We start from the raw sequence: 264,060 nt of genomic DNA, 5'->3' as shown, positions 1-264,060 counted from the left end.
GTTGCAATAATAGACACAACTACAACCACGCGTGGCTATTAATTTAATATTTGGGGTTTTACGCGCCAAAACCACTTTCTGATTATGAGGCACGCCGTAGTGGAGGACTCCGGAAATTTTGACCACCTGGGGTTCTTTAACGTGCACCTAAATCCAAGCACACGGGTGTTTTTGCATTTCGCCCCCATCGAAATGCGGCCGCCGTGGCCGGGAGGGCGTGGCTATTATAGCTATACCCATTACACGCTCTGCCTCGGATTGCCCTACTGTCACTGTAATTTATAATAATAATAATAATAATAATAATAATAATAATAATAATAATAATAATAATAATAATAATAATAATAATAATAATAATAATAATTATTATTATTATTATTATTATTATTATTATTATTATTATTATTATTATTATTATTATTATTATTATTAACTCAGTTTGCTCTATAACCTTGTCAATTCAAAGTTTTCTCCAATCCGACTGACTTATATTACTTGAATCTGAGATTAACCAGTGCGCTAGTGGCCATTATAGTATAAGCAGTCTGAAAATAGAGAAATAGAGATAGAGAGAGTTAGAACATGCGCAACCATAACCTTTGACGTTCCTTGCAAACCGCTCTTGGAGGTAAGTCGCACGTGTCGCATGTCTTCCGTACATAAAGAAAATAAAACCGATGTTAAAGCAAATAGACCTTTTAAACGTGACCCCGAGCCCTGCGCTTTGCATGTCGGCGACCGGTGTGGCATTTGACGTAGTCCTCTGATATACGCTGTTACTCGCCTACATCACTTCCTTTCACAGCATCTGCATCCGCTGTCAGCTTCACTTTTTCATTCCCTGCGCGCACCTCACTGCTTCTGCATTCGAGACCACAGTGTGGTGGATAGATCGAGGCCACAGTATAACCACGGAGACGCGTCTGTTGACTACAGTTTACCTTTTCAAAATTTGGCCACGTTGCGTAAATTTTAGTTATTTTCTCACAGATGCACTAACTACACACGTGGCAGAGGGCCAATGGCACAAAGTAAAGGCAGCCACCATCTAGGTTTAAACGACATGGAAACCGGCGTGATACGCTTTCCTTTCTTCCGCTTTTATACTCCCTCCCCATCCTTAAAAAAGAAGACATAAATCAAGAGAAAAATTCGGCTTTATGAGAATAAAGCTCGAATACGAATAAGCACGAACAAGCAAATTCGCTGTTGTTCATAACATAATGGTGTTGCACACACACACAAACACACACACACACACACACACACACGCACGCACACACACACGCACACACACACACGCACACGCACGCACGCACACACACACACACGCGCACGCACACGCACACGCACACACACGCACGCACGCGCACGCACACACGCACACGCACGCACGCACGCACGCACACGCACACACACACGCACGCACACACACACACACGCGCGCACACACGCACGCACGCACGCGCACGCATGCGCGCACACACACACACACAGTCTAGCATTTTTTCTTTTCTTCCTTAAAACTTTTATCCTTCATCGTTACCTTGTACTGTTACCTATGCCTGTAACGGATTAATATACAACAGATTAATCTCTTCCATGCTTTTTTTCCCACCAACTCTCTAAAAGTAACAAATTTGCGTATAAAGGGAGAGAGAGAAGAGAGAAAAAAGCAAGGATACGAAAGGCAGAGAGGTCAACCAGAAGGGCATCCTGCTACCCTACACTGGAGGTGGGGGTAGGTGGAATAGAAAGAGGAAAAGGGTAGAAAGTGAGCACTGAGTGCGTGTGGGCGGGACACTATGCACAGGGACACTATAAACGGTCTCGTAAGCCCGTGCACTTCAAGTACCGCACTAGTGCACGAATCGCTTTTCGTGCCAGTGACGGGTGTGGCCATGGTCCGAGTAACTTTGACTCGTTGAACGGTCGTAAGTCAAGTCGGTGTAAAGTTTCCCGCAGAGAGAGGCGTTGTACATCGCAGCGGGGGGCAGGTACACAATAAGTGCTCGATGGTCTCCTCGCTCCCACAGGAATCGCACATCGGGCTCTCGGCCATTCCCAAACGATAAGAGTATGAGTTCGTGAACGCTACTCCCAGCCACAAGTGGTACAGCAAGGTTGCTTCACCGCGGGAAAGGCTAGATGGCAGTTGTAGCCGTAGCGTGGGGTCCAATTTATATAATCGGCAGTTGAAGGCATCTGAACTCCAGAGATCTTGCGACTTTTTGCATGCACGTAGGCGAAGTTCCCTGGCAGCGTCCTACCTCGCCAAAGGTATTGAACGCGTCTGGGTATCTTCGTGGGCAGACCGGGCAGCCTTGTCAGCTAGGTTGTTGCCGACAATGCCACAGTGAGCAGGAATCCATTGAAATATGATGGTGTGTCCTCTTTCCAGAGCATGGTGGTGCGCTTCCCTGATGTCAGATGTCATGTGCTCGTGAGATCTGTGACGTAATGCAGGCTTGATGTTGTGAAGGGCTGCCTTTGAGTCACAAAATACGACCCATTTCTCTGTTGGCTCTTCGCTGACGTACATCATAGCGGCATGGAGAGCTGCAAGTTCTGCCGATGTCGATGTAGTCGTATGCGACACTTTGAATTTAACTGTAACCTTCTTGGCTGGAACGACGAATGCGGCGGTTGAGCTGGTACAGGAGGTCGAACCATCGGTATATATATATGTATGCGGTCATGATACGTCTGGTGTAGTAATAGGAGCGTAAGTTGCTGCAGAGCCGGCGATGGATGATCGGACTTTTTTGTAATTCCAGGAATAGAAAAATTCACTTGAGGCTGTCGCAGGCACCACAGGGGAGAGAAAGGCTTCGCCGCCGGTGTAAAAGATGCTGGTATGCACTCTTGATGAGCGCTAATCACTCGTGAAAAGGTCGCTTGAGGTCTCTCGGCTGGTAGGGAGGCCAAATGATGGTCGGGGATCCTTGACAGATGGCGAATGTGCGCTCTGAGAGAGTCGACAGCTACGTGTGTCTGGGTCATATGGTCCCCAGCGATGGCAATTGTTGCGGCTGTTGACGTGCACCGAGGCAGCCCTAAACACGTGCGTAGGGCTTGACCTTGTATGCTCTCCAAACCGCGAAAGTTCGTCTTGCATGCATTTGACAACACTGGTAGACTGTAACGTAGGAGGTAGACTGGTATGCTCTCCAAAGCGCGAAAGTTCGTCTTGCATGCATTTGACAACACTGGTAGACTGTAACGTATAAAGGGAGAACAATGACACAAAATATGGCACTCAGTAGTACACCATATGAATAAAAATCATACAGTCTAATAGTACATGAATCGCAAAGTATCGTGCATGAGCTCAGCACACATTTGCATTTGGAAAGACAGATATTTTCAATAACCAAACACACAATACATGTATTTACACTGCAAGCACAGAACACAATTACTCATTGCGTAAAAATTTCGATCACCGCATAAAAAAAATAAAAAAATAAAAGAAGGCGAGACGTGTTAGACGGTTGAAACGGCATATTGATCGATTAGAAGATTGCGAAATGCACTCTGTTTTGACTGGCAAGCGATGTTGTCTGGAAGAGCGTTTCATAAACGGGGCAAAGCTGAAAAATTAAAACCATGTGTATTGCCATAAATGCGGGTGTAGCTGAACTGATTGTTCAGTCTTTGTGACGTCATGCTTTCTTCAAATTTGATAAGGGTAGGCCAACTGTGTGAATGAATCTGTAAAATAATAATAGAAGGGAAATATCACGAGGAGTAGTTAGGGATTGCAACGAAAGATCGACTTTTATTTGGGTTAGACTTTACTGGTTACTACAATTTTTTGAAATGAAACGGCTCGCTCTATTCTGGATCGATGTTCTCCAGGAGTTCGTTGAGATATTTTTGATGAAGAGACCATATGTAAGAGGCGTACTCAATTTGTGGCCGTGCAATAGCTATGGAAGATAGTTTTCTTAGCGGTGAAGGCGCAGTTCTTATGTTGTGGCGCAGAAATTCTAATGATCTGGAGGCGTTAGCTGAAATGGAGGTGATGTGATTAATCCTTGAAAGATTGTGTTTAAGGAGCACTCCTAAGTACTTTCTGTGGTGTGGTAAACTATGTTAGAATCCAAATGATAAGAAAAGTGAGAGTTAACAGTTTTTCGAGAAAGGAAACTACTTTGCACTTCGACACTTTTAGGGACATGAGCCACGTAGCACACCAATCACTCATATGTGCAAGATCATATTGGAGTGCCGGGTGCTCAGCGGAACAGTTAATCGAATGATATACAATGCAGTCGTCAGCAAATATTCGTACAGAAGAGGATATATTGTTCGGTAAGTCGTTAATGTAAATTCAAAAGAGAAGAGGTCCGAGTACACTGCCTTGAGGTACACCGGAGGTGACGTCAGACACAAGAAAAGTGAACTGTTCACAATTAGACAGAAAATTGCGAATCCATGATAGGGTTAGTGAGTCAAGTTTAATTGCAGAGAGCTTTGATGTCAGGCGACTATGGGCTACACGATGGAATGCTTTTGAGAAGTACAAAAAGATGCAGTCAATTTGTTTATTACTGTTCATATCAAAGTGTAAGTCTGACGTGAATTCTAGTTGTTGGGTTTCGCAAGAAAATTCTTTTCTGAAACCATGCTGTTTTGGGTAAAAAAAGTTATGTTCAAGATGAGAATATATATGGGATGCGATAATGTGTTTTGACATTCTGCAGCAAATGCACGTTAGTGATATAAGACGGTAATTTTCACTAGAACTCTTGTTACCTTTCTTAAAGAGAGGCACTACTTTTGCTATCTTTCAGTCTGTACGAAGCATACCAGTTGTAAGGGATTGGTTAAACAGGCGTATTAGCATATTGCTCGATACTAGTATTGTGTTCTTGAGTATTTTGGAATTTATACCATCTATGCCAGAGGATGAAGACATCTTAAGGTTATCTATAGGTTATCTATAGGATCGACTACGCCTTTTAAAGTGATAGTGATGGGAACCATGTGCTGGAAATCGAAAACAGGTACAAAAGGTATGTTAGAATTATTTTCTTTTGTGAAGACGGATGTGAAAAAATGAATTGAACGCTGTCGGACATTGACTGTCAGGAATAGGTGAGCTGTTTTTATCCTGCAATAAGATATTACTGCAATTACTACTAGGGTTAAGGATGTTCCAGAATTTTCTTGGATTAGTTGTAAGGATTCCTGGTAGATATTTTGAGAAATATTTATCCTTGGCGACCAATAAAGCTGTGCAGTACGCTTTTAGATAGTTTTTGTATTTATCCCAAGCCAATGTTGTTTGTACGGGCATGCGTTTTCATATAGGCGTGTTTCTTTGTTTCTCAGTCTGTGGAGAGTTTAGTAAACCATGGATTGGAATTATCGTTAGTTACAGTAACCAGAGGGATGGGCTTTTCAATTAATGCGGACAACTTATTTCTCAATAGAACCCAATTTTCATTGACAGATCTGCTATGGGACCTCCTCCTGCATACTAAATACTTGTAATTTGACCCAACTACTAACAATAAGGTCTGATACTGAAAAAAAAGGGGGGGGGGGATGGCTCCAATACGTGAATATAAATGTTGTCTAGTTCTCAGTTAACGATACTATAATTACCTTTATTGTAGTCTCTAATTTGCTTTGTTGTGAAACCAGTGAACGCGCACGGAATATCGATGGTCACTTGGAGTAGGTGGTAATCACTAAATCCATCTAAGTAAGTTTGTGTGTGCCAGCTTCTGGAGCTGTTGTTAAAATGAGATCCAAAAGATTGGAATTGCGAGTCAGTTGATTAATCACATGAAATGGGTTAAAATCTAATGTTAACGTAATAAAGCTTGGCACATATGACACGATGAGGATAAATTAACCCAGTCAGTTAGAGGAATATTGATCAAATCTCCGCATATATACATTATATCTGCTTGATACAGACCAGTTACCTCATTAATACTGTCATGCAATGCAGTTAGAAAGAAAACATCAGAATCCGGCACACGGTAATAGTTACCGAGCATTATACATTCACGGTTGGTATAAAGAGCAAGCCACCCAAATGATTTCTAGGTTAGTATGGGTTTTAACAACAAAAGATGTGATATTTTTTAATCCCTATTATGACACCGCCGCCTCTTTTCTTTTCATGGTCACGCCTGTATATGCACTCCAGCCCCTTTCTAGTATTCTGTAATCTCTTGCCAGACTAATGAACATTACCTAAGCGTCCTGCATATGAATGTCCAGACCTTCTCTGGCATCACTGCGAGTTGGCTTTGGCATTGATTCATCGTGAAACATTGCGCTAAACAAGCGGGGGTGAGGACGAGCGTGTCAAATGACTGGTTTTATTTTTCCATTATATCTAAGCATTGTAATGAAACATCGAGGCAAATTGTGAAAACGCTTAACATTTCGCAGAAGATAGAAGATTATGTCAGTCACCCATCCATTGCTACATGTTTGATAACGAAATATTGCTACTTTCCAAGTATCTACAAATTTCCAGCCAATTCACGTGATCGCTGTGTGTGCCCTAGATGGAATCACGTGATGTTTTGCAGCAGATCTGTATGATATATAAGTCTGATGTTTCCGAAAAATAAAACCACTTAGAAAGCGCTCGTCCTTGCGCATATATCTTTGTTCCCGTTTGTTTAGCTCAAACTTTCCCGACTACTCTTGCACTTTGTAGGCTAAGGTCCTCAGTAATCTGTTATAATCCATATGTCCATCATTTCTGAGCTACCCGCCGTGGTTGCTCAGTGGCTATGGTGTTAGGCTGCTGAGCACAAGGTCGCGGGATCGAATCCCGGCCACGGCGGCCGCATTTCGATGGGGGCGAAATGCGAAAACACCCGTGTACTTATATTTAGGTGCACGTTAAAGAACCCCAGGCAGTCGAAATTTCCGGAGTCCTCCACTACGGCGTGCCTCATAATCAGAAAGTGGTTTTGGCACGTAAAACCCCATAATTTAATTTTTTTTTTAATTTCTGAGCAGAATAATGTCATCTGAATACCGCAAGTTGCCGTGATTATACCAAAACAACCATGCTGATTCTGCTCGTGGCGAAAGTCATAGTGGTCAAGACGCTTGGCAGCCTTTGGCGACAAGCGTCTGAGGCCAGACCAAGCTGCGTCTTTCCTTGTCAAGGTACACACGAGCTGATGAGAAGACAAGACAACGTTGCGGTTCGAGGACTGAAATGCCGATACTGGCGTTATTAGTTTGGTTATTATCACGTAAGTTAGTGCCGAAAAAATTTGTAAGCTCAAGTTGCTGCAAATTTTTTTGTAGGCTTCGCGAAATAGCGTCCTTCTAATGAAGTAAAAAGAGGTAATCGTGCAACACATAGACTGTGCAGAAAAATAAAATCACGAAAATTAGTATGTGCACGAAGTCGCAAAGAAACGCACAGTATAAGCAGCGTCGCGCGTGTCGTTCCGCCCGAGGTGTCAGCGCACGAAGTTCTATACGCTGCGATCGTTTTCACGGTTCGACGAGTCCCGCGTAGATCTTTAGCCGTGCACTTCCCTGCTGCTGCTGTTGTTTCTGTCGGTGTTCTCGTACACCTATGTCGCTGCCCCCTCTCTCATCAGCACCCAATGCCGCAGTCCCAGATGCCGAAATATATATATATACTACAGACTCCACCGACCACGAGCGCCGCTTGTCACGCTGTTCTCGCGGGGCGAATGATCAACTGGTGGCGTACATACACTAGGTTATACCAGGACGTACTTTTTTTTGGCACGCTAGCTTTATACCACATTTGCCCGCATATATTGCGTGTACCGGCAAAATGATACAGAAATGAAGAAGGGAAGGAATGCAACCTTACTCGAAGTCTTTTTAGTGCGTGTGCGCGCGTGTGTGTGTGTGCGTGTGCGTATGCGTGTGCGTATGCGTGTGTGTGTGTGTGTGTGCGTTCGCGTGCGTCAATAATTTATTCTTCCCACTTTATTTGCTGCCATCCTTGTCGTATATCGGAGTCCTCTTTCGGACCTGGTAAAAGCAAAGCCTTTGAGATATGTCTAATATCAAGAGAGAGCCGTCACCGGGTTGTGGATTTAGACATCCCAAATTGCTGCTGAGCAACCGCAACTAGTGAAATAGAGGCTCTGTGGTGTCGCTCTTCTCTTCATTCCGCCAGGCAAGGTCGTATACCCGAGTGAGGACATCCAAGCGCACTTGTACCGTACAAGGAGGTTTTCAAATAATACATGCGCAAAATGTGCTCTAATAAGCAAAAGGTGTGTGCTTATGTTGATGAAATGTGTGTTGACCGCTTTATTGATGTAGCTCAATCAACCTTACGTTTCTACGCAGAATGCAAAAGGACGTTAGTGTAGAAATTAGTCAAAGTGGAAGGCACTTGCACAGTTCCTCTTGGTAAAAGCAAGCGGTTTAATTTAAGTAAATACGTTGTAATACGTAGGACGCTTGGAATATCTCCCGTGTGCACCCACATGTCATCATACTCGCATAGGCATTGCAGAGTAAAGTAGAATAAGTTAGAGCAGAGCAGAGCGTAGTAAACCTTTATGTAGCAACGGTACATACCCAGTTTGGAGGATTAGCCAAGATCCGCTTAGCTCAATTGCGAGAAAACCGTATGTTCAAATCTAAAGGAAACACAAGGTGCGTAATCTAGTATTAAAGGAAAACAAAAGCAGTGGAATATGTAGAGTACAGAATATTGAAAATAATTGAATGAGTGAAAACATAAAAAAATAAAACAAATTGGGCGCAATAATGAAAACAAGCGAAACAATACGGTATAAATTTAGCAATGAAAACGCACAGTATACTTAATGGGAACTTTATAAATGGCGGAGCAAGCGTTTCCCTCACTGGGCGCAAGAGTAGAGGCACCAATAGATAACAGAATAGGAACGGTTCACTTAAATCAAAGACGACGAAGCTGTGTTTCGAAGGCTTTTTTTTATGCAATGTTCTTCACTATCTGTCTCTCCCTCTCTCTCTTTAACCTTTGCTCCGTGTTCGACTACACTAAGGAATGGTGCAACCGGCGTCTCCATCACGAGAAGTCAACATCTCCGCACCTGCCCTTCTCTTCTCTTGCGTTTTACATCGAAGTAAAAACATATCTTTCTCAATTATTTACACCGGTAAAAGAATAACATGTCAGTTACCTGCGCGTAAACGCGGTAGTTCTCTGAACCTGCCGCGCGCCGTCCAGTTACGGGGTTGGCGCCGCGCTACAGGCACTGGTCGCGCACCTGGGGGCGCCATGCCGCGCCGTTTTGTATCGCGACGAGAGGGCACGCCGCGCTGCTTCCGCCACCCTGCTGCCGCAATAGATAATGTTTATGTTTGTGTGGCCCTTGTTTTTTTCGATCGCTTCTTTCACTGTGCCGGAGATGACACGTGAGAGCGAAATTTACACGCCTGATCGAGCGTACGGCGTTGGCGCGTCCTGTCAGCGTTACGCGCCAGGTGAAACGCAGACGCTTGCGGATGCTGGGCGCTCCGAGTTCCCTAATGAGGCACAACAAACTAGCACATGTAGAGGAATACTAGCCAGGGGGACGGCGCTACAGGCATTGCTAATCGCTACTTATGCGTGCGGTACTCGGAACAACTCGTTCATTAGAAACACGGGTGCAGAATGTTTTACACAGAATTCAATGTAACTGCATCCAGCACAGTCGCGGTAAACTTGCGTTTATTTCAGATGCACAGAGAGGGAGAGAGAGATAAATATCTAACAGAATTTAGTTACCGCTGTCAGCGTACGCGCTATACCATGCTTATAAGTTTCAGAGCTGTATATTTTATATATGTAAAATGACGTCATTTCCAATGCACATACTGGAATCCAAGTGAAGAGAAGCTAAATGTACTTATGCACTTACATATCGCGGCACCTGCCCCTGGTGCCGGCAACACACGCCGTATATACTCTTTCACATTTCGTGGGGATGCGGCGTCAAACAACACTTAAAGACGCCTAGCACGTCATTTGAGCGGTGGGAGGTACAGCTGACCTGCGATATCCTGGTGGGACAAGAAGCACTCGTCCAGCAAGTGCGTCGAGCAGCCATGGCCAGCGGAGTCCTGGAATGAGGACACCACCCACTCGACCTCAAGAGCAACGACCTCGATGGTCCAAATAAATGTACTCTCTTTCTCTCTCTCTTTCTCTCGTGGTGTGCCTATTTAAAATGCTACAAAACTGTTAACCTTCTGCGCCACATTCTGCAGAGTAGCAATTAAAGTGACCAGCGTATAGCGTGACACCGGCCCAGTTTCGGCCCGCTTACCACGCGTCGTAGACGTCTCGGCAGCTGCGTACGCTTGCCTCACGGGCGCCACGCACACACTCATTCACCAAGGTGACTATTCTAAGCCTGGTATCTCTCGCAAACTTGCGATTTAGTGCACTCGGTGACGCGCTCGCGTACTCTCAACACACCTCGAGTTTTCGGTTAGATATCTTCAAGGTGGGTGAAGTCCACCTATATTGCTATAAATAAATGTGGGACCGATGGTGGGATCAGACCTCTATTTTCCAGCACAGCAGACCAACGCTCTAATCATTACACCACGGTCGAATTCATAATTCTGTCGTGCCAAAGTCTGTCTTTGAAATGTCTAGCGCGTGTGTCACGTGCTAGACCTACCGCAGTGCCGGGCTCGATTCGGCGTTGCGAGACACCGACACGATGTGTCCCAACTTTCAACAAAACATAATGGTGATCAGCACACCAAACAGGGACAACGCTGCACGCTACGTCGGCATCGAGAGCATCTCCGTCGCCGGTCAACGTTACGAGGTGAGCGCTTACGAGGCCGCCCCCCACTACACGTGCAAGGGCGTCATCCGAGGCGTCTCCTTTACTGATGGGCCCGCGGCGATCGACAAAAAACTCGTCAACCCGAGAAATCCCACGGCGCTGGGCGCCAAAATAATAAAGAACACCGGCACCGTGGTGGTCCTGTTCGAGGGGTACCGGGGCCCAAATTTTGTCTCCTAGGGCGGCACTATCGTCAGGTGCACTTTATTTCGCAAGCAAATGGACGTGTGTTACAGCTGCGGCAGACTCGGGCACCGCTCCGACGTCTACCCTTCGCCCAACGACGCCATCTGCAGAGGATGCGGAGAAGCAAACCCCGACGCTCAGCATAGGTGCGATCCCAAATGCAAGCTGTGCGGAGGCGACCACCTTACCGCCGCCAAGGAGTGCAAGCGACGATTTCAGACGACATATCTCGTCAGGCGCAGACGGGGGGAACGCTCCCGCGCCCTCAACGCCGAACATTTGTCGCCCATGGAGGGCGCGAATCAAGCCCGGCAAGCATCGCCAGAACGCCAGTACGGTCGCAGCCGCTCCCGGTCCAGGGGGAGATCCAGGTCTCGTGGCCGCTGCAGGGGTCGCACCAGGAGCCGCTCCATCTCCAGGGCCAGGTCGATATCAAGATCCCGAGTCCGATCCAGATCCAGATCCATGTCCAGGGGCCGCCCGGGTTCCAGAACCCAGCCAGCATCTGGACCTCAGCCCGCCTCCACACGTTGCGGGAAGCAGCCGATCCTCGTTTGGGCCGATCTGGCACGTCCCAAGCCCGGTGCCAATATAGAAGCTGCTCAGGCACCTCGTAAACGACCCGCACCCAGAGCAAGCTAGGGACGCGGAAGCCATTCGCTTACGCAAAGAGAACGACAACATCAAGAGCATGATCAAGAGGCTAGTTAACGAAATGGCAGAGATAGGAAACTCGTTTCGAATGTGTCGGATAACGGTACGCCAGGCAGGGCCACAGAGACTCCAATCCCAGCTCCAGTAGACGGTACTGCGACGTCTTCCAAACGCATAGCAGTAGTAAAACAAACAGGTGAATCGGGAGCGTTGTCCGCAGAAGTCAGCGAGATTAAGCAAACTCTCATTGGGATGACATACATGACATACATATTTAAATAATTAATCTTAACGACTTTCGACTGTTCTTGTGTACAGCGGAAAGCTGATTTTTGTTTTTGCTATTACGACATGCATGCTTGCTTTTTCTTCCCCACCTCCGCAAATATGCACTTTGCTTATTTAATTGGAGAGCATTATTTTCTCTATACACCCGTCGTGGTTGTTGCTTAGTGGATGTGGTCTTGCTCTTCAAAGCACAAGGTCGAGGGATCAAATGCCGGCCACGGCGGCCGCATTTCTATGTGGGCGAAATGCAGGAAATCCCGTGCGCCATGCATTCGGTGTAGGTTAAATAACCCCATGTAGTCAAATTTAATCCGGAGTGCCCCACTACGGCGTGCCTCGTAATGAGATCTTGGTTTTGACACGTGAAACACTAGAATTAAGTTATTTCAAATTTATTTTCTCTATAACGTGTCGTTTCATTTCTTTTTCGTTTGCGTGACTTTACTGCGTTTTAACGGTATGACCAGTTATTTGTAGGTTAATTGTGCAGCAGGTTTTACACTATCTGTTGCGTTGTGCACCATCTTCCCATTGCTATCTGTATTCAACGGTCGCACCGTAGAAAGCTGGAGCCTGTCAAGCTCCTCAGCATTTTCCCTTGATTTTCTTGTACATGTATATCTAAACGTTATACAGACGTAGGGTATCGCATCGCATCTCTTCAAGAGCGATTATCGTACACATTACACATTATTTAGACGTTACACATTTTCGTATGATAAACTGTTGAAGGCGTTTCGTTAACGAATTCGTTTTCTTTTTTCACTTGGGCCGACGCACACTAAATTAAATTACATGCGCTTCCTTTCTCCTTTTTATTGTCTCTCTCTGTCTTTCTCTTTAGATAAAGCTACGTTCTACGAAATTCAGCGTGAGCATGATGGCCAAGATCCAGAAAGGAATCCGAGAGTCAGGAAATATCTTGTACATGGTAGAAGGCAGGCACAAAAAAAAAAGAAGATGGCGGCATTATTCAGGAACTAATGAGAGACGCGGCGAGAGACGTGCGTGTATGCTTCGATTTCCGTATATGTTCATTTTTCCTCCAAACATGACCGGTACAACTAACGTAGAGCTGTCCAGGAGTATTTCTTTCTAGATGTTTAGAACACTGCAACATGCAATGACCTTAAATAGTCAGCCGTATACTAAAACGAACACGGTAAAATATGTTTCGAGTCACTGGTAAAAACAGCCAAATGCGACTCCCGAGTTGTACAGCTAAAGCCCCTCAATCTCCCAAAGTAGCGCCATTCACTTCTCTCCTCCTCCGCTCGGCGCGGCCTCGACGGTGGCGCCGCCGGCAGTGGGCCTGCCGTAGCAGACGACGGCTAACACGCTACGGGAGGAAATCCGCGGAAAAGTTCGTTCGAGTCCTGCGGAGCAGTTTTTTCAATCTAGATCTTGCTTTGTCAGTCGGTAACTGGCCTTAAAGGGAAGCTGAAAGGTTTTCCAGAAAAAATGAGTGAACATCTGTACATCATAGTTTTCAACCCTCCGAATTCGAATATCGTATCGAAATTGAGCGAAAGAAAGCGCAAATATATTTTATTTCGACGAAAAGTGCAGCAGCCGACACGCCCAGCTCGCGCGTCTCATTTCCGCCTGTGATTGGTCGGTGCAGCTTATGACGTCAACTCTGCCGCTGCCGACCGCTGCCGCTACACATGAAGCGCGGTGCCAGGTAGTTTGCTGCTGTTTTTCTGAGACGGTAATGAAAAATTTAGAGAGACTGCGTTTTTCTGAGGTGTTCGGCGTTACTCCCTACATGTACGAGCCGATTGCGAAGAGCCGGCCTCTCGAAGAAGCAAACGATGCTGGTGCGAGCATTGCTTTCGACGCGAACGAAAGCAAAGTCTTGGGATCTCCTCGTGTTGGAAATGCTCTTTGGTGAGTCTGTTTTTTGCAAAGCGATCTAGTGATCTCGCCGATCTTTCGCCGATCTAGTGAGCTAGTTTCCGGTCAAACAACTGTAGTGTTGTGTTCCTGCATGCCACCTCGTGGAACGTAAGCGGGGATGCGATCATCGGCATTTGTGCGCTGCCCAAACCTTTCGGCAATCTACAAAGACGGTTTAAACGTGTGAAATGCTTCCCGGTTCATGCAGTACGTGTAGTGACCTTCATCTGTTGACTACCACTCACGTTGACTACCACTCACGTTGATTACCACTCACGTTGACTACCACGCACGTTGACTACCACTCTACATACACGCAGACGCATCAACAAAGGAATGCAGGGTCGATCGAAGCAGATTACGATGGCACGCACGCAGAAACAAGCGCGGTCAGGCACGGTCGCGGACGCTGCGAAGGAACGAAGCAGAGTTGACGTCACAACACCGCGGTTTCCGGTCTCCGCTCCGCTCGCTCACTCAAGGGGGGCGGAGCTACAGCGCAATTTCAACCGACGATTACGTCGCTCCTAATTGAAAACAAAACCCCAAATTTTACCTACATGGTTTATAAGGTTCCCGCATCCATATATGAGCGTCTTATTGAATTCGACAGATTCTTCAGCTTCCCTTTAAGAATGTCGTGTCGGATTTGCGGAAGAAATAGAGAAAAGCACCATTATTCAAGGCGTATTTAAGGCGTAAAGCGCGCGCACGTTGAAAGTTCGTGTTGCTGAAACACGACACAAGCACGCGGTGTGCTCAGACACGCGAGTAATTACCAGAGTTTCAGGTTTTGACAGCGCGAAAGTATGTGCACGTGGTTTCGTAGGTTAATTTACGTACCTGCTGGATGCTTTTGTTCGGCCGGCGCGTGAGAGATTCCGACTGTCTGCGGTCAGCAATGCCTGGCAGCAGGGCCGTTTCTGTTCCGCGCCTTTTACAGATGTACGTAGCTCATGCACAGGTTGTGGTGGCCATGAGCAACGTTTTCACACATAGGCGGTATAGATAATTTTAACAACTTACCAGCATATGAAATCGTTATTTATTTATTACAGTGCAAATGGTTAGAATTTGATAGAAAAGAAAGAAGGAACTTGATGGGACAACTGGAAAGAGGTTCAGAAAATAATTATCCCCCTCCCTCATTGGCACCAGCAACACTTTTGTTGAAGTGCTAATTTTATCTCTGTATACTACGTGCGTCTGTATTCTTTTGCGTTGTAAGTTTTCACAAGGAAGCAGTGTTGCGTTAACTGGAACAGTCAAGGTACACAAGACAGAAGAAAAGTTGATTCTTGGGTTTTACATCCCAACACCACGATCTCATAAGGCACGCCATAATGGGGGCTCTGGATTAATTTTTTTTGCAGCTGGGGTTCTTTAACGCACCTCCAATGCACTGGACACGGGCCCGTTTTGACACGGGCGTCAAAAGAAGAGGTTGGAGGAGCCGTGTCACTTAACAAAGCCGCGCGTTCTTTGCCACTTGCTCGAAGTCAGCCCGCCCGATCTTGTGAATCCACACTTTTCTTCGTTTTGCGTTGCGCCCGGCGGATGGTAAAACAAAAAGCTTTTTGCCGTCACTGGGTCTGTTGTGGCAACCGTAGGCGCAGCAGCACGGCATCGCAATTAAGCACTCGGCCCTAACACATTGTATAAAACTACCGCGCTCCTTCAAACCGCCTGCCGTACTTCGTCGCGGAGGCCCAAAAATGGGGGTCGCAGGCCCAAGATTGGGGGTCGCAGCGCGCTGGAAAGAAAAGATATACAAAAGCGCGGCGCCTGCTCTGCGCCGGAAAGAAAAAAATATACAAAAGCGCGGGCCCGCTTTCACGTGACACAGATTGGCCAATGGGGGAGCGGAGGAGGCTGGGGCGACAGGAGGAGTGGAGGAGGAAGCGCCTGGGTGAGCGGGGTGGCGGAAAGATCTAAGAATGGCGCTACTTTTGGAAAATTGAGGGGCTTTATGTACAGCGGATGAGTGCCGCTACCTCGTGGCCTTAGGGCACACCACGAACTTAGCCGTGTGGCTTCCGTGACTATAGGTGCAGCGCAAAGCACGGTGGCAGAGAGTGTATGCCGCAGTACGAGTCCTCGCAGCGATAGTGCGCGTCACATAATCATTCTCTTGACCAAAAGTGGTGCCTAGGGTGTACTAGAATGAGCTCATTCTAGCACGCTCTAGCCATGCCAGTAGCTTCCAACAGGCGCGCGTTCGGTAAAAAAGGCAGCACTACGTTTACGCGTAGTGCTTCCTTTCACTTCGTCCCGTCTGCTCGATAGCGAAGAGGGATTCCACTTTCAAAATTGGATGATTTGTAGCATATATATCTATATGCTCTTCAATATCACGCACCATAGCTGTCTGCCAGTAGACGAGGTAGCGCTAGTAAACAGAGCTTTAAGAAGGCAGTGAAGAAAGGGAAGTCCTCTGCGTGACGGGTCGTGTTATCGACAAATTCGCAGGAAATAAATAATCGCACAGTCGTGTTTAAGGAGGAAGGAGAAAAGCAGAAGGCAGAGAGGTCAACCAGAATAACGTCCAGGTGGCTACCCTACACCGGTGGAATTGGAAAGGGAAAACAAAGATGACAGGGAGAGAGGAGGGAAGGAAAGTATGAATAAATACGTCTGCATGGCGAAAACGCACGTAACCAAAGGCGAGAGTGAGAGACACAGAGAGAGAGAGAGAGAGAGAGAGAGAGTGTGTGTTTTGAAAAACAGTTGAACGTAAAAGTCCACCTTTTCCAAGGTGTTGGTGTCAATGGGAGAGAAGAAAGATTAGAAGAGAGAGAGAGACGTATGTTACACTGCGATGTCACAGTGACAGCATGGTGTGAATCTCTGGGAAATACGTGACGTAATATTACCGCTATTTCCCGATCACTAAAGCACACAACTCCACTGCATTGATTACTGCAATGATTACGCTCTACTAGGTGTTATATGTATGAAGAGAAGTTTTTAGGTGCTCTCTAATGGAAGGGGAATCAACCAATTACCATCTCAACTTTTTGAGCAGATTTTCGCCTGTGAAAGAAAGAAAGAAAGAAAGAAAGAAAGAAAGAAAGAAAGAAAGAAAGAAAGAAAGAAAGAAAGAAAGAAAGGAAGAAAGAAAGAAAGAAAAAAAGAAGGAAAGAAAGATCAAAGTTTTTATCTTTCTATCTAGTCGACAGCGCGCGCGTTTCGTATATAGGTTATAATATAGCCCACCGTTTTTTGTTTCTTTATTTGAAACCCTAGAAAGTTCATATAGATTGTGTGGCAACAAAATGAAGACTTAATGACCAATTCTGAGGTCATGTTTAATATTATGAAAAAAAGATATCGGCCACCATTTGGAACAATGAGTGTGGCACGTGTAAGACCCGGCACTGCCAAAGCACCTCGTACAATGACATGACAGCCCCCAAATACACGCTGTTATTATGTTCTTGGACGGATGTGATTCGGATGGCGTGAAAACTTTCGCCTTACGCTTAACACACGTTGGATCCAATCACTTCTGTGTGACTAGTGGCTACGCCGGGCCACTGGCCGTCAAGCTTCCCGGCCGACAGTAGAAACATTTGTGAAGAAATATCAAGCGCATTATTACTTAGATAAAGCAATAACGACGATATCACATTTCAGCAAACTGCATACTATATTGGGACATTAAAGTGGACAAATGCAATAAATTACACATGGCTACAATTTATTCCACTAATAAGACTTCTGATGGTTGTATTCATACAGAAAGATGTGGCCAAGTACTGCACTAGGGAGGCCAATCCTGCCCTGGTGAGGGAGCGCGTTACCGGTTCTGGTCATCGGGATCAGGCCGCACTCCAGGCCTGTTTGTGCAATTTTATCAAAACGCGGATTTTTTTTTAATCCAGTGGACAATTGCGCGGCGTCGGGATTCGAACCACGGTCCTCTTGCACGCGAGGCGGATGTTCTACCTCTACGCCACCACTGCACCCTATTTATGCGTAGTATTAATGTAGTACTGACTTATACCGCTAGTCATGTGTCCTCGTGCACAGCGCAAAAAATCGTGCGCTGCGCGAAACGAGACAACCACAACCGTGAGCGCGCGACGCCGTCAGCGCTACAAAGAAGAAAAAAACGAGAAAAAAGATGGCAGCGGGGCTTGTGACGTATGAGTCACGCGATCCTCGAGTAGCGCTATGAGAGAAACCAAGGAAGGAATTTTGCTTGCAGAAGCTAGACGGGGCAAGTGGAGAGAGTGTCTCGCTTGGAATAGGAGCTCACCTCCTAAAATCGTTGGTTCGCGGCACTGAAATATTTCTGTCTCGGCTATTAATGAGCCGATTTGAAAAATATTTTGTGACAGAACGCTCCCTAGGGGACGCGTAACAACTTCCAGCGTATAACCGAAGTTTGCTGCGTGGCCTGGTGAGGGGCCCTTTAAGCACAGCGACCTCTTAATCGAATAGCACGATGTATTGAGTGGGTGCTTTTATTCACGCGGTTCTCTCTCTGCCACTGAGCGTGTGTCCATTCTTGGACAATCCTCCAGAATGGGTCACTGTCATGCAAGATATACAGAATAATTTAATATAGCTAAATATGCTTAGTACGTCTCTGTGCATACACCTGTCTTCACCTCTCATCACCGTTTCTCCCTCGGCAAATGCCGAACATATCGCCTTCGTCGTGGTGACATTGCTGCGTAGACGCCTCACACTGTGCATACGCATTTGGCGTTTCCATTTCGGTGTAGCTTTGTCTGCTGTAGCCCACAAACAAAAATATTGCATGTGATTAAAGTTGCGGCATTTGTTGTAGATAATCATAAATATTGCATGAGGTTGCACGCCTGCATAGAAAAGTAAACACCATTTTTTGCGTTGCCGTTATTAGTATTAGATTTAATACACACCGCTTGAATATAGTTTCGCTTCACATAGGTTCCAACATGTGTATAGGATCTGCATAACCTTTTTATTTATTTACCGACTATGAGCAACGTTTGTAAAAAAAATTAATTGATTTGTATTTTCCCCTTGTTACCTTCGTTGCTAATCGTATAGTTTTATACATGTTATAACAGGAAGTCCCCTGACAGTTTTTACTTTGGGATCTCCTTCTCTATTACATTTCCTTAGTAATTGTAGTAAGGCCTAATAATAATAATAATAATAATAATAATAATAATAATAATAATAATAATAATAATAATAATAATAATAATAATAATATTGATTGATTGATTGATTAAAAAACCTTTCATTCCGACAGTCGATAAAATTTAACTTTCTTTTTCTGAATTATACAAAGTTCATTCATATCAATTTAGTGGTAGTCTAATGACAGTATTTTCGTGTTGCACGTTTATTTTATTGGCTAAGCTTCAACTGGCCCCGTGCTAAAGCTAGCTCTTAAACTGGGACGGTCACTTCGGTTGACCGTCCATTTGACACGTGGCACTATTCCCCCTGCGCATTCGCATTGCCTCAAGGTATTATTGCACTGCAGTGAAGCCGCCACAAAGGCGCGGCTAAGAAACCTTGTTGACGATGCCACTGCTGTCACTCTGTGGACAGATGCATAAGCCTCGGCCCCTTCAATTTGGCTACATTTTCCCTTATTTCACGGAAGTCAGGAGCTTCAATGGTATGCATTTCTTTCTGCGTATATAAGTGAAGAGCTTTAGCATTTGCTCATACATCGTTGAACAGATGACACTTACGCGAACGTGCGCATACAGTAATTGTATACATTGCGCCTGCCCATTTTCAAAAGACAATATGCCACATCCTCTATCTCCCCACCATACTCATTACCTAATTATCATCAGCATTGTTAGAGGAAATTTCATCAATATTCTGACTGATGAAATACGAGAAACTAGATTAGTTACGACAGAAAATAGTCATTGCGTTTCCAAAAGAGCGCTTTACCACGTAACGTGGAAGCTTACATGGCGAGTATATCCGACGAATTTTCGGCGTTGCGCACGTACAGCGATGCTCGTCATGCACCCCCGGCTGAAACGCGCACCATGCGGCTTCCGATCTGGGATACAGCGGCACAGAACGTGTCTCAATTTTGATAACTCCGAAAAGACTACGCGGCGTGAAACAAATACGGCTGACGCATCGTAACCGGAGATTGCCATGCGCAGGGTTGTGTGTACGTAGAAGGTTAAATATGCTAGTGTTGAAAAGTTTTCATCACGAGGATCGCTGACTGGACTGAGCAGATCTGAAAAGTGAGGGTGTCCGATGCGTCGTCTTGCCGCAGAAGGTGGTGCTCACTCAACTGCTGGCAGTGCGATAGCGTACTGGTGTCGTGTTTCCCCTCGCAGTTGAAATTGGTGGCACGATTAATGTGCTGCTTAATTCAGCAGTAGTGAGAAATGTGGTGTCAATGATGGGGACTGAAAAGATTCGGAGACGCATACCCACCCGGCCCTGTACACAGTGGGGACGACAGTTCAGCGCAAAAGCTAATAACGTAATTATACCAAGTATTTCATCATTTCATGCTTACCTGTGCACTCCTGGCGCAGAATAGACAATCCCTATTTAAGTGGACACAATATAGAAGTTCTTCTTGCAATTTCGTTTTAATGTTGAAGCATTTAAAGCACTTCTCACAAAAAGACGAGATGGTAACTGTAAATGAAAGTTTTTTTTTTATTTATTTATTGTCACGTCATGCAGTGACTTCGAAAAATTGCACTTGGCTTTATTAACAGCGCGTTCTTCAAGGCCATAAATACGAACCGTTCAAGTATGAAACATGCTCCTGCAGGCAACAGATTGTAACAAAAATAGCAAAGTTTTGAGGAGCTTCTCAAGAATGACAGAACTGTTAAAGGGTGGCACATTGCCCGCGCTCTGGTGACGTGGCTGTGCCGACATGGTTTCCTGAACGCAAGCTCGTTTCTTCATAAAAAAGAAAAAAAAAAAGGTCTCACAATTTTATTTTGCGAAGGTGCACCTCTTTGAATTTGATGCTAATCGTTCGTGTGACTGTCATGCTTTATTTGAAGCAATTGCTTCAAGAAAGCAGTGTCACCCAGCATCAGCATGAGAACCAATCCTCACAGCAAACGTCAACGCCCTGTCCAAGGAAAGCAAGGAAACTTCACGCAGTTTGGTTTGAAACTTAAAGCTAAAAGATCCCAGTTAATATGTTCATGGCTGCAAGTCCGCAACTAAGGATATAAAAGAGAGAACATCAAATACGGCGCTGACTATATTACCTGAAGTTACCTTTTTTTACTTTTTTAACCTGAAGGTTTTTTTTTTTTATTGTAGCGAATTTCTCTGAAGTGAAGGGTTTGATGCCACGCGACACTTATAGTCTTCGTATATTGTTCGTTTTCCTTCAGTAAACTTCAGCTGATAGTGAGAGCTGTGTGGCGTCCCCCCCCCCCCCCGTTCGCCCTTGACTTTAGTCGTGCCGTTGCAGCCATGAGCTAAAAGAGTGCTTGATGAATGTCCGCCTTAAATTTTTTGTAAACTTTGTTTGCTTGCCACTGTCGATTCCGGTTCACGATAGGCTACTGTGAGTTATTTTCCCGGCACCGAAAAAACGTAAACAGCAGGAACTTCTGCCTGCGATGCTGAATTCGCGTATAAGCTTCTTTATTCTATAACAAGCCGCAGCTGCCGTTAGGTTTAACTACGAAGAACGTTTTCGGGTGAAAGAGCGAGACAGCGCGTATAGCTTGATAGTGCTGGAGAATCCATATTGTTTTTCTTTGTGTGAACGTTACAGTAGAGCACCTTAGACTGTAAACTGAATCTCGTTACTGTCACGTATTCCGAGGTCACCGGAACTTTGTTTAAAAAAAAAAACTCAACCTAATAAAACAAAATATAAGCCTTGGATAACCAGTGGGCACGCACACGCACGACTCGGTTAACAAGCAACTAACTCGCACTTTCAATAAATTACAAACCGTGCAAGTCAGAATAGAACAACTGGTAGTGATTGTAGGCACACGTTTGGGAGACAATGATGCGCTATGTACAGATGAATTGAAGTGATGCCTGAGCAAAGGAGAAACATGGCAGTGCAGTTCCTCAGATGTCCTCCTCTATCCAAGCAACGATCTTGCCGTCCCAGCCAGGTACACGATCATCATCGTGAAGGACCTGCGAAGACGAAACAGACAAGGTCGCAGACAAGAAGGGTGGCAAGCAGCAGGACGTTGTGTGACAGGAACCATCTACTGCAATAAAAACGAAGGTTAGAAGCTGTTATGTTGATCGATCACTATACTTGGTCAAAACACAGCATGTGCAGTCGGCGCCAAAGTTTTACGGACCATGTTTTACAGACCATATTCTGGGCAGGTTGTGGCCGTAGCAACTAATACGGCACAAGACAATGAGGCTCCCGTATACTAGCTGAGGCTGGAACGTGCCCATGTTTGTGGAACTGTTGAGTCTTTTCTAAGATCCTGCGGTGAGCAAACGGGTGACGTCGTCTGGACATGCACGTTTAGCAGAGCGCTGCGGCAGTCCGCATAGCCGCAAATTGCCTACGAGCTACTATCAATTGATGTCTAAGATTGGATTTCATTACTTACTTCCTCTTTGACCATTCCAAACTCGGGATCGAGTGTCTTGAAATGATATCTGTACTGGCCGGGACGATCAAACACTACTTTGAAGTCTCGAAGTCGAATGTCGCTGAGCCTGTTGAGAGCGAAGAAAAAGAAATTGTTCCCGTATGAAATGTCGTTTTCCGTTTCTTATTTTTTTTTGTGCTATCGTAAAAATGTTTACTGAAAGAGAGGAAACCTTTCCAAGATTTTGAAGGAATCACTATTTGCCGCCAAATGAATTATAATGACATTGTTATCGAGCTTTACAGCGCCTTTGGCCAAATTTTTTCTTTTTTTTGCAGGCATATTTTCCGACAGCCGACGCACGGGCGACAAGGCTGTGCGCTTCGACACTTATTATTTTGCACTATTTCAATGCTTTAATTTGACGGCTACGTCTTATTGAAAGGTCTTGTGCTTGTTTTCCAGACACTTGCTACACTGCCGGTTGCCGACATAATGTCCTTCAGATATCTTTATTATGTTTTCTTCACTGATGATTCCTTTATTACGGTGGGTACTGCTTTAACAGAACCTTTCTTTCATCATTTCTCCTTGTTCTGCCCAGGCTGTCTAATTAGGTACTGTTCATTAACAGTAGTGCAAGCCTTGTCATCCCATCTTCTTGGCTTCCTCATGTTTTTTTTTTTATGGTCATGTCACTATTGCCACTATTTGCGCATTTCTATAGTCGCGTTCTTAAAAGTACACTAGGATGCATGGTTGGTTCACTAATTTGTGAAACTGACCTATGTTTGTGAGCGCAAAGATTAGAAGCTACAGAATAAATACGTGAGACCGGTTCTCATTTCATCTGTGGCTCTATACGTTTCTGCCGACCAAAACACTCCTACTGCTTCATGCAGCCTCACTTTCTACCACCAAGGCTCGAAGCAGAACCACAGTTTGCGTCACTTCACGCGATTGCAAACTTTAAAAATAGTTTCGAGAGATGTATGGCTATTTCTGCAATTATATTGATTGATATCCCTGTGAACACACACATTGTGCTTGGTTCCTTCTACGGGTGCAAACTGTCATTATTTATCTAAGTGACAGGGCCCCTGTCAAGCGGCAGTGTGACGGTTCTTTTTTCGGTCGTCCCCATTTCAAGTCAAACAAAATAAAATCAATCTTCATTCAACGTCGAATATGTTGTGAGCACTGACAAAAAAGCCATATTACAGATGTTTGGCGCGGTCTGATCGTCCTCTGACATACAGCACAAAGCTAGACGTGGAAATATAAAAGAAGCATACACTGCATTATATTCAGCATCTGCGTAAAGAGAGAAAAAAACAAAAACAAAAAAAATGACAACCATTCCACTCTCTGAAGATGGAATGGCGACGACACTAAAAAATGACAACCATTCCACTCTCTGAAGATGGAAAGGTGACGACACTCAAAGCTCTCAAACGAAGAACAAAGTGCTTTCGCTATCATTCCAGCTTCACAGAGTGGAATGGTTGTAATTTTTTGCGTTGGGAGTCTGGCGTCGTTGCTCGTTGGGAGGTGCCTAGGTTCACGATTATTGTTTTCGTTCAGCATCGGGGGAACGTTCTTCGTCGGCGGTCGTTCCTTCCGGCGTTCCTGGTACGCGTGTGGTTCTTCATGTGCACGAACTATACGTGTCCGTCTCATCGATAACGCAGCTGTTTTTAGCGCCGATACCTCTCCTGCTTATATATATACTGCGATAACCTTGATGTCACGCTATTGTTCACGGCGAGCGTTCTAATATGTTCCGCATTTTGACACCTGCGTCGTAGCACTGCACCCGTATGGGTTTGCTACAAATCGCTAAGTCCGTTTCTGTTGCCGGACGCTGAAAAAGCTACGGAAGGCTAGTCATACACAGCTTTCGCTGTAAAAACTTGAAAAAAAGAGAAACGTTTATAACTACCTAAAGAAAGCAGTATAAATTTTCTGTACAATAAAGTTACAGCAAACAAACGTAGGTGCACAAACGCCGTGCTATTCCTTAATTGATTAGTGCAAGATTACGCAGGCAACTACACAAACTTTACAAACACGAATACATAGAGAAGTAAAAAAGAAAGGAAGCACGTACTGCAACCGGTAGAAACAAAACTAATCCTTAATTAAATGGCTTATAAACAAATTTATTCGAGAACTTGCCTTTTGGGTATGGCCGACAGGAACGGGGTGACCGACCTCTCTGTGTAGTAGATCACCTTGGTGCTCGCTGGTTGAGAGCATTGGCCGAGGGATGTTGGAGGGTCGGTGCGGTAGCCGGGAAAGTCTGTGGGCATGCGCGAATAGTGGAAGAGGTGGTCAAAACTCGTGAAACCATACACCGCACGCGCAAGAAGACAGAAGGAGAGTGGAGAGGGAGAGTGCCACGTTCACCGCCTTACATTAATAATTAACCTATTTGATTTCATCTTATTTCACCATGATTTGTTAGCAACAGAAGTGGCAGCAGCTATCAATGTTAAGAAAGTGATGCCGCACTTGCAGGTACATAACGCGAACTATATGTTAACCTGTAAATCACCTCACGCTCTGTTCGAAACTATACCCCAATCTTTCTTTCTTTCTTTCTTTCTTTCTTTCTTTCTTTCTTTCTTTCTTTCTTTCTTTCTTTCTTTCTTTCTTTCTTTCTTTCTTTCTTTCTTTCTTTCTTTCTTTCTTTCTTTCTTTCTTTCTTTCTTTCTTTTGTATTTAGTTTAGATGTCAGAAAACATACAGACCGCTTCAATATAAGACGAGCTCAGCCGGTAAGCAGAAAAGCCGTGCAAGAAAGACATCTTCTACATGGCAGGAGGCGCGGCGGTGATGATAACGCGAACGCAACTAAGGGCACCGTGTTCGACTCTACAAAAGGTTCTTACTACAATAAGAACGCTTGCCCAGGGACTAAGTCCAACGGGCCAATCCACTTCAGCGAGTTTCTCTACGTGGCCTCGCTACCCATACGTACGGTACCTTTCTTGTCGCGTCCTCATCTGGCCAACCGGCATAGAACGTTGTTTTTGTTACAAATTTAGCCTAGCGGTTTAGGCGACATGCTACCGTGCGGCGTGACCAAGGGGAATGACGCGCATGCACACTCAGCCGATAATGTTGCATTACACATTGTTAGTTCGCGCTGTAATCGTAACATTACCATTTTCGCTTTATATTCCGAGTCAGCAAAATTACCTCATCACCCTCATTTTCCTTTTTTATTGGTATTCCCTTCGCCTTATACTCCTGCACCTACAATAACACGGTAAGCAAGCCCTGGCCGCCTCGTACAGCCAACAGACATTGAAAAGTGAGCTGACTACACGGACGACCCTCCGTTAAATTTCTGCAGACCAGCGCAGTATTGAAGAGATGGGTGCACATAGGTAATTTATTTGTGCGATTTTTTTTCCTTTGTGCATTTGTTGCATATTTCCCGTATTTGAAACCGTCGCTTTCAGACTATACAACTCGTTTCCCGTTGATCCTATTTATCTATGAGAGCGTAGAGCGTGGCTAGAGTAAACAGGTGCCTTTTATTATTACTTTTTTTTTTCGAAATATATGTGCCTCATGCTAGGCATCCTTCCATATGCGATTGAGTATGTCAAAGTGTGTTTCTGAAACTTCAGCTCGCTGACAAAACCAAAATTTCAACAATTTTATAGCTATCTACATTTTCGCCAACATATCCGCAATGACTGAACTTCATTCTAATTGCAAACCAGATAGACACGTACCTCATTTATTGGATTACGAGTTCGTTAAAGGAGAAATTATATAATCGTAAATTGTGGTACCGTCACAGCACCGTGGTGCATTTTAGTTTTTCGTTTAAGTGTACGCTTTACTGGGAGGACAATTGTATGGCACGATAATTCACGATGCACATGGTACGTGCATGCAGTCATTCTGTTAGTTGCATGCCAGAAGTCGCTCGCATGCTGACACAAAACGGCAGCTTGGCGCGCCCAGAGGGGGCGGCGTACAGTAGGAAAGACATGCATAGACTTATAAGAACCTTCTAACGTTGTGATTGGTAGCCGCCGTGGGTCACCCGTCGAGTCGAAGTTCAGTCGACGCGCAGATGCAGCACTAAGGGAACCCTGAAATCAAAATGAAATAGAATTAAACAAACAAACAAACAAACAAACAAACAAACAAACAAACAAACAAACAAACAAACAAACGAACGAACGAACGAACGAACGAACGAACGAACGAACAAACAAACAAACAAACAAACAAACAAACAAACAAACAAACAAACAAACAAACAAACAAACAAACTATTTGGGCACATAGTATAATATAATGTTTGGGCTTTGCATGTGTTGCTTGTTTTATAAAAAAACAATTATTATTACCCTATAGTTGACTAACTGATACTATCTTTCCGTAATGCGAAATGAAAGGGAAAATGTCCATCCACCCGAACGTAGCACGAAGCTGCAAAGAAACACGACGAATTCGGAGCGGACGAATTTTTCCTCGAGTGCGAGGCTTTCTTTCGGAGAAAGCCGTATGTTTTCCGCTGTAGCTTCGCGCCACATTCGGGTGGATGACGATTTTTCCTCTACCCCTCCGCGGTTGCTCAGTGGCTATGGTGTTGGGCTGCTGAGCACGAGGTCGCGGGATCGTATCCCGGCCACGGCGGCCGCATTTCGATGGGAACGAAATGCGAAAACACCCGTGCACTTAGATTTACGTGCACGTTAAAGAACCCCAGGTGGTCGAAATTTCCTGAGTCCTCCACTACGGCGTGCCTCATAATCAGAACGTGGTTTTGGCACGTAAAACCCCATAATTTAATTTTTCTTCCCCTCATACTTCTTCCACCTTGCTGGATTCCGCAGAACTGATTTGCGAGTAATGCTATATGTTCACTGAATCCTCAGATGCACTGTTTCTCGTGTTTTATGCCGGGTATATCTTTCACATTTTTGAAAATTAGCACTTTTCATGCATCCACTGCTTATCTTAGGAAGTCATCGCTGCTGCGGTTCGTGGTGGAGGTAACACTATAAATAAATAAATAAATAAATAAATAAATAAATAAATAAATAAATAAATAAATAAATAAATAAATAAATAAATAAATAAATAAATAAATAAATAAATAAATAAATAAATAAATAAATAAATAAATAAATAAATACAAGGAGCATGACGTTTCCACAGTTATTAACTCTTGAAGACACGACGTTACTTAGCGGATACCGCAGTCCTACGGAATGATCCGCAGTTCACTATAGCTGAGAAAATTCGCTATACCGTAATGGCACCACTGCTCCCATCCACTGTCGCCTTTATCATTCTGGCATTGCTTACCGTGGAAGGACAAGCGGTGGCTGCCGCGGCCATTTTCTCCATGCAGGTGACTCGTTCGAGCAGCGTGCACAGCGACTGCTCGATGGTGTCCAGCGTGTGTTGGTAGGGGTCGTCCAGCCTGAAGCACTGCCGCAGGCTGCTCAGGGCCTCTTGCGTCACGCGAAGCTCCTCCCGCTGCTGCGCGTGCAAGAGAAGGCGAATGCGTGACTGTGCGGGCACATCGCTCAATCGAAGCAAGTGCCGCATCGACTTCCCTGTCCGACAGGAATCTTTGCCTCGCTAACGGCAGGAAGGCTACCAAGAGCGTAATGTACAATATCCACGATATCGAAAGACACAGTCGTTAGAACAAATTATCGTTACATCTGGAATGGCCTCGAAAGCGTTCTCAACAAATGATTGCACCCTACTGCAAGATGGGCAGGCTCTTCTACCGTAATTTTAGCCACATCCGAAATTGCGGAAGAAAGTATCCATTTACATTGGCTTGGTTCGATGACTATCTTGAGAAAGGTCAGCTCAGGTGCTTAAGAAATCACATCATGCAAAATTAACTCACAAATTATTTCTTACACATTACACAACTGGTGTCACCAAACTCATTCATATCACCGTATCTTATTCGTTATTTTTCCCATACATACAGCGTGTTGAAAACAAAGCAATTCTTACTAAGAGTGTTCACTTTCATGTAATTTATTTATTTTATTTATTTGACAATAGTGTCAGACGCTTTTTGAAGCCGAAGCAGGGTTGGTACATAAGAGGATAGGACACTTTCAGACATGAAAATGATGTCGAAATACAATTCACACAAAACAACACAAACAAGCAAGCAAAGGTACATATTTGTACGCAACAGCGCAGAACACTAGCGCCGATTACAATGCGTGCGAGCTGAATGAAACAAGCAAGAAATAGGCATGTAAGATATAGTTGGATCACTTACAATTGGTGCACAAGCAAACAAAATATGAAGAAAGAAAACCACGCTTCTCTCATAAACGCCAATCAACAGCGGATGGGAAAGAGTCGACCGACTGCCCATTCTTGACTTCTTTTTGAAACATGTTCCAGCCTCTTATGAGTTGGTTCTAGGTTCTAGGTGGTGCTGGGTGACGTTCTGATATGGCTTGCACGAAGAGCTTGCTTCAATTTCCCAACCACAACGAACCCTCTGAAACTAAGTCTTAAAAACGTAATTAATTATTTTTGCTAATTAGCGACTAATTACCACGCATCACCCGTCTCCCCGTGGTCGCCACCACTGACGGCATGTCTCCCAAGGAAGCGTCCTGTTATTTCAAGACCACAATCTTTAAATATTATTTAAAGTGTTCGTACAAACACCAGGTATACATATTTACTTGGTCACCTTGTGTAAAGGAAAGCTCATCGAAACCCTTATGCGATGAGTATTTCTGTCCTTCCGTACGTTTCTCCACTATCTCTCGTGTTAGTCATTCTATAATTCGTAAAATGCACTTTCTTGGCCGCAAGCACGATTCTTGGGCGGTCGACGACTTCTGTGAGTCTCGGGAAAAGACGGCAAGTCACGCAAACGGCACATCGTCGAGTCGTTGGTCACCCAGCGGGAACAATATACGAGTTTGTTCCGTAGCAAGCATAAAAACCTCGTGCGCCGGAGTAATCGTACCTAGCGGCAAAATATATACCGCCCGCGGCCGGAGAGCTACCATGTCCAAATAAGCAGGGTAAAGGGGAAGAACCTGTTTTGATCAAATGCATTAATATCACTGTGAGAATACGGACAACGCATAGAACATACTGCTGGGCGTGGACGCTCTGTCTGGGTAGTGTTCAATACTACTTGATGTGGTGATTTATTAACACTGAAGAGAGAGGTTTCTGTGTTTCACTACAACGAAAACTTCAAGAAAATAAGGATATCGTATTGCGAGCGATGTACGCAAGAACGGCTTCGTGCTCGCTTGTAAGACAGAGTCGTTAACCTCTTGGTGTTAAACTTTGGTAACGCGAGATTCGATTTCCACCGCCTCGCTAGACGACGCGAAGCAGTCCCATTCAAGAACTCTGGTATACGTCGTCTGACACCTTATTTCGGTCATCTATACGTTTTACCGTTGAGGTAAGGCGATGCAGTAAACACATGACTAAGACTCGATTTTCTCGCCGCCTTGTCGTTCTGTCAAGGAATGTCGTAAATTTCGGTGTGCACAAACTACGAATGACAATTAAGTAAAGGAAAATATCACACCTGCGCCGACCTTGCGCTGACGATTTCTATACGTAGTAACAGCAGCGCAAGAACACACACCCGTACCAAGCCGGAAAAAAACAAAGGACGCGATTGCCATTTTTGATGACAGCTCGAATCGCTCATTGCGAGGCAAGAGTGTCCGAGATATGAAACTGCTCAGTAGCACCGACTCTGCATCACTCGGCATAATCGCGCTTGAATGCGGCAACAGTCCCAAGACTCAGGTTTGGGACAGACGAAGCTTGGTGCGTAGCAGTTAAAGGAGCGAGGAAGCAAGGACATGTTTCTTGTCGTTCGGAATGGCGTTTCACTTACTTCGCAACTCTATAGCAGTTTATACGCATAGCGACACCATGGTGGGGTAAATGAAAGACACGCAGTGTCTCCCCTGGGCAGCTAGGTGCGACGTAACTGTAGGTAACAAGATACACCGCGATTTTACTGCTGCCGCGGTTGTCCACAAAGTTCCTTCCCAACCGCACACCCGCAAAAGGAAAATCCGTCGCATACGAGGCATGCATACACGCACCTGCGGGCGGTGGTTAAGCGACAGGGGCGTTGTCGTCCGGTCCAGTGCCTCAAGCGCGGTCGCGTCGTCACGATGATCCAGTTCCTCCTGCGTGGCGATTAATAACGGCACATCAGACAAAGTGCGCGTGGACGGAGGCACGTAATTCGAGCCACTGTATGGAACATGCGTGCACTCTGCTTACGCACGCGCCTTCTTTTTTCGCAGCAACACCTATAGTCATTGCGCAGTTATTCACCCACGTGCCAGCAATCACTGACAACGCGAAAAGCGTTTAGTAGCTGCCGGCGCCTACATACTTCCTCAACGAGGAAGTATAGGATTACAGAGAAGCAAACGGCCTCTCTTAAGGCGGCTGCGACATCGTGGAACTGTAAGGGGTGTGTCCCGTCCGCCGTTTACCGAGTGACCGCCTATAATGTGTCCCACTGTAGTGCGCTTTCCGAGCAGCGACTACTTCCCCTATTGTGTCACGTGCATTGATCGCAACGATGCACGTTCAAAGCAACGAAAACCATAAAAAAAGAAGATCAAAAAGCATTCCGCAAAAAAAGAAAAGAGGAAGATGAGAACGAGCTCCAGCACAAATCGGAAGTGGATAAAGGCAAATCAGCGTAACTAACTCATGTCGCCGTCCATTGTCAAATAAAAGCGCCCGTATCCCAGCATCTGTCACGTTTAGAGGGACCAGATAGTTACTGTTATAATACTGATTACAACTCAGATTAGCCATAATAACCCTTAATATTCGACCACCTAATAGATGCGCTTTATCGGCCTATTTTACTCCAGATGCTTGTCAGCTGGTACGCGGAAGTTAATTTCGCTCGGATACTAATTAGGCGCTATGTATGACATACACATGCCAAGCTTTTTGCTGGCGTTTTTCTTTCTTCTGCGTCCAGGTGCGGCAGCTTAATCGCAAATTCGATGGCCTCTTTATGTATGATTAAAGTTCGCAGCGTGAGTTCTCCCAGCCTTGGTGCGACACACGAGAGCTCTGTGAGATCAAGCTGCCTGGCCATTTAGCGGACAACGTCCTTGTTTGCAGCTCTTGTTTTGTCTTCCTCTAGCGAATGGAAAGATATGTACTCTGATATATTTACTCTAGATAGATTACATACCTCAAGCTTGGAGAGCAAGTCGCATTTCTCCTTGAGTTCCTGTTGCAGCAGCAACTGAAACAACGCGCGCAGAACATATGTAGTAAGCGTAAGTGCGTACGAGTAATGTGTGTGTTAATGCGAAGTTAAGACAGTAGAGGTATACGCTGTATAGTTCACCGTACTCCCACTTAAAAAAAATGTGGATGTACCTCTATTTGCTAAGATACCATTATTCTCACCCTCCGTTCTAGTACGTAGAGGATATTGAAGTCTTTAAACTTTTTCGCCATTAAAATGGCTGTTTAAGCAGATGCAGTAACATGTGCAGAAATAATTTACCTTCCATATTTGTGTACGCTAACCTTGATGACATGCGTCAGTGAATTGTTCCTTTGTTTTGTAATTGCTCTGATTTATTTTACCTTGTTTGTTTTTTTCACGGCCAGGTGGCGTGAGTGAAAGGTTATATGTTGTTCTTAGTAATAAAGTTTAGTTCGGGGTCCTGTCGTTCTCTCGGTCTCCGTCTTTTTTTCTGTTTCATCCATGCATCCAGGTGAAGGAAGAATAAAAAGCTATTTAGGTACATGCCCGGCTTGCTGGCCAAGGGAGCGACTGAAGATACGTAGTTCAAGTTGAGGCGGCACTGGACTAGAAGACACCGAGCTTAACAAACACGCTTTGTGGTTAAATTGAAAATGAATCACAACACCGAGTCTAGACTCCTTCATTTGCTTTCAGGAACGCAGTCCTAAGGAAGTCGCGATGATCTTCACCCTGTAAAGAACGCTTTGTGATGTACACTGGAACTTTTGTGCAGTGGGCGAATTTTCGCAGCTCATACGTAATAACGGTGCGCCTTGTCGACAAGACAATTTCGCAGCTGTACTGCTCGACACGAACTAAAAGGTTATTTCTGCGCATATTAGAGAGACTTGTGAGACGCGGCTTACGTTTTCTTCGTGGACCCGTCTCGTGGCATCGCCTTCTGCGCCTGGAACTTTTGAGAGCAGTTCATCTTGAACGTGAAGGAAGGGACTCTGGAAAATAAAACACGTGCACTCAGATCAGCAATCTTGCCGTCTGAAATCTCATGAAACCAGTATTTTGCACACTGATACCTTAATGCGTTCATATTAAATTTCGAGGTACATATCTAAAGGTGAAGTAGTGCAGCAACTGCAGTGAGCTGAACAAATTTGTATTCTTCGATTGGCTGATGCAGATAGATAACAAGCGCAGTGGCAGTCATTGATAAATAATAAACTGGAATACTCAGTCGATTGCTTGAATACCCAAGCAATCACTTATTGGCATTGTTTCACTGTGAAAGGTTTCTGTCATCTGCATGGGACGTTCTAATGATCTAGAGCACATCGTCCTACAGCCGCTAATATACCTATACCGACTCATGGAATGCCCGCAACCTCGCACTTACAGATTCTGGGTTTGAGGAAGCGTCGCACTGAACTTCTGTTGACTCGGTGGCAACCTTCGCTGTTCCCTGCATTTGTCCAGAAAAAGAAGGAAAGGAACAGAATGAAAATATGAAAAAAGCTGTCATAGGATTAGCATGATGCTTACATCTGAGTAAAACGTTGCCTTAGACTTTTGCAATCAACTACACTTAGATTTTTAGCTCAGAACTGTGACATCATGTTCTTTTTCATAGTATTTTTTTTCTTAAGTAATGTTTATCACTCATAGCGCCTTATAGTCCATATATGTATAAGTGTTATGTACTAGTGAGAGGCACGCTGCTTCCAACCTCTGCTGTGTAAGGTGAATAGCCGCCAGAAAACAGTCGTCCCTTACCGGGAGAGAGTGTTATGTACTAGTGAGAGGCACGCTGCTTCCAACCTCTGCTGTGTAAGGTGAATAGCCGCCAGAAAACAGTCGTCCCTTACCGGGAGAGAGTCCGCGAACGCTGGTGCAGACCACCCTCAACACAGAAGGCGTTGAAAGCATCGTTGTGTTCCTTAAGGACATGCGGACTGAGTGACAGACTTTGAGAGTTGTATTCTGCTACATCGCACTTATGTGCGTTTCCTCCCATAATTTTTTTATTGTTTTAAGTCGCCTCTCCGTCTATCATTTTTGATTCGATCTACCCTCTTACCCCAGCACAGGGTAGACAGCCAGTCTGAACACAGGCAGACCTCCCTTCATTTCGCTTTCTTCTTCCTCTCCTGAAGAAGTTATTCAGTGAGTGAGTGAGTGAGTGAGTGAGTGAGTGAGTGAGTGAGTGAGTGAGTGAGTGAGTGAGTGAGTGAGTGAGTGAGTGAGTGAGTGAGTGAGTGAGTGAGTGAGTGAGTGAGTGAGTGAGTGAGTGAGTGAGTGAGTGAGTGAGTGAGTGAGTGAGTGAGTGAGTAAAGAAACAAAGGGCCGTCCGTCCGCCATACTAAGCCTAGTACACGTACATTCGCGCGATGGCTGCTTTTGTCCCGGTCGCTCTTTGACTTGTCCGTAGGCCTGGAACTATGCCTTCCGTGGCCCCTGAGTAGCTGCAAGGAGAAAAAGAAAGTACAGGAAATGGAGTTAATGATGGCTGCTTCTGTAACCTATGACGGCATGTCAAGATATGCCGCGAAGTTTGCATATGATCATTATTTTGTGCCCCTTATCGCCGACATTATTTTCATAATTTCGTCGTAATATATGGCAAACGTTGATGTCTTCCCTTCATGCTCAAATATTTTCGTTATGTTCATGGCAAATAAAAAAAAAGCGTGGCCTTTCTTATACCACTCCTGAAAAATTCGATTATTAACATGCGCGCAGCGACGTCGTAAGGACGCACGCAAAGAAAAGGAGTGCGAGCTCCCTAAACAAGCACACCTCGTGAGTGGCACTTACGGGTAAGTAAACAGTATTTTCTTGCCCTCATGTTATTATATCGCTGGTCGCAATTGCGGCACGCGGGCGTTAACCTTCATCACATTAGACAAAATTAAATGTCTACGGCGTTTCCGCCGAGGAACAAAGAACTATGGAGCCCCCCTCCCAACCTAAAAAGAAAAAAAGAAAGAAAGTGGATAAGCCAAAGGAGTTTTGCGGAGAAAATGCAATCACTTTATTGCGCGTGTTTGAGACTTTGCGCGCACCGCCGTGCAAGTGAACCCTTCCCTCCTTTCCTGAATACAATGCAGGAGAAGACAAAAGCGGCACCGCATCTCCATCGCCAACAGCGGCAAAATCTACAAAACCACAAGCAGAGCGAACGGAGCGGATGTTGCTCGGGGCTCGTTTAAAGAGCTGCTCTCTCTTTAATGACTCCTCGCCGTCGTCTCAAGCACAGGTGGACGCCGGACAGTCAGATAGTGGACTCGTACACCTGCCCGGGGACTTCCTTTTTTTTTTTTTTCCTATCGTGCGTGCATCACGTAAAGAGAAGAAACCACTTTCTTCTCGTTCCTGCTTTGCTACCTGTCTCCGAGAGAAAGAGAGTCCACGGCGTTTAAAAGGGACGCGTTTCACGCGCCTATCGCAGCTTGTTAAGCGCCGCTTCCTCCCCAACCTCCTTCTTCTCCAGTCTCGTTCGCGAAAGGCGCCTGAATCTTCCTCCGTTCGGCCGGCGAGAGAGGAGCCTGTCCTCTCCGCGTTGTGACGGGCCGCAATTTGGGCACTGGAGCGCGACGAACGGGGCGTACCTCGCGTTGCGTCACAGCATCTGTCTCGACAGCCGACCGTATAGAACTTGCGTGCAGCGTAGGAGAAGGTGAGCGATCACGGATAACAAAAGGGAACGCATTTATTAAGCGAGCCCTGCAAACGCTTGCAAGGTGGAAGCGCAGTAATGAAAAAAGAAAGAAAGCGCGACCCTCCTTAATACAGCATGGCACTGCGGAAATAAATAAATTCACTCGCAAACCTTTGCAAGTGGAGGTGAAATATCAGTTCAGGTCCGGAAATGGAACACCAGACTTCCGCCTGATCCAGAGGGCCGCTCTACCGGCCCAGCCAGCGGAGGCTTGCAACTAGCAGAGTGTATGTGGTACAGGGCTATGTCCTCAGACAAGGACGAATTTTCGTTTCAGCTATAGTGAAAATTTCTCTTCGGCCAACATGTAATGGCTCTCCTTGAAGCTTTGTGAGACACTCAGTTTGATGGCAAGTTTTTGATTTCAGCTTAGCGATTTGCCTTGTCGCCGTGCGGTCAGCCCTCTGACAATCGTTGGGTGGCTGCGGTATAGTATATTTGGCGTCTCGCGAACAGTATGTGACATTTCTTTGACGCCGAAGTGGAGGATATACGGAGAAATTAACTAGGCAAGCTGACTTTCATATGTTTCGTAGCCCGCATAGGGCGAATGCATAACCTGCCCGTGTTATGAGCATTGTCAGAGTCCCTCAACGTATCTCGAGCGTACATGGAAAGCGAATCACGCTCCCTATGTGCACCAGTGGCGATGTAATGTTTGTTCGAGGTTTCTACAGAAAGCAGGTGGTGGGGGAACCATCAGTAAAACTCCCAGGCAATAAAAAAAAGGCTAAATGTACGTGTACACGAAAGACTGTGTTCGCGAACAAAAATTGTTTTATTACGGCTGCCGAGGACGAGGTCGCACGTCAGAATCTCTCCCTGACACCGACGATTGATGAATATTGGTCATGAAATTCAGAAATGTATGTGAAGAAAAGTCTTAATATAGCATAAACAAAGCAAACCTACACCGAAAGTTATTTACCTGACAAAACGCTGCTCAGATTTACCGGTACTTAAGTGCGAAGTTGAAGTTTAGTAAATTAGCTGGCTGGTCTAGCGAAACGGGTTGTCAAGAAAATGGCCAAGCATGGCGACTTCACGATGGAGGTTTGCGTTGCACAGAATTTCCAGCACGGGACACGTTTTGAGGAGAGAGCGTTGCTTGAAGGCCGCTGCCACCGTGGGAAGTTGCGTGGAGCGCAAACCGATGCGAAGACCTGCGCAGCGCCGACGGGAGCAAGCGCCCTCGGGAGCATCGTTACGTGTGACAACAGGTGCGCAACCGCACGCTCGAAAAGGCCTTCGTGTTTATGTCCTATTCCACTGGTCACTTCAGTGCACTAAGAGAGAGCTCTAATGTTTGCGTAAGACTACAGTCGAACTGTGTTACACAGACAAAGAAATTTAATCATGTTATTAGGACTTTGTTATCATTAAATGAGAGAGAGAGAAGTAATAATTAAAACTTAAGGTTAGCCAGGCGGACTGCGGTTGGCTACCCTACACGACTAAAGGAGCGCGCTTATTATCGCAATAATGCTTAGTTTGTTACTCTGCTAAATGGCCTTTGACATTTTGCAGAGTAACAAAAGCGCTCTGAAACGACCAATCTCATGTATTCACTACACTCTTATCACACTGAGGTGAGTATATTGAGATTTTAGTGCACTTAGAAATAAGAAGGTGTACGCGAAGCATACAGGTGCTTATGTAGGTTCTAGGCATTCGAGCAAGCAGTGTGCTGAGCATCCTTTCTAATTCCAATTAATGATACTAAAAATGAATTTGATTGAACTGAACTCTTGGGACTCGATAATGAAATTTCAGGGGGATAATACCGCTGCCCCTTGACGTCGATATAGAAGGCACAGCGCAGACGTTTTGATGCTAGCGTTCTTCCATTGCCTCTTTCCCACATTCTTATGCTACTAGAACGCTGTCCCTACCGATCATCGGCCAAGAGGGCAGTGATGGCAACTTAGTGCTTTTTTTTTAAACGACTGACTTGTGCGAGCGCCTGTGACTGCGTGCTGCTGTCCGCACACGTGCACACATTAACCGCCCTTCCCTCTGTCTCTCTTTTTTTATGTTTCTATTACCCTGTTCCCCTTTCGCAGCGTACAGTAACAAATCAGACGTCATCTGGAATGGTCATCTCGAAAGAGAGATCGTAGAGGCAGTGAGCCATGCGACGCTTTAAGGATGGTGGCTGCGTTAGCTCGCCGTCAGTTGCTGTTTCTCAGAAAGAACTTCTGTTTCTTTCCATATGATACAGACGCGTTCGAGGCTTCAGTAGTCTTCAGCGTTTATCTCAGCGTTTGTATCGCACGCCTGTTGAAGGACGTTCTGTGTTTTATAGTTTATTTTTCATTACTTCTTCAGCTGCAAACTTGTGTCTGATCTGTATAAGCTCGGCGTTCGTTTCATTAAATCATCTGTTTTGTTGTCCCTCTGTTGGTCTCTCCTGTTGTTACTCGCGGTAACTTGCCAAATCAGAAGTCACGAATCGGCCAGCGCACGGCAATATTCGAAGCAGTGTAGCATGTCGTCCATGCCACACTGACAGACACGCGGGATCCAGAACGGGAAAAACAAACGACTCCAGAGGTTTGGCATCGCGCACGCACTTCTGAAATTCCGGATTCGTTTCGGTGGCGTGAGAAAGCTGTGCAGCCTGGCTTCGTACGCCGAAGGGCATTCAACGTTTGTGTGTGTGTTTGGGCGGAGGGAGTGGGTAAAAAGTAAAAGCACTGCGCCATGCAATGAAACCGCTAACTCCCAAGTCACGAAGAGGAAGACCCGGGCATGCCCCTCAGCAACCACGCCTGGAGGCTGCACGGTGGCTGCAGTGTGTATACAGGCTGCTGCTATGCGGGCTTCGTAAACGTGCGCTCCTTCTTCTTCAGCCTAATGTAGGTTAAGCGTATTAATGTATATGTACATATGAGCTCGAGCCGACACGCCTCACCGTCAGAGGCGAGGCGGGAGGTAAATGTCTCTTTGAGCGCAGGATGTACGCAGTTACATGGGTGATACACGTTTTCCGCGGTATTGCGAAACTAAGAAAGAACAGCACCGAGGCAGAGAAGAAAAGAAAAATGCAATGCGAACATCCGCGCGCATAGACGTGGGTTTCCCCTTTGTCAGGCAATTGCCGTGCGAGAGCGGAAGAAAAAAAAAGGGGGTAGTAAAGCTATTAAGCATAAGCGTACGCAGACACGACGTGTACGCAGAACTACTAAATGAACGTCGCTTACCGAGACATTTCGTGCAAGACTCTCGCTGCGTAGTGTTTTGATGGTCTTGGAAGAAAGAAATATTTTTGTTCTTTATTTAATCTGCTGAGCGAGGTGGAATGTGCTTTGAGACGAGCGCGTCGTAGCTACCCCGAGTGTTATTTGAAGGTGTCCGCTGTGTTAGTTTATTCTTGTATTTTTTTCTTCCCTTTCCGCAAAACGAATGTCAGCGATGCCGAATCCAAGGTGTCAATTCTCGCTGTGTCCCTTCAGATGGGACGATAGCAAAGACAGTCTGCTTGAAATCACTGACTCGGCGGCAGCTTGCTGTATTGTTCTTTCTCTTCTTTTCTTCTTTTTTTCTGGTGGAAATCAATACAGGAGCTTTTACTTCCACATAGTGGTAACGGCTCCTCATTTTCACTTAATAATTGTTGCAATATTAATGAAAGTACACGTCAACAAAAGTAAGAACTTACCGTGCCAAGTCGTGGTGATTACTACCCGTTTTTTGCTAAGCATTACGGAGAAAAGTAATGAGATCTTCTGAAGGAAGTGCTCTTTCCTTACTTAGCCTAACCTAATCCAACCCCAGACAAGACCTTCCCTCCCTGTCGCTACTGTGGCGTATGTATTGTAACAACAGCCACAGGATGGCAATGAGGGATGGAAGCGTGGCTAACAACCATAGCAACGTTTCCATCCCTCTTACTGTCCCTCCGCGATGGTTCAACGGAAATGGCATTCTGCTCCTGAGCACGAGGTCGTGTATTCGATTGCCTGCTGCAGCAGTGAATGAAAAAAAGGCCTGGCGGGCTTAAATACACGCGCACATTAAGGAAACCCAGATGATCTAAATTAACCCCGAGTCCTCCGCTACGGCGTCTAGCTCTCATAGCCCCAGTGTTTCTACGTGACGTGAAAACCCACAAATTAACTATGCAATCAACCCATCTCGGTGATCGCTCCGCAGAGCGGCTGGTTGTCGTAACCAACCTGCATGACCAAAGCAAGCATCATCGGTCTCACGTCGATTAATAGCACAAGCCACGGTCTGAACTCAGTGCACTGGTATATCAAGCTACATTTCTCGCACAATGAAGTGTTTTCCCTCCTTTCTTTTTCTTTTCTTTAGAGACCAGTCAAGATGCAGTGCGAATACCAAAACTCTGGAAGTCATTGTAACGTGTTCTATAAAGATGAAACTGAAGTATAACGCGGACACTCGTAATGCCAACGAGCTACATGGTGCATGTATCGAGGAGAAATTATAAACCGGCACGTTCGAACCAGGAAGGCGGGAGTGATAGTGCAGCGTATACTCAGCATCAACCGTCCCATCTGCATAGCACTCCTACGCCGCGCGGCAAATCGCTCTGGCGAGACCGCTAAGTTGGCCACGTCCATTTCGCAATAGCAAACGCCGGCAACCCAAATATCTGTAGCGTCCGAGTCTGCGACGTGCGTCTACGTTCTATGTCCCAAATGTCTAACTTCTATAGACCTTGCGCGCGGTTCGAGCAAGGGCGAGACAATTCTGGGCCACAACAAACGAGGGAGCGGTGAAGCACGGGTACATTATTTCCCTGTTTCCTTTTGTCATCAGCGCTCGTGAGGCATGGAGGCTTCGGGTGCAGGCCGGTTGCGCGGCGAAACTGCACAATAAGGAAACGTTCAACAACAACAAAAAAGGGTTGAAGTCGTGACCACTTTCCATACACTTTCTTTTTTTCCTCGGCTTGTCGCGCCGGTGAAAATGAGTTTGATCCTATCGCGCGCGCTGATCGCGAGCATGTAATTTACGAAACGTTGCGAGACCGATAGCAACACTTTCTCCAAAGGACACAGTTTTCTCGCTCTTCATTATTTAGTTTCAAGCGCGCACAACCGCGCGGAACAGGTCTCGTTACGGTTTGCACGATAAATCGCCGAGACGTTATCGCCTTCCATCGGCTCATTTCCCGTCGCTCGGAAGACGTATACGTTCGGTCTCATATGCATCTAGGCTGCTGGCGTCGATTTTCGTGCGTTACAGGATAAGCAGCGACCGCTCAGCACTGTGCCGCGTTCCTGTTTACTGCTGCTAAGCGCGCGCTTGGCTTTTCTGTCTCTTCGAGCGAGCACAGTCGGCGCACGCGAACAGTTGTAACGATCCGGTAAGCCGCCCCGAAGGGTGTACTTATGCACACCGGGTCCTTGTTTTTATAAGCAACCTATAATAATGTTTTCTCCTTGGCAGCAGGGAGAGAGGTTTTCCCGGGTTCCTTACCTGGGTGGCAGTTGGTTATGTTCTGCAGGTCAAAGGGAGATCTTACGGCGACAATCTAAGATGTCAGTTGCTATTCAAGTTAATCTAGATGTAAGTGTGCGTGCGTGTTTGTGTGTGCGTATCTAAGAGAGAGAGAGAGAGAGAGAGAGAGTGTGTGTGTGTGTGTGTGTGTGTGTAAGCAAATTATATATGAAGCAATTAAAGTGAACGAGCACTTCCTGTGGAGAGAAAAGCAAAAGCAGGGGCAAACAAGACGTGTTCTAAAGATTATTACAGCTAGAGATTCCCTGGAGCATGAAGCCACTGGCCGTGCTTGCGGACACCGTATCATTGCTTCGTTTGAGCAGTCCGCGCGATGTACCTGTATATTTGTGTACAAAGATTTCTCTTCATGCTTTGAAGTTCATTCCTGCACCGTGTAACGGTGCCATTCTTAATTGCTATTGCTTACGTTGCAAGAGTTCTGTTTATATGTTATATCTTAAGAACAAGCAGCATACAAGCTGCTTTGCTTATTGGCACGATAACAGAGAACGAAGGATGCACGGCTATTTCTATCCGTACTGTCATGGAGAGACAATACCTGAACGGTAAATTCTAAAGAAGAATCGCAATACCAGAAAAATGTACCTGAGGTAAGGAAGGTATTAGTGCGATTAGTCAGAACATTAACGTGCGACACATCGCTAATGTCGGGCAAAATTGAATTGCACCATTCTAACGAAATGCGTAACCTAGTATATATTTCTGTTTGAGCCTCATTCAACGTGGAACTGCGAACATTACCGTTCGACATTCGCCCATGGGAAGTATTGCGTCGTTTTCGTACATGTCTTTAGCGCTGTGATGGTGATTCTATAAAACTCTAGGGACTCTATAGGTATCAGAATTTCGATTTAAGGCTTCGGATTTGTTTAAAATAAGAATACTTCAATGGCTGCTCTTGTTTCGCGACGCCAGCGTTTCAGAGGATGGCGCGCGCTGCTGTGTGCAAGTCACGCCCACCCGAAGCTCAAGTCTAACCAGCACATCTCTGTCTCGTTAACTAGCGTAGAGGATTTAATTGCCTCCACCGAGCGCAGACGCGTTCGTGCGTTTTGTACCCCTCTGCGTGGTGGTGGAGGCGTTCGCTCACCAAGACAAAGCTCCTGTCGCGGCTGCGGTGGAGGCGACGCGGGGGCGCTGCACTTTACGTCGCCTCGAGCACAGAGGCGGTGGCATTGTGTCGAACGCAGTGCGATGCAGCGTCTCTTCTCTCCATCCCCCCCCCCTTCTCCCCCTTTGTGCTAACGCGTGGGAAACGCGGGGGCCGCCTTCGACGGCGTGGCCGGGGCCGACGCCATCAAAGAGCCCGCTCGCCCGCTTCGTCTTTTGTCTCTCTCGGCACACACGCACAAGGACTGTGCCGTGTTCTCTGAGCCACGAGTAGCGTCTTCTGCACGCGTCCCCTGTTTGTCCCTTCCTAACTAGACGCCCGCTCCTATTCCTTTGTTTCTGTTTGTCGCTAAGTGTGGATGCATGTTTGCCTGCTCGTGCAAGGGTGTCGTGCCTTTGGAACAAGGGTCGGTCCTCGATTCGTTTCGATCAGCTTTCTGCACGCCTGTGGTGAGGCTTGGTATAGCATCAGTGAGCACGGAAACTTATCCCCTTATCTCAGTGTAGAGTAGCGGACTAGAGCTGACCTTCGCTACATTTTTTTATTTATTATTATAGTTCTCCCTCGGTGAAAGGTGATAGCACATCCCTTATCAAAGCATATCTACAATGACACCTCGAGTAGCGTGAAAGCCTTCGGCTATAGACTTTCTCCAGGTAACATGCTGTCACTTTCTCTTCTTATGGCGATATACTGGACACGGTATATAGCGTTCACAGCGTTTGTTAAGTGCATCGGGCAAGTTTTGCAAGACATACGAAAGTAAGAAAAATAGAACGAGAGAAAAAAAAAAGAAAACACACACGGCTTGCAACACGCTTCGAGGTGGATTACTGAACGCTGAAGACATCAACAACAGCAATTACGACATAACACATCACCATATAGGGGCGAATGTTAAATTCAGTTTTTTCAACGAGCGTGCTCGCTCGGCCTCATTTCACGGCTTCGAGTTTGTCTTTTCCGCTTTTTTGCTTTGTCGAACACCGTAGCGAAAGGATTGTGAATAAAACTTGCTCAGTGCCCTGAAGTCAACACAGAAAGAGGAGAAAAAGAATGACGTTGTAAATTATAGTCGACATGCAATTTAATATGGAGTTTTTTTTTTCTTCTAGCGCAAATAGCACAGGGACGTAGAATCGGAGCAGAGACACAAACAGGCACCTGTGTGTGTCTCTGTCCTATTCTACGCCCTTGTGCTAACTGCGCGACAAGAAAAAAAACTGCAAAACGTTACGCCAACAAGCCCAAATATCTACACTGATAGAAAATTAATCACCGGGCTTTTCATGCATTCAGTCTCTTTGTCCCTTGTGATTCAGAGCTCGATGCTTTTCTATTTAGGACGAAGATGACGAAACAAAGAGATTAAAGGGAGCGTCGTGGGCCAAGAAACATACCCCTTGTACACAATTACCGGAACAATCTGAGATAGCGAAAGATCGTTAGCGTGTTGTGCACACGAGAAACGTCAAATTGCATGCGAAGGCGCGTTCTTTCGCTCCCTGCGCCGTAGGCACGCATACCTACCCCATCCAGTTTGCCCCGTTTCGATCGCTACCACGGTTGCCCCAACGTCCTCTGGGGGCACATATACGCCTCTGCTCTTGAACTTGCCCTACCCCGAACACACTGCGGAACGTACAAATTAAAAGGCCTCAGAACGCCGCAGTACCTCCTTTTTCCGAGATCGAAGAGAAAGTGAAAAGACAGTACGAAAAAAAAATTTTGCACTTGCTCGCGTTACAGAGAAACTTGCTTCTTCCAATGACGACGACCCTAACACGTAGTACAGACGTCGAAAGTACGCACGAAAGAAACACCACAGCGCCCGGCGCTGTGGCAATTTGCGGCATTTCGGCGGTTTGTGTGGCTCGTATACCTTACTGTACATCGGAAAACGATCAAGTACACAGGCAACACCAGCGGGTTTAGTTTTACGGGCAGCAAGAAAGCGTTCAACTTGGGTGGTCCGGCAGCTTTGCGCAGGACGCTTTTCGGAAGAGCAGCAGGGGGGGGGGGGGGGGGCGACGGAAGGAGGGTCCGTGGAGGGATGCGCGACGTGCGGGGAAAGAACGTCGCGAACAGCAGGAGCATCCTTGAGACAGCGCGCAGGGCTTTAGTTAACGTTTTCATCTCGCCTGGAGGCTAAGCGTGTGCAGGGAGCGGCAATAGAGCAGTGAATCGAACGCGTACGAAAGCGAGCGCCGCAGGCTGCACGAACGCTTGCCTTCACGCTGCGGTCCGCTCGGATTCTGGCACGCCGAGTTGCGCTGCTGACGAGGAGGAGGCCGCGCCTAAATGATCGTGATTACACGGCGAGTGCCCGCCGCGTAGGTCAGTCAGTGGGCCAAAGGCGGGTGGGGGAGCCGGAGAAACGACCATGCTGCACGATTGTTGTTGCTGTGCGACTCTTACGTCTGTATTAGCAGCGCCGAAGAAGCACGGGCGCCAAACTTCCGGCTGTCACCGACGGGAGGCCGCACACTCCACCTGGGGAGAAAGCGATAAGGGAAAACGCTGGTGCAAGGAAGGACCCGCGCGTTAAAACCGGATGTAGTGCGCTGCCTCGGCCCGAACGTCCTTCGCGTCATTGTCGGCCCCCATACTGCGTATTGTGACCGCAGAATACTGCTGCTGCTCTATAGTGTACTGCAATCGAATGGGGACGCGGAGATCGCCGATTCTCTATGACATGGTCTATACAATAAGGCCTTTTCTGACACTGAACTTTATATTGTGTGCGTGCGTGCGTGCGTGCGTGCGCGTGCGTGCGTGTGTGTGTGTGTGTGTGTGTGTGTGTGTGTGTGTGTGTGTGTGTGTGTGTGTGTGTGTGTGTGTGTGTGTGTGTGCCGAAAACTGAACAGTATGCCACACGAAAGAGAGACGTTCATTATTTGTTTGCGTTATCTTTGTTTCGACAGACGATGATGAGGATAAAGTTTATTTAGCCTGATGCTTAATATCGTGCGGATTCCACCCAATGCTTAGCGTACCATGCTCGCGCAGCAAGTGCGCAAGTATAAAGTGCAGTTTTCTCTGAATAAAAGGGCCACCTGCGCCGCTTCGCGCTGACGCGCACTGACAGAGCGTGCGTCCATGGCACAGTCGAAATGGCGGGCCGCCGGAACCAATTAGCGGAGGCTGCTTTCCGAACGGCGCGGAACGATCGGCCGGCGCACTTGTTTCTGCCATATATTAACTCTGCGTTTCTGCCTCAGTGATCGAAAATAAGGGTCGCTCGGCTCGCTAACCGACATTCTCGTGGTGAGCGCTAATCGCTGCTCACGCAGCGCTGACTAACGGCTAGGACGCACGGAAGTCCATCGCGCATGGTCTCTACGCACTGAAATTTAAGCATCTCGAAGAGGCTGGCAGAATCGGGGGTGTTGAATATGAAGGGTTCTTGTTCGAGGTAGAAAGAAAACTGCAGTCGCCGATCAGGACAGTTTTAGACAACAAAGAGGTAAAAGTTAGACGTCAAGTTGAGGCGCAATTTCACGTACAGTAACTGCTATCTATTTCTTTGTTTTTTTTTTAATGTAAAAGTCGCTGGCAAACGTTCATGCAGGCAGAGATGAGTCGTCACTAAAACGGCGCAGTGGAGGCACGAGTAATTTCAAATCTATATAAGCGTTTCGCTCGAGTCAAAACGCGCATTCACAGAAAGAAACCGCCCTTCTGCTGTTGTACGTTTCGAAGGAAGAGAGTCCTGAGGCACGCTTTGAAGGTTCCGGTAATTTACGTGGCGGACTAACGGCATGTAGGGGCGCTTAACGGAGACTCGCTTCGTCAGGAAAGGAACCGGCCATAAAACACGTAAAGGCAAATGGTGGCCGCTAGTAGGGGCGGGGCGGCGCGGATAGGCCGGAGACGGCGCCACTAGCCTTGCGCAACGTTAGCCAAGCGGGCTGACCGCGCCGAAGATCGCCGCGATAATCACCCTTATATGGCGCCATACAATGGCGCAGGCACGTACCCAGGATTTTCTTTCGGGGGGGGCCCACCACCTCTCATCATCATCATCATCATCATCATCATGTTTTATGTCCACTGCAGATCGAAGGCCTCTCCCGATCTCCAATTACCCCTGTCCTGCCGCCAACCGATTCCAGCTAGCACCCGCGAATTTCCTAATTTCATCGCACCATCTATAGAGATCTGCAGTTTTCTACTGTGCTTCCCTTCTCTTGGCACCCATTCTGTAACCCTAATGGTGCAACGGTTATCTAACCGGCGCATTACATGACCTGCCCAGCTACATTTTTTCTTCTTGATGTCAATCAGAATATCGTCTATACCGGTTCGCTCTCTGATCCAAACTGCTCTCTTTCTCTCTCTTAACGTTATGCCTAGCAACATTCGTTCGATCGCTCTTTTCGCGGTTCTTAACTTGATCTCAAGTCTCTGCCCCATATGTCAGCACTGGCAAAATGCACTGAGTGCCCACCTTACTTTTCAATAATAATGGTAAGCTTCCAGTCAGGAGCTGGCAATGTCTGCCGTATGCGATCCAACCTATTTTTATTCTTCTGTGAATTTCCTTCTCATGATCAGGGTTCCCTGTGATCGATTGACCTAGGTAAACGAACTCCTTCACAGCCTCTAGTGGCCGACTGGCGATCCTGATGTCTTGTTCCTTTGCCCGACTATTTACCATTATCTTCACCTTCTGCATATTAATATTCAGCGCCACTCTTTCACTCTCTCAGTTAAGGTCTCCAATCATTTGTTGTAACTCGTCTGCATTGTTGTTGAATAGAACACAGTCATCGGCAAACCGAAGGTTGCTGAGATATTTGCCGTCGATCTTTACTCGTAAGCCTTCCCAGTTTAATAGCTTGAATTCTTCTAAGCACGCAGTGAACAGCTTTGGAGAAATTGTGTCTCCCTGTCTGACCCCTTTTTCTATAGGTATCTCCCTGTTTTTCTTGTGTAGAATTAAGGTAGCTGTAGAACCTCTGTAGATATTCTTACGCGAAGGACGAGTCAGTAAGACGAGAAACTATTTACAGATTATATTTGCAACAACGGTTGCAGCGCTGACCGGTTAGATTCACAGCGCGAGCCCAGTTCGTTCTTCCTCCTCTTTTCCGGTGTGATGGTGCCCACGCGCCTCGTTCAAACAAACAGATACCACAAGCATGTAGCAATATTTTCCAAGCTTTTTACGTGAGCGTTCTGTACTCCTTGATTACGTAGTGCCTCTATGACTGCTGGTATCTCTACTGAATCAAATGCCTTTTCGTAATCTATATAAGCCTCGTAGAGAGGCTTATTGTACTCTGCGGATTTCGCGATAACCTGAGTCATGACATGGATGTGATCCATTGTAAAGTATCTCTTCCTGAAGCCAGCCTGTTCTCTTGGTTGACAAAATCCAGTGTTGCCCTTATTCTATTGGAGATTATTTTGGTAAATATTTTATATAATACTGGGAGCAAGCTAATGGTCCTGTAATTTTTCAATACTTTAACGTCTCCTTTTTTGTGGATTAGTATAACGTCTGCATTCTTCCAGTTTTCTGGGGCCCTTGCAGTCGATAGACACTTCGTATAAAGAGCCGCCAGTTTTCCAAGCATTATGTCTCCTCCATCTTTGATTAAATGGACTGTTATTCCACCTTCTCCTCCCGCTCTTTATCGTTTTATGTCTTGCAGGGCCCTTCTGACCTCATCGCTAGTTATAGGAGAGTTTCTGTATCCTGTTCATTACTGTTTCTAAGTGAGCTATCGTGACTCCTCAGGGTATTGTATACAGGTCAGTTTAGAATTTTTCCGCTGCTTTTACTATACCTTCGAGATTGCTGATGATATCTTTTCGTGTATACATCATGGTTTGTCCCAAGCCAGGTTTCTTTCTTACTGATTTCAGGCTGCATTCATTTTTTACAGCTTCTTCAGTCTTTCTAATGTTATAGTTTCGGATATCAGTTATTTTCGCCTTAGTGGTCAGTTTTGACAGTTCCGCGAATTGCGTAACGCTGCGCGGCCGCCAGTCCCACACAACCGCGTAGAGCGCAGGACTCTGCGATTCTAGATGTACTGCACTCACCGCGAAAGCTTAGATAAACAACCACATAAGCACAGCAGAGAAGTGGCTACGTGAGGCGGTTCGACCGATAACTGTAGAAGCGTCATTCAAAGCAAGTAATTGTTCTCCACTTCCGGCAGCGTTTTCTCTACTTCCTTCTTAAATAAAAAGATGTTGATCCATAAATATTCTCATAAACAACGGTTAACTTTTTTTATTATTCGATTTTCCTTGCAGTTTGGTTGTTGCCTTGGCTCTCTCCCTTAGTAGATCACTTAATTTCTCAACTCCTTTCGATTTTTGTTTCCAGTTGCCAATTTTGCACGAAAAGTGCTATACAGTTAGGGAAAAACAGACGAGGTAACGGGCGACCATCATCTTGCTTATGGGTTTAAGGGTTATTGCAGGGTTTCATGATGGACGCACTTTCACATTATTTTATTTCCCACCTTATCTAACCCATATCACGTGTACATGGTTGCGGGCATCTGCCAGCCTTGCGGCGAGCCGTAACTCAAGGAAATAATGAAGCAAAGGGAAAAGTTAAACGCAATTGGCGTTTTCTCCGGCCGCAACTCGTTCCGCGAGAGTGCAGACCAGCTCAGTAACAACCGCATCCCTTTCCTGGTCCCAGGATCAGCCTAAACAAAGAAGGTTGAACTAACAAAAGCAACAGCTATGCGCGTGACGGTTGAATAGATGGTGACAACTGAACGCATCTCGAGTTAATCGCACGGGTGCGGAATCTATGAGAAAACTGTCCTTCACATTACAAGAGATGCCGATAACTACCGCCATCTAAAAGGAGTGAAAAAGGCAGCATAATGCTGACCGATTAATAGCTGCCAAGTCTCAACATTGATCTGGCGGCGCTTTAGGAATGTGTGAGGAGTGGTGGCGTGGATGGGGAGGGGGGGGGGGGTATGCCACTTGATTTCGGGGGGGGCCCGGGCCCCCCCGGGGCCCCCCCCTGGGTACGTGCCTGCAATGGCGTATTCTCGCGAGACTTCATGAAACGCTCGGGCACCGCTGGCTTGAACGTCGGGATCATGCCACTGACGGGAAGAGTTCCTTCGATGCGTGAGTACTCGTTTCTAGCACCATTCAGAGAGAGAGAGAGAGAGAGAGAGAGAGAGAGAGAGAGAGAAGTGATTCGGTAAAGGCAGGGAAGCTAACCAGGCTGATCCTCGTTGGACTGCACTGAAGAAGGGGAGAAAGGGACCGAAAAATAGAAGAGGCAGTTTTTGCTCACAGTGTGCGTGGGCATACACGCAATCAAGCGTTCAATTCAGTTCATCATGCAAAATAATAATAGTAATGATAATAATAATAAGTTCTAGGGTTTTACGAGCCAACACCACGATCTGATTCTAAGGCACGCCGTAGTGAGAGACTCTGGAAAAATCTTGGTTACCTGGGGTTCTTTGGCGCGCCCCTAAAATTAGGTACACGAACGTTCTTGCATTTCTCCCCCATCGAAATGCGGCTGCCCTGGTCCCGATAAAAAAAAGGGCGCCCTGGAGCTCAGCATCGCAACCTCACAGCCACTGGGTTACCGCGATGGGTTACAGTTCACCATGGGCTGGTGCGTCTATAGAAGCTGCATTTATTGAGATATACAACTCCGTATGACCATTAAGTGAGAGTTTCTGTATTCTGGCTACGTGGTATTTTGTTTCCAGCCTTGCGGACAGCGAAGCATGCAGACAGTGGGACAAAAGGAACAAACCGGACACACGCACGCACGTGGTCTACAAGCTATAAACTATACGGACTATAATTTGAGCCGGACTATCTGGAAGTTTCCTTCCAGCGTAGCAGACATCACAGACGTTTGGACAAGAGGAACAAACGGGAAACACAGGCTCACTGTAAGCATGATGGCGCTTACTCAGAGTGCATACGCAATGGTGTTTGTGTTCATGCGCACCACAACGTATGGAACATCTTTAGCAGATCTAAATGCAAGCTGCTCCGCAATCACACGTTAAAAATGGCGTCATCGTGCACGGTCATAGCCGACATTGCAGCAAGCGCACGAAATCTTGCTATTTTGAGAAAAAATCACGTAAAGTCCAAGAAACGTAATAACGTTGACTAGGGGAGGCTGCACAAAGAATCAGTGCCATTTTTGACAACTTGAAACGTCACCTGCAACGCCGTTAGCGGGACAAAGTAATACAAATGAAAATTTAAAAAAGAAATATTCTACAGAAGACGAGAAAAGAAGGCATTCGTGTTTGATTAAGTAAGGTTGCGAGAGTTGGTTTCAAGTTAACTATTTCATCTATTCAATTACCAACGCCACTGCACTCCTCAGGTTTAGTACCTGTGCAGTCATCATCATCGTCATCATCATCATCATCATCATCAGCCTGGTTACGCCCACTGCAGGGCAAAGGCCTCTCCCATACTTCTCCAACAACCCCGGTCATGTACTAATTGTGGCCACGCCGTCCCTGCAAACTTCTTAATCTCATCCGCCCACCTAACTTTCTGCCGCCCCCTGCTACGCTTCTTTTCCCTTGGGATCCAGTCCGTAACCCTTAATGACCATCGGTTATCTTCCCTCCTCATTACATGTCCTGCCCATGCCTATTTCTTTTTCTTGATTTCAACTAAGATGGCATTAACTCGCGTTTGTTCCCTCACCCAATCTGCTCTTTTCTTATCCCTTAACGTTACACCTATCATTCTTCTTTCCATAGCTCGTTGCGTCGTCGTCAATTTGACTAGAACCCTTTTCGTAAGCCTCCAGGTTTCTGCCCCGTAGGTGAGTACTGGTAAGACACAGCTATTATACACTTTTCTCTTGAGGGATAATGGCAACCTGCTGTTCATGATCTGAGAATGCCTGCCAAACGCACCCCAGCCCATTCTTATTCTTCTGATTATTTCCGTCTCATGATCCGGATCCGCAGTCACTACCTGCCCTAAGTAGATGTATTCCCTTACGACTTCCAGTGCCTCGCCGCCTATTGTAAATTGCTGTTCTCTTCTGAGACTGTTAAACATTACTTTAGTTTTCTGCAGATTTTTTTTAGACCATAGTTTAGTCATAGTACTATAAAGCCGAAGTTGCACCAACAACAGCATTCAGCGCGCCTGTTGAGCGGGTTATGTCTGGAGTGGCTGACAGAATTTCTCAGTACCGTAACCAACCAGCTTCGTTGTTGTTTACTCAATTTTTCTAAAGGCAATATTGCTTGCGTTTCTATGAGATGAATCTCGCCGTTACCTTGCAACTGGCGCTCCATTTCAATAGCAAGAAAAAAATTAAATAATGGACGCCGCGTCACGGCGTCCCATCCTCTACGCTCCAGCGACGCCCGTTATAGTTACGTACTTCCCGTTCGCACCAGACGTAGCGCCTTGCTTTGACCGTTCCATTGTGACCACCTTCTATTGGCTATCGGCAGTGTTTTCCCCATAGACCCACTTACACTTCGCAGACTATAATAAAGGGGCTCCAGTCGGCCGTCCCCTTTATATGCCCCAAGCGTCTAATAGCACGCAACAGCCATCTATCGAGAACCGTGGCGACTGAGTAGGGACACGCGACGGGGACTCGTTGGCATACCGCCCATTTTTCTCGCGCACAGTGTGGTATTGACGGGGCTGGTGGCATGCCTGCCGTTGGTGTATGGTGGTTCGCTGTGCAGAGCGCTATCTGGACGAGTCGTCCAAAGCTGTCGCTGCCTCGCCGCTCGTCTTCTAAAGCAGCGCGATACTTGCCCGCAGGCTGCAAGTACTTGAAGTATGGGCGTTCGTCCGTAAGTATACTACGCACGACGGGACTCGCGCTCTCCATCCATTGTCTCGGCGGCATGCCGAACAAGACCGGGTGGCCGGCAGGGGGCGCCGTGCGCGCATCGCCTCTCGCCCGGGTCACACGCGAGGTGCCACGGGCGATCGAGCGCTGGTGCGATGATGCCGACGCCGACGCCGATAGCGTCGGGCTATAAATACGGTGGGTGGGCAAGAACAAGAGGGAAGAAATGGAAGCCGCGGGGGAGCTGAAGAGCGAGAGGACAACCATTATGTGGCTCCCTAAAACGGGGCAGCGTGTTTCATGACAAGAAGTGGTTGGCATCAAAACTGTCGGAGGGCCCACTCTAGAAGACGTGTCTGCACGTTTCGCCGCGTGTCACCATGCTCAATTTAAGCTCACATTTTCACCTGCCTTGTCAAGTGCATGCGTGGTCGTCGGTGGACTTTGCAAGAACACGCGCTTAAAAGTAAGGGGTCCTTGTCAGCTTCTACCCAGATGAATCATGAAAATTTTGTTTACAATGTATCTAAAGGCAGTTGCCATAGCCTCTCTTTCCGAAACCGCAGACGTTTACGCAACATGTACCTACTCAGTAATCGTGGTTGCAGGGGTTTAGGTTGCACTTTCTCACCTATGCGCGAATGGAGACATGGTTGACCGCACACATGTACGCACTAACGCCCTGCATTGTTTCCTTTGTGACCATTTGACGTAGCTGCTCACGCTGCTGTTGCCTGCTTTTCAGTGATGTCTTATGCATTGTGAAGGCTCTTTGTTAGCAGGCGAGTGATACTGCCTGGTTTTAGTAAAAACAATAGTTATATGCTAGTAAGCAGCATTGCCCTGTTTTAATTTGTGTTGTTTAATGAAATAATGTAGAAATAAAAATAAGAACAAATAAAATATTTACTATGGGTACTAATGGGTTGTTTATTACAATAAATAAAGCAAGTAAACAAGGACGGGAGGTAAATTACTGCTGACCACTCCGAAACTGTCTAGCGTATACGTTGCTGACACCTGAAGCACGGTCAGTATAGCGGTGGGATATGGGTAGTCGAGTAAGAGGACAAGGGGGAGAGGATAGCAGAGATGAGAGTGCGAAGAAACTCACATGTTCACTTGCGTACAACCAAGCGATTAGGTAAAAAAATAAAGTTGTTGGTTCGGCACTGTGGTTGCCGTATCGTCGCCTAGAGTGAGCGGCCAACTCAATCCCTTAAGCGTGCGAATTGCCGTTTGAATTCATACCCAAACTGTGCCTGAGGCCAGCTCCAGTTTCTACCACGCTGCACTCCTTTGTATAGTCAGAACTGCTGAGGAAAGTGTGTCCGACTACAGAGCACTATTTTAGCGGAGCAGCGCGAGTCCCGCAAGAGCGAAGCCATCATTGCTGAGCCTCGATGCAACACCATCCGCGTGCGAACACTACTTGAGTCCGTGGTTGATGCGGTCTTTTCGATAGGCGCTTCTGCTGCCGCTTCAAAGCGCTGGGTCAAGTGGGGGTATGCTGCGGTATAGCCCAGCCACGCCCACTCCTTTTTATTTTCCAGTGCCTCTCGGCTGGTACTGATGTGCGAAGGACGTGCGCCGAAACGTTGAAGAAGGAAATAAAAAGTTGCAAAAAAAAAAGTGGTGATTGAAAGCGTGCGCTCTTCGCTAGGCTGCTTGAATTTTTATTTCTTCCCTTCTCTCTTGAACTCGTTCCAAAGTGCTCCCCCGCATCACCCTCATTTTCTGGTAACAGTCCTATTTCTCACCGCAGCCGCAAATCTTTTGCCTCTTGTTTCTTTAAAAGGGATCTGCAAAGCGTGAACTATGCATCGTTGTCTTGAGGCCCTCTTTCTTGGCAGCCTGAAATTATGATGTATGAGTTGCGAACGGGGTCAAAAGAGGGCACTTGATCGCAACTGTGGCATGCAAATGATTTGAAAAAAAAAAAAGAATAATGGAACGCTCGCTGCTTCTATAAAGTCGTCACTCTTCCTCCTTCTTTTAACACCAACCGTGCTGTCTTCGAGGCTTGAACGAGCGCAGGCGTGTGAAGACAAAGCCGCGCGGCAAGTGAAATTAAAGGGACGCGCCTGAACCGGGCCACGAACATTCGAGCACTTTTGTTTTTGCTTTTACCCGGATAGCAAGTCTCTTCCGAAGCTCTATCTATGTAGGTATCAAAAGTTGAGCTAGGCCTTCATCGGAACAACAAAAAGCGTGGTTGTGCTGGAGTGGATGCCCTTTCACGGCCGAACTGAACACTTCTGTACTAATCAGCGTGTTTTGGTCAAGGCATTTAAGAAAGCGACAATAATAAGGTTATGATATTTCAAATGCATCGTGATGGAAAAGATGCAACATAGAATAAATGCAAGGCCAGTTAAACGAACCTTGAGCTACACCAATTCAGAACGCATTTGGTCGCTACAGGAACCTAACCAACAACTTACACTGCTCCACAGTTGTGTCGGCATGGGAGTGGCGTGCGTAAGTTCTTAGGGATTCGATTGAGTTCTACACTCTGCGTATTCATCCCAAAAAATAATAAGTGCAAACACTGTACATAACAGACATGCAAGATGCTTTCGAGGAAAAGTGAAACACAAGCAAGACGGCTAGAGACCAAGATAAACACAGGGATATAAAGACAGTTCTGGCCTGTCTGCGTACATGCAAAACAGATGCTTTGGATACAGATCTTCACATGTGAAATGTATGCAGGACACGACGAGACAAACAAGAATTATAACGAAGAGATACAGCGCAGCACGTAGACACCAGGACGAGACATGACAGAGCTTTCGACCATTGCCTTTTTTGCATGGATGTGTTCATATTGATCCCCTTTTGTAATGTACACTCTTGTGGGAGAGAAAAAAAAATGAAAGACACACACACGCACGCACAAAGGAACGCAGGAGTGTCACAGTCGTTCAACAGGTCGCTTGACCGGAGAAACCTCTGTAGCGCCTTCACAGCCTTCTCGTGTGAAGGCCGCATCAGTCGGCACTCCAAGATCGTCTGCTGAGAAAGTGGCCGATTATCGAGGCGTGCCAACACCGTCATGAGCGACAGTCTTTGGGAGATGTCGCGAGCGAGGACAATAACAGAGGATACGTTCGATTGTTTCCTCTCTGCCGCAACTATCACAGACAGCACTGTCAGTCATTCTGATGCGGCAAGCAATTACATTCTTTTTCTTTTTTCTTTCATTTTTAAAAGATTTTTCTATCTTCCCTGACCCCTTCCCCAATGCAGAGTAGCAAACTGCATATGTATCTTCCGGTTAACCTTCCTGCCTTTCTCATCTCTTTTATTTCTCTCTCTCTCTCTCTCTACACTATTGTGTGATATGTCAAACAACACTCGCTTAGTATTCGATATATGCAAAGTCGTCCATGCTTGAGCTTTGAAGTTTACGAAGCTTTTATACTTTGTTCTTTAACAGTGTCTCTCACGTAGGTGTCAGTGTAAAAATGGGTAAGACATCGCAGGCTAAGTGCTAATAGAGCGTTCCCTGTTATTGTGAACTGCAAGCTATAGAACAATTCAAGAAATCTTCACTGCAAGCATGCCACAAAAACAATCAACTGGATTTACTCATTGTCTCTTGGAATTTGTTCAATTTGTGAGTCATGCTGCATAAGTTGAACAACAAACTGACCACTACATCCATTTATTCCTGGCTAAGTGTAGGAAATTAAACTCCATACTGAAAAACTTTTATGTCGTTCGCGTGATAAAACAAGAACTGTCATTTTCGCTTACATCCTCTTTCTTCGTCCAGCTATAGTCTCGGTTCTTTCCCGTCATCTTTGTACGCATCTAAGTTTTCCGTATAAGCAACCAGCGGACACGCGCTGAATGAAACGCGCACGCGTATTATAAGTAACGACAATTATCCTCGTGTGACGAAGGTAGACTGCAAAAGGATCAAACTTTTCGAGGATGTTTTTTTTTTTTCGCAGCGTCGGCGCTTGGCCAGCGTGCGCTCCGTGCCTCTGTAGAAGAATACGCAACATCGCATCCGTATAGCCTGTCGCATCGTAGGCTGCTTGGCCATACATCGTCCGCATATCTCACCTTCATGCCGATGTGTACGTGCGCCAAACAACCGCGGCGGATAGCTCATTAACGACACGCGTGGGAACTGGCAGTCACGACTGACCTTGCCCCTCGGTCACTTGACCGCGGCCGTGACGGTCGCTTTCCTTGGAGATTGGATACAACAGGCATATATACGCGCCGGGCTTCCTCCGTTGCTGACTGTGTGTGTGTTCATACACACGCGTTCTTCGCTATCAAATGAAGAGAACAATGGCCCGCTCTGCCGACGTCCGCGGGCCACGCGCCGTTGAAGGGCTCTTCGACTCGGGAGCAACAGGAGCGCCCTCTAAACGTGCGCACGACAACAGAATTGTATACGCCGAGCGCAGGGCAACAGTTCAGCCTCTCCGTTGAGCGACCGGCACAACTACAGATTACAAGTCGGCGAGCATTGTCTCGCTAACTGTGCAACGAAAACTGGCCCAGTCAAGTCGTTAGCCTTTGGCCCGCCGAAATATCCATCCCTGGGAGAAATGAATAGCTCAGAAGAAACGGGCAGCTTTTTGCTATTCTTCGGGTCAGAATTATTACTCTAACTCCGTTTATCAGATGACAACAGGTGTCTGTAATTTTTCTTCCACATTTAAACCAGCTCGTGATATATGAGGCCATTGGCGCTCGCATGTTTGCATGCTACATTGAAAGTTATCACACATGTGGCTTAGTCAGGCACGACTTAGATTCTCCAACTCGAGTTGGCTTTGCTAGTTGAAGGTAAAGGTTTGCAAGAGCGGCTGTTTAGCCTGGATAGGTGAACGCTCCGATTATCATCAACACTTCGCCTGCACAACGAGCGTCACCTTCACCTGATTATTTATCATAACCTTTATCAGGACTTATTCAATAGAACACTTACGTGCTTATTTATCAGAGCGCAGATTAAAACTCGCACTAGATGTGCGTACATGCGGCGCTACCTCCCCCCCCCCTTTCTTTTTCTTTTTTTGAGAGATTTCGATCTGACGCATAATATACTTGTCGCTTTATAGCCTTCGAAAACAGACGAGGTCGACCTCGCTCGAATGCTGATCAACTATCCTTGTAAACTGGTCACTACCGCATGTCAAATGCGGTATCCAACAGTAGAAATATGCCTTTGTCTTCTTAGACCATGGACTTTTCAGGACCGACTTGATAAATTCGTTGTAAACAGTGGTTTATACGATTATAATTTTTTTTCTTTTTTGCGTTCACGCGATCTTTTCATGCTATTGAAGGTCTTGTAGTCATGAACCTTCCTTTACTCTCTCTCTCTCTCTCTGTCTCTCTCTCTCTCTATTTTCTCCGTAATCCACAGATTTCTGTGTTAGTGTTTTGTTATTTCGTAATATACCTTTCACAATATATTTGAACTTTCATTGCCTTCTTTCCTTTCCTAGTTGAGATAGCCGGCCCAACTTCCCACGTTTCACACTAAGTAAAAAAAGAAACAGAAAAGGCTAATCCTGCACGCTGCGGCGATCGGACTGAGCAAACACGTCACGAGGGACAAAAGGGGAAGGGAAGCGTACAGCCCTCTTCACTTTCTGAAAGAGCCGCTGCCTTGATGTCAAACACGCATTCAGCGCCACTTGACATCTCTTCGCGGCGCCGCGGCGCCGTGGGCGTATGCACGCTTCACGTGGATGAGAGGCGCGAGCGAATGAGTCGCTTGTTAGGGGCGGCTGGAATTTAGGTTGCACGCGAATCGGACACGCAGCGACGCTCGCTCGCCGGCTCGGAATGCGCGTAGCCTGCCGGGGACGCGGCCCGCGGAGTCCTTGCCGTCGACGCCCGGCTCCCGCTCAGGTCGTCGCGGAACGTCGTTGATATGTATAGCTCGCCCGGAATAGAAAGGAGGCGCGAATTCGAATCGCAGAATGAGAGGCGACCGAACGGAAGCCGTGCACTGCGAAGCATCACTGCTTAATGGGACACTGTAGGCAGAAACACTGACTCAATTTATAGATTTTTGATAAAGTATTCTTTGAAAGTTCTTTATTATACGTTTCGCGCTAAAAGGTTGGTTACTAAAAGAAAAAAGAAAAGATGAAGTTCGAATGACCATTTCTTGAATTACGCGCAGAAACGTCAGCGCTGGTACGCCAAGTGATGTCGTGGATTTCAAAATAATTTCTTGTATTTTGGCCTTTGCTCCGGCGCAGCTAGTAATCGTTCTGGAAACTTGCTAAGTTCAGTCTTTGTTTGGCTCCTTTAGAATACAACGCAGCCCACCTTTTTTTTAAATCGATAAACCATTAACCAGGCCCGAGTGGATGCACTCAGAATCAATGATGTCAAGGTTAACTGGTACCCGGGAACTTTAAGACCTCATCGATATTCGTCTTTCGTTTTTGAGTCTTTTATGGCTTACCAAGCAATAAAAGACTCAAAGTAAGATCTCACAGTACTATCGTATTTTTCTTGGTCGTGGAGAAGCATATAATTAACAAATGCAGCTTAACTTATGGCGAATTCGGCAAATCGCACTGGTGCTCCCTGGAGCGACCATTGTTGGATGAAACGATGCACCAGGGCGCCACGATGCACACAGGTGCGATTTGGCGAGGTCGCCATTGGCGTTCATCTTTAGCGTTCACATAAAAAAATACTGACACATTTCTTGAAGTAGCAGAAACTCTGTACTACAAGCTTCTCGCATGTGAAAGAATGACACTACGCGAATATGAAAATGAGAAACATGTGCTAGATATTTTAATTTGATACTAAAATTATTCTCGAAAAGCACACCTGGAGCCATCGAAATTATTGCGACGTCACGACACAGAGCGAAATTTGCGCACTTTGTAGCAATAAGGCTAGGCAGGATGATGTCGCTCATAAAAACATAATAAACAAGAATTTGGCACGTGTTTCTTTTGGTTGCGTTTGTGAGTGACAGACGCAGCAGTTGCCCAGGAACAAAGTGAGCCATCGTATCATGACGTCATGACACGTCCGCCACATGGACACAAATCGAAGCTGATTGACCGGAATAAGTACTATAGTAGGTTATATGCGGCACGCTGATGCTTGCCAGTATTTTTTCTACGGTTTGGACGTTCGTTTAATCGCCAGAAATTTGGGCAGAATCCATCCTTTGGGGACGTATATCGTCGTTATTGAGATTAACACTGAAATGGTGGTGCACATGTAATTTGGTGGTGACAGATTCATTATTGAGAGGATTGGTAAAGATTGGTTTAATGCCACATAATTATTAAACTCCGAAATTGCACCGGTGGCGCACCGGTGAATACCGACCCTTGTTGCCCAGCCCGTGATCTCGGCCGAGCAGACACAGCATCGGTCTGCTGCGCTCGGGGACCCAGGTTCGATTAAGACCTGCATATGACGATGTTTTTCAGGTATGTATTTTTATTAGAAGGAGTGCCGGAGTAAAGAGCCTTAGAAACACGATACAAACCGCAAGGTGGTTGAAATAGGCTACGAATTCTAATCACATTAAAATAATAAGTCGATAATCTATGCTCATTTCAATGACTGCCTACGACAGTGTGGTCGCTGCGAAGTTGACGCCAGCGCTTGAACGTCGTGAACTGGACTGGATTAATTTTTTTCAACAGGTTATAAATGTTCTCATGATGTCAAAAAATTCCCTATATGAGAAGTGACCTTGATTACTGCATTACACAGGAAGATGGAGACTTGAAGTGAACATTGATCGAACAAGAGATGCCCCCGGAGCCAGTGTTTCGAGGCTTACTATTTTTGTCGGAATCCACCCCAACAAATAATGCAACAGAGGATTTAATAGTGGAACTTTTGCTAGGACGTATGCACTGCTCACACTGCAGGTAAAAACGGTAGTGAAATTATTACTCTCGACATGTATCATTCATCACATGAAGTGGTTCCTCATTCGGGGCATGTTTTCAGTGCCCGGGGTGTCTGTGACGACGAGGCGTTTTCTGACAAAGATCGGTCGTAAGTCGATCGCCGCGGTTCTGCGTCCTCCCTCGTTCCTGTGCCATTTCTGCTCGATTTTCTTGCTTGTTTTTGACCTCGCGCGTATGCATAATGCGTTGCTCATCCCCTTGAGAGCAACCTACCGCGGAGTGCTCCGCGATGCGGCTGAGAAGTGGTTCGCAAGGGTCGCAAGCGAGCGCGATCGCACGTATATTACAGCGCCGCGTAATCAATTCGATAACCCTCGGTATGCGCTCCACAGCGCCGATCACATCCTCCTCCTCCTCCTCCCCAGGTCGCGCGGCCAACCGTTTCGAACACGTAGGACGTGAACGCCCCGGTTTCCTGCTGAGCTTCGTCGTTATATCGCCCGCTACGCTGGTGTCCCCGAAATTTATCGCTTCGGAAAAGGGTGTACCGAAGTCGTCCCTGCCTCTCGTTATTCTTCGCAGGCTCGCCTTCCTGTTGAATTGCCTGTATTTTCGCTCTTTTCTTTCTTGTTTTTTTTTTCCTCTACATTTTGATTCACCATTGTACAAAGACAAGTATAGCAGCGCCGAAGACTTAGGCACACAAAGTCTGGTCACGTGAAACCAGATTTTTATCTTATTTTGTCTCGTAACGAACAGCGAAAGCGCGACCCGTATATATAACATGTGCCCGGAGGGATGGTCTATATTGATTGCGTGCCCGGGGGTTGAGTACACGCTGTTCTGTAAACAGCCTGTGACAGATAATGCGACAGATACGGAGACGTGGTCTCATATTAGTCGACGGTAGAAACATTCGGCTCAAGAGAGCAGTTCCGTCTCGCCAACTTGTTAGGTCCGTGGAGGTCGAAAAAATCGCATCCGTTTGTGGCAGGCGAGGTGTAGAGTAGGTGAAGCGAATGTGAAGGGTGTGGCCGACATAACACAAACACTGCAGTTTTCACCTTGTCATACACCTTATATTCTAAGATAGTGTCGCAACCAGCAAGCAAGCAAAAAAAAAATCATGTTCTGGAAACGCAACACCCTCGTCATCAGGCATTTTAAGGCTGACACGAATGCTGCAATGACACGAGTTCGCTGATAGAAGACTGTATGTCATGCACTTAGATACATGGACACGTTAATTAACCCAAGGCGGTCAAAATTATTCCAGAGTCCGCCATGTTACAGGCCAGCGCTTGTCCTGTATTCCTCTTTCGCACGTGTTTGTTTTGCGCTGTTTTTCACCGATGGATTACACAGCCTGTCGCATAATCATATCGTGGTTCCCACTCGTGAACTCCAGAATAATTATGGTTTTGTTTTACATTGTATGCCTAACACATTTCACTCATGTTCCACAGCTTGGAATCTCGCTATACGAGATCTAGATCAGAGCACTTGACTGAAGGTGACTATGCGCATCTCGCACAAATCACTACTCATGTCCGCGAGCTTGGGAACAAGAATTGTGTGAATGTTGGGGGGGGGGGAGGGGGGGGAGGGGGGAAGGTTGAAGACCTTAGTGTGATTGACTGGCTGGACCGTGGGACACAGTGCACGCTGGGTCGGGGAGACACAACCACAACACGGCTCGCTCGATGTTCGTTGTCGCGATTTACACTCGCGCGCATATCTCGGGGCCCCATCTACATGGTTCGGCCGGATCGAGCCCATATATAACGGGCCGCCAAAGGGAACCGGCCTGGCCCTCTCAAAACAAATACGTATACGTGACCCGTTGTCGTCGTCGTCGTGTACAAGCGGGTCGAGAGGGTCGACGCCATAAATCACGACTGGGCCGCCTTCAGCGAATCGGACCGCCGCCCGTCCGCTTTGTGCGGTCTCGCGGGCCAGCTGGCTGCCATCGCTAAAAGCCGTGTGCACTGCTCTATATGGAGTCGTCGTTTGGATTCAGACCACGCGTATAAAGATAACGACAATTAATGAAGTGGCCGTGGGAACGCGAAAGGAGGAGTTTCTCGGCCACAACAACAGCGCCGTTCGCAACGACGACAGCTGCAGTGGAAAAGTTCCTCTTCGCATTCCGCACGTGGATACTAACGTGGAAGCGTTCGCAACGACACCCTCCGGACGCGGAAACGTTTTTAGTGCTACGGATTACGAAACACGCCGCACTAAAGGGGCTGAATTTAGACATTTAGCGCCGCAGATTGTACACATGGTCGCGGCTTCGTGCATTTCGCGTACGCAAGTGGCATACGCATGATAACAGCTGAACGCATGTGTAAAGCACACGCTGCTGTCTTGCGACAGCTTTAGCTGAACGTCCCGCAACATTGACGTGTTTCTTATGTCAAATCATTATATCAACGTCTTTTATATTTGTGTGTGGCTTAAACTCATGCACGGCGTTGAGAATAACCAATATAAGCGGCAGAGTGAAAAGCATACGACCCTTCCCGTTTCACAGGAGAGTCAATCGGATATTTCCTCTGGTCGACCTTTCTATTTATATCTCACATTGTTCTGTTTCTGAAGGTACGAAATGAAATAGATAAATGAGAAATACTCATAAGTGGCGCTTCTGAAGAGATGTATGACATCAATGTCACCGGTGCGCAATTTGGGCGGAAAGGCTCCGTTTTTTGACCGTTCCATCATCGCACTGTTTATGGACTTTGAGAAACGATGGCCTTAAGCAAACTCGAAATTCAGTTACCGAAGGTGCTCGGTTACCCTTGGAACCTTTGTATTTACTAGTAGCCAGAACATAAGCACCTGGAACCTGTGTTAGCCCTCGCATTAAATTACAATTACAATTACAATTACAAAATTACGAGTCATAGGAGAATTACAATTCCTATGTCTTATGCCCTTATGTGCACTGTGGTAGAGTTCTGGTCTCTCTTTTTTCTTTCGTTTTGCAAGTATAAAAGATCTGTACTTCTGAAGCATTCTCTAGCTATAGGAATAGGCGATGCCAGGGGCTGGAATCTACTGGCGTATAAGGCATATTATCGTGTGCTCCTAAATCTTTTACACCACCGAGCTACCCAACTGCACCCCCCCCCCCCTTCTCACTTATTTCCTTGCTCCGTTGCTAATTGAAACAGAGTGAGTATCTCTCCACAATAGTTGCAGGTGAATAGGTGTAATCGCAACGTCCAAAGGTTTATTTTCTTTCTTGTTTTCTCTATTGTCGTTACCCTCTTAGTCTTTTACGTTGACCTTCTTGGTTGCCACGATAATGAAGCATTGTACGCTATACAAGCCACGGATTAAAGTACGCTACAAGCTTTGTTCAGCTCAATGTCCGCAGTTTGTTCTTTATGGGTCATGGGAACGACGCGTGTTGAGTTCGCTAGGTAATTAGGAGCGCACGCACACGCACACACACACATCGCATCGACGCTACAAGATCATTAAGCGGATGACTTGAATTAAAGTAGACAATCGCTGAAAGTTGACGGTGCGCGTGATCGTGTTGCGCGGTCACGGTGGGTGATTGATCGCGAAAGAGTCATGCATTCCACCGACCATAATCGCTAGCGCGACCGTATATATGGTTAGCGTGTGACACGTTGTCCACTTATTTCATCATAGATGGAGAAGCATGACACTCCAGAGTTCACCAACTAAACACAAGAGGAGCGACAAAGTTTGTATTTTGCGTACAGAGTCCTTCAGGGCCAAGATAGATAACGTTTTCTGAAGTACAGATCACTCTCTCTCTCTCTCTCTCTCTCTCACACACACACACACACACACACGCGCGCAAAGAAAAAAGAAAAAAAACACGAAAGCACGTGCTACCGGTATAGACATCCTCCGTCTTGGTGGCTCAACTACAAGGAAGCAGGGGAATGCGTAACCTAAACGTTCGTTTTGTACAGAGTACTTCCGAGGAATCACTTAACTCGTAAGTCTACACCAAGATTTCCATCGAGATTGCATCGCTCGCACCGCTAATGCGCACATGCGTGCGACAACGGAGCCAGCAAATCACAAAACGCGTACTGTTTCCCAGACGCTCGTGCAGCAATATACAGTGGCCTGGCAGCTTACAGAGGCCACGCAGCTAATGGATCTCGCGTTGCGTCGCTTTTAATGTTGCCCCCCATTAATGCGTAAATCGGCAGCCGGCCATTGAGCCCGTAATCTGACGAAGCTGTAGGCAGCCAAGCAGGCAGGCTCACCACACACAGGCGGCATCGGCAGCAGCAGCATAATAGAACACTTGTGAGCACACACACGCATATACTATGAGTGCCTGCTTGCTTGCTCGCGCACGCGTTAGAACACATTGCACTCGGTATTCAAAGACAGAAAAAAACCAGGTAGGCGAGGCCAGTCGGCCTCGTGCTATCAGAGCGCGCCGTCGGCCGGAGTGTTGCTCCTATTCATTCTCGCGGCCGGCTTGCCTACCAGGGGAAAGCGCAACTCGCACGCGCACGCGCTCTCCAGCAGGAACTGGAATTCAACGCGCTCACCGCCGCCGCCGCTCGGTTTGCGCAAGGGCGATTCGCGCTGGGGAATGCCGTCCCCGGCAAGGACACCGCGCCGTTCGACGGGAAGCTGCAAGTGACGCCCACGACGTCCGGGCCGGCGCCTGCCGAACGACTCGTTCTCGCGGGTCTTCGCGGTGCGCGCGCTGTTGTGTGTTTGCCATAGGCGATTTTAATTACAGCCGCCGGGCGCCGTGTAATGGTGACCCTATCAAGCCGGAGCATTTTGCCCTGCAGCTAAGAGCACAGGTGTTGCAGATGGATGTTAATAAGGGAATAAAGAGATGCACACCAGCGCCGACACACTTAAGTAGAGCACGCGTGGGCAACAGCTCCAATGTAGCCTCGAGCCCCGTTCTTCGCAATACACGACGTCATCTATAGAGAGGTCGTAAAACTGCAGATTCAAAACACACACACACACACACACACACACACACACACACACACACACACACACACACACACACACACACACACACACACACACACACACACACACACACACACACACACACGCACGCACGCACACACGCACGCACACACGCACGCACACACACACACACACACACACACACACACACGCGCGCACACGCACACGCACACGCACACACACACACACACACACACACGCACGCACACGCACACACACACACACACACACACGCACACACACACACATTAATTAAATAAAGAAAATGCTGTTGATCGTGCTCGTCGCCAATTCTATGTTCCGACGGGACGGCGTTAAAGCTGAGACCATGCAAGCGAAAACGTTACCATTTCAGTAAGGATTGTATGTACTGAAACTGCTCGAGTGCCAGTGTAAAGCGTACGCTTAGACAGCTGACTTCGGTAAATTCTACGAAAGCGACCGAACAAGGCCACCTACCGTCGAAGGCCCTCGCAACCTTAATGCAACGCAACACCGAATAAAAAGAACGACAAAAAGGAAAGTAAAAATATTAACAGCAGAAGACGTTCGAGAGGAATGCCAAATGGCGTCGCAGCGTTGCGCTAACGGCGACCAAACTGCATGTCATCCTCACGAGGCGAAATACAAAAGAGCTTGACCGCGAAAGAAGCGAGTAGCATCGACAAAGGCGAAGCAACGCAACGACACAACACGAAGACGCACGACAAACATGCGGCTGCGAGAGCATCTCCCAATCACTGTCATTACGCTCCCGCGCCGTCAACAAGACCTCCCCAGTGCCCTTTGTCTACGGTGTCCTTGCTAATTTATCCTTGCTGCCCGTCTCTCTTCTCCGCTGTGCATGCAACTCTCAGTTTTCTCGTTCAGACAACCACGCTCTCTTCGAGGCGCGCTTACGCGGCGCAGTTACTGCTTCGTCCTTGTTTTGTGCAGTACAACCGGTGCGCATGCTCTTTCTTTTTTTTTTTTTTGATGACTCATTGCGCTTCAACGCGTCAGCGGCTCCGGTTTGCTGAAATGCGTTTGGCGGCGAGGACGACAAATGGCTTGCTTGCGCGGACGATTACTGGCATCTCGATAATGATTCGGTGCATCAGTTGTACGCGAACGGCCTATGTGGGTCGCCACACCGTTTTCAACTGTCTCCTGACGCGGTAAATATTTCCGTTTCCATTTCGTTACGCACACACTGCGGTTGCGACGCACAAGAGGTAAGACTGTCTTTTGCTCTGGTCGGCAGGCATGTAATCACTAACCGAGTTTGTGTAAGGCGGACTATCGTTGCTCATATGGCGCAAGTTGTTCCTAGTATTCAACGTACCCTTAAGTGTTCAAAGCTAACGAACCACCGCAACCTGTATCGAACTCCGTATCACTGTTGTTCTTCTTTCCGAATGTTATCCATGCACTGACAAAGGCCAACAAGCGGCAAATTCAGTCACGTTATGTGCAATCGTAACTCATACAATAGTGGGAGTCGCTCTTGCAAGTCATAAAAGCATTGCATACTTTCTTTCTTCTCTACTTCGGCCACTTCCACTGCGAAAATGTTGTCCGTGTGGCGATGCGGTTACAATGCAATGAGTGACCTTGGGGAGCCGAGCGATAGAATATCCGCGTAGGGTGGGTACTTTGCGGTTATATATCACGCGCACGAGTAGAGCGGAAATAAAGAACTCAGACGCATACTGGTAACTGCTTCAGGTGAGATTTGTCCCCAACCAGCACAGGGGCTACGAGAGTCGAAGAGCTACGGATAAAGTTTAACCACCGTGGGATTCTTAATTCACCCTGATCCTAAATCTAAATACACCACCACTCTGTCATTCCTCACCTATCAGAACGCACCCGCCGCGAGTCGAACCTGCGACCTTGCGCTGAGCAACAGAACACCACAGCCATTAAACTACCACTGCATGTCACAAGAGAGAGAGAGAGAGAGAGAGAGAGAGAGAGAATATAGCTCAGAAAGAGCCCGTCCAATTTAGTAGTTGCAATCAATCTTGCAAGGTTTTCATCCATGGGAGGGCAAAATCTCAGTTGGTTAGCCGCAGATGTGTCCACAGCTTCGCGAAAACCTGCCGGCAAGAGCACTGCTGCTGCTGCTGTGCCACGTTCTGAATGTATCACGCGCTAAATTGCATTTAGTACGGCGACTGCTTTCACGCCGGCACTTTGACCTCAGGGGCCACGGGCCCTTGGACGCTCTGTCGGCTCACTTTAATTCGCGACCAAGCAAGAAGCAACGAACATCAGGTTCGACAGCGCCCATCTAAATATAACGCTGGCCCAGAGGTGTTATCGCACACACTCGTCGCGTGCAACGCTGCAGGTGGCAGGAACTCGGCCAACCCAGCTTCTTCAGTAGCGTATACATGCACCCTGCCCCTCGACTGGCTTGCATGGCGCACGGAACGCAAATTACGCACAGCCGACGCCTGCTTGCTTGTTATGCACGACTCGCCAGAGGCTATAGGGGAGTTTCGTGTCCCCTTAGCTCCTGTCTCATGCGGCATCTCTCGGTGGCACGATGCTACCGCTATGCGCGCATCAGCTTTCTGCAGGAACGATGAGGTCAGTTCGCTGTACTTCTGCAAGCCTTTTTATACTTTTTTTATTTTCGCTTTTCCTTATAACCAAGTTATAATTCGAGACAAAAAAAGAACGCTTACTGCTCGGCGCACTTTTCACGTTTGACCCACGGCGGGGTTGTTGGATGGACGTGCTAAAGAGATCGCCCGCAGTGCGAAGTCAAGTGGACGACGCGTGAGGAGCAACGGTAATTGGTTGCAATCGCTTCGTCGACAGCAGATTCTATCGGTCAGCTGCAGGGCTTGCTGTAGCGCACGCGAGAAAAAGGCGCGCGAGACGGCACGTAAAAGCTGACCGGATCGAAAGGAAAGCGTGACGCGAGAGTGAAAAGAGAATGTTCTACTCATAAGTTCCCACACACACGCACATATGCACAGGCACGCACGCACGCACGCACTCACGCATGCACACAAATGTCCTTACGCTAAAATCGCTCTTAAGTGGAGGTGTCAGCCATTAGTCATTTTGAATGCGGTACTAACGAACGCGACCGGCCGGGAAGCCGGATTGGCTCGGAAATGCACGATCACCCCATAACCTATGAAACCAGCCGGCACGCGGTCTTCGATCACACCGTGAGAATAAACGCTTATACTTGCCGTAAGTCACCTCGCATCAAGCCTTCTTCAAAAGTGTATAACGGAGTATAGCGTGGCGAGGTTCCAATGTATGTCGTCTACCTATATATTATACTGTAAAAACCTGCCGTCACATTAACGGTTATGTGTTTATCATTTTTGACAAGCCATCGGCGTCATTCCGACAAGACATTTCTTTCGCCGTGAATAAGGAGAGAAGGTGAGAGTCTCGAAAACCACGTGAAAAAAGACGTTGCTTGTGATAATAACGCGATTCGATTGGTTGCCTTGTGGAGTATACGTCGTGGTGTACGCCTAACAAAAATGATGCCCTGCTGTCAGTTTGACGGTCATATGCTTGTATATAGAGCTGGCAAGATATTTCCCGTCATATACTGCAGCATTTCTCACAACTACGGTAACTTGTAGTGCTCAATTTTACAGCGTATCTGCGTTTGTGCGTGTGTGCGAGAGAGAGAAAAAGAAATAAAGAGAAACGAAAAAGGAAAGGCAGGGAGCTTAACCAAGGATGTGCCCGGTTCGCTACCCTACACTTGGGGAAGGGCAAGGGAGCAAAGTAGTTCAGGAATATTTTCGTATTATGTTCGGCTTACCTCACGGTCTGCCATCTGGTGCTTACTGGACACAATCAGCCTCCAATTTTTTTCTAGAAGTTAAACTGGACGCCCCTCGTCGCCAGCAGACGGATTTAATTCCTGCCACGGCTGTCTCTACATTAGCTATAACATCGCTTCAGTACTCACGCGGTTATCAAGTAAGCAAGACAACGGCGGTACGTGTCTTAGGCAGTGGCGTAGCTAGGTCGTCTGGCACCCGGGGCCCATAGGTCATCTGTCACCCCCCCCCCCCCTCGGGTGTAGCCGGCAGAAAGAGGGGTGTCTTCAGACGTATATGACACGCCCCCCCACCACTGGCCCCTTGCACCCGGGGCCCATGCCCCCCCCCCCCCCCCCTGTTGCTACGCCACTGGTCTTAGGTCCTTTCATTTTTCTTTTAGCCTACAAGCTGCACGCACCTCGTGCTTAGTCTCGATGCAGCCTCCAGACTGCCCAGCAACAGTTCGCGACTTGTTCGATCTCGCGCGCCATTTTAGAACCACTAAGAGGGCATCTCGCAGCGCAAGCATTGCCCTCCACCGCACTTCCCTCGCTCACCGCTCGCGTCCTCGTGGCGAAGACACTGCGCGACGAGCGTAGCACTCGATAGTCGCGAACGCACACATACGCGATACTCGATTAGACGTGCCTCGAGTCATGCGTCGGCAACGGCCGCTATTAGCAGCAATTTATTCTCGTCGACCCTCGTTCTGCGGGCAGGCACGTCCCTCCTCTACGACGCTGCCGCCCCGTTACGTTTCGCCGTCGGGCTGCCCTGCGCGGTTCGAGGCTCCTGTTAGGGGCGTGCTGCGAAGAGTTGACGAAAGGTCCTCTCGTCTCCTTATAGGTCACTGGCGCATCGTGACAACCAAGCACGGGGAAGGTTCTCAGCCAGGTCGGTTTGACTTGGGACTCAAAGTCAAGTTATAGGCGGCTGAAATGTTTGATTTTCCAGAAGGAGGTCGACGCGACGCACGAGAGTTGGGATGCAAACAGAAACGCAGAAAAGGACGAGTGGCGCGACAACGTGTGCGTCGAAGACGCGTGTAAACGCGAAGCTGCTCAACTATAGCTTGTGGAGATCTCAACGCGCCCAGGAGGTGCAGCGGAAAGCAATCTCAGGTTTACTTTCGCCGTGCTTCTCAACCGGCAGTCCACTCGCAGGAAGTCGAACGCAGGCACTATAAGCACGCCTATTTCTGATTTTTTTTGCTTTCTTTCTTCTTGCCGTAATAGTCGGACAGAAGGTGGGAAAGCGTAAGCCCATATCAGCCAAAGAAACCATAGCGACCATACAGCTCCTGACGTTGCATACATTGCGCCAGCTTGTCGAATGATATGTATACCCAAATCAAGCTCAAGTCGTTGCATTTATGCGCATACAGATAAGAAGTCTGGCACGTAGAAACTCTGCTCGGTCTTCGACTTCTAGAGGATGCCAGAACGCTGAGGGGCCTCCAGTCTGTCCTCGTACACTACTAACTCGCGCCGTCACGACACCTGGTCGACGTTTACGGTCACCACGCCGCCCGCAAAGAGAGCCGCCCAGATCGAAGCTGCACTATGTAGTCCGCGCAGTTATCCTCGAGGCTCTCCGTCCAATCTGCGTCCATCATTCATTGCTCATTATGCGCCTCACTAAACCCCGATGCATATCCCCTTACCTTCCTCGAAACCCAATCCGTGGGTCAATTAACGTCGCACATCCCCTTCGACAGCTGCGCAGAGCACCTATATACTACATGAGCTGCACCACTTAGCGGACAAGCTGATGAGTTTCCTTTCCCGTATCGTTCGACCTACATTGCGGACACTTTCTCTCCCTTATCTTTCATTGGGCCGAAGGAGAGCAAGTGTGCATACAGGAATGTAGGCTGACGTTACCGCAACGGTAGGGCGCCCGCTGAGGTACGTGCCGAGAAAGACAATGCTCCCCTCGTCGCGATGCTAACGGCCCCGCGAAAGCCGGCTACAGCTAATGAAATTCGCCCGCCCCGGACGAACACTCCGCGATCGGGACGCTCTGGCTTCTAGAGGCAATGATGAACATGCGAGGAAGTTGTTCGCCGCCTAAGGCAACGCTTCGCTTCTGCGCGCATGGACGACGCCAAACGTTTATCGAGGAGGGCTGATTGGAGCGCTGCACGCGATTGCGCACCGATGGCGCGAGCGGCACACGGTTCGCTCTTCGCAGCGCGTGAATCGCGTTCCCACACGCGTTGCGGCATCGCGGTCGCAATCCCACGGGACGACGTGTCGCGACTTCCTTAGGACCGGTGCGGCGTCACCGGTTTGAAATTTTTTCTGCGCCGCGAGCAGGACGCGCGGCGTAAAGGGTTTTGCCTACAGCAGCAGCTGTGAATCTGCAGGAAATCAGTGGTGTCGATAAACAGAACTTCCGCGCCCTCTCAATCACAGACGGAAGATGTCAAGCCGTAAATTTTTTTTATATAATTTTATCGAAGCTTACGGAACTTGGGACAACACAGTCCACAGAGGAAAAAAGAACTAGTTTTTGCACAGCTTGCCATCAAACGCAAGATTTTGCACAGCTTAACCTCAGTTTACGCAGGAGGGAAGTCCTGCGTATCGCTCGCTCACTCACTCACTCTCCCAATTTCCTCCATTGTTCGCAGTGCACGCACACTTCCAGAAGCTAAACGAGTCACGTGAGCCTTGGAAATTGCTCTAACGGTGGTACTTGTTTGATTCTCTCTCAAAACTCCACCATCACGCATTGAACACAGCCTCCAAATACATGATTCAACCTTCGTATTCTGACGATTACGGAGCCGCTTCACCGGCACATTCGCTAAAAGGACCAATAGCTAGGCAGAAGGCGTAGCGCAGTTTTCTTGTCACGCTGTCCAATGACACAGTCACAGGCCGCGTCCGAACGGAAACAAAGGAGATTAGAGGATAAGCAGAACAAGCGGTCGCGCGAGAAAGGGAACGGAGCAACAGGCCGCGTGCTACGACACGTCGCTGCGCACCGCGCGGCGCTGCGACGGAGTTCCGGCATGGAAGCACGCCTTGCAAAGGAGGGACCAGTTTTCCATACGGACTGCATGTCGCTGTCGCTTGAGTTACCGTTTCCCACAGCATCACGCTACACGTTACCGTGCCATTTCGCAGCTCGCGCTTCGCCGCACGGCGCCCAGTTTTCTCACACAAATGGAGTGCGCCGAGATAGCCTCCGTACACGTGATCATACGTGCGTGTGGCCAATGCTTTACGTGCCTGCATGCCTTTAATTTGTGCACGAAGCGACGAAGATAAGCACACTGCAATGGTATACTGATTTGCAGCTTAAAGGTAAACTTAATCTCCTCGCAATTTAAATACGAGCGTCTGCTTTCCCGCAATTCTCATGCAGCACGTTACGGCCACACAGGTTTACGGCCTACAAATGCGTTACTCTTTCTCCGTGCCTTGTATGTATTAGGCTCTGCCTGGAAGCTTTGAAACACAGCCCTCCGTATTACTATTACTTGTCCGCAAAATATAGCTTGTTAGGTTCTTTAAGCCGTCTTTTGATGCGTTACGTTGCACTGTGCCCTATACCGAAGCACAATTCGTGCTGAAGCTGCGGATTGGTAGCCACGATGTGACCTTTATATGCAGGATGTGCCAGCAACTTTAGCCAGAGCTTAAAAATATGCAAATGCCCCGTAGCTGGACAGAACGAAGGCAATGTTGTTTGCCGTCGCTTGAAAATGCTCAAGCATTTTTTTTCATTCTACCTAATTAGATAATTAGTATCAATTAATTAATCGACTTCTCAAATGTTAGAATTAGATTAAAAGTATCAATGAGAAAATGGCAGAGCGAGACGAAAAATTCCCGATACAGCTTTCTGTTCCTCAATACGTGCCACACAAAAGTGTTTTTCCGAGCGTGAAAGAAGCCCGCGAATGGGCGCAAAATGCCTCGAGCGGCCAGTCGCGCGGCAAGGAAGCGCCTTGTCCTGTCTGTATTTCTTCTTGCGTGCCGTCCCTATTGGCGCTTCACCTATTGAAAACACTTTTGTGTGGCACGCTTTTGTGAAAACGCTTTTGTGTGGCAGAAAGGTGTATCGGGAGTTTTTCGTCTCACTCTGCCATTTTCTCATTGACACTTTTCACCTAATTATAATATTTGAGAACTTGATTAATTAACTGACTAACTATCTACTTAGGCGGAATGAAAAAAAAATAGTTTGAGTATCTCCAAGCCACGGCAAGCAACATTACTTTTGTTGTGTCTAACTATGTTGAATTTTCATATTTTTAAACTCTGGCTAAAGTTAGCTGGGACGCTCTGAATAGAAAAAGGTCGGTCCACACATTGTACTTATTGTGATCGTCTGAACTACTCAGGTTAGTAAGCATGAGCTGCTCTACGCCAGTCGATGTTCGATGGACGCATGTTCCTAGTCTTTGAGCCCAGGGAAAACGAAGGAGGCGCTCAGGCGGAGCAATTGCCGGCCTCCATCGCCAAGCTAAACCCGCCTGTATGCCTACAACACACCACCACCACCACGCCTCAGTACTCGAGTACACATTCCGACAGTACTCCAAAATACAGAGAACAAACATGGCAGGAGAATAAAATATCGCGCACGCATACGCATGTGCAGATGTTGTACGTGCCCTTAAACAGCCGGCTGTCTTAAAGTGAAGAAGAGGATCGGAGAGAGTCATGAAGTATGAACAGGTGCCCCACCATATACCACAAGAAGACGTTCGTTTGAAAGAGACGTCTGCAGGTGGAGTCGCTTGAAGGTTTTAACGTGTCCTCCAGCTCGTGTAAACAGAGGCGGACGCCGCACGCGTTCTGAGCGTTGCCGACGCTCCGCAATGACTTTGGTTTCCGAGCTGTTTGCCGGCGTGACTATCGCAACGAACCTGCTGCGAGCGACGGCATGCCGAGGTGTCGGGAATGCGCGACGCGTACGTACGCGTTCTCCGCCGGTTTAGTGCCTTTCGCACGAGCGAGCAGGCTATTTACCTGCGCGACATGGCGCACCGACGAATCATATGCCTCCCAGCGATCCCCTTCCCCACCTCCGCTTCTATCCCCTCTGCCCTTCAGCCGGATGCTTTACGACCGAAGACAGGTTCTTCGTTTTCCCGACGTAGTACCCTCGTCGTGCGCGGTTTGTCTCGCCAGAGATCGAGACGTAAGTCGTTGTTGCCCGCGGGGGGATGCTTGCGGAACGCAGTATATCGTGCTTTCCGCAGCGTAACAGAAATTGTCTTACCACTGATTCCTCGGTCTGCCTTCAAACACACGAAGGGAGACACACGAAAACGTAAAAAAAAGAGAGAAAAAGAAAGCACGTGTGAGGTTGCTTCATTTGAGAAGCAAAGTAGGCGAAGTGTGACGCTATGGAATTGGGTCGTCATCTTCAGGGCACATCCTGGTTATTGGAGGACGGAGAATGATCACGATATTTTGGGTATTTCCAGAGTTATTAGACTCGTTGTCCTTCCTTTTCCTTGTCTTTCCATTTCGCCTCGCTGGACAGTTTGTCACATTCACACACCGGGACAAAAAAGAAGGAGAACGGGATGCTCTGTAGTACCTGAGAAGCAATGCAGGTGACTAATTTCATCTTGGCTTTAATCCAATTATACATGTTTGAATTAGTAACGGCAAGGAGCAGAAGACCAGGACTCAAGAAAACACAAACGACAGGACCGGTGATAGGAGGCGCCGGTCCTGTCGTTTGTGTTCTTCTTGAGTCCTGGTCTTCTGCGCCTTGCCGTTACTAATTCAAGCATGAACCAACTAGCCCAAGCATGAGTTTTACCTATACATGTTTATCGCGTGTACATTGTGGAGGGCAAGTGAGTAGGGCAAAATCATAGATGCGGCTTGGTAGCCTCGGCTATACCTACGTGGCACTTGTGGCCTGATATGACCCCTGGATGACTACACGTAAGAAATCTGTGATACCATGTAATCACTTGCTCGGATACCAAACTCATCGGATACCAGACTCACGACAATTGGCACGAGCGTTGAACTCAACTGTTCGCATTCAAGGGTGAACTAACCATTCGCCGGGCGCTGGTTGAATTTAGGCTTCGTACAGTGAAATATCTTCTCTGTCAAAGCTCGTCTGGTATAATATTCCCTACATTTTGTTTGTGCGCTTCGCCGTACTCTCAATCGAACAGGGACGTTCCCTCTTCGGGTAATCTATGCTAGAGCGGCCCTTGCACCTCCCATCACTATATATATAGGGTCTGGGTTTCAACAGCTGGGAACAGCATCTGTATGTTCCACAGACGATACACACCACTGTGTAGAGCGGCGCCTACAGTGGATGCTCACGATGCATTCCTGTTGCGCCCAGAGACAAAGCTTACCCGAAAAACTGCTTATGGGGCAGGTCGCTTTACTTCAATTCGCTTCACTGACTTTATATATTCTGCAAGAAGTGGACCACGCACTCAAACGCGCGCGCACGCACGCACGCACGTACGCACACGCACACACACACACACACACACACACACACACAAACACACACACACACACACACACACACACATACACACACACAAACACACACACACACACACACACACACACACACACACACACACACACACACACAAATGCACGCATGCACGTACACACGCGCGAGCGCGCTCGCTCGCTCAAACAAACGAAGCTGTTCATACTTTTGATTTTCTGTCCCTTCGCCACGTGTAGCCGAATGGTCTTGAACTGTGTTAACCTCTGAGGCTCTCCCTTTGTCTTACCCTCTCGCCCCTTCTCACTCTATGAATTAAGCTCTGCATTAACCGGTCATGCTATAGGCGGGAAAACTCGGCACAGGCGCTCTTCTGCGCTGTGCTAGAGCCAGTCCCATTGCTAATGAAAGGCGCCTTGATTAACTGCGAGGGCGCCGCCGCCAGTGGCGCACAAAACGCACCGCGCTCTTAGCGGACGCCCAACCGCGCTTTATTCCGCGTACGCCGCCATGATGCACAGCCGCCGCAAGAAAGGGGCGGACGCACTGAGGCGCCGAGAAAAGAGGCGCGGGCCTCTCGGCATCTGGCCCGTGCAGAAGTCTCACCCTTCGCCCATTGCCCACACACCTGCGTCGCATAGTCGCGGCTCCCGTAGTCCGTGCTGCCAATGCGTTTCTATGTCCTTTGTTTGCTTTTTTGTTGCTTTCTCCCCCCCCCCCTTTCGATGCGGTGCCTAAATCGAGGTACGCCCTCGCGAAACAATTAATGTCTGCCGCTAAGGAAATGTACGATTGCAATTCGCAACCACGAAAGTGCGCAGATGCTCAAGAAGGGCGATTTCCTCCGCCGCTCTGTCACAGCGAATGGCCTATAGCATTTACAGTTTCCGGAAATAGTGCTGTCAGTTGAGTGCGCTTTGATCGAAGCGTTGCCTACGGTAATCAAATACAACACAGCTTGGCGACCGCATCGAACCTTTTTTTCGAGCGTAATATTGGCGCGATCGTTGTCCTGACATCGGCAAATCTATTTCGCGCGGCACCCGGAGCTCGCTTAGGCCTGAAGCACAACGCTGTCTTTGCGCTGAGTTAAATGGGCTCGCCTACATCGCGCGACGCTCACGCCGGAAATGCGCCTGGAACCAGGTTCCGCTTAGCTGCCAGCTTTACGTGGTATACAGTTTTACCACGTGTCGTGTCCCTAACAGAAGGCAAGGAAGCTACGCGAGCGAAATGTCAAGCTGAATAAAGCGTTACACGCTTTAATATACGTGTACACGTGGTATAGCCGTGGTTGCATATGCAGCTCCCAAGCGGGTTTTTTTTTTTTTCCTAACAGTGTGCGCGAGCGCTTCCGTCGCCCACGCGTGATGCACAAACGCGCGCGCTGTGTAAAGCGAGAAAGCCTGATTCACCGGACGCCTCCGCGCGACCGTATACGCTCTGCTTTATGAGGCCGGAAAGCGTGAAACAACGTGGGCTGGCAAAGCAAGTAGACAGCATACGCGGCGCTAAACTTGCCAACTACCGTTTCTGTCACGAGTAACTGTTCACGTACTACGTTCAGAACTATAACAAACGCTAAGGAGATAATGAACGAGCAGCAAGATTAAGACAAAATACAATACTGATGGAGAGAGAAAGAGATGAGACAGAAACGAAGAGGGAAAGGTAGGGAGGTTAAGCAAGGACGCGCCCGGTTGGCTGCCCTACACTTGGGGAGGGTGAATTGATGGAGCGGTAGCGAAAAATGTAATCGTACTTTATGTCGTTAACCCTGGTTTATGCAAAGCCTTAACCTCAACTGGTCTTAACATTCTTGATCATGTTGTACTATAGTTTTGCACTCGATAGTTAGCACACGTCCTTTGTATACTTCTTTTGCCCACCCGTGTCGCGAGATCTCGATTTGCAGGCATGAATGTGCACCTATACTGCTATGATTTATGGGAGGTGATGGCGGGCGAATGTTTTCGAATAATTAAAACCAGAGATAAATTACTGGCGAATAATTGAAGTACATTTCTATATAGGCAACACGTAAAATTTTGCTTTCTAGCTTTATAGTCTTACAGCGATCGAAAAACAACGTCCAACGTCAGTGTACTGCCGATGTGCCGAGACTCGAATCGAAAGTTGAAAGCGCTGTCGCCACCAGCACATAGTTGCGCTCGCGTCGCTTAAATGACGGAGTAAACAAACAAACACGCAAACACACAATCAAGCGAACGAACGAACGAATTCTCCAGATGCACGGGCGTACTATCTATCTATCTATCTATCTATCTATCTATCTATCTATCTATCTATCTATCTATCTATCTATCTATCTATCTATCTATCTATCTATCTATCTATCTATCTATATATATATATATATATATATATATATATATATATATATATATATATATATATATATATATATATATATATATATATATATATATATATATATATATATATATATATATATATATATATATATAGTGCTTCTTCTTTAGTGGCGGCATACTGCACTTAAAGCGAGGGCCGGTGCAAATATTTCTTTAAAATACTTATCTCTGGCATCAAATCCGGTACCGTACCCATTTGTTCCTACTCCGCGCATTCTTCTAGGTATACGCCATGGGAATCCGCTCAGCCGAGGATGGAGATGTTCATCCCATTTCCTAGCTTATGTTCTGTTGATTGCAGCATAAATCGCACGTGGAATCAGCAGATCTGTGCTCAGCTCGAAGCCATGTTAACGCTGATTCTACTTCCCAGACTACAGCGCAAATATCATTATGATGCATAAAAAGCGCTTACGTTTTTTTTTCTTTTTTTGCGAATTGATGGACACGTTATGCATATTGTTCTAGCTCACAACTGCGGTTTGCATTAAAAGCAAATTCCTTTGCTGGAATAAAATTGATAAAACCCGGTGTTTTGGGGCTGGTCCGTTGCCTTGTTCAGGGAAGAGATGGCGACAGATGCAGTGGTGCTTGCAGCATACGAAAACGCGTATACGTAGGGGGCACGAGGCCTATACCCCACAGGCTGATCTCGAGCGCCGAAGCAGCATAGGGCACTCAACACTCGCAGGTGCGAACGCTTTCGGCCGAAGTGCATGCCGCACCTTCATATCGTGAGCTGCGAGCTTCTGTGGACTGTCCTTAAGCGTTCAGAACCGTGCGTAAGTAGTACGCAAGCGCTCGCTAAAAAAAAAAGTTAGAAATAAATAAATAGTTGAAAAAAAAAAGCAACGAGAGTCACGAGATTGGGGGCACGTGATCTATTCCTCTGCGGCCGAACGGTGTCAAGAGCAAACTTAGCTCGTGCATACACGGCTTGTGTTTACTCCGTGTTTCCTGTTCGCTGGCACGCTGCACCAGTTAGCAATGCAACGTCTGTCGACAGGCCAATATCGAGCGGCGTGATTTATGGCCTCCGCTTTCCTTGAACGACGCATCCTGTTTCGCGTATAGCGGCCCTTCAACGAGCCACGGGCTTCTGTATACTGTCGGAAGCCGCATCGAGGCGTGCTGAATTCCTCTAGTTAGATGTAGACTAGATAAAGCCAAGGAATTAGAATAATAGCACACGACGTTGTTTTCCGTTTCCCCTTTCCCGTAACTTTTTTTTTTCTTCCTGCCGCATAGGATGGAGGTCGCGAAGTGAACAGGGGTTTTTATACATGCAGTGGTGCCTCGAAGAACATGTGGAGTTTTGCGGCTGAGCACGAGATTGCGGGTTCGAGTGCCACTCATGGCATCCATATTTTGATGGACCTAGAATGCGAAAAGCGCCCTTATACTCCGATGTGTACAAGATAAAAAAAAACACCAAATAGTCGAGTGTGATAGAGAGATAAAGAAGAAAAGGGAAAGGTCAGGTTGCTACTCATACGGTGGAGATCGAGTGAAGGGTAAATAGGAAGACAAAAACAAAGTTCACGGATAAATATATACACACACATATAGTAGCCCAAGAAACACCAACTCAGGTTACAGCCACTTTCCCAGGTTAATTGTCTTTAAAAACTGTAGCAGTGCCTTCGTCACCCTCAGCTGCGATTAAATGTGAGGTCGGCATTCCAGAGTGGTTCAGTGGATAATGACCTTTGATCAAAGCGAGCTAGCGCAATTGTGAGCGATTGTCTCTGTTCACTGCAACCAGGACAGTCACACCGTCGGATCCCAGCTTGACTCTATACAAACGCCAGGCCGCCCTGTTTTGTCGGTGATATGTATATCTACGAGGGGCATTTACGAATTATCTTGCTTTTCATATCGCAATGGGCGACAACGTCTCGTGTGATGACTGTGGTCGCGTGGAGACCCTTCTTCAACACGTCCAGGTGGCCAAAGTTAGCGTTACCACAACCACACAAAGGCTAAAGCCAGTCAGATGTTCAAAGCGAGGCAAACCACACTCTACACTTGCAGAGACATCAACTTAGTGATTAAGCCTATGACACAAAGCCCGCGACAGGGTAAAACAGGAAAACAAACTGACGGGGAGGCAACGCGACGACTATAAATTTGTTTGAAAGGCTATATTTAATGGTAACTGCAGGGGCGGGCCCAGGTAGAGGTTTGGCAGACCATTAATTCTCTGCGCTCAACGCCGATGCGGTTAGCGATAACGTCAGCAGTATTTCCGATGGAGTACGCACGAAGTGATACATTGTGTGTTTTCAGAGGTCCGCGCTAAGCGGTTTGCCACACGCCTCGAAAAACTTGGAAGACGCTTAAGCTTCACCTTCAAGAGTGGAATGCCGATAGCACTGAAATATTCTTGACTTCTTCTCACGCTTCGCCGCAACGGCAGCTTATGTAACCGTAATGTTTACCGGGAAAGACTGGTGGCGAACGCTTTGCACGAAGGAGAACATTCTGGTATAAACGAGTCGTTTTGTGTGGGCTGGTTCCCGGAGGTATACACAGCCGCGCCAGAAAAAAAATTACATAATTTTCAGGTTTCTGTTATCGTTTCGTACTTTTAGTATTTAAGTCTGAGAAGAGAGAGAGAGAGCAAGGACAGGAAAGGCAGAGAGTAGATCAATCAGACAAACATGCGCTGTCAGTGTTTTGTTTCATGACGTTTGTTTGCCGGCTGTCATCCTCAAAATTCTGAGGAATAACTTTGCCAAAAAATGTAAGGCAAGGTATGAGCAACTTTAGCGGTAGAACGGCGTGGCAATATAACGCGCATATACCACTTGTCATGTAGCAAGGCGCGGCATATAATGTCAACAACAAAAGTTTACGGACCACGGCATCTCAGAAAACATTCAATTTCCGAGCAGCCTGTAACAGTAGTTTGTAAAACCGAACATCCCATATATTGTAAATCACATATATACCACATCACATCACATCACATATACTGTATACTGTAAATATATACTGTAGAGGCTGTAAATGCGAGTATTAGGTCGCGTTGTGAGGCTTCGCAGATATTCGGCTTTTTCTCAGATCGCGGGTTCCGTAAAGTTATGTCGTTGACCATACATGTATCCAAATATAGACGGCGATTTTCGCTCACGAACAACTCCGCCGACACCAGCACCGGATTTTCTGCGACACGCGGCCCCTAACGCTATCGCGTTAAGATCTCTACCGAAACCAGTCGTCCGTCGCAGTAAACACCCCAGCGTTGAGCGACTCGCGCGCTAAGAGAGTGCCTCCCACTTCCTTCAACGCGAAAGTCGCTTATCAATATGCACCGCACGCGGTCTTTGAGCCGGGCCCGTCCGCGACGAAGACATTTACCGCTGCGCTTCACGGTACGAGTCCTTGGATTGGGGGACCGCGAATCGTGGTACGACGCTGCTGTTTCATAACCTGCGGCTGCAAATGGTTTTGGCAATCGGGCACTCGCGTTTAACCTTGACTCCACGATGTGTGTAAGATAAGCGTCGCGTATGTGCGCACGGAATGTTGTCTTCGCGCAGGACAGGCGCGCTCCTCCTCATTTCTGAAAAGGTGTATACAGTCGTTCCGTTTTTTTTCTTTGTTGTTGATTCTCATATCGATTTGCCGCGTGGCCCCGCTGCGTGTGGTCTGCGGAGGTTAGTATACCAGGGTCGCCCGTGGCTTGTGTCTCACTTAGCGGACGGCGAGGAAGATTAGCTGTTATGCCTCTTCGCGTGCCTCCAGCGCCGTATACGTTATCGAGTTCGCCGCGCTGCAGCCATTTGCTATCTCGCGTTCGTATGCAGTGCACGTCAGCGTGCATGAAAGAACTGGTTTCGCAAATGGCGAGCTGTGTGTTCGGGGGAGGGGAGCAGAGACGTGTGTGCACGGTGCCATGGGAATCATTGCAGGAAGAGTTGACGACCCGTCTTCGCTCAGGGCCGCATATGATCTCCACCGATAATTAGGCATTCACCGCGTACACGCGAGCGAGTGGTGGTCTCGTTCGGTTAACGAGAGAAGTGCTGCGTATATAGCTTCCTGGGACAAAGGTTGCGGCCACGAGTCGCGTTCGCACGGCCCGTGCATCTTGTCGGTGGCGTTCTAAGGTAGCACATTGACAGATAAAGTCGGGGACCCTATTTGAAAATGTCACCGCCCCTTTAAGAGCATTATAGTTCCTAAATGGTTTTGCTAGCCAACGTAGCGGATCTCTTAGTGCGCGAATGACTACCTGAGGAACGTGTATAGCTATGTACGGCTCAGCATGTAGAATGCTTTCAAGGCTTACAATAAAACGCACCGGGCTTACGCGTGGCTTAGGTCTGCTGTCAACTGTCTTCCTTCGTCTTTCTTCTGACTCTTCTCGCTCCTTGCAGAGTAGAGTGTATGCGAAAACACGTTATCTAATCACTCAGCCTTTTCAATGAAGAGCCTTCTCCCTCTCGTTCTTTCTCACCTGACTGTTTTCTGCGTGCCGTAACTTCACAGTACACGTGCAGACAGCGCAGAAGTGTAAACGGAGTATAGGCTAATTATGGTCTAATTGCCCCTATATATTTTATCAGGAAGAGTCATTGCTGCCTATGCCATTAAACACCTGACTACCAGTGTTGCGTATAAGCCCACAGATTTATATCATTTCTACTTGTTGAAACACAGCCCCAGTTTAGGATTTCTGGTATGGTTGCCTGTGCTCTCCTGCATTGCACATGTTGTTAGAGCAAAAATAAGGAACGAGTTTTATTCAGTAATGTAAAGTTGTGCCCGCCCAGCATCCCAATGATCCGATATCACTACATGGCGACGCTTTTAAGAAAGAACAAACCGAACGCGCACAATTTTCAAGTTTCTCAGCATACTCGGAAGCGTAAGTGGGAAACGAACGCGACAACTAGAAAGGGATTTCCGGGCATACAGTGTAAATGCACGGCAAATAGGTACTAAACGGGTAGGGGGTGACATCCCCGCATATCGGTTTCCTGTCTCCAAGAGGAGGCTTTCGCAGATAAGCAAGCAGTGGTTGGAAACCGCACCCTCAGACGAACGCGTTTCAGAAAGCGCAGATGCAGAGGAGACGCGCTAAACGGCCTTTAACGACCTCATACGCCGGAATACGCGAAGAGGCAAAGGGTATTCTGCCCGCCCATATATACTCCTTTCCATATGGTCGAAGGGGTGCGTGCGTGTGTGTTTACGTACGTACACGCAATTCCTCGCGCGTGCGCAACCTGTGCACCCAGCAGCGGGGGCGGCCTTATTCCGGCAGGACGGGAAAGGCTGTGCGCGCGCTGGCGGCACTCTCCCGCGCACTCGGTCCGAAGCCTCGCGCGTCGGGCGAGCGAGAACGGTGCAAAAGAAGACTTCAGGCCTCGTGACGCAACGCTTCCGCTCGGTTCCACCTGGCTTCACATTGCGTTTTAGTCCTCGCCTTGTTTCACCTCACCCCCCCGTGCGAGGCAGCGCCTCATTTTATTTGTTTCGCTTCTTTATCGCCGTTCTCTGTTTGCATCAGCGAGGCTGGCGTTACCGACACGCTCCCGTAGCCATCAGGCTGCCGCCGACAGCTGGTCCACGCGAAGAGGTTTTCTCCGCCGAGCGCGTACGCTATACGACGCGTCGCGCATCGTTTCACGCGATTCTCGAGACGACCGAAGGACCGTAATCGCTCGCGACGTCGGAGCTAGCTGATGTTTTTCCTGCAACCACTCTCTGCAGCGGCATTTTTAATGCTATTGCATTTATCGTACCCATTGTCTTGACCGCTTCAGAACTTCAATCACATCTTGTAGGCATGGTTGTGAGAGCAAGGATGTTTTCCGTGTGCTTTCGCAGACATTCAGCACTGCATCGACAAGCACAGCGCACAAGGAGAGGCACGGTCATCTTCTGTCAACTCGGAAGTATTTAGAACCACTGTCGCCGTCCGTCATTTATGCTCTAAGTATATGCTTGTTTAACTTAACCTTCTAACTCCGGGGCACTTTATATCAGCTAAACATACTTCAACTAGCCGTCATTCAAGTTGCGCCGGCGGTTCTGTGTAGCCAGTCAACAGTTCCTGATCCGATAATGTTTCAGCTGTAAATAAACACACAATTAAGCGTATGAGTATTATTGTAATACACGACGCGTACATGGAAATAGCTACAAAATGTTCTTTTTGGGGGGGAGGGGGGGTTAGTTAATTGATAAAGCGAAATAGACATATTTATAGATCAGAGTTGGTTCGTGAAGCGCAATACATCCTGTGCGCACTGTCTTCGTCCTTATCTTTATAGCGCTATGGTCGTTCTTTCTTGAGAAATTTCATTGCTGGTGGTGTCATTTTGTGACGTGGTGTAGTCCGCAGTAATGCTTTCGAAAGGTTAGGTTCACGAAGACTTTCGTTACAAATAAAAAAAATAAAGAACCAATAGTGACCCTGCAGTAATTACGTCGTTGTCGACACATTTACGTCGTAGTCGTTCCTTACAATATGTTCTGTTTGATTCAAACAGTGGCACGAGATGTCACCAAAGTGCCTACATGTTTCTGTGAGCAATTGCTCTGTTACGGATAATGCGGTAATGATAACGCGAGTACTTGAAATTCAAACGGTCCAATAACGTAGGAAATAATATGTGCGTATGAGAAGAAATCAAAGAACAACAGCCATCAAAATTCAATATCCGTAGAAAATGTAGAGGACGAGAGCGATTTTGTTCGCACCCAAACCGATGAAACTTGCGACAGCTACGCAATTGAACGCCTGTCTCAATGCCTCCCTCACCCTCGCTTGACGTCCAGATTCCTGGAGCGTCGTTGAAAAAAAATTACATGTGTACTTGTAGAACAAATGAACAAAAAGATAAAAATCAAATGGCGGTTTGTCCCTTCGGTAAGGGCTTCCACTCTGTGGCTACTCATTCCTGCCGCGTCCTCAAACGTTGTTCTTCTCGGCTATTCACAATGAAACTCCCTTGTGTTGTCAGTCGTATCTGAATTTCTGTTTTCAGAAGTGCGACGCACAGGTATGCGCTAACGTTGATGTCAAATAAGCGCATTTGCAAATAATCAAAGGTTTATCAGATAAATCTCTGACTCGCAAGTACAAACGAGCGCCCTCATATATTCAAGTTCATGTACTTAATGCTGAAAGCACTATTTCATCCCTTGTGAACCCGCAAATACAATCGCTTGTATTACATAAAATAACTACTACGCCTTCATATAGAAGACAAACCCAATAAGAAGCTTTCTCGCAAAAGGACTAATATGCGCGACATTCGCAATTGTCATCGGTGCAACCGCGATATTAACGTTATGCAACTCGATGTTAACTTGTTTGCTTTGGTAGCACGCTTAGTATTCTTGCTCGATTATTAGTTACACAAGTTTTCTAAAAGAACTCGACTGACATGCTGCCCGTGTGAAATCGTTGGCATCGCCGAGACAAACGCCGATGCCTCGTTTGCTTTTGCTCGCTGCTTTACTGAGCAACAATTCTGAGCGAGCTGTTTGTCCGTGACTTAAATGCGTTTGCGCATCACAGCAAATGAGCCAGTGCGTATCGTCGTCGTTTAACGCGACACCGAGAGCTGCTTGCCGAGGATTAAATAAACTGATAAGAAGAAACGTGGATTTCAGGTCCGAAGCGATGGTAAGGTCGGTCTAATACAATCCCCTTAACGGCAAACGCACGGAGACTGAATCGAAAGCGTCAGCCCACGCTCACCTCGCAGTCCGCTTTCCAGCCGCGACGCAGCGAGCAAGAAAGCGACGCCGGTTCGCAGCCGCACCTACCTTAAAGAACATGCTGGTCCCGCCGGTATTCCACTCGCGCCGCACGCGTGCGGCGGCAGTCGTCGCCGGCGAACGACGAAGGGACGGGAGCGCGCACGTACTGCTACGCGAAACCGAGCGCGCCGGACGGCGTCGGCTTCGTTAGCGCCCCACTGGTGAACGGGGCTTCCTTGGCGGCCCGCTCGCGACGTCGGACTCGCCGCCGCGGCAGCGCGCTCTTTCGCGTCGACGGAGAGGCCGAGGGGGACGAACGGTGGCGAGGGGAAAAGCACACCGCCGCGGCATGCCCCCCACCACCGCGTCCTCGCGCCACCCTTTCTTCTGCGCTCGCGAAAGAAGAGGTCGTGGCATCGGGCGGAACGGGCAAGAGCAGCTTGCTGCGGGCAGGAGAACGGCGGCGTCGCGCGCAGCTGCTCCTCGACGCCGTCCGAAAGGAAGGCGAGCACGACACAAACAGCAAGCGTGCGCCCCCCGCTTACTCGACACATTCTAGTTTATTTTGTCGAAGAGTGCCGTTTTGTGCGTGCGGATACGCAAACGCTGCTGTACAACGCACCGGCCGTGTCGACCCCGGACCTGCTCGCTGCAACTCGTGCCACGCCAGCCACCGTCGCCGCTTTGTCACTTTACGTGATAACCCATAACCGCACACTCGGGCACCGCAGCGAGAAAAAAAGCTTTGAATGTGTACGTGCTGGGGGACATCGGGTCACGTTTCGGAGAGCACGGGGTTTTTAGGAACGGGTAAAGCAAAGCCGGTCTGCCCTTTGTAACATCGACCTCCACCCCCTACAGCGGGTTGCCTTTACGTTTCTTTTTTTTTTTTTGAGGGGGGAGGGGACACCAGCACCATGCCTAACTGGCGCCCTTGTTACGCAAAATTTGGGTTAACGTTTCCACAGTGTCAGATTAGTGATACAAAGGTCACTGCAATTCGGAGATAAGCCAGCATCTTCTGAAGCCAGTTTGTACACCTTTCTGCCTTCTTTTGAAATACTTGTATCGAGTTCGGAGACATGAGGGCATCAAGCACAGAAAGGGTTAAATTCAGCTCCCTCAAGAATCGTGGGCGTGATGTCAAATAGTTACGTTGAAATCTGCGCGATCATCTCGTGGTCGCTGTGGTGCACCTAGACGCAACGCGATTAATAGGAGCCTCTGCCGCTTTAGCGCGCGCCGTCTTTGGCTCCACTCTGCGTCTTTGTGAAGCTATTTTCCGCGTCCTAAAGAAGGAGCGTAGGTAAGCAAGAACTAGGCGCTTGTTTCAAACGTTTCTTAAACGTCGTTATCGTCCTTCTCATTGTTGTCGTTGCTGTTCAGAAGGAAAGCCCCGCAGCTCCTCCTTACAACTGTCCAATCTGTCATCTAGGGCAAGGGTGAACGTGGCAGTTGCATGGTTGGTTGGAGCAGGTGGTGGCTGTACCCAGTGCGTGACGGTAAAGATGCGTGGGGCCGCATATACGTTGAAGAAGACACCGCGGTCTGATGTGGCTTGCCGGTAGAGTCACTCAAACATATATATATATATATATATATATATATATATATATATATATATATATATATATATATATATATATATATATAACAACTGCTCAGACTGGAAACGTTTCATCTTCTCGTACTTCTCTCTTTAGAAAAGGGTAATCACCTCGCGAGGCACAGCCGCTTATACAATTCTTCTTTCTCAGTGAGTGCCAGCAAACTCAGTGCAGCCCTTGCATAGCGAGCAAAGGCTGACTGAAAGTTGGCAGTCCAGTGCGCAGTCTACAGAAGAATTTAATTAAGCACTACCGACGAAAGATGTGCTGGAGTGCTTACACTTAGCAAAGGTATACGCGCCCGTGAGCTGTGCGCTTGGTACACAAACAGCATTAGCCATTAGTCTTCAGTACCAACTAAGGAATAAGACACAATCAAAGATTACTAGGGATTAAGTTCGATTTACGTGTGGAACAAGACAGGGCGCAAAACACCCTCGCGTTCAAACGGAAAAAAGAAAAGTGGCCGTGAAGCCTCTTATCAAATGACAATACACTAGTGCAGAAAAACTACACGCATAACTAACGTGAAAGATGCACCCAATGCTTCTGTTTTCGCCAAAATGCGCGCCACAATTGTCAGTGAAATCTAGTAACGTTGCACATGATAGCTCAATGCCCGGTTTGCGATTTCATCATGGCGATGCCATTAAGTTGCCTCACTCCCTCTTCTTATTCTGACTTTAGCTGGATCAAACTTTAGTATAAGGCCAGCGTCCGGTTTGATGAAAGAACAATTCATTCGAATGAAGAAAAAAAATCAGTCTAGCAGAAGGGCAGGCATACTAGCGCCTTAATGCCAAAAAGCATTTATGTTTCACAATTGTCGACGGTACGACAGTGGCTGCGCCGCAGACGTAGTACGTGTTTAATTGCTCATTTCATAGCTTAGGAAAACAGCAACACTTCTAGGTTGGAAACCTAATGAGTGGTTGTTCAGCAGTTATGCCATATTGAAGTGCTTGTGACCGCGGAAATTCCTCTGCGAATGTGTTATAACTGACTCGTCATTATTTTTCTTCCTTTTCATATTTATCTATACTTCCCCCTTTCCTCTTCCGCAAGTATATGGTAGACAGCCGGACACGTCCTTGGTTAACTGCCCTACCATTGGCTTTTCGTTTGTCTCTCTTTTGCAGTCGAGAAGAACCCAAGTGCTTACGTCCCTGTTCATATCGTCATATGTTCTTTACCGATAGGGCTACCAATCACCTGCAGACTTACGCACATTTGTCCTATCGCTCTAATGAGTGAACCAGCATAACGCTCCGGACTTCTGTAGCTTCTCAAGACTAAATATACATGGGCGTCCAGTAACATACCTCCCTCCTTAGCACGAAACAAATGGACCCGCTTAACGCGCTTCAGACATTTCAAACTTCCACAGAGATAATTTTCGTGAGCATCCTCTTACTTAGTTAACTAGCATATTGCAATCCATACAATGTATACAAAAAGGACATCAGTGTAAAAAAAAAGTATGCATCTGCATGGGAGGAGCAAACGCACCGCAGTCCCTGTTTTATCGCCGATCAGCGCTCCACTTTAGTGGAGCCCCCGCGTCGATACCCGTTACTTCAACATCCAGCCCGAGCTCCGAGAGGCGCATTGAACATTTCCGTCAAACTGCGCGGGCCCTCACGTAAGTTGGCCATATGAAGGCAGCGATGCTATCGCTCCGTGGAGCACGCAAACACGCGACCTGCGGCGGCGGCGACGACGACCGGCGAGCTGTGGTTCCCTGCACGCGCGCTTGATGAGCGCAGGCTGCGCGGCGGATGAGACAGAGTCATAAAACTCGGGCGCCTCCGTACCCGCATGAGCGGCGGCGGTGCCACGAAGGGCCGGCATTAAGCCAGGCGCCTATCGAACTGCCTACGCGGAAGCGTTGTGTACGGCTTGCCCCCTGCGGACCCCAATTCCACACCCACCCGTTAATGAACGTGGTCAGGTGGCCGGGTTATGCTTGCACGTGGAGCGAGGCGAGCGGGAGGAACGTATAGGGTTGTGCGGAACCGAAGGGGCCAGGCAGCCGCGTTTATCTTTATTCTTTCCCAGCTGCAGTTTCGTGAGTGGCTTTCGTGTTCTCAGAACAACTAAGAAGCTGCGAGCGAGAAAAAAAAAAGTCGTCAGCGAACTATTCCGGCAACAAATCATCAGGGATAGGATGTCGCAGCGCTACACTGCGCCTTCCTAGTGGCGTTCATCACTGTGCATGATCAGGGTGTGGGTATAAATCCACGCTTCGCGCGACGTGAAGTTATTACGGGAGCTCGGAGGAGCTTTGCGAGTCAAGGCGGTTGTCATTCCGGTATGGTGCGATATAACTCACCTAATGCTGAGGAGTGCGCTGCGGCACGATTCAGTTCCATTTGTAAACAACGCGCCGGGCGTTAGGTTCTGCCGCACTGCACATAATACTTGAGGCAAAGTGTACCGCAATGCAGGACGTAGTGTTTCTTTATCTTCTTGGTTGTTTTTTACCCATTTTCTTACTGGCTTCATTCCTGAGGATCTTAGCGCGTTAAATTCTGCAAACGGTCGCAGTAAAGAACAAACACAGAAAATCAGGAATTAACGTCATCGGACTAATGCCGCGACACGAAAAACGAAAAGGAAAAACGCATTCTGGTGATGTCTACTTACTTCGCAAGATCAACGTGCGCGCTATAGTTTGTCTACGATGTATCGCATCTTCATAATAAATGTTTTCATAACATAAATGTCATCAATAATACTAAAGGTAAATCGAAATTCGGTCAATCTTATTTAAAAATGTATGTATAGAAGGTTTTATTTACTTTTTTATGCTAAGGTCTGCGTACGTATTGTAATAAAAGTGCCATTTTTTTTTCTTTTGTGTCTACCACCACTAGAAGACTGAGGAATTATTATTGCCATAATATTCAAGTTCCAAAAACTTGCACTATTATGTTCGTAGTGTGATAATCTCGCCCTAAAGTGGCAGCATTGAGAGCGATAGCAAAGCATACTATTAGTATGCATGATAGCATGCATAAATAAGGCTATTTATTTATAGGCCGCATAAATTACAGTAAACATTCACTTACTATAACTAAACGAGCGTGGCGTTGCACGTCCAAAGACACACGTAAGCAGAAAACACACGATGACTACGAGTGCTCGCGATCACAACACTGTCGCGACGAGGCGCGCCGGCAGCTGATAGAATTTTACTATTTTAAACTATAGCGCGACAACAAAACAAACCAGATCACGTGACCTCCAACACACGAAGCGCGGGTCGCGCATGCGCTGTCGCACGAGAGACAACACGGCAACGGTGTGAACCCTCTCTAATGTCCATTTAATTTCTCTTGCAATAAACTGTGTGTCAGGCGTTCAACAATCAAGGCACAGCGAGTGAAAAGACATCGAGCTGAGCAAGATGTATCTTCGGAAGGACAGATCAGGAAGGAATTCGAGCGTCGAGAAGCTCGCAAAATTTTGCGCAGCTCACTCCGCTCCGACGGTAGCGGTAATGGTATATAGATTGCTGAGATGCCTTGCAGCCGCCGTTTTGGGGTCTCGAAAATAAACAAAATAACAGAAGAAAAGGAAAAACAAAGCGAGAGAAGGAAACAAATCACGCACACAAGAAAAAAAAAAGAACTCAAGAAACTGAGAAACTGCCTTTCCTCAGTGTTTTAAATATACATCGGCGATCACTCAACTTCTGTTATAAATATTGGCGGGAAGATTCTAAAAGGAGCAGGCAAAAAAAATATAGTGTTGAGCTGAAACTGCGACAAGCTTAACCCGCGTTTCCGGGCTGACATTCCCGGTTCCTCTGCGCGGGCTTCACGTATACATGCTCCCTTCCACTTGTGGCAGAAACTTATCACCCGAAACAGTTACAGCTGCACACTACAGATCAGTCACCACAAAGGATCTGTTGACAGGTGCCTCGGGTAACTTGTTCTCTTGTTTTCTTAAATCTCTTTCTGCAAGAAACTTGTGAGTGCACGCGTAGGTGGCTTGTGACAAAGACGGAGTGCCTCAGACCGCGCGGCTGGGGTACAACAGCAAGAGGGCTGCTCCTCTCGACTTTCCACAAAAGTGTAATGTCAAGCGCGCGCACACACGCACTCACGCACGCACGCGCGCATATCCACTGTTTTGTTTTTCTCACAAATACACATAAACCATCAAGCGCGTGCATGGGAGACATGAGAGTCTATAGCCTCCGAACTCCGGACGTCGTATTCTGGTCTCGAGAGCTTCCAAAACAGCCGAGAAAAAAGGCAGAAAAGCGGCGCCGGCTTGCATGCTCAAAGCAGCCAGTTTAGGACGTTGCCCTCTTGCGGCGGCAGGATCACGTGCCGCGGTGGCCGCCTCTCGATTGAGCCGAGCGCGAGTGACTTATTTTGGGGGGGGAAGCGCGAGGTAATGTCCCGTGTCCGCCCGACGACATCGCTAGCGGCGGCGACGGCTGTTCTGTTTCACTCACCCCCTCGCTCGCTTTTAGTCACCGCCATCGTCGCGACGTCCTGACGCTGATGAGACGCGTTACACTCGCTGTTCCGACACCACCGAAAAGGTCCCGCTCCGTGAACGGAGTCCTCTTTGTGACGCCGCCACATGGGGCACGTCTCTCGTGGCGACGTCGGAAAGGAGCTTGGCCTCGAACGCATTTGAGCTCGTTCCGCGTTTTTCTGTGTGCTGAGCTCGGAGCTGCCAACAGAAAAATGCGGAAGACTGCATTCATCGTGGGCAGGATAAACGTGCAAACAATCTACGTTTTACGGTCTACGCTATAGCGGAATTCGTTTATGAAGAAGGACCAAGACATCGCCCTCTAAGCACGTGTTCTGTTCTCGAAGACATCGGCAACAAAGGCATACCGGAGGAATTTGTGCCTGTGCTCGTTGAACTGCGCTGTTGGGCATTATTAATCTGCATATTATTCTTCAAATTTAGCGTTAGACTTTGCTGGTTAAGGTCTTCAATCACATCCGCCTTCAGTCACGCCTTCAGAAACAAACAGGGACATTAGGTTACGGTGAATTGAACCGACTGCATCCTTAATGTCGCTTCTTTTCATTTGTGTGGACAGGGTATTGCTACGCACGACCGGAACTGCTTCTGGTTAGCCTCACTGCCTTTCTATGCATCCTTTTCTCTCTTTTTCTAAAGGCATTACCATGTTTGACGGTTTGTACCGTAAAAAATTGTGAATGATTAGTTTTTCCTTTCCTGCATTACTAACAGTTAATGAATTACCTGTCCATGTGCCCAGAGTCGGTGATACAAGTATTTTTGACAGTAAAGGCAGTATAACTGATTCTGCATGAAATCCAGCTCTAATTACGCCGCAATTACCATCACTCACTAGAAGATGTCCGAAACGTTATCGTTATCCTGAGGAAGAAGAGGAAAAAGAGAGGACTAGACAAGGCGTTTAACACTGTGCTCAGCACTGTGCTGAGGAGAGGGCTAAGGAGTCTTAAAGTTGCATCGCGTTAAGTGTGTGCATTTTTCTATCTCTACTTCTTTTTATTCCTGTTCTCTTTCTATCACCTTTTATTCCCTTTCTTCCGACCCTGACTTTAATAATATAGTATGGTACGCGTTGGAATAAGATTTTGTTGCTTTCACGCATTTATCGACAGTCCATAATTCCTGACTCAAGGAGTTATTTTTGTAAGTCATTTCCACCCTTTCTGATCAGGACAATGTTATCTGTAAACTGCAGGCCACTATAAGACATTCCCCATTGATCCTCACACCTAATTTTTCTCAGTCTAACAGCTTGAATGCTTCTTTCTATACTAGAGTGAATACTGTTGGAGAGATAGCGCCTTCATGCGGGACACCTCTATTAATTGATATTTTTCCAACTTGTGAAAAATTATGGTAGATGTGGAATCTCTGTAGATATCGTTTAAGATATTTACGTATGCTCCCTCTACTCCTTGACTATACTTAAAGGGACACTAAAGGGAAAAATGATTTCTTCTGCATCAGTAAATTACCGCTCTACAACACCAAAAACACCACTCTTACAACGATAAGACGTTTGGTACGCCAGAAAAAGCGCAAGAACTAAATACGGGTGGCGACGCCTACATAAGTTCCCGCACCTGGGGGCTGTGACGTCTTGGATTTTGATGACATCCTCTAGGGCCTACTAATTATATGTAGCGGTACAGATTGACTAAATTGTGTTCTAAAGGAACCAAATAGTAAACATGGCAAGTTTCGGGAACCTTTATTCAGCCAACGCGGCCCAAATGCGAAAGCATACTTTGGCATCCCTGATGTCACGCTGACGTACCGGCGCTGGGGTTTCGGCGCGAAATTCAAATACTGATACTTGCACCTGCATTTTCTCATCTAATAATCAAAATATTTTTTTGAAATGACTGCCTGCAGGGTTCTCAAACAATGCTTCATTAGCCTAAACTGATTTATTGTTTCGCTTTAGTGTCCCTTTAATGCCTCCTTGACTGCTGATATCTCTATTAAATTGAACACCTTCTTGTAGTCTATGAAGGCCATATTAAATAGCGCTTTACTGTGTATGTTACGTATTGAGGAATATTCCTTTCTAGAGCTACTCTACACTCTAGATTTATTTAAGTCAAACGTTGTTCAGATTCTATTTGAAATTACCCTAGTGAAAGCTCCGCACAATTAACACCGATCGGAAGCAATTAAGCTCATGGGTCTACATTTTTTTTTTAATTCTTAAGCGCCTGATGAATTATGTTGATATCCTTCCCAGTCTCGGGAGCACTTCAAGTTATGAGGTATTGTGTGTAACGGGTCGTATAAGGTTCTCGTGGGCAATAATCGAACATCTAGAACGAAGCAAATTCTCAGTTTATGCGTGTCTGTATCTCTTATTTTATTTTTTTCTCTCTTTTGTCTCCAGTTCCTCAACATCGGCCATTGTCGCAACGAATCTTTTGTTTGCAAACACCATATTTTTTCCCGCTAAGAATGTATGCAGCGGCTGAGAAGGAAGCTGTTTTCTTCCTTTTTTTTTTCTTTTCTTCACTGGTTTAGTACATAGAGCCAGGCGGAAAAGTCGGGGAAGAGTTGCGCCGTGGCCGTCGCAGAGGACAGAAAACAGCGGTAACTCAGAGGTCGCGCTCCACCCTCAACGCTCGGGCGCGTGGAAGGGGCTGGCAGGAAAGGAGGGGACGAAAAACTTAAAACCTCGGCCGGCTCAGCCCTTGAGTGGAGGCCGCGAGAACCCGGCGTGTGATTACGCGGGCTAGCCGGCGAGGGCAGTGCGTTAACTACGGCGTGAACGGAAACGGCGTTCACGCAAGGGTGGCGTTACGTTGCGACTGGCCTCGGTGCAAGAGGAAAAGTACCAGACGTTAGAAAACATTACGAAGCCTGCTTGTATCTCGAGACTTAAAGGCGCGCAGAGTATACAGGAAAGCAGATGAGAGAGAGGGGGAGAGAGAGAAAGGGAACGCTGCAAATGCACGGCCAACGTAGTCCCGCTGGCGCTACTACAACCAAGAGTATAGTATACACCTGCACAAGGCCAAAATAACAGCCGACATTCATCGTCATTCAGAAGCGTAGGCTTACTCAAACAATGCCTAGCGTTGGCTGCGCCTACACAAACAGAGAAAAGAAAGAGAAAAGGTCCTGCGGGCCTCAGCGGTAATTACCGGGTAACGAGGGCTGGAAAGAGGCGCTAGACACTAATAACAGAGGGTAAGTCGACGACAAAACTACGAGAAATGCAAAGCGAGGGCGCAAGAAAAATGCTCCTGGGCCATTTTTACAATGCAGTAAGCCCTTTATGCAGGGTTCTTTTATGCACTGTACTGAAATTTTTATATATAGGTTACGAGCGTAGTGAAAGTGGCATGTTTTCAGAGAACTTTCTAGGTGGGGCGTACATTCTTTGTCTTGATTAACGTTAGCTTCAGAATACTAATTAGCGAAAATGTGTTAATTCACTTTTTATTAGAGCCTTGGGGGTAACTGTTTATATGGAAAAGTTGGAAATCGTCAATTTTAACACTCCCCCCTCCCCCAGCTTTTAAAAAAGAAGTTACGTAAAAACGCACTTCATTTGATACATTCATAATTGAATTTCAACGCTCAATGCAGACAATATCGAACACGAGCCAGCCGCGCTGTTACGCCATACGGAAACACGCCGTGACGAAGTCTGAGGCGCGGTTGAGTGATGGCACGTCGCGACAAATACTGCAACACGTCGCGGCAAATGCGTGCCGTATCAGAGCTTCCGCGGCTGGCCGTGAGATTCTATTTCACACTTCGTCGCGCTCTTAGTCACGGGGGTACTCCCGTCTGATTTAGACAGTGGGTCGGCTTCTTCTGCACTCTCGACGCACTTAGTTTCGATATCGCCTGGACTGAGCGCGATGATTAGATGATGAATATCTTGAATAAGGTGCGATTATCAAGATATTAAGAAGTCGGGTTGCATTATAATGTGACTGCCAACAAATTTACCGCATAAACGATTGCCCACTAGCTTCTAATACGAATGTTAATCAGTGAATTCTTGTTAATTAGTATTCTGGAACTCAGGCTACAGCGACAGAGTATGTCCATCTCACCTCGGAACTTCTCTGCAAGAACGCCACGTTCGCTACGCTAATATATTTCTTGTATAAAAGAAAACAATAAAAAATGGTATAGATGACTGGCAATGACGTCATCATAGCCGCCATGCTGGTGCACCGGCACGGTGAAAATCTGGGTCTTTGACGTCACGTGAAAGCTATCGATAGGTTACAAAAGTATGAAACACCCAGTACAGCAATTTACATAGTTAACGGAAAATTGACTTCATTAAATGAGATATTTCCGTAATATCGGAAGAACTATAAAAAGAAGTAATAATGCGGCATGAACACAACAACCGGGTGGAAGCTTGTAAAATATGTATTGAAACAAATAAACAAAGCCGCACTCGACATGACAGCGGCGAAATTCTGGTGGCGTTCGCCTTTTCGGTCGGTTATCATCACGCGATACAGTCAGGACCCAAGAAGCCGCAAACGTGGTGTGATGACTTTCGAAGCTTCGTGTGCCTCGAGAGGTTGGTATTTAGAAACGCAAAGGGGCATATTTGTGTGCTGCACCGAGCGGTCCCGAGCGGATTTCCGCTTTGTTGATTTATGGGGTTGAAATTGGAAATTTTGGCAACCGTTGTGTCATCGGCTTCTCCACGAACGGCAAATTGCTCAGTCATCAAATAACGATAACATGAGGCGATATTGACACGTGTAGATTTCTTTATGTTCTTGCGGTGACAATTTTTTGCCGGTGAGCCACTTATCTTCCGGGGCAAGACGTACGCCCCTGTCTGTATCGTCGGATCTTCATTGTCGCCGATTTCTTAGCAAAATATATTTGTATAATCAGATTGCGTGCGAGAAAGAGCAGAACATATCCGCAGCCTCACAATTACCCAGCCTGGTATTCGCATTTCCAGCCTCTTCCAGATCCTGCAATTATATATATATATATATATATATATATATATATATATATATATATATATATATATATATATATATATATATATATATATATATATATATATATATATATATATATATATATATATATATATATATATATACTAAGTGTTTCTGTGAAGTCTTACCGCCGTATTGAGAAATATTTCTTACCCTGGAGCTCATGCTCGACTTGACTGGTGCGAACGCGCCCAAGACGCTCATTGCGTTTCTTTTGGTGTGTTCACGACAGGCGTCATTTAAATCAAGTCAAGCATGGACTTCAAGTTGAGATGCATTTCTGAATACGGGGGTTAAAGTAAACTTTAACAATCATCTGTGGCAGATCGCACAATGACTATCCTTGAGCGGGATTGCCCGTTGCCCAAACAGGCGGACATCATTTGGACGAGAAATTGAAACGCGTAATCGACTAATTAACAAAAGATCACTAATTTAGTTTCTAAGTTCTTTGCAGCCCATATTGCAATTTACAGTTTGTATCCTGGGAGTTTGCGAGGTAGATCTAATTGGAACGAATTCTCAGGATGACAACAGTTTCGAGATATTATTTGCGAACTTTGGGAAAAAATACACTGGTGGTCCAGTTACTTTGGTAGTTCCAAGCATAACACGTCATTTTGTTAAGAGTGAGTTGAACGACAGTGTAATTTTGCAGCAAGTTTGATGGCACATTTGTAGAAAATGATGTCATCCACAGAAGAATTATCTTCAAGTGGATGCGCCTTGCATTCTCACGAGCTATAATTTGTAAGTTGCAATATGTGACGTAAGATAATTAGTTAAAAAAACCTAATCAGTGATGCTAGTTCATCTTTTAGATTGTGCATTTCAATTTGTAGTGAAAGTAGTGCCCATCTCTTCGAGTAGAGCAGCTGAATGACTAGAATTGTGATATTTCCCTCAAGCAATCTTTAAAATTTGCTGAAAGTCTTCACAGATACACCTGGTATATACTGTATTGTAAGCAAGGCCTCGTGTCGTGACCCTTAGAACACCTCGTTTGCTTCTACCTCCTCTTCCTCCGTGCTCCTATCCAGATCAGTCATTCTGCTCCCCCCCCTCTCTCTCCCTCTCTCTCTCTCTCTCTCTCTCTCTCTCTCTGTTTGTATATATATATATATATATATATATATATATATATATATATATATATATATATATATATATATATATATATATATATATATATATATATATATATATATATATATATATATATATATATATATATATGGCACTGACTTTCATCTTCCTCATCTGTAGATATCATCAGAGCGCGTCGTGTATTCGTCGTGTCCGTAGCTCGCGCTCAGCGAGAATAACGTGATTCCTCGTAATAGACAGGGTTGTCCATTTTAAGTTTTATGGAATTTTTTAAACGTAGCCTGTTTCAGACAACATGATTCTGGACCTTGGGCTAGTTTATTCGAAGAGCGAGACATTACTTGCACGAGAAATCGAAGCAAATATTCAACTAATTGACGAAAATCCACAATTATCGTTTGAATGAATTACTTTGCGGCACATATTGCAATTTACGAATTGTAGCCGGTGAGTTCCTAAGCAGTATCCGCTTGGAATTAATTTCCAGAATGACGCGAGTTTAGAGATATGCGCCATCATACTTGCCGTAAAAATGCACTGTTGTTCCACTTACTTCTTTAAGAAAACATTCTTTTATGCATTGAAGCATATAGGTAACTGAAACGCCCATGCATGTATGTCGTCCCACACTTCGGAAAATTATATCGCATAAATGGTGTCATCCTGTAAATTAGTTTCAAGCAGACACGTCCTGTAAGCTCACCGGCTACAATTAGTAAATTCCAATGCGTTTCGCAAAGTGACTAATTCTGAAGTTAATTAGCGATTTTTTGTGAATTAATTTAATATGAGTTTCGATTTCTCATCCTAGTAATGTCCGCGTCTTCGAATAATCCAGCTCAAGGACAAGAATTGTGCCACCTGCCACACGCAATTTTTAAAAATTCCATAAAACTTAAATATGAACACCCGGTATAAATAGGAAATGAAAAACGTTCCCGCAATAAAGCATATTTTCCAAAGAAGCTTCAATAGTCAGGGTAGAAAACCTATTTTAAAGAATCAGCAACAAAGAAACACTTTGTGCAGTTTCTGCAATTAAATAGAGGTCCATTAATCAAGTCAGTCAAACACAATATAAATTGAAAAAGAATCACACAAGGACATGCTAACTGTTCTTACATAAACACAATATAAATTTCATTAAACAAAGTGATTAAGGCTTTTAGAGCAAATTGGTATAATAGCGCTGTATGAGAGCATATTTCTTGCTTCGCGCGTCGCTCTTCGTACTATCCGTTATAAATCCGTACTATCCGTACTATTTTCGTACTATCCGTCCGTACTATCCGTTATAAAATACAATCACGGCCCCGGTCGGGACCACACGCAGAAAGAAAAGCTTAGACTAAATAGATTAGTTCTACTGAGCGTTTACTGCATCTACAAATGCGAAGGTAGGTTCCACGCCCGCGCCGCGTATTCAAACATATGTGCCGGACGAAACAGCGAAGTAGCCTCAAGCGGATCGTCCGCGCGCGCCGACCTGGTGAGCAGCGTCTAAAGCCGCGCCTGGGCACGGACGCCATCTGTCGGAACGCGAAGTAAACAGGCGACTCCCCGCAGGGCGGGCCTGTTCGTGCTGCGTCCTTTCCTCAGTCGCACTTCCTGGTAGCGAAGACTGCGGACGCATCTGTCTTTTCGGTGGAGGAGTCCTCCCAACGCTTCTCATTTTGTACTACTACTACTACTACTACTACTACTACTACTACTACTACTACTACTACTACTACTACTACTACTAATAATAATAATAATAATAATAATAATAATCAGTCAATCATTTCTTTATATACTGTGCCCAGAAAAAACCCTGAGGTCTGAGTGCTGGCGCACGCATAGATGAAATAGGAAAACTGCAGGGGAATATAAGTGAGAAAAACAATGAAAAAGAAAAAAAAACTTGAAAGGAAAAGTGCACATAAGCGAGGCGCGAAGTGAATACAAAAGAAAAAGGAGGAGAAGGGCAGCTGTACAATGTGTGAAACTATGACACAACGACGCAAAGCTCGGAAAAGAGCCATGACAGCGAGTGTTGAAAAATGCCGAGATCTTTAAAATAATCATTATATATGGACTGTATTATGTGGGCGGTTGAGTGTTTGTTGGTGATGACAGGCAGGAACATGTAAAGGTCTATGTTCTCTGCTGATCTTGTGCGAAATACGAAACATGACACAACTGAGGTGTTCGGGGCAGGTGAGGATACCGTGAAAGAGTTTGAAAATAAACAGAAGGTCAACGCGATTACGTCGCAAGCGAAGTAGGGGTAACGACAATAATCTAACAGTGCTAGAAGAAGGTCCAGTCTCCGTGTTAGCAATGAGGTGAGGATGTATGCTTAGAAACCTTTTCTGGACCTGATCTGTAATGTCTCTGTTGGATTTAGAACTGCTATTTCAGGCGACCGACGAATATTGGAGATGAGGAAAACAGATGGTTGTGTACAACTTGCGGAACGGTGTAGGAAAATTGAATTCTTTCGATAGTCTGTGCAAGCAGAGCCACGAGAGTGCATATCCCGCAAGGCGACGCATTTAGTGTGAGCTGAAAAGTGTAAGGTTGTATGAAAAAGCACACCGAGATCATTGCTGTCACAGACCTTACACAATGGTACAGAATCCACAGAACAAGGAAGGGAAGTGCTTGCTGCTTTGCGTCTCAGAGTCATGACATTTGCCTTAGCAGCATTCAAGGTGAGGCTATTGTCTTTGCACCATTCAGAAAAAGAAGACAGGGCAGACTGGAGTCTGCCCTTTCTTCGACAGTCATCAACAGTGTGAATTTCCTTTAACATACTGATGTCATCGGCATGTAGAAGGAATGAAGAATTCAGAATAATGGAAAGAACGCCATCAATAAAAACTCTTAAAAAATGGAGTGGTCCTAATATTGATCCTTGAAGGAAGCCGCTAGTTGCCATGTAAAAAAAAAAACTATACCTTTAGCCTTTGACGTTAACATAGCATGTTATACCAAGAAGATAACTGGACAAGAGATTGACAATTCACAAGCCAGCACCAAAGCTCGTAAGCTTGATCAGTAGCAGCGAGTGGAGCACTTCATCAAAAGCCTTGCTGACGTAACAAAAAATGATGTCAACTTGCCCCTTTCGAAGTACCGGTGCGGAGATTTGTGTCATGAAACTTGCGAGATTTGTGGTAGCGGAGCGGCCGGTGAGAAATCCATGCTGATTCAGAATTAGTCAGTTCTTAACAGTAAAAGACAATATGTTGGGAAGAGCAAGCTCAAAAATCTTTCGCGAGGCACAGAGAAGAGAAATCGGGTGATAATTCGAAGCATCGGTTTTACAGCCAGACTTAAATATAGGAAAAACGCGAGAAGTTTTCCACGTGTTAGGGAAAGTGGAAGTGGTCAAAGCGTTGTTAAATATAGACATCACTACTGGGCCAAATATACTGCCGCAAGCTTTTAGAATCACGGAGGGGATGCCATCGGGGCCGCAAGATAGGGAAGACTTCAAGCGTGTAAGGCAGGGTGAGTTTTTCATCAAACAACACAACACTAGACGTAGGAACCGTTATATGCTGTTGATTCACCAGCGTTGAGAGAAAGAGAGAGATAAATGAGATGCGAAACGCAGGGAGGTAAACCGGAAGATAGATACCCAGTTTGCCAGGAGTAAGAGGAGACAGAAAGATAAAGAAAAAAATACACAAACATATAAAGAAAGCGTTGAGACTTGGAAGTTTTAAATGACGTGGAGAAACTGGCAGCAAAACAATCCGGGAGACCTTGTATTTCTACTCCTCTAGAGTCGAACAGGCGAAAACCCTCTCCACGTTCACTAGAGCACTTGCAGATGACTGCCAGCTGTCTGGAGGCGCTATTTTTCAAGAATTAAATATACGATTCATGATCCCGCTTCTGGAGGCGTTTGCAGAAAGCCCGAAGAAAGCGGAATTGTTCTTTCCCCTAATTAGGTACATGACTTCTGGATTTTCGGAGCGCGTGGTCTTTATACTTTACGGCAGCTTAGATGCGAACCAGTGGGGATATTGAGAACGTTTAAGTCTGTACATACTGCTCAAAACAAGCTGCGTAAACTTCTATACTTGGTCGTCAACATTGGTTTTGTCTGTGACCAGTGACCAATCGGGGATAGACAATAAATCATACAAGCCAACATGATTACCCCGCTTGAAAGCGAAGCGAGAGGATTCATTTGTGTCACTGGCGGATCTCAGGGCTGACACAGAGGCAGTTAGTGACGGATGAAGCTTATCGGGACAGATGTCCCGATAAGCTTCATTCCGATGTTCGAACGAGCGACATTTAAAACTTGAGCATTCCAGAGGCAAACGTCTAAGATGTTGCTACAGGAATTGGCGATCAAGTTGTACTTCTGAAGGGAACAGATGGACAGAAAAGGCAACACTGAGGTCTCGATTTTTTGTTAATCGTGACCATATAGAAAGCCAACAGACAATGAAGCCAAGAAAAGCACAGGTCAAATAGCTGTCGTTCAAATTATATTGTAGAAAATAGCGAGGAAAAGGGAAATGAAAGTGCATGAAAACATAACTTGCCGTCGGTGGGAGCGGGACCCACAACCTGCGCATTGCGCGTGTGCTACCGTGCACTTGTGCTACGGCAACGCCTACCAATCCGTCCCCTAACTTTGGGTACTTATGTTTACTAGATCTAACCCTGGGAGTATTGTCGAGCGCCACTCAAAGCCATGGTGGGCGAACGTGGAACATCCCTTTCTGCCTGATGGCGTCGCGTAACGCGTGGACACAATACAGATTTTTGCAAAGTTTCGTTAAGGCTTGTGGCCCGCAAGGGTATCAGCAGCACTTTCGTTGCGCGTAACGCGCAGGTTTTTTTTAGCCACGGGCTGCGAATATGCTGCAGTTGCAAGAGCGAGTCCCGTCGCAAGTGTACAGCAGCTTTCAAAGACTGACTCTCTGACGCGTAGTGGTAGCAATCGCACAGAACATGTTGCAGGCCTTCAGGGGTGTTACACACAGAGCACATTGGCGAGTCCGTAGGTTGAATTTTGCACATGAAGTAGTTCGTGCCGGCCACGTTGAGTCTGATGCGCTGAAGGCATGTTTGGTCTTGCCTGTTGATGCGTCGTGATATATAAAAGTCATAAGATTGATCAATTTTATATAGCAGTCCGTACTGAGGGTTTGTATCTGTCCAGGGAGATCGCTGCAAACGCCAAGCTTGTGCGGCTACCCATGTCACGGCGTCTTTTCTCAAGACAGGTGTCTGGACCATTTTTCTGTAAGTGTCACGTGCAGCTTTGGCAGCAAATCCAGCCTGGACGTTGCCTTGTATACCGAAGCGGACTGGTATCCTCTAAAGCACAACGCTGTGATGCATAGGCTTCCGATGTCAGTGACGAGTTGTTCCTGCATGCATGGCGACTTCAGGGACTGCAGGATTGCTGTTGAATCGGAGAAGATGACCCGAGACTAAGAGTCTTGATCTATCATGCAAATAAAAGCTGCCCGCAGTGCAGCTGTTCAGTGGCTGTAGCTGAAGTGCGGTGACTGAGAGTGGCAGAGATGGTAACACTCGCAGGCGGAACCCACACATCAATGGTAGACGATGTATACCGTGTAAAGGTGTCGTCAGTGTAAATATGATGGCGAGACCTTTGGCTGGTGTTAATATGCTATGTAACAATATATGGCAGCACTGGCCCGGGAGTATTTCCCTAGCTCTTGAACCCAGGCACTGACGTGGCACTTGACCACGAAGGAAATATTCTCGGTGGGTCAGTCGGCATGGAAGGGTTTTGGTAATTCCCACCTCAGGATCGCTGCCCGCTGAACGCACACATAGAGATAGAAAGAGAGAGTGACAAAAGAAAGGCAGGGATGGCAACCAGTCAAGAGTCCGGTTTGCTACCCTACGCTGGGGAGAGGGAGAAGATGTATAGAAAGAAGGAGAGAGGGGGTAGAGAGACGTGCACGGACAGCACTGCAGAGTCAAAAGCGCTCACACAAGTCAGACGTTCTCAGCAAAGTCCACACGGACTCGAAGAAACTCCTGCTGCAGAAGCACTGGAACCGATTGGCGTCGGCTTTCTGCAAGGGTTCCTACACTTGACATGTTTTTCGGTAGGCCTACGCACACCCTCGAGGCTATTGTTGGCGTACTAGTGAGCGCTCTTATAGTGGAGCCGTATACATGCGCAGTAGAACGTCCACGGAACATTGACCACTACAAGTCGAGTGAGACATCCTGTATATACGTACCGCGTAGAATTCTGCCCACCGCACAGTGTGCGCCTTCGTTTCCCAAACTCGATCACATTGAATATCTGTTGTAATAGCTGCTGAATATCTCCAACTGGACACAAATGTATGACGATGTAACCAGTGCATCTTTAGAAAAGCACGCAAACGATCCGTTAAGATAACCTAGGTCACGAAGCATGTAGCCCGGAGGGGATTTAATTTTCGTGGGACCCTTCCTATCTGGAGCACCTCCGCCTATAGCCGGCCGTCTCAGGTTTCCTCATAGGCACTTTAATGGGCGACACGGCATTCCTCACGAGAAATCATGACTCGGTTTATTTTATTGCCTCTTCGGAGCACCCGCTTCCGCTTCCGGTATATCCGCAAGCGCACTTTAACCCACCGCTATCGCCCAGCGCTGCTTGGAAGATCGCATCGGTTTCCGCGCTCTCCTATGCCTACACGGTTCTCGTTCGAAAAGTGTATATTAAGGCCTCGCGAAATCAGCTGCCGTGGCATAGCAATGGGGGGTAGGGGGGGCTCACTCCGCATAATGTCGTGGCGTGTGGTGTTTTACGGCACGGGGAAATCACGCACGACAAATGTGTTGCCTGCAACGTAACACTTTTAGCAAGTCCTGTTCGTGCGATAAGGATTAAAAGCACGGAACAGTGCAAACATAAGGAAGAAATAAAATGAGCGAAGCCTCGTAAGCTTCGCTGGGTAACAGCTTGCACCCGGAGACGTGGAAAGTGCGCTAACGGTAGCTCTTTCCTCTTCGCTATCTGCGCGCGCGATTTGTGCGTGGAGGTCGAACTTCTTTTTCCCTGTCGTTCATCGTATTGCACGAAGTCCAATACAGTGGCGTAGCGTGAGAAAAAAAAGAGAACGCTCTTCGGGAGGACCTTGCTCGCGAAAAAATTATCTTCGTCACCTACTTGATTGTAAGCAAAATTTACAGCCTTCCTGTTCAGCGGGGTTATCACGTTCATCTCTTCTTGCTTTCTTTTACTTAGGTGTCTATAAAACGAAGGGTCCTACGACCGCAATCTGCATTTTTTATACGTTTCTGCACGCACAGAACTCAATACCACTCATCGGACCAGTGTATTTAGGGGCATCAACAATCAGCACCCCAAGAGACCGCGCGAGCTGCAGCCAAGCGCTGTTGCCATGGAAATGCTGCGTTTCTGACGAATAACTATATAATCACAGAGCACATAATTCCCAAGTGTTAGGAGGAAGTAGATTTGCCCACATAGTCCCACGTACCACCTAAGCGGTGCTGTTTCTTTTTTCTTTCTTTTTTTTTTTTGCCAAGAATCCGTTCCAGCTTTCAAATCGCGTACGAAATGTGAAACGTGGGAGTCTATAGTAACGAACCAAATTTGTATTTTTCCCTGCGCAGGACGAAGCAGCTTCTCGTTTGCATTTCTGCATCATTTAATTATAATTCCTAATTATCTTAGCGCAAAGTCCTGCAACTTGAGCTTCGTCTGTACTATATCGCAGTATACCTAACCTTAAATGGACGCTAAAGAGAAAAAAACTAAATTAGTTTAGGATGATGAAGTATTCTTTCAAAACTCTGTTTTCGATAATTTCGTCCAAATAGGTTGATTACTAGTAGAAAAACGGAATGTAGGACAGCCTTCCATGTTTTGAGCTTCGCGCCAAAATCCGAGCACATGTACATCAGTGTGACCATGTCATGGATTTGAAGTACTTTACTTTTCTATTGCGCACCTGTGGGTCTGTAAAGTTCTCGAAACTTGCTAAGTCCTGTCTTTGGTTTTTCTAAATGAGACTGTGAAGTCCATCTTTACTCATAGAAAAATAGGCGCTAAGTAGACGTCAAAATCCATGACTTAACGGCGAGTTAGTGGGGGAAGGTCAGGACGGCGTCAACAGCCGTGTTTCGTTTTTTCCGTCTTTTCTGGCTTACGAAGCCACCTCTCATGGTAACAGCAGCTGCTTTTTTGAATATGAAGCATTTCTTGGCGAGAATTTGCTATTTTGACAGTATCTATCTAGCCGCCTAGGTCTTGGTGCTCTCATGGTCGTTTGGTTAACTTGGTATGTACCACAATCGGCATTGTATGACGAGTGTATGCCGAACATAAATGATGTCATAAACATGTCATGACATGCGTCTCATGTAGGTCAAGAAACAGCCGCCTATGTTTTGGTGCTCTCATTGTCGTTTCGTTAATTTTGGTATGTACGAAAACTGGCATAGTATGAGAAGAGTGTATGACCGACATAAATGGTAGGTCATGACATGCGTTTCATGTAGGTGAGGAAACAGCCGCCTAGGTCTTGGTATGTACCACAATTGGCATAGTATGACAAGAGTGTATGCCGAACATAAATGATTATGTGGAGACTTGCGTGTCATGTAGGTCATGAAACAGCCGCCTATATGTTTGGGCGCTCTCATGGTCGTTTCGCTAACTGGGTATGTACGAAAACTGACGTGGCATGAGAAGAGTGTAAGACGAATATAAATGATAGGTCATGATATGCGGTTTATGTAGGTCATGAAACAGCCGCCTAAGTCTTTGTACCAAAATTGGCATAGTATGACAAGAATGTATGACGAACATAAATGATCGGTGATGACATAAATATCATGACATGTGTGTCATGTAGGTCAAGAAACAGCCGCCTGCGTCTTGGTGCTGTCATGGTCGTTTCGTTAACTTAGTAGGCTCCCCGCACACTGCTTCTCATAACATCGATTCCCACAAGGCGTGGGATCTGCCGGCATGTTTTTTTTTTTTATTGTGGAAGCATAAGTTACTAATGCACCTCAAGTATTTTCCTCTTTGACGAACGTTCATTAACGATCAATCGCTGTAAGATGTTTCAGAAGAAAAGAAATGAAGAGATGTGCATATAAAACAGAAATATCCACAGAGTATTGCTACTAGCATGATAGCCGCCAACATTCGACTATATTTTGTGAAATGTTAAGCAATTGCTGTCTTGATGTAATCGATGTGAAGTGCTGTCCTACTGGTAGTGCTATCTGTGAAGGCATGAAGTAAACCACCAAATGGTCGTCATTAGCGTTCACAGTGCTTCTTGTTTGTTTTTATTTCTTTTCTTTCTTCTCTTTTCTTACACGCCGTGGTGCCGTGGAAAGTTTATCAAATACTCAGCGCTTCATTTCAATTTATCACCCCGTGCGATGCGCAGAAGAAGTTTCAAATGCTATGTTGTTCTTGTAATGTCATCGGAAAAAAATCTTGATGTTTATTAGTTCCTCTAGATGAGCAACATGTGAATTCCCCATCGTCTGTACAACGTGCCACATCCATACTACGTGGTCGTCAGTAAAGCTTCAAGAACTTTTTTGAAGATTCAATGAGGTATGTTACGGAAAAACACATTTTATGCTACTTACTATTGGTGCACTCCGAGCGTATATCCCGAGGCTCAGACGAAGATGACATGCTTTGTACGTCAGATGATAGTGGTTCAGAACATACACTGTGTTCTTTCAAAGAAGAAGCGGTGGAGATGACACTGGCTATGTACAGATGCAACAAAAGTCGGAGGAAGAACAATTAACAGCTTTAACTGTAGAAGATGGCTGTAAGAGATCAGTTGCGACCTATAGGAAAGCGTATATCTACGTGTAGGTGGGCCTATATCAATTGACGTTATAAGCAGTCATTAATTAATATGGCGTTCGAGATCGGTACTTTAAAATGCCAACCGTACATTCATAAGGTGAGATGTAGCTTTGGGCTACTTAATTTCCGATGTCTTTCTTTTATGAAAATGTCATTTCCCCCTCACAGGGAAAGCTATCGTATGCTATTTCTTCAGTTCTTTCGTATTTAAGCCGCTGACAAAATATCAGCATTCCAAACAATTAAGCACATGGGTCTTAGAGTTCGTAAAAAGTACTTTACTTTTCTATGTTTTCACTCCCACGTATATATATATATATATATATATATATATATATATATATATATATATATATATATATATATATATATATATATATATATATATATATATATATGGTGTCAAAGGAAAGGACGTTAGCACAGCTGCTCGACGTGGCACTTATATACGCTTTCAACGTATGATAGTCTGGTGGCAGTGCTCTTGCCACCGAGAGGAAGATGCATGAATCGAAACGAAATGTTGTGAACTTTATAAATGGGGGGGCCACGGCGATAAGAAAGTGGTAAATAATCACCATCGCTATCGTTAACACATCAGAGACCACTTCGACGGTGGAGGTATGCTTGTGAACGCCCCATGTAATAGCGATTATCACGCACCTTTTCCTTGATGAGCAGCAGTTCCCGCTCGGCCTGCCACACGTCGTTCTCCAGCTGTCGGACGCGGTCGCCGCACGAGTGCTTCTTGTTGTTGGCGGCGGCCCGGGACGACCGGGAGCTGCTGCAGGCCGATGCCCCCGAGCAGCAGCAGCCGATGCCCGAGCCCGCCGCTACTCCTCCGCTGCACTTATTGCGAGCCACAGCAGCGCCTGCACGGTGCACACCGCACGCAGCGTTCACGGTCCAGCGACGCGCTAATGACCACCGCTAGAGAGTGACCGTGGTACCGACCACGGACTGTAAACGCACCCGCGAGCGCGAGAAATGTTCCTGCCACTCACTTGCGGCGTGCTGGGCGGAACTCGCTCTTCAACCCCCCCTCCCCTCCCCCCCGAATGCGATCTATCTAATGCTGCCTGTAAGGATAGGATCCGTTAGAAAAGCAACGTTTCTTTCAAACGTATCCTCCACGCCCACGTGTCTTGTTGTTTACTTCACGAGGTGGAGACTTTTTCTGAAATGTTATATTATATAGTCATGCCTGACGAGGCGATTTCAGCTCTGTTTGAGGAGGGGGAAGTGTGTGATAACCGTGCGCTACTCAGTTTGTGTGTTCTGGTATGTAGGTGTTAACTGCAGATTTAACAAGCGTGCACCGCAGCGGGGTAAAATGAAGACATACGCAGGACAAGAGCTGTCTGCCTTCTTTCGCTCCGTCTAAGGCGTGCGCGTTTGTTGAACTTGCAAGTATGAACTAACTAGTGTAGCAACTCACTCTGTTAAAGTATTGATTCACAATACCTTACGTCACGTTACGATTGACTTTCTACTCCGGCGGCCGCTGCGTATGACGCGGCTGAGCACAGTCGCACGGGCTTCGTGTGCCGCTTAGTTCTCGCCGCTTATTTCGCGTTGAAGCGAGGGTCAGCGCGAAGGTCAATTCGCTCGCTGCTGCTGCCGCTCTTCCTCACGCCAGGTTTTGTCAGCTGGTGTCCGCGCTCATCGAGTGAGATGTGTTTATGTTTGTCTGTGCGCGCGTGACACCGTGCTTTTTAATTTAGTTAGTAAGTGAATGTTTACGAGTTTACACAGCGGATAAAACTACTATCCTTACTTCGTGCAGCAGTCTACTAATTTGCTACCGCAATCAATGCTTCGCGTTTCGGGTGTAACTGTGACTTTTTATTTAAGGGTCATGTTAAGGACGCTTTGGCGACCACTTTCTTTTTTCTGGAAACCAGAAACACTTCTCTGTGTGCATGTTGCTGGGATGAGAAGCGGTGATCAAATGACAGACTAACTGACTAGGGTGAATCAATCAATCAATCAATCAATCAATTAATTAATTAATTAATTAATTAATTAATTAATTAATCAAGAAACAATCTTAACAAATGTTTTCCAAACGAAACCCACGTTCGTAAGAAGATGGAGAACTTATGTGATCAACAGTTGTTGAATAAGGGATGTTCCAGGTTGGAGCCGACGTTTTGATGTCCCTTGTTCTACCACTGCCGGTTAAAAAATGGTTCGAAACTTTCTCTAAGACACCCAAACTAAACATGTATACGAATTTGAACGACGTAGTGTAAAACTCTCGCACGCGCAAGTCGCAACGAGACAACAACGCAGAAAAATAGAAAGCAACACGTACAAAGCACCGTTCTGCATGTTTTCCTTCTCCTATTTACTCGTATCAATCGTTACTCTCTATGACTGACCTAGTTAAACCAACTTTCGAACCCATGCTTCCACTTTAGCGTCAAACAGCACAATACATTAGAGAAGAATGCGGGTGAAATAGAGGCTCTAATTCTGAAGGGAGTCTGATAATGACATCACACGACCATCAGCCGCCGCCGCCGAGAAAACATGTATAGCAGAGAGGGTGCTGCGCGACGAATGACAGTGAGCCCGCTCACCTGCGCCACACGTGGGCCTGTCCAGCACCCTTAGCTTCCTAGTGTGGCCTCCTCCATGCGCCTTTCTCTCCTGCCTGTCGTGCAGCACCACCTCCGACTCGAACGAGGAGAGGCTCTCGCTGCAGCTGGCGCCGTCCACCTGCCTCTCCAGTTCCTCGGGTAGGTCCGGGGCGCCGTTCGCAAGCGGTGCGCTGTCCGTCGTGGAAGCGCAGCCGTCTTCACTGTTACCCGTAGTTGAAAGGGGAGCGAGCGGGCCTTGCGTGCTGCTGTCACTCACGTCGAGAGATGGCGCGCACGCGATTCCCGCGGAAGTTGCGAGAACTCTCACGAGAGGCTCGTAACCTGCACCGCCAGTTTCCGCGTCCGCTGCCCGAGGAGTAGGCGTGGCGCCTTGACCGGGAGAATCCAATACGGATAACGCTGCGTTGGCGGCAGTGATTAGCCTTACTGTCGCAGGTATAGCCCTGTGAATGTCCGCGTGTTCAGAGAAGACTTCTGCATCCACGTCGAAACAAGTCATTGGCGGTGAGAGCCTATGAGCACTGAGTAATGATGGATGTGTCTTCGACAAGCATTCTTCGCTGTTTTCTTTGGTGTGACTAGCTGTATGAGAGTGATCGGCGACAATCTGCTCCGTAACTTTGGCTAGAGAATCGATAGAAACTTCCGGTTCTTTGGAATCACTCTCTTGCTCTAGAATATCGTTTGGTACAGTTCTCGCACTGTCGGAACAGGAGGACAGTGACGACCTGCTTGGGAGAGATTCGACGTCTTTCTCGGAAGTCGCAGACAATGCCTGCTGCGGAATCGGATCTTCTTTGGCGATAATCTTCAGGGCCGCTTCGCCGTCCTTCTTTACAGTATCGGCTTCAACCCCATCTTGCATGTTCAGCCTGCGGAAATTGGTTTTGATGTACTTCCTGAGAGCTCTCGGAGGCATTACGTAAGGCCTCTCGGGGCCGCCGTTATCTGTTCCGTTGTCGGAACTGGAGTGACTTTCGGCTAGGGAGCACGACTTCTTGGCTTCTTGAGAAACCCCACTGCCCGACCGAATGTCTTCGTCCTGCTGCCGATTCACGATACGTTGGCCTTCCGTTGTCTTCGTCGAGATCGTCGTCTGGTTGATGTCGCCCTGACTGAAGCATGTTTTGGGCGGCGTATGACCTGGCAAGTCGTGAAGCGACGTGAGGGACGTGATCTTGAACAGATGTGGACTGCCGCCCTTTCCTACTGCTGAAAGGTCAGCGTCGTCAGTCGATTTTAGTCGAGGCAGAGTGGAGCTTCGCGATTCCTCACCGGGAATGGAGTCCGTGTTCAGCTTGGGCGAAGAATGAGAGCGCATAAATCGCGGAAGACTGAAGCTCCAGATGCGTCTTTGGCAGCGGCTCTTCGACTTTCCTTTGGCCCCGGGAATCTTCGTCGTGGCAGGGGACGCTTCTTCCGATTCTGCTGCACTCGCTCTCTCGGCTTGCGAGCTGCTTGACTCACTGCCTCCGTCTTCGAGACATGGTGGCGCAAGTTGCGCCTCAGTTACCGCGCCATCGTTTGTCTTCGGGGCGGTGAAACTGGCCGCTGGCTTCAGTGAAACCTTAGCCACCTCTGCGCCGCCGGCCGCTGGGCGTCCACTATGTCGCTCACTGATGTGAGCGCCACCGTTTGAAGCGCCGCCATTCTGCGAAATGTCGCTCGTACTGCGTCGAAGTATAGTTGGCTTTTGGGCAACTGGCTTTTGCACGCGAGGCGGTACGGCCGGTGGGGGAGCCGCAGTAAACCTCGGTATCCTCGTCAGGGCAAGGCCGTCCTGCTGGGGCAGACCACTTACGTTGTGGTCCCCCCGTGTCGCGCATTCGTTGAGCAGCGTTCGTTCGGTGACGGCCCTCTTCAACATCCGAACACCAGAATAGGTACTTTGGCCTTTCGTGCCGCCATCCTGAGATACGTTCTTCTCTGGTTCGACCTTGGATTCGTCAACGCGCCTCTTTGCAAGCGCCGCAGTTACCATAGGCGGTGGAACCAGGGAACGCCCTGAACACAGGTGATCCTGTCTCGAAGGAACAGAAGACACGCGCAGAGTGACCGGCTGACGTGCTATGGCGTGAACGGGCGTTCCTTCCTGACTTTCACTTTCCACGACGCCGGCACTTATACCTGAAGCGCATTTCCTGAAAGTTCGAACGCCATTAGAACGAGGAGGAGACGCTTCGTTCCTTGTTGCTAACTTGGAAGCCTTTAAGTCCTTTGATCGCACGTTGCAGATCACAGGAAACGGCTTGCCACTGGCATTCGTGGCCATCCTGATACCTGGAGCCTCCGGTAGGCAGCTATTCCTGGAGCAAGGAAACATAAAAAAAGAAAATATATTTTTTATACATGTACAAAAGGCAATGTACGAATGTGTTGCATAATAACGACCTTTAGTATAACTTACAAAGGTCATTCATCGACAAAAGCAAGTTCATACAGGTAGAGCATGCCAATCTCCTAGAAGCATAGCGTAACAGTAGCTTTGTGTTCCCTAATAGATATAAATTCACAATTTCCTAACTATTTCACAGGTCCATTCTATTCTTATACTGGGTCGGTTTGAGTCACTGAGTCAAGGTAATGAAAAAAAAATTAATGTTACCCTTACGCTAGCATAATCACTGGGAAAACAATCCGCAAAGCAGTACTTTTCCTTCAAGTCCAGTCAACGGTCAGTCATGATGCCGAACAGGTTAGCAAAGGCGGCCAGCAATTACACAGTGCATACAGACTAAAACCTTTGTGAAATCGGCAATATGTCCGTAGCAGTATGCCCAAGCAGGGTAAAAATGCACGCGACCACACCGCTCACTTGATTGAAAAATCCTTCTTAGTTGAGACCAAAATGTCTGGACGCACGTCGAGGGTTGTAACCGGCCCATCTTCAGAAGGGAACTTGAGCCTATCCGGGCTCTTGCCATTCGCTCCGAACGAATGCAAGAACTGCTTGACAGACTTCATTCTACCGGACCTGCGAAGATGCAGTGAATAGAAGTAAACCACGGCAGAAGTAAAAAGAGATGCAGGTAAACTGAATCGCGTACAATATCCTACACAAGTGCATGAGAATTTCGTGAACATGAAGACAGAAATACTCCAGGTGTAATTAACTTCGCACTTAACTGGCGATAAGCTTGGCATGCTTCGCCATATAAGGAGCGAAGGAAGGTGACCCACGAACACACTCTCGACACACAACACCACAAACAGGTCACAAACAAGAAATAATAATTCTGCATCTCGTTTGTGTGAGTTATTTATTCACTCCATTCACAGCACCGAACGCTTGCCCTTCTTGGAAACGTCAAAGCTATATCGGACTCCCTGCATCTCTAATTGCAGCTAAATTTAGGAAGCCTTTATTAGTTACGTTTACCCAAAATAGTGATGTCATCTGTTATACACATCAATAAGTAAGCCATTACATTCGAAAAGAAGATACACCATTTTCATGGAGTTACCATTGACCGTAATGTATCTGAGACCCTGCACGTGTTATAACTTATAGATGAAAAAGAGTTTGACAGCGATTGCACACATCTTCAAGTTTCTTGGGGCCAAGTCGTGTGGAGCATCTGTGAAACTGATGATACGGCATTTGCGAATCATGGTCTTGAAATTAAAATTAAACCATGGGGTTTTACGTGCCAAAACCACGATCTGATTATGAAGCACGCCGTAGTGAGGGACTCCGGAAATTTGGACCACCTGGGGGTTCTTCAACGTGCAAATCATGGTCTTCTTAAGGCACAGCTTTTACGTTCTGTGAGCAACGCCAGTAGAACTTATAAAATTTGTGCAAGCGCAAATTCTATAAGGACGTGCCAGGCATTCTTAAGTACGTACCCACAGCAGCCACTATCATCATACGCATGACCACTGAATAATAATGTACTTTGAGGTCGACGCCCGGAAGGCGATATTCGGGTGACATTTGAATTATCACCCGTATACTTCTTCACCATATTGCGTAGTTACCAACAGCGACGCCACGTACGAGTTTCAGCCGTACCCTTGCTTCGCACGGCAACTCATCGTCATCGATTTACACGCCTGCGGTACCGACGTCATCATCATTCCTACAATCTTGCCTTACCATTCCAGGCATCAAGGAGGCACACATGTCAGCATCTCTAAAACTGGCAGCATTATTGTTTCTACAAGAAACCCACCGCAGCCTCCCGGATGGTTACACTGATCAATCGACCACTGCTTCTAGTTAGAAGCTGCAACGGTTGTCTCAAATGAATCTATTGATTTAATTCAAAGCATGACATTTGGCATTGATGACGCCCACCGAGCTAGCAGCCTTGCTGCTATAATCTCATCAACCAGGAAACTTTCCACCCGGAAGCAAGCTACCATGAAGTTTTCTGCGACTGCAAGGCAGCTGTTAGGGACTTTTCTAAACGATGTCGAATGAACAACTTGTTATTCTCCTTGAACAAACTGTCACGACCCGCGGACGCAATAAAAATTAACTGTCGGGCAGTCGAGAAACGACGCAGCATGATCTCTTAATGGCTTCCATGTCACTGTGGTATCAATGGAAATCACCGAGTAGATACAGCCGCTCAATTCGCCTGTAGGAGAGTTAACCTTAGTTGCCCTACCTTGTTTTCTAGTTCCTTCTTTCTGCTTCATGTTTTTTATCCTCCCCTTTTCTACAATTTGCCCTTTGAGATAGGCAAAAGGACTTTTTTTTTCCGACTGATGACACTGTCGTTCCTCTTCTATTTCACCGTCTTCCTATTATTATAAGTACCACTCAAGACGCGTCATTTTGCTCATTCTCTATCTGGAAATAGCACTGATGATGGACAGTAAACAGCTTCGGAGTAAGAGCATGTATGTACTATGAAAGTAGCCCGCTAGCAGCTCTTACGGTGACGTCACACAGAATTTACATGAATCTCATCAGCAGACGATTCGAACATAGCGTTCCTACAGCACACCACGCTGGGGACAATGATACTCAGCAAGAGCGCGAGCAATATTGCATAAAACTACACCAATGTGAGGTGGTACAACGTTCGCGCAGTATCACTCCTCATCTGCCTATACTTCATGCCCCGGATCTCCCTCTGAGAAATAAAATAAGCAATACTTCCTGCTCAGTGTGGCTTTGCATCCGCCAAAGTGTACGTCAGCAGTGACGGTGAACAACAAAACCACTTGTAACAGAGAACAAAACAAAGAAGACGCAAGGAGCCACACGTGGTCCGGAAATCCCGTGTACTCGTCAATAAGACCTAGATTCCCAAGGCCCGGAAACCTCCATCACCCGATTCGATCCGTAAATCGCGCAGCGGGCCACACTTCACCAAACCTCATCCTCCAAGCTGCGAGCGAGACCTACAGACAACGAAGCATAGTTCACCAGCGTGTATGCGAAGAACAACGGCTCCGCAAAGACTCACCATTGCGAGAGCGGATCCTTGTGTTGGAGGAGCGCCGCTCGCCACCAACGCAGTCAATTCGCGATCGACGCAGATGCGCCCCTGCCGCCAGAGCACAACACTCGCAGACTCTTCTCCCGGCAGCATCGACGCACTTCACGTGCTCCACTTTGAACGGCAGAGGCCTGTTCACATTCTTTTTTCACTCCCTCCGCTACGTCGACTTTAGCCGAGCGAGCCGCAGGCCCGCAAATACAGCAGGTGCGAGCCAGCCACGCCGCGTCTGACATGTGGGTTAACGTCCACGCCGAGGGAGGCGCGAGGCTGACTGACTGCGTGAGAGCCTTTAGGAAGCTCGCAGAAACCAGAAAAAAATAAAGCATAGGAGGAGGAGGAGCCCCTTGGACATCGTGAATGGTCAGCGCTTTCGAGAAAGGTGAAACAAAGGAAGCGCCCACAGCAGCAGCAGCGTCAGGACGACGCCTGTCTTTTCGTCCAGCGGCGAGCAACGCGTTCTCCTTCTTCTTTCTGTTCCCACGTTGTTCGCGCCGGCGGATTTTGCGCCCCATAAAAGAAAACGGGCTGCGAAGCGCGCGCGCCGCGCGCACGCTATACACAAGGCGCGGGCCGGGAGCGAGAATGACGGCCGAGGTTCATCAGGGAGGAGGCTTTCCCACGAGGCCCCCTTCGCGTCGTCGCTGCCTCGGCGCGACCGGCACGGACACCGACGTCCCCTCCTCGTCCTCCGAAGGCTCGGTCCAGAAAGACGGCTCCTCGAGTGCTTGCTCCGCTTCGACGCCATTTTTGCTCCTCTTTTTCACGAGGCCTTATTGTGCGTGGGAACGTTTGCCGTTGCTTGTTTCCCCCCTCTGCTTTCTACGTTGCCGTTGCTTTCATAGCTCTCTGCCGTTGCTATTTATTCCTCCTGGCATCGCGTTATAGTATCGCCACGTTTTAGAAGACCTCCTTGCAGATCGGAACTTATGTCCACTACCTGGTTCTGCTTGGTCCTTCGCGCGCCCCCTTTCTATAACCAACTTTGCTGTGTTTGAGAAGTAAAATGTTCGCAAAAATTAAGTGTGACATAGGCAACGAATACTTGACGTTCTCATAAGCCGAACGCATCATGCACCTTTGGCTAAAGCGGTCACCTGATCCAACGTATCTCCAGCGCATATTCGGGACGCTGCTGGCGCGTTTATTTTGCGCCACCCAGTGACCACGCTGTAACCACGACTGATAAGTTTTGGACGTGATTAATCGCGGCATGGGATAGATGCACCGGTACGATTTCTAACTTCTGTTTATTCGTAACCTTAGAACAGCCTTTACGGGACATATTTCATATGCATTTCCTTAACAAAGAAAAAAAATAAGACAGGATTTGCAGCTCTTGTAAACCGAGGACTGTGGGAATTGGGGAAAATAACGGCCGAGATAGCGCTCAGCCTTTTCCTCTCGTATGCTTGCTGCCAGTGCATGCTCGTCAAAGATTTGTAGTCGGCTGCCCCATCATCAAACATGCAGTCCCTGCGTGGGATTCACTGTCAGATGATGACAAAGATCGACATTAAATACGCTTGCGCTAAATGCGAGAGTAAAGAAAAGAAAGAGAGAGAGACAGATCTGGTCTCGCAAATTATCCGCGTTTTGAATATTCCTGTTGGCGCCGTCGCCTCATGGACATGTTCCGCATGGCAGAAAGTCCCCCAAACGTTAACGTTGAATATATCCTTCCCTATCTTCGGCAGAGGCACGGGTGCTGTAAGTACGATATAGACTTCTCACCTACGTATACAAAGAAAGATGGAGAGAGAGAGGGACGCACGCATATAATACCCCTCTAACCAAGACTGCACGAAGGCATCCTACCTATCGTTGTAGATCTTTTAGAAAGACGAAATAGAGAGTGCTTACATTTGCCGAATAGATGCGTCTATATAGTGGTCTGCGGAATAATGTTGGTGCACGATTTGTTTTTATAGGTAAACTATCAATAAACATGCCGTAAATGCGGTGCCTGCTTCCTATTGGCGGTAACCTTGAGATGCAGCGTAGTAGCGCGGCATCGAGCCTGGTTTCTTCGCTTCCCAAAAATGACGCTCCAACTAAGCGGACCACGACACCATTCTCTCTTTTTCCTCCATTACACAGGTAAGCAAAGCGCAATTAATACACGATGAGATGTCAAATGTAAGTCGAAGGTGAGCAGTAATTAAAAAAGAAAAAGAAACCAAACAAACGGCTATCTAGAGCCCTATGATAAAGCACTCAACTATCACATTAATTTCAGCGATCTCTTTCTGTACCGAACTTTTGGTCGTTCACGGTGTTCCAGCATTCCTGCCAATAGTCCTTAGTCTTCAAAGATTTTATAGGCTGGCAAGAAAAATAATTTGTACTGAAGAGGTTTATGTGTACTTACCTCGAAGTAAAGGAAATGTATTGATTAGGAATAATGCCGAAGTTCCGTTTAGGTGTTTCCCATGGAACGTCCAAAAGTGACGCTGCTTTGAAACGATCGATGTTCTTTTAGAGAATCTACAGCTCCTTTCGGGGAGACCAACGAACCCTCTAGGCTTCTGCTATCTCTTCACTTAAAGCGTTGATATATATATATATATATATATATATATATATATATATATATATATATATATATATATATATATATATATATATATATATATATATATAACGTTTGAAAATGAATGTATTTGTGCCTGGATGCACACACATTTTCCTAAGATATCTTGACCTGAGAGACGAGAGGAATATTTGATATAACAGAGCACACTGTCATTAAAAAATATCGATAACATCAGTGGCTAATCCATTGATTGTACTGCTAATCCACTAAACATTTGACCCCATATCCGCGAAAACTTTCTCACGCAAGAGCTGTAAGGCGACTGCCCATCGCTACGACAATTGTGTTGCTATCACCTCGAATGCTGTAATTAACCGCATGAACACCGGACCATGAGGAGGTGCCCTTGCGTAAGAGGCATATTGTGGACACATGCCATGACTTTGACAAAGAGGCCGAGCCAACTACCTTCTCCTTTTAACCCCGTAAAAAAGGACGTCCTTCTTTAACAGAAGAAACAACAAGGCGACACTAAGACATCAACTAAGCAAATGAACGCGTTATATTCTCCGACGACCATGATCGTAACATTCGTCGCAGATTCCTTAAATGACCTCTAATGAAATGAAACGAATAAAATGCGACGGCCCCCCGCCAACCCCTTTCTCCGCCTATCACTTCTTTCATTGTCCCGGATAGCGCGGCACGAGAACGGAGGATGACGAGGCGTAAACGTATCTCGGCGTGCATCCAGAAAATCCCCGCCTTCGCCTATACACACAGTACATATATACGAGCGATGGCGTAGCCTCGTGCGCAGGCCATCAACGCCCGCCGGAGTCCCGATAAGGCCGCGACGAAAGAAACAAAGCCGGACGGGAAATAAAGGGACGCCGACGAATAGAAGCGCGAAGGAAAGCCGAGCGTGCGAGAAGCAGTGCGTGGCTGCAGCCGCCGCCGCGTCGTATAAAAAGGGTTCCTCGCACGGACGACCGGAGCTCTCAGCATAGGCGTGGCGCGATGGCATGACGCCCGTGCGAGATATGCCATTGTGGTGCGCGCACGCACGCACGCACGTATATACACGCGTGGAGGCTCGCGTCCTGGCTCGCTTTCAACCACACAGTGACACGCGGCGTCTGGCTGACTGCGATCTTGGAATCTGGCCCGCCGCCGCGGACCGAGTGCGCGCCTTATAGCATCGAGCCGTCAAATGCTCTCGTAACGCATGGTCAGCTAAAAAAAAAGAAGAAAGTATATGACATGGTAAGAGTAACGAGGAAACGAATGTTGCTCACCATACATCGAATATCGCAGAAGCAAATGCCGACGATCGCGTCTCCTTATCCCGCGACTCACGCAAACCAATATCTTGCCTTTTGATATGATGAGTACTCGCATAACATGGGCTTTACATTCGAGTTTATTCTTTACATTTCCCGACCTTTCTGGCCCTTCGTCATTACGTAGCCCGGCGCCAAGCCTTCATCATCGCCAGTGTCAGCCACTCACTTTTACGGGTTGATAATTATGACTATAATCGAAGAAAAAATAATCCCCACATAATACGGCCCCTGTTATGACTCTGCTTTGACGCTCGGTATACGAATGTGAAGAGACGGGGTGGGGGTGTAATCGAGAAGCGACTTAGTGCCGGGGCACAAGATCACCTGCGACGACTGGAAAAGGAGACATTGTCTTCGAGCTAAGAAAAATTCATCGTTGCACAGCAGTCAAAGGCCCATCAATATTTCAGCATTTGAGAGGACGTTATGTCCCCGCTGGAAAAAGTGATCATTGCTGCGGGCTCGTGCTGTCGGTGGTGGGGCGCTGTGATGGTCTAAAAGGGCTTTCTGGTGTTCTGGCTTTGAGCAAAATCACGTGGAATGAAGTGCGGCCATAACAACTGCGATGGGAATGGAACCACGCGCCAAAGCTGCGACAAGAATATATTCTTTAGGGGTCATCATTTTTCAATGTTATCGAAATTTTAAAGCTCGCCCGTGGCAGATATAGCCTAATTATTGTTCTTGAGCTGGATTACTTGTAGAGGCGGACGTTGCTATAGCCTGAGAAATCGGAACACATATTCAACAAATTACCGAAAATTCGCCATAACTTGTTAATTAATTACTTTACTGCACATATTGCGATTTACGAATTGTAGCCGGTTACAGAATGATTTACGCCTTAAGCTGACTTACACCGATTTACGCCTTACACCCGCAGGTGTGTAAGCGATTGAGTTATAATAGTAAAAATAACCTTAAGGATGCTTCGGAGCACAGCGCTTTCTTTTGTTGGGTTTTCGTTTTGGTGATTATTATGCAAGAGAATTCTGAGTCCTACTGGTAAATGCACTGTTTATTCCTCACTTGCAGGACCACCAGACGAATGTGAAACGTTTCAGTCAGTGCTTTACGTTATGTTATCCTGTAATATATTGTTCCAAACTTACATTTTTTTTAAAATTCCCTCGACAGTTGTAACGACGTTGCAGCAAATCTTGGCAAAACTTCAGCTACTTTGCCTCAGTTTAGTGACGCGCTAAAAACATGGCAACACTGTTCTTGCCTTTTGCAGGCTTTACATCATTCACTTACTTCACTATACCAATCGGCCAGAGCCCGCTGCCTTTATAATAAATAACTGTAAGCTCATACGCATCTAGTATTGTCAAGGGCACTCACTGAATTTCCATTGCACGCGTGAGCCAAGTAGTAGTAGTCATTATTTGCTTGCTTGTTTGCTGCCATCACACAAGCCGGTCGTCGGACCTTTTAAATGACCATCGCTCAGTGCTATAATTTCTCTCAAGAGCGGGCAAAACAAGGATTATTTTAGCGCAGGAGGAGGAGGTTTAGGCACGTGGCAAAAATATCACACGCACTACAGAAGTGCACCTGTTATGCCGCTAATGAGTCCCGGCTATTCCCACTCTGAAGATAAAGGTGTTATAGGAGCAGGGGGAGGGGGGGGGGGGGGTGTCGCCTAAGGAAGTAATCGCCGCTGATCCCCGAGGGTCGTGAGAACCCTTCCTCACTGGGGCGACGTCGTTCGCTGCACGCCCGCCATTTGCGTCTATACCGGTAATGTACGCCATAAGTGTGGGAAAGCACTCACGCTCATTGCGCGCTCGGTGCCAGTGGTCCACGGCGCAAGGTATCTGCTAGACACCCAGTGAGAAATGGCCTGCGTTGAGCAAGTGCGTGGCAAAAATGTGCGCGACATGCATGAACGACCACCTCCTGGTGCCCCGATTATCGATTTCAAGCCTAATCGTCCGGAGCGGAGCCGCGCTAAGGAGAACGGTCAACCCCGTCCAACACTGGATCTGCTGCCGTGAACTGACCGTTGCCGTCTGTGCTGATGTAGAACTCTCGCGGGACTTGCGCTGTGTGCTTATATTTTCCTTCTCCTCTCATTTCGATTCGATGTAGCTACACGGTAACAAGGGTGGCAAAATTCACACACCTCTTTCCAGGACGTACAAGGCTGTTGTGTTCCTCACACTGCTACATACGTGTGGTCGTGTACACCTCTGTATCGGTTAATTCACGTGAGAGCCACCCTCAGATAAGGTGGTCAGTGCATGGAGTCACACTGTGAGGATGACAGCTCATTGCAACCAGTTCGACTCGGTACAACAAGCTGATGACCCTCTCAGAACAAACCCAAATACGCAGCAGCTCTATTTGCAAAAAAAAAAGATGGAAAGCTTTAACGAAGCGTAATAATGTAACCAAGACATAACCAAACCATGTCATTTCGGATCGAACAATCACCATCAGTCGTCTAAGTAATTGGTTAAATAACGCTGCACACCATGCAGTGCTCGGGAAGGATTACGAGCCGAAAACTGCGTGTTCTCTGTGGTACATGAAAGCTGGCTACACTGTGACGTTAAATGGATCGACCACCGCCCAGAAGGACGTGTCATAAGATGTTGGTCGAAATGAAAAAGCCATAATTTGCAGCGACAGAATCAAATGTACTGTTTGCGGTTTAAGTGGGAATCATAATTTTAAATTCCCACAGAAAGCCGCGAAAAACAGTTCGTCGCGAAGGTTTTGCGGCGAAACCGTGGTACTAGGGCTGTATTTTTGCTACGTCACAGCAGATTACTGTATGTAAGGGGGTCGTTATTAAGTGCACCGTAAGTAGTGCTTAGAATCACATTCTATGTCATAGACGTTCACGCTTTAATTCTATGCGTATTATGATCTAAGAGAACTTGACGCTTACAAGCGGCGCCGCACGCGCTAACGAGGGGAACGGCAAAACCGTGGCGTCCTTCACTGCATGGCGGCACACTTTAATATGTTTCGCGAGCTAGATAATATGGATTAGGTGTCATCTCTCTTTCTCTCCTCTTCCCCTCATACAGGGTCGCCAGGTTGCCTCTGGTCATAATCCCCACCTTTCCATACAACCTCTTTTACTTCTCATCATCCACGCACGTGTGCTATACCGGCCGGGAACCTCGAAAATTTCGCCCACAGGGTCGTGGAAAGCGAGGTCAACAAAGTGCCAGGAGAGCAGCGGATATGAGTAACACCGCTTGCACCCAAGAAATCACATCAGTTGTCTAGCTGGCTTAGGACTGCCAGAATTAGCTAGCCTGAAAGAAACGCAAACACCTGGGGGCGAATTCACAAACGTTTTCTTTCGTAAAAGTGGTCTGCCATCAGCCGGCCCCTTTCGCTAATATTGTTCAACACCTTTATTGTCTGACATTCGTTCTTAAGACCAGCTTTAGCGTAATAACGTTTCTGTGAATGTGAACCCACTACTACCGCGGGACGTTACTTAGCGCCTTTTTTTTTAGGAGCGCCCGATGCTTGAAAACCTAATTCCGCGAATTAAGTATTTCGATGTGGAACGATGCAAGCGCCACGTATATACTGAGGCGACGAATACCAGGTCGCCCACATGCGACTGTACCATTAGCTATACTCGCGTAACATCGGGGCACGCTTCAACCGTGCACGGTGGACACGCAGACGCTATCCACGCACGACTCGCGCGGCTTATAAAAAGAAAGTGCGCGAGAGGTGTTTTTTTCGCTCTCGTCGGGGAAGTGATTTCCATAATGTGCCCGGTTGTGGCACGTCGTGACCGAACGGCTCGCGGAAGGAAGCCGCCGCTGCAGGTTGCCGTTATAGTCTGTATACGCGCGGTGCAATAACGGCGGAAACGTCCCAGTCGTGCGGCAGCTGTTGTAGCGATGCCCGTGTCACGTGCTGCTGCTCCCTCTGGTGTCATGCCGACGTGGGCCCTCGAAACCAGAGCTAACGGTTTCCGCAAGCGAATGGCCGAGCATAAATCACTCTGACAAGAAGCGGGTGACCGTTCATAAAGTGTCGCCGCGACGCGGTTTTGAGCAGGAAAAGCGGATCATCGTATAAAGTGTCTAAAACAGGCATACTGTAACAATTCCTTTCGCTCGATTCTATTCTCTTCTTATCGCCGATCGCTCGAGACTGGTCGATACTGGCGATAACGCAGGCGCGGCACCGTTTGCATCGCTCACGAAGCGCGAAAAAGGAAAGGACTGTAATTGAACTACTGCATTTGTTTTATTACTTTATTTTTATTTCTGAGTCTCCTTGTATATCAAAAAGCGGGTTATGGAAATCACCCGCCGTGGTGGTGCAGTGCATGGTTACGGCGTAGCGCTACTAAGCCCGATGGCGCGGGCTCGAATCCCGGCCGCGGCGGTCGCATTTCGATCGGGGCGAAATGAAAGAACGTTCCTGTGCCCTGCAGTGGGTGCACGTTAAGGAACCCCAGGTGGTCAAGAAGAATCCGGAGTCCCTCACGACTGCATGCCTCATAATCAAACCGTGGTTTCGGCACGTAAAACCCCAGAATATAATTTTGTCGTATGGAAATCGGGTATGGATGTAAAAAAAACAACACATAGGAATCCTGCTTCCATAATCACATAGCTTTTTTTTTATCAGTGTTGCGTGTGATTATCTGGCCCCTTCGCTGTTCTATTATCTCATTCATCATCGCACTACTGGCCTCCACGAGTTCTTCAAAAGCTCTCACGTGCGAACGACTTTGTCAGTCCTGCCCTTGTCTCGATGAGTGGGAAGAAAAAGAGATACTTTTTCGCTGTGAGAGCTGACAAACACGCCCTTCCACTTATCATTTTATTTTGGTGATATACATGGCTGACGTTCAACATGCCGGCAGGCAAAATAAGGCAACGTTCAAGCTTTCAAGAGTCGATCGAAGAAAGCAAAAACTTTGCCGATCTACAAGTGTTGGCTGTTTTTTTTTTTTTTTTGCGGTAGGTCACTTTTTGGCTTCAGATGCCATGTCATTTTCTCGTTAAAACCCCTTTTTTTACTTTTAAAACTGAGGAGTACCGAATTTTTTTAAGAGGCGCACGAAGGCAAACGCTGACGAAGCGTGCTGGCCATCGTATCCTAATTTGATAACAAATATGCTTATTAGCACACGAAACTACGCAAACCTGCCCTAATCTACGGAACGACGTGCGAAAATCGGTCAAAGAAGCCGAGGCGGCATTACTGATCGATCAATTTCGCGGGTATCTCCCGAGTGCGCATCGATTGTCTGAGAACAGTGAAAGTGAATGTGCCGAAAGGAAAGACACACCACGCGCCAGCGTATTTCTTTACGTCGCCTATATAGCTCTAGCGTGCGTGGGCAGGATGCATATGCGACTACGCGCACGAAGGCGTCGCGTTGTACTACACCTTACGTCATACCAAGTGAAAGCGTTCAAGAAAATGATCGATCGAGTATACGGTCCTCGCGTCCTTCGCTGCACGCCGCCCGTCGCGCATATTGCGCGCGGGTAATGTCTCACGCATATGTTGTAGCAGGACGACTCCTCGATAATATTTCCTCGCCACTCGCTCCTGTAGGGAGGCCAACGCTTCCTCGATTGGCGACCAGAGCACGTCTTGCTTCCGCTCCCATGCAGCGTCCGCTTATCATCGTGTCCCTGCGGGGCGCCCGGCGTATCGTGTATACTTTCTAAACAGCCCTCTGTAATTGAAGCCTCTGGCCGGCGCTGCAGCTTCGAGAGGAGCAGGTGTGCAGCGTGGGAACGTTTTTTTTTTTCTTTTTATCCCGTATTCAGAAGGCGCCTGTTGCTTGCCAAGAGACAGTCATGCGGCGGCAATTGAGCGGAACCAACTTCAGCTATAGTTTCGTAGCATCACTGAGTATCGCACGCGAAACTCAAACCTTCTGGCTTAGGTCGTGGTTAATACACTTTACAATTAATGGTGAAGGCCCTGAACGAAGAAACTTCATTCAGATCTCATTCATGTATTCTGGGCTGCAGCCTCACCGTCGCGTTCACTGTCTTTTTTTCTAGTCAGAGCATCGTATACCGACCCGAAAACCTTGACAACCAACAGGCTTTTTACCGATCCTTTGCAGACGTTAACATGGGGTAACCAGAGAAAACATACAATTGAGATTAATATTTTTGTAATAGGCATACTATCACGGATGTACCCAGTTATAGGCTAACGATTCGGACACCAATGTGTCAGGCGTGTCAGGCTTCTCTTGCGGTGATATAAGCGTTTTGGATGGAAGTTTGTCCCGTGTCAACGCGCCGCTGTTTGCAAACGAAAGCGGAATATGTTGCTGTTGGATCTTCATCAACCAAATATTGCTACGATTGCACTAACTTCGAAAGAACCAAACACTATCTGGCGAATGCACGTAAATGGGCCGTTGAGACCTGGCAAAAGTTCAGCGTTGCACACACCGGCATTTGTGCTTTTCCCACAAACTGTAAGCGTTTGGCTTCGGTGGCCCGCGTTTATGTAATTTGCAAACCAGCTTAAGTCTTATTAGATGACTGTCCTCCGTATTGATCAGGGAAGTTTAGAACAATTTTTAGTTTGTTTCGTGACGATTTCATTTAACAGCTCCTCCATTTTTATTCTTTCGTGGTCTGTTTTTCTTAGCAGGAAGCTCCAAATCACCCCCATTCATCCCCCACACACACATACGTGTGTGTGTGTATATATATATATATATATATATATATATATATATATATATATATATATATATATATATATATATATATATATATATATATATATATATATATATGTAGGTGTGTTTGTGTACCAAGTGCATTGCGTTATTGTTTTTTTGCTATGCTGATTCGATTTCCGCGCATTATGCATGATTGGCAGGAGGCCCTCGCAATTGATTGTCTTACCTATACAAAGGCACATCAGCTAGAAATAGCTCTTTTGATCCACTACCTTCGCTTCTGTGCATTATGCCCATTGCAGCTTAAGAATGTTGACTTTTAATAAGAAGACGGCTGTTTCCAAGCCAACGTTTAGCCGAAATATAGATACGAAATATAGATATAGCCATATAGGTTGACGCGATAGAGTAAGACTTTGCTGCCAGAAAGAACAGCTTCGAAAGTAAACAAGTAAACATCAGGTTTGATGAAATTACTTCTGTGGAGTGTTACTTCTTTCCTTCGACTCGTAGAGCGGAGATGCCTGCTACCTTTACGCGGCAGATGTTTCTCACAACGCCAGATGGAACAGCGCGCACGCACGCCGTGTGGAATTCGCCAGGAAAAAAGCAATAAAAGAAAATAAGAGAGTGTGGCAGGTGAAAACGAGTACGTGTGCTCTCGCAATTTAGGCTATAGCTTATCACAAAGACATAGTAGGTACTTACCTCCTGTGGCCAAGCGTTTGTGGGAGTCCATGATATCACATGCTCACTGCAGTCACCGCGCAACGCACCAAGGTTCGCACATATACATGCGCTCCCTGTCGTGTCTTCTGCGTTCAAGTTGTACTTTTGTCTTGAGGGCAGTCACAGTCTGGCTCTAAGGAAAGAAGCGGTATAGCCGCTAAACAGAGTCCTTTAGCATTGACGTCACACAACTATTTCCTTGGATTTCTTCGGGGGCAGAATTGCATTCGCCAACTTCTCAGAAATGAATTTTCGTTTTCCGGCACTTAGCCCCGACGAAGCTAAGCTTGAGGAAACAGATTCAACGACAATGGGATTCTTTCTTCTAGGCTTTTTGAGGATGTTTGGATCAGACTGCAAATTGCTGTACTGGGTGGAAGGAAAGACGATGCAGGAGCACAAGTTTTTTTTTTCTTTCCCCGGTCGTGAACGTCAGAGGTACGGTTGCGTCACTGCGGTGGGGCATGAAAAGAACAAATGCAACTTCCGTCGCACACGACTATATGCCTCACCACGCACGTCGTCCAGAAACCGATGGAGAGTGCAAGAGCGGAAAACTGCTCCAATTTTGATCCGTATGCCATAAAAGAGCTCCAACACGGTATCACATGCTGCTGTCACGGGACCGGTGACGAGGCTGCGAATGTTCTACTCCGACGCCGACTGTGTGCAAGTTCCCACTGTTCAAGTAGGCGCTGAAGGTCTTCGTGAAGATTCCTTTCTCGCCAGAGGAGGCGATCTCAACTTTTTTCCCAATTAGCGCCCAAGAAACTCGACAAAGCTTCCGCACGCCTAACACCACGCGCAGCCGCATCCGCTGTCTTCGTCACTCGACCGAGGACGTCGCTCCAGGATGATGTCACCGTTCACGCTACGACGCGCTCACACTTCTTTCCAGCGCAATCGCTCGCTTTGCCGCGCCTCGTGGTCCGTCCCTCGTTGGTCGGTCGGTCGGTCGCTCTGTCCGGCACTTGCTATATCGGTCACTGTCGTTCACCGCGTTGCTCGGGCGACAAGGTCCAAGCGTTCCGGCGGCGCCACCGCCGCCTTCTGCAGCCGCAAGCCGTCTTCGTCCGGCGTTCTCACGATTCGCACGTGATTCTCCAGCCGCTGGCGCTTCCTTTGAGAAGGGCAGGCAGCCAACGAGCCGTCCAGCGACCAGGAGGAGAGACACACACCTCCTCCGATGGAGGATGATGATGAGGAGGAAGAACGTTTGTTTGGGAGAGGGTGAGAACCACGAGCTCTCGCCGCCAGCCACTCGCTTAAGGAAACGTCTCCGCGTGGCCGGTGTGACGCAGCTACCATGCCGCGCGCGCTGCGTGTCCACTCTGCCAGGCGCTGCGCCACCCGCGAGCACCGCGTCGGCCGCCGCTCTTTTGTTGCTCCTCCTCCTCGCTCTCTTGTTCTTTCTACGTCCCTCTCTCTCTCTCGAGTGGCTGCGTCGTCCACCTGCTCCTCCCCGTGCCTACAGGCAGAGCAGACTGTTTCTTTTTCTTTGTGTTGTCGTTGGTGAGAGGGAATCTTTGCAAGACGTTCATTAGCACCCGAATTCCCCTCTCGCCCACCGCCACACGCATAAGCACACACGCACATGCCCCCCTCCCCCCCCCACACACACACATACACGCACACATACACAAACACACATACACAAACACACACGACATACGCGCGCGCCATACAACACTGACCGCTTGACGTCCATATGTAAATTTTCTTTGTAGCTTTGGGCAACTGAGACTTCTTTCTCCGTTCCTCCTCTTTCTTCATCGTTCGCTTTGTGGGCCCTCAATGTTTGCTTTCTCATTTGTGGCGCTCACCAGCAGAGCGAACGAAAGTGCCATGGGGGAAGTGTTGAGAGAACCGGCTAGCCGCAGACGCGAAGCATCGGAATTAAGAATGCAAGAGACGTTAAGACTTCATTTCCATTGTGGAGGAACCGGAAAAAGAGGGAGGGAGTATGTGGCTAATGAGTGGCGTAGTCCAGCCGGCCTCTTGAACACACATGCGGTGGGCAGTGGAACTTGTACATTCTGTGAGAATAAAAGAAAATTAATGACGTGCCTTTGAATCTTTATATTAACTTGTCCTTATCTCCTATTAGACATTGAAGCGATGAAATGCAAAGCATGTTTCCCAATTCGATTTATGAAAGCTTAATTTTTCGAAATAAACAGCTTTAAGACTTCCTGAATAATGAACAGTAAGCAGTGTGTATATAATCCTTACTTTTGCAGTTTGTGCAGATGAGACAAGTGTTGTTGAACCTAACGCCAGGTGGGTGCTCGACTTCAGTAGCACCATTCCGCGCTAATGGACAGTTGTGCTGTGGCTCTGCTGTACTCGAGTTGATCCTCACGTTTCAAAAGCAAGTTTTTGTTTCTCCTTCACACAAACAAGCTTTCCCTCGGCTAGCAGATCCTAACGAAGACATGGGATTAACAGAATCCGTGAGACTGAAAGGACGGTAAACCTAATGAAGTGACGAGGTCGAAAAGGAGAGGAGACATCGAGCAAAGAACCACGGGGAGAAAAGACAGCGGTGAAATTAAGAGTCGTGCTTCCATCACACCGAAGCTCCAGGGGGAGGCTGAGCCCGGCGAATGTTTTGTTAAAGCTCCCCAGTGTTACAAGACCAAAATCAAAAGCGAAAATATAAAGAAGCCGTGCGCATCAGAATAGGCGGGGTCAGTGCGGGGTGGGCAGGACAGGGCCATAATTAGGGCACCTGTCGCGGATCCCCCCAGCGAGTGTGTCCCCCCCTCCCCCCTCCACTCCTTCCCCATCCGAGGAACAGCGATTAAGGCTGGGCCCGAGCACGCTACAGGTGCGGCCCCTGCGGCAGGCACAGGAGCGATGCTATGACGGCGGGGGCATCTCTTCCGATGCCCTCCGATGTAGCCTGTTCGTGCGGAGATGGGGGTCCGAGGACGAGGGGGTCCGGCCACCTCCTTCCGAGTGGGGAACAGTGGGGGTCTCTTGAAGAGCGAAACGCGCGCCCTAATTGCCGGTAAGCACGAAGCACGCACGCAGCGATAAAGCGCTCTCCGAGCTGTGCCTTCGAGGCTAGCACGTGTGTGTGCATACATGCACGAAAACGACGCCGCGCTCAGCATTCGCGCATGCATGCGGCAACGTGGCTCGCGAGAGTCTTTCAGCTATCCCCTGTGGAAAGGAACGCCACACTTTTCCGTGCAATGGCCCTCCCATCTATGCTTCCACTATGCTACTCCCTTGTCTCTGTCCGGGCTCCCTGTTTATACGCATACGTTTACTTTACAAGTGTTCCAAAGAGCTGCAGTAACGCGTTTGCAGCGTGTGTGTCCAATGGCACGGAACTCGTTTCTTCACGCCGCCGACGTGCCGGTAGGGTTGATCCTCTTGGTCTCGGCTGCGGTGTTTGTTTGCGCGCGTTCAGGAAGCCGCGCTACCTGCGGCGTATCCGAGCCTGCAGTGTTGCAGGAGCGCTCAGTGCGGTCCGCCAGGCCATGGAAACGCCCAGGCGCGCCAGGTGCGGCGGTGGTTCTTTTTTTTTTTACGAGATTATTGTGTCTACCGAAACAGGAGTCGGAACCGACCGCGTAGCAAACTGACTGGCATGGGCTCGCCGGACGTTGTTCTGTGATACACAGGATTACTTCACGCAGTGTTACGACGTGGGCGTAGCTTCAGAGCAGCGTTGTAACCGGAGTCACACATTTTCAGTGTGAAAAATGAAAAGAAAAAGTAATTAACCAGAAATCTTTATCACTTTGCGATGACTGATATAGCTATAGATGGCTGCATGTACCGCCTGATCAGTGTCCTTCTTTAATTAAAAAATTGTGCCGCTTAGACTAACCGGGTTATCTGATCGGCAATGTGCTTCTCTTAGCTCTTGTTTGCCCTACGACGACGTTCCCCTTTGGCCCTGTTTATTTTTCGCTTCCGAACCCTCTTTCCCTTCGGGACTTCCTAACGAGAGTAGCCCTTTCTCCCAGGGAGGGTTGTTCTCGAAGTGTTGCCCTTGAAAAGATGACAGCCAAAAACCGCCATCTCTTCATCGTGGCTCAAACATTCAGATCACACAGCACTCAAGAGTAGGTACAGGAATGTTTCGGTAAGGGGTTTCACAACGGTATGCTCTAGGTATACCCGTCCGGAAAAGGCGTCGTGCCGCTCCTGCTCCGTCGTCAGGAGAGCTATCGTTGGTTTCTCTGGCACTTACATATTTGATTTGGAAAGTCCCCTGCGATCTTCCATTTCTCTCTCTCTCTCCCACACACACACGCAATAAATATATATATATATATATATATATATATATATATATATATATATATATATATATATATATATATATATATATATATATATATATATATATATATATTTCCGGTTATTTAAAGGAGTTTCTGACTTTTAAGCTCCTGCGTAAGTGAAAGTCTTTGACCTCGCAACGCTAGAAGAAGTACCAGCAAGTCACAAGGCACCCTAAATAATTTACTGTAATAGCTTCTCTACGAGCCAGTGCCCGCATTACGAAACAATTCTTAAGCTACAAATGTTCGTAAAAGAAAATTTCAGCCGATTCTGTCGTTGGACATCATTCAAAGGGTCCGTACAATGGCAAAGAGCCTTTACGAACGAGAGGCTTTGCGAGTTCGGTCCAAGTTTCGGTTTCTTTTCCCATGGAGGTATGCGTGCCGTGAGGTCATGAAACAGGAGGCGTGGACACTTCGGAGTAGAACATCATGTCGCTTTGGCACTCACTTTGGCTCGTTGGTTCTTCTGGTACGCTGCTACTCACTGCGCTTGCCACAACTGTGATCACTGCGTGAATAGATTAACTGATCTTCAAGAGCTTTAGGTTACCACTGCCCTAATAATGAAGCACTGCGACGCCGCTAAGGATCACACTAGGACAGAGCTGCGCTGCTTAAACTGGCTTCACACGACGGGACGGATCGCCAATTAAGTTCGTGGACGAGCAAGGAGGTGGCCCGCGGCCGCCCAATTACTCCCCACAGAAGGGCGACGCAGACTACGTGCTATAGCGCCGAGATTCATTGCATTTGAGTCACGTGACGCTTTTCTGCAGACTAAACCAGTGATCCATCGGCTCGTGAGAATCCACCTTTGTGTGAGTTGTTTTAGTGGTCACGCAGTAGCACTATAAATTCTCACCTGATTTCGTTGGCAAGAAATTCGTGACTGCCACGTTTCAGAAAGTCGAGGGTCTATGTTACTCGGTAGAAATTGCAACCTTTCACTGTGTGATCGCGTGTAGAACGAGAACGTGTGCCGAATGGGCCCGCGTGCGAGAAAATTGGTTTTCAAATGTACGGCCTCACATGGTTATTTTATTTTGCACTTATGCTTTGTTCGGAATATTATTGGGCGCAAATAAAAGGCGCTACAATCATTATTTTTTTTTTCTCTACTGCCGTTCATTTCGCGATGTCGTCAGACGCGTGTCCGAGGCGAATGCCCTCAGCGTCTAAACAAGTGCACCGCAGTCGCAGCGGATGGCCCTTGAATTCTGCGCGTTGCGCGAAGGTAAAGAGGCGGCGCCTTATCGGTGACTCCGCACGCGACAGCGATGGGCGAAGAGCGTTTTCGCAACCGCGACCCACGCGACCGCTGAACAGACGGCGGATGTGGTCGTGCCCGCTTCGCTGGCCGCCCACAATGACTTTACGGGTTGCGGCAACGCGAATAACGCACTCGCTCTCTATCGCCGTTCTTCTTCCTCTTCTTCAACATTCGTTACTTTTCTTTCAAAGTACACGAGATTCAGGTGTGTTCGAGGGGGAGGGGGGGGGACGGGAATCAAAGAAATATTGGGCGGCCGCTGCCTTCTGGGCACAGTTTTCATCGCGAAGAGGAACTTCGCCACATGCATGCCACTGCGTGTGTTTGCCTACGTGCATTCATGCCGTCACTTTCGGAGCTGCGTGCCGTGGGATCGCGAGACTCCTTGACTGATGTGTCGGCGTCGTACAGCCTGCGAGAAACTTCGCGATTAATGCAAAGCTCCGGATCGACCTTAACCATGTGCCGCACTTTAGGCGTGCATTTCAAATGCTAAAGCGTTAAATGGTCATCGCTTGAAGAACATTTCAGCCGTGGTTGTAACGTTGCCATTGCGAGAACTGAAATAATTTCCGCGACATCACTCAGCAGATGTATTGAAAGGTCATCCCATGTTGTTGCCTATTTACTTAATTTCGGTAATGTTGTGGGCCATATATACTGGACTAAGTAGGAATGAATGCCAACCAACACACGGGAAAAATGAGTTCGCTAGTACAAACGATCAAAGAGCTCGGGCACAAGTAGAAAACACACGTATCCACCAAATTAACAGCGGCGACGAAAAACATTCTTTCCTACAATCATCGAAGAATGGAACTGTCTTTCCGAAGCTGCCGTTTTTGAGCGCGGTGCAGCTAAATTTAGGAGTCTTTAACATCATATTTTGTTTGATCATTTATGTAAGACACTGTTTGATTAATGATTATAATGTCTAGCACGTTCTCTATCTTATGTTTGATACTGCTGTTATAGATGCGTACATTGTCGGGTTGTAATGACTGTAAATTTGTAACGTAGCTCTTCATTGTGCTGGCTCTGTATTTCATTGCCTGATTGACTGTTAATACGTTAATTACTTTAATTGCTGCTAATCACTGCTTTTGGTTGACATATTTTTCTGGTTTATTTTTACCTCTTTTGCTCCTGCTCCTTTATGCATTGGTCGTTTCTATTTGCTTTAATTTCCCACTGCTGCTGTTATTATACCCAATATTAACGATACAAATTTTGTACTTTGTTGTTCTGGCGTTGTACTTACTTGTTTAAAAACGGCAGTCGTTCTATTAATTAGTGCATTAGTTTTATGACATGTCTTTTTTGTTATTTTTCGCCCCTCCACCCTTACGTAACGTCCTGTAAAGAGCCCTAAGGGCAAAATAAATTATGATGATGATAATGATTGTGATTATGATAATTGGGACAGATGTCAGGCAAGGTTACAATACTAACACCTATTTGGCTTATATAAATGAAAATTCTTTACGAAAAAGTGACAATGGTAGCGCATTAAATTCTACAGCTGTCCTTAGAAAAAGCTGTGTATTTTTAGCACGCGAGCTTGTAACGCTGAATGAGTCAACAATAACCCCTCCTTGCTCTCACCCCTGGTGTGACCTTGTGTTTAAGAGTGCCACCTGAGTGGCACTTTTAACATTATTCAGCCTGTCTACAGCGCTCGAGCAAAGGTGCGCTGTAGACTCCGTCATCTCTCCCCGTCCAATGTATGTATATGCTACTGTCTGTGCTCTGGTCGGCGTACTAATGCGGCAATGTAGAGAATGGTATACAGCTGGGGTCAGCTAGTGACGATTTCGATCCCGTGAGCGCAAGCGTCACTGTGCGCAATGTTCTTTCGCCCCAGCGCGTCACCTGGTCAGCCTCTAACGTAATCTCGAGCGACGCGTGTCCAGCACCAGAGCGTGCTTCGTAGTTTTCTATATAGTAAGGCAGTATAGTCCAACCGAGTGCAGCTGTCGCGGTGGTGGCTATCTTTATGCTACAGCAGCGAGCGGAATGCGGAGACAGACACGAGAAGACGAAGCCGCGCCCTTTTGGATGATCCCTTTCTCACCTTGCATGTTTTGCACGGTGCTTATTGAAGCATTCTCTTCTGGTAAGCGCGTCACCTTGATGACCGTAACATACGCGTAACCACAGTTCTTTGCGCCGGGGCGTAAAGCCCGCTGAGGTCATCGCTGCGCAAGAAGCCGGATTGTGAGCACAGTCCTGCCCCACCCACGCGTGGTCCAACCAGCACTTTAATAGCCGCTTCCAGGCGTCCCTTCTCCTGTGCCGTCTGTCGGGATTATTACCGTGCAATACTGATTGAAGAGGGGCACGATGTGTTGCGCCATTTTATAGTATCATTTACATTTGAAACGTACGCATTTAGCTATTGTCAACTGGCACCGGTACCGATATAGATAGTAAACCAAAGACCGACAGCGGCTGTGATCTCATCTTATCAATGGAGACCCGTTATCCTCGTTGGGGCAACGCGGCTGCGAATCACAAGGTACTGCACGGAACCGTTGGAGAACGAGAAAATAGAGAGTCCGTGCTCAGTGCAGGGTGTGTCGTCGTCGCCGGTCCCCGATGGCCGCTCGCGCCGCTTATATAAAGAGACCGGAACAAAGGAAACTACCGCAGAGTGTTCGTGCAGCCGCGGCAGCCGACAGCTCCCGGGAGGGGCGTGCAGGCGCTTTTTGTCTTCGGTCAAGGCTGCACGCACGCACACGTGCCTCTGAAACTCGGCAGGTCAAAACGTAAAAAATAATAACGAGAAGCGGACATTTCACCCAAAAGAAAAGGGAAGGAAAAGGCCATTCCGGAGGGAATCGGCCGGCAGAACGTTACCGCGGAGGTGTCGTGATGCCGTAGCCTTGCGGCGACTGTGGTGAGGGCCCGGCTTCAGCGAGCTGCTGATGCTGATGCCTGCGGCTGCTGAAGTCCCTTTAATGCTCTCTCTGCGCGGACTATATGACCAGTCGAGAGGGCGGTAACCAAGCTGCCGACGCACCTTGGAGTCGATGTGCGACGGGAAGGCAGCTGCAGAGAGTATAGCTTTTCATTTCTCTTTTGCTCTTTCTGGTCGTAGATTCAAGCGGCCTTTGTAAGGTTTGCAGTTTAGCTCCTGTCCATCGTCCTCCTTCTTTTACTGTCTCTCCGGCGCTGTCTGGGCACGCTATTGTCCGCCGTGCCTAAATGGAAGGGTATGTGCTCGATGGAGGCGGTTGTCGCGACGGTCGTTTCGAGTGGGGAGCATTGACAGAAGCCCGCGGTCGAGAGTAAAATGCAAGATGATGTGGTGGGACGCAGCGCGCGACCGTTTTGGTTTATGTATACGAGTGTACACCCGTGTGCATGTGGACGGTGGGTGCTATGTGGGCATCGTTTTGTGCTCGATTACTCTGGCTGCATCTGCGGCAGGTGTGTCGACACTGGGGCTCTTTTGTCTTTGGCGTCAGTGCTTTGTATCTGACTTCTGACGGTGACAAGCTGGGGCGAACGTTTCAGGAGGTGGTTAGAAAACGACGTAGACTTGGCGGACAGTATGCCACTTGTGTTGGGCCCCGCGGACAGCGCAAGTCGCTTTCACGGAACTCGTAAAGTGGACGCTCAATTTGTATTTCCTTTTCGCCGCTTCAGCTGGCTGCAAACGGAAGGCAAAAAGAAGCCAAACCAAGTGTCTCATGACAGAGCAAGAAGAAATTGCAGTTTTATGACGCTGTTGTAGGCTGTTATTTTAGGTGTAGAGGAGGAAGGGCGATGTGAACTGCTGTAAGTCTCCCTTTCACTCACTCACACACACAAACATACGCATGCACGCAGACCCATGAACTAGATAACTATCACCGTCACGGGCGAAAGAATACACACTCCTGACTCCCTGATAGACGTATTTGTGGGATCACGTGAAGCCTCCGAAGTCCTGAGAAAATATCGAGGACGTGTGAAACCGACTGCATGTTCACGGAGTACGTTCAGCGCAGTTGTAGCGTTGCGTGCTGATCATTGAGCGCTGTCTGCTACTCGCTGTGCTTTCTTTTTGTTTTTTCAAAAAAGGTGGAGGAACATGTGAAAGCTCCACGTTGACGTGAATCCATTGAAATGCATTTCTGTTGGGCTCACGCGTCGGGCAGAGCGGGCAGTCTGGACTTTGTGTATCAACAGGTTTTCACTTCACTGCGAACAAAGTGCTGAAAGAAACCCGCAAGGTTGGCCGCCATCAACGTGCTGCTCCCATTCGCGACCGGGCACAGAAACTAGGTGACTCCACTGCTTCCAGCTAGCAGCCTTGACATAATTAGTGGTGACGCAGTGAGTGGACAGCTTATGAAAGGCGAGATTCTACGTTATGTGCCACAGCTCGGTATGGTGGGCAAGAATTTAATACGATAGATTCAGTTTGTGTAGTGCGCTTGGTGTGTACCGATGTCATTAGATATTTAAAGCAACGCACAAGGACGAAGGGTCTCTTGTAAACCGAGCTACAGAGAACTGAACAGTGAGTAATGGAGAAAAAAGGGCTGACTATATATGTGACGAAAATGCAAATATTTCACAAAAATGGCCGTCGGGATTCAGCGCCTATATATGTGGCGTACGTTCGTCAAAGAAAAAGACAAGGGGTTGCGCTGTATCATGGAGCTACGTATTTTAATGCAGATATAGCATTAGCAAAATAGTAGTTTTCCTTTAGATTGGTGCAGTGATACCCTTACGACGTTCTAACTGGTCGGGCGAGAATTTTGTACGTGAACTGCGAACTTATTCAGCAGTCATGAAGAAGTCACTGCGCCCCGGCAGTGTTTCAACTCACGACTGAAGAGCTTTCGCTTGCTCCGAGGCTTAGTAGGAAAGATTTGATGCACAGCTTATTGTAGCATGTCACTTTGCTTTTATTACGAAGCATTGCCACACGATACCGAAAAAGACTGCAGATACGAATGTGATGATATGTTGTTTTACTTCGGTCAAGTTGTCATTGGGGGGAAAAAAAGAACGTGCTGTGACATAGTACATGAGATATTATACTTGAGTCTATTAAAGCTGCAGAAGACCGTGAAGTTTGCAAAATTCCGTACGTTTTACCGCGACAGCAGTTATGAGCACTCAAATGAGTCCACGAAGTCCCTTACCGCGTTATGCCGTCATCATCATGTTGCCTTGCATGCAGTTGAGGGAGTTTGCGCAGGATTGCTGGAGCTTTGCTCAAAGTTGGGCGCGTTGGGTGTAATTGGGGGTGTAAGTGCTGTCGCAACGTACTAGTTCAAATGCGGAGAATTTCCTAATGCCTGAGATTTTTTTATTCTTTGTTTGTCTCATTAAAATATCAAAAACTCACAAGCCTTATGCGGGCGAAAAAGTGCGGTATTTAGAATATCACTCCGCCACCGTAAACGTCGGCAACGGTTGTGATGGTCTAGTGTAACGCGCATGACGAGCCTGGAAGGTTGAATTGAGATTTTAGCTGTTACGTTATATTCAGCCATTGGGAAACCACAGCCTCGCTATATTCTCGAAATGTGCACATCACACCTACTTGTGGCTAATACGCGTTCTGACCAAGTTAAATACTTGCCAAATGAAAACTGTAGTCGAAATATACGGCAGAGATCTAGCTGTCCGAATGGTGTATCGAAACACCTTTGAATGAATTGATATTTCGCATAAAAGCTAACATGAATGCACGAAGAGTAAAAAAGGGCATTGCGGGAGCACCTCTGGCTCGTTTGTAACATGAACAGGTATTCTCCTTGATTTCCGCCTTCGACAAAAGGACGCCAAGCGCGTGGGACATGGCAGCTTGGCTGATAATATACTCGGCACTGACAGAGGCATCATCTTAACCTTGAGAAAGTGCGTATCGAGCTTCAGAAGCTGTAAACATTTATTACTTCCACCGGAAATCTAGTGTAAGTGGACGCTTTATTAAGAGAAGCATGACACCCGTGCTTTCGACTCATAACTGCCTGGGTGCTCCCAAAAATGTAGCGCGGATACGTTAGTGTACAACACCTGTTTTTCCACATTTATTTTTTATTCATGGCAGGTCATAAGACGGTATGTCAGTATATGTGTTGTTTTTAGCGGTTTCGACTTTCAAATGAACACGTCTATATATAGCCCTTACCGGCTTCAATTTAGTCACGTTAAAGTCATGTTAAAAGACAATAAGTAAATGTTGGTCTATTATTTGACTTCAGACGTCTTACGCACAATTGCTGACGACGAGTGCAGCGAAGTATCTGTTGCAAAAAAATCGGCTTCTCTATAGTTTCGTAGAATTACTATAAGTATATCATCGCTGAAGCATATTGTGTGACACAATATAACTGCACAATTCGGTAGAACTGCAATAGAAATGCAAAGTATAGTTACAATGTGCATCAAAGATGCACACTTAGAGAGAGATAGAAGTGATAAGGGAAATTATTATTATTATTATTATTATTATTATTATTATTATTATTATTATTATTATTATTATTATTGTTGTTGTTGTTGTTGTTGTTGTTGTTGTTGTTGTTGTTGTTGTTGTTGTTGTTGTTGTTGTTGTAACATCATCATTATCATACGTTTGAGAACATATATCCAATGCAAAGTGAGAAAACAAGTTAGAGAGACAGGGAATTTAATCATGCTGAGCCCGGTTGAATACCTTACACAGGGGAAGATTTAAAGGAAATTAAAATTATGGGGTTTTACGTGCCAAAACCGCGATCCGGTTATGAGGCACGCCGTAGTGGGGGACCACCTGTGGTTCTTCAACGTGCACCTAAATCTAGGTAGCAGGGTGTTTTCGCATTTCTCTCCCGTCGAAATGCGGCCGCCGTGGCCGGGATTCGATCCCGCGAGCTCGTGCTTAGCAGCCCAACACCGCAGCCACTAAGCAACCACGCGCAAGGTTAAACAAACGAAGGCTATAAAGAGCGCACGCACTCATACCCTAACACATTTGTCGTTCAATCCTTCAAAAGCGGTCATTTAGGCTGGTGCATGTCAAGAAACACAGCACCGCTTTTGTGTCTTTGTACCAACACAACCAAGATCTCAGCATTCTAAAGCGACCAAAGGACAGGACACAAGAGCATCAGGCGGCGGTGGGAGAGTTTCAACCGGAGCATGCCAGTCAATCTCGAGCTTGCACCTCTCCGGATAACTGCAGCGACGTGACTGCAGGACCAAGCATTCCTCCTCACTACAGTCTATACTATACCAAGGCGCGCCTTCGCGCTTAAGTGGTTGGAAGCACGACCCATCGAGTCTCTCTTCCTCGGCAGCAGAAGTGCTGCTGAGCCAGCGCCGAATATATCAGACAACGGATGTTCGCCCGCGATCACGAGAGCCATCGGGCCGCGGTCATCGCCCGGCTGCATGCAACGAGTATAGCGCCCATCCCGAGCGATCGCGAGGGCCAATTAAAACGGCCACCTCGTACATATACGCTCGTCCGCGCCACTCCGGCGCGCGTGCGTGTGCGCAAGATGCACGCACACAAAAGCGAGCCCGAGGTCCCGTCGTCTTCGCGCCGGCGACTCGCGCCGGTCGACGAGCTCCGTTCTTCGTTTCCTCCGCGCTTCCTTTCGAATGCAAAACACGCGCGCTGGGCCGTACGCGCGGCCGACGCCGTTTGCTATACGCGCGGTCGCAATTAACCTGCTCCCGTTCGCGACTGTTTCGTCCCGTCACAGAGGTGTGCTCCCGAGGCGCCCCGCGTCGAAGCCGCGCCGCGTTGATGGCGTCCTCGCGTGACCGCAGGCCGACGCAGCCCTGTTTGTGCGAGGCGCGCTTCCGCGGGTTTGAACGGTCCTTTCGTGAAGACTGCTGCCGAGGCAAAACGAGTGCGGTAATTGGTAAAGCGATTGCTCGAATGGTCACCGGTTCCTGAAACGCAACGCGCTCTGTGCATTTGTGTGAGTGAACAGGCTCCTCGGTGCTAACTTGAGAGCTGCTGATGATCTGCCAAAAACTATTATGTAAATGATAAACCCAGCTCGTATACTGTTGTAGACAAACCACCTTGGCCTTCTTTGCAGCCTCAGAAGCGACCAAAAGTGGTGAACGTTCTTATGATATTCTGAAATATCTGACTGCATTGAGTTCATAGCTAAGAGACAGAAAGCATGAGTTAATATTAAAAACTGACCTCTTAAGCTGACTTGCTATAGGAATATTCTAGAGGAAATAGAGCCGCCATAACAGACATGATGCTTTAAATAGCTGAAGTGTGAACACATAATTTTATCAACTTCAACAAAGGAAAGGATATGTTAAAGCTGTCCTTTGATCTAAGCCGACACGTATTTAACGTTCAAGCATACAGAAACATGTCTTGCACATGCGAAGTCGGCACAGCCAAGACCACGTAACATAAGGCGCTTAACTTAAAAAAATATATGGCTGTGCGTGATTCTGTGGACAGCTGTTAGAAAAAGAACCTCGATGCGGCTCAATAGCGCTATTAGTACAACGAATTTAGACGTAATTTAAATGGAGGACGGGTCGGTCCTGGAAGAGATGTGGGGCCTAAGCAGAATGTACACGGCAGATACACTGCTGTTTTCGCATTGAAAGTGGCCCTTCATTCCAGCCTGTCTGCATACAACGCTCCTGTTTTTTGTCTACAAACTACTCTTTCTTGTGTTTAGTCAAAAACAAAGATAATCTTTCAAGGAACACTTGTCAGAAAGTAGTAAACTCGGCTAAGGGTGCAATGTTTTCTTGAAACATATTAGATATATATCAGGAGTGTGCGTATTTCCTTCACTCAATTTCTCTCCGGCAGAAATATGATTGCCGTCAAATAACCTATATTTTCATCAATGGTCACATAATGACCATACTATATTCGCGTGTGTCATGCGCGCGCACAATTGGTATCTATTTATGTTTTAAATGGAAGGCATCATATCTCTGTCCTGTCCTCTGCACGAAATAATCAAACATTTATTTTAGTTTACCCTCATGTCTATCGCGCATTTCTCTCTTCCTCGCGCTTCTGATACCGTGCAGTACTTACAACCAAGCGTGCGCTATACCACGTGGTTTACCCGCATGTACAAAATGGTCGTCAAACGCCATGCGCACGCTTTCGACGTCGATCACCTTCATCTTCCGCTCTGGGGCACATCTCGAACGGCCGCGTGCCACGCGATCTTCAAGGCCGTTCCCTTCGGGGTGGCCCGAGCAGCGTATTTCGTTGGGGGTCCCCGAAAAGGGTCCCCCCACTCGCCGCTGGCGTCGCCAGCGGGGCTCTCGCTTCGAAGCACCAAATTGGGCCACGCCTACTCGGTTGAACAGGGGGCCCATCGCCCATGGAAAATCATGCGCGTCTGCCCGCTGCCACTTGGTCGTCCCTTAGCTGGGAGGCCATTCTCTCGCTCTCAACATCGTCTGCCTTTCGCCGGCGCTCCGAACCGTCGTCGTGATTTTGGCGAATTGACGTGAAAGCGCCCGCCGGAGCTCGGCGCACTGGCCGCTTCGGCCAGCAGCGTCTACCCTGCCGGAACTGTGCCTTCTGCTCCCATGCGACGCGTGCTTCTTCACCGTGTCCGTTTTGTTGCTCGCCGAACGGGGCAGAGAAAGTCAACGAACGCAAGCACGACTGCTAAAACGATCGGCTGTTTCCTGTGCGCGTTTTTACTTCGCTTTCTTCTTCTTCTTTGCTTTTTTTTCACTTATGCCTAAATTTTGTGGTGGTGGTGGGGGTGATCGTGGTGGTCGCCTCCGCGAGGTATGCGCAACGATCGGCAGACGTCACTCGTTCTCTCTATCTCTGATGGCTCAATTGTCAGAATGCTTTGTTCGAGGAAGCCAAAAAACACTCGAACGTAACGCTGGCCAGCAACGACCTTTCCAGTGCTCAGTTTGACTTGAACAAGAGTGCTTTCTACCGAACTCTGAAATGTTCTCCCTGAACTCTTTCTGAGAAAAGGACAGGTTTTGCTTCGTTGAGCAGTTGGCATTGTAGCTTCGTTGTGCAAAACAGCGCCAAATATTCGACGCGCTTCAGGCGTTAGAATAGATGGCAAATACAAGCAAGAACCAAACCGTATGCCCTGGCAGCAACACGTAAGAGTCGCAGGCTTTCAAGATGAAAAAAAAAGAAATTACTTTTCCTCTATCAAAACATATTTAGAGACGAATAGAGTCCAATATTTAAAAATATAAAGAAGAAGCTGGCCGGACTGAGACGTGTATCAACGGCAAAAGCATGACCGAAGAAAGCGGCCGTCAGCTGGCAACATAAATATTTCGTTTTGACGAATATTTACGCTGTTTTACAAAACTTGTAGTTTGACTAAAATTTCTGGTTGAGTTTTGGGCTTCCATTAAGTGTTTTACAATATTGCTTGTCAGCTTGACAACGCAGAAACCTGTTTTGAGGCGTCTGTCTCTGTGTATATAGATTCATCATGGCAGTTGGACTTGGTGGGATCCGTTTTGAAACCTGCGAGAGAGAGCTGTTAAAAGTAATCTGTCATAGCCCACCGTTTCCGAGCGTTGTAGTGTCCGTGGGACCCCTCTTGCGTAATTTATGTGGAGTCACGCAACCACTGCCGTTGTGATTCATCTCACGCGCGCCACGTTCGCTACGGCTAAGCGCTGTCAATCGTGTGCGATGCGGCCTACGGGGACGCTAAATTAGCGTTGTTAGAGCACTCTGATACGTGATACGCCCATTTGGCGTATCACGTATCATCCAATACCTACAAATGACAATAAATGTTTATCCGCTTGACAGGGGTGTACGCTTCTTTCATCTCGCTCATTCGCCCAGGAGTGGCGCAGCCTTCTCTGTGCACGAGCTAGCAGCTGCATGAGCACGTAGAAGAAGAAATTGAAGAGCGAAGCAGTGGTTATCAATTTTTGAGATCGTCTTAAAGGCGTCAGCTTCTTCGCCAATATCGCATCGTGCGCAAATGTCTGTGCTTGAGAACAAGCACAAGACGGGCTCTTCGCTCCGTACCTCGGACGCGGCCGTCTCTCGTGGCGGACAGAGCGACAGGACTGCGAGCATCCCCAGCACCTCGACCCTCCGCCAGGCCCGACATGGCGAGAAACGACGCGCCTGGCAAGCGACAGCCGACAGCGAGCGTGCCTACGGCAGCAACAGCTTTCGGCTGCTCCTCCTGCTGTTCGCCCAAACGTCCGCCTTTGCGTCGTACGTGCAGGGTTGGACCCGGGTGGCAGACGTCCAGCCCGTCGACTATTGGTGCATGCCCCCGTCCAAGTACTCGTACATGTCCACGGCCCAGTGGTTCAACGTCGGCATTCCGCGTCGCCCCGACGGCAGCTACAGCCATTGCGCGTACTACGAGCGGCCCCGATCCGCGGTTTCCGAGCCCAGCGGCGCCGAGGTGCTCTGCGACCACTGGTACTACAACGTGAGCGAGAGCACACACAACTTGCTCGTCGAGTGGGACTTGGTCTGCTACAGGACCTGGCTCTTGGACGTCGCCGAGGCCGCCTTCGTAAGCGCGAGCGCTCTATGCGCGCCTTCCATGGGACTCGCTTCGGACATGTTCGGACGGTGGCCCGTGCTGTACGCGTCGGTCGTCGTGCTCTTCTGCACTGGGCTGACCCAGTGCTTCGCCACGACGCTGGCCTCGTACGTCGTGCTACGCTTCACGTCACAGGCGTCCGCCAGTGTCCTGGAGCTAATCGCCATCGTCCTGCTGTTCGAGTCGACGCAGCTCGCCCAACGCGACTCTTTCGTTGCGCTCGCGATCTGCTTTCCGACGATGCTGGTTCCTACCTACGTAGCCGCACTGAATTTGTACACGCGGGACTGGAGGACCCTACGCCTTGGCGTGGCTGCACCTTCGCTGTTGCTGATCGTCTTGGTTCACTTGACCAGCGAGTCTCCGGACTGGCTCGTCGTCAACGGTAGGACTACGGAAGCCGAGCGCGTTCTGATGTGGACCGCGCGATCGGACCGCACAGAACCTGGCCACGTTAAGGATAGGCTGAGCGCAATAACCGGCTCTCTTGCACTGTCCGGCGAGCGGCCAGCGACGGTCGCCGGCAGCCCCAACTTTCGCCTGCTTTTTACCGGGCCCATGCGCTACCTCTCCTTCTGCACCTTTGGCTTTTGGTTCTTTTCGTACGTGGGATATTTCAGCCCCAGCTACGTGGAGGCTCACGCCCACGTCTACGACCTCAGGTGGATTGCGTTGGCGTTGAACGTACTCGGAATGCTGACCTCGTATTTTATGGCCAAGCACTGCGGCTACCGCTACCCTCTCTCCGTGTTCGCGCTCACGACCTCCGCCATGGTGGCGCTTAAGTCGGCGCTGAGCACGCTTTCGCTGCGCGTGCCGCTCGCATGGACAATAATTTTGGCCTACATACTTTTCAACATGCTGAGCGTTTTTCTTTCCATCCACACCGTGAATATATTTCCGACCAGAGTGAGATGCATCGGTTATTCTTTCGCCTACATGTGCGGAACTGTGGGAGCTATGATGGCGGCGATCATGAGACGCGCGGAGAGAGCGCTGCCGCATATTTTGAAGCCGTTTCCGGTAGCCCTGACTGCGGTCGGCATGGTTGTTTTCTCCATGAGCATCCTGCTCCTACCGAAACGCGCAAAAGAGGATCCGACTGGCAGTTCCCAAAAGGAGAAGAGATCGATTGCGCGCCGTTCGCTGTTCGAAGAAGCAGAGCGACAGATGACGTCAATGGTTTCTGACTATGCTGGAACAGGTACAACACAAGCAAGCAAGCGAGCAAGCGGCCACGCAACCAACCAATCAAATAAATAAATAAATCGACCTATTTGTGTATCCTGCTATCCTTCAATTGCGATATATGTTGCCGACTCAAACAGAACTGATTATGGTGACACTAGTGTCCCGAAAATCACCAAGTGTATGCAGTTATGTTGTGATTGAGCGTGTTCACGTCAGGGCAGCGAATAAATGCACAATGCGTCTCTGGCGTCCCTCTGCGTAAAGTATTTTTTCTCTCTCTGCAACGTGCGTAAACGAGATACCACGCGAGATCCTTGACACCCTGTGGGACCAGCAATCAATTGACATAATCACTTGTGTTCATCGGAAGAGTGAATGGTCGTACAATTCACTTACATTCATAGAATGTCATCGCTTTGAGCATCGTTGCTGTCGGCTTATAGGAGCCGTGCATGCTTGTAGGTAGATTATAAAAGCGAAAGCACTATATATCTCATGACGCGGTAAATCCGGCGTTGGCGTGAAGTCATCGAACCCTCGACCTTTGGTGGGTGTCGAACCCAGAACCTTTGTTGCTAATTAAGGCAAATTATAAGACGACCAATTGGGATACAGTTAATTAAGGCACTCGAACCGACGACTTTGCATCGTGCGCACCTCGTGACGAACGCCGTTCGCAACCTGACGTCGCGGTGCTTCTGCTGACGTGGCCGCTCATCAGACCCTCGACCTTTGGTGGGTGTCGAACCCAGAATCTTTGTTGCTAATTAAGGCAAATTATAAGACGACCAATTGGGATACAGTTAATTAAGGCACTCGAACCGACGACTTTGCATCGTGCGCACCTCGTGACGAACGCCGTTCGCAACCTGACGTCGCGGTGCTTCTGCTGACGTGGCCGCTCATCAGACCCTCGACCTTTGGTGGGTGTCGAACCCAGAACCTTTGTTGCTAATTAAGGCAAATTATAAGACGACCAATTGGGATACAGTTAATTAAGGCACTCGAACCGACGACTTTGCATCGTGCGCACCTCGTGACGAACGCCGTTCGCAACCTGACGTCGCGGTGCTTCTGCTGACGTGGCCGCTCATCAGACCCTCGACCTTTGGTGGGAGTCGAACCCACGATCTTTGGTGTTGAGGCAATGTTAAGACACAGGTAATGAAGATAGAGCTAATACACTGGAACTCACGACCTTTGCTTTTAAGGCGAAGTTAAGGCACAGTTTATTAAGATTGAGTAAATGGAGGCACTCGAACGTGCGACCTTTGGCGGGAGTTGAACCAACTACCATTGGTCGTAATTAAGGCGAAGTTAACTAGGTTAGAGTTAATTCATTCATTCGAACCCACCACCTTTCTTGGAAATTGAACCCTCGACCTTTGGTTGGAGTCGAAGCCACGACCTTACGCTGTGCGCACTTTGTGATGAACACCGTTGGTCATGTGACGTCGCGGCACTTTTGCTGACATGGCTGCTCGAGCCACATGGTCGCAATGCTTTCGCATTCATCTACGTAAAGATAACTAAGGGCTCCTTGAATTCGTGGTCTTTTCTTCTTTTTTTTCTTTTTTTTTTTTTGCCACGTTTCAGAAATTCCAAGCTTGCAAGAAAGTTTGCGTACGTCTTTTTAGCAAGCAAGCCCAGATGCCTGGAAAGTGCATATAAAAGACGAGTAGAATAAATACAGCTGTTGCTGAGACTTTTACACGTTACAAAAGAAAAGTAAGCGATTAAAATTACAAGTACTTCTTTAAAATGTAATTGGTTAATTACCATTTAGTGCCCTACAGAAACGACTGATTACCTTTACGTTATTTTTGTCCCAAATTTTATTACCTTTGCATAGATAAAGTAGAACGGGCTATTAGAAAGGACAGGATAGAGCTCGGTCCTACCCGCCGTGGTTGCTCAGTGGCTATGGGGTTGGGCTGCTGAGCACGAGGTCGCGGGATCGAATCCCGGCCGCGGCGGCCGCATTTCGATGGGGGCAAAATGCAAAAACACCCGTGTACTTAGATTTAGGTGCACGTTAAAGAACCCCAGGTGGTCGAAATTTCCGGAGTCCTCCACTACGGCGTGCCTCATAATCAGAAAGTGGTTTTGGCACGTAAAACCCCATAATTTTAAACTTGATGGTACAAATTACTGAAAATTCGCGATTTCCATCAGCATTTCATAAAAAATTCAAGACCTAAATTGAAAATTCGCTGGCAAAAGTCACTGGATATGAACTTTTTCTTTTAGATGCAACAAACTTCAACAAATTAGTGCAAGAACGATTTCTCCTTTTCCATGTATATAGATAGGAGCCCCCGAGCTGAGGCTTCCTATTAGGTAACACATGCCTGCAGTGACCCAACAGGCGTGCCACTTTGTGCTCCATGTCACATGATCTTCTGAGAAATAATGCGTGGCATAAGATACTTCTTGGAAGACGAGCCATATTGAGAAGCAGTTGTTCCGGGGACATACTGGTAATGCAGGTAAGGAATGGAAGAGAACGACAAAGCAGTACCGCATACCTGAGTGTTCCATGTTGTGCACAAAATTTGCAGCTTCAAAGAAGGCTTCCGAGCGTGCAAGGGAAACACCAGAATGTTGTCAAAATTTTTGCGGGGTTGTGTATTGACTCGAACATGCGAATGGGAGTGCTCTACCAGTGCCTGTGCTCGGGAAACAACATTTGTCACCGCGCACTTAACTGGCTTTCACCCTCACAGCTGTTTCAGGAAATCATTATTGATATCTTTATTGACATCATATATTTCGCAAGAAACAGCACATGTTCACTTAATCAGGTTTGATTCACTGAAATTAAAATCAGATATCGTGAACAAAGGACTCACGTAACTTCTTACGCTGAGCGGTCGATATTAGACCTCAAGAAACGAGAATAATTTGAATGGAAAACAGTGTTGCTGGCTTTGGTTGATGTAGACATCATGATGCTGGCGACGTACTCCTAGAAAAATACGAGTAATAACAACATTACGCACTTCCACTACTTGTGCTTAGGAGGTATCTCTTAGAACAGTGTCAATGTTTTCCCTTTTGCGAATCTAATACATTTAGAAAGAACAACTGCAAGAGTGCGTACGTCAGTTGATGAAGTAATATTTGCCTAGCTGTACCGTCCAAGGGCTGGCTGACTCATTTAGACAGCTAGCAAGATCGCTGAGCCATTATCTATTACTTATATTATATAATATATATAATAATAATATATGTATTATTATTTTGACCACCTGGGTTCCTGTAACGCGCCCCTAAATTTTAAGTATAGGGGCATTTTTGGGATTTCGCTCCCATCGAAGTGCGGCCTCCGCGGGCCGGAAATCAGCGCGCTTAGCTGCGCAACCTGTTAGCCGCAAAGCTGCACCAGCAGGTCTCCCGACGTGCTACGAAGCGCATCAAGAATGCGCTTAGGCCGACATTGTACTTCCCGAGTGTTGTCGAAATCAAGCATCTGGCTTCAGTTCACGTCTGGCCTCTGTGTGTGTGTGTGTGTGTGTGTGTGTGTGTGTGTGTGTGTGTGCGTGTGTGCGTGCGTGCGTGCGTGTGTGCGTGCGTGTGTGTGTGTGTGTGTTTGTGTGTGTGTGTGTGTATGTGTGTGTGTGTGTGTGTGTGTGTGTGTGTGTGTGAGAGAGAGAGAGAGAGAAAGAGAGAGAGAGGAAAGCGAATTATACAATATTATACATGGGAAATAACCACCAAACAAAACAGTTGAAAAACACAGAAACACATCAAGCTTTCCGAACCCACCACCTGCTTTGTCATTGGACAAAAAGCAAAGAGACTGCCGACGTCTCTTTTTTATTTATTTATTTTAAAGCAAACGGGAGTATGCTCTTGCTTTCTGAATTTTTTTTTCGACGCCCCATAACAGGGACAATACACAACCGAGTGCCGAACACGCGATGCCATATGCCACTATTGTTTTTTACGGTATCTGCTTTGCTGCAAAATACCAGATTTTCGTTTGTCTGTAGATGCATATATGGAGTGTGTTATGTTATCAAACCGGCATTTGATTCGATAGAGATACCAGAGTCATGGATGCATTGCGTAATCAAGGAGTACAGGAGGCATACGAGAATATATTGGGAAATGTCTACAATATACCACAGCTATCTGAGATCTCCACAAAGGAAGTAGAAAATTACCTTTCGGGGAAAGGCTCAGGCAAAGAGACGCAATTTCTCCAATGCTATTCACTGCATGCTTAGAATAAGTACTCAAGCTATTAGACTGGGAAGGCTTAGGAGTGAATATCAATGGTGAATATCTCAACAACCTTCGTTTTGCAGATGGTATTGTCCTGTTCAGCAACACTAGGGATAAATTGCAACATATGTTTGACACGAGAAGAAAGGGCGTTAACCGAGGGGCCCGATTTTTATTAGTCATATTATAAGAAGCCAACAAACACTGACACCAAGGGCAACATAGGGGAAATTACTTGTGCTTAATAAATGAAATAACGGAACGATAAATTAATAGAAATTAAAGTGGATGAAAAGACAACTTGCCGCAGGTCGGAACTGAACCCACAACCTTCGCATTTCGCGATGGTTGTGGGTTTGCGAAGGCGTGCATTTCGCGAATTTCCCCTATGTTGTCCTTGGTGTCAGTGTTTGTTGGCTTCTTATGATATAACATATGTTTGAGGACTTTAACCGAGAATGTGGAGGAATATGGTTGAATATTAATACGCAGAAGATAAAAATAATGTTCAATAGCCTGGAAAGGGAATAGGAATTCATAAACGCCAGTCAGCCTCTACAGTCTGTGCGGGAGTACGTTTATCTTTTGCGGTGCGGTTTAGTCTCGCTAACGGAATTTGGTGATTTGGCCTACAATATGACTTTGGTACATATCTAAACTACTACTGTACTGGGCTGTACTGATGCTGATAATTTCTGGGCTGCACTGATAATAATGTATTGATGATGGCACTGGACTGAATGGATATGTGTGCGTAAAAGCATGACTGTGCGCCAACAGAATGGAATTTATGCGAGCGAGGACATAGCCACCGTCGGGTACTGGAGGAGAGGGTGTAACGACAACAGAAGTCGCGGCTTGCGGTGGCAAACGGAAATTCTCAGCAGAACACAGCAAACTCTGGAGATGACCGGGCGTATCAATTACACCGACACTCGTACTTACTGCTAAACACTTATGTAGGGGAGACGTCGTGAGATGGCAATGCGACAAAGCGTCTTGCCTATATAATCGTGGCGTTGTAGGTGCCCAAGTAGATTCACCTGAACAGTCTACTTAATTCCTTGTAATATGATATGTAAGTACGACCACGGTGTAGACGTATATAAACATGAAGCATGAAAACGTGATTTACGCATATAAAGTAAGGGAACAAACGCGAGCGTATATGCTGTTAGCAAAAGGATAAATCGGAGCTAATGAGCGATGTTTGAGAAAAAACACGACTAAAGGGTATGTGGCTAATAAACAGAAACGTTTACATAAATAATCAGAGACTAAATTTACGGTGAAAAGCTACCTAGTGCAAGTGAGGGCATATATATATGCTCTCACTCAAACATTAGGACCATGTTCTCTGGTCAATTCACAACTTGCCTATTTATTGCTTCCACGCCGAAAAGCTTCCTATTCTAATTTGGGAAACAAAGGTCGAGGGGTCGAATTCACAAAGCTCTTCGTTCGTAAGTGCTCTTTGATACTGGCTGCCCACCTTCGGTAACATGTCCGACATCACAATTCAATTGGCCATCACGAACGATTCTAGCCTAATATATTTTTGTGAATACGGGTACAGATTTTGTCGGGCACGGTACAAGGAAGCGTTTTTTAGGAGTGCTCTTCCGCAATTTTTTTTCCCCGTGCATGTGCAGACAGGTGCACGAAACATTCACATTCGCTCGTTGCGCATGGGCTGGGCCAATTTGTAGCCTCCCACCAGCTGCAGAGTTCCACTTCGAGCCACGGAAAACACAGGCGGCCAAGCCCCTAGCAGCGATAAGCGATTCACCGAAGCCGCGGACACTTTTCCGGTAAGTCGTCAACACAAAGCGAGGCCAGGAGCTAGAACTTTTGGTTGAGGTAACTGCAAGCGGAAACGGCTCAACCGTATCATTGCCATGGCCGACGGGCTTTTGTAGTAACATGCATTAGGACTGCTAAGAATTTTCCTTTACGAACACTTCTATCTCAAGAGCCTTTTATGAGTGCGGGCCCTTATGCGTATGTGCAACGAAGTCGCCTTAGAACTGATGGTGAAGTGGTGCTTAGTGCGGGTAGGCTACAAACCTGTAATTCTTTTAAAGCGTGATCACATCTGCCGCTTGATTAGCACGCGTGGAGCACTAGTCAGAAAGCACCTTAGCGCGCTGTGCACATTCTCACAGGCTATAGAGTCGTTGCTCCGCCTAGCAAGCACCCTACGTTGTTCTTACCGAGGGCGATGGCTCGGGCTACGCGAGTTACCTGTCGTAAGCTAAGGTTTCCGCTTCCGTAAGAAGAAAAACGTTTAGAAGGTTAGTTTTACCCCATCTTTTTTTTCCTTTTTTGAAGCCTACTTAAACAGGACATTGCTCGGTATAGGCGGCGCAGGGTATTGTTTTTGTTTCCTATACTTTTTTTGCCAAACTATGTGTGACGAATACTGCTCGACAGTGCTTGTTTCTAGCCTCCTCTGGACGGGCAAGCGTTTGACTGGCGCCTTACGGAGCGACATGTCCTTCGTTCACGTGGGAGGCACTTTCCGAGAGGTTGCCATGAAGGTGGTGCAAGAACAAGTATGTCCGTTTTCGTGAGCGTGCACTTCAATTACCCCAGTAGCGGGCTTACGGATTGCCTTGCTTTATTTGGAAGAGATTAAATAGTCGGTGCGCTTCACATATCACCCGTCATTCGCCATATACGACAGAGCGTTGACGCGACCTCCGCTACAGAACGAGAGTGCTTCCTCCATCATAATAGCTCACTCATAAAGATATATAAGCATTTAAATAATGCTCGATAACTGTTTTCTGGCCAGGAGAGCGCAAACGCAGCAGCTAAACTAGTGAACACGGGAAAGGTTCCTGGGGGCTGTTCAGCTTGAGCATAACCAATAACTTTTCTTATGGGTGAACCCGCTTGCTACCTCTTGTCTTTTCAGTGCAAAGCAGAATTACTAACACGTGAGATAAGACGTTCAGCAAGCAGCAAGGAGCAGTTCTCTTAATTTATATATGCAGGAAGGGTTAGAAACGAGGTGGGTGCTGAGATTATATGAGGTGGCAATGACTCATTTCAGATTCCCACACAACCAACAACACTAATAGAACGGTGTAGCATGGTGACAAAGAAGAATCAGACTTCAAAAGAGATGAAATTCGGGCTATTTGGTTAATAATGATCACCAAATACCAGCGCGTAAAAAACAAGGTGCAAGAACGCCGCTGTGTATGTCTCTTTACGTTCGTTTCTTTTTTTTTTTTAACGCGCTGGTACTTGACGATCAGGAATCGGACGTAGACTGAGTTCGCGCAAACATTGCATGCATATAGTATAGGTATGACGAAGCCAGCACGTTTGCAATGATCTAGATGGCGCAAAGTCGTAGTTATTGTTTGTATGATCATTAATTTAGGCACGTATAACGGTAAACCTCGTTCCTCCTCCTTCCAGGAAGAAGACAACGCCTTTTATGTGTGTGACCTGCGAGAGCTGAAGAACAGAGTGCGCCTGTGGCGGCAGGAGCTGCCGCGGGTGGTTCCGCATTACGGTGATATATTGTTACAGGAATTTCCAGGCCTAACAGTTTTCATATACACGAAGGCATCCAGAGACTAAGCTGGCAAGCGTTGACTCCGAAACAACAGCAAGAATATATATTGAACTCCCTGTGCAAATACATTTAAGGTTTTGTTACTTGGTTTATATAATCGATCACACTTCCCCGTTTATCCGACATTAGACGGGATAACATAGCGACGACAAGGGGTAAACAAAACATTGATTTAGTGCAGCACGCTATAGCACTGTGCGCTCAAATGCATGCACACGTGCGTTTAATAGTGCACAAAAATGCACGGGCGCATATCTTCGTTATACTTTTCTTGGTGCAGACGATAAAAAGTGTTTTTTTTTTTCGCATAAAGCACAAGACGATAATAGCAGTACAAGAGTACGAATTCTCACTTGTGAAGAAACGTAATGTTAAAGACACGATAATTTTTTTTTCATTTGTTTTTCAGCCATAAAGGCTTGCACAGATCCCGTCGTCATGCAAACTCTAGCATGCGAAGAAGTGAACTTCGACTGTTCAAATAAGGTAAGAGGAAAGCCGGACAACTTCGAGGCTGCCCCCCCCCCCCCCTCCCCTTGGTGTCTTAGTGGCTGTTGCCCCGACCGTGGCGGCCGCATTTCCATGGGGGCGAAATGCGAAAATACATGCGTACCGTGCATTGGATGCGCGTTAAAGAAGGGCAGGTGGTCGAAACTAATCAAATCATAGTTCTATCACGTAAAACCTCAGTATTTAATTTCTTTTCATCTTTTTCCCTCTCAGGCTGCTTGAGACATGAGGTAACAATCGTCCATGGCAATGTAATACGGAAGCGTCACTGCAGCGACAGTGCAGCTTCATTAATGCCAACGACAACAAAATTTGATATTGTGCTTGCGCGTACTCACACAAACGTATTGCACAGGTATGTAAGGTACGCACACAACAAATACATCATAGCTTCCATTACCTTTTTATGAACTGCGCATATACGTTAAACGGTCTTGTTGGTGGATCCCAGAACCGAGCGCGAACAATACAAAGAGTGAAACGAAATATACTAAGACAAACATAATTGGTTTCTCCAACCTTATGCTATGCTCTGCTCGTGTACGTTCCCCTTACCTTATAATCTACGCGAATGTATAGATAACTATATACTACAGCAGTAGCCTGCACATATTAAACACAATTTTCTGGTATGAACTATTGTGTCGCATGGAAACCTAGGCTTGTTGTTATTTTGCGGAAATTAATGTTCTCTCTCTCTCTCTCTCTTCGACAGTGGGAAATCGAGGTGCTTGTCAGCGCTGGTATTGACGTCACTCGGATTATTTACGCCAACCCCGCCAAGCAGACATCCCATCTGGAGTTTGCCAAAAATGTTGGAGTCACTTTGATGACCTTCGACTGCGCGGAAGAACTGGAGAAGATTTCAGACAAGAAGGCCAGGTTATATAGAGGAATCTTGTTAAATGCAAGAAAAAGAAAAAAGAACATTTTAACTCGGAAGTTAGACTAAGATGACACGTGGTACACGAGTCGAAAGCGGAAGCCTGTCTTTAAGGAGTCCAAATAAAAGGACTAATCCTTTCTTTTGGTGTTAGAATGGTTAGGAGTGCTTTCTTTTGTCATTCTACGTTCAAGTTGCACTTCCTTATAAGCCTCATGTTCCCGCTCATTTTAAGGTGCTCGGAACTGACCGATTCGTAGAAGATCAAGAGCCAACCAAATTATACATGAGCTAGATATTTATAATTGCTCTTTAATTTGAAAACTACAACAACAAATGAAATACGGGAACTTTCATACCTCGATATTATATAAGGAAGAAAAATTTACGATCAAATTACTTGAATCGTACCTGGTGAATGGTTCTAATTGGGTGAAACAAATTTCTCTTTATGTAGGACGCGTAGAACTCACCACTGTATTTTAAATACATCTTTTGAAAAGCCCTGTTAGCCGAAGAAACAGTCTCGTATAAACTGTAAATGCGTGCATCGATATTTATGCGCCTTAGGAACATTATAAAGTGTAATTTACGAAAGTACGGCTTTTATATATATCTGCGGTTTACAACATTGTTGCTCCATTTTCGGGTGTCTTGTGATGTTTTAGTGTCGTTATAAATTTTCTTAAAACCTACTCTAGTGATAGCGCAATTTAAAAACAACAACACATTTTGTTTTTGTTTTTGTGTTATTGCAAACAAATTTATTGGTATAGGTTCAACAGTTGCCTAAAACAGGCATTAATCACTTTTGGCAGTATCGCCGAGACGGAGTTTGACAAGCACAAGCTAAAGTGATGGCTTCGGGCACTCGTATTCATTAGCACCTCTTAAAATCTTTATAGGCTTCTGCTAAGGATCAAAGTTCAAACAGACGCACTCGGATGCAAGATGGCCTCAAAGTTTGGATGTTCGCTAGAAGAAGCCGCATCTCTGCTACACACTGCTATAAGTTTGGGCCTGTCTGTGATTGGCGTTGCGTGAGTCAAATGTTTGCACTCGCTCAGAATTCGCGTTCCTTCATGTGCTTGTCGATGTCCTGTTATAACCGTTCTTCCCGCCACATTGGGTCACTGGGTATGAGCGAATGGATAAATGCCGCTTCTCAAAGACAAAAAAAAATCCTTTTAAATTAAGCTTATCCGGTGCTGGGCAGAATCGAAACCGTGCCATGTATATTCAGACACGCGCCATGCGCGGACTTCCAGGCGGCGGCGCTAGATGGCGCTGTGCGTCCAGCGACATGCACGAGAGAGGAGCCCGGTTGCATTTACGCCTCGGGCATGAAGCGTTTCGGTGGAGGCAATAAGGTGTGTCGCTACACTGATTTAATGCTAATCATATTAACGTCAACGATCATCGTGGTATATGAGTTCTGCCGGAATCTTTTTTCTTACTTTCATTACTCTAATAGGATGCTTTGCGTTAGGTAGCGTCTTGTTAGAGCTGAACTAATGCTCTATCTAAAAGACTTGATATAGAAGTGTAACAATTTCAAATTTTAATGTGATAGCATTCGTTGCCTACCCTCGCCCCCAGTTTGGCCTGGCTCGGTGGCTATCTGTGTGACCTGTAATGATGACCACGCAAAAAAAGAAAGCTTTTTAAAATTTAGTATCCTTCGAGGATCGAACCCAGGCCTGCGGCATGGTAAGCGAGCAAATCTGACAGTACAGTGAGCAGTACATACGAAGAAACTAACATCATACAAAGCAACACCCTCCGTCGCACTAAACACTAGGAAGAAGCTAAACTCTCAACAGTTTGCTTTAAAGTTCTCTGTTAAAAGATGATACAGGACGCGCCTCAGCAGACGTCAAACCGGAAAACGCAGCCTTGCTTAATCGCATTACTTGGTCATTACCTCGTTGCCGCAGCCGTCTTCACTGCGCATACTTCCGTGCAACTTTGAGCCAGCATCGTGTAAGGGAGGCATTTCTCGCTCAAAGGCCACTCACATGTACCCCTCTTTCTTATATATATATGCGCGCGCGCACGTGTTTGTGTGTGTGTTTGTGTGTGTGTGCGTGCGTGCGTGTGTGTGCGTGCGTGCGTGTGTGTGTGTGTGTTTGTGTGTGTGTGTGTGTGTGTGTGTGTGTTTGTGTGTTTGTGTCGCTCTTGATGAACGCCGGACTCCGCCGAAACGTCGACATTAGGTGTCCTTGCTTTTCTATGTGCGCCTGCACTTCATTCAATTTATTAAACACCGGAATCTCTGTCGTCGTCGTTGCGAATCTCCCATGGCTAGCAAAATGACAAAGATTAAGAAATTGGTAATCAGTCAGAGTGCTTCGGCCAACGCGTCGGCGCCAACCGCCACAGAAGCACCAGTTCCGGCCAGTGACTCGGCCGGGGCCGCCAAGCATAGGGCAGCTTCCAGTAAGGAAGATTCAGATTCGCAAACTAATGAGATCAAAGACATGCTGGTCACGCTCAATAAGAGCATGCAGCAGTTACAGCAAGGCTTAGCACAGGTGCAAGTCGGCCTAAAGGACCCAAAGAGAGGCCTAGGCGCGCTGTCCGATCGCATGGAAGCCCTAGAGCGTCTGGTGATCCCAAGTAATAGGTCCTAACTCCTATGCAGGTCGTTGTTCCGAGCGCGTCGGGGACTATAATCAGGGCTATGAGCACATCGGCGCGTCAGAGTGGGGAGGGGCGGGGGGGCACTTTTTACGTGCACCTGCGCTTACAGCGGGTAGCACAGAAAATTTGTCTAATCGTGGATTGTTCCAAAGAGGAGTTCAGAATTCGGCACTGGAACTATAGGGGTACTCCAATAAGAGGGATCCGTTGCAGCAGTATTTTAGATCACTAGCTAACAAACCACGGTTAATAGCATTACAGGAAACCCGCGTCTCTGCCGCATCCCTCCCTGGTTATTGGGCTGTCTCCGTGCAGCTCGGAGGTCGGGGAGTATGCACGTTAGTGGACAGGAGGCTTACACACTTGTTTCATGACCTGAAGCTGGTGAGTTGCAAGGTCGCATACGGAATGGTGGAGGTTCTGCTCAACACGAGACAACGCAACCAGCGGAGAAACAGCGTGTTTATAGTCAACATCTCCAGCAATCCTTGGGACTCGCGACAGCAGTTCAAAACGATACTCAAGAAGTCCGTCGACCTGGCCGGCACCCATCCCCTGGTCGTCGTCGGGGATTTCAACGCACCCTACGGAGTGTGGGGGTACGTCTGCGACACGACCAAGGGCCGAGGTCTGTGGCAGAATGCCAATGGAATGGACATCACGCTCATCACAGACAAGGCGTTTCCCACCCGAATAGGCAACTCGGTGAGCCGGGGCACCACCCCAGATCTGGCGTTCGTAAAGAACGTCGAGGGAGCCGAATGGCGTAACACAACAATGGATTTTGGTAGCGACCATTACGTGCTCGAGACGGTCTCGAGCACGTAAGCGGGTCTCGACGAGACCCGCTTTGACGTCGCCCGAAGTAAATCCAGATAGTTCACCGTCACGGAGTAGGACCTTTTTCGCCAGCTCCGTGGCAACGACAGCGCACCCGTCCACAAAAACCTGGAAGATTGGTGGGAGCTAATCAAGAGTGACACCGAGTCATCCACTAAGAAGATCATCAGCGACCTGGAGATAGAGAAGGTGGACAGCAGGCTAGCCCATCTGATCGAGGCCAAGCAGGCGCTGCTTCTCCGATGGAAGGGACAAAGGTTTAACCGAAGATGGAGGAAAAATATCTCCGAGCTTAACAAGGCCATCGAAGATCACTGTCAGACCCTCGGCAAGCAGCAATGCGACGGGCAGATGCGCAACAGCAAGTCCTAGGGCATGCTAAAACATCTCCTCGACGAGGGCACCACCAGATCCAGTCAGAGACACACGCTCGCCAGAGCCCTTCACGAAGCTACCACATCCTGTTCCAGGGACGAGCTGGTCGCCAAGCTCACGGAAAAGTACCTTCCCGTAAAGCACGGAGACGAGTAAGACTGGTTTCCCTACTACCTCGGCCCAGCCCGTTCAGAGTTGGAAGAATACTTCACCATGGAGGAAATTAGACAAGCCATTTTTTGCTCTCAATGGCAAGAGGGCGCCAGGTGGCGACAGAATCACCAAAAAGATGCTGCGGAACCTTGATCGTTCTATCGGATACCTCACCAAGATTATCAATGAGACGTGGAAAAATGGCAACGTCCCAGAGCTATGGAAGACCGCCAACGTCGTCCTGGTCCTCAAACCCAGCAAGGCTCCGAACGTGGACAACCTCCGACCCATCTCTCCCACCTCCTGCGTCGGAAAAGTGGCGGAGCACGTCGTCCTCAACAGACTGAACAGATATCTCGAAGAGAACAACATCTATACTCACAACATGAGTGGCTTCTGTGCCGGCCTCTCGTCGCAGGACACCGTGAAGATGATCAAGCATCAAATCATCGACGGCAGTACCAGGAACACCAGGGCCCTGCTCGGACTCGACCTCGAGAAAGCGTTTGACAACGTTCTCGATGAATACATTCTGGCCTCCGTCGCAGACTACGAGCTGGGCCCCAAACTATATAACTACGGCCGTTCGTTCCTAATGGGGAGGAAAGCGAAGCTGCGGATTGGCGACTTTGTCTCTGACGAGGTGCTCCTGAGCCCATGGAGCACGCCGCAAGGCTCGGTCATTTCACCTACTCTCTTAAACATCTGCATGGTCGGCCTCTCAAGTAATCTGGCCCAAGTTGAAGGTATATCTAACACACCCTCTTCGCCGACGGCATCACGATCTGGTGCACCGGCGGTAGCGAAGGGCAAATAGAAAGCGCCATGCAGGAGGCGGTAGACATCACGGAGCAGTACCTGCTACCTACCGGACTCGGATGCTCCCCGACCAAATCTGAGCTTCTGCTTTATAGAAAAAAAAGGGGGCAGACCCAAGGGCTGGAAACCGGTCTCGGAAAGTGACATTCATCTTCTTTAAAACTGATGGTAGCGCTAAAAAGGAACGGACACACGATGAAAAGACGACACGACGACGACATTCCTTTTTAGCGCTACCATCAGTTTTAACGAATGCATCACCAACTAGCCCAGCACCAAGTTTTATTGACATTCACCTGTTCATTCGGAGTGGTGACCCGATACCCAGGGTCGACACCGTCGGAGTCTTGGGTATGTTTATTGAATCAGGTGGCGGCAACGGCACTGCTTTGCGCAAGATCATTGCGAAGACCGACAATGCTTTTCGCCTCTTGCGAAGGGTCACGAACAGACATCGTGTACTCAAGGAGGACAACCTGCTTCGGCTCATCACCGCCTTTGTGCTGTGTCACTTCACCTACATGGTGGCCATGCACAACTGGCTCAGAGCCGAGCGGGAAAAGCTTAATGCCCTCATTAGAAAATTCGTCAAGAGAGCCCTCGAGCATGCTGAACGCATGCCGAGGACCTCGTTCGGCTCGGCATACACAACACTATGGAGGAGATAGCCGATGATCAGGAACGAGCCTAGCTAACTCTGCTGTCCACCACGCCGGCCGGCAGGCGTATCCTCGAGGAGATCAGACGCGCATCCACCAAGAACTTGGCTGAAAACACCCAAATTCCCAGAGAAAAAGGGGAAAAGATCGTGGTCGCCCCTTTGCCCCGCAACGTTCATCCCGTTCACAACGCAGGTCTTCGCAAAGCAAGAGCATTAAATATACCGAAGCAAATAAACAAGGACAAGATCGAAGCAAGCTTCATGAACGCAGCTGCATACCAGGACGGCAAGTCTTATGCGGTTTCTGTCATGGACACGCTGGGCAAAGTCATCAACTGTGCTTCCGTTCGGACGACGAACCCCGAGGTGGCCGAGCAAGTGGCCATTGCACTCGCCATGCAAGACGGTCGGAGAGAAAGGGCGTTTGACGATTCGAAGGTGGCCGTCAGGGCATTGCAGAAAGGCCGGGTAGTCCGGCAGGTACTTCAAATTCTGAAAGGCGCCAAGCAGGGCGACACCTCCATACACTCCATTCTCTGGTTCCCTGCCCACGTCGGGGCGATTGAGGGGGCTCCTCTGAACTTCAACGAGTCTGCCAACGAGGCTGGCGCGTGGTTTTACCGACCGCGCTGCCCTCGGATCGGGCGACTCTCTCCCCGGACACAGAGACGCTTCTTGCATAAAACTGGAAAAACATCAAGCCGAGCTTGTCTGTCAAAACGAATGCGATAAATATTTACAACCAGCCAGTCAATAAATTACTTAGTCGCAGTGTCTGTTTTCGTTATGGGCTCACTAGGGGTGCGATCTTGTACGCGTTCCAAAATAGAATGGAGGCGGTCCGTTCCACCGAGCCGCACATGGTTGGTCAGTTTGAAAGGTGAAGAACGCCATGACGTCAATTGTGAAGTGATATCTGCTGTCAATCATTCCGTGTTGTCTGCTATCGGACAAACGCAACGGAACGGACCGCCAATTTCGCGACGGAAAGAACGGACCGCCTCCGTTCGAGTTTGGAACGCGTACAAGATCGCACCCTAGAACTTTCAAGAGACTATGGAACCTGTTCTCATGTTTCCAACCTTGCGTTTTTGTGGAGAATACAGGCAGGACCACTGCCTATACATTCTTGCTGTGTTCTTCCTATATTCTGCCTGTATTCTGCCTATATTTTAATTGAATACGGCTGCAATTACTTTCGCTACAATACAAAATTCTATTTTCCAGGTTTCATGCTGGCGCCATTAATTACAGCCCTGAAGCTTTTACACTCGGTATCGCTCAAGCTCGAGAAGTCTTCGACATTGCTAATGAGTTAGGAATGGAGATGAGCGTGCTTGATATCGGTGGAGGATTCCCGGGTGGCATCCGAAAACGAGATTCCTTTGAGAAGGTAAAGAATTGACACTAAGCAAAGCACGTGCATTTTCTGCAATATGTCCACGGCGTAGTTACGCCAATATTTGATATCGTGAGATATCTGCCCGAAAACCTGAAGCTAAATGCACTGGCCTTCTCTTCTCACAGTTTTATCAAAAATTATTTCTTATGCACTGGTACAACAGTATGTGGAACACTAATGTACTGGAGAGATTGTGTTAGGAGATATTATGTTGACATGTATTGAGCATCGAAAGACCTGTTAATTTTATTTGTTAAAATGTTAATCAGCAGCTATCGCCATGTGCCTGATGTCAACCTTCATGAATAATGCGGCGTCAGAAAATAATCTCTTTATATCTACTTTTATCATTGCAAAAAAACATACTTTCGCCAAAACATATTGCATTTATCACGCATCTTTCCTTAAAAAATTATACGTATAGAAAACTAGACATACCGCATACTATGTGGCAACATACTGGATTTTATATTCGACACGCACTGTTCATATGTTGGATATGAGAGTTACGGGGCATGTGTTCTTTTTTTTTCTTCTTCTAACAAGGTGGGAGCACTGATTCCGCTAATATAATAATTTTTGGTAAACGCAAAAATATTTTCTTAGTCAACAGCTGCATTAGTTTGCATGAAATATGCAGATTTTTCAGATTTCAGAAGAAAAACGTCCAATTGTAGTTGTTCGTGTGGAATTCTTCAAGCCGCCAGAAGTTGTGGAAGCAGTGGAAGCAGTCTTTACCATAGCCTAGTTTGGCAGATTGTATGAATTGAGCACTGCAGTCAGCGTAGATCCGTGAACAAACTCGAATAAACGCATGTCTTCTTCAAAAAAGTTAGCCTATGACGAATGTGCTAACTTCTGAATGCTTCGAGTCATGGTAGTATTTATCCGTGTCGCCAGTTATGTGGAGTCAGGCCGCAGATAGAGAGTCGCCGCGGCCACGACTTATGATGAAGATGGTCCCGCGGGGGAGCGGCAAGTGAATCATGCGACCCCTCAGGCTGGGCTCGCTAGCATGTCCTATTAGCGTTCAAGTGTGCACGCGGCGTTCTTTTTTATTTGGCAGCGCTGTAAGTGGTTGTCACATACGCTTTCATGAAAACCACAACTGCAGCAAAGTTTCAAAGGTTAGCGGGCATTTGACTTTCAAAACGCATGCAATTTCACTGCCCAGATATGCCAGGCCGTGAGAGATGCTCTAGACCTGCACTTTCCAGAATCCAGCGGCATAAGCGTCATAGCCGAGCCCGGTCAGTACATGGTGACGGCGCCCTACACTATGGCAGCCAAGGTGATCGCCAAGCGGACCCGGCAAACCAGCATCGACGGTGCGTTTTTCACGCATTCCTTGCGTACGTGTGCAGAGGTAAAGGGTTCGGCTTCCGGTAGTGGCAGCGGCCATATTCTAATGGATTGGAATGCAAGAACTCTGGTGTACTTCCACGCACGTTCAATAAGCCGAAAGGATAGAAATTATCCTGGATCCCTCAAATATTGGGATCTCTAATAGGCCAAGTGTTGCCTTGGTGTGTTATCCCAATCAATCAATCAATCAATCAATCAATCAATCAATCAATCAATCAATCAATCAATCAATCAATCAATCAATCAATGAAAATCACTTATCTTTTGGTCTGCGGGGCTGGTCAACCACGAGCAGCTTTTTTTCTCCACTTTCCCTGTGCAATACTGTGTTTTGCTTGTGGAAATAAACCATATCATTCCTTACCATTATCCTGCTGTACAAATCGAGTATAATATTATTGCAATAGCTTAAATTTTCACGCGATATCAGAGCTGACTTCTATACGAGAAGATATGGTTCTTGAAATCGAAGGAAGTTTCACGGGAAGTGTGAGACACGAAGCAGTCAACAGTGGTCTAGCAAGGTGCACGCCTTGTTCGACCAGTAAAGAAAGGCTTCATTTCTAGGCGCCCTAACTTTATTACTTCCATGCGCCTCCTATAGAAGAAAGGTGACGGACAGAAGTGTAATGATAACTCTGTTTAAGTAATATCGCACTTATTGGCATCGCTAGCCTATATAAGGCTGAGCGTATGAGACATTACTTGTGCAAAATATTTTTTTTCCTTTCCCATAGGTGCTCTTTGTTATCACCACGATGTCTACTTGAACGCAAGTAAAGAGAATTGCGTTCCACGAGAAATGTACACATTCTTGGACATCAGTTACCAGCCGCTCAATGTAAGAGAGAGTAATATCAACTTTATTTCAGAAACTGGTCTTTCTCTGAACTGTCGTCTCTGGTCACACATCGCGTGGTGCTTTGTGGTTGGAAAATTTCATGGATGCGCTGAAAGTGTCGTTCGAGGAATCACCAGAATATGGGAGAGAGGTGTACCGAGGACAGTTCTCCAGCTCATCTACAGATCGGCAATACATGGGGGCAGAAGGAAAGAATTGCTTTTTAGTATGGGGAACCTCAGCATTTACTAACGTCCAGAAGTTGAATTTAGCGCAAAAGAGAGCGCTTCGCAACAATGTTAGAGTTTCGTGGTTTCAGCATACTGAGATTATTTTTTTTCAGCATCTCGTGCGGCGCCAGTTACGAAATGGTTAGAAGGCATTCTGATCAAGCGTTACGAAGCCAACGTTATGCAAAATATATAATTTATTCTAGAATTTTCAAAATTAAAGCAATTAAAGCGGAAATAAGCGTCCTCAATGTACGCGCCTGTCCTGCTTGGCTAATTTCTATGACGCGAACTAATTATGGTCGCCAGATGTTACGTTATTATCTTTCATATCTGTTAAACAGTACGTCGTTATAAATGTGTAGCGAGTTACTATGTACATATGGAAATTTTATTGTGTAACAGTTGGATTGTGTCTGCATTCACATTTATTTTATTGTTGTCGTTGTTCTTGCCATAATACTGTCCGCACATTTCTGTAACTACGAAGGGAAACACCTCTTGTAGGTAGACACCGTCTTTCATTAACCTTTTTGCCATGTTTTTAGTCGGTTCCCACCTCACATCAGCCTAACGTCGATGTTAAATAAGTCGATTCTGATCCTGGTTCAAGGAAACATGGCGAGGATTTAGTGCTATGAGAGAGAGACAGAGAAAAAGAGGGAGAGAGAAAACAAGGGGAGGAAACGCAGAGAGGTCAACCAGACGCGCGTCCGTTTTGCTAAGCTCTAGACTGGAGTTAAAGAAAGGGGAATAGAAAGAAAGAAAAGAGGGAGTGAGCGCCGACTGCACGTGAGAGGATGCACAGGAGCACTATAAGCGGTCTCTTAAACCGGTGCACATAAAGTGCTCTACTAGTGCACGAACCACTTTTAGTGCCAGTGAAGGATGTGGCCACGGTCCCAGTATATTTGACTAAAAGAACGACTAGTCCAGCAAGTGTAAAGTATGGCTGGGTAGCCACCGTACACTTGGTAGCGCAGGTGGCTGTGCGGGCGCTCAATATCATAAGCAATGTCGTGGCACCGTTGGCCAGTGTCAGTGCTTGTAGTTTGTCAAGTAGGGAAGCATCGTGGCGGTTTAATGCACGATAAGACGCGGGAAGACATGTGTCGGAGTCTGGATCGACGATATTCTCCGTGCTCTGCGCGACGAGTCCACGGGCAAATAAACATCGTGCCACGCACGTGAGATTCTCGGCACTTGTATCTCTCGAGCGAGGTGGGGAGCGAGCTCGTTTCACTGCATCCCCTGGTGTTACGGTATCTACTAGAGGATGGTATGTATCGCAAGGTGTATTCTCATGTATGATGAAAGCGTCGCTTGAATGTGGGGAGGTAAAGCGTTGTATAGTTGCATGGACCAGCAAACATCCAGGATGCACTGTGATGCATTACATGGCGTTGCGAAAATGCATTACGCTGAAGCAGTAATCTTGGAAGAAAAAAAGCCAACATCACTGTAAGAAAAAGCGGTACGTAGCGCGTAATCCGTACGTGGTAGAGGTATCCGTCGCTAGATTACTGCTTCAACGTAACGCATCTTCAAAACTTTCGTGTCAAAACAATGTGTTCGGATCAATATTTCCTCACTCAGCAATGCAACAGTAGCAAAATTAATAGCAGTCGGTGGAAGAGCAGTTACACGTGCTTGTTCAGTTTACGAGCGCGCACATACTTGCAGCCGCCTTACAACCGCGCCCGCAAACACTTGACCACGTTGTGGGGCGCCACGTGTCACCCTTTGGACAAGCTTGAGGACTGCGTGCCATTCTTCGAGGTTTCCGTGGGCGAGTGGCTGGCAATCGACAACGTGGGCGCCTACGGAATGGTCAACGCGAACGGCTTCAACGGCACCGGCTTCCCACCGGTTCACTACATAACCGATGCGGAGGACGCACCACGTGTCGCCCATTTTCTAGAAGCCTCTCCGCTCACACCCGGCTACAGTCAGCCCCTGCAGGCCATGAAAAAAAGCAGCTCTAGGGGAATAACCCCAGCGTTACTGAGTCGCGCATCCTGAGACAAGCGGCGGCGGCAGCACATTCCCACGTTAATTATCTTCGATGCCACCAACGAAATTGCGTTTTCGTCTCAGATAAATTTCTGTAGCATCCAAACACAGAATAAGAACTCCTAATCGTCGGCGCTTACTTATTATTGTATGAACCTGCGAACTTAGGTAGTTCATTAATTCTACAAGCTCTTTGTAAGACATTATGAAGTTATAGGTGTCCTGGTTCCCATTGAGACACTATATCCCAAATGACCAGTGTATTAAAGAGAGAGGTTGTCCTCCCATCAAATAGTCCGCTTCATCTTCTGGTGCAAAAGAGCCTCTGATTCAGGCGTATATTTTTTCTGCCTTTACTTTATATACTGCACGCGAGTATGAACATGAGTGAGTGCCTGCTAGTGTGAGTAGGCGTGATCCAGATCGAAACCACTCTCGATGAAAGCACACGTAAACAAGCGACATATATATATATATATATATATATATATATATATATATATATATATATATATATATATATATATATATATATATATATATATATATATATATATACACACTCACTCACACTCACTGGCACTCACTTATATACTCGTAAACACGTCCAGTCACCCTCGCTGCCACACGTGCTCATATTCACTTCCACTCACACTGACAGGAAATAACTGGCGTTCGTACTTACGGGTTCCCGCACTCACCGGCACTCACGCACTTTCGTATTCACGTCAACTCACTCTTACCCTCACTTACTCACGTTGACACTGAGGCTCACCGCTCATAACCTTATACTCACACTCATAAACCTGTTCGTCCTCTCCGCCGGTGCCATGTTTTCGAGACAGTTTGGTCTCTAGCTTATCAATTGTCCTAGCGGCCATAGGGACGAAAGCTGCGTAGACACTGATGCTGTTTTCAGCCTCTGTAGTCAGTGCTGACGCCCAGCTGCCGATACTCATCCTCGACTGCACTCACTCACGCTCACACTCGAATACACTCACATTCACTGGCGCTCACTCACATTTACACTCACGTTCGTGTTCACGTAGTCTCACACTCACCACCTCTCACCAACGTTCGTATACTCACGCACACTCACGACCTCCGTCACTCATTCACACTAATAATCATTCACACCTGTGAAATGAATGCCAGCAGAGGCGGATCTATGGTAGCCTGAAAGTAGGGAAGAGGTGGCCTCATCCCAAAATATACAACGAACGGAGGAGAGGTACCTACTGCACGCTCAGTTTTGTCAGCGCTCAAGTGCTGGCATGTCTTGGGGGGCATGTAAGGCGGGCCTCCGTCCCCTCTCCTCTCTCGATCCACCATTCAATGTGAGTGTGTATCAGTGAGTGTACTCATGATTGAGTGTGCCGATATGTGACTACGTGCATGACATCTGTGTTTTAAAGCATGTTCCGCATCCACCACCAGGAATGGTTGTGAATGACGCTTGTCTTAGCGCCATGTTCGGGGCTTGGTGTTGTGACGCAGAAATATATTTAATAGATGAATTTACTCTTGCTTCGACGGTAAGTATATCAAGCCTCTCTCTCTCTCTCTCTCTCTCTCTCTCTCTCTTTGCCTCGGTACTTTCTTCTCAACAGTCTTTGCGTGAGTATTTACTCATATGAGCACGTCCATGAAAAATAGCGGTACTTTCAAGAAGCGTAAGAAACCCAGACTGACTTCAAACTTACTGTACGTAACGCTGGAACTAAAACATACATCTCTACGCCTTCACCTACTAGCATTTAACAAAATTTGCTGGTGAGCCAGCGCGGCCTTGCTTGCCTCAGGTGTGCCAAGGACATCGACACGACCTTGATTGACACCGCTAGCAAGCATCATTGAGGAATACAATAGCGATAGTTTCGTAAACTTAGGCCCGCCTCTGCCCCATTTTCGGAGCTTTCTAGCCGCAGTTACTCGTGTTAAATATATGTACAGTTTTATCATTCTGTGTCCTTGGCACTTCTCTCAAGACGAAAAGCTGCGTAATCACTGACGCTGGTGTCAGCTTCCGTAATCAGTGCTTACCCCAGCTCTCCTTGCCGGAGAAGTGTTTAGTTTCTTCCTCGTTGTTCCTTCTTGTGGAGATTGCACCAAGGAGAGAAACACGACTCTGACCTATAAGTTAGCGAAGCAGGGTTGCTCTCTAGGCACTTGCGGCGCCGTTAGAGCACTGACACGATATTAAGGTAAGTGTGGCAAAATGCATTTTATGCGTTGCGATGTAACCTAAATTGCTAAAGCAACTGAACAATAGTAATGTTGAGGAGTTACTTAAAACTGTAGCAGCCACGAGCGCTAAAAAATAAGAGCGGGAAGACCTCAGAAGCGTGCTCAAGTGAAGTGCTTTACGGATTTTTTACAGAACTAAATGATTTTTTACAACATAAGTTCTGCATTACAAATCAACATACTCTAATTTATATCCGCAAGATGACCTCAAATATAGGTGTTATGCTAAATGGTAGCTGTCCGCAGCGCGAGGATTGTTTTTTTTTTTTCGTCCCTTGAAAAATCCATACGTAATGAACTTTCAGTGATACAACGTCTGTTTAAAGCAGGGCCAATAATGTGCGGTTTCTCCCTTCAAGCTCGCGAATTCATTGTCGTCACCTTGAAAGTCATCCTGGCCTCTGTCAACAAATTTTAATGCGAAAGCACATATGCCCCAATGAGCGAAATTCCTGCGTCAACGGCGGCATGACCGAGTGACGGTACCAAAAAAAGGTCATACGGCGCAAAGAATGAAAAACGCTTAAAGAGTGCTCGAATTGACGTCAAATTTCTCAATAAGGTTCCTGTAAACAAATTAAATTAATGGCTTTGAAAAAAAATTCGGTAAATTTCGGTCCGGGCGGGCAAAGAACTCGGAGCTCCGGCTTGCGAGGCGAGCACGCTTCCCCGACGCCCTGGCGGCTCCAGGGTTCTGGCTGACTAAAGGCGTGGCCTAGGGCGTGCGTCATTGTGCACGTGACGGCACAGCCAATGGCGAGGAGGTGGCGCCACGTCATGAATGTATGAAATGAGCGCGCTGCTTCACGCGCGTCACTTGCTCTTCGGATTTTGTCGGTGCTGTGTCTACTGCGATGGACTCTGAAGCGTCTACCTCAGCGGCAGCTCAGAAAGCTGAGGCCAACGTTGCACGAACGCCCACACTGAATCAGCGGAAAGAACTTCAATGCATGTAGAAAACGTCAAACGAAAACATTTCAGCGACCAGAATGATTTCGCATTCCCACACGTAAGCATTAGTCTTAAGTGTCTCTGCCGAACGTTCACACGTACTTTTTTTATCCTATTGTAGGAGGCAGTGACATCCTATTGTAGAGGCAGTGGCGATGGGTAAAGTCAAAACAAAATACACTATACTGATGGGCGACTTCAATGCCAGGGTAGGCAAGAATCAGGCTGGAGACAAGTCAGTGGGGGAATATGGCATAGGCTCTAGGAATAGCAGAGGAGACTTATTAGTAGAGTTTGCAGAACAGAATAATATGCGGATAATGAATACCTTTTTCCGCAAGCGGGTTAGTCAAAAGTGGACGTGGAGGAGCCCGAATGGTGAGACTAAAAATGAAATCTACTTCATACTCTGCGCGAACCCTGGCATCATACAAGATGTAGACGTGCTCGGCAAAGTACGCTGCAGTGACCATAGGATGGTAAGAACTCGAATTAGCCTAGACTTGAGGAGGGAACGGAAGAAACTGGTACACAAGAAGCCAATCAATGAGTTAGCGGTAAGAGGGAAACTATAGGAATTCCGGATCAACCTACAGAACAGGTATTCGGCTTTAACTCAGGAAGAGGACCTTAGTGTTGAAGCAATGAACGACAATCTCATGGGCATCATTAAGGAGTGCGCAGTAGAAGTCGGCGGTAACTCCGTTAGACAGGAGACCAGTAAGCTATCGCAGGAGACAAAAGATCTGATCAAGAAACGCCAATGTATGAACGCCTCTAACCCTACAGCTAGAATAGAACTGGCAGAACTTTCTAAGTTAATCAACAAGCGTAAGACAGCGGACATCAGGAACTATAATATGGATAGAATTGAACAGGCTCTCAGGAACGGAGGAAGCCTAAAAACAGTGAAGAAGAAACTAGGAATAGGCAAGAATCAGATGTGTGCGTTGAGAGACAAAGCCGGCAATATCGTCACTAATATGGATGAGGTAGTTCAAGTGGCTGAGGAGTTCTACAGAGATTTATATAGTACCAGTGGCACCCACGACATCGTGGAAGAGAGAATAGCCTAGAGGAATTCGAAATCCCGCAGGTAACGCCAGAAGAAGTAAAGAAAGCCTTAGGAGCTATGCAAAGGGGGAAGGCAGCTGGGGAGGATCAGGTAACAGCAGATTTGTTGAAGGATGGTGGTCAGATTGTTCTAGAGAAACTGGCCACCCTGGATACGCCATGCCTCATAACCTCGAGCGTACCGGAATCTTGGAAGAACGCTAACATAATCCTAATCCATAAGAAAGGGGGCGCCAAAGACTTGAAAAATTATAGACCGATCAGCTTACTGTCCGTTGCCTACAAACTATTTACTAAGGTAATCGCAAATAGAATCAGGAACACTTTAGACTTCTGTCAAGCAAAGGACCAGGCAGGATTCCGTAAAGGCTACTCAACAATAGATCATATTCACACTATCAATCAGGTGATAGAGAAATGTGCGGAATATAACCAACCCTTATATATAGCTTTCATTGATTACGAGAAAGCGTTTGATTCAGTCGAAACCTCAGCAGTCATAGAGGCATTACGGAATCAGGGTGTAGATGAGCCATATGTAAAAATACTGGAAGATATCTATAGCGGCTCGACAGCCACCGTAGTCCTCCACAAAGAAAGCAACAAAATCCCAATAAAGAAAGGCGTCAGACAGGGAGATACGATCTCTCCAATGCTATTCACCACATGTTTACAGGAGGTATTCAGAGACCTGGAGTGGGAAGAATGGGGGATAAAAGTTGATGGAGAATACCTTAGCAACTTGCGATTCGCTGATGATATTGCCTTGCTTAGTAACTCAGGAGACCAACTGCAATGCATGCTCACTGACCTGGAGAGGCAAAGCAGAAGGGCGGGTCTGAAAATTAATCTGCAGAGAACTAATGTAATGTTTAACAGTCTCGGAAGAGAACAACAGTTTGCGATAGGTAGCGAGGCACTGGAAGTAGTAAGGGAATACATCTACTTAGGGCAGGTAGTGACCACGGATCCGGATCATGAGACTGAAATAACCAGAAGAATAAGAATAGGCTGGGGTGCGTTTGGCAGGCATTCTCAAATCATGAACAGCAGGTTGCCACTATCCCTCAAAAGGAAAGTGTATAACAGCTGTGTGTTACCAATACTCACATATGGGGCAGAAACCTGGAGGCTTACGAAAAGGGTTCTGCTGAAATCGAGGACGACGCGACGAGCTATGGAAAGAAGAATGATCGGTGTAACGTTAAAGGATAAGAAAAGAGCAGATTGGGTGAGGCAACAAACGCGGGTAAATGACATCTTAGTTGAAATCAAGAAAAAGAAATGGGCATGGGCCGGACATGTAATAAGGAGGGAAGATAACCGATGGTCATTAAGGGTTACGGACTGGATTCCAAGGGAAAAGAAGCGTAGCAGGGGGCGGCAGAAAGTTAGGTGGGTGGATGACATTAAGACGTTTGCAGGGACAACATGGCCACAATTAGTACATGACCGGGGTAGTTGGAGAAGTATGGGAGAGGCCTTTGCCCTGCAGTGGGCGTAACTAGGCTGATGATGATGATGATGATGAGGAGGAGGAGGCAGTCAAGCCCCATTACAAATTTTAACCAATTTAGCGCCGCCGCAGTAATACGCTTGGCTCTTCCACAGTATGCGCATGAAAATGCCGGCTGACTTTGTCTTCTGAAGAAAGAATTCATACACCGCTTTTATGATACTGCTAACTGGAATGCCAATGTATTTCGAAGCACATTTTAATGTACCTCAAAACTGGCGCTACATTTAGGATTTCTATATGAGTAGTCAAGGCTTCCCTACAGCTCGGCTTCAGTGTCACAATTGCAGCATATGCCCTGAAGTAAATTATCAAAATGTTAATTAGTGAAAATGTTATTAGCTACCGTTACACTGCGATTTGGCACGCAAATAACGTCCGCTTATTAAACTAATACACCTGAACAGGTAGGATTGCGCTGTATGCACGGTTCATTTTTTTTTTATCCATTCAAAGTCAAAAAGAAAACAGGGTATGTGACACTGTTTCAGCGTTGATTCCATGGCTGTTCCCGACAAGTCGATAATATTGTATTGCTAAACTTTAGGTTGCGATTGGCTCGACAGCGACACATGGTCACTCGTCGTCTAATCTTCCTTGCACAGCCCAACTAACATTCGCGCCATGCGCTCGCGAAAGCACGTTCACGTGAACGCATATCCATTTACCTATTGTCTATCTATGCACTAACAGAGTAGGACGGCCAAATGCATTGTCTGATTATTTAGCACTTTTGTCGTTTTTTTTCCCTAGAAAACGAGGCAACATGTACATCTACCGAAAGTTTAGCGTGGTGCAATATTCGAACCCCATCTGCCTATCAAGTATGTGCGGAAGTTTGCCTGTTGACACGAAACCAATAAAACCTTCATGCAATGACTTTGACTCCGTAATTTCGCTACTACGGCTATAATCTTCTCAGAAAACGGCTCAGGAAAGAAAATTTCTCAAACCAAGTAGATGACCATGCCAAGCCTTCTGCATCCTGAATGTATTCTGGAGTTTTACGTGCCACAAACCACGATTTGATTAAGAGGCACGCCGTAGGGGGAGGTGGGGTTCTACGGAATAATTTAGGCCACCACAAGATCTTTAACATGCCCCCAATGCACAGGGCACGGGCTTTATTGCATTTCGCCTCCATCCAAATGCACCCGCTGCGATCAGGATTCAATCACGTGACCTCGTGCGTAGCGGCGCAACACCACATCAGCTAAGCCACTACGGCTGGTGTTCTGTGTCTCGCAGCACCTTTTAAAAATCGAACTTATCTAGAAAAGCCGACTGTGCTTCAGTGAAAGTGGTTTAAGCAATAAAGTAAAATTTATTTTGAGGGCTTGCTGGAACAATATAATGTCAACATCGATCGGAATATTCGCACCATAACCTATACAGGGTGTCCCAGCTAACGTTAGCCAAGTTGCCCAACGAAAATTAACATTGAAAACTTGAAAAAAAAAACACCATGCAAGGTACAATCTTAAGACCTCCGATGACTGAACGCTGTTGATTTTATAAGTGAACTTGCATCGTGTTTTTTTATATCTTTTTTTTTCATTCAATCAACAGCTTGTCTAATGTTAGTTGGAACACATGGTATACAAGAGGCACGAGGCAGGACGTAGTAACGATGTAGATCCAAATGTCTTTTTATATTGCGACATGTGTATGACCACCTAGGTACTCCAGTTTCCGGTTGCGATAATCACTGCGGTTAAGAAGAGGATAGGATCGCGAGGACTTCGTTCTCAACAGCTAGACGGACTGCCGTGGAATGGCAGTACAACAACAACAACAAAATGTTCTTTCCTTAACGTCGACACACATCAGTTGTGGCATCTTGATGCGTCTGCAGTGCATGAACATGGGCTCATCTTAGTGTGACAAGTGGTTCTTGTTCGCTTGGGACAGCTATTGGTAACGACTCTTGCCGAATACGAGACTTTATGACACTTTGTTGTGCAGGCGCAGTACTTGTTGTGATGCATAAATACAGACACTACATATAGAAAAACTACGAAACCGGTTTGACATAATTAAAAGGATCCCATTTTAAATATGGCAGCCTTGTTACTTGGCGCATGTTCATCAATTCAGCGGGCGCTCCGCCCATATTGTCAACCGTAAGCGCCATATCGTGGTGCTCGCAGAAGCAGGTTTTGTAATCCAGAATCCCGAAGCGTCCAGAAAATTCGAGTGTTTGCTCGAACTGCTTTAGTGCTATCACGCGCTTCCCTCTAACGAGAATATTTATAATAAATACGCACGTGAAATACACCAGGAAGGAAGAAAATGGAGAGATACTGGTCTCTCTGCAGCAGTCTTCACGTCATACTTACAGATAACAAAGCAAATGTGCATAAACACGTAAAAAATTTAGTTTTTTTACATTTTTATTACTTTATATTTGTTGATATTGGCCTTCTTCATAAATCTCTGACAATGTCTTGTTTGGAGCTTCGCCCCATTGTTGTAACTTTCCCACATTGCTCAAGTTTGTTTCTCCTTTCTGTTGTGAACCTATGTGCGTTTTCATGTATGTAAACTGCCTTCTTTAATAATGCTCCTTTTGTGGTTGATGCGTGTGTTTTTCCTCATTAGGCCCAACTGTATCCTCTCTTTGTTAGTTTTTATTCTTTGTTTACTTTTTTCTTGCAGATTTTTTTTTCACTTGGCGGGAGGAAGAAGGAGTATATATTAATGAATAGAAAGGATTTGTGCTACAGTGCCCGTGCGCGCTCCTGGGCACGATAAGTAAATAAATGGTTGACTGAGCATTTCTTTTTTTTATTTCGTAATTATTATTCGGTTTGAAAATATTTATACAATTTTTCCTAGAAGAAAATAAGGGAATGAGCAGGCTGGCAACTGCCACTGGAAGGAGTGCACGACGGCTGCTAGCTCTTAAGGAAGGAGGCCACAGACAGAGAAATGGAAGATAGGAAGAAGGGAAGAGGGAACAAAGAACAAGACGACCGTATCACAAAGACTAAACTAAAACAATGAACAAATAATATAATACAGCATCTTACTATGCTCGAAAATGATCAAATACTTTAATGACCTGCTTTTTCTCTCTCTTTTTTTCTTCTTTTTTTGTGCCGTGTGGTATAGGTTCAACGATGACGCTCAACAGAGGTATGCCGACCGAGTCACAATTCTCAAGAATTGCGATGGTAACTTTTCTTGTACTGAGCGTGCCAGTGGCAGTGGCCCGCATATTGGACGGCAGCTATCAACGTGGCGGCGACTGTGAGAGCATCTATCAGCGCTACAGTCAGGATCACGTACTGTGCCGGCAGCGCTGGAGCAACTGCCGCTCTGTTGCCTCGTTCGTCGAAGACGACGACAAGAGAGTCATCCTCGACGCCCACAACCGTTTCCGGAGTGAAATCGCAACGGGGAGCAACGGCTCGAGGCTGCCCTACGCTTCCAACATGCTGGAAATGGTGAGGCTGCATCCGCGCTTATAGCTTCATCGTGGCCTTGTACAGCTGACATAAAGAGAGAGAAGCAACGAGAGGCCGGGAGGTTAACCGGACGCACGGCCGGTTCGCGGCCCTGCACTGGGAGAAGGGGATAAAGGGGCGAAGAGAGACAGAGAAGGAAATAGAGAGAGGGGTAACCGCACTAGCTGCGTGCCCTCTTGAATGTGCGCATCAAGTCCGTAAGAAACGGTCGCCGAGACCTGTCGACTTCAGGTATTGCAGCAACGCCATCGCTGCTCTCTGCGCCAGCGAGGCGCACTGCCATGGTCCAAGGACCTTCGCTTCAAAAAACGGTCATGAGTCTTGACTTTTTTATCCTGAACGGGTAATACTACTAGAGCTTTTACGCTCATCATCAGATCCTAGAAGCGAACCTAACTAGGGCGCCTTCTTGAGTGCCGTAATTTAAGAAGGTCTCGGTCCTGGTTTAGATACGAACCATCGGCCGTTGCAGGCTGTACCTTCACCTAAATTTATTGAACTGAAACATTAAGTTGCGGGCTTTCAACTAAACAAAATAGTGGTTCACGAAACAAGCCCAAGAAAAAGGTAGCATCGCTTGAGACCATTCGCAGAGTGCAACAAATACAGAAATCTCAGCAAATGGCACATTGGTCGGTTGTTCGAGCCTAAAAGAAAAGGACATTTTTTATATATATGTCTGTGAGCGTCACGGAGACCAGACTTGTAGAAACAGTGCACGCCTGACCGTGCAGCCTTAGTTGGACGCACGAACCATTTGTCTACGTCCCACTTTTGTTTTTCCACCCACCCAAGAAATTATATTTAGTAAGGCTGTACAAATAGTCGTAACTCTGATTACGGATCTAATGTTTGTTGCTGCTCCAAACGTTTGTCGAATTTGCGGGTCAAGTTTACTTGTTTTGACACGCTCACTGGACCCACTAGGCGAAAAACCCATACGCCCCGCTGCACCTCTATAACGGTTATTTCGAAAGCTCGCTGTTGTTGCGAATTAATAAAAAAAAGACAGCTGTCTGAGTAAAAGAAAACTTTTCTAAAGCAGCTAAAGATGAACGTCGCTCATGCACTATGTGAAAAGTTATTTGTTATCACTTTATTCTGAGCTATATTTTTCTCTTGTTTACACATTGTTTTAGCTGCGTTCCTGTGATAGCGGATCATTAGAAGGTTAACCAACCGTTTTATTTCGCAGTTGCTAACAAATAACAACATTCTTCTACTCTACAGCGGTTTCAACCGACTTCCGGCTGTAAATATTCTTTAATTAAGCGATAATAGCGCCAAGTTATGTTACTTTTTAGAGGCACTACAAAGCGTTCCTCAGTCCTGCAAGTAACAAAAAAAGTATCATTGCGGCGTGCTGAGCGCGTCATAATTCGATATGTAGGAAGGTGTTATCCGTTGCTGTAATTGCACTTTATTTGCTGTACTTGGATGCGCCATCAGTTTTCGTCGCCCCCCTTCCCCCCCGCCCTTTCAATTAAAAGCGATTATTATTTCCTATAAGTGTTGTACGTTTGGAAGCTACTATATGGATGACGTGTCTTGCAGGAATGGGACGACGACCTTGCAAGAGTGGCGCAGGCCCATGCCGATCTTTGCACTAACCAGCCATCCTGCTCCTCGTGTATGAGAATCGGTGCGTTTTACACCAATCATGACCGTTCAGTCGATCATGTGATACCCCACCTCGCTTTTAGCTATCTCAAACTTTTTTTTCGCCTGGTCGTCCGTGTTCTAAAAATAGCTGTTTCATCGGGCATTTTCATCAGCGTTCATTTACAAAAGAGAAAAACGTAGCTTGTTCATCACTTCCTAAACTCTTCCTGGGTCAGTGTCTCCGCGGTCATACTAAATGTGCGATAGACAGGGCACGCTCCGTTGATATTGCGGCTGGTCGGCACGCAAAGTATTGTCTATATCAGGAAACATCACGCGCACATTGTCTGCGCTTTAATGTTAATCCCTGTGTAACATAAACACCCGAAAACAAAAGTGCACAAGCCACGGGTTTCTCGAACATATATGTATAGATGTTTGTTTTTTATTCGCTGGACGCACAGATGAAAAATTGACGTGCCGTTCGTGCTGTTATGCTCCGAGTGCAGTAGTCAAGTTCAGGCTGCAATTAGCAGGCTGTGAAGAAAATTAAGTTTTCTTTTCCCCTGGAAACCGTAATCTGCACACTTTTTATCCCAAGGGTCATGTCACCGATTTTGATTTACATCACTTGGACGCGTGTATCGTCCTCAATCAGTCCGTTTTGCAGCCGGAATGGGTTCGTGTACTTCCCGAAATTCCCCAGGCGGTTTCTTTTCTGACACCGACAGCAACAAAACCTGTTCTCAGAATGTGAGTGGCTCGCAATCAAGTTCAGCTGAAGAAAAAAATATGGTGCTCAGTGTCATTCTTCACCCTTAAAGACGGCGTTATCGCAGTGTAGTGGTATGAATCACCGTTGCTCTCCTCTGACGTTTGGAGTTAAGGTCCCCTGACCAACAAGTTTATCTAAGGCAGCGCTAACACAGGGGATGTAGAAAGAAAAGGACGGCATAAGCGCTGTCTCGCAGAAGAAGAAGAAACTTTAATAAAGAACAGTCCGGCAGTGCTTGCTGTGGTGGCCTCAGGTGACGGCTCGAAGTCCTTGGACTCGAGCGGCATCTTCGGCTTGCCGGACGGCCCAGAGCTGGTCTGCCAGCTCTGAACTTCTGATAGCCGCCTCCCAGCGGCGGCGACGCCTACGGGGAAGGTCCCCGGTGGCTCCCGCATCCGGGGCGGCGTCGGGAAGAAGCGAGCTCGAGCCTTCTGCCACCCTGGCAACGGCCGCGATTATGGACGCGTCGCCAACGGAGCTGGTCTGATTACCGTTGTTGCCGGCACATTCCCAGAGCATGTGTCGCAGCGTTGCTCTCTGTCCGCATGTTTTACACGCGTCTGTTGAATATAAACGCGGATAGCAGTGGTGTAAGATAGCGGGGCTAGGGTAGGTGTGTGTTTGGAGCAAGCGTAACGTTACGGCCTTGTTCCTGTTCAATTTGTCGTGCGGTGGCGGGAATGTGCGCCTTTCGAGTCTGTAGTGTTGGGTGAGGTCTCTGAACGTGGTTAGGCGATCGCTCCACGCCCAGTGTGCTTCTTGTTGTGTTTCTGTTGTAGTGTCCCGATCCGGCAGATCCGATGCCCCGCTCTCGGGGGCGGAGGCGGCCACATAATCAGCGGCGGCTCGGCGTGTGAGACCTCGAACCGTGGCGTGGGCCGCCTCGTTGCCCGCGAGCGGAACATCGGTATGTGCCGGGGTCCAGAGGAGGAAGACCGTAGAATTTTGGCGTTGCGAGGGCGATGACGAGTCGCCGTCGTCAGAAATTTGGAGTATGCGGGCAACTGAAATTTTATTAAGATCTACCCGGAATATATACAGATATAGAAACAAAAACGTGAACGCGAAAACAACAAGAAACCGCATAGAGTAGCAAAAGAACCTAGCGACAACGCAGTGAAAAGGAAAGCAAATCACACGTGACGCACTGTCAAGGGGTGCACCCTGCTTATAGCAAATTATTATTATTATTATTATTATTATTATTATTATTATTATTATTATAAAGAATGCTCTCAATAACGATTAGCACGATAGCACTAAGTACATCCCAATAAAATATCGGTTGCGATACAACGCTCGCGTCGCCTTTCTCTTTCTTCATCCCTTGTGTTAGCATCGCATTTTGTTTACAGCCATGAACCACATCCACCTAGCCCAATTCGCAGTTATAATTTAAGGGTATCTAGCTCAGAGCTTTGACACCTCAGCTTACTAGACTGACGCCATGGCTACGGACACATTGCAGCGGATCATGTTGGTTCGATCGAGGTATGTGGAAAATCCCACCTGACAAATTTTTATAACGAAGCTCAACATTGTTTCTGTTTACAAGAGCAGCTAAACGGCTTTTAAGATTCCCCATGCCCGACATACGCTCTCTGTTGTTGTCACCTCAAGCACAAAAAGTTTTGGCGGGGCTATACGCGCGACCCTGTCGCGCCATGCTTGAATAAGTGAGGTAAATATGCGTGTGAGTCAGTAGTCGTGTGGCAGCATACCAGGCCAATTGGTCGCGCATAGTGTCCTACTAAATCACTGTAGTGGAAACGAATCGTCGGGCTCGTTTCACCACCGAAAGGTTAAATGTGCAGAATTCCTTACTTCCTATCCTGCTTCTTTTTTTTTCCTTTTTTTTTAACTTGCACAAATGCAGAGAAATTCCCGTACGTTGGCCGCTCCAGTTGCAACATTCGCACGGATTATGAACACCACAGCTCCGACTGGGAAGATTGCATTGGATCCATGTTTGACGAGTCCCACAGGATTCCCATCGGACGTTCAAGCACACCATTAAGCACAATTCGTGGAGCCGAAAGTTTCACTCAGGTGAGAAAACATCCTCGGTGTAATTAAAGATCGCAGTAAGAAGCCTTAGGCTTGCACTGGAGAGAAAATAAGACGATGATGACGACATGCTCTGTTACTTTAAATCGCATCAGAACATGGTTTCAACATGTTCCACCACGAAGTATTTCTTTTCTCATTAGGTCACGTAAAAGCCACTGTATAAGCATTTCAAAAAACTATGTAAGATTTATTGAAGGAGCACCAGTTAAGGGAAGATTTTTGTTCAAGTATCTGTTGTTTCGGATTCAATATCTCAATCTCTGTGGTCGCCAGGTCTATATGATAAACCCTCAAGTCATCGCTTCAAAGTAGACATTACTGTAAAATTTGCAGTTAGCATTAGCAATTTTTAAGACTATTTGATCAATTAGTTTTGCAATATATTACTACGGTAAGCATTGATATTTACGAAGAAGATAGACCGTAATCTAACTTTGAGAGTTTTGTTATTCAGACAACCCTACACGTTCGGTTCTTTGTCACCCCAAAGCTCGCCACGTGTCAGACATTCGCTGGTCCTCTTTCCATGGCTCGTTCTGGCTTCAACTAAATTCAGCGTTGATTTACAACAGCTTGCACAAGGTACGGTACTTAGGACCACCGTGGCAAACAAGCTGTAAGAATACAATTTGACTCGCCCAGGATTCCACTAGCAGGCAGCAAGAGCGGTGAGCACATTGTAAAAAAAAATCAGTACGTTCAAGTGTTAAGTGTATATTAGGCATATGAGACATCCATTCAAAATATGCATATAAATATATGCACATTTATCCAGCATATTGCTCGCACAGGCAAGGAAGGGTCTTAGATGGTTTTCAGGATGGTAAATGTGCTTTAGCTAGCTTCACCCCAATACATACTTATATTGCTGTGAGGTTACTCACCATGCGAAAATAAAAATAATACCGGCAAACGAAAGCCTCATGAGAGCACCTGAGATTATATTAAAGCGTGCGGCGCAAGACAGTGGGGCCTCCAAAATTGGAACAACGGTGGTACGTGGGTTGGAGGCTCGCTATAGCAGGTGTGTGCCAGGGGTGTTCGCATAGAAGATCAGCAGTCCACGGCAGCGGACAGTCAATCTTGTATTCCACCAGTAGGAAAAGGACCTCAGTGACCCCCAACCCACGGACCAGCCCAGCCCGCCGAAGTATACTAAATAATGACACGTTATTTACACTTAGTAAGTTTGCACAAATACTCACTTGCCTTCACCGCAATACATTGCATATACTTCTTCACACTACACAACTGTACTGCAATGAAGCTACTTTGGAACACATCTAATGCGTGTTGTTGCAAACGTTACCCGTCGTGGTTGCTTAGAGGCTATGGCGTTGGGCTGCTGAGCACGAGGTCACGGAGCGAAACGCAAGAACACCCGTGCACTTAGATTTAGGTGCGCGCCCACTACGGCGTGCCTCATAATCATGTCGTGGTTTTGGGACATAAAACCCCATAATTTAATTTAATTTTCTTTGTTGCAAACGTTTCGTGCGATTAATTGATCCGCCTTATATTCACTGAACTTCATACCGTTCCTGTAAGATGCTGTTTTGATTACAGATTCGAATGTGTTTCTAGGTGCACAACATCCAAAGATGATTCTTTTTTTTCCGCATTGTAACACTCATGCCCAGCTGTTCGTTCCGTTATTTTTTAAGTTGCCATTCCCTTTTCTGTTGCCAAAAAGCCATACCAGCTATGATTTTATTGTGTGTTTGGTTGTATCTAACCAATGTTTTTGTACTTGTCTGTATATGTTAAGAAAAATACTTTGTTGTTGTTGTTGTTGTTGTTGTTGTTGTTGTTGTTGTTGTTGTTGTTGTTGTTGTTGTTGTTGTTGTTGTTGTTGTTGTTTACTTAGTGTGCATGCCCAGGAACAACCTTAAGTTTTGAGTGCCACTGAAACTGAAATAAAAGGTTGACGGATTGATATAAGATGCTTGTTCGTGTGCGTTCGAACACGTGAGTATGCACAGAGGTTTTATGCGATCGGCAATATCGTAGGCAACATCGACACTGGCGCAGTTATAAAATATAGATTATAATCACAGTGTGCACATCCCCCTATAAAGAGCCCTGAAAGCTGCGCGTGCGACCACAACCGGTCATCTGCCTCGCAGCAAAGCCGGCAGCTACACACTGCGCCACGGCGCACTTGGGAAGAAGTATATTAGTTGTAGCCAAGCTAAACTGCAAGGTTCAGAAAATGCCAGACAGGGTGTTTTTTCTGTGCTAATGCTACTCGGAAAACTACCTAATATTTTTGTTTTGTTGTCCTTCCTCACGCAGCTGGCTTGGGCGAGAACCTGGAAAGTTGGATGCGGCTTTTCCAGCTACCCGTCTCATAGTTTTCGCTTTGAGATGCGCTACACTTGTGCCTACGGTCCTGGGTGAGAAACGCCTTAAGAGAGCATAACTACATAGCTTGTATATTCAGTCACGCGATGTAAAAGACGATGGTTGTGGTGACCACCAGGACTGTCGCGTCCAAAGCGAATAGAATTTCTCGGCAGCAAAGACAATTCCTACATTGACTATTCCATAGAATTCCTCTATGACACCAATGCAAGGGCAGCAGCTCCATCAAGTTCAAGTTAATTTTCTTTAGATATGACACATTTAGCGAATGGGGCAATTTGGCTAGCGACTTTTGTAATAAATTATTATTTATGGTAATCGTCGACACAACTCACGTAGCAAGTTCTTGTTATAATTGAGATTTTTCTATCTTGAGGCGTGTGTTACAGCTCCTTTATAGAACTATTCAAGAACAACTGCCAGCGTACGCTTCTGTTATAGCTAAGATTTTCTATTTTCTACTTTTTTTGTTTAAATTAAAATAAAAGAAAGAGACGTAGTCACCTTGTAATGGTGACGGCTACTCCTTTTCGCATAGCGGAAACAGCACTATAAAAAATGTCTAGTAAGAAAATTAGAAGAAACCACGTCATAGGGCTAGAAATTCACAGCATACATTCTTATACACCCAAGAACATATAAATATAGAAGGCAAAGGCAAGTCGCACCACAATGAGTTTGTAATCAAAGTCACAAACACTCACAAGCACTGTGATGAGCATATAAACAGATGAGAATACACAGAATACAAAAAAGTGTATTCCGTAATATCCAACGCTAATAATTAAAAGTAATAGGAAGAAGTTGTAGCTACATCGTGTGACTATTCAGTGCAATATCTAGTACTTGTTAATGATGTAGTGTCTTCGTGAAAATGCTCGAGCGCGTTCAATGCTTTTCGCTGTGCTATTTTCGGTGGCCACGGGCCCAGCAATCTTACTACTGAGAAAGGTCAGTGAGGATCACTGTACTGAAGCTCTTGTTCTATATAGCTGCCGTCTTTGCAGCGCGTATGTGGGGCATTAGAAGAGCAGATGGCGAACATCCTCATAATCGTGGCCACAGGAGCAAGCCGGGGAAGAAGCCCGATTTATGCGATGTAGGAAAAGTTTGGCGTATGCTGTCCCAAGGCGCAGTCGATGAATTAGTGTCTCAGTACTTTTCCAAGGTAAATAATCGATTCCTTAGTATTTTCGTTGAATCAGGTTGACATACACAAGTCCTTCTTTAGTACTCTTAATATGCGTTGCGTGTCCATTCGTGACAAAGGAATGAAATGAAGTTCTGCACCTTTATGGGCCGATTATGCCTACAAGTACGATAATTCGTTGCCTGCTACACTAGCATGCCACACGACCCACTTTAATATCACTGTAATATGTTCTCTTTCAGCAGCCAGGGTTAAACTTCAGTACTGCGTATGTTATTCGTGCATGTGGTTGGCTGTCATCAATATTTTAAAGACATGCTAAAGCCGATAAGGAGTCCGTACAGATGAACCACTTTTTGGGTGTCTCATAAGTTTTGATAAAATAAATGGCTTGTATATTTGCCATTAATTCCTATATTGTTGGTGATGACGTGCGTCCTAGTCGACAAGTGTTCTCTATACCTGTAAGGATGGTATAACGTAAGCTGCAGTCACACTTTCTGTAATTACAGAACCGTCCATGTAGACGTGAATATATTCCTGGTACTTGTCAAATGTTTGGTATAAAGCTAATTGTTTCGCTGCTAATGTGGAAACGTAGCTTTCATTTTTAAGACCTCCGATTAGCGTTTCTATTTCCGGTGCCTGTAGAAGCGATGGTGGGTAGCAGAGCTCTGAGAGACAGAAAAGTGATGCAAATCCCACGCACTGTGAGAGTCGATGTAAGCGAAGCTTTCCGTGCTACATGCCTTGATTTACGATAATTAGCGGTGATGTTGACGGCTAACGCTTAATTTCTTCAACGTTTAGGCTAACACGAGAGTGATGATTTGATATTAAACGTTACCTTGCGTGCACCACTGCTGTTTGTCTGCGTAGTACACAGAACACACAGGAAGAGGTGTTTGCTTGAGGCGTTGTTATGCGCCATATTTTATAACCTCTGAGAGGGTTGAGCGTTGTCATTTCTTCGCATGGCACATCGCATTGTGGCAGAAGTATTAAACTGGAATTGAATTATGGGACTGCACGCGCCAAAACCAGACTCGAATTACGAAGCAAGCCGTAGTGGCGGACTCCGGATTGATTTTGACACCGTGATGTTCTTTAACGTGTCCCAAAATTTAAGTGCGCGTGCGTTTTCTATTTCGCCCCCGTCGAAATTCGGCTGCCGCGATTGGGATCAAATCCGCGACCTCTAGCAATGCCATAGCTGCGAAGCTAATGCGGCGGGTAATAATAATAATATTTGGGGTTTTGTGCCAAAACCGCTTTCTGATTATGAGGCACGCCGTAGTGGAGGACTCCGGAAATTTTTGACCACCTGGGGTTTTTTAACGTGCACCTAAATCTAAGCACACGGGTGTTTTCGCATTTTTCCCCCATCGAAATGCGGCCGCCGTGGCCGGGATTAGATCCCGCGACCTCGTGCTCAGCAGCCCAACACCATAACCACTGAGCAACCACGGCGGGTGGAATGCGGCGGGTACAGAAGTGTTGATTTGGCGGTCGACCGCTTACGTAGTGTGCCCTGGACCCTGCGGTACGCTTTAATTAATGCGGCTCTGCTTTTGCATGCCCTGCTTAAGTTGCCCGCTTGACATATTTGCATGGCGTTTATTTTTCAGAAATAGAAGCAACGTACTGTACCGTACCTTAACCGCTGTCCTATAATAGTGAAGTTTCCTTACTTTGTCACGTCACCTCCCCCCTTCTCTTATATGGGAACTGCCTCTTCTCCTCCCTCTCCTTCTTCTCCTCTTCTCCTCTCTCCAGTTCTATCTGCGTCCCCTCAGGCCTCGCACGTTAGTAGAAAGGGAAGCGCTGCAGTTTCTGCAATGCTATAATGCAGATATGAGAAGCAACAAGAAGCATGTGCTTGCCGCGGTAAAGCTAGGGAAACTATTGAGCATGTTTTATTAGAATGTGAGGACGTCTGCCCAGCGGTATATTTAGGCCCCACTGGCCTCCTTAAGCCATTGTGTTCAGCGAGAGCAAGGGAAAAGTAAACATGTCCGCAATAGGGATTAGTAAGAGACGATGGGAGGATTGGTGGAAGAAAAGTAGGGAAACGACAAGAAACGGAGATGTACAATAGCAAAGTTCGCAATAGATCAGAAAATTTGGTTGTGGGAGTTCATAGTGTTTTCTTTTCTTGTTTAACCTAGGTAGGACATTAGGCAGTATAGTAGCAAGAGCTTGGTGACGCAACCCACCACCCCGTTCCAAAGGGGACGCTCATATCATCCATTCTACAACCATCCATCCATCCATGCTTCTGAGGGGAGTTCCGGATAATTACAGCTCTCAAGCGGCTAATGTGGCGACGGCCAGGGAGCCCCAGAGGGCATTGCGTACATTCGACGCGGTGGGCTGAAAACGAGTTTCTCCCGTCGCCTTTCCTCTCTTACTCGCGCTTGTCATATATAGACACGCTCTGAGCCACCCCCCGAGGCGGTGTGCGCGACAGTAGCCCACAGCAGCAGCAGCAGTGGGAAAGTCGAAGGAAGAGGCAAAGAAAGCTTCGGTTTAAAAACCGATCGTGGAAGACGCGGTTTATTCTCTTGTTTATTCTCTTGAAACATAGCGTGTATCTGTGCACCCGGACGGTTCTATATCAAAGAAAGAAGTGGGTGCGCATAATGCTGGGAAGAAATTCTGAAGAGATGTCGACATGTTTCCAGGCTGCGAATTACGGTGAAATGTGGTTCCCGCGCATCTGCAATAGTGAGGTGACTGTATGTGGCTCGCAGGATTCCTAGAGACACTCGTAAACTCCGAGTCGGCAACAGCTGCAGCTGGCGGAGGGACGTCGCAGATAATTTGTGCAATACCGGGGCGGAGTTAGCAATTCTCTGACGGACAAGTGCTGAGGGAACGTGAAGCAGCGATGCAGTTGTTCCACCCAACTTCGTACCTGCCATTCTGCGGAGAACATTTATGACGCAACTAGTTAGTCCTCCATGGTGGTCAAATTATGAGTCCATTGAATCTGGTGTACTAAAATAACGCCGAGAAAGCGATGTTTCCTAACCAGCTCGATCTCATGGCTGTCTATTGAAAGACCGAAATTTCAAGCTTTTTTTCTTCTCCTGAAAGGCTTGAGGCGCGTGTTACGATGGTATCTCCTTTCTAGAAATACTCAAGAAAAAAAAAACTGCCAGTGTACGCATTCGTGTTTTAATGGAAAGGCCTATGTTTCAAGCACACGCGCTCATGTTTACGGCTAATAAAGCTATATTGTTTCTTTTACCCTTAGTCTCACATTTTGTTACATGATGCTTGCGTCCCCTTTCTGCTGACCAAAAGAAAAAAAAGAAGCTACAGAATGCTAGCGCATACGTAGCATATGACAAGGGCCCGTGTGGAAAGTATCATTTCACGATGAATGTTGAGCATTATGAAAATTGTTCGAAACCCACGTTTTCGTCGGATGAGACGAAGACGTGGCTTCACTCGGTATGGCAACCATTTAAGATATTTGCTGGTGGAAGCAGTTAGCCGACTGGACGGCTCAGATAGAATTTTCTTTTTATTTATGAGGAACACGTGAGTTGCGGGAAGTCTAGTAAATCCGGAATTCTCAAGCAGGGTAACTTGAGTTAAGTAGAGAACTACAGAGCTCACAAAAACGGGAGGCTGGCACCATACATCACATGCATGGTGGCATAAAGGAAGCGAAGTGATCAGAGTATCACGCAAAAGTATAGGGCGAGCAGATAAAGTATTCACGTCTATACAAAAATCCCTAATAGCGATTGATTTGCGAGATACAGAACTTACCGAAAATTTGTCGAATGTTTTACCTAGCAGTACTGCAACAAAACAAAAGGAGAAACGAAAAGAGGCACAATGTGCATGCTTGCTCTTCAAACTTATCAGAAGTAAAGGAAAAAGCCCATTTGTACAGGGCATATCTCTGGCTGACAGGCACAACCGCGAGTAATTGGGAACAGTATTTAGCAGCGTTTAGCTGACTGCAGGTGACCCTGGAGAGTACCGTAATTTTGGGCATAATTGTAAGACTCAAATGAATTAAGTAAATATGTTGTAAGTGTAGCATGCAAATTCATGTAGCACATTTATCTGCCCTACACGGTACATTAGTTGTGTTTTAAGTAATGGCGATATTAGTGGTTACGAAAAGCGCAAACACGATGGACAAAAAAGGAAGTGCGCGACACTAGTGCAATATTAGTGATCAGGCGGTCAAACTTAATCCTGAGTCCCTCGACTGTATACGACGCGCCCCATAACGAGATCCTGGCTTGGGCACGTGAAACCCCCGCCTGTAATTTATTAAATATTTGTGTCAGTTCCTTCGTAGAACGCTAGACACTCCAATAAAAGATTCTGCTATATCTGCTGAGTATGCTTACTAAATTTGGATGGGTTTTCATTTTTCCTAAATGAAATGAGCTTCATTCAAATCGTTTCGGCGATTGGCTAAGGATACAGTTTCTGTCATCGAAGGGATTCTAATCGGGCGGTTAAGAGCAAAATATTTTTTTATGAGATCTCTGACGCAGAGAACGAGGAGGGCGTTCACGAGAACACTGTTACATTTAGGATTCACTGTGATCGATATGTTCTGGTTTTGTCTGCAGTGGCAATGTCATGGGCCAGGAAGTTTACAAAGTTGGGCCAGCCTGCTCTGATTGCCCTGAGGGCACCTGCTGTGGAACAGCGTGCGAAAGACACCACGTCACTCCGTCGTACGACGGCTTGTGTAGTAAGTATATCAAAACCCGAGCCAGTCTTACACGATCAATATTGAGAAAGTGTCAGCCTGAACTCAGCAACATTGGCTGCTTCCGCTATATAGGTCTGCGCGCACACTGTAAATTGATTTACACTCTCAAGGGCCCTTAAGGGTGCAAATCGGCCTATAACTCACGCCCTTACACCCTTAATGTCGTAAGCGCGTGTGTTATAAACAAAGAACACCCTTAAATGTTTAAGTCGGTTTACAGTGTAGCGAATAGCGCCAAGAAAGTTCGGACTTTTTTCATGTCTGAGTCAATGTGGGTTACCGCAGAAGCTGCGGTCGCTGATTGCCGTATAGCAGCAGTGAGAGTTTAGTAACGAACAGGTTTGCAAGTAACTGAAATGCGTTATTAATTAGAAAGGAGAGCGCATTTCGATGCGTCCCGTAAAAGAGACGCACAGCAAACTTTGGCGATGAACGCGCTCCGCAATTAATCGTCAGTCCAGGCGGCGGAGAAACGCGACACGGCACCGCCACATACCACAGCACCTAAACCATAGCTAAACCATAGCTAAACTATAGCTAAACCATAGCTAAAGCATAGCTAAACTATAGGTAAACTATAAAATAGTAAGAAGGGATCGAGGAGACAGAGGGGGGGGGAGTTGCGTTAATTATCAAAGATAACATAGCATTTTCTGTACTTCCAGATGTGAATGGCGTAGAAGCACTATGGGTCAAGATAAAATTAGATACACAAACAGTCTTCATTGGGGGTGTTTACAGGGCTCCAAATGCTCCGTTGGACGTCCTGGTAAATCTACGAACATTTATGGACACTTACCTGCCTCAGGATAGTAGGAAATTGTTACTTGGGGATTTCAACCTACCCGGCATTGACTGGTGTTCGCAATTGCCTGGAACACGAGAAGTGCCTAGTTGTGAGCAGTTACTTGAACTGGCTTTTTGTCATGATTTAGTTCAAGTTGTGTCTGGTTACACAAGGATATGTCCTACAACATCATCCATACTTGATTTAATTTTTGTTTCCGAACGAATTCAAAGTTCTGTCTGCGAATGTGAAGGGAGGGAGGGAAAACTTTTGAGTCTTTCGAGAGTTTCGCGGTTATGAAGTCTCCGTCGTCTTCATCTTCTTGGCGCTGGCGACTGGAGACTTCTCTTCAGCAAGGGTGGGCCCCTATTCCAGGGCTCCACTGAGTCGCGCTGCATCGCTCGCGTGCTGCACTAGGGCCCTTTGGGCCGTGAGCTCGCTGCTGGTGAGCCGACTCTCCCATTGCTCCGCACTCGGGTGTTCGTGTTTGTGGAATGCTTTGTTGCGCTCGCACTCCCAGGTGATGTGGTAAAGTGTAGGTTTGGCACCGCACCAAGGGCAGGTGGCCCTGTATTGTGTGGGAAACATCTTATTGAGCACGTGTAAGTTGGGGAAGGAGTTTGTCTGTAGTCTGCGCCAGCTGGTCGCTTCCTCCTTTGAGAGGTCTTTGTGTGGTGGCGGATATCTAATTCTAGTTCCTCTATGTAAGTTCAGGGTCTCTGCGTATCCCCCCTCGCAAGCCTGTAGGTGGGTCTCCGGGGCATTCGACCACCCAGCTCGGAACGCTTCACCTCGAGCTAGGCTGTCTGCCCTTTCGTTCCCCACTATGCCTACGTGACCCGGGATCCAGATTAGTTTGTGTCGGGGCTTTTCCTTCTCGGCGGAGGTGGCTCCGCTGAGTATTCTGAGGGCAGTTTTGCTGATTCTGCCTCTCGTGTAGTTTCTGCACACCTCTTTTGAGTCCGTCAGTATGTTGAGAGATCGGCCTGTTCTATAACCTTCCGCTGCCGCCAGCGCTACGGCAATCTCCTCGGCCTCCGCTGTGCCGAGGAGATTGCCGTAGCGCTGTGAAACACTGGAGGGCTTGTCAGATCACAGGATGGTTTTGTTGTCATTAAAGGCATCACCAGATGTCATAAGTACTTCGTCCAAAAAAAGTTTCTTTAATTTTCATGACGCTGATGACGCTGCTGTGATAGACTGTCTTGATTATTCATATTCAGATTTTATGCAGCTGTATGACTTAGGTGCTAGCACGGACCAACTATGGGAATTCTTTTCGCAATTAGCAGAACGGTGCCTTAATCACTTTATTCCTAAGAAAACTAAGCGCACGAATAAAAAGAATCCCTGGATAACCAGAGATATACTTCACCTCAAACGAAGGCTTAAACGCAAACGTAAGGCTTACTCACCCAACCCAAACCCCCAAAATAAACTATGTATTCGCCGCATGAGTCAGGATTTAAAGAGACTTCTTAAGGAATCAAAAGACAGATTCTATAATGTGACGCTCACAAAATTTCTTCGCGAGTCACCTGGCAAATTCTGGCGCTATATAAATCCGTCTAAAGTTCTGCACCCTGCTCAGACCGAGGAGAACGCCCATAAGCGTGCTGAAGATTTTAATCTATATTTTTCATCTGTTTACATACGTGATAATGGTATACTGCCTCCTTTTAATGTTGACACTGAAAGACCTCCTATTGCTGATTTACAGATTGACGAGCAAGGTGTTCTAAATCTGCTATTACATATTGACATTAAGAAAAGCCAAGGTCCAGATCGTATCCCTAATGAATTTTTATATAGATACGCTGAATGGGTATCTAAATACTTATCCAAAATTTTTCAGTCTTCTTTGAGTAACGGATGCTTTCCATCTGATTGGAAGCGAGCAAAAGTTATACCGGTTCATAAAAGCGGAAATAATTCTGTTAGTAATTATCGCCCGATCTCGCTCACTAGTACAGTTTCGAAGTTACTTGAACACATCATATCCAAACACCTACTCGGCTATCTCGACCAGCATGATATCCTGTATTATCGTCAGCATGGCTTTCGAAAGGGACTGTCCACGATTACCCAACTGATAGAAATAGTTCATGACCTCGCAGAAACAATAAATTTACGTAGTCAAACAGACATTATCTACCTTGACTTTGCAAAAGCATTTGATAAAGTTTCGCACCAAAAATTGTTATATAAGATTAATGCGGTCTTTCAAAATCGAACACTCACACAATGGTTTTCTGCGTATATATCCTCCCGTGAACAGTATGTAACTGTTAAAGGTTGTCAGTCCAGCATACTTCCCGTTGCTTCTGGTGTACCGCAAGGTAGCGTCTTAGGCCCACTCCTATTTTTGATCTTTATTAATGATTTACAAAGTAACATTGATGTTCCATTAAGACTTTTTGCAGACGACTGTGTGATGTACAATACCGTAAATACAGTTGATGATCAAATTAAACTAAATTTAAACTTGCAAAGAATAGTGAAATGGTGTAACGACTGGCAGATGGAGTTAAACTTTACAAAGTCTGTGTTCATGTCAGTAACTAGAAAGAAAAATGTTCTTGACTTCAATTATCAAATCAACGGTTATATGCTTGAAAGATTTGATCAGTATAAATACCTAGGCATAACATTTACATCAGATCTACGATGGAACACCCACATTGAAATTGTCATTTCCAAAGCTTTTAAAACTCTATGGTACCTGCGACGCACTATGCATAGTGCTACTCCGGATGTAAAGTGCCTCGCTTACAAAACCCTAGTCAGACCGATAATCGAATATGCTAAAGTAATATGGGATCCTCACACTGCAACTAATTGTCACAAGCTTGATAGGATTCAGCGACTCGCTGTAAGGTTTATCTTTAATAAATACCGCCGGAACCACTCTCCAACAGAACTGTGCCAACAAGCCCAACTACTTATGCTAGAAACCAGAACCAGATATGAAAGACTAAAAACTCTTTACCTCATTATCAATAATTATCTTAAAATAAATAAATCAGATTACTTTGAGATCAAAACTAATGAAACATCAAGGCATCGTCATAGTAAGTTTATCCCATTACCGACTATAAAAAATAATTGTTTCAAGTTTAGTTATTTTCCCCGAACTTGTAGAGACTGGAACTCTCTTCCAGATTCTGCTGTTCGGTCGACATCATTAGATGAATTCCTACGCCACTTAGAAAATTTCATCTATGGCACTAGCATAGGGCGAAGAGATCAGATTGCTGCTGTATAAGATTACTGTTCTGATTTCTGAGTGATGCATTTTTGTTATTGTTTATGTGTGCATTTCACGAGATGATCTTTTTTTTCCTCTTAACTAATGTATAACTATGGTTTTCAATATGTACTGTACTACTTATTTTTCTGTTTAGTTCCGTTTTTTTTTTCCACTCCTGTTATAGCCCCTCAATGAGGCTGACAGTATTAATAAATGAAATGAAATGAAAAACCATAGTTAAACCTTCAGATGCCACAAAGCATCTCTCGTGACGCCACTCGCGTCTCGAAGAGCGAAGTTTGCGGTCGGAGCAGAACGGGCCCTGCGGCAATTCAGTTCTGCGAGAGCTCGTGCAACCGGTCGAGAGGAAAATAAATTGGCGCGTGTATGTTGCAGTGATTATTTATCAGAGAGGGAACAATTTGTTTGACTAAATTCGGTTTGCAGTACCAATAAACCAGTTCGATCGGGTGTGCCGCAAGGGTCTGTTATAGGCCCTCTTTTTTTCGCAATTTATATTAGCGATATAGACGCAGGTTTTTCACCCCAAATAGCCATCAAAGATTATGCAGATGACGCCATTGTGTAAGCTAAAATATGCGCCCTTAGTGACCAACAGGAACTTGGTAACCATTTACAAAAAGCCAGCCTCTGGTGTGACGAGTGGCAAATGGAGCTGAACGCATCACTCTTTGTATGCGTATGACGCGTAAGAGAGATCCGTTAATTTTTCCCTACAGGATCAACGAAGAAGAATTAGCGGAGATTAGGGAATTTAAGTACCTACAGGGATTCATCTCACGAATGACCAGAACAGGTCGGTACATGTTGACAACATTTGTAATAAGGTCATGCGCAAACTTTGCTCATTACGAGGAAACCTTCCCGACGTTACTCCAGAGGTAAAAACAATGACTTATAAAAATGACTGTACCTCCTGTACTGACTTATGTAAGTCACGTGTAGGAACCCGTACACTAAACAAAACACGTAAAAATGTGAGCGCGTGCAAAATAAGGCATTGAGATTTATCTTTAGCACATACGCTACAGCCCAGTCCGCCACCGAACTTAGAAGCACAGCTGGTCTCATGACTGTCAAGCAGAAAATGCAGCTTAACAGGCTGACATCCTTTTTCACGTATTAAGAGGGGATTATATGACGCAGACTTAGAAAAACACATCACATCACAGAATCCTGGTAGCCACAGAACAAGTCATTCAAAACATATCAAACCACTTATTTATGTAACAGAATTATTCAAGCATTGGTTCTTCGTTCGAAGGATAGACTATTGGAACAACTTGCCACAAGAGGTAGTATATACAGACTGTCCTGATTTACAAGCTTTTTTTTTAATTATGGGGTTTTACGTGCCAAAACCACTTTCTGATTATGAGGCACGCCGTAGTGGAGGACTGCGAAAATTTCTACCACCTGGGGTTCTTTAACGTGCACCTAAATCTAAGTACACGGGTGTTTTCACATTTCGCCCCCATCGAAATGCGGCCGCCGGGGCCGGGATTTGATCCCGCGACCTTGTGCTCAGCAGCCTAACACCATAGCCACTGAGCAACCACGGCGGGTGATTTACCAGCTTTTGAAAAGACTGTTACCAATTATTTGTAAACAGTTGAGAATACGTTTTATTGTTAGCTGTCTCTCGGTTGCAGCTGTTTGGCGCATCATTTTTTCTTTTTTTTAAAGTTAAAGCGATATAACTTGTTAATTGTAACTAATGTGATTTACCGTTTTAGCATTTGTTTATATGCTGTGCTTTCCTATCCTGATTGCTTTCTATAGAATTGTATAAACATGTACTACGTTTAGTTTGTACGCGACAGCAATGTAACCGCAACGCCTCTCTTGGCATGTGCTGACAGTATGAATAAATAAATAAATAAATAAATAAATAAATAAATAAATAAATAAAACAAGTTCATTACCGATTCCTTTATTTATTTCAATATGTGTTTCGATTTCGCGTGCAAGTAACCTCTACTTCTCTCAATAATCCTGTTCAAGGACTAGAATTACGTTATTTGAAACAGGCGATTTTTAAAAATCCAAGAAAACCTAAAATGATCACTCCCTTTATAGTTCACTGTTTAGCCAGAATTTGTCATGATGTGACGTATGCACCATGTCTACACGCCTTAGATAGCATTTTTAATTTACGCTGCATCTGCTGCTGTTAAAATCAGATAATCACGACTGAGTAAAATAGTAAAATAAAATGCCTGCTATCACAAAAACACAGTTCTTCCTTATCCATTAACACCTTATTTTTAATGTTGACAACACTCCACGCTTTGTGGATTGGGCTTTTACTTTTCAATGCAACTCTTGCCCGCGAGATGGAACTAATTCAAGGAGTGTATCAACAGAATAAATTCTGAAAAACATTCTTTTTTTTTTTTCAGAGGTTATCGACGATGGCCCGAGCGTTCCTTTGGACGATTACAAATTGCTGTCAGCGTGCTTGTTCAACAAAGCAACTACGCACAACTGCAGCTTCCGAAGTGAACCTGCTGATGCCTGGACGACGAAGACGTTCTACGGAAGTAAGCCTCCGTATACCGTCACAGACGGCATTCAAGAGCGTGACGGTCTACTCCGGCTACAATGCTACATACCTCACCTTTCTTTCTTATATATACACATTCATTCTTTTGCCAAAATTTCCAAAAGGTCGTTTCCCGCCCTTTTATTTTTGGTTCCTTCGCATTTTTTTATATAAGTTTCAATTCGTCAAAAAGTGTTGTTCTTTGCTCCTGCATCGCGAAGTATGAAAGAGAACTACGGTATTTTTTTTTCCTTCTCTGTTTTTAGAGCTAACAATACGTAATGACGATAGGCCGAGGGGAAGTCGAGTTTCCTCCGACAAGTGCGTTCGCAGAAGCGCGCACTTCACAACGCGTTATGGCATTTTCGATGTGTTGAGCGCATATTACAACGTGTATACGCTAAGCTCAGAGGCTGCGAAAGATACGATTGGTTCAGTACTTGAACGTTGCAATAGCAAAACGCAGCTCGATCACGCACACCGCGTTCCCAGCGTCGCGGTCGGCACTGCGATGGGCGGCGTCGTGATCCTGCAAATTCTATACACCGTTAGTGCGAGCACTTCATTAAAGCTTTACTAACCGCGTCGAGCGGAGCTGCGCCGTCGCCAGCAATTTGACCTTTATTTGACCCATTCAGCGCACATCGTCGCCAGAGCACCGTTCGGACGGCAGACGCAGCTCGAAAAAGAATAGCGTTGGAGTAGACTCGTTACGTTATCAATGAATCTGCGAACCCAAAATACTTCTGGTCTCGTATACCTTATCAGCCTATACCGACAAAATAACGTGCTTTAAGTTTGGCACAATGTAAGAGACGGCACTAGCTTCCTACGTTTCCAAATTGAAGAAACGCGTATCATGTCATATTTTCAGACGTCTTTCTTGCAAAAGTAAAAAACTTTTTTTCAAAATACGCGCGCTTCCGTTTTGCAGCGCTACCGCAGCTCGCTGCTGTCTTTCTAGCCCGCTTTGAGGCATACGCGAAACTTCTCAGGGTCTCTTGATCAAAAAAAAAAAAAAAAATATCATTGGTGATTTAGCCATAAACGCTAGAGGAATGCGTTGGTATTACGCTGCTCCTGTTTGAGGTCTCAGATCCATAATTTAAACCGGATTCACCGCATTGAAAAGTTTTGTTCAGGAGCTCACTCAACACACGTCCTGCCTCTGCGAGGAGTGAAGTGCATATGAAGGTGGAGCAGACCACCGCCAATTATACGATATATATATATATATATATATATATATATATATATATATATATATATATATATATATATATATATATATATATTAACCGAGGGGCCCGAATTTTATTAGTCATATCATGAGAAGCCAACAAACACTGACACCAAAGACAACATAGGGGAAATTACTTGTGCTTAATAAATTAAATAAAGACTCGAGAAATTAATGGAAATTAAAGTGGATATACGGATATAAGTGGATATACACTTCACACGCACTTTTTCCCTTTTGACACACTCCCAATGCCAACGCATTTAAAAAACTAAAATTAGCCGACCAGCGGCGGCGCTTCCGTCTCGAATCTTGCGCAGCGGGCTACGCCGAAACCGTGCTCGGGTCCGGGCAACGCGCGGAGTTCACCTTCGAGCGGCCCGTGCAGGCGATCAACGGCCCACTCTGCGTCGACATCGAATACAATAAGGGACCCAACGTGGCCGGAATGCCTGACCGCGGAGTGTTCGACCTTCTGGTGACACCTGTCGAGAGGCCGCACCACCGGAGGACCATCGGCCTGTCAGGAGGAGCCACGAATGTCATGAACATGCGGGTTACACTCAACTATAACACTGCCGTGCAGGTGAGCCCGTCTGCCGACGGAAGTATTCAAAGCGCTTATAGTAACGCGAGCTTGAGCACGCGCTGGAAACGGGCCTCGAGCCGGTGGTTTCCTTCGAGCGTTTCTCCCTTTCCCTGTCCATTTCGTTCTTTTCTCTTATTCATATTCTTACAATATCTAAGCAATAAAAAGAAACCGTCATGACAGTACACGGCAAAAACATTATTTAGCAAATAAATTTGTGGACTGTCTTTATCTATGTAAGCTGACTTGGCGTTCTAGTGTGCTTCTTGTGACCTCTGTTGGGAGCTGTCTTGAGTGTATTTATGTTACTCGAGCTCGTATTTGACTCTTTCATTTTTGTTATATTTGTTTTGTTCAGTGCCGCCTTGTTCCTTTATGTTTATCGTACACCCATTCTACGTGAAAAGGCGTCGCCGACGCTGCTTAAAGGCGCCAACATGTCTTGAATATCGTGTAATAAATAATAATGATAAAAATAATAATAAAAAACGCGGTATGGAAATATTTTTTTAAAGCATTGTGATGTTTATTGCTTGGGAAATACAATACAATAAACAGGTGAAGGATGCTGGTACGACAAGATAGTGAGGAACCCTTCGGCGTGAAAGGCCTCAACGCGATTTCATTTAATGAGCTCAGTGGTCTTAGCAAGCTTTGAAGCCTTAAATGCGCGCCCAGCCAATAATAAATATTGCTTTTAATCGCAAAAACAGAATGATGGTACTATTGGCCAAAGGATTAAAAAAAACGGGATGAGGTTGAGGAAGCTATGCTTGTCTTTGATGAGAGAACCAGCTTCAATTTCGTTGCGAAAAATCAAACAACGCGAATCACGACACCTCGTGAAACTTCTGTTCCTAAAGCGATAATTTTCTATTACCTACCTACAGCAGAAACTGCCGTGGCTCATCACATGGTCGTGTTTCGAGTGCCATCGTTTTCAAAATCAATCTTTTTGAACTGATCGAATAGCTATCAATAGCGGGTAAACTAAATCACGCTGATTATATCTACGTTTTATCATCAAGTGTACAACCCGCCTGCAGGTGTGTGCAGCGCGACAGGAGGGTGCAATATTAGCGTCGACGAACCTTCAAGGCAAATTAATAAATATAAAAAAAATCAGTGCTCACTATCCGCATTCATTTGTGAAAAGAAGACGCCCTGCACAGCATCCATGAAAGGGTGAACTGCTTATTACAGGAAACACCATCAACTTTGAGAACTTGTGGGTGTCGACGTTGCCGACGGATTACTTTCTTGGGGCCCTCACGTCAATTGCAGGTGATGCTAGCGGAGTTGCTGTCGGCGGCGGTGGTGGTGGTGGTGGTGGTGGTGGTGGTGGTGGTGGTGGTGGTGGTGGTGGTGGTGGTGGTGGTGGTGGTGGTGGAGGTGGTGGTGGTGGTGGTGTTGATGGTGGTGGTGGTGATGGTGGTGGTGGCGTTTCATGATTGTACAAGAAATTTTATGAGTAGAACAGGGACTTCCAGACACATCCACAGGTCGCTTACAACTGGAGTGCGCGCGTGATTCAATGCGTTAGTGCGTTAAACAGGCATAGAAAACGCTTGGCAGCTCGTACTCCCTTTCGCTTTGATATGGACACGGAAGACCAGTGCCTAAGCGGATACAACGTAGGCTGCACCTAGTAAATGTGAGAGTTAAGGTGATTAATTGGTAAAAATAATTGCAAAGTGGCAATTAAACTTATTGAAGGGCATGACCTGCGTCTTGCACTATACTTATAGTGCAGGACGCTGCATGAGACTCGTTGTTTTGAACAAAACATTTAGTTGTTACTGGTTAAGAAACACGTTAGGCAGCAACAAATACGAATGTAAGCGCCTATGAGGGTTAGTGTCAAGTTTTAGACATAAACTAGCTTCAATTCAGATTATCTGTCCTTTCCAACCAGCGAAATAGCCTAATGCCAGTGACATACATCTATTCAGATCATCTTCACATCGGACAATTTAAGACATTGGTATTTTTATTTGCCACGATTACACTAATTTTACGTTGTGGTTCAGTATGCAAATATTTCTGTTCATCTGTCATCTTTCGCAGATCGGCTTCTCATTCGCCGTGCCAACAGGAAGCTCGGCCCAGTACGTCAACATTCACAAGGTTGCCATCTACGATAAAGCTTGCTCCGGGTGATGTTGCTAATTTGCCACATTCCCGAATAAACAGTTCCTGGTTAGTCAAATACTTTGTTTTCTTTGTGATGCTGCTAGATAAAACAAATGTCCGACGATTACGATACACCTTAATGTGAAATTTGAGCGCAGCTCAATACGTGTTTCAAAGCGAAAGCTTTACTGGCCGCGAACTTGCGATTTCGCCGTGGCGGTACTCCGAGGGGGCACATGACGTCACAACGCGGGCCTCGCCGCGGATATTTCTCTCTCTCTCTCGCTCCCTAATCACTACTGCGCATGCGGCACTAGTAGCACCGAGCCACAGGTGTTCCGCCGCTTCGCAGCGCCGCGCCTTTCCGCCGCCACCGTTTGGTATGACGTCACACCGCGTTCCTCGTCGTTGCGCTCGCGTCCGCTCACTTCGCCAGCTGCGTCGCATGCCTGAGAGAAGGAGATTCTTGATGATGGGAAGGAAAGGTTGGGGTAAAGTGCAGCGCAGTAACTGCCTCTCAGCAGAGGACACCTCAACCGCGCTGCACAGGGGGGTAGGGAATGAAAGTAGGGGGAGAGAAAGAGCACCAGAAGAGCAGCACGCCGCGGAAGATGGAGCTAAAGGCGGTCGGCGAGGCCGACAGCCTCGGCGAATGTCAGGAGCGCACGTGGTAGTGTCCTGTATCTTGAAGGGCAGCCCGAGGCTGATAAGCTATAACATGTCGGAGGATTGAAAAGGGAGAGCTCGCGTGCTCCGCAACCACAGTTGGGGCGGCAGTATGGACGGCGGCAATTCTGATAAGCAGGATGAGTCCTGGAATCGAGATCGGAACGAGATGAAGAGGAAACGAATCGCCCAGGAAACAGATGAAAAGCGCCCCGAACGACTGGCTAAACGCCGCAACATAGCTAGACAAGCAGACTAACATGAACTTGCAATCAAGATTAACCAAGTCTAACCATGCTATGCCTTAACTTTCGCTACGTATATCCTGGTATAGCCGAGCTAAGCCACTGCCAATTTTTCATTTCGCGATATATTGAAATCAGGAATTTGAAACCGATATCGCCGCACGGACTGACAGTGCGCCAATACCGTCAGAGTCTTCGCATAGAGATCGCAGCATGCGAACACTGGTATGATCAGCGGCATCGGAGCCAGCTGTAGAAGAAAACAACGACGAACTCGCGAGCAGTGGCACGAGCGCGTTCGCGCGGTTACGCCGAGGGACGCCGCCGCTCAAACCAGGAATGGACGCCTATAAGAGCGGCGCTGTAACGTTCAGGGCCCGTATTCGCCGAGTTTTTCATCCCGCCCACGATTTTTCATCGCTGAGACGATCGTCCCGGCCACTATACTGCGCCGATAATTGTCATGTCTAGTGGGCACCTGAGCGCCGCCCAATCGGGAAGCTCTTGTAAGTATACGAGTCCAGCACCTGCATCCGACCACTTATGTCCAGCGCTCGTCGCGGTATTTCGCGTTTTCTTTGTCTGCGTGTTTTTTTTATTATTGTAAGCTGCCAATATGAACGTAATTTATGAGTTGAACTCCAGGAACTGAACTAGCGAAAATATTTTGTTCATCTGTGTATGGTGAAAAGCTACGGATTAAATTTTGACCACCTGCAGTTCTGTAACGCGCATTACATGACATGTCGCAACGCATGGTATAACGTTTGTTTATTGTACACACAGAGAAGCACGACACATACCCAGCTACATTTAAGGATTCTGCACCTCTTGCCTATGCCGTGGTGGTAACGCTAGATGTTTATATATCATGGCCTCTACAGGTCCCACATACTTAAGAAACGCATCGTATTGCTATGCTATATCAGTTTATCTGCCTCACGGGAAAGAAAGTGGCCAATATAACGCCCAACGCAAGGGCTTATTAACAATTATGCCGAAGGCCTCCGTATCAAGTTTACTCTGGGCATGGCAGAGATGTTGCTCTTCGTTGGTGCAATTCAATAACAGGCCCTTGAGTGAAAACGTATTAGTGGGCCCCATATGGCCGGACAGAATATCAATGAAGAGAGCCATCAAGGCACTCTTGGAATTTTTTATTAACACGGGCCTAGATTCAGGACTGAACGGGGCCCTATGAATACGAACGCGCATTACTCGCATAATTGCACCCTATACTAACCTCGCCTAACCTAATCACCACTCCTCATACCCCTCTTTTTATCCGCTTCCCCTCTGAGCAGAGTAGCAGGCTAGTCCAGATTAAGCTGCAGGCCAACCTCTCTGCGTTTTCTCAATAAGTTATATCTTATGCTGTAGTTAGGCGTTCCCTGCATCCGTGGATGGTCCTCTTCGGTGCAAAAATAAAGCTTTAGATTTGCGTGACACGTGATACGCCCCCGTGATGTGCGATACGTTAGGCCCTCTGCGCACGCACAGCCTCCCCGCGGTAGACTTGCCGAGAGATCAATTTACCTTTTAGCAAGCCATCATCGCGTACCATGCTAGAGTTTAGAAAAAAAATTAAGGATGCAGTGAAAAGTCAAGATTTTAGAGAGTTCGGCATCGCTCACGCATCACCATGATAACTATAATTATGAGGATGAACCCTAGCTATAGTCTCTTTGCATTGGGAAGGAATTTGAAAAGGTCCAACGCTAATGCCGTTGCACCTCCGCAGCTGGACCACTCTGCAGTCTTTCCACTTCTAGAGCGATAAAAGAAACAGTTCATCTGAATTTTTTTTTCTACACACTACCCTCTCGGTGCGAGACCTTTCAGGGGTGGCTAAAGAAGTTGCTTCCAGAAGTAATAAATCAAACACGACACAGCACACATTAACCTGCACACTATATTACGACAAAACATTGCTAATAATCTGTTATCAGTGCGAGGTGGGACTGAGCAATGGCTGTTTTTACAATTTAGATATTACGGTCGCTTTGCAAACAGCAAAATAGCAAGGGTGAATTCTGATCGAGGTGGACGGTCTGGTCCAAGCGGGGCCATGTTGTTACGCAATCACGTTAACGTGCCGAGGTAGTGAGTGGTACAAGTGGTAGATGTTCAGTGGTCCTATAACGTATCACGTAAAGCTAAGGAGGAGGAGGAGGAAAAGGGGAAAAGCAAGGCGGTCAACCAGACGCAAACCTTATTTAAACTAGTGTTTCAATGACGTTAAAGCTTCAAGTTTGGTTCGACACAGTCGCACTGCTGTCTCGCTCCCGAGTGTTTTTGAATTTTTTCGACGTTTTGCCAAATAGATTTGTCGAAGACGTCGGACGACTCGCCAAGGTACCTTCCCTACCGGAGGCCGGGGGGACCTTCGCCTCCCGCCGCTTCGATAGGAGCCTGCAGAAGAGCCCGATCTGGTAGCGGTGAGAGCTCCGTCATGACTACGCCTGACCTGACACCGGGCCAGAGGCCACCGACTGACCCTGAGAGCAACCGTGGCTGTAAGCGATACAAGACTTCAGAAACAGACGACGAGTCTACGCTTATTGACGATTGTGACATAGCTGACATCACAGATCTGGACGATGAAGGCTTCAGGCTTGTGCGTCACCGCAAGAAGAGGACCGTCGGAATCCCAGTGATTATTACCCCTGCCACAGAAGGAGCCGACCTGAAGAAAGTAAATCCAATTGTTCTGTCTACGGAAATTGAAAAAATTCTTGGCACATCGCCAGTTAGGAGCCGATTTACAGTTCAAGGAGCCCTGCTTCTAGATGTACAGACAGAAGAGCATGTGAATTCCCTTCTCAGCTGCAAGTCAATCTCAGGGACTGCAATATCAGCACGAGTGCCCAATTCGTACATGCAAAACACGTGCATTATTAGAGGTGTACCGAAGTGGTACACTGACGAGGAACTGCTGCTGTACCTAAAACCACAAGGTGTTCACCATGCAAGGAGAGTCACGCGACGCGTCCAAATTTCTGAAACCGATTGGGAGTCCAGGCGAACCAGCTCCGTGGTCCTTACATTCGCTCCAAATACAGACCGTCCCGAGAAGATCAACTTGGGCTTCACAAGACACGAGACCATCGACTACGTTGAGACACCACCTCGGTGCTTCAAGTGTCAGCGCTATGGACATGTGGCCAAGTACTGCCGTGGTGAGCAGCGGTGTAAGAGATGTGGAGGACCGCACGATTTCAAAACATGCGCGTGCAGCGAGAACTTTCTATGTGCAAACTGCAGTGGGGATCACCCAGCTAGTTATAGCAAGTGTCCTACGCGTGCAGCGGCAATAAAGCGTAAGAAAACGTTTATCTTGGGGCCAACAGGAAACGCTGAGAAAAATGCGACGAAGAAAAAGACAGAAAGTCACAGAGAGTCGGAGGAAATCAAATGGAGCTCAAAGAGTGAAACTGATTTTCCAAGCCTGAAGCCTTCTCCAGGAATCCAGGACACAGTGGTGCCATCGCACAGCGGACCGGCTAAAGCAGTCAAATCAGTGAACAGAGGCCCCGTAGAAGACAAGACTGCTGAACAACCGGAGCAGCGAAGTTATGTGTCTGCACTGCAGCGACCCGAATCGCGTTGCGATGGGAAAAATCAACAGGAGGACTGTCAGCAGGTGCTACGTGCTCTCTTCAAGGCCTTGCGATCACACATAGAGAAGATGCCGGCGAGCTCGATGAAGGAAATGCTCGAAGTAGTCCTGGCTCTCGAGTCAGTGATTGTAAGCTCTGCCTCTTCTTAAAGCACCAAGCAATATGGATGCGGTCAGGACACAATGTTCACCATCTCGTCCACAAGTGCCACTTATTATGCAATGGAACTGTGCGGGTCTTGCGTGCCACTTACCTGAACTGTCGCTTTTCTTACGCAACATGCCTGTGCCAATATTGGCCCTGTCCGAGGCTGGTCTTCCAAGTTCCAGATCAATTGCTGGTTATGTCGCACATGGAAACCAAAGTATTCCGACATTTCCGAACGGAAGCGCCATGCTATATGTGAGACGGGAAATACCACATTACGTTCTACCAGTTCAAGACCTTTGCAGCAGTGCATTGGAAGTCACTGCTGTGCAAGTGCGGCTGGGAAACGGAAGTCTCAGCGTGGCCTCCGTATATGTGAGCTCTCGTCAGAAGGTCCCGATGGGAGAAATTATAAGAGACCTCTGCAGCCGCTGCCCAGCCCCGAGGATTATATGTGGGGACTTTAACGCGCACCATACTCTCTGGGGCGACAAGACGACTGATGCACGTGGAAAGCAAATTGTTAGAGCTTTAAACACCGAGGGACTCTGCGTGGCAAATGACAAACAGCCGACGTTTTTTCGACCACCGGCCTCTTACAGTGTCATTGACTTGACGTTACATTCAACGGACATCCTCGCATCGTCAACGACTAGCAAAGATAGAATGGGCAGTGATCATTTCCCTGTCTTCGTTAACATTGCTGGATATAGAACCAACGGCCGAAGATCCTGTCCTGTGACGCATTGGGATACGTACAGAGACGGCCTAAGCGAATCCTCTGGAGACCTGTTCGCGGACATGCTACGTAGCAAGAGATTGGCTACCGCTGAGCTGAAGCTACCCGACCACTTCCCCGCTCCGGATCTAAAGCTCAAAAATCTATGCGCTGCCCGTAGAAGAGCGGAACGGAGGCTGATGAGGACGAAGGGTGACCCACCAATGAAGACTATATACAACAGGATTAACGCAGTGATTCGGCGGTATACAAGGAAACTAAGAAGAGATCAATGGGCATCATTTTGTGCAAGCCTATCGGTCTTCACACCAGTTCCAAGGATATGGTCGGTCGTTAATAACCTTGCTGGAAACTTTCGACCACACAAGCCATTTGAAGCCCTAGCATTGAAGTTAGGCAAGACACTCGCTTGTCTTGCGAATGCGTTCGCTGAAATATACTCTTCTGGCAGGTCAGCCAGCACAACCGACCCGCCTCCGCCGCTATCCTCGTCCCTAATGGATGCTCCTTTTACACTCAGAGAGCTGGAACTAGCCATGAGCAGCCTCCGACGTCGCTGTGCGGTGGGACCTGACCTTATCAGTAATCAGATGCTGACTAACCTACCGGTTGAGAGGCGGCGTGATTTGCTGGCATTTTTCAACCAAGTCTGGGCCAGTGGGGCTATCCCACATTTATGGAAGGTAGCATGGGTGGTGCCGGTTCTGAAGCCTGGAAAGAATCCTGCAGCTCTGGACTCATACAGACCGGTATCACTGACCTCGTGTGCAGCGAAGCTAATGGAGAAGATGGCATGCACAAGACTCACTTGGTATGTCGAGCAGGGTCGAAAACTACCATCGTGCATGACTGGGTTTCGGCAGCGTCTAAGCGCTCAAGACAGTGTGCTGGACCTGCTAAGCCACATAGAACATTACAGTGCGGACGGCCTGTCGACACTTGCTGTTTTTATGGATGTCTCTAAGGCTTACGACTACGTGTCTCGAAGAGCTATCATCAGCCAGTTACAAGTTATAGGCGTCACGGGTCATCTCTTGCACTTCATACATACGTTCCTTAATGATCGTCGCATCAGAGTTCGTCTTGGCGACACTTTGAGCGATGAAATACGTATATTTCGTGGTGTGCCACAGGGGAATGTTTTATCTCCCTTATTATTTAACATTGCCATGAGTAGCCTCCCAGCAGTACTAAACCATCGAACACCAGTGAAGATGTCTATATATGCCGATGATATCTGCATATGGGTCTCCGGCTACCAGCATCGCCGCCTCGCACGAATAGCCCAGGGAGCAGTAAAAGCAATTCAGGGTCACTTGGCAACGCTTGGATTAACACTATCAGCAGAGAAATCATCATTCGTGCTATTTCCTGGAGTGAAAAGAAAATCTACACGCTTGACGCTGACTTTGGACGGATACCAGATTCGACAGGTCACCAACGTCCGATTTCTAGGCGTCACCTTAGACCACAGGCTACTCTGGCGCCGCGGTGTTGACCACGTTGTGGCATCATCGTCACCCAGGCTACATGTGCTCAAGCGAGTCGCTGGCATACGCTGGGGCAACCACTCGACGTCAATGCTACGGCTACATACAGCGTTGGTTACCAGTCGAGTCCTGTATCAGCTACCTCTGATGTCACCCTCAGACAGCCAATACGAGCGCTTAGAAGCCATCCACAGAAAAGGTATCCGACTTTGCCTTGGAGTCCCTCAGCCAGCGTCAAACAAGAAAGTGCTCTACGAAGCTGAGTCACGCCCTCTACGACTTCAGGCTTCCGAGGCTCTGATGATCCAGCTTCTACGATTGAGTGAGTCTACGCCCGGTAGAGCCCTCTTACGACGTATAGGTAACAGACCGCGCTCACATTTTTATGCAGCATTGAACACGCTTCGCGTATTAGGATTACGCTGCTCGAGACCGAGAGAAAGGATAGAACCACCCTGGACATTCGAGGACATCACATGCAACTTAAGTGTACCACGATTGCAATCAAAGAGCTGCATTCCATCTGCAGAAGCCAAGTCATTAGTCCTGGAACACCTGAACACGACTTACCCGAATCACCTACAAGTATACACAGATGGCTCTGTCAAGGCAGATGAAGACCGCTGTGCAGCTGCATACTACATTCCCTCTCTCAGATATACGTGGTCTGGGCGTCTGGACTGTATAGCCTCGTCGACAGTTGTGGAAGGCGTAGCGATAGCTTCTGCTCTGCGCAAATTAAAGACTTTGCCTCCGCAGAATGTGGTTGTCCTTACGGACTCAAAGGCCGCATTACAACAAGTATACCATGGTTTGCCATCCCTCAAGTTCCCACGCAAATCCCTAGCCATCGTGAAAGACCTCAACAACAGAGGCTTCACAGTAAAGTTTCAGTGGATTCCCTCCCACATTGGTATCTCAGGAAACGAAAAAGCTGATGCGCTTGCATACGCAGCGCTATATCATCCTCCCAAAATCAAGGCTCCAAAGAGTAACCAAGTGCAAAAATCTGAAATTCGAAATCACTTTGCGTCGCTTTGGGTTCCACCGCATATGCCCTGCGTAACCAAGAGATTGCACCGAGAGGAAGCCACACTTCTATATCGAATAAGGACAGGATCTGCAAATACACCGGCCTGGTTATTTAAAACGGGGCGAATCAATTCTCCGAACTGTACGGCATGCAGCGAGACAGGAGACATTGAGCACTTTTTGTGGTCCTGCCAGCAATTCCAAGATGAAAGAGACACTCTCCTGAAGAATCTGCAAAGCAAGAACCTTCCGCATGCGCGCCTGCAGCACCTTATATTTCCCGCGGGATCAGTTATAGCCCGAAAAGAAACTTCACGTCTCCTCATCGAGTTCTTAAGAGAGACTGGTTTGATGGACACATGGTGAAACCCTTCAGCGGTATTGTGCGAGACGCTCGGGCGGAGCAATTGCCGGCCTTGTTCGCCAGGCTAAACCCGCCTGTTGCTACAATTCACCACCACCACCACCACCAGCTTCAAGTGCACATTGCTGTGACCAAACCGGCGGAAATGGCGCGAACATGAGAGCTTTATCACTAAACAAAACCTTCCTTACTTTCTCTTTTAGTGAAATAACTGGTAACGTGTTGGCTTTTAATTACTTCCACTTGGTTCAGTTTTCTTTTTTTTTTGCACCCCCGTCGTCAGTTTCCCTTTCCATATCGCTATATTTCTAGTGACTATTAATTTCAAGCAACTTACCTTGGTTCAAATGACTTTAGCTATTGTGAAGTTTTTAAATTGATTTGCTATTTTGAAAGCAAGCATCTCGTGTTTAGGCAGCAGGTATTCGCATTAAGACCATCTACGTTAAATTGCAGAATCGACGTGTGCTTAGCACTATGTATATCCGCCTTCACAATAATTTGTTTTACAGCGAAGCTGTTTATGCGGACCCTGTGCATTGGTTGCCCGACTTCGCTAAAGAGGGACACGTGACCTAGCGGGAGAGCAAAAGAGCTGAACCAGGGGAAAGAGGTTGGAGTGACCCCTTTCCCCCTGCGAGAATGCTACATTATACGCGAGTCTTATACGGTTGTCACACGTTGCACTTTCGGCGATCGAGCCAGATCGGCATCGAATTTATCGACAATTGATTCCACCCTGCCTCGAAAGAAACAAATGTTATGGTGGCGGTTTGCGGCCAACGAAGACTGCCCAGTGATTGAAACGCGGTACTAGGAGCGCGTGGCTGCCGGCACTTCTTGCTGGCGCAAGAAGTGCAGGCGGCCACGTAAATCGTCAAAACGATTGCAACACCCGCATCTGCAGTGGTACGCCTTGCGACCAATGTACGGAGCTTCGGATTAGTGGTTTCGCACATTCCATCCCATCTATAACTATGGGAAGACCACGAGTAGTGCGAACTCCTGAGGAAAAAGCTGTCTATCTTAGAGCGTCAGCGAGAGTTGGCTCGTGATCGTGCTCGTCGTCCTATAGGTCCGACCCCGAGTGGCGCGCCCGAGACGCAAAAACACATCGGCGGCGTCGGAATGAAGAAGCTTGCGAAGTTTGACTTGCATGGTGTAACACTCGGTGTAAATAACAAAAGCTTCACTGTTCGACTCTCTTCACGAACTGGAAGGGGCAGTGACAGACAGACAGACAGACAATGAACATTTATTGAGGTCCTGAGGGACTAGCCGGCGGAGACCCGTTGGTGCCCCCGGCTTGCCGCTGGCTGCTCCCATGTCGGAATCGGGAGGCCAAGCCTCTCCGCTCTTTCACGGGCCCTCTGGACGGCCATGGACTGGAGCTTGAGTTGCGTACTAGAAATGGCCTCGTCCCAGTCCCGTTCGCTCGTGAAGGACGTATCCCGTAACGCAGGACACTGCCAGAGCAGTGATTTTTTTTATTTTCGTCTTTGTGAAATACGAAGCATGTTAACTCACTAATGTCTCATATAGACGATACGCATGTAATACGTCACTAAATGTCGTCGCGACCCCGCTTTCGTATTCCAACAGTGATATCTTCCACGTTCAGAACGGCGTGTCCTTTTCTAATCTTCAGAGGGACCTACACAAAGAAGAAAAAAAAAAACGAAGGAACGTTAGGAGCATATGCAAACACTTAGGCGTGAAAAATTGTCGCAACGATAAGCTGCGTCCTGCGCTGGCCAATGCTACTGTGCGCAAATGAAGCACTCTACGACTTAATTGCAGTTTAAAACTCAGCCGGAAAAGATACATCCGGTGATGGCATGTTCAATTATTCAGGCAGTAAAGAAAAACGTCTGTCATAGTACGCTTAGCGAATCTTATTTTCTGGGTGCCTTCACATCAGTGCATATGGGGCCGAATCCATAAAAGTTTTCGTTCGTAAGTGCTACGCGTGTTTGCCACTGGCTGACCATATTCTCTAATAATATAGCGACATCAAGATTGGTGGGCATATGCCTTCACGAACAGTCCTAAAGCTTGATAATTTCTTCCCGAACACGGGTCGAGTAGTTTCTTAGCGTTCTTTCTTTTCTTTTTCAGGAAAGTTACGCGATATGCAAACTGAATCGTTGAGCTTATTTCTAACTACATTAACCTTTAATTAAAATTAGATGCTCACGTTATTGCGCGCCTTTATTTAATAGCTAAATGCAACACCTACTTCAGTCAAGAAAACGTTCGAACACAAGATATACAGAAAACCATGGCCATTTAGTTGTGCATAGAGAATGAATATACATACGTTTTAAGCACTATAGCGCAGTAATAGAACTGACTAAAAGTACGACAAAAATGCTAGTCTAGATTAAGTGAGGATCACCGATCGTACAACGAGACACTGCTGACAACACAATAGCTTGGGGTGTCCAAGGACTCTAGCAACTTTGACGCCTGGTTACCTGTGTTTTGTCCACGCGCACCAACTCGACGTTGTGCACCGAGTGGAGCAAGCACAGCTTGACCGCCTGAAGCGCGAACCGCATCCCAATGCAGTTTCTTCGACCAGCGCCAAAAGGAAGGTAGGTGTAGGGCCGTATAGAGCCTACGTTGTCTTTGCTGAACCTGCACGGTGCAAGAGAGCAGTATGAGAGCGTTGTGTGTGATGCAGCCGGGGCACCAGTACGAAGCATTTGTGCATGGATTGTAACGTTATCAGATCAGATAGAAGGGTCCACGGGTTGGGCGATCCCCAAAAATGGCGGCTACACGATGCCCATACCACATTTTTCTGTCACTTAGGAATGAACGAAAGGCACCTCAAGTTTGTGATTGGGTTGCTAAGTGAGCTCATACACGCTCCGGAAAGTGCCAGCGATCAGCAGTCAAAATTTTATATTCGCTCTTAAAGGCGGTTGCTAAGAAAAACTCGCAGAGAATTCCGAACAACAAGCGAGTGCTGGCTTGCCAACAAAAAAAAAGAAAGCGCTTGCTGATGGAAATCGCTGGAGCGGGTAACACGTTTGTACTCGGCTCCTTGCGGTGTGCCTGTGCAGAAGCTGCAATCAAGATCGTATGCTTGCGATAAACGTCTGCACGCTTGCCACGATGTGCACCCGTGAGCAAATTCATACGCGCAAATTAAAACTGACGCATCTTCCGGAAAGCTCGCAATTGCAAGTTGTTACTGAAGTCCCCAAATTTAAGTGGAGGGGAAATCGGTGTTATCGCGGAATCCCTGGTTCGTACACTTCTGCTCAAGGTAGTAGGTGAAATTCTACAGAAAAACGGTGGTTATGGTTCACAAAGTGCATGGTTATGGTTTATACAGCGTTAGTGTTGCATTATAGATTGCGCCTGCTGTCCTTCGTCCTTCATCCATTGGCGCTGTTTTCGCCTGCTGCAATTAGGAAACCTGCGGTTACCGTAGCGCTTACCGCGCCACCTGTCGACAAATTAGACATTTCAGCGTAGAAAGTCAAATTGCACTATAACAGCACTCATTAACAACGTGGCACCAAAATTTGGGCAGATGAAATAAGGTATATGGTACGCGCTGTCATCACCTCTCTGGTTTGAAAGCATCCGGTTCAGGGAAGAATTCTGGGTCATGATGCATAGCGTAAATAGGAATGCCGACAACGCAGTCCTTGGGTATCTTGATTCCGGTTTCTCCAAGCACGTAGTCTTCACACGCAGCTCGTTCGATCCTGGTGAAAGTCGGCAACAAAGAACCAAAAAAATAGCATTCAGAACCGCAGTTCTTGTTTCTGTAAAAGTTTTGCCCAGTAAAGGCTAGCAAGATTGAGAGAACAAGGATAAGAATATACAGGAAAGTTAAACAGTGGGAATGTATTTGGCTACCTACCTTACCTGAGGATAAAAGGAATTAAATAATTTAATGAAGAAAACTTAGAGTGACAGAAAAAGAAAGACCTATTGTGATGTAACGTAAGCGTACATGTGAAGGGGCGCGCGGTGTAATCACTATCGTGTGCTTAAACTTGCAAGCGCCGTGGAGAAAGCTTTTCATTGCTCACAAGACCGACGAAAGTTGGCCAATGAGAAAGCCAGCATTGATGAAGTGTTGATGAAATTATCATCCGACAAGAGAGAACAAAACCAGAGAGAGTATATTCGGAGGAAAATTGTACCTACTGCGAAATACCGAGCACGCAAGCGTCTGTGCTCTTATAAGCGTAGAGCCCCCAGCTATAACTAATTATTTTTCCATATCAAGCACCTGCTGTAAGCATATTTCTCAGAGGCATTAAAAGTTGTCTCATTGGGATAGTAAATGATCATTCGAGAGAGTATACTAGATGATTAGAATAACTGTACATAAGGCATTGACACCGTATGAAGCCGAAACTTGAAAAAGCTTGGTATGCTGAATGCCTTAAAGGAGACTTTGTTCCGTCCTCACTGTAAGTGCAAAGAAACAGTTTCAAATTTACTTCGGTGAAGAAAACATGTTCTGGCAACTTAAGTAGAATAAAGAAAAAACAGCTCAGAAGGAAAATCGCGACGCTAACCAGAAAGGTTAAGGGTTTTGCTTAAGTAATAAGTTCACAAACAGTGAAGACAGACTATAAATACAAACAAAGCGCAAATGCATAGTAGATATACCCAAGGGATACAGAGTTTAAGTAATCTATCGTAGAAATACAATCAAGAGTTCATATTGAAGATAAAACGCACGAAAGGGAAGCAAATGTCCAAATGTAATAGCTTGAATGCTCTGTTACTTGCTCTGGCATAAAAGTCCTACACCATACTTTCGACTAGCCATTAACGCACTCGATACTCGATAAGTAAGGGAGCATGAAATATCTGTAACGAAAAAAAAAACTGCGCACACACGAAAATGGAGAAAGAGGCAGTGCCGGCAGTCCGTTTTTGTGTCAAAGATGCAAACGTAAGCTCTAACCTCCACATGAAATACTGCAGGAGTTGACGAAGAAACTGGCTATATTGAAGGTCTAGCTGGACGAGTTGTCAACAATTGAGGCAACATACAGACAAAGAAAACGGGGAGCGAAGACACCTGCTGTCATAGCAATGCTCAGGAAGAGAATAGTATGAAAGATCTTTGAATTGAGAAACGGCTCAAATCTTCGTCGATAGAGACGTGACAGTGGAAACCAAAAAAGCGATATTGCTTGATCAGAAAGAGGAAAATTTGTGAGAGGAAATGCAGAGATGCCAGCCTGAGACCATCTAGCCTGCTATACTATGCTCAGAGCAAAAAGGAAGCTTGTACTAAAGGCCAGTGAGTATCGTTATCTCATCCAAACTAGAAACGATAAGCTTACTATTTTAGAAAATATCAGGTGTCTTTGGAGCTAGGTGTGCAGTGGACCTTTAAAGCGTTGGTTTCGATTTGCCGATATGTGAATATCTCCCTTCGTTTACTGAATGGTAAATTAAATTAGAAGTATTCATGCTGCCAGACTGAATTTACAGCCATGCGAAATTCCAAGATGATATGCATCCAGACTTAGCTTTATTAAGAATAAATAATTTACAGGCTTCTGAAGGTTTTCTCTTACGTAATTCTGTGGCACACGCGCAATTCAACTGCTGCTGATAACGACTGGAATGAGAGATACCTGGGTGTCATTACAAACTAAACCCCGAAACGTGTCTCTAGTCCGCAGTGTTCATGTGGCCACCCAGACGAAGATGTGCATCACCTTCTTCTCGAATGCACGAAATACGATACAGAAAGAACGGTACTGCAAGCTAATTTGTATATATTAGACAGAAGACCATTCACTCTTAAAAAGATACTTGGCCCATGGCCAACTGCGGGCCTTCAAAAAAGAGCACTTCTTGCTCTGAAAAAGTTTGTAGAGGACACCAACATTTTGGGAAAATATTAGGTATATGATGATTCGAATACGCTAAATGAGTTACATAAATGTTGTTAGTAATTCATAAGTGGTTTACGTGGTGATCGCAACTTTTACGTAATATGTATACTTCTGTTCTGTACTTGCAGTGTATTACATGTGTGTTTTGGCTGTTCAAAACATTTAACTTTATATATGTGTACGTGGACTGAACTAATGCACAAAACTTTGCCACTCATGTACTGTTGGACTGTATATTTTTTATTCATCCAGTGTTCTACTGAGTGTTATATTTTGTGTCGCTATTCTCCCTATTTACGCAAATTTGTTTCGCTTGCCAAGTGACAAGGAGTAGCCGGTGCCAACATAAAGGCGCCAACCTCTGCTAACATTCACTTCAATAAAAAAAAAGAACTACTTAATTAGTGCACTATATTGTGCAACAATCCGCCCAAGTCTTTCTCGGAGGGAAAAAGAATTTAGATTAATTGAATCACGCAGAAAACAGTAGGATTCTTATCGACGATATACATGACGACGCTTTGGCAAAGAAGAGAGTGAACGCAATAAAATGTTCGAAATGACCGCCAAATGAACATAAAATTTTTGAAATGCATGTTACTGACAGATGTGTAAGCGCGCCACCAATAGCTGTCTTACAAATATATATAATTTTTGAACGCATGCAATGCAAGTTCGCAAAAAAAAGAACGTAAACGACTTCACGTCAACATCACGTTAACAACAACGTCAACAACATATTGACGAAAAAAAGTGGGCTCTGTAGTTTTAATCTGCCTCTTTTTTTGGGCGTGTTTGTGTGTGTCTGGTTTGCTCTTCTGTTATTCTTTCTTTCTTTCTTTTTTATTGTACAGACAAGGCGCAGACCGTTACGGAAATAAAACAGTTGTGACTTCGCACTTCGCCTTGTCTGTCTTGTCGCTCGAAACGTTTATTATTGTTTTATTATTAGGCCTTTAAGCAGCGCGTCTAGCCACAATCTCTCGTGGTAGCTGAAAAGTGCTCCCTCTTTAAACACTCGGCTCGCAGGAAGTGCGGCGCCATTCTATCCGGCCATGACGACATGCACGACAATCGTCCACTGCTAAAGAGGCTCCTTCAGATGTGAGAAAAAGTGCGCGATGCAGTGCCGAGTGTTGCAGGATTTAATTCCCAAACAATATTACTATCTGCGCCCGGGCTTGACCTATCCTGTTTGCCAAACTTGCCGCGACCGTACGAAATGCCGTCACTATTACCAATCCAATGAAAAAGAAATCAGGAAACCTGCTCGAAGTTACTTCTCGTGAAGCTTGTTGTTTCGCGGGGAATAAAAAATACCGTTGTGCGCAGAAAGGAGGGACAAGGAACGCGGTAGACAGCTGACCGCTGGACTATAACATTATGCAACTCCTTCAAATTGTTGTTACTCGAAGCATCGTACCTCGTACCGGGTGGGTACAGCCGCAGCGTTTCCGAAACAATGCAGTGAAGGTACTCTAGCTTAGAGACGACGTCAAGACTGGGCTCCGGTCCCTGCGGTGAGAAATTCGCATAGCGTATTAGGAAACGTGTCGGCACTATACTACTGAGTGGCTACTATATTTCGTCACACTCAACAAACCTGACATCGAATGGGCCATTGTTATTGCGCTTGAGAGCCAGCTACGGCTGTTGCGAAAGCGTTAAACGTCTTGAGCGTTTGCGTAGCGCACTGCTTGCCGAATCAGCCCACTCGCCCCATTGATAATCAGCGTAGAAGCAGCGAAGAAGACAGTGCGCACACAGCTCTGATTTCACACAAATTCATTATCATCATCAGTACCATCATCATCGTCGTCGTCGTCGTCGTACGTTTGAGAACATATATGCAATGATAAGTGAGAAAAAAGTTAGGGAGGCAGGGAATTTAATGATGCTCAGCCCGGTTGGCTACCTTGCGCATGGAAAGATGCAAAAGAAAGGGAAATTATTGCTTTGTATTGTCTTCGTATACACATTTTATGCTCTGTTAAAATCTGTATTCATGAAATTATTATTCCTTTCTTTTATGTGTGCGCGCGCGTGTGTGAGAGCTTGCATTGTTATTCCTGTGCAACAATTGGTTTGCCGAGTGCGCCAGCACCAAGACCCTCGAGATTGTCCCTGGGCACTTCAATAAACAATTGATTGATTGATTGATTGATTGATTGATTGATTGATTGATTGATTGATTGATTGATTGATTGATTGATTGATTGATTGATTGATTGATTGATTGATTGATTGATTGATTGATTGATTGATTGATTGATTGATTGATTGATTGTAATAGCAAAGTGCTTTGATCGGCCAGTTGCGCGGCAGTTTTGCCTGCATTTGCGGCTTCTTTCACGCTCGGAAAAACAATTTTATGTAGCACGTACTGAGCAGCAGAAAGCTGTATCGGGAGTTTTTCATGCCACTCTGCAAGTTTATCATTGACACTTGTCATCTAATTATAATATTTGAGAAGTTGAATACTCAATTATGACTAATTATCTAATTAGACGGAATGAAAAAAATAATTTGAGTATCTCCAAGCAGCGGCAAACAAAATTACCTAAATTCTGTCCATCTACGGGGCATTCGCATATTTTAAAACTCTGGCTAAAGTTAGCAGGGACACCCTGTATATCCTGAGGAATGCTCACCTACGGACGAGAAACAGTGGTGGTCTAGTGACAAAGAAAACTTCGCTTAAAAAAATAAACTGATAAGTAATCTTGTCATGTCACTCCCACCACTGACTCCCAAAAACCGTAACTCTAAATGAGATTAATAACTTTGGAGAGTCATGTGCTAGCATAACGTCATTGACATTGTCCAGTAAAGAGTTATACGGAATCTCAAAGGAGAGGAGAAGGAAAGAAAGGCGTCAATGGCGGGAGCGACATGACGTGATTACATGTACATGATTACATGATACATATGAGTCTGCTATATTGCAATAAAGAAATTGTTGGAAGTCAGCTCTGTGTGTGTGTTCTCTTCTGTGCTTGCCCTGTCTGTTGCGCTGTTCGAAAATCGAGAAATTCAGGCTACGCAGAACAAAGCGAGTACGTAGAGACCGAGGCGAGCAAAACGTGACAGGTTAGGCGTATGTTACGCAGCGAACTTGGTGAGTTTTTCAACATCAATGCACAAAGGAAACAAATACAGTGTGTCAAGTTTCGTTTTTTTTGCGTGTGTGTGTGTGTGTGTGTGTGTGTGTGTGTGTGTGTGTGTGTGTGTGTGTGTGTGTGTGTGTGTGAGAGAGAGAGAGAGAGAGAGAGAGAGAGAGGTCTCGGCATATCGCGAACAAGCGGAGTCGAAACGGTCCACTGTACGAGAGGCACAGACTACAGAGAACAAAGCGATCATGTAGAGGACGGGGCGAGCAAATGGCGTGATAGATTCACTGTACCCTATGTATAGAGCTTGTTGAGTTTTGCAACACCGATGAACAAAAAGGTCACATACATATTGTGGCAAGCAGCACAAAGAACCTCAGCATTTCTGTTTTTTTTTTCGCATGCATGCGCAAGTCTTTCGTTGTTACCTGTTTTAGCGAGTGACTCAGTTTGTTCCGTAAAAAGATAGGGAGGGACTCTTGCGTAGCACTTCTTTGAGTCCAAACAAAAACGGCAATGTGAAAAGTAATCTGATCGATTCGTGTTTGTGGACAGTCTTTCTCTTCCAGACACTATATATACCTCGTTATTTTAGCGACATTCTATACTTTGCCCCTTTAATTCTATTTTCACTTGAACACACGTCGATAGCAACCAAATACCTGCTATATAGGAAGACCGTATCGATGCATGCTAGACTTTCAGAGCTAAAAGGGACAAAAATAATAATAATGAGCGGAACACGGTGAAACACACGTATTCCAGAATCTCGCTTAATAGCTCGTTTCATTACCCAAATGTGTTCCATATATCATACCCTAGCGTAATTGTTCATCCGGAATCGTTACTATAAGGATGAGTTGAGTGGACGCCTTTTACGCGACCGTCGAGCTTGGGCACATATAAGCAAAATTTCTACTAAGACACACGTTTCCTTACGTGGTTCGCAAAGCATTCGTCCACTTCTTTCCGTAGCTTTTCCTGCGCGTCAGGGTGCACGGCCAGCAAGTAAGCTGCGAAGGCCACCGTCGACGAAGTAGTGTCCTGACCGGCCAGGAAGAAGAGCACGCACTGCGCCAGCGCTTCGTCTTCCGTCATTCCTGTGGGAGCCGTCGTCAATTTCAATTAGTGCAGGGCAAAACGCTACAATTTCTTTACTGGCGGGCGAATGTTAACAATCAAGATAAGAAAGAATGATAAGCTTCTACTGAATTATATTTCTGTCCCCAAATGTCGACAAGTCATAAGTATTGAGTGTATTATATGTTGTGGTGGGATGCTTTTAAGACAGGGACAGAGTATAAGGCACACAGATAAACAAACGGGTACGCTGTGTGCCTTACTCGCTCCCTAGTCTGTGTGCTTAATTTGTCCCTGCCTTAAATGCGCACCCCGCCGCAGTATGCAATTCCAACTAGCCCAAAAAGCAGAACTCTTAAAATACATTTTATTGTTATTGCATAAACGTAGATAATGCGTTTCTAGTGCACGTTACTTTTCTCCACTTTTTTTTCGAGTAACAAGAACGCGAAGTGCTATACTATATTTGTACGGACTAGTTGGGGCTCGCATGAATCGCCACCACAGTTCTTGTGCATTTGAACACCACTTCGCTTGCTTTCACGATGAACAAAAAGGATTGGCTGCATGTATTGGCGTGTTCACGTATTCGTGTGCGTTCAACTGCTATAAATGCTAACGGGATCGACTTCAACCGAATTTCGTAGCGGGCACCACAATCGTGTTCTAAATGGATCTGAAATAATGTCCACTCTCGTGCAATACATGCACCAAGCATGCCATAGCAGCCAAGGCTCTCCGCGTCGAGTCATTTTTTAACAATGGGTGCTAAGTCAAGAGAATTTGGCAAAGCTTTTTTTTAGCGCTCGTGGCTATACCACGTGTCGGTCGGGCATCACGATACATAGGAAAAAAATCAAATGGAAGTAAGAGTACAAGAAATTTCAGCAAGGTGTCATCGAATTGTAATGAAAAAAGAAAGCTGGCGTGGTACGGAATGAAGAGGGGGGAAATGCTTTGGTGAATTGCTCTGTCTTTTCGTAGATCACTCCATATGGCTGAAGTGCTGCGCTTCGCACTGGCATCTAAAAGACAAGCGGCAAGCGATTAGCAACGCTTTCCCATAGATGGCATCGCAAGGAGAAGGGTCGCGTCTTTTCTCCAGCTGCACGAAGACGACGTCGGTTAAAGAGAATAGAATACTTCATAACACTTCGTAAAAAGGACACGACTTTTCTTCTGCTATCACTGTATATATTGGCTAGTAGGATTTAATGTCCCATTTTATTCCTTTCTATACATTTTTTCTACCTGCGCCCAAAGTTCAGCACACGAGCGTGTGTTTCATTCCGCCCACATCGGTATGCAGGCGAAACATCGAACCGAACCTGCGACATCGTGCCCAGTAGCGCAAAGCCTTAGACAATGAGCTTCCACGCTTGTGTGCATGTATATCATGATGATCAGTAAGGATAAATGGTCACCCCACGAACCTTTGGCACCGAACGTCACAGTGGACATATATTCCGAGCCGATGTCGAAAAGCGTGCTCTCCGTCTCCGACGAGCCCTCGGTGGAAGGTTGGAGGCAACCTTTCTGCGCCTCCAGCATCAGCTGAAGGAAGTCTTCGTGGAACTGCGGCGCAAAAACAACTCGGAACTGTACATTTCTATTGCGCTGTTGACGATATCCGTTAAAATTCTTCAAGCACATGAAACAACTCAGTTCAGTCACCATTAAAAAGAGTGCCCTTTGCCTAGATCATCATACATCTTCATGAGAATAAAAGTTATCGATTCATTCATTTTTTCATTCATTCATTCATTCATTCATTCATTCATTCATTCATTCATTCATTCATTCATTCATTCATTCATTCATTCATTCATTCATTCATTCATTGAAATGTAGAAGCAGCAATGGCAGTTCAAGTTTTCGAAACAAGATTGGTTGATCTATTCAGGTGAAATTTAAAATATTGGCAGCCATTGCATCACCGGCATCTCCTGGAAGAATGGTGTGTTCTCTGATAAGATAGAGATATATAACTTAATTGTTGCTCAGCAAATTGTCGCAGTGATCAGAGGATGACCACATAGGAGGTGCTCTGAAAACGTTCTGGCAAGCAAGCACTTTCCACAAAAGTGCTTAAACAGTCGATAATAATAAAAATACGTTTAACTTAAGAAATAATAATAATTAAAAAAGGAAACGAAAGCAAAACTATACCTGACTGTGCGCTTGCCTGTTTCGAATAATTCCTTGGCATACTTTTTTGAAGTAGCCAAAAGGATCGTCGTTCCGTAGCTTGATGTTCAGCGCTCTCAACACACCCGGAAACAGCACTGTAAAAGCGTTTTTTTTTTTGTCATTGTGAATCCAAACCACTGGCCTTTCGTTTTTGACGGCGGCACTGCCATCGAAAATTTATTCGACCTGATTAAAAAATGTTTGCGCATCGCTCATATTTTTTTCTTATTTAGTTATTGAAAAACTGGCGTGCAAACGTGCATATTCACATGCTCGAGTTGATAACTTCGAGCAATATTTCACAAGCATTTAAGTTGGAGCTCACAAACCAGCCAGTCTAGAAGTGTGAGCAGTAATGGTAAGAACAAAATGCGTTTTGAATACGACCGTCACAAAACGAGGCTGACGTGGTGGACATTAACAGTAATATATACCTAAAAGTCATGAGACCACACTTGAATATTCTTGTTCACTTAAAACTGCGAATGCAGCATTTTAGTATACAATATGACGATATTTAGAAAAAGAGATGAAACAGGAGCGCCAAATTTGTTTAAGCTTCGGCAATAACATGTGCGTCTGAATAACTTGGGCTGCCTTTCGCTGTAGATTTCGTGGGTTGTATTTCTCGATGACTAACGGTTTGGCTTTAGGCGTCAGGTGCTATAACACTAGTGGCGCTGTGTTGACAGGAGTTTTACGTGTGTCTTGTTCTACAGCACTACATAGGAACGTGCACAGGCGGCCTGTATCGCTGTGACCACCTGCGAGTCTTCGAATGCACACGCTTTGTCCGGGTGTGGCGAGTTTTCATACATGCTTCTGTTGTTAGTAGCACCTGTCGCGACTGTTTTGCTTCTTGACAGTTCTATCCATAGTGCTTTAGGCAATCACTCTCTTTCAACAAGTAGACCAAAATAATTTATTTATTAAATTGTTAATCACTTCATTTCAAAAAACTCCGTAGCGAAGCAGGATAGGGCAGTGCCTGCTTGGTTCCACAAGTTTCGGAGAACTACAGGTAGAATAACGAGAAACGCATAAAGTAAATGTAGAAAGTGCGTTAAGTGAAACAAATGCCTCAACGAGTGAAAAAACACGCTACATGTTAACTACACCATTGGTTCAGGTACTGCTGTAAACGTAAGAAAGAACGCACACTCAAAGACCAACTTGGGAGTGATTTTCACCGAGAACGCCTTTCGAGCCTCGGTCACAAAATCGTTAGTGGTGTCCGTGTGCGAATCCAGCTTCGTCCCAAATGCGCATGTGGCAATCACATCCAAAGCGTAGTGGCCATAGAACCTGCAAGTTAATAAGGTAAGCCACCTTAGCATCTTTAGCGTTTCTGGTTTACGTTACCGCGTCTCGGCTGGGTGCCAGCATAGCACGTGCGAGCTAAAACAGGTTCATGCACGGCGCAGATTAGTCTACTTGCATACTTTATGTGACAATGAAGGAAACGCTACTGGGGCGGAACTTCTGCGCTTGTGTTACTGTGCCAACTTGTCTGGCAAAGTTTGACAGCGTTTTCGGTTTCTTGGAGCAGACAGCGTATCTTCTACTCGCGACGGTTTTGCATTTGTCAAAACCCGGAATAGAAAAGCTAGAAAAATAGTCATGTTTAACACTGAGTATAATTTATTCTATGTCTTAAATGAACATTCGCGCTTTAGTAAATAAGATGCTTATGTTTTGTGTCTCCTACCTTAACTAACGCGAATGACACTTTACAGAACTACATTCAAGACTGCCCTTACTTGCGCGTGCTTGGCTGTGTGTATTTCTCTTCGTTACCACGGAAAGCTGTCCGCGAGCATGGAACATACAAAGCTGACAGGCGACCGTGGTGGTAGCCATTAAATTATACAGTTACACCATGCTAAAGACTCATAAACGACAAGAACTTCACATGGCCAGATGTCTAAAAGTTCACTTAACACTCAACGCTTGGCCGTAAATAGTAATGCCAAAATTACACATGACATTCAATGGCTTAAGAGCATGCGCTACATCGCGCAAAATAAATATTTCTATCTTATAAAGTGTCAAACATGTTGATTACTTCCAAATAGGAGAAAATAGGCCCAACTGAAAAAGAAAAAGCAGCTTTTTACCTGCCACTCACATGCAAACACAACGTGGCACGCTTTTGTAAGAGAGAAAATCTGACGTAGTTTTTCACGGAGACATTGATCCAGGTACAGTACGAAGTGAAGACTGGGTGCAACATGGCTCACTTCCTTAATAAATGCTGATATCGCTTTTTATCCCACAGTCCACCACACACAACATACTAAACCCACTCGCAAGCAAGAGTGGCCGGTGTTTTCCAGGGTGAAGTTCATTACACACATCATGAGAGTTTTTGTAAGTGGAAGCCAATTTGTTGCTTTTTATGACCAGGTTCCCCAAACGCACAACATATTATGTCCTCGTAAGCTAAAGCAGATGTCACTGCTTTCAGCGACGAAGTTCGCTACTCACACATAACATGACCAGCTGTAAGTAAAAGCCACTTTTGCTGTTTTGTACCACAAGCTCACCACCATACACACATGGTTCTTTATCGAAACTAAGAGCTGATGTCTTTGCATTTTTTCGGCGAAGTTCACTAAGCACAGCACGGTTTCATTTCTATATGAAAAACCCATGTTTTTTCTCTTGAAGCCCATGGCGCACTCCTACAACAAGAATAGCACGTTCGCCGTGAACGTCATTGTGCGAGGTTGCAGGTGCCATCTGACGTAGCGTACACGTGGACGAGGTCTATAAACTACACCACACAAGAAACATGGCAGAATACGGCATTTCGGTTTGCGTGGTTTGTATTCTAGTACATTTACTGCGGTGCTGACTTATCCTTCCGTCGAAGATTGTCCTTTTAATCAACTCATTGGAACAATTTGAGCTTGTACTCACTGCTTAACATCGACGTCCTCAGCCTTTTCCGCAGCATTCTTCAGGTGCCGACACGTCACTTTAGCGCATTCTTGAATCAAAGAGTTCATCTGCATGAAATTTTGCGGTAATGGTTTACGATAGTAATATTCACAAGGATACACTCAGATTTCTTACGTGTCTAAAAGAGACATTTGGTTTCAGTGTTTGACGTGTCATTCTCGTTAGCAAAATGTTATATACCTAATCAGTGTCTTAATACTGGGAAATCTGTTTTGTACGTAAGCATCTTTCGTCGCTGCCCATTAAATTCCATACCTTCTTTTACATGCAACCTGCTTCATGCTCACATCCTGAAGGGGCCCTGTGCTACAGTCTTTGAATATTGTAAGTACGCCTTCAGAGCCACCAGATCGTGGTGAACATGTTGCTTTATCGCCAACTATATCCGTATTACCAACTTACACGCAGCAGAAAACTTGCCTTGATATAGCCGACTCTAAAAGGCCAACCTTCCCACCTTCGTCACTTAAAAATAAAGACTATATTTCCTCCTCAAAATAAGGCAACCGCTACCGAAAGTTACTTTAAAGGAAAACCAGACTTTCAAGCCGATGCTTTTGGTGGCAGCGCGTCCTCGTCGTCGTCCATCCTTGGCCCCATCTTGGCTCCCATCTTTCGCAAATGTGGCAACAACCACAAACCGACCAGCCCTAAATACGTTATTAATGCACGTAGCAATATAGCTCTGAGGATCAGGCAATCTAGAGGAGACTTTTAGTCGCAACGACCGTCCGATGCCTGCCGGCAGACAGCAGGGAGCGATGTTTAGCGACCAAAACAAAAAGCTGAATCGAACAGCTGAGCCAGTGTATGACCCATCATGGGTATACGCTCCAACGAGCAAGGAAACGCGAGTATTTCACGCCAGCTTTCAGCGTATGTGGATAAACTGGAATGAGAGTGTAAAGCAGAATGTATTCTTCTTGCTTTTTCCAATATTCCATGAAAAAACAGCTAAAATAGTCTTAGAGGAAGGGATTCCTGAAGCTATACCATCACATGAGCAATGCATCTTGAAAAAATTGTTGCGGGGCCTGTTTAACCAAACCCCATACTTGAAACAAAGGGCTAGGCCGTGACCACTGTCTCAACGTCGTGGTCGTGTGTCGATTTGTTCGGGGTTAAAAGTAGCAGAGTCGTTTCTTAGCATTTCTGGTGCTCTAATATAAATGGCAGCTGAGTTAGTCTTTTGGTATATACCGTGGGGCGAACAGCAGACGCTGGTACTTTTCTGACAGTCAGCAACGCTAAATATAGACGAGGACAAATAAACGTACTCAAATATGAACTTCCTTCAACTCGCCGAAGTTTCCCCATACTATTGCTGGTACCTTTCTTAACTTGCCAGTCGAAAATGCCGGGCTTGCCGCCGGACGTATTCTCCTCCAACGCTCCACGGGTGCGAAGACCATCATGTCGTTGAGCATGGCATTGTCGAACTGTCGTTGCTGTGAATATGTACAAAAAAAAAAGATGATTTTGCCTTTCCAGAATTGATGGTGTTCACACTGAATAACACGCAGCAACGTTCCCATCTGCTCAGTGTATACAATGTCCTTTGGTTGTTTTCTGTCGTTATTGTTTGTGCGTATGGACATTACTCGCACTCGGTTTTGCTGCTTGCATATTTTTTTTCCTTTCATACTTGATACTTTTAATGGACATTGTTCGCATTTAGTTATCCTGCCTTAATTTCGTTTTTCTTTCGTAACATTTTGTAAATTCGCTTTTTCTGTTTCTCTGAAAACTATATTGTTCTTTTCATTATGCCCCCTACCCTCTTATTTAATACTCTCAAGTGAGGGCCATTTGCATAAAATAAATAAATAAATAAATAAATAAATAAATAAATAAATATTAAGTCTCAATCATGGTCATACCATCCTAATTTTAATTGTTTCGACGTCACCGCTCCAGTACTATCTGTCTGCCTCCATGATGTATACTCATACTTTTCCCCATACTTATGCCTCAAGATTGCTATTCTTACCCTTCTATTCGGAAACAGATGGAAGTCCTTAACGAGAACCTGCTTCACAAGCTCTGGGTCCGACACCATTAGCGTAGGCTTGCCTCCTTCGTAGATTCTGCGATGTAGAGCAAAGTGCCCACTCATTTCTGTTCTTTGATGGTCAAAACAGTGCAATGGGATGTATGTGTGTGATTCGGTTGAATAAGCCTATCGCCTTGCTTGTTATAGATGCTCATATCGAGTGAAGAAACATTGAGTGTTATCGTTGAGGAATAGCCGACCATCTAAAAGTATAAGCACTAAGATTTTCTCCCTTTAACGTAATTTCGATTAGCTAGAGCTCTTTTTTTGAATTGGCATGAATAAATCAGAAGATCTGGGCGTGTTAAGCTCATGCCGGCTACTCTTTGACACAGGGGAAATGTGGGAATATTTCACAAGTCAAAGAACAACAAAAAGACAAAGAAGCGCACCATAAAGTGTAAAATGAATGAATGTGTGATGTTTATTGGCGAAAGGGCCAGGTATGGCCAAAGAACACCATGCCAGTGGTAATGAGTTCGCAGTGCATGGGGCGATAATTTCCGAGAAGTTGATGTGACGGGGCTGTAAAAGGGGCCTAAAATAGTTGCTGTGAATTGCGTAAAATCTGCGTGTAATGAGATTATGGCAATGACTAATGACGTGTACTATGAGCATTAAAATGCATTGCGAAAGAATGATGCAATATACAAAATATTTCAGCTGCTAAAATTGGATAGAGCAGTACTGCCTCACCAGACCCATCGAAACACAAGGGCCTAGAGGCATCGCCATTTGTTGGGCGTGTTGGTAAATTGAAAGCATATTTAGCGCCAGCAAACAAGGACGGAAGGCTAGAGGCATGTGCTATACAAAACGACTACCATAGCTGCATCCTCTGGAAAGAGGATGTGCTGCGAATTTAATGGGCTTATAGCATGTAGGTCAACGTCATTCAAGAAAGCGAGGACTGATTTGGTCTTAAAAAGTGGTTCTTTACCCAGAAACATAGCCGGATGAAGCGGGACACAATAGCGGTATGCAAGAAGAAAATGTTTCCTCCTGTCTCTTTCAGGTTCCCGACACTCCAGGAAGACGTGGAGGACGGTCAGCCTGTCACAACATCTGCCATAGGTTGGAGGCTCGTTACCGATCAAGAGAAGGTTATTAGTGCCAAATATGTGTCCTATTCTGAGTCGAGTGAATAGGACATCTGCTCTTCGCGTTTTCGGAGTTGGGGACCAGAACCCTAATTTCGGCTTAATCACGTGAAGCATATTGCTCGTTTCAGCATTCCACAAGCGTTGCCAGTGGCTTCGCAGTTTGCTTCGTAGGAGAGGTTTCATGTCTGTGGCAGGCACAGCAGCGGAACGAATACCTTGCGATGCTGATTTGGTGATTTCATTGGCAAGCACATTGCCTTCGATTCCTCTGTGGCCAGGAACCCAACATACTACTGCATGTCTACAAGATAAATAAATGTTGGACAAGACTGAGTAAAGTTCAATAAAAACAGGACTTCTATCCATGATAGAGTGTATAAGCGTGACTGAACGACGTCGTAGAAAGAAACAGATACACAGAGACAGCGCTTCTCCGAGAAGCACTGTCTCTGTGTATCTGTTTCTTTCTACATCTTCGTTCAGTCGCGCTTATACACTCTATCATGGATTTTAACCAACAAGCCCGCCAATGTGTTTTAACCGGGATTTGTGTGCTTTTGTAAAGACATTAAAGCTTTCACAAGGGTTAACCATAAAGTGTCAAACAATACGAACACGCAAAACACAGTATGGCACAAGAAAAGAAACATGCTTTCAAAAGGAAAGGGAAATACAACATGTAATGTCATTCAGTCCTGACGAAAGCCTTACGTTTCGTTTATATCATAATACTTTAGTCGACAATATACTGGCCTCCAACAAAACTTTTATCACGTTCTCATTTTTTAACCTTATAGCAACATTATTGAAGAGTTTTTGTCAGCTGTGGTCCCAATAGCTTATTTTTACTCAGTAGCAACCTCCTTATTTGCACATCAGACGATTTCTTAACATAGTGTTTACGGCACTCCAAAAGCTGTACGTCATCCCCTTCATTTCCATGCTCTTAGCGTATGCCTTTAGCACGATCAAGTAGGTGGGGTCCAGCCACAAAAGTTGGATAAGTGTTTAACATTTGTTTAGTTCTCACGAAATATGAAATTCAATAAAGGGTTTGGCGCAAATAAAATCATGAGTTCTAGAATTTACGTCGTACATTCTTATGTTGCTGTCGTAGGTCATGTATTCATTAAAACGCAACTCCCTTGATGTACTTTGGCAACACATTACGGGCTTTCTTCCCCCCCCCCCCTTTTTTTATTTTTCAGGCTGGAAAGAAGTTGCGAGTTGACTAAGTGATGGCTAAGTGAGAACTTTGAATTTTAGCGTGCGTTTTAGTGATTCTTTTAGATCATAAAATTTCGGCCCTGGCACGCGATAATCGTTTATTTGCCTATCCTGCGAAATTCAGAAATAGACGAAACTCGTTTGAGTGTGTTGTGGATTCTCATGAGCCTATATTCTAAACTAACCAATAGACCACTCCGTGTCTATATGTGTTTACGTCTGCACGTTTGCGGCGTCAAATTCCAATGACGTAGGGAAGCGTGGTGTATCATGAAGGAAGCAGGAAGAGTGCTTGTCTCTGAGAACATGGTCGCCGAACATTGCGATCGATACGATATCCTCCCCTTCCCGAGTTGCTGGCTTGATTATGGCGTAAAGTCAGAAGACCTCGTTGTCCGGATTGACCGGGCTTCAGAAGCGGTGACGGACATTACGTAGGAGCGTAGCTCAGAGCAGCGCGTTTTCCCCTGTGAAACCTCTCCCTCTGTTTTCTTCAGCCATTTACAGAAGACGCTGCCAACATGTGCCATGCGCTCTCGTGACCAGCATTTCGTTTTCCTTTCTGGAGGCGCGGGAAACGCGAACCGTTTGCTTGCTCATGTTTTTACACGTGGTATACATGCTTAATGTGAAAGAATGAGCACTGACCGATTGCACCAGAATACTTGTAATAAATGAGCGTTCGTCGACAGGTTGAAAGGAACGTACAAGACGAAACTTACCCAAAGACCCGGCCCATCTTCTGGCACCTTTCTTGATCGCCGAGACATACTGGCTGGAATGAAGATGCCCTATTTAGTCGAATTTGTGTGTGCCCGAACTGGGAAGGTCAAACACATCTTTAATGTTCTTCAGAATGTAAGACGGGCACAGAAACTGGCTCAAATCAGTCTTGCAAGGACGTCCGTGCAACTTAACAGCGGCGCAAGTCTCATATTTATTGTTTAATTTGTATTTCGGAAAATTCGAACCTTTTCTGCACTTTCCGCTAAGGTATCACCAACGCAATTTGACTGTAATAGAAGTCGCGGGTAATCCACTTTCTTGTATAGAATGGAGATGAACTCAGTGTTAGACCTTCTGGACGTTTGCTATATTCAGTACCTTCGTTTACGTCTTTCTTTTCTTTGTAACATAAAAAGCAAATTAAGATGAGTGAAACATGCCAAAAAGTCTACCTTCGTGACCAGTCTTAGGATGGGACCAAAGACAACGGACAATTTCTCGTGAACAACGCCTTGATCCTTCCAGAAGTTCTTGTTTCTCGCGGCATATCTGAAAATACGTATGCGCTTAATAGGTCTCTGAGCTAGCACAGCAATTATCATGCGCGAAAATGATGCCAGGCTCGAAAATGCCGTAAGAGTAAGTGGAAAACTTTTGTATAAGCGGTGTAAGCTTGCGCGAGCTCATTAGACATGGCTTGACATGAAACACCACCAAACAGACATGGATGTGATATAGCGGCACGGCAGCAGTGACTGCAAACACAGTTTAGTCTCCCTAATAGGTCGTTTTATGTGTGCGGCATAAATAACAAAGATACACACAAGAATTACAACGACAGGACATTGACTATGTGTGTCACGTGCCTAATGAAAAGCGATTTCCTTGTCACTAAACTATACACAACACCCACGCCGTCTTGTTTGAAGACGATAATTCTCAGCGCTTCGGTTGTCTTTCTCGTAGGCTAGCTAGAGTAAGGTCTCTAAAACAGCTGCTATTTAGCTCGCCAAGCGACAGCCCGGACTAAGTCTGTTCTCACCGTATACACTCCATGCGGCGCTCGTTTACTATACAAGGCGAGCCTTATTTCCTCGCAAGTTTCATCACACCGTACCTAAATGGACTTGGGCATATTGCAACTACGCTCAATTGTCACTGCGTACACTTGTATTGTACGGGCCAGTATGGTCGCATTATGCTCGGTCGCAGTTTGGTGTGCGCGAAAAGCTTGTTCGCCAATCGGATAATCAGGACGACCCGCCGCGGTGAATCGGTGGCGCTCGATCTGCTGCCGAGCACGAAGTCGCGGGTTCGATTGCCGACCGCATTCCGATGTGGGCGGAATGCAACCGCGATTGTGTACCACAGACTTCGCGTTAATATGGAACACCTAGGGAGTTTCCGCACTTCAACGTCCGCGAGATGCGACGGCCGCAGTAAAGAATAAAACCAGTGACCTCTTGCTGAGCAGCAAAACGTCATTGCCGCTATAGCTACCTCGACCAGTGAATCGAGATCACGCAGAAAAATATAAGGAAGATGGATATAGCAATAGCCCACCAGCGTATAAAGCGACGAGATAGGTTTTGGCTCGCTTACCTATATAGCAGGAAACACGCTGCAGCCACTAGTATGACGCAGTCAACTAGACTCGAAAGAAACATCACGATTGAAAGTTCTCGCAAAGAACAGTCTTCTTTGTTCGCACGGATGATCACATGCAGCGCGGCAAGATGCGATTCCCAGGCAAAGACGACTACAAGTGCAGGACGGTCTTGGAGGTGCGCTTACATGTCTTCAAGTTCAAGCGAACACTATCGATTCGGTCATGGGAAATCCCATACGGCACGCCCGAGACAACACCGGCAAATAAATATGTTGTTGCGCACGGGATATAAATAAGCCACGAGAGGTGACACGTGCCCGATAGGGGCGGCTATCGCTTTCGTCCTCGTCTTTGGCTGATACCAGATATTGGCAACACCACCAACACATAGGTTGCACAACTCCCGGAACCTTTCATCCATGGCGGCTTACTAGTATGCATTCAAGGGCTCGTGGTCTGCGACGGAGCCCGCGTTCATGTTTTCTTCATGCGTCATTTGCTACGAAAATATCATGCCACTGCCACTGGTGGAATGCCACGGCCCCGGGTCTCCGGGCCTTGTTCCTCTGCTATTAGCGTGAGTGATCGAGTACAGGCGCGTGTCGTGTAAATTTAAGCGATTACCGGACGTAAAAATATGTGAGTAGAGATCGATCACTCTTCACGCCTTTTTTTTTTCCTCGATACTTTTAGTTATTAATTATTTAATCTATATACTTGAGCACTCAGGCCTCTGAATAGGTACTTGAAAGTACCGCAGACACGCAAACTGCTGAGAGAGAGAAAGAGATTAGGAGAAAGGAGGTCGACCAGACGCTGCCGACGTCTACAGTGCATAAAAAAGGCACATGCATAATCGCCCACTGTCTGGTACAAGATGGTAATAAAAAGGACATCAAGCTTACTGTGCGACCTTTCAGAATCATATAGCACAATTGAAGAGAAGCTGTTTCTTTTGAGCAGTCAATTGCATTAAGAATTTCAGTTGCCTGAAATTAAAATATACGTGCACATTCTAAAACGTTGCCCGCATATGACTCTCCGTTATCAACGCTTTGAGCACGTGCGACGCTTTCGAGCATTTGCTTAAGGAACTTTTAGCAAAGATCGTGCTTCGCTTACAGACCTTTAACTTCGCTTAGCGATTGAAACGCGATACTCGGACAACGTGGCGGACGGCACTTTCTTGCGCCACCGGTGGCCGCTGGTGACACTGAGGGGATGCATTTTAGTGTCACATGAAAGCGAGAATCTTTTCGGTACATCGTAACTGCATTCGGCCTCCTCCGCGATCACCGGTGGTGCAGAAAGCGCCGGTTGCCATGCTGTCTGAGTGTCACGTTTCAGTCGCTGAGCACTGTATACATGAGCGAATGTTACCTTATCGAGATGGCTGACTGGGCTAGTTGGCAATCCATACTAAATGTGAACAGCGCAAGAGGCAACGCGGTGAAGGAAACGGGATGGAACGAGCGCTGACTTCCAAATGGCGATTTAATAATTATGGAGTTTTACGTGCCAAAACCACGATTTGATTACGAGGCACGCCGTAGTGGGGACTCCGTATTAGTTTTGACCAACAGGGGATCTTTAACGCGCCCCCAATGCGCGAGACCACGGACGTTTTTGCATTTCGCCCCTGTCGAAATGCGGCCGCTGCGGCCGGGATTCGATCCCGCGACCTCGTGCTTAGCCGCGCCGCTAAGACACCGCGGTGAGTAATGATAATTTATCGACAGGTATGCAATATATATACATGTTTACGAAACACTACATGAAAAAATTTACATGAAAAAAAGAAGACATCCCAAACACCTGGTCAATCATTGTCACTCGCTGCGCATGATCCCTTCTTACGAGAATCTGACTTCCTGATTATATAGGGCTGCCGACGGCTTACTAACACAGGAGCACTGCTCCCGGCCGAGCCATTTGTGCTGCTTTTTACGCGTGGTTGTTCGTCCCTAAATTCGCAAATCACTGCGGCTCGCTCGAAGTGAGGGGAAACAGATTCTTGGCGGGCGACAGTGTTTTACCAGAGTTCTTATGAGGTGCTTATATATATATATATATATATATATATATATATATATATATATATATATATATATATATATATATATATATATATATATATATATATATATATATATATATATATATATGCCGTGTGACTTTCTTAACAAGCAAGCAAACAAGGCCCGTATTCACAAAATCTTTTGGGCCGTAAGCGCTCTTTGTCACTGGCCGTCCGAGTTCTCTAATGACGTGTCCAGCATAACGCAGAGACGTTTTTATGACGTAATCACTGGGCCGATTTTAATGTAAATTGTTGCAATTTAGTGAGAAAGTTAAGTTCTAGTGATTGATGAAGCGGAATTTTAATTTAAGGCCTGAATATTTAAATAAATTTTCAAAGGTAACTAAGTTTCGGGATGTGTATAAATTTATATTTAGTAACGAGGGGTATACGAACCTACAACGTCTATTGTAGACTGCGGCAAAGAAATTACAAAAAAAAATGTATCCGCAGCTTTTTGATATTCATTCAAAGTGAACGTCGTAGTATCTGCAGGGCTCTTTGTCAGCGCATGAAACAAGTCATCCTTACCATTGTCTGCTTTGACTGCGCACAACCTACCTACGCCATAACTTGAGCCTGCAGGCTAGCGTGTACGCAATGCCATACGCGTCTCATACAAACGAACGGCTACTATCGCACGACAAAGGGCTTTTATTCACTCGCGGTTTAACGTGTCGCACTGTCCCTCCAGCGCGCAGCCTATGTACACATTTTAGGCATGGCACATGAAATGCTTTGTTCGTTCTGAAGCACGCGTCGCTACATCTGCACAGGCGAAAATCCGAAGCTTCTATACAAGAAACACAAAATAGTCGATCACCTTTCTTTCTTTATTTCTTTCTTACCTTCTTTCTGGCGACACAGTGTTCAGTTCCTCATCGCTTTCAATTTAGCTATCTTGTCGTTTTAGTACAGTTGCTTTCCCTCTGCATCAGTGCGTATATTGTAATGATTTGAACTATAGAGCTCTTTTAGGACGATATAATCAGCAGTTTTATATTCGTGCGCACAGGAAGGGACACTGAAGGAATAGTAAGTTAAGCTGCATTGCAGTCAATTGCGCTTATTAAATAGCTTGATATTTCGATACATCGAAACAGCCACATTAACATGAAATGAGGCTTGGAGAGGCTGAAAGAACGCAAGAATGAAAGGCGCATGGCGACGCTTCCCGCAAGTTAGCACACTGACTCGCCGCGACGTCACAGATTTCGACAGCGTCTACACGGGGTCTCGCTCATCGGCTATAAGGACGACCACATAGTCTGAAAGAACCAAGGACTCAATCCAGAAAGTTTCTACAACTCTGCCTGCGCCAGAATGGCCCAGATCCGACGATATAATTTGAAATCCGCTATGTCACACTGAAGCACCCGTGAAATTCAAAAGGAAATGTGGCCTTCATTTTCACCACTAACATTCAGCCATTTTCCTCCAAACGAATGAAAACACCCTCATTTTTTCCTCGAATGACGTGTACTGCTGGAGCGCCCGCTTTCCATCATACCAAAATACACATAACACGACACTGAAATCGGCCGGTTACTTCAGCGGTTTGATTAAATGAAGAGAGGTTACGTTTAGGGCTAGGATAAGAATGAGTGTAATTGGGCTTTGTAATTATTACACAAGGTCTAAAACTACGTAACTAAATTATTGAAGGAAAGTTCTAACGACAAGAACGACACGATCTTTCCTCTAGTTGCCGCGATTTGCGGGGAAAGATATTAAGCGCTTTATATGAAGTAGATGCGTTTTTATCCAATATTACATCAGGACATAGCCGTTTGACAATCGCCATCTCACATAATTTAGAAATTCCGTGATTCCTTCTTGCAGGGACATCCAAACGGCACAGTCGAATATGCAGTTCGCTAATCTTTAGAGAAGAGGCTGTTGCTCGCTCCAACCGCATTGCGCCCTGGTCACCGGCTTGAATTTGCGCTGCAGGAATGCGTCGAATTTCTCCAGCGGACACGGGTCGGCGCAGCCTTCGACGGGAATGATCGTCGCATGTCGGTTGTTCGCCTTGTAAAAGAGCCTGACGTATCTTTCGGCGGTCGCCTCAGATGAGCCGCTCTTAGCGAACACCTCGATAATGACAGCGGCTCCGTAGGGGGGCCTGCCACTCAACGTGCCGTTCATGCCCAGAATGGCGCCGGCGACGTTCATGTCGTGGTACGAGAAGAGCGTTATCTTAGGCCCCTTGTTAGTGTTATCCTTTCCTTGCGTGAGCATCAAGCCTCCGCCGGCATATTTGGGTTTCATACTTGTCACGAAATCTCTGAGCAAGGCGCCCGCCATGTTGTCCTTCTGGTACTTTCCGATCATCTCAACCAGCTTCTCGTTGAGCCAACCGAGCTGGCGCAGGTGCTTCGTAGCCCACTCGGGCAGTGGCAGGCCATTCTCGCGGTTCACGAACAGGGCGTCCACGACTCGCGAAGTGGCCGCGAACCGCGCCACACCGGGCTCGTCGGTGACGTTGGCCGCAGCGGCGACGAAGTCGAGCAGGTTGCCTGCGGTACCGAAACTTCGCGGCACCGCTGTCGTCGGCTCGGTTTTCGTGCGAGACGAAGGCGTTTTAGATGACGGCTCGCCGACCAGAGAACAGGGCACTTCGGCGGCATACAGCGCGGTCAGGCTGTCCAGGAAGCGCGGCAGACAAAGAGTGGCGTATTTGTCCGTGCCATCTGGCGGGCTCGTGATGGGCACCGGCTGCCAGTCCTGGTCACGCTTCCATTGTCTTTCCTTGTCGACGGCTGGGTACAAGCCGTACAGGAGGATCGCGGCGCTGTCGAAGCAGCGGGGGACGGGACTGCTTCGGGCGATCACCTGCACGAGTGAGAGAAGAAGGCGGCTTTTATGGCATGCACCAGCTGGCTCCCGACTGGAGGGATAAGACGGATTATTAGTTTCAAGTTCTCTTCTTAAGTGAACAATTTCGTCAGACTTGTTCACAAGGAGTGGTAGTCAAACATATGTAATGGCCTTAAAGTTGCATACAAACTAAAGGTAACGCATTAAAGTAAGGTCGCTGGGGGCTCGCCCGTTCGCCTTGGGAGTCGCGCGCGGCCCGGCGCTCCTTTCTCCCACAATGCCTTGCGCCTGACCACAAGCGGAGGGAGCGCTTGCAGCCGCTGCTGACGGTGCGCGCACGTTTCTGGTGAGGTCCATTGGCACTTTCATTGCTAAGAACCAAACAAGAACAGCACGGCGTGACCGTGCATGGACTTCTTCATACGGCAACGCGCAATCTCTCAGGCTCAGAGTTCACGAATCCGGTGATATGTTGTTCCGACACAAGCGTGAGCTGTGCTACAAGGTCAAGTGGCCGTCGTCCTTGGCGCTCACCTCTCGCACGTCGTGGGTGAGGAGGCGTGCGTACCGCTCACGTATCCATGTTCCGAGGGCCCACATGGTCTGGCGACCCCTGTTGGTGAGCTGCCCGCGTCCCATGGGCCAAACGTAGTGCTGGTTGGGATCTCCGGGAAAAGTCGTGAGCGAAGCGCGTTCCCCGTGACGAAACAGTACAGCCACATGCACTAGACGCAGCTGATCGCTCCCGCCGTCTGAAGCCGTGGTCCAGTCTGGCGTCGCTTCAGTCAGCGCGATCGTCCAGTCTTGAAATACAGACAGTAGCAGTAACAGCGGAACTCGGCCCTTCATCTTACAGACGATGTACTGAGCGCCAGCCTTCGACCGCTTTTCCTTGAAGAGACTCGGCGACGACGGACAGCTATCCAAGCAGAATTACTCCTCACGACTTCCTTTTTGTGCGTGGCTGGTTTGAAAAGCGCAGAGACGCGGGCATGTGGACCGAATGCAACCGCAGCCAATTTTGTGTCAGCTTCTTCCTCCTTTTTACCCAGATGGGGTGAAAAATACCTTTCTTCTTTCTAGTCCACACTAAGGCTTGTTTTGCTATATTTTTGATGCGAAAGTTTCAAAGGACTCATTGAGTGAAAAATTGGAGGACGCTTAAGCTTCGCCTTCAAGAGTGGAACGCGATAGCGTTATCGCATGCCGTTCGCACCGCCTACTCAAACGCGCTACGCCAGCAAACGTCGCGATCGGCAGAGATAGCCGGGCCCCGACGCGCCATGAAGGCGGACGCGGTCATGGGGCGAGTTGCGCGCCACGTGTCGGGGCAGCGCCGTACATTGCGAGGAGGGGGCCTTCTGTGTTTGCCGCAAGATGGCTCTGCGTGTGCGCAGAGCGCAAAAGAAATTTAGCGGAAACGTACTTCGCTTAAACAAACTCTCTAAAGCAGTGAAACGGAACACTGCGGCATTGTGCACGGGCTGAGAGTATGCCAGGACAGTTGCATGAGGTCGACTTTCCAGCTGCTGAGAAAATCTCACTTGCCTCCATGCTTGTTACAATGACCGGGCCTAACACCAATGAGCTTGCTATCAGTTGATATAAATAGGTCATTTCCGAAAATATTTGCGTCTGAATGCATCTCTTTTCATTCGTAATTTATATGTTTGACATGATTTGCAATGTGCTTAACCATTTCTTTTTCGAAGATATTCGCTGCGCCATTTTACTAACCCTCCCTTCAGTTTTCTATTTTGAATAAAGTAAACATTGCTCGATCCTTACTATTCAAACGTGGTTCTTAATTTTTGACATGCTTACTAGTCGAGTGACAGCACCGGGCGACATGGTGTCAGTCAGTTTTGAAATAAAACAAAGTTCTGTGCATGGAGATTTCCTTACTCCATGGTTCTGTGTCACTCGTCAGGAATATTGCAAAGGCACTCAGGGAAAACCTGAAAAACTCAGGGAATTTGAAAATGTCGACTGGGTAGACACCCTGATACTGCTTAAATGGGTGTCTTTCCTTTTTCCGAACGGAAAAAAAGAGTACTTCAAAACATGGTTCGATGGTTCTAGGGAACATCGTCGCATCACCTCGAGCAGAATCCACCATAGAGTTTCCTAGAAAAATTAATTTTTGTAGGAAACTCTATGGAATCTACCTCGTCCCAAGTTGGCCACGCTGTTTTTTGTAGAAGTCAAAACTAGTCAAGACGAGCCAAAGTTTAGTCGAAGCCGTACGGAGCAATTTGAAAAGCGGCACTCATTTGAATAGTGCGTTTCTTCTGGAAAGCAACGGTAACGCACTCTCTGCTTGACGTTCGATTTATTTTAAATGTTACCCATCATGATTGAATAGTTCAGGGGACGACTCATTATTGTACGTGCCGAAATTTGAGTTCATGCACCTCTAATCGGTGAAAGGCGATTTGTAGTCGTCCAATGGGCGCCAACCACACACAAGGCATACTTAATGTGCACCTTTTCTTCTACGTTTTTTTTTTCATTCTTTCTTGATGCAAGGTGCTGCTAGTACGAGAATTGTTTGCTGACTTGTATATTTTGGTTGAATATGGGGTCGAGTGGGGCTGCCGTTGAGGTACTACTCCGGTTCTAAAATCCATTGACCCTGTATCAAATGTTGATTTGTCCAGGTCATCTTGGGATGCCAGAGACCGCAATCCATTACTCAGACAAATACTACGATAACAAGTACGAATACAGGTGAGAATGTTAATCTGTTGCCACGTCAGTCAAGTCCGTCAGGCTTAAGCGAGATCATAGTTCGGCAAGTGAGGTTGCCAAACTTCAGCAATCTCGATTTTCCGCGAAAGTCATATGCGATTCAAAATTGCTCACAGCACCAATTTTCGTGTGCTAGCGGCAAAGCTAAGTTATTCTCAAGCTGCCTTTTTCCAGGTTGGGCATAAATGACACCCCCTCTGCCGGCGAAAGCGTAGGTCGGCCGAGCCCGATTGGGATCGGATTGTTCGGTCGCGATTGGCGCCTTTGAGCAAGCTTACTGAAGAGAGCCAATCGCGATCGCAAGAAATAAAAAAGTGCCCACATGTATCAGCTTAGGTGCTATTTAGAAGCTGCTCATAAGAAAAACAATTGCCAGCATGTCGCTTTGTCATTATTGCTTCAGTAGTATGTACCAACATATTGCCTACTTAGCCAGTGTGAAGTTTCGCTACAGTTGGGCTTTAAAGGAATATAAATCAAATATTAAATTGAATGTGCTAGTCTGGTTTTGCAGTAGAGAATTAGTTACCAGTTACTAGAGCTGTTAGCAATAAGCATGGCTTCGTATCTTGTGAAGTAGTGCTCCATGTTTGTCAGGGGCAGTTGGTGGGAATGCATCCGACAAATTAATTGCACTTGCAGCAAGAACGTGGATCATTCCTCTGTGCGGGTTCAGTTGCCAGCTGTGCGCAGTAGCAATATGCCTATGGGGGCAGAATATAAAAGTGCCACTCCACATATATTCGGGTGCCCATTAAAAAGCCTCAGTGAATGAAAATTCTCTGCCATCTGCCATGTAAGGCTCAGTGGCTGTGGCGTTCTGGTGCTGAGCAAGAGGCCAGGAGTATGATTTTCAAGTGAGGCAGCCTCATTTCAATACTAGAGGCAGAATGTAGAAACACTTATGCACCAAACATTCAGTGCATAATAGAGAAACTGGACGTGGTCAGAATTCATCTGCTATAGCATCTCATAGTCCCTGTGATGCTTCGGGAGGTTAAACACGATCAATTATCACGGGCCCCCCACTATCTCATCACTGATAGCCCAGGTGTTGCTTTGATGTCTAAAGCCAGATAAATCAACACAAAAGTTTTATTGGTACCATCCGGTAGTGCAGAGCACAAGTGTATTTGGTTGTCATATTTTGTTCTGTATTGTCTCCAACAGTCCAAAGATCAGTTGCGTTCATCAACGTACGAATAGTGTGTGTTACTGTGAGGCTATTTGGAATGGTTGAGCACTTGCCACTGCTCCCATATAATACACAGATCTATTCCAAGGTCACCATTTGCCACCATTGGCAAAGGCACCCACCTTTGACCTGCACATTTGTCGATATTATCACTTTGTCTAATTATCTGGCTCCCTCAACTGCTTCCCTTCCTTTGGCCACCAGACCTTTTCTCTAATAGACTGCTGGTTATCTGTTTTGCACATTACAGGTCCTTCCTCTTAATCTAAGCAAAAATACAATCTATTTGGGTTTATCCATACTGCTGTGTTTCTATGTCTCAACATTATGCCCCTAATTTCCCTTTCCATCACTCGTCAACACGTTGGCTTCCTTTTAAGCTTCTGTGTTGACCATCAAGTTTCTGCCCCATGACTTTAGAGTGGCAGAATACAATGGTGTGTATGTTTCTTTTAAAGGGTCCCTGAAGCGGTTTGGACAAATTTTGTAGACTCGTAGGGTAAGCTACAGTAAAACATCCGTGCCACAACTTACGTGAATCGTCTCATAGTAAGAGCACTATGGACAATTACAAGTTACCCTCCTCCCTAGCCGTGCTTTTTCTCCTCAACTCGTTTGCCTAGTGATCGGGGCTAAGCTCTGCCTTCATGGCCCTGCGTCATGATGCATCATCATGTCATCTACTTCCAGTTGTCTTGGAGCAAGCATGCGAAGCCTCTCAAACCTCTCTGCTAGTGGCATGGTTGGACAGCTACACTACAGCTAGTTGGACAGCTTGCCCAACTGACATCAGTTGGGCTAACTATGTCTCGTGTGAGAAGGTGGCTGAAAACTCAGGGGGTGATGCCGCTGCTATTGGTAGCGATGCACCGTTTAAAAACCTTATAATAAATCACGTACTTTATGCGAAATGCTTAAATGCGTCACTCAATGATCAGAAGGACCTACCCTAACGACTCGGCATGTTTGTACAAAATTGTCAAAATCATTTCGGATCCCTTTAGAGGATAGGTGTACATTGCCATGCTTGACTTAAGAGCGTATGCCAAAGACAGTTCAACCCATGCTTATTCTGTCCATTTCTGCAAATTCTGCGGTTCTAGAAAAGAACCCAAAACTTAGCAGATTACAAGCTGTTTAAATAAGCTAACCTAGTATCTGCGCAGGATGGGTTCAGAATGGCATTTGCTATGTATAGAGTGTTGTTTGGTGCCTGAAGTGCTACCACAGCTAAAGAGATAAGCTTCTAGGCAAAATCAGAAAAACCCTTACCACCGTGAGACTGTTCTTAGACTGTTTCATGTAAAATATTTTGATAATGTGCTTTTAGCAGTGCATTTTCGTCACATTGTGTTGCATGCAGATTCAGGGAGTGCTTGTATAGTGGTACGGCATGTGTAAAAAGATTATCTGCTTTATGATTGAGGGGATATAAGAAAGAATGAAAGCATTTTGTACCAGATTGCAGTTAGTAAAAATGAAAAACAGACTTCTGCATAGAAAGAGATGTGGGTGATGCTGACATCCAACTTGTTCATTTCTTTCAGAACAATGGCCTATGTGTTTTTTGCAATGAAAATATGCAAAAATGTATTCATTGGCTGTTGTAAAATGCCTCTGCTCTTTCTTGTAGTGTGTTCAGTCAAGTGTAATTCGACAAGAATGAAACCTGTATTAAATCTTCAAAAGTAAAAGAAAACCATAGCCTCCTATATTTTTTCCTGCCCACTTGGTGGTTCTGCATGGCTCACATGCTCGTCACCAGACCACACTGCCTACCCAGTCCTGGAGCAGATGACATGATGACACTGCTGGAGTGTGTGCTTGATGTGACACATTTGGTGTTTGTATTTAATTTTGCACTATAAGATAAGCTCTCAAGTTAAATTGATGTTTGTATACGATGTGGATTGAAGGTAAGCAGCACATAACAAGATGTGGACAAGCAGGAACTTCACTTGAAGGTGTCAAACTGTGACATAAGTACAGTTAAAGTGTCTTTCCTGATCGCAATTTTATTTCAAGAACTTTGGCAATGTCGTATTTGTCTATCGCATTGCCGTTATTGTTGCAAAATTTGTAAATATTGGACAAGAAATCTTTTTTTGTACAAAACCTAGAGCGCATAAAAGATGAGAGACAAAGGAGACATATGACACTAGCTCTCTTTTCTTACGAGAATGTCATACCAACTAGCCCACCTACCCTCCTATTGCAAATATAAAACTTTGTCAGCAACAACTGTAACAGGTTCTCATGATTTTCTTGGGTCGAAAACACCAAAGCTTATAAACATATAACTTCTAATCCAAGGGTCCCGGTGCAGTCTCTGACTTTGGGACCCTTGTCTGTATACCATTTTTTGTAACAAATTGTTATAAACGAATAATAAACTGAAAACTGAAACATTGTGCTTGCAGAGTACTGAGCATGAACCAGCGCTGCACATGCGGCTGGTGTCCATAAATTCAACTGTCGGTCCGACACCCACGAAACTTGCGTTGCAGTTATTGCCCACTTGCTCTTGCAGGAGCTATAGCGGCTGTCACAACAAGACAAATCTTTAACAACTTTCTTTGCATATTCTTTTTTTAATATTTGTGGGGAAAACATGCTTTCTAGTCAGCAATCACACTGGCTTTATAAGGCTGCCTTGCTGTATATTGTGCAGGTTTTTCTTGTGGTTCACAGTTATTTTGCCACTTTTTCCCATTGCCATGCGACAAAAACTGCAATCGGTAGATTTTTTAAGACATTCTTTTTTGGCGACTTCACATGTGGTATTTATAGCTGGCTTCTTGGTCAAGAAACAGCCCTTTCGTCTCTCCAGAGCCTTGTAGCGAGTCACAAATGGTATGATAATCTAGGTCTCAACGAGACAGGAAGTGGGGAATTAGTGGCAGAGTAGGTTAAATTAATAGTACAGGCATAATTATCACTAGTACAGTCAAAAATACACAACACACTTCCCAGAATTGGTGCTCCTGGCCTTTTAGTAGAAAGAATAAAAAAGCCATGTCAGCCAGTCAAGGTAGAAGACAAAAGGAATGAAAAACTCAACATTAACAAAATAAATATAACATCCAGAAAGAAATTGAATGTCTGCACAATGGGATGAAGAAAATAATGCAAAAATATGTAATTATGCAATGTTTAATTTTCTCTAAGCCCCTATTTGAGTACTTATTTCACATTGACTTTCGTTACCCCACCCTTTTTATAAGCGACACTAATTATGTGCTAGATTCAGATCTCCAGGGTGCTCAGTGCAATGTACCCGAGTCTTCCCTTGCATAAAAGTTAGGATGCCAAGACATTGATTTTATGGTTGTCGGTGAGAATGTGCGCATAACAAAAAATCTCATGTCTTTAACGTCCTTTCGGACTTTTCATTATAACTACTTTAAGGCGCCAATAAGCAAAACACAGCGCACAAGAGAAGACAGTGGGACAGAGCACCTGTCCTGTTGTCTTCTCTTGTGTGCTGTGTGTTGTTTTTTGCTGCCTTAAAGTAGTTATAATGAATTGATACCAACTTGCCCAACAAGAAATTCTCCTGTTCCTTCAGGATGTGTTGCATCCATGGGTGTAGCTTGTGGTCAGTACAATTTCTTATGAAAGAATCGGCCTTGGGTATATTGAAGGAAAGCGGGAGGTTGTTGAGGACAAAGCACTGAATCAAGTTGGCCGGCACAAGATTATTCATTGTTTCTTTACAAAAGCTTTCACCATAGTCTACCTCGCCGATGATGCACTCCGAGGCATAGCTATGTTTATGGTGTTTGATGCGGCCAGGTATGAGGGGCAAACGTCCCGCATGGAGAGCCGAGGTGTGAAGGGAGAAAGAAGAGAGAGCGCAACGGATAGCCACTGCGGCACCATCGCGCAGGCATGAAAAAAATGAGGAGACAATGGCCAAACCAAATAATTGCAGAACTAGCTTATGTTCAGATAGTGCGACTCCTTTTTAGCTCGTGCATTGGTGTTGAAATGTACCATTTCAATAACTTCAATTATTTCCCGTGTGATTCTAACACTTTTTGCTTTCTGTGTGGCAACAGTTTAACTTAAAAAAGATGCACTTCTTGAACATGCCATGCTCTAGTACTGTAACTTAGCCGGTGGAATTCTATTTCTTGTTCTTTTTATATTTTGTACAGCTTAAATTTGCCTTTATGGGTTCTGATTGTACCCGAACTACACGTCAGCTATAATTTTGAAAGAGATGTGCCATTTGGAAAACTACACCATCCTCATCCTTTTCATTGCTTAACTATATTCTTTACCATTCCCCAGACTTGCGCTGTGCCTTTAGTACCGTTTACTGATTGCATAATGTGGGGTTTCTAAGCATTGGTTCTATGTGTGCCTCTCTTATCAAAAGTCACATCTGTGTTACTTGAAGCTTTGCATTATTACTGCACTGTTTCTTGAACCTTTGATCAGATGCAAGCACAAGACCTGAAATGTGATTTACATTCTGCCTGTGCACAGCGATAACCCATTGTTTTTTATTTATTTTAGTTAGTTACCTAAAGTAGTAGGATTCCCATTTGAAAAATTTTAACACTTCTGTGCGTATTGCAATCCCCTTCCCCCCCAACCTGTAGACATGTGATCCTGCCACCTGAGATGGCCCAGTCTGTGCCCAAGACCCACCTGATGACCGAGACTGAGTGGCGTAACCTGGGAGTGCAACAGTCCCTTGGCTGGGAGCACTACATGGTTCACTCGCCTGGTGAGTGGTCCTTTTTTGTTACTCCACAATAAATGACAAGCACTAAGGCAAGCTTAAAGAGAAGCTGAAGAGTCTGTTGAATTCAATAAGACGCTCATATACGGATGCGGGAACCTTATAAACCATGCAGGTAAAATTTGGGGGAGGATTTTTCACTTAGGAGCGATGCAATCGTCGGTTCAAATTGCGCTGTAGCTCCGCCCCCCGTCAAGCACCGCGCGCTGCTGCTGACGCTGACGATGCGAGCGGAGACCGGAAATCGCGGCGTAGTGACGTCAGCACTAGTGTTCCGTTCCTTCGCAGTCTCCACGACCGTGCCTGACTGGGATTATTTCTGCGTGCGTGCCATCCTAATCTGCTTCGCTCGACCCTACATTCCTTTGTTTGTGTGTATATAGGAGTGGTAGTTGACATGCGCAGCATCAATTAAACTTGTAGGCTGATCATGCTGGCGTTCTGTGCAGCCTACGCTTGCACGAATGCCAGTGGCCGCGACGATGTTCCATTAGTTCCTGCAAGACAAGAAGCTTTCAGCTATGTGGGAGGCTGCTGTGAAGCGAAACAACTTCAAGTGCTCTAGAACAACAGTGTTGTGCTCTAAACTTCCGTGACGATTACTACCGGAGTTTATCAATAATGCATGCTTTGGGTTCTTCCTCGTCGCTGAACGGAAGGTGCACGTTTATCTCCCACTCTTGACTCAGGTTTCATCGCCAAGCGGCGCGAATTTTCTATTCGCACATGTGTTGTGAAACAGCCTACATGCATTTACCATTACGCAGTGCAAGCGTAAAGTTTGCATGTGTTGGAAAGCCTGCTCACGCCAGCACGCTGCGCTCCCCCTTCTCTCATACACATAGAGAAACCGACCATCTCGCGTACCCGACAGAATTCGCCGGTTGCGAGTAGCGTGCGGATGGCGTGCTGATGAAGGTTCTATACTACGCAGGCTACAACAGCCGGTAAACTTTTCCCACGTTTAAACCATCTGTGTAGATTGCCGACAGCTTTCGGGCAGCGCACAAATGCCGTAGATCGCATCACCGCTTACGTTCTACAAGGAGTCTTGCAGGAACGTAACACTACAGTTGTTTGCCCGGAAACGTACTCACTGGAACTCTGAATGCAGCTTAGCAAAAAACATACTCGCCAAAGAACATTTCTAACACAAGGAGATGCTAACACTTTGCCTTTGTTTGCGTGGAAAGCAGTGCTTGCACCAGCATTTTTTGCTTCTTGGAGAGGCTGGCTCTTCGCAATCGTCTCATACAGGTAGGGAGTAAAGTATAAACCCCTTACAAGTGATCTTGCACGGGACAGCGACAGCGCGACAAGCGAGGTGATGGCTGTCGCGTTCACTCGTTGCCTGCAAGCCGAACTCCATGCGAGCGACGAATTTGAGCGATGACTTCCCGGTATGAGGGCAGCAATATACGCGCCGAAACTAGCGTGACGCATGCTTTATCAGTTTAAGTTGATCTATTTTACTGAAAAAGGAGCATAAAATATTTCTGAAGGTCTTGCACTAGGTTCTTATACTTGCACGTGTAAAATTCAATAGTTTGCTCGTTCCGGGCGACAAACAGTAGTATTTTAGTTATGTACATCCAGTTCCGGCTTCGCACTATTGGCTAGTCACTCATAGCACTTCCGGGCGACGAGCGACGAGTTCTTGATTTCTAGAAACGAGTGATCGAGCGAAAACACTGAGCGATCTGTTTAAGCGACGGCCCGTTTTGTCGCTCGAAGCCGTCGCCCGTCATCGTCGCGTGCAAAATCGCTCTCGTGGAGTTTGGACTTAACGCCGAACTCCTCAGAGAAACGCAAGCTCTAGAAATGTTCCATGACCGTCTCTTCAAAACAGCACCAAACTACCTTGCACCGTGCTTCATGTGTAGCCGCAGCAGTCGGTCCGGACGAACACCATTGTTGACGTCACGAGGCGCCCGACCAATCACAAGTGGAAACGAGGCGCGCATGCTGGGCGTGTCTGCTGCTGCACTTTTCATCGAAATAAAATATGTTTGCGCTTTCTTTCGCTCAATTTCGATGCGATATTCGAATTCAGAGTGCTGAAAACCACGACGTATTGCTCTTCACTTATTTTTTCTGGAAAAGCTTTCAGCTTCCCTTTAACGTGGTAACCAGTGTGCCAACACGTGTCACTTTTATTGGGAATGTTTTCTTAAATGAGAAAGTTACTTGAACTCCTGTGAAAATCCAGAAGCAGCTCCTAATGACGTCTCATGGCCTGATTACATTTGGCCTTTAATAGTCAGCAACTGGATAGAGAAAACAGATACTAAATAAATATAGATTAGAACATGAAATACAATTAACTGTGGACAATTTTATTTGATTCTCGTACTAAAAACTACTGATGCTACCTCTTTGTGCACCCACCATGGTGGCATAGTGGCTATGGCGTTGTGCTGCTAAGCATGAGGGCACAGGATCAATTCTTGGCCGCATTTCGATGTGGGTGAAATGCAAAAGCGCCCGTGTCCCGTGCGTTGGGTGCACATTAAAGAATTCCAGGTGGTAAAAATCAATGACTGTGGTGTGCAACCTAATTATATTGGGATTCTGGCATGTAAAACCCCAGGATTAAATTTTTTTTTACCGCTTTACACACTCTAGTGTTGCTATTTACAGTAGTGTGTCACCCTCGTTGTGTAGCCTTCTGACTGATGGCAGTAGTGCCCAGTGGAGCATGTTCTTCAAGACTGCTGGGGCAGTACAGGAAGCATATTAGAAGCACACTTCTGTGCTACTACTAATGCTACACAAGAACATTGGAGTGCAGGCATGTGGGCAGAAATAATGGACGCGCCCACTGTCGAAGCTAGGGTACCAGTTGAAACAGTGTACCAGATTTGGTGACTGAGGATTGCCAATTCTACGTTGTCCATTGTGAGTTATATGTCTCGATTAGTCAATACAGACCAAAGGTCCAAAACTCGTGGCCAACAGAGCTTTTGTCTGCAGCCCGTGTGGGCCCATCAATTTGCCTTGCCTTGTGGGGGGTGTCAGCATGAGTAAGTTGGTGATCCATGCTATTGCAACATCAGAGCAAACTGGTCATGAAGAAATAAATGTTGATGTGTGTACGTTTCCTTGTGGCTAGTTTGTTGTAATGGCTACATCATGGCTCGAGTCTGCCCTTTGCTGAGCATGTTACAGTTTGCCCCATGGGCAGCTATCTGCCATTTTTGCAGCCTGAAGGCTGCATGAGTTTGAAACTGCCATTATAGACTAGCATTTGTAATTCATACAAGTACGGAATATTCTCTCCTAGCAAACAGTCCAGAGTTAAGTCTTGGAAGTAGGAGTACACGCATAAAAAATTTGCTTGTAGTAGTAAGAGAGAAAGAAAAATGGGTAACTTACTTTTTGAAAAGTGTGGCTTATCTCAAAACTACAAACCTCTTCAATTTATATAGTTGAAAAGTGGGAGTACTGAGTGGAAGTGTGGTAACTGCATGGTCCATACTAGGTGCACCTGCTGGTTTGGTCCAATAAGGAAAATATAAGAATAGGGGACCGAAACCTTAGCATGTGTAAAGCACTTTATATAGGCTGGCATCGTGCTCACCGGTGTGGGAAAGCTCTAGAACAAGGCTTGGTGCACCTCATTCTGTTTTTGCTACCTGCAATGCCAGCACTGGTTGAAATGAAAGCATTTAGCAAAACGATTTGCCCTATCAGAAGAACCAGTTGGCCTATTTGGTACTTGCTGTGCAACACAGTTGTTAAGGGTGGGTGAATATTTGAAGTTTCAAATAAGAATTGAATATTACGCACTAACTATTCATATTCATATTCTAAAATGAACTATTTGGTATTGTCGAATATCAAAACTAACGAGATATTTCACAACAACCGACTGTTAAAGTCAGGTTGCTGTGCTATGTCTGCTAAACAAAGTATCACAAGCTATCAGAAGTCAAACAAGGACATAAGTTTTTAAAGGAATGTAGGAACAAAATGGGTCATGGAAGCTGCGTTTTCGGTTTCACGGCAGAAGCCTGCATTAAAACCTGTGATTTTTACTTGTATTCTCTACTTTAGTGTTTCTTGTAGTCTAGCCATGTATCAACTTTGTATTTTACGCTATTGTCAGTGATGTTTTTCTTGGAATGGGCCCTTTTACATTTGTATAGGACATGCAAGTCTCTCAGCAGCCTTTCTTTTTCACAAATGTTGACCTTTTCTTAACACTTAATTAGCATTTTCGAAAAGCTAGTCATACAGCAGAAGTTCATTCTTGAAAAGCCTGTTTGCAACCAGGCTCTAAAGATCTTGAGAGAGTATTTGTGAAGTTAATTATTGACAATAGTACTAGCCTGGTACCTCAATTTACCAAAATAAAGGTTCCTTCTATAAGTATATGTCTGCATGTGACTATTAAATATTTCATTCAATATTTGGTACTTACTATGTATTTGTATTTGATTCATATTAAAAAAATTTTATAATCGCCCAGCTCAAATGGTTGCTGCTAAAGAGCTGCACATAAAATGCAGAGCATATTTTTTCTTGGGTCTGTAACTAAAATATATCAGTTGCAAGGGCTGTCTGTGTCATCGTGATTTTTTTATTTTGTGTCTGTGCTCTATGTTCATCTGCTCACTGTGAAACAAAGTAGTCATGAAATTTAGCACAATATGAATGATCACAATAAAGAACTGCAGAGGTGGAGCATGAGCACTCATTTCATGTACTGAAGTAACGTACTGACTAGCCCATCAAGAACTCCTTTTTAGATTACCCAGTCTGTTTTTATTGTGTTAAAAGCGGTGTGTTTCTTTGAAATCGCGCAGGGTACTCGTAAGACGTCAGTTTGTTGTTTGGAAGCGTTCCGCTTTCTATTTACTGATTTTGCTGCTGTGCGGAGGCGATATAGAGCCGAACCCAGGGCCGATACTGCACAGTTTGAACGAATGTTTGAAGGCCAAAACACAATATTGAAAAAGCTGTTAGCAATGGAGAACAAGTTCTCTGCTGAAATAGAAGAACTGCAGGCTCGTATTGTGTCATTAGAAGAAACTATCACAGGAGTGGGTGCTATTCGTTCTTCACTGGCTAACATTGGGGCACAGCAGCGTCACAATCAGGCAACATTGTCGGCTTTTGGTTCAAAAATTGACGATATTGAGAATTGTCAAAGGCGGGATAATCTACTTTTTTATGGTTTTGAAGATAGTGATACTGGTGAAAATGCAACCAAATCAAGTGAACTTGTCTCAAACCTGTGCCGCACGAAACTGGAACTTAATGCTGTTGGAATTGAGCGCGCTCACAGGATAGGAACCTATCGAGCAGATAAAGCACGCCCAATTATAGGGAACTTTTCCTCTTTCAAAGAATGCCAACAAGTGGTAAATAATGCACGCAAGTTAAAGTGCACGAACTATAGCATTTAGGAAGATTTTTCATGCGTGGCGAGGGATAAAAGAAGCTGTTTATGGAATTTTTCGAAACAGAATCGGCAAGAAGCTATAAAAGTAGTACTGAAGTTTGATACCTTGTACATGGACAACAAACGCTATCAGATTGATAGCGTGACCAACAAAGTGAAGCAGGTGTGACAATCACCATTTACTAAGATAAAGGAAATGCTCAGTGTTTTGGTGATAAAATGCTGGAGCATAAGAAATAAAGTCGATTCTTTCCATATCCTTCTTAGATCAGTTTAGTCGTCAATAGTTACTGGCACAGAGTCATGGTTGGTCTCGAGCGTCTTAAATTTTGAAGTTTTTCCAGATGGCTATCATTGTTTCAGACGCGATAGAAGAGCAAGAGGGGGAGGGGTATTTATTCTGATTAGCTCAAGCTTATTGTGTGTACCGCTGGAAGGTTCTACAGCCAATCTTGAGTGTTTTGTGCAAAGTGAGGCCATCTTATGGGAAAAGTCTTGTTATTGGGTCATATTATCGTCTTCCTGGATCATCATACGACCAGTTTGTTCAGCTGTCTGTTTTTCTTGATACGCTTGAAAACAATATCATATTACTAGGGGGAGATCTTAATCTTCCGGGTATAGACTGGTCGTGCGATGACCCTGTAGCATCGGTCACTGGCCATGTGTATTCTGCATTTTTGGATCTCGTCTCTGATTTTAGTTTCAACAGTACATTCATGATGCATCACGGAACGACGGCACAGGTCACATACTTGATTTGCTCTTATGTAATGTTCCGAACATTAAAACGAACGTGAATGTACTTCCCGGCTTAAGTGACCATTGTGTTCTTACTGCCGATATAAACATTCAATATGTGTCCGTGCCAAAGAAGGAACCCAGAAAGATTTATGTATATAAGAGGGCTGACTTTAGTGCTATAATTTCAGCGTTTTAGTCATATTTTCCTATCTTTGATGCATTAGTTGATCGATTGAGCATTGAAGATTTATGGAAGCTTTAAAGACAAGCTTTTTGAATTGCGCTATACATTTGTTCCTACTCACGTTATCTCATCTAAACGGTCAAAGTATAAGCGTTGGTTTAATCATCAGCTGCGCACACTAATACGAAAAATTAGGAGAGGTTATCTCAAGTTTCGGAGAGCGAAGTCCCAGAGTACTTGGTTAAAACTGAAATGTTTGAAAAAAGCTTTCAGGTTCTTGCGGAGCTGGCCAAGCAAGCTTATTTCGAAAACCTTGGTGTGAAGTTGCTCAAAGATTCTAAAGAGTACTGGAGATTTGTTAGGTGCAATGGTAAAGAAAACAATTCTATTCCCCCCTTAAAGAGCTCTGAAACCATAATTGATGCTGATGAAGACAAAGTGAAACTTTTTAGCAATTTTTTCTTGTCAGTGTTTAGACCAAAGCGTTCTCGCACTGTTAATGTGATTTGCCAAATGGACATTGAACAAATGCCCGAGGTTATATTTGGTGGAGAAGGTTTGCGTAAATTACTGCAGGAGATAAAGCCAATGATCGCTTGTGGCCCTGATGATATTCTGGCAGTTATTCTTAAAAACTGTTCTGGAATATTGTGTTTTTACTTTTCTCAGTGATTTACAAAGTGTTTATCTTAGTCTTGTTTACCGCTTGATTGGAAGCTGGCACGGGTTGTACCCATTCACAAAGGCGGATCAAGAAGTGCCGTTGAGAACTACAGAACGGTGTCTTTAACAAGTATCACATGCAAGATAATGGAACACGTAATTTATACTTCAATCATGTCGCATTTAGTTGAGCACAATATTCTAAGCTCTAGTCAGCATGGTTTTTGACAAGCTTTTTCATGCTCTACACAATTAGAATTTTTTCATGATCTGGCCTCGGCAATAGACAAAACCAAAATAATAGACTGCATATTTCTAGATTTCAATAAAGCCTTCAATATGGTTGCACATGATCTCATCTCAAAACTTAGGGCCTACAAATTGGACAACAGTATCATAGCTTGGATTGCTGAATATCTTCGTGCAAGAGAGCAGTCTGTGGTGCTCAACGGTTTTTCTTCTGTACATGTTCCAGTTACCTCAGGTGTTCCTCAGGGATCAGTTTTGGGTCCCCTTTTATTTCTAATCTTTATTAGTGATATTGAAAGTGACCTTACGTCTACATTTAGAATGTTTGCGGATGACTGTGTCATTTATAGAGTCAGAGATAATGCAAGTGACATTTCGTCATTACAGACTGATTTAGACCTTATAGGAACATGGTGCAACATGTGGGAAATGTCACTAAATGTTCAATAATGTGTTCACGTCACCTTTTCAAGGAAGCGCACATTTATGTCATGCACTTATACCTTGAGTAATATGGCATTAAAGAAGCTTTACGAATACAAAAATTTAGGAATTTTAATGACGTCTGACTTAAGATAGAACAGGCACACTACACATATTAAGAATAAGGTAATACGTTCATTGGGATTTCACCACCATAACTTCAATCAATTACCGAATAAATCAAAAGAGCAATTGTATTTCACTTATGTTTGTAGTTTACTTGATTACGGTTGTATTTGTTGGTATCCATACACGTCTTATCTCATGGAACAGCTTGAAAAAGTGCAGAATAGAGCAGCTGGGTTTGCTCTTAATAACTATAGTAGAAAATTAAGTATGACAGAAAGGAAAATTAAATTATCGTGGCAAGCATTGAAAGACCGACGAAAAAATCTGAGGTGGAAATTTTTTCATGCTGTTTATTATTCAAAAACAGGGATTTATAAAGAAAAATATATTAAGTCGCCTACTTATACGTCGTTGAGACGCGACTATGTGCTGAAAGTCCTTGCGCGAGTTTCCTCTCAGGGGTGACGTCTTTAGGTATTCTTTTTTTGTTCGATCTATAAGAGAATAGAATGCTCTTTCGCCTGACATTGTTAATATTGAAAACAATGATGCATTTTATCGCGCCTTATGTATGTGATCACTTGTTTCTTCCTTTAAAATGTAATCCCCCCTGCTGTAATGCCCGCATGGGCGATGCAGATATGTAATAAATAAATAAATAGAGGTGGTGCCCATATTGCAGCCTTATGGCAGTGGCTTCATATGAGTAATGTAAGTCAATTACAAAAGCTTGCTCATAGTTGTAAGACGAGTCGGGAAGCTGTATGTGAGACCTGTAGTTTTATCAAGTGTTGTTTAGCTTCAAAAAACCATGGCAAAGCTAACAAATGTCTACATGTCAAAAATTTCGCTTGCGCTCCAAGATCTCAAGGTTCTTGGATTGCTATAGCATGGTGCAACAAAAGTTTCGAGACCACAGCTTTTGCATACTGCTGCCACGACCAATCATCTTCACACAGGTGCAACACTCTTTGACAAGCTGGGATGCATGGAAAAAGCTGATTTCACTCTACCACATAGAATATATTGCATCAAAGGCTTACTTGGCCAGGAACTCCAGAGCACATGTTTGTATCAGCTTACTAGGAACACAGTATGCAGTGGCAGACATCGAGATTATTTGGATACTAAAAGCTTAGCGTGTGTCCTACACCAACGGTAAACGAAGCAACTTAGTTTATACTGCTCATTTATTTCGGCTGTACTCAGCCAAACTACTACTCACCTCACTCTATTGCCAGAAAAAACTGAGTCACAGTGCAATATTTGAAGGCATATGGTTTATCACTCAAACTTTGTCATTGCTGTAAGATGAGAGAATGCAAAACCCCATTAAAACCACAGTGACTTCCAGAAAAATTCATTGCATTGCACTTAAGCTGCTTGGTCAAGCTTCTTGTAGTTTTGGTGCCCAGCACTAATGTGAAGCAGTGCACCCACTTGAGTCACATGTGTACCATGGCAAGCTGCAATTATAGACAGGTGTTTCTCAGGTGCTCATGCTTCTGCAGTGTTTCTCAAGAATTAGTAGAGAAAGTCGACACCATAATGTTTTTTTACTACTCTTGTCTAGAGGACTTGCCATGGCAGCTCAATGGCTGGGGTATACTGTGGCTAAGCACAAGGCCACGGGTTGGATTTCCGGCTGTGACCACCACATTTCGATGGGGGCGAAATGCAAAAATGCGTCTGTGCTTAGGTTTACTTGCACATTAAACGCCAACTGCAATGAAATTTTGGGCAATATAAGAAGCCTAGTTTCAGATAATCTAGATACAGAGTAGCCTCCATGCAAAATTTTAGGTTTGAATTATAAGTAGAGGTGACGCAAAAGGCTTGCAAAATTAGATGCTTTTGATAACAAAACTGAAAGAAATCTGGCAGAACTCAACCATGACGAGTATCCCAGTGTGCGAAGAGCTCCAATGTGTCTTCTGTGATGCGTGTATACTGCAGCCGGGCTCCTCTCTCGTGCTTCCCTCTGGACATGGTGCACCATCTAGTTGCAGCGGTGGCAAGTCCACGCATACTTAGCGGCACATACCCATCGGCACATACCCACAGGAACAGCCTACATGTTTAGAGTGCACTATCTTCAGGATCAGCCCGTATTTTTGGTTAGGTAGTTAGACATGTAGCTGGAGGGAGAACTGGGCTGACAATGCCAAGAATGCTATTTGCATTTTTTTTTTTTTCATGTAAGCAGAGTCAACTCTAGTTGACATCTACCTAGATGCCGCTATGTGGCGTTCATTGTAAAGCAACAAATCGGCTATCAGGAATGCCTAAATTGCTTCGTTGTACAAGCAAATTCGTTGCAGTAGCCTTTGTTGTGGAGTCGTTTGCAATACATATGAAAGGTAGAAATTCAACTGGGGAAACAATCAATCCGTTGTTGTGCAGGTCATTTCGCCATGGAAGCATTTGTTGTAGAGGCGTTTGACTGTACCCGATGGCACATACCCAAGCTGGCATCAAAGAGTTTCATTGAAGAGCAGCACACACATAGTGACACGCACATAGTGGCACATACCTGCGCGACCGATCCATGAAAACAAGGAGATAGTTGTTACAGAAAATTAGTTTGAACTCACCAAGAATGCTACGTATTAAAAAAAAATGCTGCCATTACCACTTGCGGGAAGGAATGCATGACTCAGGATACGCAGCTCCTCTGCATGGCTCCCAAGATTAGGCACAACCTATAGCATGTAAAAAAATGCTGGCTCTCGCGTAATCGAGAGTAAATGTAAGCATGAAATGGCTACTGGCAAAGCAGATCGGTTGGTGATGATAGTAGCCACAATCTTAAAATGAGTGTAGTGCACGTTCGCAACGGCACTATACTCTTCACTGGTCCATATGGATGCAATAGTTTCCTGTCACAGACAGAACCTCATTGCAAGTCTTGTCTCAGTCAAACAGCTATCCGCGGTGCGCTGGACGCTGCCAGTGCACCGGATGCGCTTCGGGCCTCACAAACCACTGGCGTTGAAAAAAGTATATGCCACTCTGTCTCAGCACCAAAAGATGACAGTCAAGTGTATAGTGCCCTGTATCTGCTTTTTGGACGTCGGTATTGGAAATGACAAATAAAACTTCAGCGTACTAGAAGCTACAGCTTAAGTGATATTGTAAACAAACATTAGGAAGAACTCGGAAGCAATAATTTTTGTAACTTGTTTGGGAAGTGACTAGCGTATGTAATGCAGCGTTGGCTAATTAGTCAACCCGGATGATCTTGTTTTGTTCTTGCAAGTTGCCCAGATATTCTCGTTAGAGTGCCCGGATGTTCTCGTTTGAGTGTCTGGATAACGGCTTTGGCTCAAGGTCACTTGGAAGGTCGCCGACATCAGGAGCTAAAAGCATGTCATGCCTAAAATCTCAGAGGCAACATGCTGCAACTTCTGTCATATCTGCTAACTACCAGGTGCACCCATTGTCTGCCTATACGCTATTTAACCCTTTGGTGGTCATCACCGTATATGTACAGTGGCGAAAACAAATCCCAAATGGTCATGGCCATACATGTACGGCAGCGACAAAATGTTTGAGGAAATGCATCTTTTTGGAACAATATGCTGCCAGTGTCACCCTGCAAGTTCTGCAACCTTACGAGAGTTCTAGAAGAAATTGCTGTTGTTCTTCCAACTCTCGGCTTACATCAAAACTGATTTTCGCATTGCTCCATGGTGGCTGCAACCGCTGTAGTTTAGAAGTATTCCAGCTTTGCCTAATTTACTGCTGCCTACTAATGCCCGCACTTGTGCATTTTATAATCATTGTCGCACATGACGTCTAGAGTTATGGGCATTGAGAAAAGTGATTTCTATCTCAGTATTTATCACTCACTAGTACTGCAAGATGCTCGCCTGCGTGGCTCTCCCATAGGCATGCGGTTACTTTGTTTACAGGTGGGCACTACTAACTGGCACTACTGCCACATGTATGTCTCTTTTCTCAAGAATTTCAGGAACTGATAGAGGCTTGTCTTTGGGCTTTGCCAGGTTTGCTTCAGTGGGTCATTTATTAACACTTTAGCCTTAGTAAAATTTCATTGCAGTTGTCCTTCAAAAAGTGCCAGGTGGCCTCTTAGAGTGCTCCACTGTGGCGTCTCTCGTAGACCAAGAGTTGCTTGGGTACGTTAATTCCCAATAATCAGTCAATTGAGAAATCTTATGCTGTACTGCTGCTGCATGCACATGAATGACAGAAAGCAGGGGCTTCTGACTAACCTATTTCTTGAAGTGCACAGACACATTGAAGATGTAGTCTGGCAACTAATGCTACATCTGTCATGTTGGTTTAGTCTCCAATAAAATAGCGTGTTATGAATGCGTTACATAAGATTCAGTTATTAAAGCATAAGCACGCACACTATGCTACACAGTTATATAAAATGTGAACAGCACAACCGGCAAATCGCTAAATTTGGAGGAAAGATGGGATCTGAGCCCATTGTGTGAAAACGTTTATCACATTTCCCAGCTTATTCATTTGCTTGTTATTATATGTGAGGGAATGTTACAGGAAAACCAAAACTTTATTGGTGCAACTTTCACCATACCTAAGCCAAGCCATTTTTGTATCTGCTTGAGCAACAAATGGATTTGCTGTATACAGTTCACTTGTGCCTGCTGAAATTCCTCAACTCCAGACTTCTGTTTAAATTCTGAAGATTGAAATATTAGGAATAAGGCAGAGTGAAACACGAAGTTACAATTAAGAGCATTTTGGAGACTTTTATTTTTCTCACAAAATCTATTTTCAGTCCGCACCATCGTTATGGCGCACTGCGGTGTTGCTCACAAGTACATCACCCACCACTTCACATACTGCAGTTACTCATCTTTTGCAGATTGTTTGTATTTTTTCCAAAGCTGTGCCGGTTGCCCAAGTCTTAAAAAGAGGTGATGCAATGGATTGGGTTCACTGGCGCAGTGGCTGCCATACTATAATTGGAGGTGGCTTTTACCTCTATATTTATGCTGGGTGACCAGGGATGCACCATCCCAAAGGGCTCTTTGGCATCTGTGATAGGATAGCAGCATTGCTAGGCAGCAAATTTACTGGAGGGAAAAATGAAAAAGATAATAATAGTTCTACAGACGGCTCTTTGATATTCTGGAATCTAATAGTTCAGCATTCCTGGCATGTTGAACAACTTGTTAAGGTCAGCAGGCTTCTTTCTGTATTAAGTGCATTTTAATGGTGCCTGCAAAATACAACAGCGAGAACCAGTTGCACATTGGCAAGCCATGGACATGTTTCTGATTACAAGCTCATTGCATGTACTAATGTTTGACATTTTGCCATCATGGGCATTCACATGAAAAATGAGTGCACTGTTTTTCATTTACGATGTAGTTTATGAAGTCTGCTGCTTCCAAATAGCTGCTCTCTGTGTGCATCTACTCAGTATATGTTATGTTATTGCTTGTTTCATAGAATAAATTGTTTCTCTTCCAGGACCACAGCTTTAATTGTTTTGTTTGGCAAAAAGAGCCTTCTGAAGGTGCTGACAGACTTGTTTTCTCCTATTTCTTTCAGAGCCCCACGTCCTTCTGTTTAGGAGGCCCACCAAAGCAATGTGAACCACTGTCACCGCAATGCCATTGCTGGCGATACAAGGCAGCTGACAACTATAGTGACAATATAAACATGCAATGACCCACTCGAGTACTTTTCTTTTTCTGCACCCATTAAGGAAAGGGGTGTATGTTACACCTCTTGTCACCTTAGTCTTCACCAGTTTCTTGCTCGTGCTGTTTGCTGGAAACTTAGACGTCTGCATGATACTGTAACTCAGCCTGACTTGGTTTCTTAGGGAAAAAAAACATTTATTTGCTTTCCCATGTTGTTAGCCATCTTGGCTGCTACAGGGCAAGTGTGATGTGTGCCAAAACAAGACAGTTTCTTTGCAAGGCTAGTAATCTGACATGAAATGTAGCATGCAAAACACAACATGATGGTATTGTAGGCTGTGGAACATGTATAACTGGTGTTACTATTATCTGTGTAACTCTCTGCGCGATAAAATTGAGCATGCACAACAAAATTGGTATGCATTCATGTGTACATTTTCTTTACTTTACAGTACATTATTAACCCTTCTTGGCATTCTTAACCCCACACAATTCAGCGACTAATGTAAATTCTGCAATCAGCCAGGCACTCTCAGACACACCATAGGAGAGTGTGTCAACAACCCAGACATACAACCCCCTTTCCCTGAGCATGGGTAGATACTGCTGTCCAGCTTCCCTACCTCAAGATCAACTCCTGCTGTTGCTGGATTTCCTCCTCCTTTAAGAATCCGCAGTTGGGTGGGTTGACAGTTAATGGGTGACAGTGAGCACAGCATGCTAGATGAGGCACTAGAGCAACTGTAAACACAATGCTAACTTATAATGATGCTTTCAGAGTTTAAAGTTATCGCTGTGTTATACTTTTATGTGCTTGTCCCGTGCATTGCACCCGCTGTCACCAAGGGTGCAAGGATGCAAACAGACAAGGCAGAGAACTGGGGGTAGTAACCTCTAGACTTGTAGCAAAATAACACAAAAATAAGGTTAGACAGGGACAGTGGTGCTACTCTAACTCGTAACTGAATTTTTATCCAGAAGATCGAGCATTACAAATAGAGGTGAGATTTTTAACAGGGAGAGGCGGGCTAGTTGGTTGTCGATATTGGAATGCATCATGTAACCGCGCAAACAAAGGACAAAAAAAGGAAAAACTGTGCGGTTACATGATGCGAGGTAAGATTTGACAAATTTAAACAAACACTTGTAAGTAAAGATAAACTTAGTGCATCTAGCATGTGATCAGTCAATCTCGTCACTTCCTCATGCTAAGATGCCAAAGCCTGGTCCGCATGCATCACTCCTGCTCTGATGGAAATATGTCTTTGCACTCACTTTCCTTTATGTTAGTATCGTGGTGCTGGAGAATCACACACATCTTCAGAAATGGCCGATATTTGCAACACTCAATATTGCGGTATACTTGAGTACTACAGGGAGCACCACAAAAGAATAGCTGTGGTTGCATGGGCAAGCATGGAGGGAATGGCTACTTTGGCTGATGTAAAACAACCCGCTAGTCAAGGGAATGTTGACACAAAGACGCCACACTATCTGAAGGTCGCAAACTTCTTAATGCGTTTAATTTCACAATTTGTGTTTGCATTCTCGTCAGCTCCTCCATTACACTCTTGTACTAGGTGCTTTCTTTTGAATAAAATTTTGCAATGACTGCAGCGCCACTATCACGCATCTTGCCTTACTCTTGTGCCTCGTCTCCTTGTGCATGATGTCACATGATGTCATGATGTGCACATGCATGATGTCTTTGATCTTGCTATGACAGACCACAAGTATTCCCTCTGATGTAGCACTAATCGAAAGCATTCATGTGGGCCTGTTTGCTAGATTCCTTGTTGTAAAAGAAACACTTGGGTTTTTTTTTTGTTTTTTTGCTTTGAACAGGAATTTCTCGGCCTAGACATTTGCTTGACAGATCAATGGTGACTACTGGATCGGTCATGTTCAATGGAGGTCCTCGTGAATTAGGATATTGATTTCATAAGTGCAACAATCTGCCAGTCATACTAGGAACTATGGTGTCTTCTGCAGCCACCAAGTGTTCCATCCATTGTTGTAAAAGCGTTGCTTTAAAAGCAAATGGAAATCAGTCATTTCTGTTTGAAATAGATGATGTGACCTGATTTTGGAGATTTCTGTTTGAAAATATCCTAGCAGCCTGTGCTTGGATAAATTTATAGCTATCACTGTAAAAGTGAAACTAGACTGTATGCTTTCTGTCATTCAAATATATGTATGTTTCATGAATTGTGTTCGCAATCCCTTGAAAACAGGGAAGATAACTAAATTATTTCTTCTGCATTGCTTACGACAGAGGCATAAGGCATACATTTAATAATGAGTTGAGATAGTACTAAACTAATAATAGTGTGGGCTAACTTTCTAGATGAGAAAGTCGGATGATTGACCACAATGGAAGAATTGGAACCTAAAAAGTGAAGTGCTTGTAACCATCTCTGGACATGCAAAAGGTGGACGCTGTTAATTTTTACAATGTAATTTGGGCTAATTGCAGCTAATTTCATTCGAAAGGAAAAAGGAAGGAAGGAAAAGCACAACTGTCAAGCCATGAACGACGCAACCGCTTGAGCCAAACTGTTGGGTTAGCATCAAGCTAGTGTCCTTGTAAGTCGCGAACCTGCTTGCTTCATGCACGCCTGACGATGAGGGACGTCCACTTGCCATGCATTGCAGTGCATACTGGAGACTAGTAAAGGATGGGTGGAGGCATCACTGTCTCCCATCTTCCAATTATCTCTTCGTGCATGCTGAAGTGTATGAAGACAGGGCTCTGTGCTGAAACACGGGTGGTCTGTTTGCCAGAGACAGAAAAGAAGGAGAGACCTTAACTGCCAGGTTAAGGTCTCTTTTGTGTGTTAGATATCTTTTGTGTCTTTGTTAGATATCTTTTGTGTGTTAGATGATCCACAGTGAAATCCTCGTGTCATGTTTGTTCTGCCTAGGCTATGCAAAACTCGTGGCATAGCAACTGGTTGTTGAGGCAGAAACAAGCTGAATTATGAAATGATGCCAGCTCCAAAATTAAATGTGCAATGAAGCTGGGTTATCGCTGTTATAGCTTTCATAATCTTGAAGTATAGCTTGAATGCTGTCTTTCACGTCGTTGGAGTGCTCCAAATCAACCATTCAAAGATGTCATAAGCAGCTGTGGTTGCTGTACGTACTTGTGTATTGGTCCTAGTCTCACATCTTTCTGTTGTGTTTACAACATGATTGCATTACTTCCTAAGCACATAATAAGAAAGTTGGAGGTATGAAAGCTTTCACACAAAGTATCTACGGGCAGTTAGCAGGTTGCTAAAACCTTGTAATGTCACTCGTCTCGTAGTTCAGCAACCTAAAATGAAGCAGGACTGATGCACTGTGGTGCACAGCTGCTCATGAAGCTTGAATTAATGAAGGGTGTCGCCACGATTCACAGGGAACTCAATAATCGAAAAGGTTTTTTTGTTAGACCAACTCTGCTTAGGGCCCACCAATCGGAGCAAGTTGTTCACTTTCAAGTACAGCCATATGGATGTAAAGCTTACCGTAGTAATATCAGCACTTCTGTTGATCTCTGGGCAACCATTGGTCTGAATAATGTTAATTGATGGGTTTTATGTCTTATTTAAAATTATGAGTAGAGGACCTTCGATTAATTTTTACTCTTGGGATTCTTGGATGCACACCTAAATTTAGTACGCAAGAATTTTTATGCATTCTGCCCCCTTTAGCATCCAGCTGCTGTAATGCCACATTGACGAAACCACGGCACTGGTGCTTCAGGATTTTTTATATATATATATTTCATCTATACTGTTTTTAAATGTCACAGTTTTGATTAACTTGCGTTGGATAACTCTACTGTCCTTCTGGTCAAGACACACAGATGCTAAATTTGATGGAAGAACCAAAATACTGGATTTGATAAAAATTCCAGAGTCTGAAATTACGTGGCAAACTTGGGTGAATGCTTCATATTTTACACTGATTCTTATACAAAATCTTTTTGTGTGAAATGCTAGGTGTCATCCAGTTTCGACTTTTGCCATGACTTAACACATATGATTTGTAATTTGATTTGAGCTCGAATTTTGTACTGACACACCACATTCAACTATTATTCCCAGTGGTTTGCTGTGCTAAATTTTAGGTAGACAGTTTAGATATTTGTGGTGCCTTGCAAATGCAGAAAGCAGAGAATTTCCATATTCAGCTACTTTAGGAATTTAGGAATTCTGGAAAATGCATTGTGAATGGTCAGCATATTTCATAAAAGTTGTTTATAAAGTTGGAGCTTTGATGTCCATATGAGGACTTAAGTACATCAGCCAGAGCAGCTTTGATGTTACGGTTAAGGTTGCCACCTTTGTCAAAATAAATAAATGCCACCGAGAGGTGGCAGAGGGAGAGAGATGTTTTTTGTTCAAAGTACTCTTTAGGAATGCAAACAAAGTGAAATAATTTATTCATGAGGCCTATTAGCAGCCTATGAACAACACAGAAATACATTGAGGTTCACAAGACAACCACATTAATGGATTAACTTGCGACAGTCCAGCTGCCTTTTGCATGAATGCCTAACATAGCACTTTAGATGCAGCTTATAATGAACTGATTAAGGGAGATCCAGAAAACTGGCAAATGACGTCCAGTGTGAGGGTCGAAGTGGCAGCTGACACTATGAGGAAAGAAATTGGAAGGCGATTCAACCTCTAGTTGAAGTCAATGAAAGACAAAGTTTTCCTGGGCAAGTAGGGAGGAGGGGGGATGTGTTGTATGAGCCGTATAATTTATAGCAAGAGCCATGCTGGAGCAAAAACTTTTGATTGATGTAAAATAGAGATTGAATTGCCTTCCAACATTTTTTTATCAGATACCATGGTCGTCATCATCATCACAATCATCACCAACAGCCATCATCAGCTTTGTCACATTTTGAGGCAGCATCATCTTCAGGATCGGCCTACAAAAGAGGCTAGAAACAGATGTTAGAAACACACACGACATTAGAACAGTGGCAGTGACTCGCCAAGGATGACATTGTTTTTAAGATTGTTTGTGCAGGTGGGAAACTGGCGAGGTGGCAGCGCTAGTTGTTATGGTTCGTATCAAGCCAATACGTATCTTTCATGGTATTTGTAGAAAGCTGCATATGCACAAGATAACCTGGTGGTGCTAGGGTATACACAGGAAAGGCATTGAGAACATTTGCCTAAAATCCATTGGTCATAGAAAACGAAATGCTGGAACAAAAAAAAAAAAGATTGACAGTCACTTTAGCATACACCAAAGAGGGTGGAGGCAAAACCCTGTGCCCTTTGGAGACATTTATTAAGTTGACATTTTCAATCGAATGCATTGTTACTTCTTGTTGCTTGTTTCCTCCCACCAAAGGTGGTGGGTTTGAGTGCCTTGATTGATGCTACCTTAATTAACTGTACCTTAATTGACTTTGCCCTAATTAACACCAAAGGTCATGGGTTCGACTTGCATTGAAGGTCATTGGTTCGAGTGCCCAAATTACCTCTATCTTAATTAACTTTGCCTTTTCATGGGGGGGGGGGCGTGGTGAGCGGCATAGGAGCCAGCTGTGGAAGAACAAGACAATGATGGCACTAGCGCATGTCTGCGTGAGCCGAGAACACATGACTTTCTGTATGGCACACCACATTTTCCAGAGCATCGAGGGTATGAGCCACTTAACACTTTCAATTCAAAAAGGACAGGATAGCCATGGTGCTGGCTTTTAACGATTTCATGCGCAAATTAACTCCGTTGATTGAAAACTTACTTTCACCATATCTCTTGCATCTTCAGAATCATAAAAAGTGTACGGCTGCAGGATAGATTAGGAATTTTCAATTTTTTTGTGAATTTTGTCATGATTACGGAATGTGGACTCTGTGAAGACTAACAACAGGAACATTACATCAACTACTTCACGTCTAGCAAGCTTCTCTCCTATCCAGATAGCACTTATCCGGCCATCTGAAAATTATTACTGGTGCAACACATTGTGAAAAACAATGAAAGAAGTAATGCCACTACATAAAACGACATTCTCTCACAGAGCAAAAATGCCTAGCTGTATACCTTCCCACTCATTTTGCTAAAACATTTTGTACATGTCATTCATACTTGTAGCACAATTCCAATCAGAGTGTTTCAAGATGTATGCAACACATTTGAAATATTGTTACGGAGATGTTGCGAGTATAGAAAAACTATATTTACAATATATATACAGGATGAGTCAGAATAGTTAAGATGGCTGACCACCAACAACATGCAGCAGCCAGTGTCTCCGACCTTCTTCTTCCTCTCTCTTCTTTCATCCTTCCGTAACAATATCATTGCTTTCATGAATGCTTTTGCTGTTGATGCACTATCTTGGCGTACATAATTGCATACACAGCGCCCGAAAGGGTTGGTATTTCTGAATGACCAAAAAGACAATGTACTACTGTACCGAGATGAAATACAGATGTGGGAAAAATGCATATTTGCTCTCCAACATTCCTCCATGTTGATGACTGTGATGCAGTTCATTACAGATGCAGATTGCTTGAGTAGCACCGTATATAGTGGCCAGCTACACAGCGACGCGACATCACACTTTTAAGTTGTGGAAAATGAGAGGTGGTGAAAACACCCTAGCCCAACAGCATACATGCTACAAAAGATAAATGAATGCCCTTTCTGTTCGCAACAGAATTAAGTAAATATTCAATCAGATAGGAATCACACGTTGGTTTATTTTCAGGAAAGATTATTAGGCAAGGGAGACCGAGTGGGCCACGATAACAGAGTCTTGTGCAAAGCAAAAGGACTTGATATCTGATAAGCATGCATGCTCACCGGCAAGCGTTATATGTGTACTGCAGTTGTGCACATTCCAAGAAAACTACATTCCAGGACCAGAGGGCATATATAGATGATGTCCTTCATTTTTTTTTTTACTTCACACACTTAAAAAAAAAAAGAGCCTATAAAATTTACTCTAATCACATCACTACAGGTGAATTATCTGCCCGGGAGGACATCATTCGCAAGAAAAACCACAGCTATGTATTCACAAATATACTAATTACGTTCATTAACTACTTAGTTGCAGACTTTATAGCTCACGTTTATATTGGAAAGTTGAAAGGAATCACCATAAAAGTCTATTTATGTGTTCCTACATTCAAAATGGCCATGTAGACTGAAATAACGCTTCAAATTATTTGTTCAAGTTGCCTGATTACTCAAGTGGTACTGCGAAGTGCAGCTCTCTGTATGACATAACCACTGCGTGACTTAAAAGTGTCGTCTAAAATGCAGCTTCCTTCACACTTCCTTCTTTCCACGAGCCGATACCTATCAGTGCTTTGTGGAAGTACCAATTGGTTACGTAGTCACTTCAGCAGCAGGGGCTAGACAGACTGCTTCATCACACGATATGGTGAAGCTCTATTTTACACCACCCTACTACGGAGGTTGCACCATGAGCCGTGCTTTGCAGTGCCACATGCACAATCAGGCAAATTCAGCAAACCATTTTAGACCAGTTATTTCAATCTGTGTGGCCATTTCGAAATCTAGAAACATGGAACTAGACTTTTACGACGATTCTCTTCTACTTTCCCATATAAGCATATGCTCTAATGTTTGTAATTAAGAAGTGATCTGATTAGGTTAATTAGTCAATTGATTGCTTTGGTATTTCCTGCAAGTGATGTCTGCATGGACTCATAACTCATCTGTAGTGAAACAGTTCAAGATAATTTTGTAGACTTTCTTTTTAAGTGTTCTAAGTAAAAAAAAAACACTGTATCATAGCCTTTGTGTCAAGAACATGGACACGAAATACAATTTGACAAAGACCATTTGGCAGTACCTTCGAGATTCAAAGCTTGTTCAGCCGGACTTGGAAGCGCAATGTCGTTGCCACTCAGTTGTAGCACAAACATAGTTTCATGCTGCATTTAATAGGTCTTTGCATCTCATTAACTACTGCTAGCAGTGCTACATGAGTTAGCTTTAATGGGGGTGTGGGCGATATTCATGCTTTAGTCACAAATTTGTTTACAAATCCATTAGATTCTGCCTGTTTACTACGGACAAGTATAGGTACATAGGAGAGGGAAATAATTGAAACTACTTCACACAACAATTATGATTCACTGTGGTGCAGTCTGCTATGAAAGACGGGGACCTTTAGTTGCCAAACTTGAACAGCCAGTGTGTGCAAGGTCAGCACATTCCTGATGAAGACTGCACATTCTACTTACTCAGCAGTGAGAAATTCAGTAGTGGAATGAATAAAAGGGGAAACAATTATCCAACGATTCCTATGTTTTTATTGATTTTTATAGTTATTTGTTTGTACACAGAATTTACAATATAACTGGCAGAACCTACAGCCCTGAGCTAGCTTAGGTTCAATAAAAATTATACATAGAGAAAGATTATTAATGGTTTCATACAGCATAATGAGATTACATGCATAAGGAAATAATGTAACAATTTAGTATGCACAAACACTAATAATATGTTTCAACAATTTTCACAACTACAACAAAGCAAAGAAAGCTCTAGCGAAATAGAGGAAAGAAAGAATGGGACACCCCTGACTTGCTATAAACATACCCAGTGCTGAAACAACAAACTTGTATGCATTATTGACAGGCAGTAGTGAGAAATATGCAAATATGCTTCCACTATTTCCGCTAAATGGCAGGGAAAGCCAATTAATTCAAGATTATGCAGTAGTTTCTCATGCGACACCTTCTTGAAGGCTTTGCTGAAGTCTATAAAAATGCATCAGTTTGTCCTGGGTGATCAAATGTAATTAAAAAATCATGTACATTGGTAAGTAGCCGAGTTGTAATAGATCTTCCGTTGGTAAAGCCGTGTTTAAATGGAGACAAAATTTTATTGCTATACAAGAAAGACATTATATAATCAGCTATGACGTATTCCACAAGTTT

General features: G+C 46.0%; 7 protein-coding genes across 9 annotated transcripts; 4 read left to right on the top strand and 3 right to left on the bottom strand.

Moving 5' to 3' along the window:
- Positions 1–20,483: 20,483 nt before the first annotated feature.
- LOC135915419 (uncharacterized) lies at positions 20,484–126,975 on the bottom strand. 3 transcript variants are annotated; one of them, XR_010568617.1, is made up of 14 exons: positions 115,146–115,297; positions 112,538–112,696; positions 109,702–112,028; positions 107,780–107,988; positions 34,025–34,108; positions 33,043–33,108; positions 32,558–32,644; positions 31,626–31,679; positions 30,502–30,588; positions 27,731–27,907; positions 26,429–26,505; positions 24,569–24,692; positions 22,409–22,517; positions 20,484–21,971 (listed from the first exon to the last, which is right to left on the bottom strand). XR_010568617.1 is itself a non-coding variant. In XM_065448474.2 (14 exons), the coding sequence occupies exons 2-14, from the start codon at positions 112,684–112,686 to the stop codon at positions 21,900–21,902; spliced, it is 3,630 nt and encodes a 1,209-aa protein (XP_065304546.1). In that variant the 5' UTR covers positions 112,687–112,696; positions 126,427–126,975; the 3' UTR covers positions 20,484–21,899. The 3 variants fall into 3 exon arrangements, 2 of the variants coding, with proteins under 2 accessions (XP_065304546.1, XP_065304545.1); XM_065448474.2 differs by lacking the exon at positions 115,146–115,297 and adding an exon at positions 126,427–126,975 and having other exon boundaries at positions 26,421–26,505; XM_065448473.1 differs by having other exon boundaries at positions 26,421–26,505; positions 115,146–115,295.
- LOC135915445 (ornithine decarboxylase-like) lies at positions 49,829–165,511 on the top strand. Its single transcript, XM_065448522.2, has 11 exons — positions 49,829–49,875; positions 150,611–150,769; positions 151,405–151,513; positions 152,391–152,487; positions 152,960–153,036; positions 153,776–153,942; positions 154,849–154,983; positions 160,662–160,827; positions 162,011–162,164; positions 162,939–163,042; positions 164,956–165,511. The coding sequence occupies exons 3-11, from the start codon at positions 151,451–151,453 to the stop codon at positions 165,292–165,294; spliced, it is 1,302 nt and encodes a 433-aa protein (XP_065304594.1). The 5' UTR covers positions 49,829–49,875; positions 150,611–150,769; positions 151,405–151,450; the 3' UTR covers positions 165,295–165,511.
- LOC135915444 (solute carrier family 22 member 7-like) lies at positions 141,758–144,800 on the top strand. Its single transcript, XM_065448521.2, has one exon. The coding sequence runs from the start codon at positions 142,956–142,958 to the stop codon at positions 144,798–144,800; it is 1,845 nt and encodes a 614-aa protein (XP_065304593.1). The 5' UTR covers positions 141,758–142,955.
- Positions 165,512–167,371: 1,860 nt separating the features above from the next.
- On the top strand, positions 167,372–197,900 carry LOC135915446 (CRISP/Allergen/PR-1-like). The gene is made up of 9 exons (XM_065448524.1): positions 167,372–167,489; positions 174,188–174,522; positions 176,098–176,185; positions 178,797–178,969; positions 181,286–181,386; positions 187,112–187,236; positions 193,718–193,858; positions 195,421–195,686; positions 197,757–197,900. Exons 2-9 carry the CDS (start codon positions 174,196–174,198, stop codon positions 197,847–197,849), a joined length of 1,314 nt encoding a protein of 437 aa, XP_065304596.1. The 5' UTR covers positions 167,372–167,489; positions 174,188–174,195; the 3' UTR covers positions 197,850–197,900.
- A 9,789-nt stretch (positions 197,901–207,689) lies between these two features.
- LOC135915441 (cytochrome P450 3A24-like) lies at positions 207,690–228,332 on the bottom strand. The gene is made up of 14 exons (XM_065448517.1): positions 228,072–228,332; positions 226,922–227,018; positions 226,466–226,518; positions 223,351–223,447; positions 222,692–222,808; positions 221,319–221,407; positions 219,556–219,701; positions 218,376–218,491; positions 217,640–217,781; positions 216,066–216,226; positions 213,440–213,531; positions 209,707–209,850; positions 208,603–208,765; positions 207,690–207,779 (listed from the first exon to the last, which is right to left on the bottom strand). Exons 1-14 carry the CDS (start codon positions 228,134–228,136, stop codon positions 207,690–207,692), a joined length of 1,572 nt encoding a protein of 523 aa, XP_065304589.1. The 5' UTR covers positions 228,137–228,332.
- Positions 228,333–231,954: 3,622 nt separating this feature from the next.
- On the bottom strand, positions 231,955–234,058 carry LOC135915420 (testicular acid phosphatase homolog). Its single transcript, XM_065448476.2, has 2 exons — positions 233,513–234,058; positions 231,955–232,993 (listed from the first exon to the last, which is right to left on the bottom strand). Exons 1-2 carry the CDS (start codon positions 233,825–233,827, stop codon positions 232,043–232,045), a joined length of 1,266 nt encoding a protein of 421 aa, XP_065304548.1. The 5' UTR covers positions 233,828–234,058; the 3' UTR covers positions 231,955–232,042.
- A 1,079-nt stretch (positions 234,059–235,137) lies between these two features.
- Positions 235,138–255,155, top strand: LOC135915421 (cyclin-dependent kinases regulatory subunit-like). Its single transcript, XM_065448477.2, has 4 exons — positions 235,138–235,282; positions 235,639–235,708; positions 241,535–241,662; positions 255,027–255,155. Exons 2-4 carry the CDS (start codon positions 235,650–235,652, stop codon positions 255,068–255,070), a joined length of 231 nt encoding a protein of 76 aa, XP_065304549.1. The 5' UTR covers positions 235,138–235,282; positions 235,639–235,649; the 3' UTR covers positions 255,071–255,155.
- Positions 255,156–264,060: the final 8,905 nt, after the last annotated feature.

The sequence above is a fragment of the Dermacentor albipictus genome, chromosome 4, assembly GCF_038994185.2.
Source record: "Dermacentor albipictus isolate Rhodes 1998 colony chromosome 4, USDA_Dalb.pri_finalv2, whole genome shotgun sequence".
Classification (NCBI taxonomy): domain Eukaryota; kingdom Metazoa; phylum Arthropoda; class Arachnida; order Ixodida; family Ixodidae; genus Dermacentor; species Dermacentor albipictus.
This window is presented reverse-complemented; position numbering and strand designations above follow the sequence as displayed.

Bases quoted from the DNA above. Each gene is read 5' to 3' on its own strand.
- LOC135915441 (XM_065448517.1), bottom strand. From the start codon at position 228,136: ATGTTTCTTTCGAGTCTAGTTGACTGCGTCATACTAGTGGCTGCAGCG. The intron at 223,448-226,465 runs GTAAGTTTCGTC...TCTACATCGCAG, and splicing joins AAGATGGGCCGGGTCTTTGG to AATCTACGAAGGAGGCAAGC. The intron at 207,780-208,602 runs GTAACCAGGCGT...TTCTTTGTGTAG, and splicing joins TGCGCGTGGACAAAACACAG to GTCCCTCTGAAGATTAGAAA.
- LOC135915445 (XM_065448522.2), top strand. From the start codon at position 151,451: ATGTCCTTCGTTCACGTGGGAGGCACTTTCCGAGAGGTTGCCATGAAG. The intron at 152,488-152,959 runs GTGATATATTGT...TTTGTTTTTCAG, and splicing joins GCGGGTGGTTCCGCATTACG to CCATAAAGGCTTGCACAGAT. The intron at 163,043-164,955 runs GTAAGAGAGAGT...ACATACTTGCAG, and splicing joins TCAGTTACCAGCCGCTCAAT to CCGCCTTACAACCGCGCCCG.
- LOC135915420 (XM_065448476.2), bottom strand. From the start codon at position 233,827: ATGAAGGGCCGAGTTCCGCTGTTACTGCTACTGTCTGTATTTCAAGAC. The intron at 232,994-233,512 runs GTGAGCGCCAAG...TCACTCGTGCAG, and splicing joins TCACCCACGACGTGCGAGAG to GTGATCGCCCGAAGCAGTCC.
- LOC135915419 (XM_065448474.2), bottom strand. From the start codon at position 112,686: ATGAAGTCTGTCAAGCAGTTCTTGCATTCGTTCGGAGCGAATGGCAAG. The intron at 112,029-112,537 runs GTGAGCGGTGTG...TCCTTGCTCCAG, and splicing joins AAGAAGGATTTTTCAATCAA to GAATAGCTGCCTACCGGAGG. The intron at 27,908-30,501 runs GTGCGTGTATGC...TTGCACGCGCAG, and splicing joins CGCTTAACCACCGCCCGCAG to CAGCGGGAGGAGCTTCGCGT.
- LOC135915446 (XM_065448524.1), top strand. From the start codon at position 174,196: ATGACGCTCAACAGAGGTATGCCGACCGAGTCACAATTCTCAAGAATT. The intron at 176,186-178,796 runs GTGCGTTTTACA...GCACAAATGCAG, and splicing joins CTCCTCGTGTATGAGAATCG to AGAAATTCCCGTACGTTGGC. The intron at 193,859-195,420 runs GTAAGCCTCCGT...AATCTTGCGCAG, and splicing joins GACGAAGACGTTCTACGGAA to CGGGCTACGCCGAAACCGTG.
- LOC135915444 (XM_065448521.2), top strand. From the start codon at position 142,956: ATGTCTGTGCTTGAGAACAAGCACAAGACGGGCTCTTCGCTCCGTACC.
- LOC135915421 (XM_065448477.2), top strand. From the start codon at position 235,650: ATGCCAGAGACCGCAATCCATTACTCAGACAAATACTACGATAACAAG. The intron at 235,709-241,534 runs GTGAGAATGTTA...CCCAACCTGTAG, and splicing joins GATAACAAGTACGAATACAG to ACATGTGATCCTGCCACCTG. The intron at 241,663-255,026 runs GTGAGTGGTCCT...TATTTCTTTCAG, and splicing joins CTACATGGTTCACTCGCCTG to AGCCCCACGTCCTTCTGTTT.